Below are 264,055 nucleotides of genomic sequence, written 5' to 3' on the forward strand. Positions count from 1 at the left end.
ACACCGTATATCTCTGTCGTGAATTGTTTTTTTTCTGCATTTCACTGTGTCATTCAGTCTCACACTGTTCCTATCTTTGTTTTTCACTGGCTGCAGTGACCTTCTCCCATGTCAGCGGCGGGACAAATTTAGCGGCCTGGTTTCTGGAGCGACCAAATAGCCGGACACAACACAGGGAATGTGTGTGTGTGTGTGTGTGTGTGTGTGTGTGTGTGTGTGGGAAGGTATGAAATGAAAGGTCCTGGCCATGAGGATAGGGTTACAGACATCCAGAGACACAACTAGAAGACAGTAAAAAGATGGTAAACAAGCTGTGGCTCGCCATCCTGAAGGTATGCAGGCGGTCAGACGAAGGAAGAGTGACAGATACCAGGCATACATATCAATCAATCATATTGTGTAACATGATCAATAAGTGGGATTGAGCTAAAAGTGTTTCACACACGGAAAAGGAGGAGGACAGAAATACGATAAGGACGAATAATAACACATAATGGCAAGAACCATTGCAGCAATGCTAACTATTTCCCTCAAGGAAGTATTGCATATGCCATAGAGGCTAAAGCTAGAATGTGTTAAGTTATTCTGGGATGTTGGGATAGATGTACTGTCGCCATGGAAACATGTAGATCCCCTACCACTCCCTGGATGGTGCCATCATTCTCCAGCTGACGAGCTTTCGGTACCGTGTCACCAGGCGTGTTTTGCAATTCTTCCTCTCTGTGATCTGACGCACTGGACACCACAGACAAAGCACAACCCCATTCTTCAATTACACTCAGTTAAAACACAGACTGTTGCTATACAATGGGAAAAAAATCACATTTATGACTAAGCTTTTTTCTCCCCGTAATAGCTGGTAAATTGTTCACATTTCTCAAGTATTGTGCAAACTGCTGTGTCATACTGCGTTATACTGTAAGAAAATAAGACTTAATGTGTATAAAAATAGTCATTAATAATGAAAATATGACTGAGTCAAAGTCGTGACTGCTTCAGAGAATCCTCCTGTGGCTTCTTATAGAACAAAGTCTCAAATGGGACTTTCCACAGGGAATATCCCCCACATGAGTAAGCAGCATCTAAATAACACCCAAGGGCGAGATGGTCCAAGTGCCTCTGCTGCAGCCTTAGAGAGCCGGCGACCGTAGAGGGCAGAGTGGCCGTCGAAAATAAGGCCGACACAGGCGGACGGAGCAGAAGAGTGAGTAAGCAGAGGAGAGAGAGACGCAGGTGCTGGCAGCAGCCCTGTCATGAAGGAGAGGACACGACAGCTGGCCTGTCACACAATGACTTATTCTTCAGCCAAAACACACACACACACACACACTCAAAAGCTTGTGGTGTTTAAGTGTAAACCAAACAAGTCTTATTGACACAACTCTTTATTGCTTTACAAAAGTACTTAGTTTCTTTCCATGACAAGTACAAAAAACAATATTAGCTGTACCATGTTAGAGCACATTGGAATATTCATCATTTGAAACCAGCATTACTGGTATAATACACTTATTGTCATAATCACACAAGGTCTGTATTTGGCTGTGTGGAAATTAGGATTCTCTGGGAGCACGACGATAAAGATAATGCGCTACATTAATCTTACATAGCTTTTATATAGTTAATACAGCTTTGACACCAGTGCAGTGCTGGTTTAGTCCTGACAGGCGGCATGCTCTATATACACACACTGCACATTTAGCCTACACGCATTACTGCTATACTGTACAGCTGCGTCTTCTGCAGACACAACACATTCTACAAAGACTTCCACCCCCTGCTGGCAGAGAACTTAAGAGCAAGTAAAGAGGCGATCACAGAGCTGCTGTAGGATGTTCACACGCAGCAGCAGCAGCTCCCTGGAAAAGGAAATATTACAGCAACATAAGATACAAAAACAAAATAAGTTTACAGAACTTCAAAATCAATATTATGGCAGTGGAACGCTTCAATCAACCCCCCCCCCCCCCCCCCCCAAACAAAACCCCTCACAATAAGTACTGTGTGATGCATTTCCTATCCGCATCAAACACTTCCTGGATAACCAGAAAATCATTCTGTTGCAAGTTAAGACTGTTCAATGTAACAAGTGCAGCTTCTCTCTTTCTATTGAGTGGATGTTAGTTTGCCCCATCGGAACAGAATCATAAATAAATTAAATACTTTCTACGTAGATTGCTACTCTTATCATAGGTTGGAGAAGGGAACTCAAAACACCCTTCCAGGAAGATAATTAAAACAATTTATTACGGGCAAAGCCATCATGGGCAGCTTAGCACTTAGAATATAGTGTACAGAAACATGAAAATACTCCCCCGAGGGAAAATTACAGCAAATACTTCAGTGGTGCATTCTCAAGCGAGTTAAAGTCAATCCTACATTTTGAAACACTATGCTGGGAGAAGCCTGATTTGAGACGCTAACTTGCATGTTACAGTATGTTTGCTTCTCTTTAGGGGAATGCACAAAAAGAACGGGGTCATAATGTTTCAGCTTCTTAGAACCAAAGACTCGGCAGCCTGTTACTCCTTCAATCTCGTCTTTGACAACGATCACTAAGAGGACACGCAAAAGGGCGGGAAATTTGACGAAAGCTGCTAAAAGCAAACTGCTGACAGCGTGGCACCGTTCGGCTTCCTGCGGCAAACTTTATGCGCGGCATTCAACTGCTTCGAGGTTTTCATGAAATGAGGAAATTACACTCCCACAGTTCTACAATCCACTGTGGCCTTCCAATAAATAAATAAATAGTTCTGCCATTGTACATCCCTTTAAATGTGGCACTTAAACATTTGGTGTGTGAAACATTGCAGTCATCGAACAGTTTCACCTTGGAACACTTAGGAGGCAGTGTGATGCAATACTAACCATGCAGACAGGAGCTAAGCTGAACCAAGTGCTACAGTTTGGGTTAGGTGTCAGGATGTTCTGGGTGTAGGTGAGTGCGTACAATGGAGAGATTAGATTACGGCCGGCCATTGCTAATGAATGTGTACGGTTGAATGGTTGTTGTGATGACCGGTGAGGTCATCGGAGCCACAGCCTGGCACGGCAGCTGTGTGCTTTTACACAACAAACATCTTAATAACTTTTTGAATGATTTTTCCACATCCTGGGCAAGGAGCTTGGAACTTGTGCAGCCTCCTGGCACAGGGGAAGCAGGTTAGCAAATGAGCCGTACGTCCGTGTATTATGTTCCCGTTACGTGGCCGCACTCGGCATAGCTTACAAGGCTCCATCAGAGCCTCGGGCCTCATTTCTACCTCCATCCCCAGACTTTCCTGACTCTCCCCTCCCGAGAGCTGGTCATCCTTAGGTAGGTCACAGGGTCGAGGCCCCTTGCCTTTGCCTAGCAGCATAACGGGCAGCGGGCGGTCAGCTGTGGAGTGAGAGGGAAGGATGACGGGATCGGACACTGTCCGGCTACAGTCTGGAACATCGATGCCCGTGTCGCTGTCATCGTCATCGTCATGAGCAGTGAGAGCGCTGCATGCTGGGATGTCAGGCACAGACAGGGAATGGACTAGTCGGGGGACATCTTTGTACCAGTTCTTGCGCAGAGCCCAGCAGCGAACACAGTACCTCTGGAGAGGTGTGTTATACTTCCTGCACTCTGAGCACTGCCATGCATCCTGAGGGTAAAGGCAAACATCAAGTGTCAACCAGTTATCACAAAACCTAAAACTAGGACACATGGAGGGAGACTGATGTGGAAGAATACCTGCGTAGAGATCTCTGTATCAGTGTCATCACTGAGACACTGGGAGTCTTCATCTGGTTCCTCCTGCATCTAAAGATACAAGACAAAACAAATTATCCTCATTCTGATGGTAAACAGTGTTACTTCTCTTACAGGAAACTAATCAAAAGGATGAGGAAGAGTATACTAGTAAACATGTGTGAAAAAGGAGACACAAAGCCCCACCTCTTTATCTGCTTTCTCTTCCTTCCCTCCACCATCATCCTCATCAGGTGCAGCTTCTCCTTCTCCTCCGCTCCCTTCTTCCAGAGCGGCCTCCTTCATCTCCACGCTCACCTGTTCACTCTCGCCCTCCGTCAGGAACCACAGGTCATCCGTGGTGTCCGACACGATGGCCGTGTCCTCCTCCTGTGCGGGAGACAGCTGCCACCTCAGTGAGATCATCACTGTTACGCTCAGATTTACGCCGTTTACCAACCGCGTAACGGAGTGTGCCGAGTGTTTGTAAGACGATCTCACAACTGAACCCAGGATTTATTTACCATTTATCATTTCAGAATTGTATATTCACGTGGTACATTTCTTTACGGCATATGTGCTTTCTTACTTGGTTAGTGTGGATGTCAGTAGAGCCGTTGCTCCTGCGACTGTAGTTGCTACGGAGGTTGCCTAGAAACCACCACGGCAGGCCGGACAGGTCCCACTCGTCCAGAGTAACGTCCAGCTTGGGCCGTTTACAGGCTGAGCGGGGCAAACCTTCAAGGGAGTCTGGGGAGGTTTGATTTCAATGTTACAAAACAACACTCGTGAAACTTCAAAGGAGATTGGTTCATTCGAAAAATGTGAGGGGAGATAAGTGGAGAGAGAGTTTACCGTCATCTGGCTCCCGGGGTCGTCGCTGGGAGGGGATTAGCAGGAGAGGCCCGTCACTGCAGGCCTCCAAACCTGCTTTAACCACACCTCCAAACATCTAACAGGAAGAGGAAATGCGAACGGGTATATTAGAATACAGGTAAGGAACTGGACACATGGAGGACTTGCAGTTCCGTCTCAAGATGGCCTCTGGGGATGGGGGGAGTGGTGGTGTGGGGAGCAAAGGGTCGGGCAGGACGGGTAAGAGCCAGGAGGGAGGGAAGACGGGGGAGGGGTGAGATTAATCATCAATCAATCAATCATCTAAGTTATTATCTTAGTAAAAGATCTTTTATTTGAGGCTTTGTATAGAGAGAGAATAAAAATGTGTAGAATGCTTAAATAAACTAAAGGGGCCTTCAAAAAAAATGGGAAGGAATAAATCATTTCCTGTTGAGAATTAGGCAATAATCCCAGCTACAAACCGGATATGTGAAATTCATATTCCCTTCCATTAGAGATCAGAAATGTCACAGCACCACAGAGAGGAAACACTCGACACACAGAGCCTCTGGGTTTGACTCAGCTGATTCAAAGAGGAAATAAAGAGAGAAAATCTTGACTGTAGCTTCATGAATGATGAGACGAATGTGTGCAGACAGCAGGTGGCGCTGAGTGGCTATTTGAGGGAATTGTACAGAAGGGTGTAGGGAGCACTGGGTTGGGTGAGGAGGAGGAGGTAAGGGAGACTGAAAGGTTTAGGATTGGGGGCCTGCGGTTGGATCGGGAGCTGCAATCCCCCAGTTTCGGAGCAGAGGAGAGAACTCTGTGACAGAGACCGTGACTCTGTCCCCCCCATCCACTGGGTGGAGTTGGTGGGTCAAAGTAGAGTTGTTGAAAAGACCACCAAACTAGACCACGGATGGGGGTTGTACAGAGACGGTGCAACTCTGTACAGATGCACACCAACGAAGACAGCAGACCGGACCCCCACCTTACTACACACAAGCTGTCAGGAGCTCCTTATCGCCTTTATAAACCGTTTAGAGAGACGTGTTGGTCTCTGCACTGTGACTCAGCACACGGTGGAGCTCACAACCAAAGGAAATGTATTATTCACGCAGATTGGCAGTGTGCATACTGGTCTTGACCTTGGTTGTGTGCGGTAAGGTGACAAAGGAGGGGGTCTCTGTTTCCTCTGAGCACCATGTTTCAGCTTTACCTGACCGCGATCCTCCACTCCGCCATCTACACATTCACGGCCCACAGAAAGATTCTCTGCAGCGTCTGCATTTCAGATAAGACACAGTAACAGAAAAGGAACACCCCCGCCCTTTAATTATAGCACACTCCTTCTTTAATGAGGCTTCGTCCACTGTGGCTTCACAAGAATGAGCTACAGACTGGAGACACACTTCTGCTCCTACCTCCATGACTACATACCCCGGAGAAGCACAAATGATCAGAGATTACAAATTAAGAGCAAACTGTGATTTCAGGACACACAGATGGAGGACTATGGCAACATAATCGCCGTATTCAAAGGAATCCTCATTCCAAAACATTTAACGACAAAGACGAAAAGACAGGAGTTGAGATTAGACAGAAAAGTCAAATTTGCGGCACAAAACATTCCATTTTCTCCACATAAAATATTCAATCATGAACTGAAAGTATCACTTACCAGTACAACCGAGGACTACCAAGTACTTCTTCAGCATTTCATACACTGGGCTGAAAGACAAGAGGAGACCAGATTACTCTATAGATAGATTGGCTTGTTTGGAACCTGCATGTACAAACACACACTGTTACCTTGCGAATGGTGAACATTGTGTGTGTGTGTGTGTGTGTGTGTGTGTGTGTGTGTGTGTGTGTGTGTGTGTGTACCTGGGATTTTTGACAGAGAAGCTCTCCACTTCCAGCAGCTCTCCCAGAGGATCGTCCTGACAGTGGACGATGTGCTGCCTCTGCTTGTCATACAGCTGCTTCCCCATGATGTACTGACCCAGGTAGTGCATCACCTACAAACAAAAGAGATTACATCATCACCAGGAACCGACCAGGGATTCCCAACTCCTCCAAACACTTCCGATCGCCACCTAGACACACCATTTTCTAATGTCCTTGATCAAAACAAGCCAACACGCCTTGAATCTGACCTCTTTGAGCGTGAAGACATCTTCCTGGGCTCCGGCCACACGCAGGATCTGCAGGAGAGGACCTCTGGGCTGCACCTGCAAACGTACACAAGCCGCGACGCCATTGTTCAGCACCGAATCTGATCCATCATACATGTTGACACTTACAGGTTTAGTGTCAGTCTTACCTGGTTCCCGTCTCCGGGTAACGCCCTGAATGATGAGCCCGGTGCCGGTAGCGGGGCTGACAGAGAGCTCATCGTAAACCAGCAAAGTCTGGAACACAGCATTTAGAGAGAATAGCTTCCGATGATGACGCAGCTTTATACTCGATATCATCACGTCACCACGAGGCCTGACTTTGCATGTTGCACATCACAGCAGGCAGACGTGTGGAATTCTTACTGGCTTCATTTCGTGTAGGCTGATGTGCGCGTTAGAGGTTGGGGAGCACAAATTACCATTACTATGTCCACATAGGGAGGCCAATGTTAATTAAAATTGCGTTAGATAAATAGGACACGTTCAATAAATGGACACAATTGTTAGTGCTTAGTTGTAAAGGCAATTACTGGCATGTAAGCGAAACGTTCTGGTCTCTTTGACAGGTGGCCAGCGATACGCGCAAACGTGTTTGGATAGCGAAAGGGAAAGCTAACTTTAGCTAACTTAGCTTGCTAGTTCCTCAATAATGCGTTCGTAGCTGCAATAAACTCACCGCGACGAGTTGGCATCCCTTCAAAGCCGCTACATGGCTCCACGCATGTCGTCGCCCACGCAGACAGACAATAACCCGCGAATAAATAAACAACTGGTAAACAGTGCGTTCTCCGCGCTAGCCCGGGCTTACAGGTTGATAGTTAGCTAGCCTGGGGTTTCAAAACGATGATTGTTCTCTACTTCCGGATACAGTGCAGCGTTAGTAGCGTGTGGCTCCCCCTGCTGGTAAAGAGCTGTAATGACACGGGCGATCTGCGTTTTATATTCGCCCTCATTGCAGCGGGGGTTGTGAAAAGCACACGCCTTTAGAGCATTAGCACACGGAAAATAACAGTGGAAGTAAGTGGTAGACAAGGAGTAATAGAATAATAGAGTAATGAGCGGTACAGGAGAGCTTCCAACCAGGCCTCTTTGGACTGCGACTTGGCTCCTAGCTAGAACAGACGCACATACATAGGCACAGCTGCTGCGACTAATGCAGTCATTTTATTAGTTCTTTCTATTTTTATTGTTTACTTATCTTGCATTACAGTGTTTCCCCATTTCTCTGGGTTTCTACGTGCTGTCGTCCTGGGGGACGCCTGGTGAATCCATTACAGTATGTGATAAAAAATGTATTAATATTGCATTCAAACAAACAGAAAACAAATCAGTAACTTTAACAAAAGATTTCCTAAATATCCTTTTCCCAATGGGCTTGTTCTATGTTTTGTTTGGGCCTGGTTGTATAATGGCAGAGGAAAGCCTGTATTTGGAACCTTCAGTTTTTTGTCTTGTGATTTGTTGCTGTGACAAATAATTTGTCCAATTTAAATTACAAACTATCTATCTACACGTGCTTGAGTATTACGTTCACTTTCAAAGATGGCAAGTTACAGTTTCAGACACAACTATGGCATGACGTTATCGTTAATAATTGGTGAAATTGTTTCACACGTCAAGAATTCAAAATGTATAACAAATTTGCTGAGGCAGCATACATCCAGCAAAATCCAGCACTATTATGATTGAGCCAGTAATGAAAATTGGTATACTGTAAATCTAAGTCACTTATGATCATTATTTAGTCTTTGCTACCACCACATCCTTTCCTTGGACTATTCCATTATTCTCCAACTTTAAACAGTGCAACACTATTTAATAGAAATACCCATCATCGATTAATGCAGCAATCAATCATAACTTTCATTTCCCATATACTGAACACTTTTATTGAGAAAAAATCCATCATTTGATGTCAAACTTGAATGCAGGACTCGAGTATTAATCTGTTGTAGTAATTATACAGTTATGTAAGAAAGATTTACTTAGAATCATTGGACATTAATGACATACATAAAAACCTCATGTAAAAGAGTTAGAATCGTTCCATTCATGAACAATAGATGTAAAAATTGTGTTATAAAAGCGTCTGTGCTCTAGTTCAATTCAGAGAGACTCATCTCTGATGTCATAGCAAATAGTAAATGAAGAAAAAAGATGGAAATGAAAATCGCAACTAATGGCCCCTAACATACAACAGTAAGGAGGGAAATATGCAACTTTTTCACAGATCTGTAGATACAGTGCAAAAACAAATTTATGAATCTTGCATTACTGGGTTTGCCCTTATTGACTGTTGTGTAAATAAAGAAGCATCAAGCGCATTGATTTGTTGTCATATCTGATGAAGTCCACTGCACAGTCCTTGAGAATACGCCTCTACATAGGCCAGCTTATTACAATAGCTTATTCACTGGGATAATATCGCCTCTGCTGCAGAAGACAAGCACAAGCTAGAAGCCCTGCACAAAGATCAAAGGTGACCGTTCTTACATTGAAGATAATACAGAATTATTCTCCAACAGCTCATATAATCAATGCAATCTAACACTGAAGTGCAGGGGTGTCTCATTATGGTTATCACATTGATTACACGGATCACTTCCATTATTGTGGAGATTTCAAAACATTTGTGAGATGATTCATTAGGGACGCACCAATATATCATAAGACTGTCGGTACTGGCTGAGATTAGCTTTAAACAGCAACAAGTGCCAGTGTCAAAAGTTTGTACTGCAAACATGTTGTGTAGATGCATTACTAATGATGCGTCAAAGTCAACAAAACATGTAGAGTCTCTTATAAAACATGGAATTATCTCAAGGTAGACATGTTGGAGATGTTTACCTTTCTTTTGGACCTGCAGCAAGATTGTTACAAAAAAAAAAAAAGTATATAAAAGACAAAAAACAGCAACATGTGGGTTCATCACTATTCAACACAAACTTTCAGACATTTCAAGTAGACTTGGGGTTAGAACTAGTCTTGTTACTCATATTACTGGACTACGGATAAGTTTTACTTCTACTTAAAAGGAGAAAACTACACAATAAAAGTGCTTTGGCAATAATTCAAGTCTTTCATTTTCACCACACATCCAGGGGAGGAGAAGCTACTGGTCACACAAAACTGCACAGCACAAAAATAACCTTTCAGTCGTCACAACAAAGGCCAGCCATTTTAACATTCACCCCAAACGTTTTATCAGCCGCTCGCATCAGCCAAGTCCGCCCAAAAGTAAATACAAACCAAAGAGGACCGACACTTATTTTGATCAGGTATTCGTCATTGTATATGTTTTATAAAAGCTGATATAAATTTTAAAGGTTCAGTCCTGGATACAAATATTATGTGAAGCCCAAACACCAGAATGTGAAACAGGAGTTTAACCTGTTAACGCTCATCAACACTGCTATTAAAACTAGAAAATGTTATTTATGTTTTTTTGCTTAATGCTTATTTTTGGGATATCTACAAATGATCCAGAGGCCTGTGTTTTCAATTATGATTAAATGTAGCATTGTCACTTTTTCATTTCAGTACTAACCTTTCAATACATACACTGTAAGTACTGTCATGTTACTAATTCAAGACATTTATCAAAATCATTCCAGTTACATTTGTCAGTGTAATGTCATTAGAAGTTTAGAAGACAGGAGTATCATCAAAAGTATGTCAGTTATATTTTAGGGCCGGCTTTGTTGCTCAGATACTTCAGTTAGATTACAGATATGAAATGGTTCTTTTGTATTTTGTCACTGATATATCTCATCTTTCATATTTTTGGTTAATTTAACATTTCAAAGCACAATCATTAAATAGTTAAAGTAATGACAGTGGCATTTATGTACTGAAAGGTTGATATCTGAAGTGTCTTTCTATCTAGCGAAGCAGGAGTCATCGGTCATTAAAATGAGCTATTCTATTAAAAACAAGAAAGGACATGTAAAAGCCAAGCATATTCACTCATTTTGGGTAACTTGTCAAACTTACAGAATGAATGTTAAAGTGGCCTGTCACACACACCAGGGTTGTATTATCTTTACAGATTACAAAAACTGACAGCAGAGAAAAAGTTAAAAGTTTTAATATCTATTTCCTGTGTTTTATCTCTTGGATGTTCCCTAAATCTGAAGTACTTTAATTGCCAACACCTCTGGATTGTACATCAGCAGTGCATCGTGCCACAGATACGAAAAAAAAAAAAGGCCGTCTCCAAAATCGTCGAGACAGAATCAACTAAAACTCCCAGAGTCTTTCTTCTATTCTGCGCAGGGTTTGTCTCGTCCTTCAACCGCCGGTTTGCCTTTTGCAAAATGAAACGAAGGAAGCCATGTGAAATGCATCCGCTGCTGCTGAGGCCTCCAGCTGCCAGCGACACAGCGAGATGTGAGAAGCAGATGTTAATCGGCATGTGGGGAGCAACAGGAGTGCCCAGCCATCGGAAAAGACTGCATTCATTTCTTGTCTTGCCTTGGGACGGGGGGGGAGACGTCTCTGAGCGACTCTACCTTATTCCAAGAGGTCCTAAGAGAAATATGCAAACAATACGGCAGCGTTAATAGATAGACATAAAGATTTACCAAAACACAGAGTAGATACCTCAGAGAGTATCGGTTACTTGATCTGAATCATCGTTGTACTGTGCTTTCCCCGTCTCCATGTAGTTGTTGTCAACATCATCCACTCCCTCTATTTTATCAGCCTCAGCGTGTTCCCTCATCACAGAGTACCGGTGCACCAGAAACCTGAGGAGGACACACAGGAAGATTGTGTATGTCACAGAGAAAGAGAGGCAGAATATATATTTTAGATTGTTGTTTATGTGTGTGTGTGTGTGTGTGTGTGTGTGTGTGTGTGTGTGTGTGTGTGTGTGTGTGTGTGTGTGTGTGTGTGTGTGTGTGTGTGTGTGTGTGTGTGTGTGTGTGTGTGTGTAAAGATGAAACTGACCTTCCTCCACAGACGTATTTCTTTACCAGCCAAACGCCAGTGACGGCACTCAGCAATAGGATCGCCATGACAACCATCACTACGATAGCAGTGTTTGACGAACTGTTTTCGGTCTATGGGAGAGACAGAAACAGAGAGACACAGAGAAAGAGAGAGAGAGAGTGAATGTGCCATGCAAGAGAACACACAGTCCACTAGCAGATATGCTACTTGTCACAAACTAATGAGTGCGATTGTTCAAATGCTCTGTAATGAGAAATTTGATTGATGAAACCTTCAGTCCTGCCAATGTCAAACATATCAGTGGTTGCTCTCTTGGTTGTCATTGCGTCCAAATATGCTGATAATTGGACCATAATCATCTACTGTGGAGCCTTCCAGTGTCTGTGTCTCTGAATGAGAGCAGAGCCTACCAGAGAGTTTGGATACAGGGCGTTGCTGGTGCACATCTTCCTCAGGTCAGTCTCCTTCCGTTCTGGCTGGAAACCACCTTGACAGTGGTCTCCTGGGATCTTCCGGTATCTTCCGTGAAAGGAGAGACGGAGGCACATGGAAGGCAAAGAGACAAAAAGTCAGTGGAAAAGAGGGCGCGGTGCAGGATGAGACGGTCAAAGATTAGACAGATGGGTTTGGTACACGCCGCTGTGTGTCGGTCATACAGTATATTTGTGCGTAACATCTGAAAAACAGTATAGTTTATGTTATTAACATGCAGCCTTGAATTTATCTATAAGATACTTGAGCCTTAAGAGTCACCTGAGCCTTTGCCGTGTAAGATTTAATCAGCAGTCGTAGCTTTATTTGTTAGTAATTTTACCATGGTTACAGTGTGTAGTATGTAATTTCTGGTATTCCCTCCAGGTTGTGAAGTTTGACGCTGAGCTCACCCGCTGGTCTGTAGCTGTTCAGTGGTCCCATTTAAGCAGAACTCCAGAGGACGACCCTTCAGCTCCTCCTGCTCCACACAGTCTGAGCTGTTCTCTGGCCGGTAGTATCCAAAGTCACTGTAAGACAACAGAATTCATCATTCATCGTCAAATATGTCCAATATCTGTTCACTACACAAAGTCTGAAGAGGACACGACCAGGACGTACCAGTGATAATCGTCCGCCGTACATGGACAAGGGACGAGGTCCTTGGTGGCTGTGTATTCTCTCCCATTCCAACAGACTGAACCTTTCCTCAGGCGTAAGTATCGCTCTTTGTAGCCCAGCACACAGCCGTCATTGGGGCCGCTGGGCTCTGCAGAATGGGCCAGCCACTGCACATAGTCCCCCTCACTGCCTGCACATCACAAGCAGGACACACACTTTGTTTGGCAATTTGCAAGTAAGTCTCTGGTCCTTAAAAGTCACAGTTACTTTGTTTTGAAAAAGGAATAACACACTACAGACTGAACAAACACACACAAACACTCACAGTCTCTGCTGAGGAGCCCCCTGAAGTCGATGGTGATCACCACCCATTTACTGAAGTCGTTCCTGTAGCCCCATAGGCTGACGTTCATGGAGCGAGAGCCAGGCTCGCTGTCCATCCCGCTGAAGTGGATGGGGTCACTGGTGAAGTTGTACGCATGCCAACACTGACCCTCATCTGTGGAAAACCTGCAAGGTGTCACGGCAGTGAGTTATTATACTGCGGGAGATTAACTTCTGTAGTGATCAACCTCCCATCATCTTACTTGATCTGGTTCACAGGGACGTTTGTGTGCTCCATGGCCACCAGCAGACCGCCGGAGTCCAGGATCGCATAGTGATGAGGGCCCCTGAGGGCCAACAGCCAGGAGTAGCCCCCATCGTCAGAGACGTACACATCAGGGGAGAGAAGGGACTCTGGATCTCCAACACTGCCTGGAGAAAGGAAGCAACATGATATCACACCAAAATAATTTAACGTGCGTGCGTGTGTGCGTGTGTGTGTGTGTTACCATGGGCCAGAATGAGGCCCACAGCATTGGGCTGTGAGAGGGGCAGCATGGGGACATTCATCTTCAGCGTGGTGCTGTAGGAGGCATGGATGTGAAGTTTACACTGCGGAGACAATATAATGTGGCGAGTGAATCACCTGCTGACTGCACAAGCTGCTTAGCACACACACACACACACACACACACACACACACACACACACACACACACACACACACACACACACACACACACACACACACACACACACACACACACACACACACACACACACACACACACACACACACACACACACACACACACACACACACACACACACTCAGTGAGTTATGTGGCGCTGCAACTCTGTTACCCTGTTAGGCCGATTGGTGAAGGTCTCAGTGTCACAGTTGCCGTTTTGTGGCCTGTGCAGCGTCTGCCACTTCGCCCCCTGATCAAAGGTGATCATAGTCTCCACTGTGTTGTCTACCAGCGGAAACAATGAGACACAAATCAGATACTTGTGCAACATAAACTAAGACCCATTAAGTCAATGTGATGAGATGATTCTAAACGCTGTTGCACACACAGATCACACACACTTTGTGGACTCACCTTCTGCGAGCACGCTGGTCATGTAGACGCCTCTGAGTGAAGCAATGCTGGTGAAGTCAGTATCGCTTCCCGTGGTGGAGTAAAGGTGGCGCTCCAGAGACTTGGAGAACACCGCCCCTCTGTCGTCTGACACGTAAATGGTTCCAACGCCAGAATCTGCTCCACAACACACACACACACGATAGAGGTTGGGAAACTGGAACACTATGATGCATTTACTTGTTTCAACAGAAAAATGTTCCTTTCAAGGACGCTTCAAAGACATGAGGGACTTGAACTCATCTCCATCATCGTGATCACCGTTAATCTTCAGCGTCACTACTAATGACAAACGCTGTCATTATCGTTATCATCATCATCGTGTGTCATCAATCATATTTGGCGGCGTCTTCATTGGTTCTAACCTCCGGGGTCGTCTACGTGCATGAATATCATGTCCTGATTGGCTGTCAGGATGGAGTAGAACTGCTCATGGTTGACTGTGGGAAGCTGAGCCATATTCCACACCTCACCTCCATCCACCGACACGTGGATCATACGCTCCGTACCCTAACACGCACACACACACACACAGACAAAGAGGTGAATATATAGCACACATCTGGAGGTAAAGAAAGATAAAGCAGAAGGTTTTAGATAATATCAAGAGATGCATATGTGTGTGTGTGTGTGTGCATACTGTGCCAGTCATGATGGAGGCAAAAACGAAGCGTCCTCCAAGTACGAAAGAATAAACTCTTGTTGCGATCGTGCGGAAACTTCGTCCGTAGTCCGTCGTCTTGATCAACTCCAACATTCCTTTATCATCTGATGGAGAGGTCCCCACTAGAGTCACTGCAGGCCTCGTCACACATACTCTGCATATATTTACAGGCGATTCAAGTGTGTTTACTCACTGCACGATCCGTTGGAGTTTGTTGTGAAGTAGATACTATTCTTAGGACCCCTGTGTGTGCGACAGGGTAAGAGAGAAACAATAAGAAGGGGGAGAAATCAAAATAGTTAAAAGGGTGCTTGAGTTCGAGAATAAATCCACTTTTGGAGTCGATAGTGATGAAAGTTTATGGTTGTTCTGTGGGAGTCCTGTGAGTAACGACTCCAGGCTGCGATCCAGCTCTCTGGCACCGGCAGCTGCCAAAGGGGACCAAAAGTTTCACATTGTAACGATTCTGCTGCTTCAAGGATTGTGGGCTGAATATGAATGCCGTTTGCTGAGTCATGATTCACTGTGACAGCGGCTCGACCCCCTCCCTGTGCAGTCAATTTGGGTCGGGAGCTAAATGACAGCTGTGGCCGGGCCGAGCTATCACGCCGTTTCCCACAATGCAGCGCTAACAACCGCAGGCTGACGCCACAACCTTGTGTGAACTCATGTACTCAAATGAAAGCAGAGTGGGTTAGTGATGCAAAGTGGGGCGAGGGGGACAGCTGGAACAACAACAACACACATGCAAAGATCACACACACATACACACACTTGGTGCAGCAAAAACTGATGCACATGCCATGTCAAGCCAGAGACTGTATATGTTAGGCTTCATGGTAAAAATACGCAAAAAGTTGCAAATCGTACCAAGAACTATTTATATACTCAATTTTTCACATATTAAATGAAAACAAGTGCCTGTGTGTTTATAATAAGAATGAGATTGATGATGATGCAGTAGGCATTTCCTTTCTTCTCCTACTCACCATCTGACCAAACAAACACCATCATGGATCTTACTCCAGGTGGCGCCAAAGTCTTCAGACAGCCAGAGGTCCAACTGTGTGAAAGAACAGCCTTAGCTTAAATTGAACTCAATCAGTGAAGCCTGATCGGGTGGGTTTGGCCCGGGAGTGTGAAGGCCATGGTTACCATGATGCTGAGTGTCAGCAGTGTATTGGGGTCTCCGGGGTTGTAGAGCATCTGAATGAGGGGCTCAAAGGGCAAGTCAGTCCCAACAAAACTCAGGCCGAAGTCCTGCGAGCGGAACACGCGGTACCCCCCGATTTCTGACAAATCACCGGTCAGGATCACCTAAAGGCAAATACAGAAGAGCAGCAGAGCTTTGAATCTTTAGGAACAGAAAATATGAATGATGTCATCAAGCAAAGCAAAGAAAATCACATTATATCATCACAATCAGAGGAATTGCAATACAGTGTTAATCTAGTAAAGTGTTATATATCTTTGGCATGTTGGCTCACTTTGCCAGACTGGTCCGGACTGATGGCGATGCCGAACTCGTTCTGGATGAAGGTGTGGTTTATCAGGTGAGTCATGTCCTCAAACGTCTTCCCGTAGTCTTCACTGACGCAGAGACCAGGATGCAATTAGACACTCAAACACATGTTGGATGACTTTAACTCGGTGGTTATGGGATGTTTCTCACCTCCTATAAAGGTTGGACTGACCAAAGCGCATCATGAATATTGGCACCTGGAAAGTTGTCAAGACCAGCAGCACCTAAGGGTAGAGGATAGACATTACGCAACACCTTACACAATCTATCTATCTCTATTCAACATTTTCCCATTTGCTGTCATATGAATAGACACAAGTAAACAAACTCACCCCAGTTCCATCTCCCACCCAGGCCAACGACAGGGAGCCCATGGTTCTCACACTGAAGGTGAACTGAAATGAGAGGAATCAATTAATCCAATTGTATTTACATGGCAACTTTTATTCAATGTGCTTTACATGTGCTTTGTTTAAATAATTTGAAAATGATAATAAAGATGGGGAGGTAGAAATAATAGTAATGATTAGAACAGCAATATGACAATACAATAAAATGGTCAAATTAAAAAATAATACTTAAAATAAAGTCTGGATAAAGTCATTTATAAGCATTGTAGTAAAATAAGAGAAATACCACTAAAGCCATCAATTAAGAATGTAGTAATATTTACAAAGTGCCAAGAAGAAATGATGTAAAAATAAAATATCGAAAGATACAAAGTAAAACCTAAACCTAGAAGTTAGCTAAACTGAAAAGTTAGCTAAACTGAAAAGTTAGCTAAACTGAACATTAGCTAAACTGAAAAGGCATCTCAAGTTTATCTTTAAAAGATGTGAGGGTGGACAGTTACTGCAACATTCCATCAAAAGTATTTATTGGTTATTGATCTGACATGTGTGCTGACTGAGGAAGAGCTCAGGGATTCTGTCTGTCTGTCTGTTTGTGCGGCTGAAGTGAACCTGCACACTGCAAACACAACAGCCCAGAGTGTGAGAGAGCAAGTTGCCCAAACTGTCCGAAGTTACTCAGCCATTTGGATGCAATGTGTGTGTGTGACCTACATTCCTGCCTGGGTGACACAGTTGGGGCCAGAGAACACGACAATTACTGCACACACAGACTTGCCCAACACAACACTTTGAGACTTTTTTGTGTGCGTGGGAGTGCAAGTACACAAAAAGGTGTTCGCACGTTAACACTGCTGTTATCCCTGATTACAGAGCGCGCAAAGTCCCGCGGTTACACTCGCAAAAATGCAGCTTGAAAGTCAAATGTCGCATTAGAGGGAACGAGGGAAAAGAGGTCAGACATGAACTACTTCAACCTGACAACAAGTGCTTGGCTGCCAACAACATTCCAGTCCATTCATCCAAAGTTACTCCCAATAACTGCTTGGTCATTCCAGCAAAGTATTTATCCACAGCCCCCGTTTACTGGCGAGGCAGACATGTTTACAAGGTGAATCGTGCCCTGGAGCGTCTGCGCCTGTGTACGGCTCTGTAAAGCCACAGGAGTCGGCCCGGGTCCGCCTGCTGGAAAAACACATCTAGTGGAAACAGGCCTGAGCCATCCAAGTACATGAACGCCACTTTCCGTCTTCTCTGTGAGACTCGCTTCATTACACCAAGAGTCATCTGTTGGTTCACATCTTCATCGTTAGATTGCTTGTCGACGTCCCCCGCCCATCCCTTGCGGGCATCCGTTTGATTTAATGCTTAATCAAACGTGCGGCACAGGATGTTCTTGTTCTGTACACCTACCGAGCTCAAGCAGAGAACCGGAAATGTTCCGGGATCACTTGTTACGGGTCACCGTCACTCCCCAAACTCCATGTTACGCTTCCTTTTCAAGCAAGGAACACACAGGGAACATGTGTGTGTGTGTGTGTGTGTGTGTGTGTGTGTGTGTGTGTGTGTGTGTGTGGTATTTGGTTTAGCACACAATAATTTTCGATGTAGCTTATCTTCCCAGACTTAGCTTCAGGGTAGCTTCCAGAGGCTTGCTGAGGTGTTACATGGATCCATGCTGGTCCATTCTACCGACAACAGGTCAACCAAAACTTCATCAAAACAAGGCCGGTGAGACAGTTTGACGTACATTTTGTACAACACACTATCACTTTAAGGCTTAAAGAATCACCTAGAATCAAGGTCCGCGCAGGTCAACACATCGGGCCTTTGATAACATTTCCAACACTTGCTTGCACACCTGTGTTACATTTAAGGAGGGAGGGGGTAAGGAGGGAGGGCATAAGGAGTGAGGGAGGGTGGGGAGTGTTTTCTCACATGTCCTCCACGAGCGGTGGTCCGAAACCCAAACAATCATTATGAAAAAGGTCATTTTGTACTGAGACAAAGGCCGAGGGGGGAAGAGGTAAGAAAGCTAAAAGAAAGCTGCTGTTTTGTCTGAATGGAGGAAGATGAAGCAGGGGGCAGCGATAAGAGGAAGAGGCCTTGACGAGACAAAAATAACTAAACACCATCTTGACCTCTACTGTAATCTTGAATGTAACCATACGAATTTGCTTTCGCGTGCGATCCCCCAAGCTGGAAATACCTGCAATGCTCAGAAAACAGAAAAACACCTGTGAATATCATACACTCTCACACACACACCCAGAGATCCATGCAGACTGACTAATGCACACGGTTGGTGGGAGTACATATTGGGAGCACAGTGGCGTAGTCTCTCTCCAGAGGTCAGAGTCTGACACAATGAGCTCCTTCTTCCACAGAGCTCAGGGCTTTAACCTTACTGCTTCACTGGTGTTTACACACAGGAAACATCAGAGGAGGAGGTCAAACACGCAGACTCTGATCTCAGGCGTCAAGCCAAAGCTGAGGGCCCGTTACCTTGGCAAAGACATAAGCCGGGGCGTATTGACATCTATCGGGTTATTATGATCTGAAGAGGGAGAGAAGATTAGGAGGAGGAGGAGGAGGAGGAGGAGGAGGAGAGGGGATCACAGCAGAATGAAAAGCTGTCGGAAGAAGAAAGTCGTCCGATTTTACTGCATCTTGGGCGCTGGACGGTTGGGGCTGTGCTCAAACTACATTCCGCCCTGAGAACACGACGTGTTCCTTTTACCACCCTTAATGTTTTGGCCAGAGGGGACAGAGGAAAAGATGGAGAACAACAACAGCGACTTGAGCAACTTTGTAAACCCAGACAGACTGCACACAGACGCAACACACCACTCCTACATAGTCAAACCAAAACCTAACATGCCGCCAAAACAAAGCAGAAGTTGGCTCAGAGACGCTTTGTCCATCATATCAGCAGGATCCGGAATTACTCGACTTTTACATTTGTAACAAGATCTTGTATGTTTTGGCCTGTAACTGTTCTTCTCTTGTGTCTCATCCTATAATTTTGGTCAATTGGCAAAACATGTTGTTCAATTGACACAAAATTGTACATCCCTCTGGACCAAGCCCGGCCCTGAACGCACCATCAGGAGTGTCTCTTCTCAGTCAATCCTTCAGCCCCCTGACAACCTGACAGCGAGACTAAGTTCAGCCAGACGCTCAGATCCAGCTCAACAGAAAAACGTGGGGAATGTTTATGAGGAAGGGGGGGGGGCCCAGTGGAGCTCACAGAGAGAGACCACGCACAATCACTTTCATGCTCAAAAGCTACTCCAGGTGTGAGAAGCAGAGGAATGATGTAACAGCCACCTCTTCCATGTTCCATCACTCATACACTCCCTCCTAACACACACACACACACACACACACACACAACAGCAAGACTGTCCTGAAGAGCTCTGAGGCTTTGGTCCAAGTTGTTATTCTTGTACATTCCACTGGCTGGACTTCTACATAGTAGCTCAACATAAAACATCAGGCCTGAACTTGTGTTTCCTCTTCAAAAAGGTCCAAAAGAAATAAGAGAAAGTGTTGCTGCGTCTCCTTTGGGATATTGACTGTGTAAGGTTTCAGTTTAAGGGTTTTTGGCAGCAGCGGGTGGCAGATTGGGGAGAGATGAAGATGTATGAGTGGAGAGTGAATGGAAAAACAAAGATGGTGTTTAACATTAAGGGCTTGTGTGTGTGTGTGTGTGTGTGTGTGTGTGTGTGTGTGTGTGTGTGTGTGTGTGTGTGTGTGTGTGTTCAGGCCATAATTCTGACCATCAGTTCATCTTGGAGCTGTTCTCTTTAATCACTTTGATCACAGGAGCTGTTATTGTCTGAAGGTTTGACAACTGTTATGGTTGGAAAGTTCAGCCTCATGTGGAGAATAATTACAATAAAACTTTGTTGATAGACAAATGGAGCTCAAAGTGCTTTACATAAAAGAGGAACAAATCAAGCCTTAACAGCAATTTCAATGTTTAAAATATACAGCAAAGTGGGAAACAGGAAATAAATGAAAAGTTAAAATAGCAGTGTAGTTAGCCGTTCTACATTAAAAAAAAAAAAACAAGAATTAAAAGAGATTTCCATTAAGCACTGTAGATGTATCTGTTCTTAGAGCCACACACATTATATCAACTCGATTACAGACTAATTGGAACAAACTCATGCACAAGCGTCTGCGTATCTTTAGGGGAGGGAGAAGCTCTGACTTTCGTAATGCGCTTTACATGAGAACAAACCAACACGTGTGACTCCACAGTGATCAGGTCAGCAGCCTCTCAGCCGCCCTGCATCATCTCACCACCATTAACAACTCGCATTACATCCAGGTTCACTAAGAGTTTATGGAGTATCTAATAGAGAAATTGTTGGGGGAAAATAACTTTCCATCATCGAGTTTCTACTCTCCTCGCCTTGTTTGGGGTTCAGGTGTGGACACGGTCAGCGGCTCCATGTGCTATGATTACAACTCTGTCATCACCGTGTGAGCTTATACTTACAGTGTGTGTGTTGTTTTGGAGGGTAGACTCCGTCCCCGGCAGAGGCGAACATGTTTGTCCATTCAGATCCGCGCTGCGCCTCCAAAGCTCCAAAGTACGTCGCTCCTCTGCGCTCGATCCGGGAAACTTTTCTCCGGCGTGGAAACTCCTGCAGAACGCCGAGGAGAACAAGCAGAGTGCAGCAAGGACGCAACACAAGGGGATCATGTTGACGGCGCGGCGCAAGTTCGAGCTCGGCATCGGCGTTAAACTCCTCTGCCCCCCCCCACTACTCAAAACAGTCCACATGCCCCCCTCATCTTCAAACCATCTTCGATAACGGCCCATCCACCATGGCAGAGGATTGGTTAGGACCAGAATAATCTGCGATTTCATTGGACTTCGCGACTCTTCCTCAGCTGGGGTTTGTCAAGAGGAGCGCGAGTGTTTTTTGGTGCTACGCTGCCCCCTGGTGGAAAGACCGCGCATAGGCCGGCGCAGGCGTCCACAGGCGTTATTGTTCTCAGAATTGTGTTCGCGTTCCCAAGAATCTCGACCTCACAGAACAACACACACTGTAGATCCGAGGGAGAGGCCCGTTTGTCATAACAGGATTACTGAGCAACTCGCCCACAGAGTTATGAAATGACTTTTCACATTCATTTTTAGCCAGACAGATCATATTTCTTCAATATTTCAAAATTGACATGATCCATCCATCTATCTATTCCCTCCATCATTCAGGGTTCTGTCCCTCTACTATAATGACACCTTTGATCAAGATAAATGGTTCAACTACATTAGGTGATAAATCTTTTAAACACATGGACTACATGGCGTTAGAAAGAATGTGAAAGCTCTGAGATTCTTGTTCATTCTAATCTTCACTTCATACTAATTACATTCATTACCAAAATGCATTTCAAATCCAATAGAAACTGTTGAGTTACCACTGGAAGAGTCAAACAGCAGTGATTTGCATTATAAATACTATAAGCAGCTTTGTTTCTGATATATTATGAAGGGTGGACACTTTCGGTCTCCAAGATGTGTGTTTGTGTCCTGATGAGAAGATGTTCTAACCAGGTCGAATGTGAAAATGTAACTGTATTTACAGCACTTTATTTAACTGAGACATGTTGTCCCAATCAACATAGGATGAAGGGTAGATGTGAATATTAACGACACAAGAAGAGTCAGATCCTTTTCTGTGAATACAACAGTTTAATTTCTGTACTGATTCGTAACAAAAAGTACCCCACCCCCCGTTTTTTCCTGCCATTATTCAATAAGCGCCGATCAACTGGATGCACATTACGAAGAGAAAACTCAAGAAATCCAAAAACTATTGAACGCAGCAGGAAGGAGAATGTTCTGATGAAAGTGGTGGTTGTGTTGAAACATTCGGTCCAAATGGACGTCCACATCCTCCTCCGTCCCCGTCTAGAACTTCGACCAAGACTGCCAGGACTATACGTCTTTAGATGTCCTTGATGACGTCTTCCAGCTCCTCTTTGGAATACATGTGGAAGGTTTTCCCGGGCTCTATCGTCGCCAGCTGGAGAGCAGAGAGAAGATGAGAAAAGGCCCGTAAACCAGAAAACTCCAGCAGACTATGGTGAACATGAACACACCGCGACTACAGTACGTGCTTTAAAAAGAGGAATAACAAGCAGAGAGAAAGGGACATAAATGACAAACCTCAATGTTGGTGGAATTTAGCTTCTCCTCCATCACCTGCTTCAGAATGGTGAGAGACGACTTGATGGCATCTTTTAATGTCATGGACTGTCAGATACCCAGGGAACAAGAGAAAACAGTAAAGTTAGATCTCCGTCCGTCAATTTTGGACGAAGTTTAGTACTTGGAAAATATGCTAATTTCAAATGAAAATCCACCTCTGCATTTCTACAAATTTTGGTGTGTATTGTTGTGTTCTACTTTGATACAATAGCAGCGCTCATCTTATGTTTCTGCTAAACAAACACACCTTGTGGTAGACCTCCTGCAGGGAGCTCTGGGCTCCCTCGGACGCTGAGCCGATGGCCCGAGCGTCACACTGCACAAATGTTCCCGATGGATCCATGTGATACCTGGATTCAAAACAAAGCACAGAGTGGAATCGCGGTAGGCTCAGAATCAAACATTAATGTGCTGCAAACATGCACAAGCAAGGGGTCAGTACGTACAGCAGGGGTCCTTTCTCATCCACTCCCCCGAATAGCAGCGCCACGCCGAAGGGTCGACTCTTGACAGCACAGAGCAAACAGAGCAGACCAAGAGTCACAACACAGGTTACAGCCGTTCATGTATGTTTGTATAACGCACACAGGGAACAACATGGCGCCGAGCTGAGTGACTGACCATGGCTCCAGGGTCTGCGTCTTCCTCTCCAAACTGCAGTGCCAGGTTGGACACAGCCTGGGTCACACTCTCCACCGTCATCGTCTCGTTGTAAGTGAACCAGTGGTTCTGACCAAGCACACACAAGCTTTAGTTAAACGGGAACACCAGGCTGAGGAACCATGTGTATCATTTCATCCTTTGCACACACTTACTTGTGTTTCCACTCTTGCCTTGTCGATCAGAGTCTTGGCATCAGCTATCAACCCGCTCATGGCACAGCCTTTGAGGATTAAAGAACAAAGATTAGGATACTATTTAGGAGATAAGTACGTCCCAAAGTTAAGAGCGCTTCCTCCTTTCTAATGTACAGAAACATTGAAGCCAGCCCCTCAGATGGACACCTACACCCAGAACTCTTCTTTCATTTCGCATATCTATGTTCCTTGCTTTGAATCTTGAATCTATAGAATTGCAGAATCCTCTTCAGGCAGAACCCGATTATGAGGAGCAGCACATCAGGATCTGGACTGATAACAGACATGCGGTTTGTGCTTCCACTTACCGATGTGAGTGTCGATCTCCACGATCTTCTCGATGCTGTTGGGCTCCATCAGGGGAGAGGTGATCCTCTTCTCCACGGCCAGACACACACCCTCTGATGTCTGGATGCCAATGGCTGTGGAGCCCAACTGGGAGAGCGACATCAAACCAGAGTGCATATTAGAGTTTCACAGTGACGGTTTGTTTAAGTTGCATTGTACAAAAATCCTAGACGTCCCTCATGTGACATTTAGCATACTTATTAAATCAAAACAAAGATGATAAGCAACAACTTATACTCACTTTAATAGCCTCTATGGCATATTCAACCTGGAACAATCGTCCCTCAGGAGAGAATGTGTTCACCCCTCTGGAACACAGATGCCAATCATCATCAATAACCAATCATCATCAAGCAAAATAATACAACGCGTACAGAAAGTGAAAGTAAACTCGGATGCTAAATGCTAACACTTGAGCTGCCAAAATTGAAGGCCGTACAATAAAATTACAAAGGCTTCAAATGGAGCTTAAAAGCCAAATAAAAGCGTTTATAGAAAGTTTGTCGAAGACGTCACCCCTCGTATGAACGCTACATGGTTTATTCCGTCTGCACGCGCTGAATAAATGACAAAGCAGTTTGTGGAGCAGCTAAACAACACCTACCTGTCATACTCCGATCTGGTCAGAAACATGTTTGAAGGTTAAATCCAGAACCTGTTAAGAGAAGAGCAGTTTAGAAGACACAATAAGAAAACATAGAGTCTTTAAAAATATCTACTTTCGACTTCGCCGTGATACCGGGTGATTAGCTAGCTTAACTAGCGGAACGTGCTAGCAAACTGCGCAGCCGGACTTTTAAACAACTGCTTGCAAATGACGCAGATAAGTCTCCTATTAAAGTTTCAGTTATGTGTTCACATCCAATTAATTACAAATTCATAGGTTCGCACTTTTAATTCGCACTTCTTAGCCTCGTTTACCTTCTGCAACAGAATCTTGAATGAGTTCGCTTGTTTGAGGGGAAGCGTATGGAGTGTAACGCCTGAAAAGGTCCGACTCGAAACACGTTAGAAAGAACAGTTCCCAGTGTGGAAAAAGAGGCAAAATAATACATAAATCTGTTTCAATCATACAGCAATAACACAAAAGTACGGCGATTATCATAATACATTATATCCTAATCGTTATTATATTCAAATCGTTATTATATTATTGGCGATCTTATCTATTTAGTAGATAATGAAACTTGACCATAGGATGTTTTAGTGACTGACTACAGTATGCAGTTCGTTCAGGTGGATTAACATGAACATAAATATATAATACAGTACAAGTACAAGTCATACTAACATATTTGAAAAAAGGAAGTAAATAATTTAATAATTGCGTATAATCACATAGAAAACAAAGGAGATAAAATCCATATCAAGACATTGTTTTAAAATATAGGATTAATGTTAAACTAAAATAAGCATATAATCTTAAAATCTGATTTGGTTTTTAATTTAATTATTATTTCTTATTTTTCAATTTAAATACACAAGATTTCCATCTTTGTAGAACCAATAATCTAACTATGACACCTATCAGGAATACATTTATCATGTTGCTAATTTTATACTCTCAAAGAGTCCCATATGATCTAGCGGTTAGGATACCTGTTCAACGGCAGGCGGCCCGGGTTCGACTCCTGGTATGGGTATTATATCTTGATAAGACATTGTGTGTTTATCAGGTTTATACGTGGACGTGTCTTTACAGTTGTCTCCAATGTCCAGATGTTTTTAAGCATAATCCCGGCCAATAAGAGTTTTTAAATCTGCCGTTGAGTCAATAATTTGACTTCCTTAAATAGGCTCACCGCCGGCTGTGTTGGTAAGCATATTTTTTCATACAAGAAACAGAACAGAACAGGAATTGACGCAATTTACGACATACACCAGCTTCATGTAATTTATGCTCGTCCGTGCAGCCAAACTGCCACTGGGGGTCGTACATGGCCAAGATAAGTATTATAGGATCAACCTGACAAAACAGAGGAAAAGCCAAAGTCAAGAAACTGTTAAATTACAAAATTGACTGCAACAAGTTAAAATAAATATATTGTTGTATTTGCATTGTTATCTATTTTTAAAGATGCAGCGTTTTATCAACATTGAGAGCAGTGAAATTCTTGTACACCGCATTTGTCCGACAAAGTAAAGCAAAACTGCATACGTTTCTTACTTTTTCCTTATGCATTATGGTTTTCTCTGGAGCTTTTCTTCGTCTTCCTAGAGATTTTTGGGTGTGGTCGGGAATTTCCATGATGTTATAGGCCTTTAAAGCCCTTTGAGACATTGTATGTGATATTAAGCTATCCAAATAAAGTTGCTTTGACAGGCGGAGTTCAGAAGTCGGGGGGTAGCATATTGATTAGGTCCATTTTCCAGATAGTGCATTAATTTATAATCATTTATAAATTTCCCTGGATTGTAAAATTTGAAGTGTTCTGCTTAGAATGAATGATAAACCTGTGGTATCATTATTAATTATTAAACCTGCCCATCAAAACAAATATACAGTGTACGAGCAGTAAAAAACATTATTGTGGGTGCATTGGCTCTCATTGGAAGGAGGAATTAAAGTAGGCTTCAAGTGAGGTTCATGTTTTATTTTGGGAACATAATCCTGTAAATTAGTGCAGAGTGGTGCAACGTTTTGTACATGAAAACAATTTTGCAACACACTCATCAAAACTCACTGTTCCATCCAAAACTAAACAGACACTCAACAATTTAACTGATCCTGCTCGGCTGTAAGAACTCAAACTTGACACAGATAGGCAATCATGATATTAGGGAGGACACTGATGGGTTAAATTTGATGTTTCAGTTCAGCATCGATGGCTTTGGTTGTGGACCAGAGAAAGCACCAAAAGAGTTCAAAATGTTTGAGGCCTTGGTGCCTTTAGGCCCACTGAATCTCCAGGGATCCAGGCTTCTGGTGTATGAACCCTGTTGAAATGTTCAAGGCAACTGACAATGGAGCTGAAAACCCAGCAGCACAGAGCAGAGTCTGCAAAGGAGGTAAGACAGCGGACATAGACACTGAGAGGAAACAGTGCTGACTAAGAGTAGCAATACTCAAATACAGTCAAAATATACAACAAATACAGCAAGAGAAATCTTCTCAAACATGTTAATTGGGGAGGAATCAATGTAGAAATATCCCAAAAGAGCAAAGAAAGTTTCCCTCCGTAAGATAAAAGAGACAAGAATTTTGTGGAGGAGGCGCTGATTCTTTTTCTCACACAGAATTCACATTACATTCATACTGCTTTTTTGCGTGAAGTCATTCAGAGCTATAAAGCAGAAGAAGCCCACCTATGGAGAGCTTTACACATCTGGATCCACACCGGATTCCTCAGTCCTGTGGGTTCTTCTTTTCATCTGTCTTCGTAAAGTGTAAGAAAGGTCGTCTCACACACTTCCTTGCAGTGTGTGAGTCAGTAACAAGTTAAATTCTGAGTTCTGTGAGAGAATTTGAGGGGAGATGCTGAAGCCGGCGGTGTCGAGTTTCATTTTCCGGGTGGGAACAGCTGCTTAAGTCCCTGTTTTGGTTCTGTGCTGCCTGAGGATCTGAACCAGAACAGACCGAGTCCTGCTTTTGTTAGCGGATGGATAAAGAGAGTTTATTTTCACATTTTCAGGATCTTTTTCCCAGCGTGCAGTTTGGACTGAAGGCTTTTCACCTGAACAACAACAACAACAACGTTACTCAGAAGTTGTCACCATGAGGACAGAGAGGGAGGATATCTTTCATGCTCTCTTGCTGATCCACAGTAAGTAGACTGAAGGGTGGTTGCTTATAAAAGTTTTGACGAGAAAGTATTAAAATTAACATCTAAAAAGAACAAACAAACATATATGTGCCGCATTTATGAAAACTTAAGATGTTAAATTAAAGTTTGTTCTTAAATATGTTGGCGTTGTGTTTTCCTTTTTTTTGTTGACAATCAGCTGAAAAGTAGAGATGAGAACATTGACTTCAGAAGTATTAATTTAATTAAACACTCATAAATTGATATCAAAGCCATAGTCTATGCTTTATTTATGAAAATTAATGACATTAGGCAACATTTAAATTTCCACTCTTGTTTCTGACTTTGTGTGTGTTTGTTTACTTATGGTAGCAGTGAAATCAGTTTGTCCCAGTAGATGTGCCATCAAAAACTGACCTCTCTGACTTTTAATCGTCATGACTTAAGTAATAAAGTGAAATGAAAGGTTGTAATAGCAACACATGGAACCAAACATCCTTCAAGCAAACAAGCGGTGACCTTGTTTCTGCGTCTGAGTCTGTTTAACTGATTAACTCATTCAGGTTTTCTGCTGTTTCTATTTCAGTCCCTGTGGCCTGCCTCCTCACTGCAGGTATGTTCGTGTGTGTGTGTGTGTGTGTGTGTGTGTCTGTGTGTGTGTGTGTGTGTGTGTGTGAACCTAATCTCTCCTGTCGTTCAGTTTCAGGTCAGTCAGACAGCAGCAGCAGCGTGGTGGTGGCAGGTTATAACATGAGCGCCCCCATTGGCTCGAGGGTGGTACTGCAGTGTGTGAGCGGTCGCATGGTGTGGACCAGGGACCAGCTGAGGGACAGGCAGAGGGTGGTCCACTGGGACCTGTACCGGGCCTATCCAGACTTTGCCATGGAGAGGGTGACGGACATGTTCTCAGCAGGGGACCAGAGGATCTACAACTCCTACAACCAGGGACGCATCAGCATCAGCCAATCAGCCTTCACGGACGGAAACTTCTCGCTGGTCATCAGAGGTCATTTCCTGCTCTCTAACATGTCTCTCTCATTATATATATATGTTTACAAGTTATTTTTCATGATTTAGAGACAAACCACTTGCCCCCCCCCCTTTTTTTTCCTACCTTACAGAAAGACATTCATTTCACTTCATACGGTACAAAATGAAAATCAGTTGGAGAGAGTTACTCGAAATCAATCTCAGTCCACATTTGGTTTCTTTTATTGTTGTTTACAATTTCCTCACAGCGACACAGCTGTAATCAGGGGGCCGCCAAAAAGTTGTGGGAAGCAGCACCACTCAAAACACAAAGCCTTTAATTTAGGAAATGACAAGATTTACAGGTTTTTTATTGACGTTTTCACCAAATCCATGTGTGCACATAGTGAACAGCATGATTTGACACTTAGGTATTCTGCAGATAAGTCTCCAATGGATGCATAAGCAAAGCCAGTTGTTTGTTGTTGTTTTTAAAGAAAGGATCGGCAGCAAAGTGAAGTATAATTTATACAGAATTTATATCTAAAGAAGTACAAAATGGTCATCTATCCTGTTCTTTGAATTGTATTATTTATTTGTGTTTTTGCTTGGGATGACAGAAGTGACGATGAATGACAGAGGCCTGTACTCCTGCAACCTCCACCATCACTACTGTCACCTCTATGAGACCATCAGAGTTCAGCTCAACGTCACCAAATCACGTATGTACCATCACGTACCTGCAACCAGCACGGAACACCAATACACACACGCACTGCAACTTTAAAGGAACATGTGTGTGTCTCTGTGTGTGTGGTTGTTTCAGGCCGTAAAGAACAGCGCTTCTGGGATGGACAGAAAGCCGTGTATGTGGTGCTGCTGGGAAGCACGATAGTGCTGCCGTGCATCAACCGTCGGAGTGTGTGGACAGATGGGAGTAATGAGGAGGAGGACCAGCAGGTGTGTGTGTAAGCATGTGTTTGTGTGTTTGTCTGGAACCGTGATTTAATCCCCGTCCCCGTCCCTGGTCTGGTGTCTTCCAGGTAGTTCACTGGGACCGTCAGGCTCCAGGGATCCGGCACGACCGCGCTGACAGGCTGGTGGACCTGTACGCCTCCGGGGAGCAGCGCAGCTACGGCCCCGTGTTTCTGCAGAGGAAGATGAACATCAGCGCTCAAGCTTTCTCAGAGGGAGACTTCTCACTCTCCATATCAAATCTGCAGGTGTGTGTATGTGTGTGTGTGTGATACAGTCATCTGTCAACACAGCCAAGAGTTGTTGTTGTCGTATCAATTTTAAAGACAATAAGAAGTGAGTTGAGGGGCGAGCACAGGTTCCAGATCTGGGATTATGCCTTTAAGGCCACGTCTGAAGGCACATGTTGTGTGTGTGTTTGTGTGTGTGCACGTGTTTGACTTTATGACTTTAACACACAGCCGACAGACCAAGGACTGTACTCCTGCCACCTCCACCACCATTACTGTGGTCTACATGAGAGAAGAGAGTTCCAGGTCACTGTGGAAAAACCGGTGGTGGTTGAGGCCACCATGCCTGCTAAAGCACTACCCAGTGAAGACAAAGGTAACACACACACACACACACACACACACACACACAATTTCTCCTGCTGCTGAGATGTTTTGTAACTTAGTGGGTTTCAACTATCTTGTGTACAATTAAGGAGGGAAACAAAACACCATCTGTTATTTCATTCCCTCTGTCGTCGTGTAACATCTTTGGCCGCTCGATCTCTGCACCGCCTCAGAACAAGGAGAAGAAGAAGAAGCAGACATGAGAGGAGCAGGAGAGAAACTCCACTCTGGTGGAAGGATTCAGTTTTCTCGCACCGCCAGCTTGTCTGATGCCAGACCACTAACACACATCCCCCCCAGACACACACGCACACACATACACACACACAGGCATACCTCTCCATCTCCACCTATCACCTTCTTCTAAGGTGACCTCTGTCCACACACACCTCGAAGCTAAAGCTCTTTCATTAGTATGGAATTACTTCACAACTCTCTTTTTATTGCTTCTTTGCGCGTGTGTGTGTCTGCGTGGTGTCAGCGTTTGTCTTTTGCGCATCACACCCTTTGGACACACACACACACACACACACACACATGCAGCACCCTTTGGCTGTTTTCTCTTACTGGTTCTTCCTCTCTGGTATTGCGCTCTGCTTTGCTTCACCGCGTTCAGTTCAAGAAAGAGAGAAACAGGAGAAGAAAGGGAACAGAGTGGATTGGTATTCGGGCATGAAGGCTGCCAACCTCAAAATTCTTAAAGAATGAGACGATTTGATGAGTGTGTGTGTGTGTGTGTGTGTGTGTGTGTGTCTTTCTGTGTGTGTGTGTGTGTGTGTATGTGTGTGTGTGTGTGTGTGTGTGTGTGTGTGTGTTTGGAGAAGGTAACTGAAGCAGGGCGGCTAATGGCTCAAATAGGAATGTAGGGGAAATCATTGGTATAGAGGTTTAGAAATGAGAAAAGCTTGTGGCCATCTCTCTCTCACTCTCTCTCTCTCTCTCTCTCTCACTCTCTCTCTCTCTCTCTCTCTCTCTCTCTCTCTCTCTTTCTCTCTCTCGCTCTGTCTCTCTCTCTTTCTCCCTCCCCTCTCTCCCTCCCCTTTCTGACTCTCTCGCTCACTCTCTTGCTCTGTCTCACTCTCTCTCACTTTCTCACTGTCTCTCTCCCCCTCTCTCTCTCTCTCCCTCTCTCTCTCTTTCTCTCTCTCTCCGTCGCTCTCTCTCTCTCTCTCTCTCTCTCTCTCTCTCCCGCCCACTCTTCCTCTCCCCATCTCTCTTCCCCCTCTCTCCCCCCCTCTCTCCCCCCTCACTCTCTCCTCTCTCCCGCCCTCTCTCTCCCTCTCCCCCTCTTCCCCTCTCTCCCTCTCCCCCTCTCTCTCCCTTTCTCGCCCACCCTCTCTCTCTCTCATGCCAGGCCTGATCTCACTTCAGTGGAATCTGGTGGATACAGTTGGTAGTCCTGTTTCTTGCCCACGCAGTTCAATCCTTCGCTCCTCCGGCCAAAGTAAAACAGCACTGTTGCATCTTGGGACTTTTATAAAATAACGAAAAGCTTTTTTATCCTGGTTTCATCCCTCATAAATGAGAAGCGGTGGTGTTTATACATTTTCTCATTCCACAATCTTCTTATCTGCTCTGCCTTGCCATCCTCCCCTCTCGTCTGTCTGCGGGCCTGTTGTCTTTGGCTCCCGCGGGAGGTTTTAGGAAGAGTTCTCTCTCCACCGCCTTCGTCTTCCCCCATCCCTCCGTCTCTCCCTCTCTTCAGTTTCATCCCTTATCCTCTCTCGTCGCGCTCCACGTGGTTTGTTTATTTCATCACGCATGCCTGCGCCCCCTTTATTGCTCTTTTATGTGTTTCCTTAGAAATAAAGATAATCCTTTTTAGTTTCCGTGCTTCATATGCCCAGCAGCTGGCCAGAGAGAGAGAGAGAGAGAGAGAGAGAGAGAGAGAGAGAGAGAGAGAGAGAGAGAGAGAGAGACGGACAGAGAGGTGGACATAGAGATAAACAAGAGGAGGGGAGTGTTTTGATATATTTGAGGGGGGGGGGGGGGGGGAGCGGGAGAGAGAGAGAGAGAGAGAGAGGTGGGGGGGTGGTTGATGGAAGTGGGGAATAAGAGATGTAGGTCACCCCGCCCTCGTTCTTATTACAGCTATTTTTCAGTGAAGTTTAGGTCGGGGGCAGCCAGTCTAAACACACACACATGTGTTCCCATAGTTCACAGTGGCGGGTTGAGCTTGAAAGTAAATAAAGGATCACAGGATCGTTGTCTCGATAAACGCGTTGTTTGGCGGACAAGGAGCTGAGTTTGTGCGCCGGATGCTTGGCTTGTTTATGAAAGTGTGTGTGTGTGTGTGTGTGTGTGTGTGTGTGTGTGTGTGTGTGTGTAAGTGTGTTTGGGGTCGCCGATGTCAATCTGTGTATTAGCTTCACTGGTGGAGAAAGACACATCACGCACTTGGCCTTCCTCCTCAGTTCCACCCCGCTCTGTCATTCCTTCACTCCTCTTCCTCTCTTCCCCTCCTCGCCTGTGTTTGTCTGCCAGGAAAAGTAAATCACAGCACGACTCTCAGTCTGGATCTCATTCTGGCTCCGACGCGTCCAGTCTGAGGTCTGCAGCTGCTTCTTGACTTGCACTTTTTAGTTTTTTTTTTCAAATAAAGCAAAATGGAACCAGGCTTTCTTTACGCAGCACTCAGCAGAACGCACACACACACACACACACACACACACACACACACACACACACACACACTTAATGCTGATTGGCTGGTTATTGCTCATTGGCCTGGTACTAAGTTAAGTGTTTTTACAGGCAGCACAGGTTGTCATCACGTGTGAAAAGGCAACATGAGAACACCGTAATGGTTTGCTAGGTGTTAGAGCTTATACGTGGCAGCACACACAGGAGGGAATGTCAACGGGTACACACACACACACACTCACAGGCACGGACCTAGGCATGCAAACACATGTGCACAGAATCTCTGCCTGTGTAGCATATGTTTAGTCTTTTAACAGTGATATATAGTCCGTCAGGGCAAACACACCCTGGACACAAACTGCTGGAAAACACATTAGAGGAGGAAGCAAAGTGAAGTTACGACGCGTTCGGCTTCATGTGGTCTGAGCTCGGATGTATAGATTGTAAGCAGTGGACCACAGAAGGTCCAGGGTTTGAGTCCCGTCACGCCCCCGTCTCCTCTGGGTGCCCCTGTTTCCTTCCGGTCTTTGAAACCAAGCTGGTTTAAAGGGACAGTGGACCAGTTTGACCTCTGACCTCCATTTACATCTGTGTTGATGGATTGCTGTGGTTTAAGAACCATAAGACAAACATTCTTAACCACAGATGTTCTTGTTCATGATGAAGTAAAGAGACCATAGATGCCTCCCAATTGAGATTTCTCACAGTTTGACACCCTAAGAAATGCTCTTAATCCAGATATCACCGCTTTATTAGTTACAACTTCATGAAATGTGTGTTATTATGACATCTGCATGTCGGTCTGGTGTGTTTGCAGCATCTGGTTTAGGTTCTGTTGCTCTTGCTGAGTCATTCTCTCTCTGCTCTTGCTCACACTGTGCAAACCGCTGACTGTTGTGATCTGTGTGTGTGTGTGTGTGTGTGTGTGTATGTGTGTGTGTGTGTGTGTGTTTGTGGTTGTGTGTGTGTGTGTGTTACTCAGACACTACTAAGGTCGAGTCACCGCGAATCATCAACGTCATCCTGCCCGACCAGAGACATCACTTTCTGATGCCGCTGGGCTTCGTCCTCACCTCCTTCCTGCTCCTGGCCTTCATCATCCTCATCATCATCCTCGTCACACGCAAACGCAAAGTCAGAGGTGCGAGTCCGGCTGCAGTACCTCAGTCTGACCATAAGTGTCTTTCTTTTTATCATGAATGTTCATTTGTCGCTTACTCTCTCTCTCTTACCATGACCTGATTTCCTTGTGTTACAGAGTTTTATCCACAGGCGTCTATGAGGTGAGTGCCACTGACACACACACACACACACACACACACACACAACCACTTTCTTCACTCGGATCCCTTTTTCTTGCAGCGACAGGTCCAGCAGAAGTCACAGCAGCTCGGACGAGTTTGAGATGGATGTCACAGAGTTGACAGTGTGCACTCCAGAGGAAAGGAGATATGGTGAGTGACAAGTGTGTCTGTGTGTGTGTGTGTGTGTGTGTGTGTGTGTGTGTGTGTGTGTGTGTGTGTGTGTATGTTTACAGTGGTTTGTGTTGAATTCACATGTATTGCCTCTTTCCCCTGTGAAAACTAGACTACAAGAACAACTTAATGAAAGAGAAGGTCCGTGTGAACTCTAAAGTCATCGATCTTGATAAAGGTAACACACAAACACACACACACACACACACACACACTGTCACACACATTAATGTCAGCTGTCGCACAGATTCATCCTCCTCATGCTAAGCGTGCCCGTCTCTTGCAGAGTTGGAGAAGTTTTGCAAGTGAAGAGGGAGACTGACAAAGACAGAGAGAGAGAGAGAAAGACAGATGGGAGTCGCTGGCTGGACCAGAGGCTGTGCACCAAACTAAAGACACACTCACAAACACACGCACAGAGAGAGAGAGAGAGAGAGAGAGAGAGAGAGAGAGAGAGAGAGAGAGAGAGAGAGAGAGAGAGAGAGAGAGAGAGAGAGAGAGAGAGAGAGAGAGAGAGAGAGAGAGAGAGAGACATATTGACAACTCACAGTAAGAGGCCTCATTCTTTTCAAATTGCCAGCATTCTGCATTTCATTTTCTTCTATCCTGCTTGATGAAACTGCAAGGATGGAAAGAAAAAGACTGCCCAGCACTATAGCGCCACCCAGAGGGGAACCCTTACCAAGACATGACTGCAATGCAACAACGTGTACGTGTTAAGTTTTTAAAAGCGAAATATGAATTGCACCTTTAGCTGTAGAGGTTCAAGGCAACTTTGGTCTGGAAGATGTTTGGCTGCTCATCCAGTCTGGAGTTACATGAGGGCTGAAGGAGTCACAGCTGAGTCAGAGACAACTGGCAACACTTCAAACTTCAAATTTCACTTGCTTTGAACTCCTACTGCAGGAAGAAAATGAGCTGGATGACGCTTCTGAAGCTTCATCATAACCGTTGCTTAAAGAGACGCAGGTGTTCCTCACTTCACTTTGCTGTTTGCTCACATACGCTCAGCTGAGTCACGTCTTGCTCATTCAGTTTATTATGCTTACTGTGCGCTGAGAAATGAAGCAGTGTATGTCAAAGGATTCTTATTTCTATGTTCATACTGTACCATATTTTTTGGTGGAATGTTCCTTTTTTTATGACACATTAAACTTTGATGCTTGATGCTGATTTATACCTGAATGTTGTTTCGCCTGGGAACCTATAGAAGAAACATCCTACATCTACATTCATGAAGATTATACATGGAACTGTGTGTGATTGACAAGAGGACAATACACTAATGTCTGATTGTGTATCAAGTATCAGTTTCCCCTCTGTGTGTGTGTGTGTGTGTGTGTGTGTGTGTGTGTGAGAGAGAGAGAGAGAGAGAGAGAGAGAGTGTGTGTGTGTGTGTGTGTGTGTGTGTGTAAAAAAACAAACTAATAAATTGTATCCAGCAGAAAAATAAGCCAGATTTTCAAACTGCTAAATTCATTCTGATTTTGGAACACAATTAACAATCTTATCTTCATGAATTATATTCTATCGATAAATCTTACCAAAATAAAATAATTTCCAGTGATTTTGTTTTTAACCAACCACCAGGTGGCGCTTCAGGATACACCGGTTGTATACTTACCACAGCTTGAAAATGAATAATACACTGCAGATGTATTATATTGTACCACTGGGCCTTTGCATTCTTACTTAATTAATGCAACATGCTACCTGATGGCTCATATTTGCCTTAATGCCAAGAAATGTTCCAGTAATAAAAAGCAGCTGTGCTTGAATCAAACACACACACACACACACACACACACACACACACACACACACATTCTGTAGGTCTATTTATTTTTTTAAAGATGTTTTTATACCTTCTCGGTTTTAAAACCTAACTTAAGGACAGCAGGCAATCTGATACAATATCTTTCTTTTTATTGTTTTGTGTACTGCGACAATCATACCTGAGGACACATTCATCATAGTTCATGTATTCATTCCTTTGTGTCATACACCTGATCCCACATCCCTGATTTCAAGACAAATGGCTTTTTATACACACTGTGAAGGCTGCTTTGTATACATTTTCTATAAAATTCATTGAACTGCTAGTTACTCACAATCCAAAAATGGTAGAAAAACCCTGGTCAGTCTTGCACTGCTGGACAACTGCATTAAAGGAGGCAGACACACAATCGATCAGTTCACACAGTTCACTAATTAATAATCTAATAATAAGTTAACCCAGGATAAGGGAACAATAAGGGTCCACAGTTAGTTTACAGTAAGAATCAGTCTACACAGGGACGGGGCTGTACAGACAGAGAATCAGAATCAGAATCAGAATCACTTTATTTGCCAATTAAGTTTGCACTTAAGAGGAATTTGCTGTGGTTCTGGGTGCATTGTGTAACATATAGAAAAAGACAACAGAAGACAACATATAAAACAACATAAAACAACATGTACAAACAGCAGCTTGGTGAATACTTAAATTAAATTAAAAACACACTAAATTAAACTAAATTAAATGAGATGTAGTTTAAGAGCATTGTGGGTTTGACTTGAATGCTTAAGTGCTTTCAATTTAGTTAGTTAGTTAGAGTTTGCTGTTGCTGGTGAGTCAGGACAGCAGAATAGGTGACAAGAAGTATGATCCACCTTTGGAATACAGGAATACACTTCAATAACAATATACATACAAGTTCAGAATTTAAACATTACAAAAAAAGGTTCCTTAGTCTTAATGTCTACTGAAGACCCTACTGTGTGTCAACCATGGTGCAGTGTAAATTAATGAAGGAGATTACCGTGTGTTGTTGGACACACACACACACACACACACACTGTATAACCTGCATTCCATCTCACTGAGGAAGGGCCAGCACTGTCTTGGTATTCTGTCCACCTCCTTCCTGTCTTCTACTGGACCTACAGCGTGTACGGAAAACATCCAGACCTCTCCCATTTCACACTTTATAGTGTCGTTGATCAATGTACAATCAATAAACCATAACGACAAAGGGGAACTTTTTTACATTTTGGCTTCTTTATTAAAAAACAAAAACCTCATTTACATTCAGACCCTTGGTGCTCAGTTGAAGCCGCCTCCAGTCTTCTCTTGTCTGATGTGACGAGGAGTGAACACCTGGACGTTGGATGGGCACAGTCGACGGACAGCTACTGTATTTTCACGTGTCTTCACAGATGCTTGATTGGGATAGAGTCTGGGCTCTGACTGGGCAGTCCAAGGACATTCACAGAGTTGTCCCTTAGCCAGTCTTGCCTCGTCTTGGCCGTGTGCTTCAGGTGGTTGTCCTGTTGGAGGGTGAATCTTCGGTCCTGAGCGCTCTGTTGCAGGTTTTCACTGAGAATATCTTGGTATTTTGCTGCACTGAGCTTTACTGTCGACTCTGTCTCGTCTCCTGGACCCTGCTGCTGAACAACACAAACATGAGCTGTGGAGCTCAGCCAGACTAACCGTCAGCTTCTTGGTCACCTCTCTAACCAAGCACCATCTCCCCCCATTGCTTAGTTTGGTCTGGTGGCCAGCTCAGGAATGAGTCTTAGTGCCAGATGTCTTCCATTTAAGAATGATGGAGACCACTTACTTTTGACGTAGCCTCATCTCTATGCCTTGACACAATCCCGTCACGGAGCTCTACCGACCATTTCTTTGACCTTATGGCTTGGTTTTGGCTCTAAAATGCATTGTGAGCTTATTACAGACGTACGTGTGTGTGTGTGTGTGTGTGTGTTTGTGTGCCTATGGATCATGTCCACTCCAAACAAGGCGGAATCTTTTTTCACATTCTGTTTTTGCTTTGTCATCATAGGATACTGGGAGTAGATAGACGTGTAAAAACATGACTTTAAAAGATTTCAGCATAAGGTTATAACATTTAAAATGTATAGTATGGAAGGGGTCTAAATACTTTCCATACTCAATGTACATGTACACAATGCTCATGTTCAGGGGCATTAAGTGTAGTATAGGCCTATAGAAGTAAAGGTGACTTGACCTGACGTATCCATGGAACAATCTTGGTCACAGACTGAGCATCACGTGGCTCATAGTGCCAGAAGTTCTGCTCAGTACATTACTCCAACCCAACAGGTGCTATAAACAAAACATATAGCGAGGTATAATGTTTATGGTCCAATACAGGCAGTCACATAAGTCTGAGAGAAACCTGCCACAGACAATGCCCCTCCTTCACGCATCATTCGTTTAGTGGGCTCTGGTCAAACCTTTACATGCGTGTCAAACTTCAAAGTCTAAAAGGAGCTGCTCCTTTAGATTGGTCAGAAGAAATGCATGGTGGGAATTCTCAAAGATTTCTTTAGCTGTGATACAATGGATGCGGTCTTGGGTTCCAGGTCTCTCAAGTGTCCAACATTGGACAGGATTCCTGCTTAGGCCTTTCCAGAGGGGACGAGCTCTCTGGGGCAGGATGAGGGGAATGGGCCACGCCTGCTCCAGAACTGCAGCCTAAGCAACCCTGAGACACAAAAAACAGCTTTAAATCCTCATTCAGATGAGCAGAAAGAGGTATTTTTTTTTTTTTGCAGTGTGGGTTCCCCTACCTCGATGTTTATCTCCTGTGGGATGGCATGTTGTTGGATCCAGGGGTGGACATGAGCCAGCTCCTCTTTCTGCTCCTGGGTGAACATGGGCTGGAGAGGCTGAAGCACACGCAGCTTCTCCCTGTCTTCTGCCAACACCTCATGCTGGTCCCTGGGGAACGCAAGCACACGGCACACAGAGAGTTACAGGAGTGCTCTCCAAAATCAATAGGGTGGAAAGAGTCAGGTTCAGGGTGTGGTTGTGTGTACCTGGTGTGGATCTGGTATGTCATCATGACACACTCGGGCGTGGGCTGGAGCCACAGCGAGTTCTCCACTCTTGTGTCGAAGCCGTGTTGGTGCTCTGCTGCCGCCTCCTGGCTCTTGCGGGCTTTGCGTGATGTGTCTGATGAGTCATTGCTGGCAAAGTATTTGCTGCTGTTGCTGCTGCCTGTAACCCAGCCGGAGTTAAGCATTAGACTCTTCTGCCCACTGTTGATTGCGACCTTTGGCTCTGTTGTTACCTGTTCTACTGACGCTTCGATTAAATCATTAATGGACAATATGAGGAAGTCATGTTGCACATTGAGGTTTCTTTACTTTGAAAAGAAATGACTTTGGACAGATATCTTTATATAGAGTCAAAACACACTGAATGCAAAAACATTTCACTCTTGATTCTTAAGCCCAAGAGAAATTCTGCTTTTAATAAGGGAAGAACCAACAACAGTACGCTTCAGATTCAGGGGGAGTGTGGTACATGCACGTGTGTTTTCCTTCTCACCGGTGTGCGAGGTTGAGGTGCCATTTGAGCCAGAGCCAGATCCCAGGGAGCCTCTAGACTCCCCTGAACCTGAGGCATTGGAACCGGTCCCTGACCTTGCATCTTCCTGCAGCAGTAGGTCAAGCAGCTCACTGGATGTAGATTGGTTATCATGGTTCCCAGACTCCCTCGGGGCATTACCCTGTCCAGAGTAAAGGTATCACAGACAGAACATAGGATCATCGTTTACTGGATTGATACTAAATGAGGGTTGTGCATAAATAATTTCACATGACAATAACACCACTGTGAGCCAGCTAACAGCTAACAGCTAACAGCTAACAGCTAACAGCTAACAGCTAACAGCTAACTCACGGCTGTGGCATGTTGATCATGGAGGCTCTCAGCGTGGTTGTGCCTGGCGCTGCTGTGCCCTTCGCTTGGTTTAGGCAGCTCCTCCTGCAGCAGGTTGAGCTGAAGCGGAGAACTTGAGCGAGAGCTGGTGAACAAAGCACGGGGCTCAGCCGTTTCCTCCTCTTCCCCTCCAGAGGAGTTTGCTCTGGGTGAGCAAAACAGGGGGCTGGGGGAGCTCTGAGGGTGAAGGCTGGGCTGGACCTGGAAGTGAGGCTGAGGGAAAGAGCCATTGCCAGGTGCAAAGCCCGACGTAGCAAATGGTTCTTGGGGCAGCATAGAGGGAATGGGTGGGAAAATGGGCGGGTAAGCTGGGGCAAATGCTGGGTAGTTGGGCAGAATTATGGCCATGACAGGTGTCATGTAGGGGTTGATGCTCTGGCCTGGGGCCATTGGCTGCATGTTTTGAAGGTTCTGAATGTTTTGAAGGTTCTGAATGTTTTGATAGTTCTGGATGTTTTGAAAGTTCTGGGTACCCTGCAGATTCTGAAAGGAATCCATCTGAACTGGCTGCAGGCCTGGCAAGTCCTGAGCCTGCATGATGTTGAAGTTATGGTTCAGTTGGGATTGGTCTAGTGGCTGCTGCAACACCATGGGACTCTCTCCAGGGAGCTGCTGTGGTCTTGGCTGTTGCTCCGTGCCAGGCTGGGTTGCCATCATGTGGAAGTATGGAGCCTGGAGTGGAGCTGTTTGATTGAAGGGGGCCCCTATCTGCAGTTGAGAGGACTCTGAAGAGGGCCAAGAGGAGTCAGGGACACGGCGAGGGGGACCTGCTGGGGAGGCATAGCTATCGGAGGAACCTTGGGGTTTAGGGCGCTTGTGTCTGGGCTTTCCTTTCCGAGAGCGGTTCAACCCACCAGTGCTTAATGGGCGCCTAATGTAGTCACCTGTGGTGGGATGGACATATAATCAGTTTGATCAAATGTACATATGTGCCTTTTCAATTCTGGATTCACAAAATGTAATGGTTCACAATACAGCACCATGCATACAGTACACACAAATACCTGGGTGGTGGGAGTGAGCCACAGAAATGTTGTCCAGATGCAGGTGGGAACTGTAGGGACTCTGGAGGATACGATGGCGGAATCGGTCCACATACTCCTGCTCCTCCTTCTGGGTGTGAGCCGACAGCACCTCCTTGGTGAGACCTATGAACCGTCGTTCCTCTGTGGCTGGGCTTGGGGCTGGACGGACGGGGGTTGGAGCAGGATCGGCCAGCTCACTGCCCATCGGCACATCCTCAAGTGCTGTTGCCTCTGTGGCAGGGCATTGAGGAAAGAGCGGGGATGAGATTTGTTTTCACTTTACACAGACAGACGATTACACATCTTTCCTGATCAGCATCAAAAAGAAAGAAGGGATATCGCAAGCTTTCCTATATTTACATATATGACATAATTGCAGCTGAACGGTCAGACCGCTTGTAGGTTATGAAGATGTGACTACTCAGTTACAAAACAGCATCTTGAACAGATCTCAGAATCAGGCACACAGATGGAGCGCCGGTCTGTTTGGCATGCTGTACCTGACTCAGGCTGTGGCACATGGACGATGGTGCTGCTATAGGAGCACTGGCTGGTGACAGAGACCACACTCATGGCCTTGGTGGACATGGTGATGTCCGTCAGAGGTGCTCCAACTACTGCTGCTGCCGAAGGACCCACCGACACCCGACTGTCCAACACCACCACTGGACATAGAAAAACAGTGTTGGGAGCAAAATATCAACATTAATGTTTACCAAATTATTACAGAGCGACAGGTCGACAGAATGAAAAACACTAGCTAAGGGTATCAGAAAATGAGAGGGGTGTGTGTTTAATACCATTTGAGGTAGCCTGAACTGTGTCTGTGGCTCCAGCTGGCTTGTCGTCTTCCGAGGAAGATGATGAAGAGGAGGAGTTGGCCAGTGAATGGGATTTACTCTTGCGTTTAAGGACAGGACCTGTGCAATTCTCCAAAAACCTAAAACATACACACACATGCACACATGTAACGAAACGCAATGACTAGTATTGCAGGAGTGATGATTCGAAACACAAGATGAAAGGATGTAACAGTGACATGATGCTGCCATAGCACACCTGATGATGTTGTCCACACAGTTAATCTGTTGATAGGGGGGAATGTGTGTTGGCTTCCTGCCTTCTTCATGATCTCTGGCCTCAGTGTGGGAGGCTCTGGGGGGCAGAGGTGCTGAGAGAATAACAGGCAGTTTGGAAATTAGCTTGTATAAAACTGAAGTCTGTACCAATAATGTTGTGAGGACTGTTTATAATATGACTTGTGGTATGTAATGTCCTGGGTCTATGCTACCTGTGGCAGGTTTGCTGAGAGGAGTCATTTTATGCCTGGAGTCCAGATAGGCCTGCTGGCCCCAACTCTTCACTCTGTTTACATCAGCACAGATCCGCTGCAGAGTCATCTGTAAGCATGAGAACGCACACGATGTAAGTATCAACACGATTAACCTTGCTAACAGTGTTATTGAATAGTGCTACAGTGACATGGCAGTGCTGTCTCACCGGTTCCCGGTGTGAATCCTCCCACATGTTGCCATTGCTGTCGCTGGAGGAAGCTACGCTGATGTAGTGCTCATGGGAGCCGTTACTTCCTAAACTGCCGTAACCACTAGAACCATTGTTATGGACAGGCTGTGAAGAAAAGTCAGAGAGATATTAGGCTACTGGGACACCAAACTAAATAAACAGGTAATAGCATGCACAGGTGTGTGAGACTCTTAATCAGTGTCACTGGAGCTAGACATCTACCATGTAAATGTAAAGTATTCTATTTATGTATGGATATGTATGTGTATGTACGTACTGTAGTTGCATCTATGTAGACTGAAGAATGTTCATTTTCTTGATATCGGTATTAATATAAAAATCAATGTGTTGTTTAGTAAATAGTACAGAGCATAACAAATACTAAATGCTAAGGTTGCATCAACAAAAAATATCAAAATTTAAAATTCAAAATTCAAACAATTTTCACCTGCAGGAAGAGCTTATAGATCTTCCCCTGCAGATCTTTCATCTCTTCATAAGTGACTGGAAAATCCTCTTTAGACCGAGAGGCAAAAACATCCTCATTCAGTGGACTCCTGCAGAGTGATCACAGCACAGGGATGTCAGAACAACATCATTACATGTTTTCTCTCAGAAAAGAACATTTGAGGGGGGGCGCCTCTATCACAGCCTCATGTTCGTCTGTGAAAGGGACTGGAATGACAGAGCTTTTTTTTTTTTTTTGCACAGAGCAAGCAAAGCAGTAATCACTTTAGTGTGAGCAACTCCTTTCCAGTGCTTAGTACAACCATATACAAGCAAGTACCAGAATGAAATACTCTATTCAGTAAGTCTCTTGGCAACAGCATTGCTCCCACAGCAAACAGGTGGAGTTTGCAAAAGGTAGTGGGTGCTTTCACCATCTTACACAGCCTCTCACATGAGCACACAGGAAGCCCCAATGGACAAAACAAGTTATTTCTTTCTTTTTCTGAGTGTGTGTCCCTTACGTCCTGACTTTGTGCCGTCCAATTATGAAAGCAACCTTTCTGCTCCAAGGGTTGATGAAGCTGGACCAGCTGGTGTCCAAAGTGATGTAGTCTCCATTCTGACAGCGCAAGCGTACTGGCGAGTGCTCGAACGGAGGCTGACCGGCATACTTCAGCACTACACATGACGAGAGGAAAAGCATAAGAACAACAGCAAAAAACTATGGAAGATGTATACAGTCAAGAAAACAATGATGACCTTTCAACTGCAGTGCTGTACTGGCCAAATTCAAATAAACTTTGACTAGATGACATTAAGACTTGATGTTCGTGATAGATTTAATGTTTTTAACAAAGTAAAATTATATACAAAGGCATTTTTAAAGATCGCGCTGCAATCTGTGGCGAGCAGCCTAATATCTACCGGGCAAGCTTATGTGTAGTTTAATAAATATACTGTAAAGAGGCCTAAATAGTCCAATGGAGAAGAACATCCTTAATAGTTCTCTCTTCATGTTTGCCCCCCCTTGCCCCTCTCACACACTTACCCTTCCGATGCATAGACAGCATGAGGGTCCGGTCCTCTGGGTGGATGCAAGTCAACAGCGATGTGCCAATCAGATCCTGAGGCAGGTATCCTAGCAACGGTACAGCCCTGTGAATCATCACAAAGTTTTTTTGTTCAACACACGTTGAAGGCCACATGAAGCTTATGGTCTATTTGGTTGGTGCGTGCATGTGCGTGCATGTGTGTGTGTGTGTTAACCTTTCATCCACTTCGAGGAACACAGAGCCAGGGGAGTGTGTGGTGGTGAAGATGCGTTTGTCCAATGGGATCCGAGGTGCTTCATGAGTGCATAACAAAACAAATAAAGACATTCACAGAAATGTTACAGGAGGAAATAGATGAGGAGTGCGTCTAAGCAATTATAAATCAGATGAATAAAACTGAGATCGTTTTATAAAAAGGCTGCTGGTGTTGTGTGTGTTTTGTGGTGCCAGTTTTGTACCTTCATATCCAGAGATGATGCGTTTAGCCAGTGCCAAGCAGCACGGCTTCTCGTCCACGCCACGGCTTCCCGTTCCTTGCACGTTCAGCATGTACGGAGTGATGCGGAAAGGATTGTAGCGCATCTCACCCTCACGGTCTTTCCCACCCCTGAGTGCACATATGGGAATCCCACTGTGACCATGCAGTAATGTATAGCATCTCAAAAGTTCTGATTAAGAAATATAACTGACAAATACAGGCGGCAAGACCCCTCACTGAAGTTTTCTCCCATGTAGAATTAACAAATCCTCGATTGACAAAGATTGGTAACTAGTCGACTGATCCTTGAATATGCATTTCTCTTTGGACATCCCATTTTCCCAGACAAATCATAAAAGGATGTATACAGCAAAGACATTTTACAGAATTAAGACACTGTATCAAGACCAACCTGATTCTGCAGAAGAAAGACTTGACCTGGGCACTTTCAAACAGAACGCCCGCTGTAAAAACAGAACGAACGCATTTGTTAAAACTCAAATATACTGTAAACTTAAAGAAAGAAAGACTATAAATGGAATGGAATTGTGTTTTCAACTGAAAATAAAGTACTAAATAAAAATATGTGAAATGTTTCAGAATAGATTAATGGTATTTATGGGTATGATAAAAACAAAATGAAGAATTTTTATGAATGCTCCCACTGATTTGTTTACAGCCCGCGAAAGTTGCAAAACAAGGAATAAACCCATTAAAGTAAAATAAACTAAAGCCAACCACATTCACTGAATAAAAGTGAAACTCTTATCTAGAATAAAGCAATCCTGGGGCTAACACACCTTTGTGGGAGTTGCTCCACGGCGGCAGGTGTGGCTGTGCTGTGTGTGAGTAGAACACGTTGACATCTTGGTGATAAAGCAGCTCCACAAACTTGGCCGACTCCAGGAACTTCCTCTTGCAGGAAAGGCTGTTGTGAGCTTGCTCCGATGCGTACAGGACGCGGCCGCTCGACAGGGAAAACACCACCACGAACGAATCCTACACACAGAGACAAGTACAAGCACACACACAGAAACACACAACCAAGATAGTCACACACACGCAAGAGCAATAAGCACGCAAACACACACCCAACCAAGGTGTCAGGCAAATAGCAATGATGACACTTGCACATATAAATGGATGTATGCAAGTGTGTTTTGGCCGTGTGTGTATGTTTGAATACCGTGTTTTTCAGGGTGTGTTCCGAGATGACTCTGTCCAATTCTTCCACGGTGCAAATGGTGGCGTCTCTCCTCTCGTCATGGCCGTTCTGCATCAGCAGTTTGTAGTACTCGCTATTGGCTACAGGGGACGACACAAACACACGTGATGTCAACAACTACTTGCAGCCGTGCGTGTTTCCGTTTGTGTGCACCAAGCGAGTGTGTGGCCGGGCTACCTTGCACTTGTTTGACACAGTTGAGTGCATACTGTAAGGCCTCCACCGTGCTGGCTTTGCTGCGGATGCGCTTTTCGGAGGGGAGTCTCTTCTTCATCTCAGCCACCGTGACCTTCACCTCTTTGTGGGCCTGATCTTTCCCACGATTTGCATTATCACTGCTACACACAGAGTATTCATAAAAATACATTTAGCCTCTCTCTCACAAACTCACACGGGTGAATAAATTATTTGGTTTGATTTTAGGGAATTCAACCAGGTCCCCTTCCAGCATGAAATATCTTGGTATGAGGTCAGTTGACAAGGAAAGACGCAGTATATTGAATTACCTCTTTGTGGAGATTGAGGTGGATCCTGTAGCACTACCAGGGCTGTGATTGGCTGAGGAGGAGAGGTCATGGGATGCACTAGTCATCTCCTCATCCTCCTGCCCTGCTTCTCCACCTGAAGCTCCACTCTCCTCTCCCCCGAGGTGCTCCGACTGCACCTCTCCTTCCTGCTGGGCTGAGAACGCCGTCGCTTCGACCGCTCCGGCTTCTCCCGTTGGCGGCGGTAACGCAGGCTCCTCCACATCTGGACCGCTGTCAGCACCAGGCATCTCAACGCTTTAGTCGCAGCTCAATAGAATTTCATCCAATTATGGTGGCCAGTAGGATTCTTCATATGTTCAAGGGAGGGACTGCATTCCAAACGGTGAGGGTGAATCAGTATAGATGCGAGGGTCTGTCACTATCACTGTAAGATTACAAGCAAAGGAGATGGTGCAGAGTGTCAGCAAGCACCATTGGATTAAACATATTTCACGTTTTTCTTCCCCTGCAAACAGCCTCACAGATGTACAATAGATTTATATCAGAATGAGCTGGAAGTGACAGAAGCTTAAATTAGCTTGACTAGTACTCAGCTGCTTACTTGACCCAAAAACAAATCAGTCCCTTTCTGCTGTGAACCACTGACGACTGCTGCGTGTAAGCAGGACAGTCAAAACATAGAGCAGGTCTAAAAAAGATTTTAGGTCAGGGATCAAAACTGAGTGAATTATGTAATGTCCTGAAGCTTATTATGGCAAAATAGGATTTTTCTTGTATCTGTTATCTAGTAGGTCGAGATTAAATGAAAGAATGGAAAACATTGTGTATGGGCTGTTTTTCCTCCTCATCTAAGGAGTCTGCTGTTTTTAGGTTGTAAGTGCCTGGAGACATTATATATGACTATTGGACTATACACACACCAACGTGCCCTGAATGAGCTCCCCTCTATTTTTACTTACACAGGCTCTGGGATGTGTCATTACCTTCGTCTTAACCCAAAGACGTGTGATAAGAAATGATTTGACAATGGCAAACGGTCTCCTGTGCCATAACATAAATGTTTTGTTTGTTGCTTTAAACAAGATTCTTCACAAATAACTGAACACGCAATTGGTCTTCCTGTTATGTTATTCTATTGGCTGTCTCCCCATCCAACCCAGTCACATCTTTCTGACTCACCCCATCATCCACAATTTATATGCTCGGCAACATTTCATCCACTATTACTGCAAAGACGAGGCACAACTCTATTCTATTGCTTTTATAACTGCCAAATGTCAGTTATAAAAGCAATAATAACAAAATGTAATACTTGATTGCATAATCACTGATACCAGCAGACAGAGTGAGCCTCCACTGCTGATAAGGTTATCACTGCAATACTACATAACCAATTCATTCGGTTTGGAACATCAAACAACAATAATAGTATTTACTTGAGAGCTGACCTGATAAGGCAAGGTTTGGGTCCAAGTGCTGAGTGTACTTTGCACTATCTTTCCACTTCCTAGAAAAGTTCAGAGATGAAAGTATAGAACCTGGAAGGACAGTAACCATTTTGCTTTCAAGTCATTTGTGTTTGAACGTGGCACTGCAAGCAAACCAAGAATTTACCACAACCAGAACTGCGCCGAAAAGCCTGTCCAAGTCTTTCCAAGGCCACGGCCAACATAAACTGTGAAGCCAGCACCACAGCACAAAGAGAACATATTTTGGCAAGCTGATGGTTTATTTCAAACTGGAAAAAAGAGTCTACACAAGTCTAAGTCTATCTAAGTGATAAGTACAATTTGTCTCTGCTCACTGTCTGCAGTCTTATGATAGGGGTCTGTTGGGATTAACCCCTGTGTTTTTTTCCAATACTTGCCTGGAAAATGACCGAAGGGAAAAGATACCCCAAGCCAACTTGACGGGAGTGAATGAGCAGAAAATGGCAAGAACCAAAATGGAGCAAGCAGACAGTGCTTCATACACCCAGACAAACCCAATGAGTTTCTCCTGGATTAGGTGCACAGTTCCTAATTATTAGGAGTATCAGTTTATGTCATCACATCACTAATTTCTCATTAATATTATCAAAGTCAATAGTAGGGGAACGCATCTGCTGAGATGAAAAGCAAGAAGGGAGTCCATCTTGTTATCTCCAATACTGATACACCCTTAAAGAAACATTTCAGTCTTGCAATTAACCCTTTAGTGGATTAAATCCCATCAGCCTCGGTGTGTATGCACAACCAAAAGCAGGATAAACATCCCCAGAACCATTTAAGTGGATTATTGAAACAAAGGTGCAACAACAATGTATGGAGGACCATCTGTGCAACAGCTGGACTTTTCACACTCATTCACGATTTTAGTATAGCGCACGAGTTTTATCAGGGATCTCTTTCAATGATGGTTGATTTCTTAGATTGGTGGTTATTAGATGTTGTGGTTTGCCATACCTTCATACCAGAAACCACATGATTAGGGGGGGTAAAAAAAGCTGCAAATAATGAGTCCAATAGTTAAGAATACTAGTTACAGTACAATCTGTACCAACACTAAATTAATTCATAAAGAAGAGCCACTATACTTCAAATACAGTGAAGTATAGTGGCTGACCTGTGAGCACAAGCAAACCAACCTTACAGACAAGCCTATGGAGCTTCAATCATCTATAAGTCCCCACTTCAGTGTCGTGAACCTTACCTACACTACAGTAATGAACGGACCATTTGAGAGCCAATACACACAAACACGCATGCTGCTTGACTGATTTGCTGCCCTCTACTGGGGGGAAAAACGACACTTAACAGCGCAAAACAAGCTCCTTCTGCAAACGAACATGACACTAATTTGCCGGTTCGCCGCCCACTCCTCACATGAACCCAGTAACCTCGATAACCACCACAAAGCTTAAAGGAAACTTAAAGAGAGAACGGAATTACTTCACTTCACAACATTTACTACACCGAAAACATAAACACGGCGACACATTATCTACTGGGCACCAATCGTAGACATAGTTGTTGTTTCGCCACACATCTGATCGAAGTGTAAATGAGATGATGGCACATTGAGGTTTACATGACTTTACCAAACATTAGGGATTTTCCTAAGCAAGAGAAAAGTGGACATCTTTCAAAAAAGCGTATGGCATCACATTGAAATCTGATTAACACAATTGCGGATGTCTGTAATGGCCTTATTTCGGTGCAACGTAAGCAATGTGGCTCTTTTAAAATTACTCCATTACTTGCTACAGCCCGCGACGACGTGCAAAGGCAGACGTGTGGTTAAGCTACCTTATTAGCTTTACACAGATGCCAACACGCGTATCGTTGGTTGAATATGAATCAATAATTAATATTACAAGACTTCACACAGTCTAACAGTACAATGAGACTAAAGAACAAAGATGACATTCCAATTGTTTACATCCACTATGGCGGATGCAGCGGGCGAGGTGGTTAGAGAAAGTAGTTAGCCGAAGTGCTAACGACACCCCGCACATTAATTTTTGGATATTTTACAACAATATTTACCTTTTCCAATCGGCGCGTGTTTCACCCACGACAAGACGATGTTGTTCAAATCGACCTTCGGGCCGTTCTAACCGTATCTCGTTGTAATTGCCTTTCCGTCCGGTAAATCACCAGCTACTCCACAGCGCTTGACACATTGCTGCAACGTGAGGACGCCACCGTTTAGAGACGCCCACTGCGTGAAGATTGGACAACTGAATTTTGCATCTGTCGCGTGATTGGTTGTGGTACCGTGTAGTGGGCGTTCCTATGCGGCCCGCTCTGTCAGCGGTTGGCCCCGGGACTCACGTGGATCTCCATGTTACGCAATACATAGACAACACTCACGGTACAACCGAGCAAGCAGCGTCATGTTACTAACAACTTTCAGTTAATGAATGGAATTACCAGGGTCGTACACACGATGCAGATCAGACACCTGGTAGTATCTAACGGGGAAATCGGAATGAAGAAGAGGTTAAGATTATTATTTCACCAAACTCGTTGTAGTCCTTCATCTCACGTCACAAATTGATGTATTTGAAATACCATTACTATAAACTATGATGGACACTCTCAGTAGATAAATGCCTGTCCGTTGTATCGGAGCAGACTGAAAGTAAACCAGAGCGCAATGGTGACACAGTTGCACGCGTTTATTTGACTTCCGTGATCATACACACGCGTCAAATGTGTACACACACGTTTATTGTGTCAGAAATATTTTAGGATACAATCTGGACCTGCAGAACAGAATATGTCGACAGGATCTTCCGACTGTAATGACGCCATGCGGCTGAACATGGCCATGGGTAGTCTGCCGCGTTCCAGTTGGCATGAACGCGCAACAATTAAAGTAATAGTTTCTAAGTGGGATATTAATAGCGACAATAACAATAACGAAGGTGTTGTAATTATACGATTTGAGCGTTGGTAAGCGATGGCTCTCAAGAGTCCTATGCAAACAGGGTCACTCACCACACAGAGGAGGTAACGAAACATGAGGTTAGAAATAATAGGAAACACCACTCTCATTGTAACGCATTTTGAAGATGGAACTAGGACATACAGTAACTGGAGTAATAAAAGAACCGACTTTGTGACGAATTTGTTTCATTCATTCATCTTGGTGTCATACAGTTTAGTGAGGGTCAGCTGATTTGCCCAGTAATGTGGACAATCAGAGGAATTTGTTCTTACATTAGCTTGGAGAAACTAAGGGTCTGACCAATCAGTATCAATCTGGAATCAGTAACACAGGAAAGAAAAAAAACACACAGATTGTTCCCAGAAGTTAAATCTGTTTTATTCAGGAAAAATGCATTTAAGGTCAAAGAGTAGAATTGCACTCATTTCCAAAAACACTGGGGAAGTACACATGGCAAGGCTGAGAAGTTACCAGGTCTCACATCTCTGGCACAGACAGGAGAAGATGATGACATTGCCATACATCTGTGAGCGTATGGCCTGTGAGAGCCATCGGCATGGCTGTTGAAAATGCTGCACAGAGTACTTACATTCTTGCTACATCTACTATACATATAAACTACAAAGGTGTCTAGCTGGAAAGGATCCATATTTGACTTAAGGTCCATTTCATTCATTTAACCAATCTAGTGAGTGTTTAATGCACTAAAAGCAGATAAGCACAATCACTGCACACATTGAAAACTACTGGGAAAACAGTTCTGCAAGAAATCAAAGAAAATGTGAAATACAGGACTGAATTCATGTATACAGACAAAATAATCCCCAAAGTGTGTGTCTTAAAAACAAGTGTAATGTTTAATAAGCTTGAAGCAAAAGTAGGGCATGCAATCATCCAGTGTTGGTATAGTGTATCACACACTGACACTGCCTTGTGTTGTTCTCCATAGACACACACATAAACAGAAAATATACTACACTACCGGTTTACTGTTAATAACAAAGCTAATGTGAAAGAGGGGCGTAAAACCTCTCTGAGTGAAACCAAATTAAAACAGTGTTATGCAAGAGGGACTTACGGGATAAATACAGCAATCAAGATGAAAAATCTCTGCTGACCCGTGTGTGTGTGGGCGGTCAGAGCATTTAGAGGCACTCCTGTTGGACTGGCAGGTTCAATAACAGTTGGCTTTTCCACCATGTTGAGGCATCTGTGCTAAGCTATAAATGACCTTTTAAGACCTGAATATTCTCACAAACGCTTAATTTGTGGCACTTGCTCTATAACTTTGGACAGATTGTAAGGCTCTGTCTCAATTCTTGGCACAATTGGATTTGAATATCAGGCAACATTTTTTTATCCAAACCATAAATGAAAAGTAAAAGAGTGTATGTAAGTGTTGGAAGAGGTTGGCAATTGTTTGCTATGTGAGGGGTTACAGTTACAATGGAGATCAACACACAAGTCACATCACAAAGGCACTTGTCATAGGCTGGCAAAACAAAATAAATGGCCATCATTAATAAAATAACAAGAGAAATATAAATTGAGGAGCGTTTACATCAACAGTCTTCAGTTCTAGTCCTGAGGCCAGAATGTGTGTGTATAATCTTTGTCTTTCAGTCATCTTATCCATTATTCTTTAGTTTATCTTAGGTAGGCGTAGAGTCTTAATTGGATAATACTTTGGTGGAGTTCAATGATGCCTAACCCAGGAGTGCGGTTTTACGAATTATTTCTGTATGACAAGGTATTTGTTTGTTTATGTGACATGGAAAGTAAGCGCGCACACACACACACACAATCACACACAAATACAGGACCAGGAATGAAGAGCCCAACAAGAAGGGACAGTTACTGTGGTGCTCAGTAGGTTGCAACCATGTGAATTCCTCCTCCAAGACATTAACTATGCACTTTGCTCCGCACCTCTCCTTCATCGTTTTCCTCCACTCCTCTTCCTATGGTCGGTGCTGTGTTTGCCTCATTTACGAGTTACACCAAACTGAGAATGAAGAAGAAGCAATTTATTTTACCAGAAATAATTTCTAATGGGAAAGTCTGTAACCAAGTATTAACATATCGATGCATAAATCTATACTGGATCTATAACTAAGGTCTACCACAAATCTATGTGTACTGTTTAAGTTTGCAGAGTAAAAATCTAAACAAAACAAAAAATCCTTTTACAGGTCTCAATCCAGATTAAATATAAATAACTATCTTTAGACTGTGGCCGTGTGCATAAATTCCATAAATACTATTTTCAGTATTTAGTAGTAAAACAGGAATAACAGTGAGCTGTTGTAACTGCAAACATACAATATGTCATGGAAAATGTAATTCTGATCTAAAAACTTAATTAAGACTATATACTTACTAATAATGATGACCAGGATGATCACTATGACAGCTATCAGGATGGCCCACATCTGCGTGAAAACAACAGTTAGGTCAGTCAAGGTTTCATTTGAAACGGATAGAATGTGTCTGGAGGACCCATCTCTGTCTAGGCACCTTGCAGTTCTTCCACCAGTACTTCCTTTTCAGCTTAGCAGCACTGGTCTCGAACTGGGACGCTCCAGCCTGCAGCGCATCTGCTCGGTCATCCAGTTCAGACAGCTTTGAGTCACGTTCCAGGACCTTGTCTACATTAACTCGCATAATATCCACCACCTACACACAAAACACAACAGAACAATGCACTTCTGTGTTTAATGGCATCACTTTCAAGCTCCTACTCGAGGGTAAATGATCTCAATGTTGACAATTTAGTTTTGTTGCAACTGAAACACTCCCTCTTGATGTATTGCAGAAGAGAGACAAAACGTTTTCAAATAATTAGATCTGTTAATTTTTTTTTCTTTAAATTTAAAATAAACTCAGTTATCTAAACCATCAGGAAGACAAGATAAGATAAGTGTTTTATCCCAAGGGAAATTACTGTGCAACAGTTACAGTACAGTGGAGCAGTACAGTGGAGAATGAAACAAAGAATCACCTCTAGTGCAAAAAAAAAAAAAGGAAAGAGATTCTTCATCTTACTAAATATTTCACCAGTTCACGTGTGCACACAGACACACTTATGGGCGCACACATATTACTCATTTGTTCCACTGATCCACAAACCCAAATACTGCACACCCTCAGTGACGAGCGGCAGGGTGTAGTGTGCAGGTCCATGAGGGCCTTACATAACTAAAAAGACAGTGATTACATAAACTACTGGTAGCCAATTGGAAGCTTTGTGTGACAAGCTACAGTTAAAGTCCAGTGTAGGAGGAGTTACCACTGAGGGCGCACAGTGGTGGGGATTAGAGAGCGTAGGAGGAGCAAGAGTTGACTGCCATTTCATACCTAGTTGACTCACTGAAATCACGTTTCCTGAATGCGCTTTCTAAAAGGTCAGAAATGGCTTTCTGTGAATGCAGTCCGATACTGATACAACTGTTATGTGCATAAGACAGCTACAGTTGCAATAGGGCTGCAGCTAACAATTATTTTTTTAACGATTAATCTACAGATTATCTTTTCGATTAGTCGATTAATCTATAGATTATATTTAAACAATATAGCAAGTATTTCCCCCAAAATAAATATCAAATGTATCTCATTAATATTTCAATATTTTCTGCAATCATCTTCTCTTGAAAACAAGTCAGTTTGCGTTTCCGCATGTCTGCCGGCAAAGAGCCGCGTGTTTGCAACCCATCTCCTAGTGTATCATACTTGGTGGGTGGGGACACAAAGTGCTGCCGCCTTGACAACGTGCGCCGCGATGCTTTCCCTTTAGACCGTGGGCGACTTTTTCTTCCACCTGGCGCAGCCATCTTAAGTCATTATGACGTGTTGGCGCACGGTCATGCAAACCGACGTATTTTTGTGGTCAGGTAGTCAGTTTACGTCGATGCGTCACCCCAGCCCTAGATTCAGGGTTATCTAACTATACTGTGCAGGGCTCTGCAGGAGGCATGATGCTACAGGGAGTTGATAGAGGAAAATTATATATGGCGAAACAGTGGACCGCAATTTTTTGAAGTAGCTCATTTATAAGAATAACTCTATGAATATGAGTGTATAATTGAGGAAAATTAGGGTAGGATGAAACGGTGGACTGCATGTTTTGAAGTAGCTCGGTTATAAGAAAAACTATGAATGTGTGTGTATCATTGCAGGCAATACATTACAAATCTCTTTATGCATTCACAAGAGCACGAGATGAGCAAAACAGTTTGTTCTAGCAACACTGTGCCGACTCACAAGCAATGAGAACATATTACTGTGTAACTGGATTACACAAACTAACAATAGAAAGAGTCAGTCATGAAGCTGGATACACTATAGAGGGAGTACAGAATACACATTAGTCTCGAGCCTTTTTTAAAGTATTGGTTGTCACTCGCAGACTGCACTGAATCTCAATTGATTAAACACTAAACTTAACAAGATTTCATAGCCCAGTCTGTTACAGCTGTCCGTCTCCACAACACTGGCACCTAAGAAAAACAGTCAGTCTGTTGAGCCTCATGCAGACTGATGGTGCTGTTGACTGCACAGGGACGCAACAAGTGGACAGACAGGCTATATCTGTGGGCTCAATGCTGGAGGCTGGAGACTTCTCTTCCTACACAAATTACTCTTTTAGTGGTTGTATACAGAGTTTTGTATGTCTAGACTGAAACCCCAATGTAAACCAAGTGTGTTTTGTGGTTAGTTGCTATTGTTCCAGGTGTGACTTTGTGGTTAATGTGATTTGTACCATACCTCATCGACCTGAGCCTGAGTCTGCTGCAAGCGACGGTTGCCTGATGCCGCACCAGAGGCTTCTGGGGCTGACCTGGAGGGAAGAGGGGAATTCATGTTGAACATCAGACTCATAAATCACTGAAGGAACTGATGAACACATATGACCACATAACCATTAGTTTAAAGCAGCAGTTCAGCTAATATTAAAAACACAGTTAAATGGTAACCTTGATCAGTTTACATTTTCTGCAGTCTTGTGGCTACAAAATATTCTTAGCATTACTTTATAGTTTATATTTATCCAACGGTAAATGCTCTTTCTTTTTATCACGCACAAATGTTTATCGCTATTTTCTTTTTCTCTCACACTGTGGTATGTTTACCATTCTATGTTAATGTGATTGTCTGTCTGGTTAGGTTTGATACCAACTGAAAACAATGTGCAGACAGACAGTGAAACAGATGAAATGATGAAAAGTGTGCATTCTGGACAAGTGATGAAGCACTCTAGCTCATTTCAAACACGAAGCATGCTAATCAATACTGATGCTTGTTTTTTCCATGATGACTTGGACAGATTGTTCTCAACAGGGACATAAATATCAAGCATTAGATCATAGATTTACTATCAACATCGACATTCAGCCCGAAAGACCTGTTTCCTTTGGCTAGCTACTGCCTCCCACTGACTTAAAGCAGTACTGCAATGGAAGAACCAAAATCACTGGAGAAAGATTAACAGAGACCCAGTGGATGAGTCAAATGTGTTTAAGAAGGATTAAGAGATGCAATCTAAAAGGGATTAATCTGATCTTGCTTGGTAATGAAGATAGTAGAGCTTGAGATGGACCCCTCCTTACTATTACACATTAAGGTGCATAGCAAGCATGTTCACAGCAACTCAAATGCAAACATACAAAGGGCAGAATACTCTCACCTGGTGTTCAGATATGTGAGGGTACACAATAAGCTACGTATTAAGCTAGAAAAAGCAAGTGCAGGGTGGTCTAACTGATTTGGATTTCTGATTTTAAAAGACTAAACGTAAGGCCACTCAAATATAAAATGGCAACAAAATGATCAGGGACACTACTGGTGAAGAAGAGCAGAGACACATCAGCAGACAGCCGTCTCTTCACAGGCTGGTGCCGACTAGATCTGCTGTGTGTCAACTCTCAGCTCACATGAGGTTGACACCTACACCAAACTACACAGACACCGACATATCAACCAAGTATGTGTACAGTGTGTGTGTGTGTGTGTGTGTGTGTGTGTGTGTGTGTGTGTGTGTGTGTGTGTGTGTGTGTGTGTGTGTGTGTGTGTGTGTGCGCACACTGTTAACAGTGCCAACCCCTCACTATCCCCCTCCCCCTTATTTGTCGCGGATAGCCCAGCTAAGAGGCCAGGTCTTAGTTTCCACAGTAGACCTTTGAGAATAAAATAACAGGCTATGATATTTGTGCATGTGCAACTGCCTATAACAGCCAGTACTGAAAATAATACATGAAAAATCCAACAGTGTAACGAGCTGAGCAAACAGACCTATTTATCCAGTGGAAACAGCAGATTGCTCATCCAGAAACTGAAAGCCACAGTTGCCACACAGCGAAGTGGCACACTGCATTTCCCTGACTGTACTGACTTCCCATTTTAAGTATGGCAAACATCTAGTAATGAGAGAACAGCTAACTTAAAACTCTCATTTGGTCTGTAAATATCACATATGCAACACGTCTGTATTCAAGAAACAAACACGGGAAAACTTGGACTCAAGTGGTTGGTGAGGCCAAGCTGCTTCATTTCCTTCCTTAATCCATGACGTTCATCCTTTCAACAGCAAGGTTCTAAACCCCCACACCAGAGTGCTTAGGTAGTCCAAAATATAAAATGTTGAGTTGCAGAAAACCCTGACGGCTGGTTTATTCAGAGTTATTTAGATTTAAACTACTCCTTATAATATTCAACTATTTTTCAGCACACCGGTCACTACAATAAAAACAAGATGTAAAACTAAGCATGCTTCACCTTTAATGTCTTCTTTATCATAACTTGCAGCATTAAGTACGTATTATTCATGTTCATGACGTGGCCTCTGGTTAACATGTGACAATTTTGGCTAAGAACTGAGCATTACGTAATTGGAATGGTGGCAACTAGACTCAGAATTACTATGGCAATGTATCACAAACTCTGAAAAAGTGTTACAGGTACATCTGGAAAGATCAAGAGAAATGTACCATTTTGAATGATTCCAAATCTTGATGAAACAGTAAAGGCTCAATAATTCACCCAACATCTTAAGACTGTATGCATTCGATTTTTTTTTTTACTTTCCTTTAAAAATGTATTACATGGTTCAATCTATGAATCAGAAAATGTGTCAATTTCACTATGAATACAGAAGAAGTCAGGACAACTGCATGAGCAATTGCATTAGGATAACATTAGCTAATTTTTCACAAACTCGGTTCATGAATGGATCCTTGTGATTCTTGCATGTCATAAATCCATTCTCCATGCCACAACTGTGACTAAATACCACACTATAAGCCACAACATCCCTCATCATAAACACAAGTGCGTCTCAATTAATGCATGGAGATGGTGGAAGGTAATTTTTTCCAGTAATTCAATTCAAAGAGCGAAACTCTCATGTATTATAGATTCATTACACACAGAGTGAACTACTTCAAGCCTTTCTGTTTTAATTTTTATGATTGTGGCTTACAGCTCATGAAAACCCTAAATTCAGACTCTCAGAAAATTCGAATATTGTGAATCCTGTAAAAACTGTACCTATGAGATCATCGCATCAACGTCACTGATGCCATCCTGGACTCTGACTCCTTGTACCTCATATTGCCTATTTTACCTTAACAACAACAACAACAACAATAATAATAATACAACTTTCTTTCCTTCTCTCTATCCTCCCCCCTCTTTCTGTATAAAAAACGATCTCCAAAATGTCTGTGCAGTGTCATGTCAAATGTTTGCTTCAATAAAAAAATAAACCAGAAAATATTGTGAAAAAGTGAAATATTGTAGCCTCACCATGTCACACTCTAATCAGCTCATTAACTCAAATCACCTGCTGAGGTTTCCTGAGCCTTTAAATTGTCTCTTAGTCTGCGACACAATCATGGGGAAGATGACTCAATTCTAATTCATTAAGAAGTAATTCTTCCCTTTCATAATTGTAATGTTATATATTATAAAAGATAAAATAAATTACAACTACCCTAATTACTGTCTACCCTTGGTTCTTGTTGTTTCTGGCTTTTTAAAAATCTATTGCTTCTTGTCATGTGTTGGTCTTTATGGGCATGTATACTCTCTTATAACTTAAGATATAAGTTTATTATCCCGAGGGAAATTACTGTGCAATAGTTACAGTACAGTGCAGAATGAAACTAGAACGAGAAATCACCAACTTACATTATTCTGGTTTTTATTGACTTATATTTAATATTCGACCATTGCTGGTTACTGCAGTATATACTATTATATTGAACAATTTGCTACGCACTTTTATTGTGATGTCATTCTGGCTTTAAGTTACAGTGTATTCGTGTAAATCGATTACTGGTAGTGTTATTCATGCATGATGCATGAATAACGAAAATATGCAGACCCCATCTGTGAGGCTCAATCTCCAACGACACGTTTACAATATACAGTATGTTTACAGTAAGTAGTTAATGTATATGATTTATTATCAATTTAATCCAAACCCACATATCTGCGCTTCTGTTGACAAACATCCCAGACACGCCATTTCCTGTTTTGAGCCAACACGTCGAGCCTACCAAATGTCGTGAATGTCGTCATTGTTGATGAATAATATGTTACTATAACATTAATAATACTGATATCCACCAATTAAATATAATATCTTATTCTGATTAATTAACCGCTGTAACTAAACATTAACCCAGAAACGGTTGAGACGCAAAGTAATGGCATACATTTTGTTTTAAGACTTGCAATGTTTTGGTCACGAACAACGTTCAACAAGCCTATCATTTACTATATATTTATTTAGTTATTACTTATTGCTTACTTCGGCAATGTAACTAACTAAACGGTGTGTTGTGTAAAGTAAGCGGGCCAGTTTTATAGAATCTGTAAAAACTAACGCACTAGCAAGCACTTGTTGCATGCTAACAAAGTTTGGGCGTTCCTTTTTTTCCACTGATCCTGTTTAAAATACCCAGAATAACTGGTAATTTAGAGAAGTTAAACCAGACGTAGTTACATTTGGCTCTGAAACAACTTTTGGTATAATGTTAACCAACTTACATGGTGAAATGAAAGGGTCTTCACGGTGTCCAGCGGAGTGTCTTGTTTGCAAGCTAAGAGCTAGTTTAGCTAATGGTGCCAAGTCGTAACAGTTCCTGTAGTATACACTATGGTGGCTTCAATTGCTATTGAGAATGTCGGATTTATGCCTATTATGACTGCCCTCTGAGGGCCAGGCCGTCGGAAACAACGCAGTCGAAACACATAGATTATTCAAACACGAAAAGCAGGCTTAAAGTCGGTTTATATTAGTCTTAGTACTAACAATTTGCTTATTATGTCTACAATAGAACACGATTCTGTTGCGCATCATATAGGATTGGATTTCAATTTAATCATCTATTTTCCGAGGGACTCTTGAAGGCAGCATTAAAGACACAGTAGCCGCATTGCTGGCCAACCACTATGCCCACTGTGAAATCGATAGTTATCGACACATATATTTTTATATAACACGAAAGGAACAAAATACTTGAGTTGTGGCAAGATGTAACGCCAGTCACGGAAATTGAAAAGTATAACCGTATTATTTTCACCCTACATTCGTTATCCAGCTCAGGATCAGGTCAGTAGCTATGGGGGAGGAACCGCCGACCCTCAAAGCCCGTGATCAGCATGTGACACGGGAACAAGAAATATTAGGTCGTGTAATTTAAAAGTTAAGAGGAAGAAACATGTGAATTGACATAATTGTAGTGAAAAGATGACATTTTAAGAAATGGCAAGTTTAACATTTCACTTTTACAAGTTCAAAATATTTGGAAGCTGTGTGTGTGTGTTTGCGTGTGTGTGCTTCTATGGGCTGACTTGAAGAGTAAAAAGAATGATAAAATCAGAGTCAGAGATAATGATGCTCTCTGTCTCAAAACTAAATCTGCTAATTACATGAATCACTGTTTAAAAGCGATAATGTATATGACATACTGTAAGTGGTGTTGGTTTCCTCTTAAGGTCAGTGAGATGTTTTCATTATTCTGTGGTTGAGAAAAGTCCTTTAGTGGTTTAGAAAAGCATACGAAACAGCTACATTTGAAAACAACCTAAATCAAAGTGAGCAAATGCACTTGCAATATGCTTTTACTGGAATTTTATTTTATTGAAAGCTCCCTGTAAATGTTTTATAAGTCCATAATCAACATGTTCATGTAAGCTTCATGATGAGACAAACATATTATTCATGCTTTTAATACGTTTTGAACAAAATAATGATGTACTTTTTAAACTCGAGAAAATTAGAACATATACTTGAATATTTTATAAAAAAATAAACAATATGGTCACGTATGAGCAGACGAAGAAGAACCATGAGCTTACAACATATCAAGATACAGATTTTTCTATTTCCTAATGGGTATGCTACTGGATTAATTATTAAGGAGGACAAATAAAATTTGAGGTAACAAATGTTCAACTGATCATTTTAACTTTATAATTTTATAATGCAAAGGTTACATGTTATCCAAAGTATTGGGGAAAACATTAGGGGAAATTGTCTAAACAAATAACTCTTAAACATACAGTTAGTTTAAGGTATACAGTATATCTTTGTTTTCCACTGAAAGACAATCAAACACGTTAATCTGCACGCGATGCTTGGGGATCCTTGCTTAACTTCCCTACACCCAACAACAACATCCTCTCGTGTTCTCGCTCTTGGCTACATCCCAGATCCTCCATCCGCCATAGCTTCACTTCCTGGACTCTGCTACAGCAACACAAACAGGTCAAGTCAAGTCAGGTTCATGTGTGATCTGATCTATTTTCCAAATTTCTCATTATGATCTTAAGATTTACCACAACACCTTTAACTTACATAGTTCACTTCTTTTCCCGCACCCATGTTATACAGCAGACTGGATCTCTCCTCCTGCAAATGAGTTGTCCAATATGTTTAATTGTTTAATCAAATCTTATTCACCTTTGATACAAAATAGGCTCCTGTAAGTATGCCCTCCAAATGAAGTCTTCATAGAATAAAATGGTTTTCTGCCAAAGTCGATGGAAGATATCCCTAAATGTCCAACACTGTGAGGGTAATTCTAGTTGATAATGTTCCTCATCTCTGTTGGCTTTCATGCTGGTCATCTGATATTTGCTGCAGGTGCACTAAGTAACAAAGTCGGGGTTAATGGCCTGACTTTACTCTGTCTTCAGATTGCAAGCCTGGTATGTAGGAGCACAGTGATGGTAAACGCCTCACTGACTTGCTTGATAATGTTACACTTTATCCTTTCTGAACAGAGAAGTGCTTCTCAGCTCTAAGTCCATGCACTTACGCAGGTTTGTCTGGATGTGCTCCTTGTTCATGTTGCTGAGTTTCACAAGGATACAATCTCTCTCTCTGTGCAGGGACCCAGTTGCCCAAACAGGCTCCTTGCCCAATTTGAAATGAAACCTAAGTGCTGACACTGGCTATAGTTACTGACATTTACACTTGTTTTGAAAAATGAGAACATACAGAGAGGAATTCTCTGTGGACACAATTTTATGAGGAAACACTGTAAAACCAAACATTTAATATCACTTATTAGATGAGTTTTTGTAGAATGATGCATGAGGTAATAACAACCGGAATATAACATTAAGGAAGTCGATACAGGTGAAAATCAGTCCAAATTAACTACAAAACTTTTATTATTATATAATGTTGTTTCTTGCTGGCCAAAAAGTAAACACGATGCTCAGTTCGATTTTCAGGATTTATTTATATTACTCATAATATGGAATCTATGACCAATGCATTAAGTTCAGAGTTTGTGATTGTTTTTGAGGACATTTCGGACACAGGCACTGACTTCAAAGAGCAGCAGCAGAACTTACGTAGCCCAAATCTTCCATCAGCTCGTCTGCCTCACTGGTCTCTGTACTGCATTCTCCAGGAAAACACTCAGATGAACGTTTCTCTCTCATTTTTCGAAGGAAGTCAACTGCTGTGGATTTTCTCAGCAGTGCTATTAAATCCGAATCAGAAGAGCTTTATTGAGAAATAGGTTTTCACTTAAAAGGAATTTGTTTTGGTAGTTGGTGCATTCAACATAATAAGAGCAAAAAAAGAGTAAATCTATAAATGAAACATACACCATCAACAAACGACACAAATAATTTCACATTTTATAGTTGGTATTGTTGTTTTCATAATTTCTAATTATGTCCAAAGGCTGACTTACCGCCCTCACAGATGTAGGTGATCATGAGCATCACAACAAGAAATGTTGTTGTTGTTGCAGCCATATCCTGAAGCAGTCTGGCTCTCTCACAGACTTGAGTGCTGGGCACCTCGCAGCTCCTGGTGTTTTTGTCTTACCTGAGAAATCTCCACGCCCACCACCATCTCAACAGTATTCCCTAGCGGACATTGGGAAGGGAAGGCATTGGACTGACAAATGGGGAGGGAGCAGCTGTGCGTAGACTACACACTCACACACACTTGCTCAAGTAATACAGACCTGTGAAATAAAAGCTTGATTCATCCCTGAGTTTCCTCAGAACTGTCATACCACATTTTGAAGTTCATACAGTTGGGAATAATGGAAAGTAGAATAGAATCCATCCGGCATCCATTTAGCAATCACACGGTTTTAATCAAAATAATTACATCTCAGTGTGGGTTTCCCAATCCTGGTAATTGATTTAAAGCATAAAAATAATTCCACATAGAACTTCGAACTTGGTGAAACTGCCACAGTTTCACAGTGAGGAAAACATTTGTTTCACAATTTCCCCCCATCACTATTGAAGCATCAGTTTTATTAATTGTGTGTATTTCAAGTTGTGAAATGAATTATGGTAGTTTAAAGACACATGTTAATGTTGTGTGAATGTTATAATTTAGTAGAATATGTCAACATACTGACCCGCGCATGCTCGGAAGGTGACGATGACTTCTTGATTTGATAAACAAACGAAAGATCGAACCAGCCAGGAGTCGAACCTGGAATCTTCTGATCCGTAGTCAGACGCGTTATCCATTGCGCCACTGGTCCATACTTTGGACGGTCACGTGGTCCTATATGACGGCAGCCAGGTGGCGCTCTAACAGAAAAATATTTTGTTCCATAGGCTTTTCGTGTCCGGAGCATCTCTCACCGGGAAACATCAGCGTTACTCTCATCTATACTGTATATCATGGGCGTGGAGGAATATGATCCTTTTCGGAACTGAGGGCTCAACGTGGTGGCTTGTTTCCACATGTTTTCAGATACACGCTTCGCTTCAGAAACTGTTTACGTGTTTCGTTCAAAAAAAAAAAAGGCGATGAGCAGTAGAACGTCCAGATTGTATAACGAAGTTTTGCAACGTTCAGCATGTTATGGAGGAGACAAAAGTCGAGCTAGCCAGGAGTCGAACCTAGAATCTTCTGATCCGTAGTCAGACGCGTTATCCATTGCGCCACTAGCCCTACGAGTGACATGAGTGGACACGGTGGAATTTGAAGGTGTACATGATAGTGTACAACGATTGTCTATTGGCTATTTGTTTACTTTATTCTCGGATTGTTGGGTTGCGGTACACAATCTGGAAGAACAGTTTTTAAACATTGCGGAAGTTAAACTACCAACGTTTTTAAAAAGAGAAATAAATACTCACCGACCGCGGTACCCATATATTGTCACTAGAGGGCGCCAATGACCTGTAAAACTTTTCACACTCACTTTAAACTTATAACAGTTCATTGCACAAACTTACTCGTTGCATTGGCGCCATTTAATCTCACACCCACGGATTCTGGACGTGTTACAGTTGACTCACACACATACACACACACCTGATGTACGATAGGACTTTACTTAACTTAGCCCCTGCTGGTCTCCTCTAAGTACAGCTGCAAGGTGAAGTCAACGAGGGGGATGCTGCTGCTGGATGGAGGAGTGGATGGGCTGATCCACTCACTGGTCGCAGGCAGTGAAGTGAGCGGAGCAGGGGAGGAGAAACGGCTGAGATCAGAGAGGTGACACCATCTGCTCAGGCCCACTGCTTTATTTTCAATTGTCTCAGCGCGAACATCAGTGGAGTCCGTGTTTGGGTAGCAACATGTGCATGGAGTAAAAAAAAACAACCCGCGCAGCACTTTGGTGACTCTTCGTGCATCCACCCATCAACGCCACACTAGCCGGAGTCTTGCATCATTGTATCATGTGGATTATTATTACTATGGTCTTGGTTCTGGCAGTGGCCGGCCCCGATGCTTGCTCGGGGTGCCAGCTGCCCCACGACTGGAGGCCGCAGACAGAAGCGTGCCGAGCCGAGCTGGCGGAGATCATAGTGTTCGCCAAGGTGCTGGCACTGCACAAGGAGTCGTACAGTGTATACAACTACCTGCCGTGGCAGCACGACACCGACCTGCTCTTCTCCGCCGAGATCGAGCTGCTGTGCGACCAGGCGTGGGGCAGCATGCTGGAGGTGCCCGCCGGCTCCAGGTTCAATGTCTCCGGGCTGGGTTACTTCCCCTGCTTCTCCTACAGTGTCACCAAGGACAACAGCTATTACTTCTTTCTGAGGTGAGACACATACAGTATATCTCATAGAATGAACGATGAGTCAAAATGCCCGTGAACACTTGTGGAAGAAGCCTCAGGTGGTTACAATAGTTCAGTAGTGTGTACATACAAGTATTTATCATTGAAAATCACTCAACTCAGAAGCTAAAGCTCGAGCCAGCCAGGAGTCGAACCTAGAATCTTCTGATCCGTAGTCAGACGCGTTATCCATTGCGCCACTGGCCCATATATAGAGTTTACATGGGCACTGATTGAGAGCGCGCTAGCTTAATCGGCGTGGATATTGTTAACGTTCTCATTTACGTGCGACAACAAAGATATTCTGGTTGACAGACAAACAAAATGTGAGTGCATCAGAGAAATGAGTGGATAGGATTGAGATCAGGCATCATCTGGTTCTTATTTTGTGGTGAGGCAGAAATGAGGACAACTGCCTCCCGTGGAACCTCACAGAGCTGGGATGAGCATATGGTAACACTGTAACGTCCACGATAACCTCTCTTTACGATGAAGACCATGAGCGAATGCACAAACTAAAGGACGAGCCAGCCAGGAGTCGAACCTGGAATCTTCTGATCCGTAGTCAGACGCGTTATCCATTGCGCCACTGGCCCATGCATTGTGCACGTGAAGTCCACCAAAAAATCGAGATAAGCCATAATCAGCACACGTGGAGGGAGTTAATCGCGATATATCAGCTTATCAACCATTTGCTTTATTCTTTACACATAACAATCACCCGAAAGACACTTAAGACCAATTTGATTTGACGATTTGTGAAGAGAATAAAGTGATAAAGTGATTGTGACTGCAGGGTTGGGTGGGGTTCTTGGTGGGATGTCTTCTCTTTGCTTTCTTTTCTGTTTCTCTCTTTTCTCTTTCTCTCTTATCCCAACCTATGATGCGATTGGTACTAGCCTACATTGCTGTTTGACATCATCCTGTAAAAACTGCATTTACCCTACGACATCATTGCAATTCTAATCTACTTGTACTCTACCTCAGGGTCTACATATAAAGTTAACAACAACAATAGTACTGATAAAACAACCTTCCTTCCTTTTCTCTATCTCTCTCTCTCTTTCCCCTCTTTCTATATAAAAATTATCAAAAAAAAGTGATAAAGTGAGAGAAGGGGCTTTGATCTGTCTCCTACTCTCTCAGTTTAACGCAGCCTGATGTCATGACCCTATACTGTATCTGTCTAACTCGCCTGATCTTAGAGCCTTTGTGTGTGTGTGTGTGTGTGGGTCAGTGTCAAGATTTGCTCCCTATAGTTTGATCCATAGACAGTGAGGATCAGCCAGCTTCAGGTCTGTCCAGAGGGAAAGCTGTCAGGGGAGGAGGAGGTGATTCTTGGAGGATCCCCATCATTACGCATTATGAAAACATTCACTCCCAAAAGCGGAGCACTTGCACCATCGCATATTCTCTCCTGATGAGTAACTCTGCATGTGACAGCACAGATTTCAGGAGAGTAAAATATTCAGCAGCTTGGCAAAGTTTCCACTCAAATTAAAACAATGTGGCAGGTTAATACTTAGATGTCTTTGTTTTGGACAGAAACATACTCAGGAAACCTCTGTTGCATTCCAGCCAACGTAATTACAGAGCCAGACACTTCCCAACAGCTTGAAGGTAAATGCTCAAAGAACTTTTACTCCGGGGAGCTCACATCAAACCAGCAGTCCACAGGACCACCCTTTGTTGGCTCAACACTGCAGAAATATACCCGCATGCTGTTTGATGAAGGGGACATGTGCGGACAGGCCTAACCGAGATTTCTCCCTCATTCTGGTGTTTCTCTCAAACAGATGAAGAGGTAGATATTCAGAGGGGCCTTTCAAAAGCATTCCTAAGCATTCTCAACGTTAGATGTTGGCTGGCACCCATGAGGGTTTGCAGCAGGGCCAACGACAATAGGGGTTTATAGTGTGCAACACGTGCATGCATGCATGCAACCAACACACAAATGTGAGCGGTGTGTGTGTGGGAAAACAAGTAAGGATGATTGAACCACTTTCAATTAATGGCCACTGTAGAGTTTATATTGCTGTCCCCTGCTGTGATGATGAAAACATCTGGACCTTTATCCCTGTAATCAGCTTGGCGACCACCATCAGAAATGTCCTGAAGTCACAACGGGGATCTGTTAAATTGCAGACATGATGATACTGTAATTTGGAAGCAGTGATTACCTCTTAAAACTAATGCAATGATCTTTTGTTTGTGTTCACCAGGGAGGTAAGGGAGAGTGAATACCCAAGTGTTTACCCTTGTTTTCCTCAGGAGAGAGCCGGAGTTGAAGTGTAGTTCAAAAAGGGAATTCGATAATCTAGGTATGGAAAATTCTGATCGGGCTACCAAAGGAGTTATGCGACATGGTGAAGCTTCAGGTGCTCTGTGATTAAATCTGCTTTCTGCTTGCTAATTAGACCAGAAAGCTGCACCAGGTTTAGTTCTTAAACAGAGAATTGGCAAGAAAGTGAGTCAGACCTCCCTAGAGTGGCTCACAAATTGTAAGAAACCGCAGAGAGATTTATTTCTGTATGGTTTTATTTAGTGTTGTTGATTTCTGATCATCTTAGCTAATTTGGATGATTAACCCAATTCATATGTTGCCTTGTGTCTTATCCAAAGATATATTCCTTAATTACAAAGTTGTGTTCTATGACAATCTGCTTATGTGGATCTCACAGTGTCTGATCTCTGTGTTGGCATCCCAGCAGCACTTTTGTTTTGTTCCATTTTGTTTAATGGAAGAAAGACCTTGGATGTGACAACGATGAACAAACTAAATGCCGAGCCAGCCAGGAGTCGAACCTAGAATCTTCTGATCCGTAGTCAGACGCGTTATCCATTGCGCCACTGGCCCCATATGAGAGGATGCATTGGTCATCTTGAAATTTTGCAGCATCTGCATTGGGTGCTTTTTATTTAATCACATATTTTTAAATTTGCATATCCAAATAGTAGTAGTGGTATACATGATGGAACCACAATGATGTCACAGTTGACACACACAAGTACTTAATGTTAATGCTGCTTCATGTACAAACTGAGGCTGGGGGGTGAAGGGTCAGGCTAAGGTGAAGGGGGTGAAATATCAGGGGAGCGAGTTGGCATCTACCTTCCTCAGCCTGTATTCACTCACAGCAGCTCTACACAGCCTTCTGCAGGGGAAAGAGACAGGCAGCAGCTTGACAGTTTCATAGAAGGCCAAAGTCTCATCTTATCTTGTGAAAAATACAGGGAGTGATGAAAAGGCACACAGGCACTGCAGCATGTAGGAGTACGCCAAAGCTGAATATTTCTCAATCGGAGTCTCCGATCTACTGGACATTTGCCATTTCCTGTTACAAAAACCCCCGACACCAGCATCCCAGCCTAAAATAACCGTTTTATCAATCATACGTCGCCGGGCCAGGACCAATAAGAGGTTAGTGTGCAGGGAAAAACGCAAGCAGGGATCTCCCTCTGGACCTTTAAATGAGACAGATTGAGTGTTTGGGTCTGCTTAGTCCATATGTTTGCTGGAAAAATATGAGTCTATAGCTCACTGCTGCGACTCTTGTCGAAGGAAAAGTGATCTGAAACCCAAACAAAGGGACAAAAAACGGACATGCTGTAGTTTGTACTGCGAGGCGTTGACACTCTCCCTCCCTGAGTAGCCCAAAACAAAGTGGTGTTATGTGTACCGATAATGTGTACAGTGCTTCCTGTCATTAGTCTTGTGTTCTGCTTGGTTCATTGGGTTCTTTTAGGTTGTTTTACTGTTATTGTAGAGTTTGGAGTCCAGTCTACTGAAGCCCCACTGACCTCCTGGCCACTGTGCTTACATCTGACATCTGACCTCATTTGATGAAGCAAAACAATCAGTCTGCTTAGTCTCTCAAGATCCCAAACACACACACACACACTCTCACACACACCCACACACACATGGTCTCTGATAGACTGGGACAGCCAGACTTTTTGATGTCCCTCGAGGGACACTTAGATAGGATCCAGATGTATGGAAAACATGCCGTTCCATTGCTTCCTCTTTCACACACTTCAACATCACAGGAGTGGATATGAAACATGCACAATAAACCCCTTTTTGGTGGTAATTTGCTTGCTTGACTTGTCCACATAATGGTTTAATTTGCATATAAATACAGTCTGTAAACAATTCTTCGTGACCATGTGCATATTCACCAAACTTCAAGTGACTTTTGTTTTTAAAGTGCTCTGGAAAATATCCTGCCCAATCTGCAGGGACTCCCTATAGTGAGATGTAGCAGACCACTCAGAAATAACATGGAATATGTCAGGAATGTCATATCTTTTCCAGTTATTCTCTTGTGATACTGTTGCTGTTGAAATATGTCCATTTGCTTCAATTTTATTTTGATGTTACTGCTGAAATTCACCCGTTTCTCAGATAAGCGACTGGCGTATCGCTCAGAGGCACGCGGTATTTGAGTGTCTGCACCCACATCTGTGCTTTTACACTCTAGCACAACTCCACATGTTTATTTTCGCCTTTGTTCGCAACTGTGTCAACACAATTCTTTCCCTTTTTCCTGCCATGTAGGATGGACGAGAACTACAACATCATCCCTCATGGAGTGAACTTCCAGGACCCCATCTTCCCCGACACTGCGGACAACCACCGCATGTTTTCCAGCCTTTTCCAGTTCTCCAACTGCACGCCGGGCACTCAGGTCCACAGCTTCTCCCCTGAGTGGGAGGCTCAGGAGGACAGCAGGGTAACTACTGCAGCTCATTACAGGCACCAAAGCACACAGGGCAGAAGCGTTGGGAGTTGTGTGTTTGAGTTAGTGAAGCGACTGTCTGTTTGCAGCAGATTCATGTCGGCTGCACACATGCGTTGAGGGAAAGAGTGCAACCAACCGCTGACATCCCAATAGCCTGAAGTGTTGTGGCACACACAAAAGGATTCAGCGGAACATTCTGTGGTCTTCAAAGGAAGTCTATGGAGAGCTTTGTGAGTCGAATTTGCTCTGAATGGGAAACCAAACACACATTTCCTGAGGTTTGACCAGACAAAGAAGTCAGTGTGTTTAAGGAAAAATCCACTTAAAAGCAGTTTAAAGCACAGCTAATGACAATCCGTTTTGTTTGTGATGGAATATTGGGGTAATTCATGTGCCATTAAAACAGACCAGATGAAAAAGTGTTGAAATACTTAAAGAAGGCAGTAAAAGGCATTCGCTTTAGCTGTCAGGCAATCAGGGTAAAAGCAGGAGAAATGGTTTTCACTAATCTTTAACAATCAATTAAGAAGAAAACCATCATGGAGAAGGCAGAGACGTGGCTTTAGCTTTATCACCGGACAAGCTCAGTTTTCCTCCCTCCTTCCCTCCCATCATACACAAGCAGCAGTCGGGGCCTCTGGGGAATATGAACAGGCATCTTCTTTACTCTTAAACACAAAATAAGTCATGGAATGCAGTGTATCAGACATAACAGAATGAGGATAATAGCGGAAAATGATCCAAAGGTTAGATTTCCTTCAGGAACATCAAAAGGAAATCTGAGCCTAAAAACATTTGAAAAACTAAAATAAAGCGCTTCTTGCTTTTGGATTTTGTCGCTGTGATTTGTCTGCAGTTCATCTCAAAGGGCACGAGTCAGCATGTAAATCGTTACCAGTCACACACCGCTGCTTTATCCCCTTTAATGAATCTGAAACTGTGACATAATCCCTCCGATTTACATCAGTCCCGTCTGTCTGTTTCTCATTTGCCGACTGCTCCAAAAAGCAAAACTGTAATGGTGAGGAGAATCTAAACATGGTTTGAATTTCCATAAATGCCCGAGTTTCTGGTCAGCTCTGATTGTAATTACGGAGCTACACTTAGCTATCAGTGCTGCTTTCTTACGTCATTCCGTTGATTAGATTTCCTCTTAACAAAACAAAGCCAGAATTAGTTTTTGCAGATACGGAGCAAAGCATTGTTTTTACATTAAACAGCTCAGAACTGAGTCATGTGTCATACACTTCACTTAATCGAATTATTGGCTTTGAATGACTCGCGGTGATCTCACGAAATTCAACAGCCATGAAAACAGTTTGTTGTGTCTCAGCATAGAGACACTTTAACTCTGCAGAAGTAGTCATATGTTAAACTCTATCTGTTTGTATGTTTGTTTGATTTGAACTGCATTACTCAAAAGTTATGATTATGATGTCACTAGTTTGAAGGGCGGGGTGACGTGACCCACCGGGGAAGTGACCCAGCGTGTGACCGGTTAAAGTCTGATATGGATCTGGATCCATGGGAAAGATCCAAGAATTATAAAAAAAGATTGATTAACGTTGTGAGTTTAGGTGTTTTTCCAATGTTTTCAATGAAAAACTGCTGTAAAGTAAAAAAAAAGAGGTCTGACATATGGAGAGAAATATAAATGATCTCGAAATTTCGCTGTCTGACCTGAAAAAGTGTGTCCAGAAAGTTTTTAAGGCCATTTGAAGTCAATAGGTACAGATTTTCTAGGAACTTTTTTCATTAACATGCAAACAGTATTTGTGTACTATATCTTTAACAGTTACAGTCATAGAACCAGAAAAATATTACTTCTTAAGTTAAGCTTAAGCACACTTTGTTTCTAATCAATGCTTTCCATGATAAAAATGTGTTTCAAAATGTTTTTCCCCATGTTGCTATGGCGTTTGGGGCGACACTACCAACGATAGAAGGCATCACACACACTATCACACACCCTACATAAGCATCCATACTACAGGTGTCATATTCAGAATAATTGCGCATCTTGATAAAGGTCCAGCTCCTACACGAGGTACAAGAAATCGCACGTCCTTCCGTTTACGATTACCGGCGACTCTACCGTGCCTGTGTATTATATAACCCTTAATTTGCAGTGTTGATGTGACATTGTACAAACAACAAAAAGCTTATCATTAACCAAAGACATCTGCCACTCTGAGGCAGCGTTACATTGTCTCTCTGTGAGAGGGAGAGGTGATCAGATCTCAGTCTCGGCTCCAGACTGTTTCAAGGGCAATTACCTAAGTATTTGTCCACACAGGAGCTTAGTCTGCAAAGACATTGTGGACGTGGAAATAGGAACCTACTGTAGGTGTCTTGGGTTTGTCTGAACGTCATACTCGGGTGCCCAGCCTGGATGTGCCACTTTGCACCCTTTGCTTTAGATAACCCGATCTCTCCGCTCCTCAACGTCTACCTTTGGATTCTAAAGTTGCAGCTACAGAAATCCCTTTGGACATAAGTAAGAGCACATGGGGGAAAAATACACAGCTAATATTTCAGCAAGTAATGTACAAACCAGCGATGTTGGGCCGGCAGCCGACGGCACATTTTTAACATTTCCTCAAAACCCTCAGCGGTGGTTATCTGATGGTGGGGAATTTACATCGGTGTTTGACTCTGTCCCATGTGGAAGCATTAGGGCCTGCAGAGGAAATCCATACTCAGGCACACAGGCATGACTTTAAAAGCAGCTGGGCCTCATTTTTTCACCTTTGCAGAGTTTGGAGACTTTGGTCTTGCAGGCATGTTGGGTTTCACCTCACGGTCGTGTCCCGCTGTGGCAGAGAACATGTGGCGCATGTGTTTCATCTCCCTGCTGAAGCTGTGACGATGGCATAAATCACACACACAGGCACTTTTTCAGTTAGTCAGCTAATCAATAAAACATGCGTGTGACTAATTTCATCTGTTTACCGCGTCACTTATGAAGCTTATGTGCTGTGATTAACTCTGACTTGTATTTTTGCCTCCTCCATCTGATTTTCAGGCTACAACTAACTAAGACAAAAGCAGTTGAATAGTTAGACACAAACAGTGGAATATGCTGAGAGACATATGAGCTCCTGGCACTGCTTGTCAGACCAAAGAACATTCCAGAAGCTTATCCAGAGGCAGTTTGGTTCCGCTTGCGATCAAAAATAGTTTAAATTAATCTCAAAATAGCTGATTCATAATATCTCCCAGTCCCTCTTAATCCTATATCACGTTCTCGTCTGTTTCTCCACCGTCTCTCTGCAGTTACTGTGCTCCACGGTGCAGAAGGCTCTGTTCGAGGAGGAGGAGAGGGTGAGGACGCTCTCTCAGAAGGTGCGCTCCTTGGAGAAAGCGAACGGCCACCTGCGAGACAAAGTGAAGACCATGAAACGTCTGCTACGCCAGGCCCAGCGGGGGACAATCAAGGAGCAGCAGACGCTCAGCCTCAAACAGCTGTACGACTCAGACACGGCCCAAGCCCACCCAGACCAAGACACCACCCAGGACCAGAAGAGCCCCCCTCTCAAAAACACCCTCTCGAAAAAGGTAAAGAATTAGAATTCTTGTTCCCGATGAGGCGTTAGTAAAAGAGCAGATAAGGAGAGGAAAATAGATGGATGGATGGATTTATAGATGGATGGACGGTTACTGCAGCAACAGCTAGTAGTGCAGGTTTAATATGGAATTATCAATTTTGATGTATCGTTTGATTTCACTGCGATCCACTATCGCTTTACACCACAAATCCAGCCTGTGGAAACTACAGCAGGAATGCTTTTGTGGTCGTGGAGGGACGCAACAGAAAGTAACAAGAAGTAACCATGATGTCATTTTCTTTATGCGCCGCCCAGTACAGCCACAAAAGCCTGTATGCAGTCGTTTTACTCGCCGCATGTTGCAATATTGTATGGAACTAACTGTAGTATTGATTTTATGAACCTACACTAAAATAGTCAAACATATCCTGTCGTGAATCTCAAAGAACGTTGACCTGGTGTCCATTTTGTGTCCTTAACTGTCTCTTCCAATCCGTTCACACTAACTGTTGCTGTCCCCTTTCCCAACCTTTGACCCCTGTGTATAATTCAGTGTCAACATTCTGCAGTTGTTAAATTTGTCCAAACACGACTCGATGAGTGAGTGAATAGAAGCAGACGGAGCTCATGGCTGGCAGATGGAGCCCTGCAACAAAAGTTAGAAAAAAGAGATGTGAACAATGTTTAAAGACATTAAAAATTCAGCATCAGTTATGAGATATTTTTTTCCTGTGCTGGACACACACATTGTATGAATATTAGCATTTAGTTGTGTTTCTTTCAGAGTTACTATCGCTAAAATGTTCACAAACACCAAACTATATCTGCATTTCTATACTGTCCATTTAATGAAAAGGCACTTTTAGCTTGTTGATACCAAATTTAACTTCAAGTGCAATGTGTGAAATATTGATCGCATGTTATGAAATGGAGTCGTGAAGTCGATTTAAGTTTAAAAAATGTTATATCAGGTGGAATAAATCAGGTTATGGATTCAAGTGTCAAGGGTCAAGCGATGTCGCTGGATGTCACATCTCGTTCGCGGGCCCCTAAATTCTTCTCTACCATTCCTGAGTGAAGCAATTACGCAATTTGAAGCGGTCCAGCTGTTTTTGATTGCCCCGTTTAATCTTTATACCCAGGAAACCCGATCCCAAAAAATGTAGCGATGCTTTAAAATTCAAGTTAGTCATTGAACAGGGTGCTGAGCATCCATGGTGCAGGATTTGGGTTTTTCTGTGTCAGAAATGAAAGTTTTGCTTTGATTTTAGTTTCTGTATTTGCTTTCGGTAAACACCTGGTTTGCTTTGGCCATAAGATAATCATGTGTGTAACACTATTTTAATAAATGAACTTTTTCTTAACTCACTTTGTGGTTGTTTTTGTTTTACATGAGTCTAATCTGACTGTAAAATGATTCTAATCTACACTGTTGGTTCTTCATACGTGGCGGAGAATTGGAACTTTTCCCATCTGTACAAATTTTGACCTTGTGCTGAATTGTTGAATGTTTAGGGATTTTTATTTGAGAACTATGGAGCTAAATTGTTTAGCAAGCTGCTCCTCGGTGACTCAGAAAGCAGAGCTCCTCTTTTCTCGTATGGCTTTATTTCTCTGATTTTCTTCAAACGTCACAAAGAGCTGTTGTCCTTCTGGGTTGTATAGAGTGTATCCATAAAGAGCACAGGAGCATTTCAGACGCAAAACCATCCCAGCAGACCAAATTTGCAATACAATTTCTCGGAGAACTGAACCAAATTTCTTCCACATGTTGGTGTCTCATGAAGCCGATGGAATGAGAGATGTTTGCAGGGCAGGAGAAGAAACAAAAATAGAGACCTTTCAAACATGTTTTATGTCAGTAACTAGAATCAATCCTCTGCTGTTTATGAGAACATTTACAAGCTTCTCTCCTTCTGCTTTTTTTAGTTTTTTTTGTTTTGACCTCTTCATCGGGGAGTGAGAGTGTTGCAGAGTGAACACCTCATCGTTCCTCCGCTGTTCTCCCAACTTCACTCTTTCTTCTCCCTGTGAAAGCTCTGCATCAGAAACTCTCGCCTGCAGCCAACTGTCAAGATCCCATGGACGCGTGCCAAAGATGATATACACACACACTGCTTTCTCAACATAAACCACTGTGCACAGTCAAGCTGGAAAACAGATGTCAGGCACAGCGGTGGTCCTTTCCAGAGGTTCTGCTTATCTGTAGGCAAGGTTTATTTACCTTGTTCATTTTAACGCTGTTGTTTTGGCCACTCTGCTTACATTTGTTGTATTGATAATACCCCAGAGCATCTTACCAGGTTAATACAGTATATCTTTGTTTATTCTTTTTCATCCACGCTGCTACACTGAGTCCTTTATCCTGCTTGTCAGTCAAGATGAAATCCAGCGTGAAGGCTGAAGCTTCCTGGCCCGCCCTAGGTTCCATTGTTTCTGTAGGTAATTACTCGACTCTGCAGGCAGACAGCCAGATTCCCCTTGTGTCTTGAATTAGTTATCCCTATTACATTAAAAAAAAGAAGATAAATGGAAGACGTGCAGTCAGCGACAGTCTGCATGACAGCATGGCTTTCCCGCACACTTTTAATAACATTCACATGCAGCGTCGTTAAAAGAATCGACGACGTGCACAATCTGCAAATCACATCTAAAGGCAGAAATGGCTGCGCTGCGATGCTGCATACCACCTTCCTCACAGCTCCGGTGTCCCCCGAGGAGCCCAGACTGCTCTGGCATGTTAACATTACCCAGCGCCTGTGCGATTGGGCTAGAAATGTTTTCTCATCATCTCTTTATGCTTGACCAGCTGTACTCTGGCAAGGGAAAAGGTGATTTTTCATTGTTGCCTGTCTACGTCTGTTTCAATAAGAGTGATTGATGCGTGTGTGTTTGCCCTTGGAGAAATCTGTTAGACTGAAACACTGTTCCAGTCTGACAAAAATCACTACACCATGCCTTTGGTCTTTGTGCTGTGCTGTGCTTTCAATCTTTAAACCTCCCAAAAAGGGAAAATAAATCACACGTACGCACCCGTGCGGTATGGTTGTAATAATAACCATATCATCAGTCGTGGCGTGCAGTAAGGCCTCGGTTTACCAGACTTTAATTATTCATTTCCACTCTTTTAACCGACCTTCGTCTGTCTGTCTTTCTTTCCCTTTTTCATTCCCTTCATCTGGTTAAAAGTAAGGTGTTGCTGTTTGCACGTTCACTAATAACCTCCTGTGTTTCCCCCCTCCTCATCCTCCTCTTTCCTTCCCCCCTTCCTCATCCTCCCTTCATCCTTCGCATGCAATTATTTCCCCCCCCCCCTCATCTGGGTTGCTGACGTCCAAAACAACGAGGCAGCAGGAATGTGTACTTCATGTGTTTGTTGTTTGCAGTCGAACTGTTTTTATCTGTCATGGTTTGGACTTTGGGGGAAGTAAGGCTTGCGTTTTCATATTTTCCATCCTGGATGTTTACAGTATTTCCAAATGATTGCACTCCACTCTGGACTGCATGTAAAGTTTTCCCATAGCTTTGGAAAAAAAAGAGGAGCAAATGTTGGAGCTCGAACCAGCAACTGAGACCAGCCTTTTGTGTATTGAGGTCGGATGTATATAAATGTTTTGGAAGTGTGAGACAGCGAATGAAGAGTCCAGTAGCAAGGCTCAAACGCTTTCTGGTGGGTTTTTTCAGACGGTCCCTTGTGGATTCCCTTTTTTTAAAACACGTTATCTTCCCTTCACAGTAAATTGAGCCATAACATCAGATTAACCACAGGAACTGAGGCAGATACTCAATAGCAGTGATATCTCTAAATCTCTAAATCTATTCTGCTCTGTGTGCATTTGCTGTTTGCCGTTCTGCAATGAGGTTTACTGAAATGGATCGGTTTGAAATTGCATTTCACAGGAGTCACAGGGCATGTTAGAGCAGATTTAATTTGCAGCTCCCTCGATCAAAACCACAGAACCAGAAGAGTGTCAAGTTCACGCTCGGCACACACACACACTCACACACACACGCACACGCACACGCACCAGCATCCTGTATGACAAGACAGATGAAATTATTCAAGCGTGAATGTTTCCCCCAAGGAATGTTGACAGATTAAATTTCAGATGCGACATGAGCGTGTGTGTGAGTTTGCTGTTCATTCTTCTATCAAATTAAACTGACAAATTGTGATGTGAAGTGTCTGTGTGCGTGTGCGTGTGTGGGGTGTGTGTGTGTGTGTGTCTCTGCTTGTTGCCTTTGGGTGTGAACCGAATGAAGGCAGATGCATTCATAAGACAATAACTGTCAAACCAAATAAACAAGTAGAAACCAGCCTAAAGTTCACACATACTGATCACTGGACCAGAATAAGTCCTAAACTTTCTCAGTTTGAAGAGTTTAGGGGCCAAGAGATGAAGAAAGCTGTGGATGAAGTTTTCTCCTTGGCAGGTTTACATGAATAAAGTGAAGTAAATTTGTAGTCTCTAGTATTTAAACCAGAGTAAAGTAAAATGAGGTGAACAGAAAAAGAACAAGAACCACAAACCTGGCAACCCAAAAGCTTCTCCTATTTTTGACTTATTGCTCATCAATTAACTATCGATAAGTCATTCATAAGCTAAGTGGTGGCAATAAGTCTCCCCTCTGGACCCTGACGTGACCTCAGACGACCCCTAGAATCCCTCACTTTGATACATGGTCCCAACAAAATCATTCACAGTTAAATATGAATAATTGGATAAAGGTGTGGAGTAAAGAAACCCCCCATCTGTCATAGTTTTCCTCTTTATCCATCCTTCCCTTTTCGTGTTCCCTTCTCATCTGGCGCGGCTGGAGATCCTGCAGTCGTGACGAACGGAGGGCCGGTATCAGATGTACTGCTAATGTAAGTAACATGGATGACAAGTTTCTGGAGAGGCTTCGGCCCTAATTGCAGGTTGAATTTACTCAAAAGTGGAAAATTAGTGGCTCTCCTTCTACTGCCAGATGCACTCTCTCTCTCTCTCTCTCTCTCTCTCTCTCTCTCTCTCTCTCTCTCTCTCTCTCTCTCTCTCTCTTTTTCATCCAGTTTATTATTACCAACTGTGGTTTACACAATAACATACTTCTTTGTGGGTCTGCTGCTTTTTCGTACACGGCAGCATTTAGAACCCCCGAGAACCGCAGCATGGCTGTGTACTGACGCTCCGCAAAAAGGGCCCAGGACCGAATTCACGTATTCCAAAGAGATGCTAATGCATCTACTGCCGCTGAGCATTAGCGGTGTGTGAAACCAAGTGGCTCAGGTTCAGGTTTGAGACGTTCACACAGATTCTCCAAAATGTCTCGGCGTTGAACTTTGCCAAAAACTGAGTCATGCACAATGAGCGGATTGTTCACAAACTGCACATCAGTCATCTCCAGGCAACAAATAACTTTGACTTTCAAAACCTGGGCCGACTCCTGAACCGAGCGATCCCCCAAAAGTGCCAGGGGACCGAGGGGAAAGAGGTCCAGTTCACAGCTGGAAAATCATTCTCATTAATGATTTTTGTCAGTTTTTCCATGTTTTGCGCCCAAGAAAATATTTGACCAAGATGCTCTGAGCTCCACCACACTGCATCCAAAACAAATGCTCGTCTGAGACACGAGGAAAAGATCTCAGTGATTACACAAAGAGGGGACCCCCTTTTTTGAGGATTTCCGTGCTTTGGGATCGCTTCAGGAAGTGTAAGTGGGAGAAGGAAGAAGGGAAAAGACAGGAATAAGGGAGGGTGGAAGTGTGGAAGGAAGAAAAGTGACTTTTCTTACCTGTAACCATCCACAGTGAAGGACAATTTGGACATAATGACCATAAAAACTCCCAAGAGCACTGACGGATTGAGGCACAATAGAATTCTGCTGACAGACATGAGCAGGGCAGTGTGTGTGTGTGAGTGTATGTGTGTTTTGATAGTGTACTGCACGCATAACAGATTTCATTTCAACCTTAACATTGTGGAATAGCTGATGAGGTTTTGAGAGGGGATGTTTAATTTATGAGGAACCATTTGCTGCTGGTTCTGTCTGCAACATAATAACATGATGAAAATAAGTATTTGCTAAGTTATACAAACTTCTAGTCTTTTTTTTCCTCATAGGAAACCATAAATTGATTGTTCTCATGTGTCTCTGCTGCCTCCTACTGTGGGAATGTCATTGGAATTGGGGGGCAAAAACAAACCCTCAGCACTCTCACTAGAAATTCCATCATTCACCACAAGGGGGAGCGCTACCTCACCTGTCAATCACATCCCCTGCTCTCAGGTGGGAGGAGCTGTGGAGTAGAGCAGGTAAGAAGGAGTTGTTCAAATAGTGTCTGTAAGATTTCTGTTTGTAAAGAAAACATAAACACATCGATCTCTTCATAGTTGTGAGAGAACAGGAATCATGTCTTAGTTTGAATCATCTTTGTTCAATGAGCGTGAAAGAGTCTGACCTCATCTAGAGCACAAAACAAAATTTCCCAGACTCTGTTTTCCCAGTTTCGCCTGTCTTTCGTTCTTCATGATCAAGTTCCCCCTCTTGGTTCAGTGGGGATATCTCTGGAACGCTCCCAGAGTGTAGAACAAGCGAGAGAGTTTCAGGATCTCAGCAAACAAATCAGGGAATTTACTCACGAACAAGACGAGACTAAATCTTTCAGCAATAGAACCACAACTCACAACACTATTACACAGGTATCATGAACAGGTCTGGTGTTTAAGAAACAAGAGTATTTGAGTAATAGTGCTCTATAGTATATTAGTGTTCTTATATGACCTATATACGTCCCCCTGAGCCAATATTACCGACCTGAAATATGTAAGCAGTTACTCAAACGTTCTCCTACCAGAAGACTCTAGTGACTTCATCACCCTGCTCAGATTACTACGCGTCTTTGCAAACACTCACATCGCACACACACTGTGATCACGTTGAGTATTTACAGCAGGTTTACGCTCTTTTCCTTGCATGACATCACTCCGGTAATATTTCATCTCACCCCTTTTTCCACCTCGCAACGCTTGTTAGGTTAAAGGTTCAAATTACCAGACAAACCAGACTTGAGAATGATGAAGTCGTATTTCTTGGCTTGGTTTCTCTTTGATGCTTTTTTAATGTATTTTCACATCAGTTGTGAGCAACGTATGTTAGGAGCTGGATGGATGAAGTGTGGACCTTCATCCTTCTGCTGCTGGAGGTTTGTCTTCAAGAGGAATTACGTCAAGGTGTAAAGATGAAATGTTACGTTTGTTAATCTTGAATGGGTTTTGTTTTCCACTGCTCCGCTCCTAAACACTGCCTGCATCTCTCAGCACTTTCATCCTTGTGATCTACGCAATTTCACTCCCATTATTTTGAATCAGTCCCTTGTTCCTAGTTTGACCGCGTAATTCTTACTCTGTCTACTGTCTCCTGAATGAGGCAGACCACCAGACTCTCCCTCTCCCTCTCTCTCTCTCTCTCTCTCTCTCTCTCTCTCTGCTCAGCCCCTGTCGGCCAAACCGCAAGCCTCAATTACCCAGCATTCCTTGGAGAGGAAGACAGAGGCCTCACGACAAACCTCTGAACCCACAAAGCTATTTCACGCGATCAACAGATTTGCCATTGAGAAAAGTAGCGCGTTATTGTTGATTTCTTACTGTGTTACATAAGAGAACAAAGAAATGTGCCCGGGTGAGATCGTGACAGGAGACAGCAAGATGCTAAATTATATCATATTGTCACTTGTAGCCTTCTTATATGCTTAATTGGCCTATTTTACTGTCATCCTAATCTTAATAATTTAGTGTTCTACATGTTTGAAATTCATCACAACAAAACATTTTGCACCTCTACTGTGAATTCCTGAGCCTGAATATTGTTTTCAGGCTTTGAGTATTCACTAAGTATTGTAATACTCAGCTGCCAAACAAATAATAACATACAAAAATTGAAAAATGTCATCAAAATAGTTTCATAATCTTTAGAATAATTCTGCAAAAAAACAAACCTGCAGATACAAGTGAAAACAAAACAAAAGACTCAATCTGATGCACGATGCATAGACAGAGATTTTAATGTTTGTTTCACTTACAGTCTGTTCCAAGCACAAGTGATTGGCTTTCACACTGAGCTATACTCCATTTAACAGCCCGAAATGCATGAATCTGTCTTACAGTAAAGACACTGTAACCAAAAACAGAATTCATATAAAAAGGCAACATATTTATGACACAGATTAGCACACAAAAGGAGAACTTTCACCTATATCAGCTCTTTCTCCAGGTTGACGTGCTAATAAGCCTGTATGAATTCATGTATGTGCTGTAAAACTGCTGTATAACCATTTTACTGCAGCTGATATGATCATTATGACCATGTTTAAAAGTATAATTTATCTTAGAATCACTTCTTTTCCATCACTGGGCTTCTGAATTTTCAATCCCAAACTTCACTCATCATTCTTCTACCCCTTGATATTTTCCTGCTGAGGTCATGGGTCACCACTTGCTTATGTGTTTTACCATTCCCTGTGTCATTGCAATGGAATGTGAAAAACTTCAATTTTCCTTTGCTCTTGGACTTTCTCATCAGGATTGATTAATAAAGATGCACTACAGAGAAACTCAAGCTCCTGATGCATCTCCAGCAGGGTGCGCCTTTCGTTCAATCATTTCAAATACTCAATACAGTTCAGAATCAAATCAGTGTGATTGTTTATATCATAAGAGCTGTAATATTGTCATAAGTGTTACAGTCAATGAAGAGATCCAAAGAAAACATCACAATGACAATCTATAATGTAAAAAATACCTATCTATTTATCTTTTTACTACAGTTTTGAGTCACCGGTAACATTACTGCCCAATACACTACAAGACCTACCCAATATAAATGCAGAATACAGCTGATAAGTACTTTCTGAAGCGGTACAGCTCTACTCCTGACTCGAAAACGTCAAGTTCAGGAGGATTTGGAATATATCTGACAATTTCCTCATTGTTACAGCACAAATGGCAAGTGACAGTCTCATCACAGGTAGTGTACACACAAGTCATTATCAACCACTGCAAATTTCAAGTTTTACCATTTCACAAATTTCAAGCAGCGTCATGCAAACAGACGTAATCAATATCAAATCACATCAGTGCCAAAGCTCTACTTTGACAGCAGAGAGAGTTTAGAAAAAACTGTTTAGAGCAGTGGCTCTCAAACTGAGGCAAGTGTACCATTAGTGGTACCTGAAGCGCCCCCTGGTGGTATGCCAGGTGAATGTCAGAGATTTCTACACAGATTGAAAGCAGTTGGAATCTATGGAAATTCTGTTGCTTTGGCAAAATATTCACAAATAAAATTGGGTTAAGAAATTTTCTTTTAATGAAGGATTAGATTTTTTTCATGGTCCATCTCGTCCCATGTAAACACTTTGTACTTCTGTTCTAGGTGGGCGTCAGTAATGTTTCAAGCTCAATTTCAGTACAGCACAAATCATGTGGCTTTGGTTTTCTGGTGTTCTGGTACTTGGGTGCTTTTGGTTTTCTCAGAGGTCGGACTTTAGTACGTTTGAGAACCACTGAGTTAGGAAAAATCTGAGTGATCGGAAGGCCATTGAACCTCATCTTGATGGAATATGCTTGCATCGCTTTCGCAGCCTTTATCACTTCGGCGCAGTCGGGACAGAGGACACAGACAAATGTGCATGAACGGCCTCATGTATCTGAACCGAGAGGCTCATTGCATACGATGAAATCACGAACATTGGTGTTGAATGAATGCAAAATGAAACACGTCCGCTCAAACTAAAAAAGTGCTGATGGATGTAATGATGAAGTGAGTCAATGTGATGCATTTTCACATTCTTTAATCCAGGTAGACACATGCCTGTAAGATGAGAAGGATGGCAAGAGAGGCACCGCTACAGTACATGACAGACAGACAGCTGCATATCAACATCTGCTCTCTTTCTTTTTTTTCTTCTTTTTTTTTGCATAAACACAAACTTAGCCCCACTTAATCAACCCCAACCAATGGAAGGATAGCCACAGACCTCCTATCGTGATATATATCTTTAAATGTGTCACCAATAAAAGGTAGCAAAATATATTCATTCATAAATAATTCTCCTGGTCCCTCATTACAGTCATTTTATGTTGTAATTCTGCTGTTAATTTTAAAATATGAATTTCCATCTTGGAACTGGAATGGCAGTTTATGTGTGTGTATGTGTGTGTTATCCTTTCCGAGTACAGTACTGAAGTTTGAGACAAAGATCCAGGCTGCATCATCAGTACAAAAATGGAGCTCAAAACGACAGCCAATGCTGCAAGAAACTGTGCAGAAAGTTTAGAAGCTACCAGAAAATAAAACCCTTCACACTGTTTTCCCTAAAGGCACCTTAGACAAAGAAATATCCCTGTGGTCGAGATGGGGGGGGCGAGGGCAGGGGGTCTTTCCCTCTCAGAAGCCTCACTGAGTGGAAACACTGTATAGGAGACGGATGGTGTTTACTTTGCATAAACTATTCTGTCGCTGATTGTCTAAAAGCACAACGTAAGCACACAGAATGCAGACCTGCGTTCACTTTGCCATACAAATGTAGAATTACAAGCCAAAATTTGACACTTTTTTTTAAGAAACACCCCATTAGACTTTAGCACCTCTTCATATCAAATACCGGGAAAACATTGAAAAGAGGAACGCCGTTGTTACCAAGCAACAGAGGTCTATGCATTTTGTACACCACTCTCCTCATCATGCGTCACTTCTGGGTTTACACTCTGAAATCCTTACAGCAGGGAGTTAAAAAGACAACACAAAAATATATAAAACGATAACCAACAAAACAAACAGAAAGACAAAAACCATGTCATAAAAACTTGTGTCCCACAAGCTCTGTCCTGCTCCGGTAAAACAACACGGCCCTGCTGGAGGAGGTCAACGTCTCCTCCTCCCCTTGTATCTTCTCTTCATTCCACCTCCAACTCCACACTATCAGCCCGGTCCGTTAAAAAAATGATCCCTCTGCACCATCAACTACACACCATCATCATCATCGTCTTCCTCTCCCTCCTCCTTCCATCCCACTTCATTTCTTTCCTCCTCAGGCTGGACAGGCTTGCTCCCCCTGCAGGCGAGAGGCTGGAATGACACTGTATTCCTTAACCAGGGCAGGGGGGAGATGGTGCCTCTGGTTCCACAGAGGAGCTAAAACTGGAAAGTCGCTGGGATAGATTAGATAGGTAAGCGGAGCAAAGGCGGGGGGATCACACCCTGCCAGTCGAGGGGCAGTGGTACGTACAGTTGGACAGAGGGTCGGACCCTTCTTCTGCACTGTGGGAGCACCCACCCTCACAATGGCCCTCTGGGGAAGAGAGGAAAGAGAGAGAGAGAGAGAGAGAGAGAGAGAGAGAGAGAGAGAGATGGAGCGTAAAGAATAATTCACAGTTTGATGTTGAAATAGAAGCCAAAGTTCTCTCGTTCTCTGTGTGTGTGTGTGTGTGTGTGTGTCACCTGCGTGCTCGGCGTCCTCCTCCTCTGGCAGACCCGGGTTAGTTCCCTCACTACTGGTGCCCAGCTGGAGACGCCTCATGTGACGAACCACTGCGGTGGCGTTGAAGGCTTGCTGCAGAGTTTCAAAGAGAAGAGAGTGAGAGAGCACAGACGTTTGACTAACTGAATAATTCCCCACACAACATGTGACCAGGTGCGCCGGAGAGACATTTGAATCAGACTCACCTTCCACTTGCTCTTTGCAAAATTCTTCTTGATCTGCGCGCTGACAGACTCGTGGATGTTCTTATCCAGAGCTGTATCCCCAGCAATCCTGACAAACGGAGCCATAACAGGAGTGTGAGCAGTGGAAATGGACGGGGGAACGTAAAGGTCAGGCCAGACGTTAAACACGACACATGTATGATTCCCAAAACACCTATAGATGAGTCATTTGTCATCATTAGAGGAGGACAGGATACATACCAGGGGTGCTGCAGAGCCTGTTCACAGGTATAACGTATGTTGGAGTCTTTCTCCATTAGGTGGACTATGAAGTCTTTAGCTATAAAAAAAAATACCACATCAGTTTTTAATGTAACACTCATTAGGAAATAGCCACTCATAAGCAAACAATGTGACTAGTTTGAGACAGGTGATACACAGGTTCTGAAATACTGTGAAGAGATGAGAATGCCAGCAGTACGGGTATGCAAGGGTTAAGCCACCTGCCCTTTTTCTTTGGTGGAGGTGGAGGTGTACTGAGGATAACTAAGAAAGGACACCAGGAAGCAAACTAGGACAGGCTGAAGGTTACATCTTCCAAACAAACAGCGAGTGCTTGGAGAAAAAGGGGAAAGATGCTAATTTTGGCTGCAAATCAGCTGCAACGGAGATCAACACTGCAGATGAATGGATGAGCGTATTGTACCTGATTCAGAAATGTCGTCCCAGTACGGAGAGTCAAACTCGTACTCGGCCTTCAGGATCTGCTCAAACAGTTTGGCGTCATTCTCGTCGTAGAAAGGAGGGTAACCGCACAACCTGAGACACACAGATATCAGAGCTATATAATGAGGAGAGAACTGATCTGGATTGAGACTCTACTGTAGATCTTTTCCTCCTGTGTACTTACAGAATATACGCTATGACACCAATAGACCAGCAGTCCACCGCTTTACTGTAAGGTTTCTGAGCCAGCACCTCTGGGGCTGAAAGAACAAAGAGCAGATAATTCAATCATTACTACTTCAGGCAATGATGTCATCCATCCGATTGCATCTCTGCACGGCGTGTGATGGATTCCGTGGATTTACCGACATATCCTGGTGTCCCACAGGCCGTGGACATCACACTGCCCACACCCTCGATTTTAGACAGGCCGAAGTCACTGATCATGATCTTGGAGTCTTCCTCCATGCTGTAGTACAACAGATTCTCTGGCTATGACAAGGAGGGAAGCCAGGGACATAAATAAAGTACTGCATACACACACACACACAAATACAAGCTGTGTTTGCGTGTCACAGTTCAGCCAGCTGACCTTGAGGTCGCGGTGGACGATGCCCATGTCATGGAGGTATTTGACAGCATCCAGAATCTGCTTGATGAGCTTGCTGGCATCTTTCTCCGTGTAGAAGCCTTTCTCGATGATGCGATCAAACAACTCGCCGCCAGACACCCTGGGACAAAGAGGAGGGGACTCGCTTATGAGAAGTGAAAGATGGAGGAGAACAGAAGACCTGAACTCAATATAAACACTACAGTAACAAGTCTGGAGAGGGATCAATACAAACAAACATGTTTCACATTGGGGAAGGAAAAGGCCCACACACACACACACACACAAACACACACACACACTGTTGTAGTGCAATAAATCGATCCCACATGCGACGCCCTCATCTTGTTATTACACTACAAAGCCACCAGATGGAGTCCTCACTCTTTCTTCATAACTTCAAATTAAACCAGCCTTTGAAATGCATCCATGTTATATTTCAAATCGTTGTTTGGCTCAGGCTGCTACACACACTTCTATCTGCTAACATGTTGCATCTGCTGAGTAAACTGGCGGCTCTATTGCCTATCTCTGTCGTAAACTTTCCTTGCAATGCACTGCAACTTACTTCCTTATTTAGTTTTAACTTGCCAAGGCAGAAACAAAATAAGACACGAAAAGCAGCAACTTTGCTTTTTCATTTGAAGAACACTGACATACTTACCAAAGTATGTGGGGTATAAATATAAAGATGCTTACACAAGTGTTGGCTTATGCAGGTGAAATTCTTCTGCACTCCTTAGCAACACTTCATACTTTGTTGGAGCAGTTCAGGTCCAGTAAGCAGATCTATTCTTACAGTGGAGCACTGGGAAGCACGAATCAGCACAAAGTCTAAATGTATCGCGAGGGACTGTGAGGAGAAATGATGCAAGAAAACACGACAGTGCAAAAAAAGAGTTTTTACGACATCACACACAAGCGCTCTCTGGGAAACGTGCGCACACACACCTTTGTTTCCCTGCTCTGCCAGTGATTGTACGTATTACACACTAATGTATAATCCAAACCTAATAGAGCTCCAGATTGTTTTGTCTTTGTTACTGCTCCTCTCTCTCTCTCTCTCTCTCTCTCTCTCCTGACATTTCAGTGGGTGATGTGGGCGGAAGGCTGACAGGCTGCAGGTGTGAGGTTCACTCCCCACTGGTGCTCGTGAGTAGGAACAACGCTGGCTTTGCTCGCGTGTTCGTGCACAATGGAGCGCTGCAATTAATGGCATGTGACACGGCGGTGCGTGGGAGATACCACAAGTGGAGAACACAAAGAACACACACGCACACACAAACCCACACCTACACAACATGAATACTCACAGTTGCATGACAAGGTAGAGGTGCGATTTACTCTCAAATATGTCTTCTAGAGAAACAATGTTGGCATGTTTAATCCTGTGAAGAGAGAAAAGAAACAAGTTATTAATAATCACATCATATGAGACGATTCCTCATAAAAGAGCCGTAAAATGAAAATACAACAAATGCTGGGGAGAGGTTGAGGAATGAGTGAATCTGCTTAACGTATACTTTCCCCCGATGCGGTCACATGGAGCTCTTAGTGGCTGTTAGAGGACACAGCGCTGTGTGGTGGCACGCACTTCCCCTAATTGGCTGAACTCCATGTTCCGATGCCCCATGAGACCCGTGGGTGCAGGCACAGAAACCAGCAGATGACTCACCAGATCAACGTTTGTACTTTACTTCTACGTTTGTGCACAACTGTATGATCAGACCCTCATGATGTCACACACACACACACACACACACACACACACACACACACACACACACACACAGACACATACTTCTCATCACTACCAGTGATGTGACAGAGGTTTGCCGTATGATTTATGAAAGAGCAACACATATCTCCACAGTATGTTTACAATGTCTCTTTTTCTTATTCTCTTGTGGTTTTCTTATGAATGAATACTTTGTATGTCCCAACGGCCGTAATTATTCACTCTTTAACAAGCAGAGTGGTCCTATCAGTTCAAGTGGCAAGGAGCCAAGAAATGCTGAGAACTACTGCTTCAGAATGTCACACACATAAACCATTTGGACATAGCTGTATATCCAGAGGAAGGGTGAGAGGATAAGAGCCATCCTGGTGTGTGTGTGTGTATGTGTGTGTGTGTAAGAGAGGCCCTGTAGAAAGTAAACAGTGTGTAAAACGTGTACTGTGACCAACATAAGATAAAAAATTAGTATTGTGTAATAAATTAGTATTATATAAGTACATGGTGTGGGTGGACAGATAATAAAGATGTAGATATGTAGACAGACAGATCGTATAAACGAGGATCAGTTATCGACATTCCAACCTTACTAAAATAAAAGCCAGGTGTAGGTCCACATGTTGCACACAGCAAAGCCAGCATGCAGCCAACTGTGTGTGGCTCAGCCTGTGTGTGGCTTATTGGATTACAGCAATGACTAATGTCCAGATTGAGACAATGTAAGGACGCATCATGTCCATATGGGTGAGAACACGGATCAGCGGAGGATGAAGGTGATGTATTAAATGAATGTGAGCTTAAAGCATCTTCAGCTTCCTTCTCACTAAAGGTTTTGAATTTCTCTACAGCTGTGTTTGTGTGTGTGTGTTTACGTATGTATGTAGCGGTGCAGTGTGAGGCGACTCAGGTGTGTTGCAGCTCAGGCTGGCAGAGAATGAACCATTGAGAGCTGGTGACTCATCTGCTGACCAATAGCGCCACTCGGCACCCACAGGTCTCCCATGGCATCAGGATATGACGGCAGAGCTCTCTATTCAGCAGACAGTGACAACCCTGTTTGATGTGAAGGGGACACTTTGTGGCAGATCTGGCAGGTCTACTTATGTCCAAATGCCTTGATTGCATTATTATCTAACAATTTTGTAGCTGGTTCGAAAATATTGATTGGCTATAATTTTAACAGTGGCCTCAGATCTCTGGAGCAACCTTTGACCTTTGATCGTTCCAAAATGTATGACCCGACTTTATGAATTGAATTTATTGCGGTCTTATTTTGTTGTATGTTAATGTTGTCAACTTGAAAAAATTATTTTCCCTCATATCCTTGAGTATCTTGGGTTCTTTCATTTCATAAATTATCTACTGTGGCTTTTTAGTATCCACTTCATGGTCTACTTGTATGTCCTTTATGTGAATATGCACATTTGAATGGACATGCAGATCCGAGCTGTGCGGGAACAATGAGCGTGTTAAATATAGGACAACAGGTGTGTTTATGGTTGAAGAGTGAAACTTGGAACTGTTACGCTTGTGAATATTATGAGGAAAAGGAAGGAGGACAAGGAACAGATCCTTAAGATGAGGTGCCGTGTTGCTTGTAGTGACTAGAAAAACAGGAAAGATAAGTGTAAACCAGTGAGGAGCCCAACACACTCAGTCACATAAACTGATGTGATATATGACCTGTGAGATTAACGGCTGCAATAAAAACTCATAAAATCAAACAGTCCTGTGTGCCACAGTTCAGTCGCTGGCCATTCTCACAATGACGGCTTTGACCTGAAAAACTGCTATGACAGAGACAAACAGTAATCTGGAGGCAAGGGTCAAGACACAAGAGGAGGATGTAAAAAGGAGGAAACATAGCAGCAGATATAAAGTTCATCTTGACTGAAGAAAAAACCCTCAGACATTTTTGAGAAATACATATCAACACTATCACATTGTTGAGGCTGAGAGGCTCAAATCAGGGCATCAAACGTCCACACCATCCACCGATTAACAAGGCATCTGGTAACATACACACAATTAATCGGAGTGCCGCATTATCTGCCATAGATCTACTCGCCGGCCCCAAAGTCTCCGTTGTATATTACGCAGAGCATGGCGTTGATAGTTTTTCCACGGGGCTTCAGACTGGCACTGCAACAAAAATAATTGTCAGCGTGCGATTACTCATAGCATGCACAGTACACATGGCAGCGTTTGAGTAAATGTTTGGTCTGGATCAAACCGGAAGAAGACGGTGTTGCTCACCATGACACAGTCACACCGCTGGATTAAACTCGTATCAAACGTGCACACTCATTGTGTTTTACAATAACAGAACAGTGGCAAGATTGATTGGAGTAGTAAGGGGATTTGATTTGCAATGTTTACATACAATGGTGGTTATATTTCATACAACTTCGTGCCAGAGGTGTATGAGCTGTGTTAGGCCATATGCATGATACATATAGGCTTCTTCTCTCCACCCTTAGAGCGTGTCTCCTGTCTCCTGTCTCCTTTTCTGCCTGTGTTCCGTGCTGAGGTGCGAGAAGAGGAGTCGTCGTTAAAATGAGTCATGAAGACGACCTCTGGATTCCTCTCCAAAAACTTAAGGCAGAGAGGGCGGCTATGTTCACAGCCGTGTTTACTCCAGTTTACCCCGTTAGTCAAAATTGTAACTGAGCCGCCACTTGCACCGCCCGCCCCCCCGCCGCCTCCCCCCGCCCCCACTCTCATTCTTCCGTCCTCACCTCATGAGGGATCGTAGCTGTATATTGGCTTGGACTGTGTGTCTCCTGTAACCCAGGCAACAAGGGCTCTAAAAATAACTTGGGAACCAATGTAGTTCAGCCATTTTCACAACGACCTGTAATTCCCCACATCGAAAGATGAACGAATTTCAACCACACCGCAATTACCAGAGGTGCTGCTGTCACCTGCCTTTGTCTTCATGTACTAATGAACGACGCCTCTATATGCACTATCTATTGTTAGAGGATGAAGAGCAATCATGTGGAGTAGTTTTTGGAAGAATGACAAACAAAGCCACTTATATTTGCAAAATCTTAAGCTTAGAAGCAGGTTTGATGCTTTGATCTGTGCTGTCTGACACACTGTGCCGCAAAGAACCAGCAAATAATACAAGTTCATCATGAGGCCTGTGATGCTTGTGTATGCAGTAATGGAGATTTATGAAGAAAAAAATTGCAAGGTATGGATTTTCACTCCATTTCAACATATTTTCTATTTTGTTGTCTTAAATCAGAGAAGCCCACTTACTTGTGCAGGACTGCGATCTCGTTCTCGATGCTGTTCTCTTTGCCCTCTAATGCCTTCTTAGGGATGCATTTGATGGCCACTAATTTCTGGGTCCTCTTTTCCTCGGCCAGGACCACCTCAGAGAACGCTCCCCTGCAACACAAACACACACACAAACACACACGCGGGCCAGAGTCATTAATCATTCAGTGTTTACACACGGTGCTCCACATGCATCTATGTTATTGTGAGGAAACTCTCGCTTAGATGTTAAATTGGTCTTAAGCAGGCATCATGACCTGGCAAAAAAAGCTACGTCAAATAGTTTGTCCATCAAACTGGCTCACCTTAGCTGCCAGACAGCGTTTAAACCTCTTCAGCCCACAAAATCTATTTACGTTACATTAGGTTCCCTTTTTAATCGGATTAAAAAATAACTCAATTTAACTTAATGTTATTTCAGTTGCATTATGAAACAGCTTTTATCCGTTTATGTGTGTGTGTGTGTGTGTGTGTGTCTGTGGATTATCAGTTTGGGTCAAAAGCTCAACATTTAAACAAGCATGTCACTCATAGAGTAAACTGATACTTGACCATTAAGTCTTTAGTGCCACACAAGCTGCTTTGAAAAGAGCCAGAGTAAACTAGATGTGTGTATCCATGTGTGTGTGTGTGTTTCTGAGAGGAGGGATCGCCCACTTTCTAAAGCTGTGGTACAGCACAGTAGCTTAGTGTTCTTTCTCTCTATTTAGGTCTGCTCTCTTCGTTGTTGTTAATCTAAAAAATAGATTAAAACAACTTTGGCAAAAAACTCAAACTGTGATAAAGCAAAAGAATTTCAGTTTTTCCCATGACCCAGAAAACAGCAGAGGCAGACACTTCTTTGGACCGGGCTCAAGGAGCTCTGGCTCTGGTCCAAAGCTGAACAATAAGCTGAACATAAACATATCCATATGAGTAACAGTAATAAGACAGAAGAAGAGAGTGAATCCTGTAGAGGTGACTCTGTTAAACCATCATGTAAGTCTCCAGTCTTCCCCCAGGAGCCTGATTACTGTCTGACTATGAAAAACCCATTTTAACACTTCGAAGATGTGTTAAAACAGAGCTGTGCCAAAAAGAAGGCCACATCTCTGCAGGATTTCTCAGGGAGAGTATCTGTCAGGAGTGGTGTTTCATTTCTTAAACCATCATTGTCTTTATAAAACGCCTTAAAACAATGGAGGAGAGTCCTGCACAGATATGACCTCAGCTGAAGGGAACCAGAATGTTTTTCCATGATTACTTCATACTGGTAATGCGGAGGTTTGCATATCAGGTCTTTCTCCCTGCTAAGGAGATTTAAAAAAATGTTTCTAAATGCCTTAACACATTGGAACTAAAACTGTTTACAGGAGTTAAGGGACTTATTTTGTTTCTCCCAAAAGCATGAATGATCCCAGGAAGAGTACTTCTGAACCACAGTATGGGATAAATTTATGATCTATTTTGGAGGGCATTGAATGTGTTCCAAGTACGTAAGTAAGTAAGTAAGATATACTTTATTTGTAATTTATAAAGTAAACTAACATTTGATAAAAACAAATACCAGCATAGAAATCTCTCATGAACCTTCCCAACAGGGGTCCTCACCCTAAGGTTGGGAAACTCTGCCTTCATGACTGATGGGACATTGGGATTTCGCAAACTGCACAAAAGAAATGTGGATGTTTAAACGAATAGACAATATTCAAAGAGTTTATTTGATCTCTGTGACTTCTTTTACTTTAAGTGATCTACATATACAGTATGGCCTTTTGACTGCTAACCCCCAAACCACAGTCATTGCCTGATCAAAACAGCTATTATCCTGTGAGAGAGGCTTTGCGATCGCATTTCAATGGTAGAGCAAAACCCTCCAAAGAAAGGCCATTAGTTTTGGCATAAATCCAGCTGTAGAAGGGTCTGTCAGCGGTTGAAATTCCTCCGTAGCCTCTGGAGCATTTAGTTGACATTCTCCATACACCCATTGACAAAGCAAGTGTCAACTATCTACTCAAACAAAGATGCGTTCATTTGGCAATCTGAAAAACTGAGGACACTTAATCCCACTCGTACAGAGCCAGAGTCCTTTGCCTCTAAGTTATTTTGAAGGCTTTTAATACAAGTGCCAAAATATGCTGCAGGGAAGCTGGATGGTTTGGTGCTCAGCATTGTAATATCACAGACAGTAGGTCCTGAGTTCATTCTGTGTAGAGTTTACATGGTCTCTGTGTGTCCCTGTGGGATTCAAATCTAAAAACGATGAGATGAGCTAAATTGGAAACTCAATTTTAGCTGATTGCATGACACAGACCATGATGTTTACTTGTTTTGGGGAATTACACGGAAGATGTTGAAGGAATCTATATCCTTGTTCTGGAAATGTTAGGGGAATTCATGACTAGAACCAAAATAGCTGCCCTAAAAACAGTGAAAATGACAAAGGACTTCCTGTTGGTGACTGCTGCTGTATTGAGTAAACAAAGAAGAAGAGGAGGGAGATGAAGAGAAGTACCTAATAATAAATAAAAAGACAAATATAACTGCAAATGTAGTCAAAATTCTGAAATATCTTCCATAATAAAGGGAGACAACTAAACTGAACTACCCTGCAGAACGTTTAATGAGCACATCTGCAAAGCGAAGGCCTTATTTGATAGCTTAACAAATTTGCCCTTGAAATAGATGCTGCAGACACACCATGCATGTGTGCAGCAGTGACGAATATAGGAGTACTGTGCGTGTGTGTGTGTGTGTGTGTGTGTTTGCGTGTGTGTTTGTTGTACAGCTAAAGACGAGTGAGGGTTCAGGTTGGGCTATTAGGTAAACATTTGCATGTACTGAGTGTTCTTGTTCCAGGATATTCTTTTAGGTCACCATGGGGCTCGTGTCCAGGAAGAGGACACACTCACTGCACCGCTGCACCGCTATCAGCCTCTAAACCCTCAATAAAGACACACTTACAGCACTAACCAAACAGCAGGGTGTGTTCTCTGAAAATTTACTCTGCAAATACATTACACAAGGATTTAAAGCAGGACTGTCAGCATGAAACAGTGTCAATATTTACATGCCAACAAAAAGAAATACTGAATATTCCAGCGATTGAAGAAATTCTGCGAAAACACGGTAAGAAGTCTTTACTTTCACTGTTGAGTAAATCTTTTTATTACATTCTCTGGGTGGTAATGTTTGCTCCGCCTGGAAGTAAAGACTCTGTGCTGCTTAGCTTCTAACACTACAAGCAACCTTTTCATGTGCGCAGCCCACAGCGCCTCGGCGCGTGCATCAAAGCTATTCAAAACACGGAGGCACCATGACACCATGCACACACGCACATCCACCGTCATTCCCCACGCAACAGGTACGTAATATGAATGCTAAACTGATCAACCGCACAATCACAGGACCTGTAGTTACACGTACGCAGATGAAGAAGGTGGCTTTTAAACATGGCTTCCATACCCATATCCATTGTCTATATTTTTCTTTTACTTTCCGTTAGTGATTCAGACTGGTCTCACACTTCATCATGGGCAGATATGACTCAATTAACAACTAAATCTGTTTAAATGCTCTTTTCCTGACAACAATCAAGAGCTGTGTTACTCCGGGTGAATGCATAGGCAGAAATGTAGATATACTTTAGCTGAAACGATACACAAATTGTGTTCAGTGAAGTGGTTTTTCATTGGACTGTGGTTGAAGTAGCTTCCCTGTGTCATTTTGTGAAAACAGGCCCTCTTTGACTCTCGGCCATCTTTTTGTTTCCTTGTGAATCTCACATATCTCGGACCAATTGCGCCATCTTGCCTGGTGTGAAGTTTTGAGAAGCTGGAATGTACTCAGACGACAAAATGGGGACTGTTTAAAAGGTCACAGAGACATAGGGACGGTCCATCTGCTCTAATCAGAGCTCAGAGACTCCCGACTGTGACTCTGGCCCTGAAATATAAACTCTGTGGGCCAAACATAAATGGCAGCTTAACCAAACCAAATCATTTCTCTTATCTGAAAACATTAACACTGTCTGGGTTTGTAGGTTTTGCATAAGTGAGCACTGTATGGACCAACAGGCTTCATCCTGCAAGTGAACTGTGAGACATAAAAATACAAATTGGCTCTGTCTGATCACCCCCGGATCTACAATTACAATATTTCAGTAAAAGATAAGATTCATAGTTTCAACTGACAGTGTGCATAATCTGCTGTTATGATCATGCTGTCCTGACTCTCATTATGGAATCAACCCTATCTAGATCAGGACAATTAGTAATAAACTGAGTAAACACTTTATATTGATCTCAGAAAAAGGGAAACATTGCTGAAAGTCTTCATTTTGGCTACCGATGACCATTTATCACTGGATTTCAGCCAGTCTCCTCCACTCCAGCACAAACATTCCTCTACATATGTCATGTCCATCTGTAAATCTGACTGTGGGACTCACTAACAATTTACATTTGAACATCTGGTGCATAGAGTCCCCAATAAATCCTACAAACACATTCTCTATATGCTTCACGACTGGAATGGATAGAAGTAATTCTGTAAAATGCACACAGGGTTAAACTTTAGAGGCCCTATTCTATATAAAATCAGCATTAACTTCCTTTCTGTATCATTTAACCTTTGTGAGAGATTTCTGTTTATTTACGCTAAGTAAGCAGAAAAGAATAAGCATTTTCTTATCTAATACATTTCTATACAACAGCTCAGCCTTTGTGAAGTTTATAATGTGAGTCAGACAGGTTAGGGTTGTCTGGAATGCTTACACGAACACAGTAAAATACAATACAACCAGAAGAAGCGGTTCAGAGGCTCCTAGGTGGTCAGGTTACTGAAAATAAATACTACACATGCAATGGCTTTGTTGACTCTAAACTCCTATTTTAAATCGCTAAATAGTAAAATAACATAGATGACTACATTGGCAATGAGAAAATACAATAAGTGTTTGAGGAGTTCTGGCACCTCACACACAAAGCAGCTGGATGGGTTTGCTGACTGGTGGACAGCATGGCCATGTGGGGCAGATGGGGAATAAAAACCAGTGAGGAAGAGCTTAATATCAAGCCTGCAAGGGTGTGCAACAATGTAAGGGGGCTTTATTGCTGAGGACAGATGGAGATACATGTATCCATGCATGTGTGCATGTGTGTGTGTGTTTGTATCACAGGGACTGCAGGCTATGCCATGCTGAGCTGTGCTGAGCTTGTCTTAGATTTAGGTCAGGGCAGGGCTGAAGGGCTGAGGGAGCCATAAGCAGGGGTGATTTTCAGTATCAGGCCGATGAAGATGGAAACAATTACGATTTCTCATCTTTAAAAGAACAGTTTAGACTCCTAGGTCTGGGTTCTGTGAATGAGAATGAGAACGAGAACAATAGTTACAGCTTGTCTCCAAACACAGTTGATTTGATTCCTATTGGATGGATGTAAACCTAATGGTGTGTTCTTCTGCTTTATTGTCTTGTGATAGGCATTTGTCATAATAGATGTGCAGAAATCCTCCCTGAATGTTTTGTTATTGGCTATTTCGTTGCTTCCTTAGCTAGAAGTCAAACTGAACTAAACAGAATTAAAACTATGTAGAGAGACAGAGGAAGATCAAGTGACACAGAGGAGGTTGGGAAGCCTTACACACTTGTCCTCATACAGCCATATGTTCTCCTGTGATCATAATGTTGATGGTAGAGTGGAAGCTTGACCAGATTAATACCTATGACAGTGACGCTGCTCAACACAATCCCAGGAACCTCAGTGCGAGTGGGTCAGATGTTGTGTGTATGTGTGGGCAGCGCCATCCGAGACACATGCAAGAACACGCAGCATTATGGGAAGATGATAACAAATGGGGTGGAATAAGCATCACAGGCGGGATAGAAGGAGGGGCTGGGACATCAGAGGAAGAGAGGGACAGAGAGAGAGAGAGAGAGGGACAGATGAAGTGTTGGGGACTCATCGGCTCCATCGGTGGATAATATCTAATCTTTTAAAATAAATTGGTTACAAGTCTGACCGAACCAAGGCCTGTGCTTTGTTAACACCTCAGCGAAATGTTAGATTTGCATGCTGACAGCTGACAGTTTGAGTGGTTTGCTTAGTGAATATGGACTTTGAGCAGACGAGCTTCACAGCAGCATTTTATTACACACTGCAGTAATTACATTCTAACAATGTGGATTCAGATGCGTTAGAAAGGCCTGACTCAGGCATCTTATGTGTATTTATATTGATTCGTTAATTTGTCTGCAATACATCTTTAAAATGTTTTAGGATGGCGCTTGGGTATAATTATTAGTGTGATTAAATTATAAATAATTAAATGTATATGCATCTTCAAGTTAAAAGTCATTCACTCATCTCGTATTTGAGCGAGAGCGAGAATAAACATGATCTTTGAGTCAATATTGATCATCCCTAACACTGCTTTGCATTTGTTTATTCAAGAAATTTGAACGACTAGTTTGACTCATAACGTTGCCTGTAGACAGAAACAAAAACTAATATTGACACAGTTATCCTTTTCACTTTGCAAGTAGCGTAACAAAGGCCACAGACACATTAGATGTCCATAAAAATAGTGTCTTAAATTTGGATTTATTCATAGCCCCTCTTGGCTTTTTACATATAAACTTCACAGCCAAACCTCCTCTGGTCTCTGTCGGAGCTGGGTTTTGTTGTATGGCTCTGTATTTAAGAGGATTCAAGTAAGAAAAACACACTGAACCTCTTGTTTCAGTGCTGTGTTCTCTGTTATGATGTTTTTGTTCCTGTTGGGAGGTTGCATGCTCAGTGGGATCTCTCCATCATGCATTGTTATAATACACGCTACATAATAAAATAACTCTAAGTAGATTCACAAAACCTTGCCTCGTCACCTCTCACACAGCCTGCAGGCTTTCACAAACACAAGTAGAAAAACACACACACGCGAGCACTCATGAGAGGAGAGTTATTGAATTTTTACACTCAGATGTGAAGAGCCCTCAGAGGGAACGATACATCGGTGTTAAAACCCATGTAATGTAGCCCAGAGTGTTAGGGAGCAAGTGGAGGATAAGCGTCTGTGGAGGAGGTTGTGTTTTCACGCGTGTTGGTTTGTTCGTCCATCTGTCTGTGTGTTTATCAGCAGGATGACTTGATGAGTTACTGAGCAATGAAAGTTACTTAGGGACATGATTGAGCGAATAATCTATTAAATTTAACACAGGTTGGCCTGATGGTGGCGCTGTGTAAATCATTCCTAAGTCACAATTGCTTGGGTCTATCTAGGTCCTTCCATATAGGCCACGCCCATTTTTTCAGCTCACTATATTATCCACCAAATCAGTTTCATAATAAAGTAAAAAATGTGTTAAAATGAGAAAGCTTCAGCGCAGAGCAAATCGAAAGTTTAAAAAAATCTGCGTTTTCTCTGCTTGGCAAAAGGAGAAGACGTACGAATGAAGACGGATGAGTGATATGTTCAGCCAGAGAGAGGAGAAGATTGGAACACTGGAGGCAAAGGTCAACAAGAAACAACAAGAAAATCTTTGCTTAAAATCATCAACTAACCAGAACTAGACAGGGGAAACACACACACACACATATACACAATTCTTTCCAGATCAATGGCATGACCATGGGAGCAGTGAGGGTAGGAGCCACTGGGTCACACTGGATGTGAGTGGTGGGGACAAACAGGCTCGTTTCCATCAGCCCTTAATGATTTCAGATGATTGCCCAACACTTCCCTACCACCCCCCCTCCCATCTCCACTTTGCATGGTATTCTGGGCTGAAAATGCTGAGAACTCGCCTCAGAGGAAAACAGGCCTCACCACTCTCGCCATGAGAACATGTGCAGCCATTTTAAATGTCAGATAAGCCGTGCGGCCCATTTGTACAGTTTGTGCTCAGTGGAGAAACCACAGAGGCAGCAGCCCAGTGTGGGAACATGACCAATATGAAACTACTTCCTGGCACCAAAGGAAGAAATATCTGCGCGACTGAGATCGTTTGTGTTGGACGTCTGAACAACGGGAATTTGCACTTAAAAACATCAACATACATTTTCCCCAAGTATGTGACCTTTGACTTTATAATCATCCAGGTCTGAATGTTGCCATTAGCCATGTCGGAGATCATCGGATTGACTTTGAAACTGAGCCAAAAGAAATGCCGGGGAAACCGAGGGAAGCCAAACATTCCAAGCAAGATCTTGACGTATATGTGTGTGTGTGTGTGTGTGTGTGTGTGTGTGTGTATGCATATGTTTCTGCATCACATGATATCTCTGTAATTCTTTTTCCATTTCACAACAAACTGCTCTATTTTCCTAACTAAGAAGCACAATGGCTAACTGACTACAGTACATAACCCTTCACAGGATCGATGACTTGGCATTATGCTCGGCTGTGTGTCCTGATCCCTGCGCGATGAAAGCTCTCAAAGGGCTGCAGGACACGCTGGGATCCGTGTTGCACAGCAAACACAGCATGAAAACAGGAAGCGATTAAAAAAGGGCAGGTGAGCGTACTGGGGAGGCGAAAACGGAGCCGAGCTTCAGATACCAGATAGACGGGCGTGTTGTTCAAAAAGAGAGCGAGAGATTAACATAAAGTAACAGCAGTGAGCGAGGAACGAGAGGATTTAAGTTGATTACAGTGGAAGCCACGTTGATTGGTTGTCCATTAGCAATCTCTGTTTTAATTCCAAAAACATGGGGCTGCAGCTGGGAATTCGCAGTGTAAACACAAACTGGCACTGGCAGACAGTTTGAGTTTTTCTATTTAAAGAGCCTTCCTCCTTCCTCCTTCCCTCTTCCACGCTGACATTTGTGTCACTATCTAAAAACGCAAGGAGAGCAGTAATTAAAGAGCCAGCACGACTTTGTTCATGAGAAGCAATAGATGCAATGCTTTAACTGTAATCTAACCAAAGTCTCTCTAGTGTTATACTCCAGCACGGTGCCTCACTGTAACCACTGTGAGTATGAAATGAGATGAATATTAAACTCAGTAATGAGGTCCTTTGTGACACCTTTATGGTGACAAATGTCAGTAAGGAGGCTCCTGTGTGTCTATGAGTGTGTGTCTCCTGTGTGTCTATGATAACATGCATATATGTATGCATATGTAAATGTGTCTGTGTGTGAGGTGTGTGTACTTTTCTGAAGAGTTTATCTCTTGCACAATGCACAGATATGCAGCCACTGGTGGATTATTAATAGCAAATCAAAAACTTTGTTTCCATAGTGACTGTTTGAGTCCATTATGGAAAGTGTCTCCTGTTGTTACCAAGACAACAATCGAGCAATGGCAAATGAACGGGGCACACAGCCAAGCGATGCGATGAGCCGGCGATCTCTCCATAAACAAGCACCGGCACCAAACTGAGGGCTGGGGGAGGAGGAGGAGGAGGAGGAGGAGGAGGAGGAGGGCGGGATTGATGAAGGCAGAAAAGGTGGTCATATACAAACACATCCTTACAAACAAATAAGAGGGCTTAAACTTTGTAGGAAGTTAGTCACAAGGGCAAACATTGCCATCAAAAGGTCACATTAAGTTGCGTAACATTTAGCAGCAAACAAGCCATGTGTCAACCGTTTCCCTTGTGACTGCTGCTGTCTGCTCCGCCGACACATCACGACAAGACACTTTTGCACTCTGATTAATGTACCTGCAGTTAAGTTACAGATGTTTTAACCAAGTCAGAGCTTTGACCTCATTTATGGCCTACAACTGCCATTAACTGTGCATAAACAATTGTTTTAACTACATGTGAGGTATTTGAGAAACTTGGCAATTATTTCCCCAAAAAATAAGGTAAGGTTTTCATCAGGTAAAGTACAAATGCTTACATAGCTGGATCCCTGTACTAACAAGGATGTTGGCATATGGACAAGGTGCTTTAAGCTGAAGGACACCTTGGATAAACATCCTGGAATGTGACACTTCAAATGTCAAGGATTAAAGGATATAGCATATTTACTGTATATATATATTTTTAACTTAAGGCCTCTTTCAATGTTGTTTGTTCCCCTCCTAATCGTTCCAAGACGATTGGATGGGGAATGGAGGTGGATGGTGCGTTTTCAAGCAAGCTGGTTTCAGTTCAGAAAAGCCCAGTTTATATGAACAGGAGACAAAAGGACAATAAGAAATAAATAAACCGGAGAGGCATTGGGCAAATGACATCATACGCTCCAAAAGCCTGCATGGCCATTTTGAGTCCATGTACACACACATACACAGTCACACACAGGGACCCTTTGCTGCCATCACTGATGTCAGAAGTCTGCTTCATACATGTCGTCATGGAAACCCAAAGGAGCTGCCATGGTATCTGAGCGGCTACATTGCACTAGGGTCTAATGGCAGCTCAGGTGAACATCAATCTAGTAACTTTGATGCCTGTATGCAAATTGAGTAATCATGTTTGCTTTTAAGAGAACAACACGCCCATATTTGGTATGTGGTTTTCAAATATGTATTTGATGGAGCATACATATCAGAAGCGGAAAGCAGCGTAAAGTGATACAACTTGTGCTGGTTTATATTACGTAGCATTCATTTGTTATGAAGTTCAGTATGAGTGTGAAAGATTAGACCACGTCTGATTCTGTCAGCGGAGGTTAAGGAGGTCAAAGGCGGCTTTCATCAAGCACCAAGGAAAGCAGAAGAGCAAATAGGGAAGCACACAGCAGCAAAAAGGCAAATACCATCCAGCTGAGCAAGAGAATGAGCTCATCAGTGATTCACAGTAGAATCCTCTCCTCAGTAAGTGAGGTAATGGAATGATCATCCTTCCAGACTGCTGAAATGACGCTTCAAGCTTTTCTTAGCAAATCAAAGTTCTATAAAAATGGGATTGGAAGAAACTACGCACACACAAACACAACAAAACATCCAAACATGCACGTACATGGGCGCGTACAGGTGTTACATCAACTAAAAGGGACAGACCTTCACAAGAGCTACAGGCAGATGTGGATGACTACATGTTTTGATTAATTAAGATGAAAATGGTGCATGTGCTCTGTGAGAAGAAGCGAGCAGTAGGCACATCTACTTGTTAATAGTGCTAGGAAGTGTTCAGACTAGTGGCAGCTCGTTATCTTCAGGGTGACAGTGCCAATAAAGTCTGTTCAAACTAGAGCTAGGGCACAAATGACGTATTCTCTGCTATTTTTGTAGATTCCCACACTGAAGTCGACAGAGTGAGACATTTAATGGATAAAGTTTGGCAAGCATTGAAACAATTCTCTGCACAAAATGTGAAAAAGAAGCATTTATCTGAGGCAGGAGAGGAAGAAACGCAACGTTAACTAGCAGAACCTGCTTAGCGATGTACTTCCCCAAATCTTTGCACAACAATGAAACAAATTCCCAAAACAGCACTAGGACCAGAAACTGAATGCGTCCAAAAGTTCTCCCTGTGGTGTCGAGTTGACACACAAAGTTGACAATGACATAAAGCCATCACACAGTACAGCTGCTGGCAGTGACACACTTACGTTCCCAGGATCTCTTTGAAGTCATACTTCTCCTTCACATCTGCCGTCTTCTTTTTCCAGTCATGGCATTCTTCACCCAGTGGCATCTTCTTGTTGTTACGGTCACACACAACACTAGAGAGAAAAAGGAGAGGGTGAGGCGGAGATGTTCATTAGTGTAAACAGTATAATACAACAAACTCCAGCCACAGCACTCTTGGAATATATAAGACACATGTGATGTGGTCAGAGTCAATTGTTGAACACCTAAGTGGACGTAGGCTGTTGTGTAGGCTGAGCGCTGTGTGGCTGCACTGATCCTAAAAGTTGGAGCATTGTGTGGGACGGTGATCTGTAAGATTGTGCAGACTCCTGCTTGATAAATGTCAGACGGTGAGTTGATTTCTTACCACAACACCAAGCCAAAGGTCTGCTCTCACTCTCTCTCCCATGCATGTGAGCAGCTCTCTTTATCACTATATCTTTCTCACTGATAGGGCCTTTACCTTAAATGGAGTTAACCTCACGTGTCAACTATGAGCAATAAAGTGCACTCTCCTCCGGGTTTACAAGCCCTGACATTTTGCCATGTTATCGTCTTTCAGCTCCGACCTCAACTGTTGAAATTGATGTTGTACAATTCAGGAAGTTGCTCTGAGCTGGTCACAGCGTTTTGTAACCCGTTTTAGACAATAAATTGCTTTCATTCCACCATGCCACCGGCGTTATGTTGCTTCCCTCTGCCTTAGACAAACAGGGCTGTAACACGCACATGGGTTGCAATTATGAGCTATTAAGTTCAGCAACAGATGGGTTAAAGATGAATTTGGTTGAAATTTGAATGCACCTCACTTAAGGTAGCGTCACCACAAAATTGAATATTAATGTGTCCTCAAACCTTAGCTGTGAGCACAGCTGCAGACCCAGGGCGGGTTATGTGTGTTTTCCTTGCACGAGAGTGCCTATGATAAAAATTCCCTCTGCAAAAACATGCAGAACCAAATCCACCAAGCTTTGTTTTATTTAGACAATACAAATAGCTCAACAGATCAGACAGACAAATTAAAATATCATATCGTGTTATAGACTGCGACAATGACTAAACCAGGAGCAATGTTAATTCAGAGCTTCTTCCAGCCTGGCTTGCTCACATTCCTCAGCAGGAGTTAACATGCACTTGTTTGTCCTCACCATTCTCTCCAGAGTGGGAGTGACAGGAGACCCTGCCATCACAGTTATCACCATCCAAACCCACAAAGTGCATAACTGAAGACCTCCAGGACTAAAATAGCCCAGGTCATATCAGCATGCCTCACTCCTCCTCTGTTCCTGCTGCCTGCCTGGCAACTTCACAGTCTGTCTGTAACGTATGATGTAACATGTTCCTCAAGTGCCATGTCCACGAAACGGTGTACATAATGTGTATGAGTGGATTTCAGCAAAAGCGATGAACCCGCTAACGCAAAAAATCAATGTTAATGCGAAACACACAGACACACAAGCACTGGCCCTTTGCTGCCTTCACTGATGTCATAAGTCTGCTTCATACATGTTGGCATGGAAACCTGTGCTACGGTATCTGACAGGCTGCATTGCAGTAGCATCTAATGGCAGGCGGCAGCTGAGAAGGAAATCATGCCAGTAACTTTGATGCCTGTCTGCAGCATGAGTAATTATGTTTGCTTTTAAGAGGACTGAAAATATCCTACAAAGGAACGTCCAAATATGGTATTTGGTTATCGAATATGAATTTGATGGAAGAGTGTAAAGTGATATAGCCTCTACTGGTATGCGTTACATAGCATTCATTAGTTATATGGTTCAGTATGAGTAAGGCAACAGAGTGGACAATATACTGACTGACTATAAGTGCATGTTCAAAAAGTCATGAATCATTTTCTATGTATTTCAAGAGAAGTGCAACCTACTGTGGTTTTTCAAGTAATTGAAAGAAACTGAAGCAAACACAAGCCCAGTTGTGAATTGACTAAATGACAAAGAGGAAGCAGCAAGAGGAAGCAGAGCTAAATGCGTCCCAGGGTTTTGTCTGTAATGAAACCTGTTGTGCCTTTGCTGTTGGACTGCAACGGCTACACGTGGACAAACAGACAATCCATAGTAGACGGTAACTCTAACCCAAGAGCTTATCCAACTTGACACCGTTCCCTTTCTCAGAAATTGAGGATCCATTACCAGGCATGATTTTTTTCCCCACTGTTTTCACTGAAAAATTACCTCTTCTTTGTAGAACTGGACCAGAGCAGGTCAGGGCATCGTAATCACAGTCTGACAATACAACAATGCAGTGGGGAGCTTCTTTGTATGGAATTGGAAGGCTTGTAATTAAATACTTATGTTTGTGTGTTCTGGCAATTTAGGGCCCTAATATATTTGCTTTCAACTATGATGTCATGAGAATCCTGCAGTTATTGTGAGAAAGTCTTCCAAAGTTAACGCGATGCATCCGTATAAAGTGCGATCACTGCACCGACGTCATCGTCCCAACCTCCAGCACCGCCATATTTGTTTATGTAGTGCAAAATCTATCGGATGTTCTTGGCCAGGGAGGATTCAGTTCTGATTTGGTTTTTAAATTTTCACAGGCAGGCAAAGTACACAGGCAGGTTTGTGGCGCACATACTTTGCAAGCATATTAAATAGTTACACTGAAGCGAGACGCATAAAATGATTTTGGCTTGATATAAAGTTTCTTTTCTATTTCAAGAAGAGGAATTTGGTGTTGAGGCAGAGAGTTCATTTACTGAGAAGCTGAATGACAGAAAATTCATCAATTTGCTTTGCTATTTGATATAATTAAATTATTATTATTTAAAATAAAAACATATTGTTTTTATTGATTAATGTTCAAGTTCAAGTTTTTTGACATCATCATTGAATTGTCACTAAAGATTACTATTTCTTCTTCTTTCGTATTATTTTTGTCACAATTTCTCTGTCTAAAAACAGAGTGTACAGTGTAAACAATATTAAATATAAAGAGCACTTAAAGGAAAGTGATCAAATAGTGCTCATAGCATGTCACCTCACTCATATGGAGATTCATGGAGATTCATGTAAATTCATGCACTGAGCACGGGTGATGCTGAACATCAAAGTCATTAATCTCTATGAATCAATCAGCCCTGGTTGAGTTCATGTGACACACCTACATGTGGCTACACAGAGTAAATACCAACATGCAAGCCTAAATCACCTGTTTATCACTTTCATTTCACTTCACGCATTTCAATGTACATTTGGAGAACAAATTACAGGAACGTTACATGTTTCATTTAGGTTCACATGTTTCAGGAGGGTGTGGACAGAGAGCAAAAGGATCCAGGTAAAATGTTAAGGTGTAAGACTTGACAGGGGGGGAGAAGAACCAAATCTGTGCAATGCAGGAGAGTTGAAGAGGGACACATGCAGGTATAGAAGGGGCTTTTAAAGGACAAGAATGCCTCCATTTGTCTGTGAACGGATCGCTTTTGGGTGAAGTGGAGCTGCCTCAAACCCAAGAAGCGACAGGATGGAGGAGGTTCAAGACAGGGAGACGCACGATTCCATTCACATGTAGCACCTCAAGTGCTTCCACACATGCAGCATTCACCCTCGTCCAAGGTGTACACACAAAATCGCTGTACTCACTGGTTTCCCATTCCTGTGATGTGCAATGGATAGAAGAAACACACACACAAACACACACACACACACATATCCAAATGAGTACAGTTAAATGTAACAAAATGCCAAGTTGGAACAATGATGTCACTGAACAACATACTGTACACACCTGAGATGCGCCCACAGAGAAATCACTTACAGACGCAGTTTGTTAACATCATTCATTCCACAGAAAAAAAGATGTCAAGTTCAATTCATGTTCAGCAAACAGAGACCCTCAACACACACAAACACACACGTTTTGTTACTTTTCTCTGAAATGACTCAAGAGTCTCTACCAAACAAACAAACTGTGCTTCAGATCCACAGACTGGCTGTTGTTTACTGTGCCAAAGCCTACAGTGCGGTTGCATCTGGAATATTCTCGCGCTGGTTCTAGACTTTTTCTAAAATCTCCATTTTTATTCAAAAATCATTCTGGTAAGAACACTTTCAGCAACTGAACAACATTCAAATATTTCAAATATATTTCAAACAAATATTTCACCTCTTGTTTTCCATCTGTTCCACGATATTTTCATAACTCAAGCCGATGGTTTGTTATTGTTTTCCTCATTGCCTTTATTATCACTATGACACAGGGTAACTCTGTTAATAGCACCCAGATAGTCACCATGGCGACACCACCACTGTCAAACTGCAGACACTGGTTTATACCAGCTATCAAATGCAATACACCTGCTATGACAGTGGGGTGTGGCCACAAGCCCAGCTAGACTTTAAGCACTGTTTGGTGAACATCTCTCAACAGAAGCTATTATGAGGAACGGAAAACAAACTAACCCACGCATCATCTGCCCATAATGTGTCAATGGAGACCTGTGCGTGTGTGTGTACTGGATGTTCCCTCTCTGAAAACTATTGAGCCAGTGGCCGACAGAGAGCTTTAGTAACATCAGTAACAGGTCTAATTGGTCAGCCAGGTCACTGACACCCAACAAATCTCCTTACAAAGAGATCTTATTAATTGATAAGGACGCTTGTAAGACATGGGATGTGTGTGTGTAACTGTGTGTGTAGAAAGTGTAGAGCAGAGATGAAGAAAGTAATATATGAATATACAAGCAGGTGATCGTGAGGTCATATATTTACTAAAGAAAAATAACAATCAATTTGACTTTTACTCTTTTAGAAATCACTCTACACTTCTTGAGGGTGGCTGCCAGGTCTCCAGTCATCCTTTGCATATTCTATGTCAATATCTGATCTTCCAAACTGCGCCTTCAGTTACATTGAGGTCCGCTTGATGTAAATGAGTCGCTCAGTGTATCTTACCAACGTGAGCGTGACAGTCAACGCCAGTGGAGATATCGTTCATGGACAGTGAGCGCCTGTCCCCCCCTGTTGAGTAAGTGCGCTCTACGGACGCAGATGATGTTTAGAGAGAACTATCAAATCGCGGCAAAAGACGGCTTCCCAGAATCTATGCATAGTTTGTGGGGAACTCGTCATTAAAGTTGTCCTACCTGCAGTTTGCTGCTCTCAGGTCGCTCCGGTATCCGCTCGTCTCTCCAACTCACGGCGCGCAGTGTCTCTCTGTCACTGTCTCTCTCTATCTCTATCTCTCTCTCATACAAAATCTTCACTGGGTAACCTCACAAGCGGCGCTGATCGTGACGTCACCCCAGGGTAGGCTGTAAAGGGGCGGGGCTACAACAAACTGGCCAATCACCAACCGAGCTGTGGTACGCAGGTAAACAGTTCTGCTATTTTATTGGTCACTTCTGCCCACCCTACGGATACAATATTGTAGGGCTAAAAGAAACTTTGTAAGTATGTTTTGTCACTATAATAATACTACTACTACTACTACTAATAGTAATAATAATGATCATAATTATCGATTATTATTGTTGTTGTGACACGTATTTACCAATAGTTAAATGACATTCATGACATTCCTACAAAGAATGTGTGTAGTGTCAGCATGCGTTCAAGTGTTCCATGTGGTGGAACACATTACCCTTAACAGGGCTTGGAAATTACTTGCTCACCCCAACTGCATGATTTAGTCATTCCAAGTTTGACTGGACTGATTAAAAGTGCGTATCAGTCCAGTCAAATGGAGTTGTTAGTTTAAATCTGCATTTATACAACTGAAATATAAAAGACACTAGGTTAATAATAAACGTAAACGAAGATAAACCACACCAAGATAAAACCACACTAAAGGCTAGATAGATAGATAGATAGATAGATAGATAGATAGATAGATAGATAGATAGATAGATAGATAGATAGATAGATAGACAGACAGACAGACAGACAGATAGAATAGATAGAAGTTTCATCGGGATCACACCACATCATTGTTAATTTGAAATCTTTTAAATGCACATGAAATTGCTTTTATAATTGAAGTACAGTTAAATTAGTCGAAGTAGAAATAGTAATAGTAATGGTTGTATCGTTTTCTACTAGACTTGAAGTGAACACAACTGAGGGCCGGTGAGCTGTCAGCATAGCTGCTCCCACATGAGTATAAACGCTAGAGGGCGCTGTCCTGTAGACTGGACTTTATTTAGGCTCGTTGGTCTCTCTCTCCGTCGCTGACATTGAACTGCCAGTTGCCTAGTGACGAAAAACTCACTGCTGCTGATGATTTCCTGCGTTTTCAAATCCCATAGCTGAACTTAGCTCATGCTAACTTTAGCGAACAGCTTCATGTGTTTGTGCCGTCGCTGTCGGAACAATGGACGAAGTAACGACCAAGTAGTTCATTTAGTAACACAGGTGACATGTCTTTGTCTTATAGCGCGTGATGAAGGCCTTGAAGAAAGATGAATAGTTATAGTTTCATCCGAGTCGTGGGCAAAGGGAGCTACGGTGAGGTGAACCTGGTCAAACACAAATCAGAGCGAAAACAGGTGAGAGTGTGTTCAAGTGTGGAGAGTAAAGAATGAGCCGTAAATGTTTAGTATTATAGGTGAGAGGAGTGTTTATCTCTCTGTCCGGACCTGAGAGCCTCTGACAAAACATGAGAGCTAATATAAGGTAGCCAAACAAATCTGAACGTAAATAAAGTTATTACGGTTAGCAGTAACTAAATAAGTAATAATTCAAGTTGATCAAGTTGATCAAGTTGAATTTTGCTGGTTTAAGCTTCTGCAGTGTGAGAATGTGCTGTATTCACTGTTATCATATTTTATAAATATATATATAAAATACAATGAATCTCTTTGGAATCGCTTGGATTCTGAACATGTGACGTGCATTTGTGACATTTTTCGTACACTTGTACACTTTTTATACATGAAACAATTCATTAATTAATGTAAGAATGGACAACAGCACAATGGAATTATATTTTACTTTTGCATAAAATTAATTGATTCTGATTTGGAAATCAAAGTTTTCTGTTCTATGAATGTGTTAATGCTGACTAAAATGTTTTCTTTTAATTCAATAATGAGTTCACTCTATTAGGTGGTAAAAAAAAGGAATTAAATTTACAGTTATGTGAAATAGAAAAGCCAGAAACATATTTTAGAAGCTAGACTCTGCAAATGTTCGGCAATTATACTTCCTCTGTCACAAAAATGATAAATCATCTATTGCCCGATAAATCAATCAGTCAACAATTAATAATTTCATCTCTAATCTGCTCTCTTTGCTTGTTTTTTTCCAGTATGTAATAAAGAAGCTGAACCTGACCACCTCCTCTAAGAGGGAGCGTCGTGCAGCCGAGCAGGAGGCTCAGCTTCTGTCTCAGCTGCGTCATCCCAACATCGTGACATACAGAGAGTCTTGGGAGGGAGATGACTGCCAGCTCTACATTGTGATGGGTTTCTGTGAAGGCGGTGACCTCTATCACAGACTCAAACAGCAGAAAGGGGAACTGTTGCCAGAGAGGCAGGTGGTGGAGTGGTTTGTTCAGATCGCTATGGCACTGCAGGTGGGTAGGGAACTAGAAAGTGGAGACTTGGTGCGGTCAAACGTTGATTCTTTACTTGAATTTTCGTGATCTGGCGTGTTTCTGTCCTTTGTCTTTGCAGTATCTGCATGAGAGGAATATTCTTCACCGGGACCTGAAAACACAGAACATTTTCCTGACCAAAACCAACATCATCAAAGTGGGCGACCTCGGCATTGCTCGAGTCTTGGAGAACCAGAACGACATGGCCAGCACGCTCATAGGAACCCCGTATTACATGAGCCCAGAGCTCTTCTCCAATAAACCTTACAACTACAAGGTATGTGGTTCACCTGCTCTTATCTGTGTCATAACAGGTCTCTGTCTCTTTACAATGACCTCTTCTCTTGTTTACAGTCAGACGTATGGGCCCTGGGTTGCTGTGTGTATGAAATGTGCACACTGAAACACGCCTTCAATGCCAAGGACATGAACTCACTGGTCTACCGCATTGTAGAGGGAAAGGTGAGCGTCGTCTCGTTTTACAAATATCTCAGGTTTTGACTGCATTCTGTTATCTGAGATTCTTATCAAACAGCAAATCTGATCACATGGTTTTATACAGAGAAGGGACACAGATACACAAACATTAAGATATAACACAAACCTCTTTAGAGATCCAGCTGAGGTAATCGCATTGTTATAAGAACACAGTGAGTCTCCATCAGGGGAACTTTAAGCTTGAATTAATACAGACAAACTACATTTTATGTAAAGTAATACATTATTGCTATTCATATGTTGTATTGTTAGTAGAGGTTTTCGCTGTTATGTTTAAGTTACCTGCATTTTTGGACATTTGCTTTTTGTTGAGTAGTTCATCTTTCCACTTTATGTCTTTTTATCGTAATGTAAACCTATACCTATATTGGGAGTATTCCTGTCCTTGTCCTAACCAGAGAAAGAAACATGTGATTTCATGATTGATCCATGTCCAGTTAAAATACGATACAATAAAATCATACTTTCACAGATTCATTTCCTTTCTTCTTCCTCTTGTGTTCTTGTATCAGCTGCCACAGATGCCCAGCAGATACGACTCCCAGCTGGGATCCCTGATCAAGAGCATGCTGTGTAAGAAACCTGAAGACAGGCCTGAAGTGAAGCTGATCCTCCGACAACCTTTCATCAAACGTCAAATCGGCATGTTCCTCGAGGCCACTAAAGAGTAAGTGGCACAGGCAGGGAACTCTTCTACCTCTGTTTACAGCATTTGGAATCTCTTTTAACACAAATTACTTTAATTTTGACTCTCACCCCACTAGGAAAACTGCCAGGTCAAGAATGAAAGCTGCGGGTGGAAGTGGTGACGATCGGGCAAACAGTGTTCGGTCTGCGGTGTCTGAGCGGCTGCCTGTCAGCCCCCAGCCTGAGCCTCCTGCCAGGGTGAGACGGGTGAGTGCCTGGAGATCAGGAACGTCTTTACAGCAGCCAAGCTTGTCAGTAAATGCCATTTTAATTCAGTTTATGCAGAGGTTCTTCAAACAGAGTGACTGTATGTTTGCCGCTTGAATGTGACTGTCAAGGCGAGAAATGTGAAATGTGTCAAACCTTCACACTGCAAACAGAATGTTCACACTCCCATCAGGAGCATACAACAAGCCCACAACTTGTATGTGAAAGCAAGAATGAGAACTATAATTTGGCATTCAGACGTTCTTCATGAAGGGATGTATTGGTTTTGCGTCTGTCTGTCTGTCTGTCTGTCTGTCTGTCTGTCTGTCTGTCTGTCTGTCTGTCTGTCTGTCTGTCTGTCTGTCTGCCTGCCTGCCTGCCTTCCTGTCTGTCTTTCTGTTTGTGTTTGTATGTGTGTATGTCAGCTCCCAAAAAACTGAATGTATAAGGAAAAAGGAGGTAACCTTGTAAAGAGGCGTGTGTTTGTTCTGGACTCATTCGGTTCTTTCCCTCTTACTCAGAAAGAGGAGAAGCCACAACAACATAAGAGCCGTAATGGAGTCTCTGACGACCGTCCAGCTCTGGCCGCTCCAGCACCCAAAGGCTCTTCATCAGACGCTCTCAAAGACAGCACCGAGTCGCTCGCAACCATCAGCAACATTAATATTGACATCCAGCTGCAAAAGGAGGAGGAGCCCAGGGAGCGACGGCTTCCACGGGCACAGGCGGTTGTGTCGCGCCATCATGCAGGTAACGGGGCTCCCAGTGCACCCAAAGACAAGAAGGGAAGAGGGAAACCGGAGCTTTGTCCCTCTCCCACCCCTCTGCAGCCCCCTCAAAGCCTCATATCAGGTGTTGGGAGTAGAGGAGAGACACCCAATGGATTGTTAGACTTTCATCCACAGGCCACTCCAGACCCCGGGGAGGCATTTTCTGATTTTGCAGCGAAACAGACACCGGTTGCAGATAATGACGATACAATGGAGTTACTTAGAGAGGCTGACATGCAAAACCAAAAGCTGAAAGCTCAGATTGCTGAGAAGCACGCTGTGAGGAGATCCACACACAAAGCCAACGCAAAAAACATCATACAGATTTCGGAAATGAAAATGGACAATAAGGGCGACACTGTGACTCTCCTCAGGGGAGCGCCCACACAAAACCAGACCTCAGACGTCCACGTAAGTGCCAGGAGTAACGCAGGAATACTTAGATGCTGGTATGTTCTGAATGTACTTTCATTTTTTGGTTGTGTAACTAACTGCGTGTTCTTCATAGGAAAGCCTAGAATCCACAGAAAAGCTGTTAGAGCCGCTCCCTCCCACAGCATTGGTGAGAATAACGCCTGTGCTCTTTCTTTGAGATGTTTCCAGATCAAAGCCCACACACTTTCTACCATCAAAATGAGTTTTATATTCAGTGTTGTGAGTATTTAAGAAAATATCTGCAAATTTTTCTTTGGAAATTCTTCAGGAGGATTCTGCAATTCCAGTGACGAAGCTGAACCTTGCAACTCCAGGCTTTACTCCTCTACATGAGTCCTCTGAGCTCTCTGTCTCAGAGCAACGCAGACAGACAGATGTCACACAGACGCATGGAGAACAGGACAAGGTAAAGACAGAGACGAGAGGTAGCTGGAATTCAGGAAGGGGCAGGACAGACGGCTTGAAAACGCATGAAACAACATTTGAACATAAGGAAAGATTTGTCTAGTCTAGTCCTGATAGGAATTAATCACAATAATCTTGTATCTTGTTTTATTTTTTACCTTTCTGCTAGTTTAAGGTGGCCGGTGCCAGACCTTTGCCTCCACTTCCTGTGGATGCTACAGCCATGGAGGTGAGGAAGAGGAGCAGGGGCGGGACAGAGAGCAAGAAGACAAACAGAGCTGCAGCCTCCAAATCATCGAAGGACAGTTTATTAGCAGTGCCACAGGTGATGACTCAGGGAACCGAGCATTTAAAACCCTATTGTAAATGTTTTTGTTCTACTAGAGCTCATGGTTGTTGGTTTTGCTCTACTCCTCATGAAAGTCTTTGAAATTGTGGGTCCATGTTGTTTTTCAGGATCGTCCTCTGTCTGCCAGGGAGAGGAGGAGACTGAGACAGTCCCAGGAGAGCAGCAGCCAGACAGGTACTTTAAATATACTCGTCCTCTCTGTGCTTGTATGTATGTTGTAAAAATAAATGAGTCATTGGTAGTTGAATTGTCACTGCTCTCCCTCAGGTGTTAGCGCTGTAAGAAGGGCGTCTTATGATGTCACTTCCTCCAAGGCTGAGCATCACAATGTCCCAGTCACCCGATCTGTTTCCGTCAGTGAGGTATGGACACTGAGACATTCATGCTGTCATCAGAAGGACACTGCAGCTTTTCCGTGTCTCTTGCCGTGACCGCAGCAAAAACGCTGAATGACTTGACAATTTTCTCTACATTCAAGAAGAGATGTCAGAGGCCTGCGTCATTGTTTCCCTGTAAACAGTGGTGTGTGTTTCATCCCAACAGGACAGGATGCTGGAACGAAGGTCAGATGAAGAGGAGTGCAGCTCATCAACGAGTTCCACAGAGCGTTCAGAGGGGGACTGCAGAGAAGGGTGCGAACGCACAAAGATGGGGGGGAGAGGCAGCTTGTGTGAAACTGACAGACATGTTCTATGTTTACATCTGTTATATCTGTCACCCGCCATTTGTGTTCTCTGTAGGAAGAGCGAGTGCGGCGACATGCAGGATTTAGTCACCATGATGACTCAAACCTTGAGACTGGACAGTGGAGAGGGTGTGAGCGAGATGAACAGAAGCCAGTTTGGCTCTACAGCACTGCCAGAGTTTAAGCTGAACAGGAAGTACAGGGACACGCTGATGCTTCATGGGAAGGCTCTAGAGGAAGTGGAGAGTTTGCCCCTCGGTGACTTACCTATGGGTTAGATTCATTTAGATACTTTGATCACAATTGTGTTTCATCTCTATTGGATATTTACCCATTCTGTCATTAAACCCTTCTCCTGATTAACAAGTTCATCTTTCCATAAAGGCTCCAGGTCTGGCCCAGCCAAGGTCCGCAGGGTCATAGAACACCTGAGGACTGATGTGGTGAAGGCTCTCGGGGTCAAGCTGCTGGACCGAGTGCTGGAAATCATGGAGGAGGAAGACGACACAAAACGAGAAGTAGGACAAACACACATCAGACACGGTGATAGGAAAGCTGACACCATTTCCTGTCAGACTTGTAAACATAGTGTTTAGGACATCAAACACTTCACTGATTCTACTCCTGTCAAGTTCAAATGACACTTTTGTTACTTCATAAACTGAGGTCACCTTTTCATTGAACACCTTTGGAATCCACTTTCTTAACAAATGTATACTTTCTCATAAATTACTCATGTAAAAACACTCTTTGGTTAAGAACCCAAGAAGTGTAAGTTGTTTTCAAAATGGTCTCATCATCTTTTTGTCTCGCTGCAGCTGCGCCTTCGTGATCAGATGGGAGAGAAGTACCAAGCCTACGCTGTGATGGTGAGGCAGCTGAAGTTCTTTGAGGACGTCGCCCTCAAAGTTTAGAGGATTGGGAGTCGCATGGCAGCGCTCACATGCTGCTGCACCGCTTGTGGAGCATTGACCACTCACACACACCTGTCTGGTATTATGTAAATATGTAGAAAGTGTCTTTGTACTCAAATCGAATACAAATCCAAACAATGCTGGTTGCAAGTTTCAGTACGCCTATGCAATGATTGTGAGAGATGTAATAGCAAGATACTATCCTAAATACTCGTCTACTTGCTGTTGTAGAATATGATTTGGTGTATTTATGTAACTGAAGTTGAATTATTGTTGTAGATATTAACTTTTTATTTTATACACAATTGTAGATTGGAATATTTCTAATAAATGTTAACCTGGTTTTCTTTCCTTTGCCAACTTGTTAAAAAAAACATGAATGACTTGTCTTTGATGAGCCCTGCAAAAAAAAGACTGCCATCACAAAAGAAATGCCCCGTTATAAAAACATATCCAGTATTGGATGTTTATTAGCTGGATACATGGGTATTCCATCAACACTGTAAACAGAGTTTGTCTTCCAAATGACTTGATTTTAATTACAAATTGACTTCCATGATGAAAACAAAAAAAGATGCATTGGCAGCTTAGCGGGGAGAAGTCTGAAGTTATTTGTGCTTCTTCTTCTTGATGCTTTCCTGAGGTTTTTGGTTCATCTCCCCACAGGGCTCGGGTACAAGCGGCTGCCAGGACAGAGGATTCTGTCTGTACATGGGCCACGGCGGCAGGGTCAGCTACAAGAAAAGAAAAGGGTTATAAATATTAAAAAGGAGGGAAGACAGGAATAGTGATCAGAAACAGGAAGGATCAAATACAGAGACAATAACAAAGTAAAGCTACTTACCAGACAGGACACAGCAAAGCCACCCAATACTATGTACACCGTCCAGCCAAACTGCTCAATGATCAGACCGTACACAAATCCAATCATCTGTAAAGACAACGCAAAGGACATGAATATGACTGAATAGATGGAAAGCATTACGTCATTCTGCTAAGATGTTTGGTATGGCTCCTGAGTTAGTTACCGCTGAGATGAGGATTATTCCCTGGAAAATCTGTTCAGCCAGCTTCTGGCCTTTGTAATCCTGCAACACAGGGGGGAAAGCAAAGTTATGAAAGGTGAACTAAACGATATTTGAATTTAAAACATAAAAGCATGGTCTTAGAACTGTTACCTGCTCTGTGCCGGTGTTCAATGGTGCAACATTTGACTAAAAAGGGCACAGCTGATCTCCCTCCAGAGTGGGAAGCATCAGCAGAAATAGTTTTTATTTTGTAACCAAGTGGTTAGTCGCGCCCTCCTTAAATAGATTTTTTCGGGCCCCCCCCCCCCCAAACTTTGGGGTCTGGTATGAGGTGTTTCAGGCTTTTGCCATATGTTATAGCAAAGGTCTATGTGCTGTTAATGAAAATATTATAAGCCAAAAGCTAAAACATTAAATAAAACAATGCAAAGATGAAGTCACGTTGCGCAAACTAAATATCAGGGTCATAAATGTATGAAGTCTCAACTCTGACATCACATTAAATAATGAGTCATCCTTTAGGATGTCATTCTCCTGCACTTTAATTTTGTGACATCATTCATGATGTCAAAAGCTGCAGCTATAACATTATCTGTGATGTCATTATGCAGCTATGACATCATTCAAGGCATCAACATGGGGTGCAACAGTGGTTCCATGAGGTGAGGTAAAGGGACTAAGCCAGTGGTTCTCAAAGTGGGGGGTGCGACCTCCAGTGGGGGGGCTCAGAGCTACTCCAGGGGGGGTGACCAGAAAAGGAGCGATATGAATGAGTACCGTTCCAGGAAAATGAATCAGGCGATACGTTTCGCTGCAGGAGAATGAGCATCCAGAGCGCCCCCAGTCAGACCGATCAGCAGTCCGGTGTTGTCTCGGGGGTCCTACTGTCCGTGATTTTCGTGCCGGCAATGGACGTTCCTGGTTCCCGGTTTCGCGCGCCGGGGGCACCAGTTTTGCGCGTGCGGGCGCCGGGAACGTCCGTTGCCGGCACACTTGCCGGTGAAAATCACGGCCAACACGTTTTTGCTTTTAGATTATTTCCGGCCACCGGGACCACCGTCCGAATAAACCAGTGAGTCAGGCGCCCCCTGTAACTTTTCCTGAAACCTTTGGTTACAGGAGAGAAACCTTTGGTTACAGGAGAGAAACCTTTGGTTTCAGGAGAGTAACCAAAGGGCGGGCGGGGTTTAATTTCCACAGATTTGGCGAGGAAACATTTTCACGTCAGCAAAAGCACTACATTTTGGTTACAGGGGAGTTACAGGGGGTAGGTATTAAACCCGGCACCAGTTTGACGCGCGCGGGCGCCAGGAACGTCACGGACAACACGTTTTTGCTTTTAGATTATTTCCGGCCACCGGGACCACCGCCCGAATAAACCAGTGAGTCAGGCGCCCCCTGTAACCTCTCCTGAAACCTCTGGTTACAGAGGTTTCAGGAGAGGTGCCCCCTGAAACCTCTGGTTACAGGAGAGTAGGTATTAAACCCGGCACCAGTTTTACGCGCGCGGGCGCCGGGAACGTCAGCAGCGAGTCAGGCGCCCCCTGTACGGTATTCAACCCGGCACCAGAAAAACTTGATGATCTATAAAAGGGGGGCGCAAATGAAAAAGTTTGAGAACCACTGGACTAAACTGTGTCTATGACCGCAAAGCTGGAGCAGTATATTAGAGAAGGAGCTCCGCGTCTATCCAACACAATAATAACATAATTATGGAACCCGCCACAAAAATTAAAATTACATTGTTTTTTAAAGAAAAATAGACATTCAGGTGCTTAAATAAATCTACAAAAACAAACTGAACTAAACTAACCTGCTAGAAATTGAGCAATATTACACATTGATGACGTCTAAAGCGATATGGTGCATGAAGGATCTCTACACACTGATGATCTCGGGATATTTAAATAATCGTCCAACAACCGGACATGCAATACGCTACCAACTCGTTCATAACCATTAGTCGTGCATTTTAAGATAAACTTCAATAACAACCTTAATAATGTTGAAGCAAAGGGGGTTTTCAGTTTCGGAGGCGAAATCATGGAGACAGCTGTTATCAAACTACCGCTTGTTAACTCTGACGTTAGTACGTCAAAGGTGATGTTAATGACTAAACCCCATAAAATCTTACCATGTGTGTTGGAATGGACTTAAATATGGAGAGCATCTTCACACTTTGGTCGAAAAGGTCTTACAACAACGACAACGGTCCAAACAGGTCCAGGCTTCCGGTTTTAGTATAGCTACGTCTTGTTGTGAAGGACCCATCCAGTTTCTCGCGAGTTTCTGAACTCTGCTTCATTATGCAGATTTGCAGATCTACTGAACATAGGGGTAGGTTACAGTACTGTCCTTCACTTGGGTATTTTGTTTTACGTTAGTGAAAAGCAGTGTGCGTTTAAATGACTGCCTGTCTATGTAGGTACCCAATTTATTATATTTACGCATTTCTTTGGTCTGAAATTTTCCATAAATTCCACTTGTATCACATGCACTGTAGCATAATACATAATTGGATTTTCTAATGCGGAAAACAAATAGATAGTGACTTTTTACAATCAGGCAAAATGATGGCCACCTATCAACACGTACAAAGCGGAATGTGGCCAAACTTGACTGATGTTGAGCTGGCACTTTGGCTTCATGTGAAGTACTTTTATTTGTTAATTTTTTGCGGTAAACACCTGAATTTTATACGTATTTATGGTTGCGTAGACAGTTAATAATTCTACGTTTTTTACAGACAGTAAAGTTTGCCACGCATTCAGATTTCCCCTCAGTCTCCATTCGGCAGCTAGCTGATTGTTGATACAGCTGTGTTGTTGTGCCGCAAAACACGTTGGGTCGAATTATTTACTGGTTTTATCGTTAGGGTTTTCTTAGCAGACGTTTGCAGGTTCGAATGCCGTCATTATCATGACGCTGAGGAGAGGTGAGTGATTTGTTTTGTTAGGTAGTTTGTTTTCAAACATTGTTACGGTATAACACGTGGAAATGGAAATGTGGTGACCGAAATGCAGAAGCCAATGGGTCCACAGATGGTAGATTTTCGGTTTTAACAACTTAATAGATAAGAAAACCTACAAATACAATGTACATAACAATTTACCTGAGTATAGGAGCCAACAAATACTATACCACAAAAGACAAGTGGACAGTAATTGTATACATTCTGAAAATGATTTAAATGAAATTGAATAATTGTTGAACTTTGTGAGAAGCCTCTCGTGAGATGTTTGATTGAGTTCTGAGCCATCATGTATAGTAAAGCTGTATTTAGGAGGTATTGCATTTATTAATTTTTCTACATACGCTCTGCATCATTATCCATAGTCCTGAACTGATGTGCTCTTGTCTTTCAGTAAATGTGGTCATTCTTGTGCTGCTGGCTGTGGCCTTCCTGGTAATAGTTCAACGAAATCTCCTCAACCTTAATGACTTTTTACACAGAGAAAACCCAGGTATGTATATCTTAACGTATAGCTCCAACGTACATCACCTGCACTGAACCTGAACATGAATGTGAATTATGTTGTTTGGAACATCCCATCAAACAGATTCATTGTGTCAAAATAATTATGTCTTCATCCAGATGTGGCACCAGGCGCGATTCTTCCCTTTGAGTCCGAGTTGTCTCCAGATCACAGACTGCAGGCGGAGAGGACGGGGGAGGAGATCCCCGTCCTCATCACCGCTGCTGAGGAGAGACTCGGTGGCGTTGTTGCTGCCATGAACAGCATCTACCAGAACACTAAAGCCAATGTCGTGTTCACCATAGTGACCCTTAACGACACAGTGGATCACCTAAAGTAAGACCATAAATCCAGCTCTTCTATTTACTGCTTTAGGTAGTAAACAAAAATATGTGGTGTAACATTTTTAAAAAATCTGTTTCATCTTCAGGTTATGGCTCAGTACAGCAGTGCTCAAAAATATAAAATATAAGATCCTTATATTCAAACCAGACATCCTCGTTGGAAAGTTACCAAAGGATCCACTGATTCTGGAGGCTACAAAACCGGTGAGAGGAATGTGTCCTGAACTCTTATTTCCTGTACGTCAAGTTCTTCTGTCAACTTTCCCAAATGTCTTGCCTTGCAGCTGACCTTTGTTAGGTTTTATCTACCTGTGTACATACCTGAGGCAGAGAAAGCCATCTATTTGGATGATGACATCATTGTACAAGGTGAGACAACACGGGCCTGTTTCATTCTGTCTATCTTCAGACATTTTTAGTTTTCTCCCGATCATGTTGGTGTTTAACTTCACTTACGTAGTCACAAAACATTCAAACATCCAGTCTCCCAGGGACTAATGTATAGATTTTATCGCGTTTGTTCTCAGGGGACATCAAAGAGCTTTATGAAACCAACCTGAAGTCCGGACATGCTGCTGCCTTCTCGGACGACTGTGATTCAGCGTCTGCGAAGGGCATCGTCAGAGGAGCTGGAAATCAGGTGGGCGCCTCTTAGACATCAACACACACATACGTATGTGAGAGTACCTGAAGGTGGAGTCTTCCTCATAGCAGATCGTTGCTCCATCAGAACAACTATTTAGGTTTTCTGGACTTCAAGAAGGAGGCCATCAAGAAGCTCGGCATGAGGGCCAACACGTGTTCCTTCAACCCAGGAGTCATCGTCGCCAACCTGACCGAGTGGAAGAGCCAGAACGTCACCCAGCAGCTGGAACACTGGATGGAGCTTAACGTGCAGTAAGTCAGAACCTCAGCAGCTGAAGGTTGATGATCTTGTCCTGTTTGTAGCGATGATGAATTTAAGATTGTTCTTGTTTACTTCAGCGAGGATCTGTACAGTAAGACGCTGGCAGAGAGCATCATCACCCCTCCTCTACTCATCGTCTTCTATAAACATCACTCCAACATCGACCCCATGTGGCACCTCAGGCACCTCGGTAAGTCGCCGCTCAGGCAGTAATGAGAAACTGAAAGCGTTTGGGAAGTTCGTTTAACTGGCATTTAATCGTTTATTCGGTTGTTTGTTTAAGGCAATACAGGTGCAGGGAAGCGCTACTCGGCTCAGTTTGTGAAAGCTGCCAAACTCCTCCACTGGAACGGACACTACAAGCCGTGGGGGAGGACGACGACTTTCTCCGACATGTGGGACAAGTGGTACATTCCCGACCCCACAGGAAAGTTCCACCCTGTGCGGAGACCCACAGGGGACAAATAGACTAGAGGAGACGGCTGCAGGGACCTAAGGACCGTCGTCTAATCTCAGGAACAGACATTTTCGAGTTCTGCCATCTGACCTGTGCACCTGTGTACCTTCACCTCCTCTTGAATTCTGTTGGATTGACGTTGTCCATGGCTGCTAAGTGCAATGGGAGCAACTAATCACTCTGGAAACTCTGTAGCTTTGAAATGATGACCTATGCTTCGTCTTTGACAGAAGCAGACACTGTGCTTGTGTGTATTTGTGGAAGTCAGTGAGGGTTATTAATACTTTATAACAAGGGGCCAACTCCACCATGAATATGCTCACATGCTCAGGTCGTAACTCACACTAACCAGCCGCTCTCACTCGCAGCTTGCCCCAAAGTTTGTAACAGGTTTCCCTTCAGTGTTCCCTCTCCATTTTGAGCAGATTTGTGCGGTGTAAATGTCTGATGTTCCCTCACTTCTGCTCTGCCTGTGGGCCCCCAAAACATGATGGCACATAGATTTGACTCCTGCTGATTGTTTTCCACATTTCCCTTTGTATTTCCCATGACACAGAAAATGCCATTTGAGGAACTTCCTTTTCATTTTTAACTGAACACCAGCAGATATGAACTTGCCAATCAATTACAAGTTACTGGCCAGACTGATGCAGCCACATATGCAAATTTGATCTGTTTGAGCTTCAGTTTGCTTCAGCTCACATTAACCACATGCTGCCCTGTACATCAGGCTGAACTATGACAATGTGCTTCAACAAACTTTTATACGCAGACCACTCCACTAATTGTTACAGGATGTTTGTGCTTTAGCCATTAATGGTCAGAATGTTTACTCACCATGCTGCTGTATATTTGTCATATTTTGTGCATATCATGAAATAAAAGGATTTTATCATGAAAACCTCTTTATCTTCACTTAAATTGTGATGAAGTTTCTGAGACACTGAGGCTGTGTAGAGGGTTTATTACATGTACAGTAAATAAATCTATATACAATATTCAGCAAGAACACATGGCACAGATCATGTCAGAACACTGAACCTTTCACTGATAACATCTGACAAAATTCAACAGTAAAATCCATAACCACATAAAAATACAATCATTTCTCCGACTGGGATTGGAGCCTGACAAACATCGTTCAATGTCATAATTGAATATGTGTCTGGGAGGTCCAACACTTAGACAGTGTTTATCACCTGTCTGACAGAAAGGACAGACTTTCTAACTGATTATGAATGGACTGAGCCGGTCATGATGAGATGGAGCTCTGTACAGCGTGGTCAAGGCTGTTGAATAACAGTTCTTGTCCACAAATCCACGTGAGGCACTTTGAAGCACTGATAAGACAAAATTCATTTAAAGTCTGTGTTGAAGTCGTAGGCGTCGTCTGATTTAGCCGTGGAGAGGCTGCTGATGTCGGCGTTGACGGGCTGGACCTGCACCGGGGCCGACAGGGCTGGAAGGAGGAGCAGACGGGTACAACATGGTTACACAAGGGAAGATGTGGCCAATGAAATGAGCTCAAACTTGTTTTTGAGGAGAATTTACTTTTTAGTGACATGTCCTGCGGTTCCTCTGCTTCTTCCACTTGGACACCGGGAATCTGCTCACTTGGCTCAGACTGAAAGAGCAGAAGATAAGATGTTAAAGACCTAAAATCCTTCTATCTTTAAGACACATGTAGTAAATCAAACTCTGGATCGGCCAGCAGGATCAGCGTTGGATTAGAAGTCTTCATATACAAATCGAGACTTTACATTTGTCCTCATTTCCATGCTGGCGTGTGGACCAGGAGCAGCTCTACTGTCTCACTGGATTTACAAAAAACTTCAGTTGACACAAACCTATACAATCAAAACAGTCTACAATTTGGGAGACAGAAAAATGTTTCACCTCTTCGTTCTTCTCTTCCTCTCTCCCTGGAGACGCAGGTTCTCTCTCTAAAGACGGAGGATCTCTTTCAGGACACGCAGGTTCTCTCTCTGGTTCTTCATCGCTGACACTAAGGAGGCCTGTCGGGCCTTTGGAGGTGAAGCCTATGCTGCTGGCCGGGTTGGGGAATTTCACACCTACAAAAAGAAAGTTGGCGTTAACAGAGGTCAAAGGTGAATGTGTTCCATCGGTAGCAACGCGACCAACAAATCCAGAGTCTGGAGGCTCTGAAGAGTTTAAAGGCGTGCGACTCATTTTTTTGCATGCAGTATTTCTAATGAATGCAAGCAACGAAAGTTTAAATGAGAGGATTAAAGGTGAATGTCTGTACCACTCAGAGTTTCCTCGTTGCCCGACTTCAGCCTGTTGAGGTCCCAGCCGGTTTGCATCTCAGTGACCACAGAGTCAGTCAGGTAAGTTGGCTGGCTGCGGTTCTCTGGCACCTTGCTGTGGTAACTCATCTTGGCTCTGACAACACAACAAAACAAGGACACAATAAAATGCCTGCACAATCAAGCAAGCATTCTGTACTCATGTTGGGCACAGTGTTTGGATCAGAGTTGGATTAGAAGTCTTCACAGTTAAGTCTAGACTTGCGTTGTTGTCCTCATTTCCACACATATGGACGTTTACTCATCATTCATCATCAGTTAGACGCAGAGAAACACTCACCCAGTCCAATCAGCGAGGAAGGTCTCAGCCGCCCGCTCCGTGCTGGCGACTCCACCTTTGAGCAGGAGGCCGCGTTTGGTGGCGAGCAGCGTTAAGAACTCCACAGAGTTTCTGTAATTTGCGATGTTGTACTGCAGCATGATCTGAAATAAGGACAGATGGCAGAAGATGTTTTCATTTACAGGAAGCAAACAGAAAAGGTTTGCATCTTCATCTACAAGGGAGCCAGTAACCGTGTCTTCCAAAGTGTAAGAATAATGTCTCAGCATCGCTCCCTGCTCTGAGCCGTCGTACCTGGCGACTGTCGCACTGCTTGAGCACTGTCCTGACGGCCTCCAGCGAGCTCTCCTGGCCCTCCTCCACCTGCAAGCTCCTCAGGGCCATGGAGGCCGGCGGGTTAGAACGTGCTGCCACGATCCCCGGGCTGTCCAGCAGCTTCACGTTCTTCAAGACGTGCACCTCCTGCATCATTCTGGGGAACACGGGAATGGCAAGTTAGACAATAAGATACAACTGGAAGTGGGTCATCAATAAGTTTCCAGAAACTTCTGACCACAGTGGAAACGTCTGTTAAGACTTTTCGGATACGTTTGACTCACTTGGTGATTCCTCTTTTGGTGCCAGCATTACACGCCAGGATCCCCTTCAGAGTGTTGATGAGGCTGCTCTTGCCCACGTTAGGAAAGCCTGATGGTGACATGACAGTGCATTAAACACACAGAGCTTCACATGGAGTCAAAGAAATGAGTTCAACAGAACTAAGATCGGTGCCACAGGCGACTAGAGCGCAGACAAGCTGGGTCGCAATGATGAATGTCAAAGTCAATTAGTTCAGATGTTTCAACAGTTCATCCAACCCAATACTGTTAGAGTGAATCATGTAGAGCTGCAGGTGTGAGAAAAGTTTTCCTTACCAACTACTCCCACTCTGAGCGTGCCTTCACTCTTTGTGAATGCTAAGTAACTGCTGAGAAGCTCAGTGAGGCAGCTGTGTCCAAAGCTCACTGCTCCTTTGGACCTGTCCAGGATCACATTGGAGGGGACGATCCTGCTCTTCTTTGCTTCTTGCTAAAAGGCAGAATCACACAAGAGATATTTGTTAAAATCCAAAATATTCCACACCGAGACTCTCCAACTTACAGATACACAAATTTTTGCTGGCTTGTTCGCAAACACACCAGTCGGTTCTGCTGCATCGCAGAGCCGCTTAGATGCATTTGTTGGTTTCTCTTGGAGGTAATAACCGGTTAGAACAGCACAAGACGAGCTGCTCAACCTTCTCAGTCCTCCATATTTCACTGATGTGTAGCCCACATTTTCAAATTGTATTTGCCATGACCTGTTAAGGTTCACAGATGCTGGGAGCCTCACCTTAGACGCCATGTAACACAAATGGAGCAGGAACGTACATAAAGTTGCGACCAAATGTGTCCAATATTCAAAAAGTTAACCATAACATTCACACATTGTAGCTTTAACTTAAACTGATCCTTGTTACTGATCAGTGACGAGCACCTACCACTGTTCTGTCCTGGATCTGTATCGACGCTTTGAAGGCCACCACTGGAAACTCCTGCTGCAGAAACTTGATCCAGCGCTCCGCGTTTTCCTTTGGCACCAAATCTACAGAGAGCCAAGATCAGACACAGAGCAAACGTTTAGAGAGCAGAGATCACAGAAGACCAGAGAACAGTGCATGCTTAAATTGCAGTTCACATGTTTACCTATTTTGGTTAAAACCAGTACGAGCTTCTTGTTGCCCTGCCTCTGGAGCACAGCCTCCTCTAGCTGTGGACACCGGCATCCCATTGGATCGCGAGCATCCAGGAGCTCCAATATGACGTCAGACGCATCGATTACCTGGAAATAAGAGACAGAGACAATGAACACAAAACACACATTTACCTCCTGCCGTGAGCCACTTTACAGCCCATCAGAGCCTTTATGAAACAACCTAACAGACGGTGAAGCAGCTCGGCTCACCTTGTTTACTTCAGAGCAAAGGAACTTCTTTGAACTCCGGTCCACAGCCTTCTGCACTCTTTGCTGCTGCTCCTCCTCCTATTCAGCAGGACGCATAATGAATTGCATGTAAGCGGACAAAGTAAAGGGATCAGAATCAGAATGAAATCGTACTTTGCTTCGTTTACCCTTCTGGCCCTTTTAGCCTTTGGATCTGTTCCTGCCCCCACTGCCTCCTTCTTCCTCTTCTGGGCTCTCTCCTGGATCTTCGTTTGTCTCTTTTTCTCCTTCTCTTCTTCAATCTAAGGATTTTAAAGAGATTTTACAGAGGGTTAGCTCTCAGCCCTGGTAAACGACCTCATTGGTGATAAGTTGCATCGGTACATTTCTGAGTTTGGTGTTGCTGGGCTGACCTGTAACCTCCTCTGCTCCGCCTCCCTCAGGACCTCCTCTTTGAAAGGAGCGCTGCTGGGAACACCTGCATCCTTCTTCACTCGTTTGCTCACTCCTTTCTTCTTGGCCTCTTTTCTGAGTTTTTTGTGGTGTTCACGCACCTGAACAGAGAAGCAGGAGAATACATTTAGAAAACTTATTAGGAAATTAAAATGGCTTGGAAATCACCCCTAATGTCCCTGGAAGCTGTATGTTCATTCTACATAAACGCAGTAGATGTGTGCAAAGATATATATAATGGTGTATTATTATTTGCAAATATGACATTTACCCTCACACACGCTGTACTACTTGAATAACAATGACACTTTACTCATTCATCTCCTTAAGACTTTACTTATTGACTTTGAATTATTATGCAATTCCGTTTATAGACTAAATGTAAACTGCTACTGTGATGAATAATTTGGGAATTTAATCTATACAATTTCTAAAAGAGAGCAGAAGCTACCGACTGCTCCCCCTTCACGGCCTCGTGTTCTACCTCGTGCTGAAAAACAATGTTAAAATAAACCACTTACCTTTTTCTCTATTTTGTAACGTTTGGAACATGACAACCGCTTACTCGCTTTCTTTAACTCTGAGGAGAAAAGATAAAAAACAAAACAAATTATCTTATGTCGTAGCATTCTTTCGCATTTAGCTGTAGCCTAAAATGAAGCTAACGCCGACTGAACATAAGCGTGTCGCAGCCATTCTTTTCAAAGATAACATGCTACATACGTGGCTTTCTCCTGACAATAACATCTTAAAGTGATAATATAAAGCTTTTATATTTATATACGACGGCTGTCACATGTTAACTTACTTGGGCGCTTCATCGTGGAGATGTGGACGTGCGAGTGCGACCACTCTGCTCAGTACTCACACGTGGAGGAACGAGAATGCCTCGACTTCCGGTTTAAACAGCGCTGTGTTTTGATGTTGCCCCCTGCTGGCCTGGCTACGTTAGGGCACACTGTAGCTGTAGGGTCATTATTTCTGCAGCTATTTCTAGAAACTATTCAAGAAAAACAAAATCAATAAGTACTTCTATTTTCTCATACTTCTAGCATCTATTCTTTTGTATATCTGCATTTACACAAGCTATCAGTTATTATGTATTATGTTAATCTGAAGTTTGGAGCTCTTTAGAGGCTGCTGTACCCATTCATGAAATTAGATTTGTTATTTATTTGTCCATAAATTGTAATAGGAGATTCATAACGTTGATAATCCATTGAGTAACTGGCCAGTCAGATTGCAGTGCCTAACAGCATTTAGTTCATTCATCGCTGAGAATTCATCACAAAATGGAGATTTTAAATTTGTTGAGCATGTAATGGTTATGGTATCTTTGTATGTTGTTGAATATGAGGGAGGGGATTGGACACAATTTTCTGGACTTCCTCCAAGATGTTTTTTTTGTACCACACATACGCACGCACGCACACACACACAAACACGAACACATGGGTATTTGTGTTAATATGACATTAGGCCCTAATCTGCGTTTCTGAGTGTTTTGTAATGTTTGTTGACAACTATGAATAAACAAGTGTCCATGTAAAGTTACACTAAGGGCCCTGAGGAGACATTACGTCATGGTTGTGTCATCTTGCTTGTGCTAAACATCACCACGGATAGAATTTGGTGAAAGATCAAGCTTTGGACTTTAGGAGGAGAAGAAGAAGACGAAGAAGACGAAGAAGAGGAGGGGGAAGAAGTCTACGTCACGTGATTGGGTCGAGCATCTTTTTGGTCCATTTTGGATGTCAACGACAGCTCCCTCACCACTACCAGCAGCCAGCAAAATGACCAAACTCCAGTTTCTAAACGTGTTTCTGACGGAACGCCTCATGCTCGCCGCGCAGGAAATCTACAAATCAGTGGAAGATACGATCTTGGAGTACCAGGAGGAGATCGCGATCAGGGAGCGGGAGAATGACCACCTGAGACGGAGGCTGCGGGACGCGGGGATAGAAATATGGCCAGGTTAGCTCGGCTGTGTGCTCGTAGCTAGGCGGAGGGAGCCCCAGCCTATCCGATCAGCATGTGAAATGACATTTTGATGTTGAAATGGAAATGGTGGCGCGCACTGAACCAACATATCAAACAACCGATTAGTCTGATTTCCTTTCCTTGACTCCCAAAGTAAGCAAACTTTAGCTGTTAGCGAGCTAGCTGCTGTTAGCTGTGAGCGGCTAGCGTGTTAGCCGACTTGATAGCAACCTTTGTTCGTTAGCCAGCTAAGTAAAGCTAGCCGACTAGCTACACCCGAGTTAGCATTTAGCTCTGACTGCTATCCACTGCTCAGGTAGACGGAGGTATTAAAGCTTTATGAGCCGGACTCTGCTAACTAAAACACGCCCGAGTCTAAACGCTACAATGACGTCACTGTAGCTTCACTGAGAAACAAAGTAACTCATGTTGTGATGATAGGCTGTACAGTGAGGATAATAACTTCAAAAGTTGTTGGCTAACAGTGTAAAAAAACACACAAAACATCGATGAAAGCTTTTAAATTTGTTTGAATTTTTCATACACGTGAATAACAACTCTTATAAAGTAAAACTGTTGCAAACTGGTGATGCAAAGCTGTTCAAACTGTTCTATCATGCTCCACATTTCTATCTCAGTACTAAAGGGACAAACACTGATGGTGTAAAGTATAAACCGCTCAGATCAGGAGTGAGTTTGTAAATATTATTCAATAAGAGGTGAGAAACCTTAAAAGCAGCCAAGCAGACACAGAGCAACCAGAAGGTCGTCCATGTTTCTCCTGATGCAAACTAAGCACATTGTTTACCTTTTCCTCTCCATGAATGTTGTCATAGGATGGATCTGATGACTTAAACACTTTGACAGACTGTTTTACTGTGAAAGGAGCAAAGGAATGCTTGGTCTTAAATATAAAATTCAGCTTCTTCTTACCACATGTTTACGAAGTTTTGATTGTGTGTAACTGTGCTGGTTTTTGTTTCTGACTGCATACAAAGTTATATCTGCAGCAGTTGAGTTGTTGTTTCCAGATGTTGACCTTCCTTCTCTCTGCTGTATTCCCAGATCGCCCCTCCATGGCGCTATTGGACGAAGAGGATGGTGAGCATCCCCGTCGTGAGTGGAGCCCCAGCATGGGCCACGAGGAGCGCCTTCCTCTTCAGATCAAGGAGAAGAGAGATCCCAGGGCCAACCAGGGAGAGGAGCAGCAGATCCGCAGCCACGGCTCTTGCAGCACGCCGGAGAGCATCTTCACGCCTCCACGGGTCGCAAACGAATATCCCCAGGACGCCCCGCACGCATCCAACGTGCCTCAGAGCCAAGGCGTGGAGAACAGGGAGAGGGAATCTGGAACTCGGAGCTCCTCCAGACACGTGAAGGCGGAGAGCGGAGGAAGCCACCGAGGCTCCACTCCTTCCAACAGCGCTCCCCAGCCTCTGGCGCCCGTCAACCCAAACTGCTCGAACGAGAACAACATTGACATCATTGGGGTGGAGAACGGAGGACAGATGGTCGTGGGTAAGGGGGGCACCGGCTCCAGCAGAGGACAGAGCTCTCACGGGCGCAACCAAGCAGCAAACGCCGCGGACTGCCCGCATCAGAAATCCCCCCTGCAAGGCCACATGTCGTCGTTCGGCTGTAAGGTTTGCGGCGAGGCCTTCAGCCACGTGGGCCACTTGCACGTGCACGTACAGGTGCACACGCGGGAGAAGCCGTACCGCTGCGGCGTGTGCGGCAAATGCTGCAGCTCCTCGGGGCGACTGCAGGAGCACCAGCGGAGCCACACGGGGGAGAAGCCGTTCCGCTGCCAGATCTGCGGCAAGGGCTTCACGCAGATGGCTCACCTGAAGGTCCACATGAGGATCCACACGGGAGAGAAGCCGTACAGCTGCCCCGTGTGCGGCAAGTGCTTCAGCCGCTCAGACAAAATAAAGCGGCACCTCCAGACCCACAGCCGAGAGGGAACGTACTTCTCAGGGCAATGAAGGAGGCGTGAAACAAAACGGTGTGGGAAACTTTTTACAAAAAGCTAAAATCGCTGCCATTAAGATGAAGCTTTTTCTTCCTACTTTCCAAGAACTAGGAATTCCACAGCCTAGGTTTTTTCCTTTTTCTTTGTTGATCTAACCTAATCCTCCTCCATGCCATAGTCCCACAATAGAATTTGTATTAGCATCTTTAGTCATTTACCTAATTTTCTATTTTATTTTTTACTTGTCACTGAATATGAAATCTCTACCACACAACCTTGAGTTATTAAAGTAGCTTAGACTTTCAGAGATATTTTTTAGCCTTTGTTAGTTCATTGATTAGCATGATGAAGTCTTCCACGCGTCCTCGAGATGGAGTTACCTGCAGAAGAGAATTGCAACAATAATATTCAGCATCATATCAATGTTGATCAGGGCTTTTTGTTTTCAACCTGCCACCTCAAATCTGTCATTTCACACCTGAGTTCAAAGTTTTAGCTGCGCTCGTCACGGAATGTCTTTTGAAATTGGTCAAAACAAGCAGGGGAGAAGACAAAGCCGCCGAGCCGAACAAAGAGTAACGCCTAAGAGTCCCGGAGCGTACGATCTCAAGTCAGAGCAGCCGACCCGTTGTAGCATTCTGACCCCGCGTCACACTCCGTGGAAAGGAACATGGCGACTGTAGCATTGCCAGAGACGAGGTGGTGCATCTGAGGGTGATGTAGGCTTCCCCATCTCTCAGTTTTACACCTCTCGCTTTACTTCTCCTCTCAGCGCTGTTACGTGGTTGCACAGCCACTTGCCGGCGCTCCATGTTCCTGTGTTCAGTACAGAGAAATGTATCCAACCAGCTTCACTAGTGTAAAATAATGTCAAATTGTGTAAAATACCACTACTCCCAAAGACACCACAGACTTTAGAACGTCTGTGGTGTCTTTTCTTATGAGCTGCACTATGGCATCTGTCCCAAGACGATGCAGGAATTCACCTGTATTTCAACACCGTCAAGTATTAGCTGAACCCTGAATCTGATGGTTTTCAGGAAAGTCAGTCTGCAAAAAAAAACAACCCCTCCGTTCACTCGTGTCTGTGTGACAGCCATTTACCTTTGAGAGGTCTTAAGAGTGATGTAAGCTGTGATTGCTGTTTCTGTCCAGTTCATCAAGGAATCAGGTACTTTACTTTACTCCCCCTCTGAAAAACACATCCTACACCTCACCTTTCACCCTTCTCCTCTCAGGACTAATGCTGCATTCATGTCACTGTGTGGGGAGCTCCAAAGTGCGAAGGATTACAAGTTAGAGACTCCGGGTTTGTGAATTTGTCTCCACTTGTTGCAGACAAGGACAGGAAAATGTCATTTTTCATCTGAATATCCTGCAGAAAGGTGTGATAGTGAATTAATGTGAACACAACCTGACACCTTCAGAGAGTGTGTGTGAGCTCCTGCTTATGTTCCCCTTCATGTGTGATGAATGCAGCATGAGATGACTGTAACATGGGCTCCAACCAGCAACCACTCACAGTCTACTTTGGGACACCTCCCACACACAAACACACACACACACACACACATTTTACTGTACAGTGTTGTATCTTTGTGTATTAAATGTTATTTTTAATAAAGTAGTTATTGACTATCTACTGGAATTGTTTTCTATATGTAAACAAAGTCAGCATAGTGTAATATGGAACAGTAGCAATGATCAGAGAAGAGCTCAAGCTGTCTGCCAGTTCACTACAAATAATGAGATATGAAGTTAAGGGAGACGCTTTGAACAAAAGTCATAAAGCTGCAGCAGTTAAGTTACTTTTGCTTTCAGCTCGGTGAACATAGTTGAGACCAAACAATCTCAGTTTAACCACCTGGTTGTAATTAACCTCAAACCTGAAAATAAACCAGACTCAGAGATGCCAAGGGAGTTCCTATTTTCAAAGCAGCTCAGTCTGGTTTCATGGAGATATTGGAGAAACGTTGATAATGGCGTCCTCCAGTGGCTACATGCGAAAATGCACTTTCGAACTTATTATATGGCACGTAGCATTTTATGAACTTATTAGTTTTTGAATTAGCTTTTTGTAAATTGCTATTTTAAAATAGGGTTTAAATTGTTACTTACTTATTATTACTTTCCATTAAATTAGTCAGCCAGCTGTGTGTACTGTGCCTTTATATCCCTTATCCGATTTTTAAACTGGAAATGTTTTGACAATGAGAATTACGGCTTTAAAAAGAGCTCTATGACTGCCAGTTGTTGGTGCAGACACACTGGAGCCGTAGAGGGTGGAGACATTCTGACCAGGTGCTGGTCATGAGGCATTCAAAGTTTTCTGTTGGTCTTTGTAGATGTGGGACGCCGTTATGCCAGTACGTCACATGGCCACGACCTCACGGCTTGGTGTGTCTCCACCCAGACACACTTGAGATTTGATGTAAATTCTTACATCTGGAAATGGGTTATTTGTTTATATGTATTTTACAGTATAGACAAAAGAGGGTACAAAAAGACAAAACAATTCAAAGACACTAAAGTAGGACACAAAACAAAGACATACAACATAACAGGAAGTTAATAAATCCAGAGATATAATTAAATCATTTATAGTTAAGGTGAGGTTGCAGTGCAGGAGTGAAGATGCTCTTACTCTTGATAATCGGGTATTTTTGTGTGCAACAAATTACAAAACATATTCAGGAATATTCCTGGAGATACTCCATGATTTCCATGTTTATTCCAGAAATTCCCCTAACACCGGGAGCCTTGATAATTACTCCACACGTGGAGACTTATGATGACTATTTGTGGTATGTTAGGTCAGGTGCCCTGTTGGAAGGATTTACTTCCTCCTAAACTCTGCTGTTAGCACATGAGGGGTCACATGTAGCGCCGTCTGAACAGTGGCTCAAGCATGAGACCACCTTCCAGCTTACAACATCAGACACGTTATGTTCAATATTGTGATGGTTGCTTTCTGAAATGCTCTTTTATTCAGTGTCCTCAGTTGATTAGTCTGAATGTGGTCTTGTGCTCTTCTGAATGAAACATTCCTCATTGAAGGCAGCGGATGCATCTTATTGCATCTGTTACCCCCAAGAAACACTCACAGAGATCGTCACAGCCTTAAGGGAACAGCAGGAGGACGACGAAGGAGCGAAGAATAAAAGGGCGCTATTCATTTACCACTCACACACTCGTCTTGTGACGCCCGTGCACACATGAGCTATGAGGTCAGACGCCACCACAGGCGTGACCTCGGCTTTGCTCATGCATCACACACCATATTCTCAATTATACTGATGTCCAAATACCATATCGCTTTCCTTTACTGCACTTCAAAATGTCAATAAAGTATATATGATCTCACTGTCATGGATGCATTCAGCTAAAATATCACAAAATGACGACAATGATGAAATGAATAAGCTATGACTGACAATCTGAGGTGACATATGGAGTGTGTATGGGACATTACAGCATCTATGACATTAACGTGCAGCAGTACTGGTTCACTAGACATGAAAATATAAAAATATGAGTAAAAACAGCTGTTTTAGCGACAAACAAGTACAAGTACAAGTTACCAAAACAGAGGTGGTCAGGCGTATCAGGGGGTGGTGCCTGTTTGCAGAGTCCTGATGATGTCACAGGTGAGAAGCACTTTTTATGGTAATTATGATGCACAGCCCTCTTAAAGAGCGTGGAGACTCTCCCTGAAGTGTCTGTGGGAGTTTTGTTTGGGGGTTTTTGTGGACCAGCGGGTGAGGAACGGGCTCAGACACAGAGGACACACACGCCTGATTACAAGATGAAGACCATAACGATGACTCTGCTCCTTTTGGCTTTTACATCTGCGACAGCAACAAGTGAGTATCGCAATGAAATTGAGTCAAGATCACGGTGTTATGTTTGTGTTCCTTTTTGACAGATTTCAGCAAATATACAATAAATGATTTTACTTCAATTATATAACAGTTCATAATATTCATTTCCCTTTATTAATAATCAGAGTGAACCATTTGGTCTTAATCTTGCTGAGATAATTAATCAATATTCCAGTGGGGTGAGCTTTACCATTTAAAATTTCTTTCCTTGATTCTGAAAAGCAAAGTTTGAAATCAGAAACGGCTCGATTTGTTGCGATGGATGTTTGTGTCTAATTAGGTCATTAAATTGTTGATATCTAATAATATAAATCAACACATTTACACCCATCATCAATCAATCACTCCTGAGCAACAGACTTTCTTTGTTTAGCCTCCAGCCATCGTCTAATTGAAAAGCAAATGAACAAATCTGTAATTTCACACTTTGATTATTTCACGCCCAAAACACAGATTGGCTCTGTGTCAAAGAAGCACAGCCAAGATGGTAAACCCAGCTCAGATTCACACCTTCTTCTCCCAGTGTGTTAATTATAATTAATCACGTTAATGTGAGGGTGTTAGACCATATGCTATACATGTTTCTCATACACACACACACACACACACACACACACACAAGCAGAGAAAAATGTCTGTAGCAGCGTCTGTAGTCTCTCATTCCTGGCGATGGGATTACTGATGTGGTTACTCAGCTGATAGTCACATGAAAGGGATTGAGGGGGATTGTGGGTCGTGTGACTCCCACTGCTTAGAGCCCCGACACTCCTCACCCCTCAGTGGCTCCGCTCTTGCATAAACATCTTATCTGTGCGATCAAATGGCTCCCTTTGAATGTTCTTATATAGAATTTAGAATCGTTGTTCCGTGAAGCAGAATCTAATCCATGTTTAGGATACTTTGGAGGGTGAGAAGGGATTTGTATGATGTCATTTCTGCTGGTTAACAGTTTACAAAATGTCTTTCAGAGGCAAAAAGCCAATTCACACGATTCCGCTCATGGAACTCACGCATGTATCCTGTGTGGAGAGACGGAGACGCCAGATTCAGAAACTGCTGGTTTGGTAGGATTGTCAGTTTAGAGGAAGATGTGCTGCTATGTGTCAAAGTCTGTGTCTGTCCCGAGATGAAACCGTGTGTGTGTCACATTGTTCCCAGGCGGTGAGGTGACCTTTGATCTGACAAATGACGCCCCCACTCTGAGTGGAGCCAGAGCCACTTTTTCAATCCAGCTTAACTTCCCACCCAATCAGACAGTGCAGTCTGATGGACAAGTGGTGTGGGAGCGCAACTGCACCATCAACGGTAAAGGAGAGCTGCCAGATGCCCCACAGCAAGGCACCACACCAGAAAACAGACATTCTGACATCATCATTAAATGCAAACAATTGAAATAAAATAATTTAAACAATAATATTTTATCTAGTTTGTTCTAAATTAGTCTATTAAAGTGTATAAGTATCGTTCTGATTTATCTCTCTTCTTCTTGTAACAGTGTCATAGCTTTCATGCATTATCAGCTGTTATTGTACCCTGATCAATACTCGTTGCCTTTTCCAGGTAAAGAGTATCAGGAGGGTCAGTCTGTGTATCCTGGTCAGGACCGGGACTTGTCTGGAGTCTTCCCAGATGGCACAGCGTTCACCAACAGCAAAGAGCGGAAACCGCACTACGTGTTCGTGTGGAAGACGTGGGGTAAATATGAATGAAACACAGTCTGAACGAAACCCAAGCGGCCCCTTATTAGCTGTATCAACATGAATACTATATCTAAGCATTCCATTCAAATATAAAACACATGTGTTTATCACAGGAGTCAGGCAGAAGCTCCAATGTTTTACGTGAGAGTTTGTTTTGCTCCAGGCCTCATCACAAGATCAGCGGCTTGTTAGTCAAACTCTCATCAAACGCACATCTAATTCTATTCATGTTTCAGCTCCATTCTTCTGAGCTTTAAAGGACACGAGGGACAAAGTGATGAAAGTGCAGCCGTAATGTTCACACTGGCTGCTATTCATGAATGTGGCTTTAATTAAACTAGCTCAGCAGCAAACCTCTTTGCTAATTTGGCCCCTCAGCATTCTTTCACCTCTTCCCAAACATGAGAAAGGTTTTAGCTGGAGCCTGATTGTACACATGTGATGATGTCATATAAGCTATAGAGGTTTTCAAGGAGATAAGCTGTGCAGTGTCTAACAAAGAAACTGGATTTATTGTGGCTTGATGATGAAGATGAGCCCTTGTGTGAGCTGAATGAATGATCGATTACAATGTTGCTCTGTTGGAAGGTCGTTACTGGCAGGTGGCAGATGGACCTTCCTCCTCGCTCACCATCAGTACAGACAACGTCCCTCTGGGCTCCTACAACATGGAGGTCGTCATTTACCACTGCAGAGGAAAGAACAAGTTCATTCCTCTGGGCTACGCCTCCACCGGTTTCACCATCACAGGTGAAGTCACAGAAGCTACAAATCTGCATCTGGATCTACAATACTTGTGTTTGATGTCTTCTAACGTTATAAATCTGTGCCTCCATCATCAGATCAAGTTCCGTTCACCATTTCGCTCGCCCAAGTCAATGATGTAAACCAGGCCGACCAGAGCTTCATCCAGAACCGAGCCATTGCTTTTAACGTCGACCTCCACGATCCCAGCCAGTACCTCAGCAGTGCAGATATCAGCTTCAGCTGGGACTTCGGTGACAACTCTGGAACTCTGATCTCCAGAGAGCGCACTGTCACACACACATACCTCTCAGTGGGCGCCTACAAGCCTCAGGTGGTCCTAATGGCCAGCATTCCCAATGGCTGCGGCAACCCCACTGCTGGTGAGATTGCATTTGTAGTTTGTCTACATTTAACCTGACCAGTGTGAACATTTGGCTTGAGTTGTTTTTAACTTCTCCCTCAGTACCTCCTGTTGACGCCTCTGCTGCCCCAGTCGTCATCGTGATAGACCCCACCGCTGCAGCACCAGCTCAGGAAGACGATGCAGCTGCTTTGGAAGTGCCTGCATCTGACGCAACTCTAGCTGATGACCTCTCTCTTGCTGCCTCTGTGCAGCCAGCTGAGGCAGCCACAAACACTGATGATGGAGAAGCAGTGGTTGATGCAAACACAGAAGGAGTTGAGGTTGTCTCAGTAGCCCCCGCTGAAGCTGATACAGCTGTAGATCCAGTGGAACCAGCTGTAGATCCAGTGGAACCAGCCACAGATGCAGTGGAACCAGCCACAGATGCAGCGGAACCAGCCACAGATGCAGCGGAACCAGCCACAGATGCAGTGGAACCAGCCACAGATGCAGTGGAACCAGCCACAGAGGCAGCCACCATCACCGCTGCTCCAGCTACTGAATTAGACGTTGTCCCAGAGGAGGCTGCTGCAGAAGGGGAAGTGGTCACTGTTGCACCTGTTGAACCTGCAGCTGAAGAGCCAACAGATGCAGATACAGCTGCTGCAGATGAAACTGCACCGGTTACAGAAGTAGCTGAAGACAACGCCGCAGTGATCGATGCTGCCGCTTCAGTCACTCCTGTTGCAGAAGGAGAGGAAGCTGTGGTTGATGTGGCAGCCACGGTCCTGCCAGAGGTGGAGAACCCCGTCACTGTTGCTCCTGAGGCTGAAGTGGCCGTTGAGGAAGAAACTGGCACTGAAACAGCTACTCCTGCTGTTGCAATCGAGGTCGTCCAAGCTGAAACAGAAGCTCCTGCTGCAGCCACGGAGGACGTCCAAGCTGAGACCGAAGCTCCTGCTGATAACGTTGTAGCTGCCGTCGCCACTGAGGCCCCTGCAGCTGAACCTGCGGGCGACGCTGAGGGTGAAGTACTGGAAAACGCCAATGAGGCTGCAGGTGAGTCTCACACACTGACACAGATGCAAGTTCATTGTCGGAGGTTGACAAAATTTCTGGTTTCAAGTCAAATGTGAGTACAAATACTACAAATGTGCACAAAATGTGATTATCAAAAAATGAGAATTAGCCACACACATTAAACTTTGGTAGCAAATAGTGGCAGCAAAGATATCGTAAAAGTTATCTGGCTCGGCCCAGTCATTCTATGTGTAAAATATTATAACAAAAATGTATCCATGACTAAAATTGTGGAGAAAGTTGCATTTCAAAAGCTATTCAAATAGAAAAAATTCAGATGTACATGGCGTATGTGAATGGGTGCAGATAGACCCAGGGAATCCAGGACAACAGGAATCTTGCTCTTATGATTTATGCTCCATTTCCAGAACAACCTGCAGTTGAAGAGGAGGCGGTTGCAGCAGAGGGTGAAGTTCCAGTGGAGGTGGAGGTAGAAGCAGAACCAGCACAGGTTGCTCTGGTTGTGGCTAAACGTCAGGCTCCCGAGCTGACAGCTGACTGCATGGTTTACCGCTACGGCTCCCTCGCCACCTCTGTAGATGTTATCGGTAAGTCAACACAATATACCTGCAGTGCATTATGTCTAAAAAGGACAATATGAACAACAGACATGGGTTGAAAGTCACCTAATGAGTCATCTTGAAATGTCCTCGCAGAGGGGATTGAGAGTGCAGAGATTGTGCAGGTGATCAATGTTGTGTCGATGACGACTGAGCTGGACCAGAATGCCGTGGATCTCACTGTCACGTGTCAGGGAAGGTGAGCAGAAACACTGGACGCCGTGTGTGTATGGACTATTTCATACAGTAACATAACATCTGGAACAATCTATCAAAAATCCAGAGCTCCACTTCCCTGGCCCCTTGTGTCTCTCACAACTCATCACGATAGATTAGCACTCACGCTGACACACAGCTTGAACTCAATCAATAGAACACAGACAAGTATTCATTCATGATTGCTCTGTGTGTTTGTCCTTCCATCAGCCTGCCCAGCGAGGTGTGCACTATAATTTCTGACGCTGATTGCATCACACCAGTGCAAACTGTGTGTAACGCCGCTACACCGTCCCCAGACTGTCAAATTGTTCTTCGTCAGTTCTTCAACGACACCGGAGTTTTCTGCATTAATGTCTCCCTCACCAATGATGTCAGTCTTGCCGTAGCGAGTGCCAGAGTCAGTGTAACAGTAGGTAAGTGAAGGAACAGCTTAAGCCACATAGATTAAAACAGTTTTTCACTCTGCAGTTTCTCACACTTTTGTGCTTTGTTTGCAGGCTCGGGTTCTTCAGCAGGAGGCACCGCTGCTGCAGTCTTGGGTGTGGTTGTCCTCGCCTGTATTGTTGGTAGTGTTGCTTTAATGTACAGGTGAGTGTCGATTCCGGAAACTATTTTGGACTTCAGCAAAAAAGTCAGAGTGCATAAACAAGAAAACTGTACACTGAAATTTTGAGCTAGGAAGGGAAACCGTATGGGAGATGTAATAGTGAAATTGTTTAAGGATCCATATCACAGAAAGCTGTATTGTCCTTCTGACAAAACTCTACTACCTGGAAAATGCAACATGATAAACCTGCCAGTAGGGGCAGTATGGAGTAAATAACCAGCCTACATATTTGAAATGTCTTGAAATGACAGAGTGATCATTGCAAAAGCTGAGTTAGTGTGGATTCCTTGTCAAAAACCTTTGCCATATATATTTACAAATGGAACCACACTAATTTGCTACTATACATTAAAATATGTGTTGATGTGTATGATTGTTGTGCTGTTATCCTCAGCAACATAACTTTTCTCAAGTTTTCTCATGGGTCAAAGGTCACACACCCTCACATTTATTCCTTCAGTTTTGCCTTCAGTTGAACATTAGTAGAACTCAAACACATGTAGTTTTGCTCAACGCCTTCATATTTTCACTCAGGCGCTTCAAGCAGTACCAGCCGCTGAGCGATGACCTCTCTGGGAGCACTGGGGGCTCTGCGGTCACCTCTGTGCCTTTGTTGCTGTGGAACCTGCTGAGCCGACAGTCGCCAGGTGAGAGCCGCCCGCTGCTTCAGGGGAGGGGCGTGTGAACCCTCATCATCAACATCAACTCCCATCTTCACCAGCACCACCAACCTCCAGCACAAATCCATCGGCTCTTTACCCGTCACACTGATGATGTAAAAACTGCGTACTAAAAAAATTTATGAGCAGATTAAGGTAAACAACGCCATGTGCAAAGATGGATTCAAATGTAATAAATTTGTTAAAACATTTGAGAGGAAACTGATATTTATTTTGACCTGCTGCATTTTGTATACATTGGCACTGATGGTTGATACCATAACTTATTCTCTTGTTTTTTTGACCTACTTATACTAGATGATTAATGAACCCACATTAAGGATCAATGCACAAAAGTTAAATTTCAGTTAACTTCCTTTAAATCACTCATTTGAATTTTTAATGTTTGTTTTCACTATGATGAATAAATAAAACTTTCATCCCCATCATGTGTTTTCTTTTCCCACAATACTTCTCTTCCTGTTTACGCACACACAGAAGTTGCTACCATGTCTGCTTCAAAAGTTTTTAACTAAATGTAATGTTGTTATAGCGTCACCATGTCACACATTTCAACTATTGTGACAATTAACTCAAAAATATAGTTGAAGACAAAGAAGAAAACATGTTTTGAATGTCAGAAAGTCTAGTTATGCATCATTGGTACTGGTGTATATGGATGGATGCATAATAGGCACAAGGAATCAAGTAATAGTAAAATGTTGATTCTAGGATTTATGGTGTAAAAGTTTTAGGCCAAAACATAAATATGGTTATTACAGCGTCACCAACAGGCTGCCAGTGCCACAAACAGATCTTAAGAGGAAGCAAATAAACCTGGTAAAGGCTTCACAGCTCTGGTTGGTCATGATCTTAGCAGCATTCGGGGCCATTCATCGTATCATCTCCTCACATAGAACAAGAACAATACACAGACCAGGCTTTATCTGTTCACAAAGCCAATTCAACTGATTCATTCCTGATCAGAAACCACAACCAATTTCGTAGATATTACAATCCACTCAGCCTCAGCAGACATTTAGGGTGGAGTGGAGAAGCTGATGTAGATGTGGTTATTGGACGGGCTTCAACAATGTGCGCTGTAAAAATGCATCACTCTCGGTTCAATTAAGATGATTTACAAGATCTATGCGGCTTCTATGCAGTGAACTGACGAAGAGCTTGGATAGCATGTACATCATATGACATACTGCAGTGCAGAAGAAGCTGACGTCACTGCAGCAAAATTGTTGCTAGGCGAAGGTGCGGCCTGGCCTGGAACAGAGACAAGGGAAGCAAAAGGGCAAACTGCTGTTATTGGGGTTTAACATTTACTAAATGGGTTCCGAGGAGGCAATCATTCTGATTTTGAGATGGATGTTAAATTGTATTGATTAATTGATTTACAATATGCTTGTTTGTCTGTTTTCACAAGCAAAGTGCTCTTCCTCTATTTTACTTACACACAAAAGCTTTCCAAATTAATATCCTTACTTCACGCTTGCATTACACCGCAGCACTCCATTACACTAATCACCAAACGCAGCCATTAATCATCCCATGTCCATTAACATGTCTGTTCCTCAGCACTGTACTTCACATGTGCTGAGTGCTGTTCAGCCATCTTGATTCACTCCTCTCGTGCACTGCAGCCGAGATAAAAACCCAGAAGCCTCCGTCAGTTGTCTCCACAGGGGATTTCTATCTTGCCCTCCAAATCGTCTTCCCCACTGGTTTAAGTATAATGAACAAACATGTTTACCTTTTATAGTCATTAAGCTTCAGTCAGCTGTTGGAGACACACATAAAGACCTGATTCTTTGACCTAAAGCTCATTCACACATCCCTGATTTTAACTTCATCAACAGATTCTAGAAGCAACTTTCTCCATCAGTCCTCAGAGATCGTCGTGGCTACTGTCTGTTATGAATCTGACTGTTTTGTTTCTCCACTCAGGACATGTTGGCAGATGCAAAATATTGCTTATGCATTGATTATTGTTAATAACTTGAGCCGTGTATCCAGTTTAACTTTAATAAATTATTTCAACAGTGTTAAAATAATTTGAGGCCTTTTCATCCCATCGTAAAGGTACAAGCACCCTAACACACTCCTGCTATGCCAGCTACAGTATATGAGAATATACACTACATTGAATATCCCATTGAAGAAGTACATGCTTAAAAGACCTTTTTACTGATGTTGTAAACGTTTATAGTGCAGGTTAGGTGAAGTGGAAACTCTATATTGGCCGAAGGAGTGAATGTTTGTGTGAATGTCTGTCTCTGCATTTTGGCGCCTCCAAGAGGCAGCAGCAGATAACTGAATTGTATGAATTATATAGAAATTATACATACATGTAAGGGATGAAAGCTCTAAATCAAGTTAAGTCCAGTTTTAGTCTGTGGTGATCTCTGGGGAACAGATTCGATTCCTTACCAGTGACCACACCCTATGAACAAACTTAATATTGGAAAGTAGAGTACACCCTCCCTCCCCCTCCCTCCCCCTACCCTCCCCCTCCCTCCCCATACAGTGGGGCAGATGGGGCTCTCTTATTGAGGCCTCATTGCATAATTAAAGATGAAAAACTTGAAATATTTGTACATCACAATCATTAACACACCAGTCAGACAGACAGACAGCCTCTTTTTAGATGTGAATAATGTTAATGTTAGCAGGAAGGAGATGTCAGATCAGGAGAACAGATATTGTACTCTATGATTCTGTTGGTGGCGCATGACTGAATTCATGGTGCCTGTGGGAATTCTCATTGAGCCAAAAGGATCAATAGCTAATGGAAACATCTGCCTGGTGGTTAGTGTTACTGATGCAGTACAATGCACAATCATTGTGCTGTTTTGAGTGTGTGTGTGTGTGTGTGTGTGTGTGTGTGTGTGTGTGTGTGTGTGTGTGTGTGTGTGTGTGTGCGCGCGTGTGTGACATATACACATATTCACTGTTACAATAATGCAGATAGCCTGGCCACTGATGTGAAACCTTGACAGAGGCCTTATGAGCAGAGTCTCCCCTGGGTACAAAAAGAAAAGAAACAGTGAGATGGGCTCAAGCAGCAGGAAGAAGGAGAGAGTACAAAGAAGGAGAGAGTACAAAGAAGGAGAGAGGGAGAGAGCAGCCGACCATGCAGCAGGTTTGATTAGATTACAGAGCTTAGACTAACACAGGCCATTTATTACACAGAAAGCCAGAGCTCGGCAGCAGCTTGTCAAGGGCTGCCAGAGATGTGGAGAGAGGAAGAGTTTGTGAATGACAGAGAGAAAGAGAGAGAGATAGAGAGATAGAGAGAGAGATAGAGAGAGGAAGAGAGAGGGAGAGGGAGAGAGAGAGGGAGCTATGTTTTTACTGTGGTGTGTCAAGGTTACGAAACCGCAGGAGGAGAAAGAGATTAATGTCATGACAAAAATTTATCCTTACAGGTCGGCGTGTTTATTGTCATGTTTTTTACGGGAGTGTGTGTATGTGTTTGTGTGTGAAAGAGTAAAATGACATCACAGCCTACTAAGTTGTGTATTTCAATAGATTTAACAGAACATAGATGGACATCAGCGTGTTGAAAGTATAAACCATCAGTCGGACACAAAGGAGAGGAAAGAACCACACCCAGCTGAGAGGGAGCGTGCTCAGCATTACGTCAACTTTACACTGTCTGCAGGCCGCAATTAAAATGGCTATAGACACAGACACATGCACATGCACGCACACACACGATTCACATAACAGAATTATCAAGTAACTTGCTACACTTAAAGGGTAGTGCCCCACCCACACAACACTCAGATACACACAACCACACGCACACACACACACACACACACACACACACACACACACAGACACACACGCACAGGCACACACACAGGCACAGGCACAGGCACAGACACAGGCACACACACACAGAGTTGACACTAAATTGAAAGTGCAACCTTGCATATGAAACAGCCCGATTTGTTCCATGCAACATCATTGTATCTTTACTTTGTACAAGCAGATATTAACTTTAAAATCACTCGCCCATATATTATAAATAATAAATCAATTACACTTAACCCAGCTTTTCATCACCATGAAACTTTAATTTAATAGTTTTATAATAATTTCAGTCGTTCACACTTCAACTGATGTCCTATCAAAAGTCTGACATGACAGAGTAGTGATTGCACATATGCAACATTATACAAGCAAAATGCATATTAGTATTATGATAAAATTGGGTTTAAACAGATATATCTGTCTACTGGAAGTCTGTGAAAGCTACTAAGCCCCTCGTCATTCTATGAGTCTGCATGTGTTGAATGAATCTGCTGTCTGTCCACATCACTCTGCTGCCCAGATCTCACAGTTCACCATAAACCCAGCCACCCTTATGGATGACTGGTATTCCGACGTAAATTACTGGCTGTAGTGCACGCTTTTTGTAAAGGATAGAATAACTGCAGAGTCATGGCCCTGTCCCAGACGGCCAGAATATCAATAAAGTATTCCATTACTGTGAAAGGAGAGTGAGACAGAGAGAGACAGAGACAGAGAGAAAGGAGGGGAGGGAGGGGGAGGAGGAATTAAATCAATGCATACATGTTCATGAATTTAGACTCTAATTTTATGTTTTCTTATTATAAGTGAGTGTGAGGGGTAAAATAATCACTAGCACACATTTGTATAGTGATAGGAGTGAGGATGAGACTGTGATTTAAGCTCCATGGAAAACAACAACAACAACAACAACAATAACAATACATACAGTATAAAGAAACGATGGACAGATGCTGTGTACAGAGTGCATGGTCTGAATGAGCAGCGTGTGTGTTCCAGGCGTGTGTACAAGTTTAACAAAGAAGGCATCCTTACTTATCAAAGTGGTAACATCAGTCTGGCCTCCTGCCATGTTCCCTGGATTAAAGGGTGGAGCCGCCGAGACAGAGCAAACAGGACAAAGTCGGTGGTGGAAGCTGGGAGAGGCGGGGTCTGACTGAAGGACGGGGGAGTGGCTTATGCTTAGGCACAGATGAGTAATTGAAAAAGGAAGGGTCCTGTGGTTCCGGGGGGAGGAAAAACAGAAGGGTGGGGGCGGAAGGCGTGAGGAGGATGGGACGTCCAGCCTGTGTGCATAAAACCCCACTGCTCTCCAGTCCGATGTCTTGTTGCTCCACTCCCATCTACAGCTCTGCATCTTTTCACCTCTGAGAGAACGGAAGAAGATACATCATGAGCCACTCTTCAGTTCATTCCTCCACCTCCTACCGACGCACCTTTGGAGCACCCCACTCCATCTCCATGTCCTCTTACACCCCTGTGTCCTCCCGTATGCCCCTCTATTCTGCCCGCTCTGTGCGTACTGCGTCACCTGGGGTGGCATCCCGCTCCACCACCTACCAACAACGCTCCCGCTCCAGCCACCAGCCCCCTCGTCTCAGCTATGATAAAGTCGACTTCACCTTGTCCGAGGCCATCAACCAGGAGTTCTTGACCACTCGCAGCAACGAGAAGGCCGAGCTGCAAGAACTCAATGACCGCTTCGCCAGCTTCATTGAGAAGGTGCGCTACCTGGAGCAGCAGAATGGCTCCCTGCAGCAGGAGCTCAACCTGTTCAAGGGCCAGCACCAGCAGGGTCAGCCCAACCGTGCCACCGACCTCTTCCAGGAGGAGCTGAGGGAGCTGAGGAACCAGCTGGATGCCGTTGGCAAGGAGAGGGACCAGTACCTGATGGAGAGGGACAACCTGGCGGAGGATGTGACCATGCTGAAGCAGAGGTTGGTGGAAACATGATAAGAAAATCTGTGGTACAATAGTTGTTCAGTAGACATCTGTTATTTTCTCAGTGTAGTTTTGTTGGTCTTATAAGTTGATGTGGGGGGGTGGATGGGTTTGGGGCTGTCGAGCCGACCACAACACCATAGATGCCAGTAGCAGATACTTTACTAACACTATAAGAACAAGCAGCTTTTACGGCTCAATGTAGCGCTCAGAAGCACAGTGGGGATGGAGAGTCTGTCACTAGAGTCCACTTACAGTGGGGGTGTAGGGCGTGGCACATCAGCAGAGTGGACATTCAACTCCAGCACGCTACAAGACCGCACATACACTGCACATGGTTCTAGGCTGAGCTTTCAGCTTGAGTGTCTACAGGCATAATTCAACATAAACAAGATGAAGAACCTGCGTTCATGTCAACAAAGTGATCTACACCAACTTAGGCCGCTGGATCACGATGTGCTCACTGAGGAAATTGCTTCCCTGAAATAACTTAGATTGATAGGCTCTCAGTCACACACACACACACACACACATCATGCATGGGCACAGAAACACACTCCACAGGGAGATGAGAGGAGATAGGAGGAGGAGATAGGAGGAGACAGGAGGATGGATGGATGGACCAGACTCAGGGTGGGGCCATCTGAGGAGCAGGGGGGGGGGGGGGGGGGGAGGAAATGGGACCAGAGGAAGGGAGGTTGGATATCAGGCGTGGTGAAGAATAGCGTCAGGAAAAATCAATGTGACTCAATGACTCCATTAGGTGTGTTTCCAGTGTCCCTCTGTGCTGATGGAATGATGCCAGAGACCCCATTAGGACAAAAGGACCCCTGTAACACAGCATGAATTAAAGATGAGGAAGCAGGCACCACCATGTGATGCATTCCCACTAATCTACTTTATGTCCACTCGGGCCATGACTTCTGTCTAACAGGGACAGATAGTTTTAAATCACCAGAACACCCAGACATCGACCACACACAGGCAATCAGCCAGACTTTGTACAGTCATATCATTTGTGATGACTCATCACAATGATTAATCAAATATAGACAACTTTGCTCGAGAGTAACGACATTAAGGCTGTCATGGATCGCATCTCCATTTTTCTTTTCATGACACACCCCTTATGTCTATGAGCATCAGTCAACTCTTTAATTAAGAAATCACTTCAAATCTAAAAGGAAACAAAGCCGGTGGATAACCTTGTTGAGTGTGCATACAGCAGATGACCTCAGTGAAGTGCAGGGAAACCACATTAGTTGAGAGGAGCAGCTGCCCCCCTGAGCCCGCTGGGAACTCCTCCAAGACCCCTTAAAGGACAGAACATTGACAAATTTATCCAGACTGTTTTGTTTGGAGATTCACTGTCTGAATCCCCTCACCCACCTCTCTCTCTCTCCCCTCCCCTTTAGGTTGGATGAGGAATCCCAGAAGAGGGCCGATGCTGAGAATAACCTGGTTGCCTTCCGTAAGGTAAACTGAACCCGGATAAACATATTGATCACAATGTCCCCAGGCTGTTCCCATCTATGACCACTAATACAAAATAATAGCTTCCTTCAGCAACATAATTATCTAAAATATATTTTGAATTTATTTTTAAAGCTCAGTATATTTACTTACCAGTTATCATATCATACTGTCTGGAAGTCATTTGATCATATTGAGATGTAATCCCAAAAGTGATAGACAGAATATAATGAGGTTTTTTTATTGCATAATGCAATTATATAGTTTCATTTTACCCAATTTTTTATCATAAAAAATTTGATTAAATGATTAATTGAGTGTCTCATAACCATTAGGATGTGGATGATGCCACGCTGGCCCGTCTGGAGCTGGAGAGGAAGATTGAATCTCTGATGGATGAGATTGAATTCCTGAAAAAGCTCCATGATGAAGTAAGTGGTCACATCTGTCAGGCTTTCAACATCTCTTCATTCGTTCATGTAATTTTGTTAGTGAGGTTGGCAAGGATTTTGAAACACATTTCAACAGGACAAAAGGACACACCATACTCTCTAACTTTATTAAAAAAAGGTCTTAAGCAGTGCTTTGTTGGCAAGCGTCAGGATGTTGAACCATGATGAAAAGCTATTAGAGACAGTGGGGGGAGCACATGGCAGAGGTGCTACTTCACTGATTGTACAGGCTGGGTAGGGTCTTACCACCTGCAAAGCAATATCAGCCAGAAAGAGTTTGGGGAAGACTTAGGATCTGCACTTGCACCTTACATTTACTGTATACTTTACGAGAATGAATCCTCAACAGATGTGAGAACAACTGGTGATCGACCATAACACCAAGGTGTATTCCTGGCTCTGGGCAACTTACCCTTGTTCATGAAATGTGAGATCAGAAAAGGATCAGTCAATAGATAGGCCAAGTGAAAAAAGCCAAGTGAACTGATAACATTAGTGAAAATCTGGGTGAACAGAGGTCCTAACACAGAAACCTGGAGACCACTTTCGGTGTGTGTGCATAGAAACAACTAGTCTTCTTTGCATGAACAGCAGTTTCTAGCACATTCACATCTAAACAAACGTGTCACTTTTTCTGTCAAACATTTTGAACACATTTCAATTGAGATCATTTGTTGTTTCGCATACTGAACGATGAGATTTCATCCTTCTCATGTTAATGTATTTGTGTACATATGCTGGGATTGTCAGGAGATCCAGGATGTACAAGTGAGTGTCCAGCAGACTCATCAGCTGAAGATGGAGGTGGACAGCACCTCCAGGCCTGACCTAACTGGTGCTCTGAGGGACATCAGGGCCCAGTATGAGACAATTGCTTTGAAGAACATGCAGGAATCGGAGGATTGGTACAAGTCCAAGGTAAGCTGATGGACACACATACAGCCAGTCACACACACCCATACAAACACACATTCATGCTTTTGTGCGTTGTCTTTCCAATTGCAGTTTGTCGATCTGACTGACTCTGCAAAGCGGAACGGCGATGCTCTCAGGCAGTCCAAGCAGGATGCCAATGAGTCCAGGAGGCAGATCCAGTCTCTTAGCTGTGAGGTTGATGCACTGAAGAACACGGTGAGCCCAAACAACTACTTTGACTTTTCCATCAGCCAAACCCTACTGTTTCACTATGCACATGCACCTCTGTAACATTGCACCTGCTGCTGTGGTTTCAGAATGAAGCTCTGCTGAGGCAGATGCGTGAGATGGAAGACCAGTTTAGCAATGAAGTTGGCAACTACCAGGACAACGTAGGTAGACTGGAGGATGAGATTCGCCACCTGAAGGAGGAGATGGCTCGCCACCTGCGGGAGTATCAGGACCTCCTCAATGTTAAAATGGCTCTGGACATCGAGATTGCCACCTACCGCAAACTGTTGGAGGGGGAGGAGAGCAGGTGAGGGGAACATGTCCCAATTTATGTTGTTGCATGTGTGTGTTGTCTAGTCTTGAACCAGCCTTTGAGTCATTTATACATAAATAGCATTACTTTCATGTATTACTTTAATATATATCCCAATTTGTTATTCTCCTTTAGGATTACTGTTCCTATCCTAAACATTGGCATGTCAAGTCACATGGGAGAAAGAAGTAAGCTACAATTCCATTTTTCCTAGATCAAATATACAAGTCTCCTTTGACACTTTGAGGTGGACAACATGTCCCTGTACTGTAACAGAAACAAATAGGAATGGAAAATGATAATTCAGCTGTTAATGTGATGAATCTGATTTCAACATTTCCAACTCTAATCTGTCTTTTCCATCTTTATTAGACTATGAACAAACCCCTCAGGACAGCATGACCAAGAGGACTGTGGTGATTAAAACAGTTGAGACTCGTGATGGAGAGGTAAAATCTTTCATGTAAAACTGATATGGAAGGAAATCATGTAGGCATGTCGCAAAATTAAATCCAAATGCTTATATCGTAAATATTTTAAGTTAAACTAATTTGACTGTTATTTTTGTCTCAGGTGGTCAAGGAATCCAGGAGGGAGAAGGATTCAAGCCGCACGGATAAAAGTGACAGGGATGACGACGACGAGTAACTGATCTGATGACGTCAGAGCTAATGCTTCAACAAGAAAAAGAATAAGAAAATTCTGTCCTTACTCTCGCTAATTGTGTTTCATTGCCTAGCAGAGCATCTTTCAGTATCAATGCAAAACCCCCTTTAGATAACGTCACTTGGTGCTACTTAAACAGCTAATCTTTGCTAATCAACTAGTGATCACCCGTGTCATCGGTAGGGCTAAGCAAAACTCCCACTTTATTATTAACCCACCACCTGAGGCCTTCATTTACAGTGCAATCCCACAGAATGTTTAGATGATGTGTAGTTAGATCTGAGAATGAAACAAGTAGAAAAGTAGGTAGTTTAGATAGCAGGATTTTAGTGATTATGCCTTGTGGATATGACTTACTAACAAACCTCAAGAGACACTGCCCATGGGTCAACACACTTTAAAAGATAGACCAAGTTTGAATTAATATATTTGCTTTTGTTTTAGAAGCTTTGCATTCCTGTTATTATAAAAACAAACATGGGTTGATGATAGAAGTGTAATGCACAGTCAAAGATAACAGCTGCCGACTAATGTGAAACTGAATACTGCTGAAAAAGTGCTTTGCTATGTTTTGTGTATCTAGCACCGATTCATGAATGACTATGTATGTGCAAATAAAGATAACTGGAGCGAATATCTGTTCTCTGTCCCTGAAACTTATTATAAAATTACCACAAAAACTGAGTCACATTTTATCAATATATTATGTTCTTTGTCACATCTGTGTTGTTATTAACGTGTATAAACTCAAAACTGTTAACTCACACAATTCATTAAATGTACTCATAAAGACACTGATAAACACATTAGTGATGGCGATGTAACCTGCATGTCTTTAGACTGCAGGAGGAAGTCCACATAGACACTCGGACAACAACTTGAACTTACAGTACTGAACCTGTTGAGTTTCACGTGGTTTCCAATCTTCTAACCACTCAGCAAGCGTCTCACATTGTTTACTGTCATGGGTGTCAGCAGAGCCGTGTGAAGAAAAGGGAAACGTTCAGAGGCAAACATCCAAAAAAAAGCCAGCTGGGAACAACCAACTCAGAGAGACAGATTTCAGCTGGTATAAAATCCCCATATCCAGACATTAAGAACGAACCAAAAGGGTCCATAAAAATAAGATTCGTGAATATTCAAATGTGCCATTGTATTTTTTTTAAGCTGACAAAATAAACAAAAATCGTAGAACTGTGGCAGAAATAGCCTGAAATACAAAACCCAGGGCAAAGTTGTACAGGCTGACGTCATTCTCTATCCGGTTCCTGTTGCTCGCTGTTGGCGCGAGACTTGTCCGTCCATGTTGTGTTGTCAGATGAGAACGCTCAGTCTAAGTCACACAAAGTGAAGAAAGACGCTTTAAGTCGTTACGTTTCATCTTGGAAGTCAGGAGATCTGCTGGATGTGTTAATCTAGTCCAGGTTAGTTTAATTTTATTTATTTGAATCAGTGCTGTTAACTGTTAACGCTACGGTTGTGGACAAACCAAGTACCCGGATCAAACATCAGTTTGTGCTGTTTGGAAGAGATAAACAAGATTCAGATTTTAGTGAACATGTTATTTTGTTGATGTATCATCTTTATTTATAACCCCTGTACACTTAATAAGTAGCTTAGATAAATACATTGCATTCGGTGAAAGTAGCTTTAAGTCGTGGGCTAAAAGTTTGTTTTCATTGGGTTAACTAAAAAACAAACTTAGCAATAGGTGCTAATATTTGCTATACCTTTAACATATACACAATGTCGCATGAAATCATTTAGAGCAGCAATCAAGAGTGGTTCTCAAAGTGGGGGCCGGGGTGCCCCTAAAGAAAAGGACGTAGTAGTATCGAATTTATATAACATTGTTAGCTCCCAAGAACTTTCAATGGGTCTATGGTCTATTTTCACAATCATTTTGGTGTTTGAAAGTCTCAAGTTGAGTAAAATTTGTAGCAAATCAATATATTTGGTGAATTTGCAAATATTATTGTTATTGTTGTATTACTTTCTCCGTCTGTCTCCATTCAGCTGTACGGCTGATCAGACTGATCTTTTCTTTGACGCTGGCTGATGGTTTTGCGGTGTGTTCAGGATGCATTGTGAGCTTTTGGCAACATGCAGCGCTCTGGGCTACCTGGAGGGAGACGCCTATCACAAGGAACCTGACTGCTTAGGTGAGTGTCGCCTAGACAGGGGAATCTTTCTCTACGCAAATGCTAAAATGTTTACAGTTATTAACAGTGTGTGTTCTGTTGTTGCCGCAAATAGATCATATATTGGTGTGAGTGTGTTGGCACAATAATATTCCTTCCTGTGTTTGTGTTGTAGAGAGTGTGAAAGACTTGATCAAGTATTTACGACATGAAGATGACACCCGTGATGTCCGCCAGCAACTGGGTGCTGGACAGATTGTACAGAATGACCTTCTGCCTATTATCACACAGCATGGACAAGACAAAGCCTTATTTGACGCCTGCATCAGGTACAAATGCCATCAGAATTAGTTTTCTGTTTTATCTGTTATTGATTTTTGTTGACCACCAAAACGTGTACTTTGTGTAACGTGTGTGTGTGTTTTTGTGACAGACTCATGGTCAACCTCACTCAGCCTGCCATGCTTTGCTTTGGTAAAGTCCCTGATGATCCAGTGTTTAGACAACACTTTTTACTAGTGACGTCTCATTTACAAGCCTATAAAGAGGTAATTTGAGCCCCTTATTAGTGCTACAACATCTCACAGATGTTTTCTAATATGTAGTTGTACCTACATGATGAATAATAAGCGCTTGTCCAGGTTTATTCCCCATGATCATTTGTATTCTTTTGTCTTTTGTAGGCGTTTGCCAGTGAGAGGGTGTTTGGGGTTTTAAGTGAGACATTGTACAACCTTCTACAGCTGGTGAGTGCTTGTGATAAAATAGCACGCAGAAGGTGTAAAATTGTTTTGTTTATTTATTCAGCTTTACTGTGTCTCTCTCAGGACTGGGAGCAGCGACAGGATGAGGACAACCTCCTGGTCGAGAGGATTCTGCTGCTGGTCAGAAATGTTCTCCACGTACCTGCCGACCCCCTGGAAGAGAAGGTTTTACTTTGACTCTAACACGGACGTCCACGACAATATTCTGTCAATTCCCAATCATTTTCTTCATTCTCTATCTGTCTCTGTCTGTTTTGTAGAAAGTGGACGATGATGCCAGTGTTCACGATAAGCTGCTGTGGGCCATTCACATGAGCGGCTTTGATGACCTGGTGAAGTTCCTGGCCTCGGCTCAGAGCGAGCAGCAGTGGAGTATGCACGTGTTGGAAATAATCTCCCTCATGTTCAGAGACCAGGTGAGGCACATGCACACACACACACACACACACACGCACACACACACACACACACACACACACACACACACACACACACACACACACACAGCCAGCTACTTTTTACCTTTTTAATGACTTTTTTGTGAAATCAACTTGCAGACGCCTGAAGCGTTGGTGAGTGCCGGTCAGGCTCGTACAGCGCAGCAGAAGCAGAAAGACTCGGAGGAGTTGGAGGCTCTGAGGGAGAAGGAGCAGACGGCCAAACGCAGCCGCACACTACAGAGAGGAACCAGGTCAATACACACTCGCATGGAACTTTATATTTCTGCATTCATATTGTGCAGATGAAGTGGGTGATTGGCTGAAATATTATATTTTGTGGTAAACTGAATTCCTTTTGTTGGTTGGTCAGGCAAAATAACTGTGACTCTGACTAATCCATTAATTACTTATTAGAAAATTCTAATTAGTAAACAAGAGCAAACAATGGACCATAATTGCCGAAAAATCGTCACATTTCACATTTCAGAATATTTATTTTTATTTTGCCTGAACTATCTTTGTTTTTTGAAAGGCTAAGACGCATAAATTCTTATATAAACATTTACATATTATATTTATTATCGTGAGACTAGATCATCGTGCAATTCTTAAAACAACTACGCAAATCAAACACATTTGAAAGGTTTGCCTTGTGTGTATGTGTGGTATTTTCCTGTATGTGTGTGTTTGCTTTTCCATCTTATTGTTTCTTCCTTCCTCAGACACTCTCGCTTTGGGGGCTCCTACATCGTTCAAGGTCTCAAGTCCATCGGGGACAACGATGTGATCTATCACAGAAACCTCAATCATGTGAGTCAGTGGTGCCGCTGACGTCTCTGATGCTGCTTTCAGATGCTTCTCTAATCTTCATTCTTTGTTTGTTGTTTTCAGTTCAAACATTACACTCACGACATGGGCAAAGCGGTGAAACGTGTGTCTAAGAGGAATCGAAAAGCGCTGGACGGCAACGACAAGCGGCGCTCCGCCTTAAATGTCCGACTCTTCCTGCGAGAGTTTTGTGTGGACTTCTTGGAGAACTGCTACAACCGACTGATGTACCTCGTCAAGGTCGGCGTTTAAAGCCGCTTCTTTACGACTCGCAGACTAAATTTCCGCAAGCTTTGTTCTGAGTTATGGGCTGACCTTTGTTTTCCCCCGTCGTCCCCTCACAGGAGGATCTGATACGGGAGCACGCTCAGCAGCACGATGAGACCTACTACCTCTGGGCGCTCAGCTTCTTCATGGCCTTCAACCGGGGCAACGGCTTTCACGCCGACTTGGTGTCCGAGACCATGTCCATCCGCGCGTTCCATTTCATCGAGCGCAACATCACCAATTACTATGAGATGCTGCTGACCGACCGCAAAGAGGCCACGTCCTGGTCGCGAAGGTGAGACTGTCGGCAGGGAAACCGGGACGACCCAAAATGGCGTCTGTGTTTGGCTCCTGACCTGACCGGCTTTTTCTGTGTGTGTTTGTGTGCCTAGGATGCACTTGGCACTAAAGGCGTATCAGGAGCTGCTGCTGACCGTGAACGAGATGGACCGATCCACTGATAACAGCATCCGCCAGAGCTCCAACGTTATCAAGAGTAATTTAAATCAAGTTTCACTTCACTTGTACAATTAGTTCTACATTTGGTTTTCATCTGCACATTATGCAAACGTTTGACTTCATTGAAAGTAGAATGTTTCAACATGATGCTTGTTTTCACTCTGAACTCTGTTAATGAGCCACGTGTGTAATCAAAGCACCATCATTTCACGTCGTCCAGGCAACATCTTCTACATGATGGAATACAGGGAGATTTTCCTGACGTTACTGAGGAAGTACGACGAGACGACGCAGCCGCACTCCTACCTCATAGACTTGGTGGAGTCCACTCATCTCTTCTTGCGCATGCTGGAACGCTTCTGCAAAGGTCGCAACAACTTAATCGTGCAGGTACGTCCTTCCATTTGTGGCCCAGTGTTTACCGTCAGAGTTTTACTGTTTCTGTCCGTTCATTCGGTCGGCGTCGGCTGAAAGTGCTCACGTGTGACTCCATTGATTCTGCAGAGGAAGAGAGTGAAGCGGAAAAAGCCTAAAGGTGACAAGAGGCAGGCTGTAGAAACCAGCCCAGAAGCTCTGGAGGAGATCTGGAAGATTGTGGACGAAGAGCTGAGAGCGGCAGGATTCCAGGTCTCTATCTTGTCTGAAATGTGTCTCATAATGATGCTGGTGTTGTTGTGACCTCCTGATATCTTCACCAACGAGTCATAACCTGCTGTTCCGCCTCTCCGCCTGCTGCAGCTGTCACAGGCTTTAACTGAGACCCTGGTGCCGTTTGACGCCACGTCTGAGACGCCTCCCGAGGAGCAGTGCACCGAGGCCATGGTGCGAGTGCAGGACGCCCTGCTGGCCCGACTGGGACCGGAAGCACTGGGACTGCTGCGGGCAGCCAGGTCAGAAAGACCCAGTTTACACACACCCCTGCAGACCTGTGATACAATGACAAAAGCTAAAAGGTTGTTGGCTGGCTGTGTGCAGGGAAGTGTGGCCAGAGGGAGACGTGTTCGGTCGGGCCGACGTGGAACCGGAAGAAGAACTGGAGCTCCTCAAGCAGATCCTCCACGCCACCCTGCCCAGTAAGCTCCGAATGGGAACGCTGCTGGGGATCTCTTTGTGCTGTAACGTCTTTGTGGCTGTTAAAAGACTGAGAAAACACTCTCATTTTCATTTCAGGGTCGTCTCCCCCTGAGCCTGCTGTGGAGGAGGACGATTATGCTGAGTTAGAGGAGGAAGAGCTGGAGTCTGTCCAGGTGTCTGAGAAGGAGTTCAATTTTCTCGACTTTATGAAACGGTGAGGATGAGAGTTGAAGCCAGCAGCAATTGAGAAAAACACCCTCAACCTTAATTATTATCATTAATTATAATGTAAAAATGTCAAATAGTTTAAGATGTCAATGCGTGTCACCATAGCAACATAGTCTCATGGCATCATCTTGGCCTCACAGGTTTGCCAACCCGGCTATCGTGCGTCCGTACATCCTCCTGCTGAGGTCGTACTCAAAGAACACGCTGCACTCGAACCACTGCGTCGCCCGCATGTTGCATCGCCTGGCGGTGGACCTAAAGATGGACGCCCTGCTGTTCCAGCTGTCCGTCTTCAACATCTTCAACAAGATCCTGAACGACCCCGCCGCCGCTGCCTTCAAGGTAAGCGCCTACGACAACAGAGAGAGAGCAAGTCTTGTCGCTATTTTCTAGTTTCTGTGGGCGATCTTACCTTCTGCTCTCCATCACAGGAGCTGGTGACCTTTGCCACCTTTGTGCTGAAACGCTTCTTTGCGGTGGCGTCGCAGAACAACAAGGCGTACGTGGAGCTGCTATTCTGGAAGAATGTGGGGGCTGTGCGGGAGATGACTGAAGGCTACAGCAAAGAGGGGTCGGTGTTACCTTTGTGTTTGAGATTTCTTGTGTGTGTGGGTGTGTGTAAAGTCAAAGATCCATCACATGCATTCGTCTCATTGTTTCAGAGAGGGGTCATGCAAAAAAGCAGCATGGACCGAAGAGGAGGAAGAGGAGTTGCGTAATCTCTACGAGAAGCACCGCCGCTCTGAAGGTTTCACTCTGTTCTATTAAAGCCTGTACACATCAAACATAACTGACTGATCATGACCTCAGCATGGGGGCGGTGATGGTTAGAACCTTATAATAACCTTACAATACTAACATCACGTTTTGGATCTCCCATTTAGTCCCAGACATCGTGGAGCATCTGCTGCCTCTACTGAGCGACGGCAGCCGAACCCGGCGCCAGTTGGTGCTGCAGCTGGTGAACATGGGCCTGGTGGACAGTGCTAAAGAGCTGAAGAAGCAGAAGTACGTACAGCACACGCTCACCAAAAACTTAGCTCAGAAGATACGAGGTTGGAATGTCGGGGAATTGCAATCTCCTTTTTTCCCCGTCTTCATCATTTACATAGGAAAGGCACCCGGATTGTTCTGTGGACCGAGCAGCAGGAGGAGGAGCTGCAGATGCTCTTTGAGGAGTTCAAAGACTCTGATGGTAAGTTCCTGGATCTGCTCGTCTCATGAGCACTTCAGGGTTTGCGTGATGATCAAACTGCCTCGTGTCCGCAGACGTGCTGGGGGACATCATGAAGAAGATCACGGCCAAGCGTTCTCGCCAACGCGTGGTGGAGAAGCTGCTCAGCATGGGCCTGGTGTCCGAGAGAGGAGAGCTGAAGAAGAAGAAGAGGAGTCGCGCTGCACATGGGAAGAGCTCCGGGAAGAGCTCCGGAAAGGGAATGGTAAAGTTGTTGCTAGTAGTAGTTGTGATAGACACGTTTTAGAAAGTCGGGATTAAAAAATGTCATTCCTGCTCTAACACAGACCGAAGAAGAGTTCCTTTCGGGATTAACACAGAGTTTCACAGAAGATCCCTCGGACATGGACGAGGAAGAGGACGAGTCCGAGGAGAGTGAGGAAGAGGAAGAAGAAGAAGAGGCGAGAGAAGAATCGCCAAGGGGAGGAAGAAGGAGCCAAGGCAAAGGCGTCAGAGTCGAGAGGAGAATCGACGTGGGCAACATGTTGTCTGCCTTACAGCGAGACGGTGAGACCGTAAACCCACTGACTGCCACCCAGCCAGGCCAAGTCCTCGTGTTATTATATTATTATTATTATTATTATATATCGCCTCCTTTTTCATGTTCACACAGGGATGTCTGGACCCTTGTTGTGGGTACAGAATTGCCTGAACAGAACAGCAAATGACCGTGACAGTGATAGTAAGTGACAACCACAGCCTTGTTTGTTCTGACTGTTGGTGCTAGTTTGAACTCTAGGGGGGGTTGGAACGTATTGTATTCCCAATGCTTGGTATCGATGAAATATAGGAAATATAGGAAATATAGGATGTGTGTGATGAAATCCCTGTGGTGTCCTCGCCAGGTTTGTCCCAGCCCGTGCCCCTCGTCCCTCTGGCGGAGGAGAACGAAGACGCAATGGACAACAAGAGCTTCCAGAGGCTCCTGCGCAAACTGGGAATGCGGCCGCCAGCTAACGAACAAGTGAGTGTGGCGTTTGAGGCCCAAGCCCTTTGTCCGACCTTTGGCTTTCTTTTCGAGATGGTGCGGCCAATACCAAGTCATTTATGCCATTTTGTGATCAGGAGAGCTTTTGGAGGATTCCGGCGACGCTCAGCTCATCCCAGCTGAGGAGCGCTGCTGCAGCTCTTATTCCCAGAGAGGAGGAGGGGGAGGAGGAGCCCGAGGAGGGCGAGGAGCCGCGGGGAGCCGGCAGTCCGACCCGAGAGCGCCAGGAGGAGCCCCTCTCAGGTGAACAGAGAACACAGGCCCTGAGAGCGCTGCTGCTCACCCGCAAGAGGAAACACGACTCCACACAACATACAGGTAGGCGTGGAACCTCGTCTCAGATGGCGCCTGTTAATAACAGCTGTCTCACTTACATGACAATTAAGCTGCTAACATGAAACTGCCCCTTTTGTTGGCCTTCTTAGCTAATACGGTAACATGTCTTTGAGGGCTTGTTGGACTGAGATTTATATGAACCGCAGAATGGTTTCTAAATAAGACAGGAAGTGACGGTGTTACATGCTTTATCTATTTAATTGTCCCTACAAAGCTCTTCTGCACCCTTTTCTTTGTTTGCGCTAAATCAAGATAACTGTGATTTGTCCAGGTTCCCTCCCTGTTGAGGACGCAGACGATACAGCCGAGAGGTGAGGTGGCAACCGTTTCTATCTGTTTCTGTTAATCCCCGAAACTTAACCACAGCCTCAGAGGTGTCTACTTAAAAAATGACGTATTCTTCCTCATTTCAGCTCCCGTAAGGAAAAAACCTCAAACAAAAGAAGCAGAGCCTTGGATGACGATGATGACGACAATGGTATTTTACTCTTGATAGATATCTGTCTTAATGTCTGTTTACGTAACAATAACTGAGCTCTAGCAAAGTCTTTAATCCAGACTAAATGTTTCTGTTCTTCGTGCACAGAGGATGACTCCACTGCTGTGATGGATGTGGATAAAAACGACGATGCAGATTCAGACGGCGAGGATATCTCTGTTCCTGTCAAGCGTAGACGGAAGATGGTCTTAATTGATGAAGAGGACGATGAGGACTAGAATATCATAGAAAAGAATTTGAATTTTCTCCTCCTTTGCAGAGACGTTTGCAGTCTTCATGTTGTTTCTTTATTCCTTGTCTTTTGTTTTTTGTCTGAAACACTTTCAGACACATTCTCACTTTTTTCACATTGTGTTAAAGTTGTATTTGTAAAAATTACTTGTACTTTTAAATAATTTCTAATGCTGATTCTGGTGTCTGTGTTCATGGTCAAATCCATGCTTTATGATTAATAAATAAGTACTATTGTCAACAGCCGCTTTACTCAGAGCATTTGTTTGCCACATTGTTGCACTACCCCATTTTAGTCACTAGAGGGCGCACATTGTGAATAACTAGTTTTGTTGGTTACCTTAGAAATGATTTATACTACCATGCATCAGTTTGAAAAAAAACGAACTTTAATCTGAATGTGCCACCAAAATATGAAATATAAGCCATAATACGCCTCATTTGTTATTTTATATTTATTTCCAGAACAGGGACAACTTCAACCAGGTCTGCTGGATTTATGACATGACATCAAAAGGTATTTAATGTTCGTTTTAATTCCTTTAATCACAACACGGGGAGATCCCTTCATGTGTGCAGCCCCAGTGTGTAGTCTTCCCCCTCCTTTCAGCTCTGTTGGAGGTGGTCTCTCGTCTTCACATCTGGACCATGTTAGTAACTTCCTGTCACAGCATCTGGTCAGCCCCCATCCCACAGGCCCAGAGGCAAACCTGAGCATCTACAAACATTGTGTGTGTGCACATTGGTGGGTGGATGTAGTTTAAAGGGTTTTAGGAAATCATTTCCTTTGCACAGAGAAATGCAAATATCTCACACAAATTAAGTTAAACCAGGCCTTGACACCACACCCAGCGACCGGGTGTAAGACTAAATGAGATCTATGACATCAGATTACTCTCACTACTCCATTTTATGCAAATATTGAAACATAGTGAATAACATCATGAGTCATATAATAGAGAGGGCATCGCCATTACCTCACTTTTTCTAAGGTTCATGTGTGTGTATAAGGCTGTTCAGCGTTTCATATAAGCCAGTGTTTGGTGTGCAGAACTAGGTAAGTGTGTGTGTGTGCGCGTGTGTGTGTGTGCGCCTGTCACAATAACCACACCCAAATGGAAAGAATGCTACAAAAGGAGTAAACACAAAAGATATAATGTGTGCCTTCTCCTTTGCCCACATGCAAACACTGCTCACCAGCTGAGCACATGGAGCTCATTACAGGCCTGGGATGTTTTTACACAACATAGCTACAAACTAGCACACAGAGCTGAGCCTTTTGTATCTAAATTTTAATCATTTCACCAATGTGTCCTTTGGACGTTTTCTTTCAATATGTATCTCTTTTGTGGCCCTTTTTATTCAAAGACAGGCAGAGCAGCACTGAGAACTCCAGCCCGTTTGTCAAGCTAGGCTCTTGATAACAACGCTGATAGTAATGGCCGTTAATCAGAGCAACTGTTTCTGCTCTATGGTAAAATCCTCTATCTTATCTTATCTTATCCTATACACTCCTATAATTGGAGAGCATGAGTGTGAGGCAGTGTTTGTATGTTTGTAGGGGTTAGGGGTGAAGGGTACAGCTGGGGTGAAATATCAGAGGGGAGTGGAGCATGGATCATTAGAGAGTGTGTGTCTGTTTAGTTTATACAAAAATACTCGACCAGCATTTTTTATTAACATAACCACAATTTCACAAGATTGGAACCACCCTGACACCTCCTATGACATCATGAATGAAGCAAAACACCATTCAAAATCCAAAAACGCTTCCCTTCACCTTGCTGGCCTTTATCCACACATGACCACAGGTGACTCCAATCACTCTAACGACCATCATCACAGTCAGGAGAACTAATCAGAAGTATCAACCAGGAGATCCCAATTATGACTAATCAGAAGTATCAACAAGCCTGATTATGATTCATTAGGAGTATCAATGACCCAGACTAAGACTCCAGAGAGGTTCAAATCTGGGAATCCCCCCTGAGCAAGGCACCGAACCCCCAAACTGCTCCAGGGTGCAGCATATCATGGCTGCCCTGCGCTGACCCCGCTGTAGTGCATGTGTGTGTGTTGTGATATGTAAGAGGGGCAAGCAAGACAAATTTCAGATGTCGTGTTTGCATGATGTCATGTTTGCATGATGTCGTGTTTGCATGTGATTTGACCCATTAAAGTTTCTATTTCTTCTTCGTCAGTCTGCCAGAAGTAAAGAAGCCTTTAGGATGAGAGATTAAATGTCTTCAAGCTTTTAGCAGCAAGTCCAGTTGCCTAAAATTGAACTTTTCCTGGTTTGCATTGAAGATGATGAGAGAACACTTTAAAACCTTAATACACCTTAATAAAGATTCCATTAAATAATAATTAATAGAGATTTCAATAAATGTGCCTCTTCTCACATGATGTAGTCTTTAACTTTACAGATATGGGCTGTTTGAATAAAACAACGAGAGAGGTTAATTAAAGTTTCAGTAGAAGTGCACTCCTCTGTTTAATAATGTCCAACTGTGAGTAGAAATGAAAGGTAATCCCCGTAGATTGGACGCGTTTATTACTGAAGAGCTTCATCCTAATCTCCCTTCTCCTCCTCCTCCTTAGCGGACCTCCGTGACGACACTGGGTGGACAACGAGGGGTTTACCTCAGAGGGAGGGAGGAGGAGGGAAAACTTTTCCTCCTTTGTGTTTTTTTGAGTGTTAATTCAGTTCAGGAGGAGACAGACAGAGCGAAGGGAGGAAGGAGTGTGTGCATGAGTGTGTGTGAGCGTGTGTGTGAGAGAGTGACGACGACTCGTTCAGATTAACGGTATATCTCGATTTTAACCAACGAACGAAGGGGAGACAGTTAGTAGTGTGCGGCCACTTCTTCTTCGCCACCAGAGGAAGAGGAGGCAGAGGAGAGACCATGGGACTGTAGACAGACGGAGCCCGGGGTGAAGTGAGGGGAAACCGGTTTGTCCTGGTCGCGTCCCGCCGCTTTGTGTTTGTGAATGGTGAAGTGTTTTTCCTGCCTGACAGGAGAAGTTCACGCCGCCGCCGAGCAAGCAGGACCATCGGTGAGTTTCAAACCCTCGACCAAAGCAACAAGTTAACTCTGCCTGCTAACTAACAACAACCCGAGGTTATACTGTATTATTCCTCGTTATTACGATGACGTTATTAAGCTCCATAGTTCAGTTGACTAAATGGAAACAATAGCTGCATGCACTTTAGTATTGCCCAAGATTGATTATTGGATCCAGATCCTGATCCAGATCCTGATCCAGAGCCAAAGTGAACAGCTGGTACTGTTTGTAATAACACGTAGCTACAGGCTGATCTCATCGCTGGTCTCCTGCAAAGAGTTACAAACATATGAGGGACATGCAGAGCACAAAGACAAAAACACACACAAACACGCACACATCCTCTTTTATTCTGCTTCAGTCAGTAAATGTAAATTAGTGGTTGTGCATGTAGAATAGGACATTTTGTCAGCAGAAAGAGCAGCAAGTTGTTTGTATAAAGAATACAATGCCAAATCGTGAAAAATCTGCACTAATGTGAGTGTTAGGATGTCTTAGTGTTATTGAGCAGGCCAGTGTAGTAATGCATGTGCCTCAGCATATAGATAAGGTATCTAGAGTCAGGCCTGGACTTGGGGGACTGTGAGGGCCCCAGGCACACCCAGGTGTTGGGGACATTTTTTCTCAGGGTTGTGCTAACAGGAGAAATTGTAAGATAGAAATCTGTGACCTAGATGTGAACCAGCAGCAACAGTACTAGGATTGGCAGGATTTCTTCTAGAATCAATTGGAAAAAACGCACTGAAAATGGTTTCAGTGCGTTTTCAGTCATATGGAAGCATTTTTGAATCCAGATGCAAGTTTGGAGCGTTTTCATGTGGACATAAAAGGTCAATGTTGGCAGAAAAGAATGACTTCATATCTTTTTCATCAAAGTATCATTCTATCCCTGTTATTACCCTGCCAGGAGAATCGTGGATGACATTTCCAATCTGCATTCCCAAAACATTTCTACCTTTTTAGGCTAAGTGTTGATGGTCGGCCATATTCATACCAAACCGAGAAAGAAGAGCAACATTCACCTCTGTGTCTAATGCAGGTCAGACATGTCTTTAAAGACGCTCTCCTGCCTTGCTTGTAGTACGTAAGTCTGCCCTGTGTAGAGTTTGCATGGCAACAGGGGTGACCAGGTAGTTACTCGGGGTAACCACAGCCCCACTCTGATGGCACAAGGGTATGTAACTTCACACACTGATTGGCGATATATATATACATACAGTTTTGTCCATATATGTGAAATCCAAACATGCAGGACAAAGTTAGCCTCGTGATTGTATATTCTTTTGGAAAATATAGGCTACAGAATGATCATTTTCTCGTCTCTCAGTGGGTTGTAGCGTGCAAAAAGCCTGGGCCCTGCGGTTCTGCTGTGTGATCCGGGCTGGGAGTGCCTCTGGGGTTTCTGGGCAGTGTGATGACAGCCTTCAGGTCCTCTCTCTCTCTGTCTCTCTCTGTCTCTCTCTCTCTCTCTCTTTACTGCAAAGAGCCGAGTTTGTAGTTACACGGCCCCCCTCCGTCTACATGACCCACTCTGTCAGCCTGCACCAGATGGTTTGCCCCTTTTGAAAATGCCGAGAGGAAGCCCATCCCTGCTTTTGGTGAAAAAGAGACGGCAGGAAAAGAGGCCTAAAGGCCAGGGGGAGAGAGAGACACACAGAGAGAGAGAGAGAAAGAGAGAGAGAGAGGGGGGAACTGCTGTAGTGCACATGCTGCTTTTCATCTTAACTTTTAATTAGGAGACTTGCCGGGGGCTCGTTTCGTTGTGGGTCTGCTGGTATGTTGTAAAAAAGAAGAATACTTGTGCCACACCGATGTATCACATCACCAAATATGACACATGCTCTCTGTTTTAACACTAAATTATACCAAACATACTTAAGAGCACTGAGAGAGTCTTGGTCGGTGGACCAGTTTACCCTCATAGCGACGTACGAGTCCCCATTTTACAAGGACAAGGTTTATAAGGTTTGTTTGAATGTCTGAGCACTTGTCCCCTGTCTGGGTATACTCTAGTAAAGTCTTTAAACACCAGTAATCAGTCAGGATTCTACCGATCAAGACACTGGTGGGATTCTTCATCATCTCTGCTGTCCCAGACTCTGGGAGTTAACTCCATATTTACCTCTTGGTCTTACCAAGTCTTGGGCCAAAGTAAGAATAAATCAGATTGTGCTGTTTAACCCCACAGAACAAATCCTCTCCGGTCTGACTTTAACCCTATGTTGTTTAAGGAGATGAGGTGACCTGGAGCCATTTGAAAGTGACTTTAATATGAAGTGTTTGTTAGTCTTGGCATGATTTTAACCCACCAAACATCTTTACAGCCCCTGTCATCCTCTACCACGGCTGCCCTACTCTTTTGAAAAGATACAGAAGATACAGATTTTTAACTCTCTGTCATTACTTAGTACACACTTTAAGCCTTTATTCAGCACTGCATACTTTATAATTGATAAGTAATCAGGAGAAAGTTGAATAATCACTCTTTAGTTCGGTCAATAAATCAATTCTTCTCATATATGCGTCATATTACGCACCATAATGTGATTGAAATTGAGGTCTGCTTGTTTTAAGTGACATACCTAGATTATGTGATTGTAAATGGATTAAATCAGGCCTGTAAGGTCACGCTAAGCCAGCTCCACGTGTGTTTCCTCTACAGGCCAACTCTCCTCGTACTGTGATTACACGCCGTGTACATCCAGAGCCGCAGAACTCTGTTAATTCCCTCCATGTGTGCGTCTTACTCACATTCTCTTCTTGCTTAGCTGACAAAGACTTCATAAGGCTTCATAGGCTTACAAACAGCCTGGGATTTCCTCAGTGTAATGCATTTCCACTGTTGAGGTTTATATATACAGTACTTAACACAGGGTGGTTATGGACAGATGGGGTTTGGGTTCGATGCCCCTTTTGTCATATGGAATCCAGATAAAAACTGATACCGGTGGTTTTGAATGGTCCTACTTATAGCTCTGTAAATATCGGTTGTAGTTCCTCTCCCCGTGGCAGCAGAGGGGTGTTGCACTCTTGGAAAATGAAGGACATATGTGATATTTTCGGCTCGTGGGAGCGCTGTAGGAGGTGCAATTATTGTACTCTGGCATTTGACAAAGAGGCTTAAATAGCTGCTTTGAGCCGCTGGAAATGACAGAGCTGAAGTGGAAGGGCCAAGGATATATAGGGACCGCATGAGGGTCCGCACCACCGTGTTGCTCTGGAGCTCCAACTGCAACAAATGTATGATTTCAGTCCTCAGCCTTTAGATCCGGCCGAGATGGAATTATTTGCTTTGGCGGGGTTATATTGTAATAATACCTGTGAAGGTTTAATGCTCCCATCAATCCCTCTCTTTCACGTGGAGGTTGGAGGGGTCGGTGGGGTTTCGCTGTCTTGCTCAGGGACACTTGAGCAGTGTGGCCGCTTGTGTGCTGTCAGATTTTGGACAGGAGTCTCCACCGCAAACCTTCACACAGTGCCGCTCCTCCATGCTGCTACATGGACACTTGGCCCATTTACTGCAGCGAAATGGGTGTAAATGTTGGATGATTGTGAGCAGAGAGTTGGAGCTCGGCCGCGTTCCTGAAAATGATATATCTGATTTATGTGTTTACATGCAGCAAAGACATGTGACTCTTCAGAGAGCGCCCATTTCTGTGTTTCAGTTCTGTAAGTAGATCTGCAGTCTGAAGCTAAAAGGCCTCTATTGTTTACAGCCCAGCAGACATCAGGGAGTGAATACACACACACACACGCACACACAGACACACACGCATCAGGCGAATATTAATAAAAACATAGCTACAACACAAGTGGCCATTCAGATCCACAACCAAGGGTCAACATTGTAGGTTGATTGTTGTTAATTTCAGAGAAGATTTCAGATAAATCCCGGAGAAACGGCTGCCGGGTCTACACACTGCAACCGACCAATCCCAAACATTCCCAAAATTCCCTGCCAATGATTAGAAGCCAGTTCTCAGTGTAGCTCTTGTAATGTGGAGGTGGTGATGCCTGACATGACTGTGTACATCAATTTATCTAAGCACTGCTGTGAGCAGAGCAGCTGACGATCAAAGGAAAGACCCAGTGACACAAACACACACAGACACACACACACGACAGCTGACTGAAGAGAGTGGACCTGGAATGACACGATTGGTTATCTACGCACGATTCTCTGATTAACACCAAATAGCCAGTTCACTTCAATTCACACGTCTATAAAATGAGGAATGCCGTAAACACAACACACCTTTGTGAACTCGTCTGAAATGAAGGCGGGATCGGGATCCAGTCTGTCAAACCGCATTCAGAGGCTGGCAGGGACACGCGGGTAAACTTGTGTTGCGTGAATGCAAATGTTCCCATCTTGGATCAGAGCTCAGCCAAAGCTCTTAAAACTCAGCCACAGAGAAGGTTTTCAAGTTTCAGTCTGGAGTTTGATTTTGAGCCTTGTGTCTCTGTGTCAGTGTGTGAGTGGAGGGAAGGACACAATGTGACGAGGGAATCACCAGGGTCGGATTGTTGATTTCTTTCGCTCCTCTGATTTGAAAACGCTGCTCTGAATCATATTAATCACTCATGTAGAGGAACTTGACGGCACAATGGCAGTATTATTTGTAGATTATCCTGCATGCCGGGCAGATTACAAGCTTATTTTCATCATATTGCAAAGGCGCCTCTCCGACTCTTTCGTCTTAATGATCCGACTTGCTTTTCTCAGATTTTGTTCTTTCTTAGCCGTGCAACGTCTCGTTTAGCCGCCTCGTTTCCACAGCTGAAACGTGGTGACGCTTTTGTTTGATGGTGAAGTGAAGTGAGCCCCCCCACCCTGTGTTTAACAAATCCCACTCTTAGTTTGTGTCTCTCTCTGCGGCACCGAGAAGAGGTCAGTTCCTTCCCTCTGAAACCTGATGAGCTCCACTTCCTCTTCTGCTCTTCTGGGCCTGAGCTTCCTGTATGTCGGTATGGCAGGAAGTGTAACCCCATATGATCGCTTGTTCAATAAGCAGCAGTGTGAGAGCAGATGTTGTGATGCGCCTAGATGTTTATTTCTCTTTTGACTTTGTTCTCAGCGCGGCCTAACAGCAATTTCAGCAGTTGTAGCCACAAGTTTCGCCCGAGGTGTTATTCCCATGGTTAGGTTTGTCTTAGGGCTAAGTGGGTGTTCAGCTGAGGGTGCTGTGATTTATGGGTGCAACTGCAGCGCACAGACCCCTGCATGGAGACGAGTTGTCCAAGTCAAGCGGTCAGACAAGACGAGCCACAAAGTTGCAGGTTTGGAACGCCTCAGCTGGCCCCGGCCATCAAGTCCAAACCCTCGCTGTGATCCTTGGCTGCGATCACACACACACACACACACACACACCCCTGATCAAACACACCCAAATTAGCTATGTAGAGTGCTCCGGCCTGCCTGGTTCGCGACAGCTGAGTATTCAAATCTCGGCTCCTTAGCCCCGGCACCATGTGTTCAGGAGGAAAACGCTCATTAGGACATTTTTTGGGTGATTTGTTGTATTTTTGTAAGCTTCAAATAATCAAGCTGGTCTTCCTAGAACTAGATGTTAAACTCTGTTGGCTTGCATTGAGTTAGTTGCCAGGCGACATCAGCTTACCGGACATTCAGCTGGGAAGCTTCAGGGCCTCCACAGAGTTCAGTCAGTCCAGCTTCCAGCTAGAACCCCCCCCCGCCCCCCCATCACTCACACTCACCCAAACTCTGCAGGCCAACACTCGGCACCCATCTCAAAGCAAACACTTGGGACCTACCAATCTCCTTAGCGCTCTGGCCATCTTTGTGTCCTCTCCTTTTTGGGTCTGCATGATTTCCTCTTCAGTGCCACTAGAGGTCACAGCATGGGCCTCAGAGGCTTTGTTACGCCCCATAATGGCTCCATTCTCCCACAGCGGCAAGGACTTCCAAGCCTGCGAGACATAGGACACCATTGTGACTCACTGAGGGGTAACGTGAGGGGCAGAGACATGGGAATGTGCATGGGTATGTGTGTGTGTGTATAGAGTTTAAGAAACTTACTAACTAGTTCATAGTGTAGTGGTAACGCCGCCCCTCCAATAATTTTTAAAAATTATCAAATTTAAGAGAAACAGAATTGGATAAATGGTACAAATGTGAAATTTTGAGATTCCTTCCTTGTCGGCACTGATTACGTTTTTTTGTGTTTCCAATGTAAAACAATAAGTTCAACACACATCATCCGTTCAAGTTTGGGCCCAATAAAAGCAAGAGAGGAAGCTGAGGAATATTATACTGCAATCCACTTACAGTAATAACTATAAAAGTATCACACAGTGTCTTACTATTATTACTATTAGTATCAAAGAGGAAGAAGAAGAAGAAGTCAAGATGGGCTGTTATTTCTATAGGGGGGCCTCAAACACAGCGCGGCAGATTGATTAAAATACAATCTGAAGCTTTTTGTCAAACCTATAGGGTTTTATGTATTGCACAAGTAAACAAATACAGGTTATGTGTGCAGGTGGACAGGAAGCCCAGAGGGGCTAAATCAGGACTAACTCAGGGCCTCTGATTATGGGAACACTCCTAAACTGTCGAGTTCACTAACAATGGACTTGCATCACTCTGGGTAATTCACCTTTAAATGCTCTGTTGTTGAATTAGATGTGTAGCAGCTCATTACATTAATCTCATGTTTGGTGCTGCGCTGTCGTATGTCTGATTTATTGTCCTTCTAAAGAGAAAAAAGAACACGGCAATAGCAAACGGTGACATCCAATAGTGGAGGTCAGCATCAGGTTTTACCCTCAAAATGGATTCTGATCTGACATGAATGCAGATTTAGAAGAGAAGACTGAGCCTGACAGTAAATCGGCCCCAGCGCACGGTTACACCCATATACCAGAGGGAAACGACAGCACGGAGCAGCGAGGTTCCTCCATTTAGTTTGATGTTATCTTAGTCCAACAGACTCTGCTCTTCATTTTATGCTGTCAGGCGCTGATGGGAAGATTACAGCCATGATCTGTATACACAGGGATCTTTCTTTTTTAGAAAGTGTTCATTTTGGTGGAAAAAGAAGATTTTACTTCTTGGCCCGCTCTCATTATGACCAGTTTACTCTCACTGCTTCTATAATCAACAGAATAGCCAAACAATTTAGCTCAGTTTCAACTTATTATTCATCTTTACAGTTTAGTTTAAGGTTTACTTCATATGCAGACAGTTGTCATTGTTTGTTGTCGTTGCTGTTTAAACGTGACCTCCGCAGAGTATTATTTAAGTATGTAAGACACACACACATACGTTGTGTCAAGGCTGCAACCGGTTCAGTTACTTTTTCCATATTTTGTCTCCAGTGTTTCAGCAAACAAACGGGATCTTGCAGTTCAAAGTGATTGGAAACTGTAAGTGACTCTGGAGGAGAAGAGGAAAGTTTCCAGTGGGCCTTCATTTTTTCCGTGTAAAGTCATAGGCAGGTCATAGGGAGCCTCGTGTGTCTGAGGCAAAGGCAAAAAAACAACACATCAGCCTAAAGGAAAGGTAGCTTTAAGGTGGAGAGACTCTGGGGTAAATCAAAGCGACACCGTGGCAGATAAACGGGAGGGAAAGAAGAAGAAGGAGAAAGGAGAGGACTGGCTGTTCCTGACTGCTTCTCCCGAGTAGAAAACGTGACTTAGCTGTAATCGGATCTGAGCCGGGGTGAGATCATGCAGGAGGAGGCCTGCCAGCAGCCGAGCAGACAGTTAGTCCGCCCTAAGCATCCAGCCCCAACCGAAGCCCTCCGTGGCTCCCTGTGGGCCCGCAGCTTAACCTGTTAACTGTAGCGGAGACGCTTAGACCAGCGCCAGGTGAGGCACGTCTGCTGGGACCAAACTCACAAAAAGAGAGCAGGAGTTTATAAGCATGGACGTGCAGATAATCGCTTACAGGAAACAGGAGGTGGAGGCTTTGAGTTTGGACAGAGATGCCGTGTCCGCTAAACATCTTGACTTACTTACTTGACTTGAAATCCTTCCACTCTATGTAGAGCACAGGTCACCTACCATGGCCCCTCCATCTGATCTGATTCGGTTTGGGGCCAAATTCATCCTCTTTCCTTCTGTGAATTTGAAAGGAAAATAAAAAGGAGCGTATTGAACTAAACTGTTTTTAACTTTGAAGACAAAATGGCAAAGCATAAATCAAATTTTTCGTACTTTTTTTTTTTTATCATCACCCAGAGTGCAGGATCTATAGGAACGAGTCTGTTAGAAAACGTTAACTCCTCCGCCTGTGTCGGATATGGATATGGACATGAATGGAAGGAATCAGGCAGAAACATGCAACGACGCAGCGACACGCATGTGTCGCTGAGATGCTGATTCAGTGAAGTGCAAACATATCTTTAGTAATTACAGAGATAGAACCATAAAAATACTGTATGTCCTCGTGGTTTCTTCCCCTTTAGGTCAGCATATTATTGGTTGAACAGTTCCGTGCTCAATTTTAGCGTTCCAACATCTTTTTTCTTCCTCTGTCAGTAAACCAAACTGCTCAGATGGACTTCAGATAACACACCCTGGCGCTTCAAACCTCGTCCTGAACTTCAGAAAGGCCCAACAAGCCTCCGACGTCGGGCCCCGGAATGGCGGATCCCACCTGGCTGGGCTCTGAGGCGGCGGGGGCGGGCGTGGCCGAGGTCGACGTGTGCAGCTTGGAAATCGAGAGAAAGTATGACCTCATCCCCACGGTCATCTGCTCCATGTGTTGCCTGTTTGGTATCATCTACTGCTTCTTCGGTGAGTAATCCAGACATCCTGCCGTTGACTCACCGACACCAAGCCTGCTGATGGTCACACAACGACGCTCCATCCAAGAAGCATTTGTTCTATGTCCTTTAATAGTTATATTGAATCAGGCCGGTCGCTCTGTTAATGAATATCTGTTGCGGTCGCTGCCTTCCCATCAGACAGCAGCAGGCAGTGTCTGTTCCGTGTTGAACGTTTGATGAGTCAACTTGGGACACAAACACGTAAACACAGCACACGGTTGCCAAGGGGGGAAAACTCACAGCTGTTTGTCTCATAGGAAACAGTGCAAAGCTTAGTAAGGACTTTGGACAAGACAGCGTCCATTATCTCTGTCCATAATCAGATCTTGATGATGATGATGATTGCGTGTGTTCATCATCAATCTCTCTCCCTGTCTCTCTCTCTTCTAGGTTACCGCTGTTTCAAAGCCGTCATGTTCTTGTCCGGTCTCATGTTCGGCTCGGTCATCATTTTCCTGCTGTGCCACAAAGAGCGAGTCCTGGACACGCAGCTGAGCGTGGAGGCCAGCGCGGGGATCGGCCTCGGCATCGGCCTGCTGTGCGGCCTGGTCACCATGCTGGTGCGCAGCGTCGGCCTCTTCATGACCGGCCTGCTGCTGGGTCTGCTCTTGGCTCTCGCCGCCCTGCTGGTAACACAACAGTTCTACACTCCCACGTCAGTGTGGGTGCCGCTGGGCGCTCTCCTGGGAGCCGGCATGCTGTTCGCCGTGCTGACGCTGCAGTGGCAGAAGCTCTTCACCATCATCTCCACGGCCGTGTTCGGGGCAGCTATCATGACGGTGTGCGCTGACTATTTTGTGGAGATGCTGGTGCTGGCCACACACATGTATGAGTGCTTGCGTCTCACGCCTGGGCCGCCTCTGTGCTGGTACAGCTGGGTCATACTGGGCATCTGGCCTGCTCTGAGCTTAATGGGAGTACTGGTTCAGTGGAAACTGACAGACAAGAGCTTCTCTCACACTGAAGGTAAGGATGGTTTAAGAGACATTGTATTTCCATTACAATCTCTTTGTGTCCATAATGATTGTGATTTGATGATAAAGTGGTGTTACAAAGCTGCCTCTGATGCCTCCTCCTCTTCCTCCCTTAGTTATTATCAGTCGGAGACAGAAGAGGGTCCAGTTGATGCGGATCCGGGAGAAGGATGCCAAGAAGCGGCAGCAGGCAGGTGGGCAGGAAGGCACGTACCGCCGTAAACCCACCCCAGTGAAACGTTATGCTGGGGATCTGCTGGCACCGGTCAGTGTCACCCAACACGGCGCCTTGCTGTAGTTTGAGGCATCAGTCGTGCTTAGCTGTGTGACAGTGAAATTCAACCGTGTTCTTCTAGGCATGCAACAGATGTGTGTGTGTGTGTGTGTGCAGGTCGCTCACCCTGTGTGTCTTTCTTCCCCTCAGAGCTACCTGCAAAGTCTGCGGGACAGACAGACGGGCACAGGCACTTCCCTTAGCAGCATGGGGACGGCCAACCACGCCATGATCGACTTTGACTATGAAACCGGCTCCACTGTGCCTCTCACGTCCACCACGCCAGTCGTCAGGGTCTGAGCCCCACCGGGAGACGGGAACAGACTCTCTTCTTCTCCACCAAGTGTCTTCCTAATGCAGAGTAGATCATATTAACTGCTCAGTCTCCACTCAGCTAAAGGTCTTTATTAAAGCCCTTAAATTGGGCAGAAGGGAGCGGCTTCAAAGCCCCTGTTAAGTGAATGATATAACCACTACATCAGTGTGTTCCTCAGAGACACACACCAAACACACATACTAACCCAGTTAAGGTCCTACATTTCCTCTTAGTGTCTATTAAATACATTACAGAGAGCAGAGGGCCTCAGGAATGGACATTTTGTTTGGTGATGAAGATGGAAAAGCTCACATGTAGGCCTTCATCATATGTGTACTCCATATGATGAAGCACGAGTACTGTACGCTAACCGTCGCCAGGAAGTGTTGTTATAATCTGTCTTAATCTTTAACTTTTTGGTCGTGTTGATCGAAGGTATTAAAACTTCTTTTGTGTTTGTGTTTTTTGTGACAAACTGTGATTTGATAGTAAAACATGACTCGACGTTTTAGGTGCGTGGCCGGTTTCGACCTTTAAACCTTTCTGTTCTCGCTGTGTCGCTTCTTTCAAAATAGGAGGTGAGTTCTGTGTGTGTGTGTGTGCTTGTGTGTGTGAGAGTATTACGTCTACACGTTTTATTTAATTTATACTATGAACAAGTATGTGGTAGCGATGGGGGGGAAAGGACAAAAAAAAAGATGGGAGCATGTTTGCTGTTAATTTGTAGATTGTTTTTCAAAGAATGATCTGTTTTGGTGTTATGAGTATGAGTGCAGGAACGAGGAGTGTTACCTGAATCTGTACATACCTGTTGATAGAAATTGCAAAGAGAAATAAATGTGTTTGATACGAAAAGTTTCGCTTATTAGTTGAATCCGAGGAAGATCTCTGTTTGTCTTTGTGGGCGCTTAGCAACACTGGCAGCTCTATTTCAATGGCAGTAAACAGGTCATGGGGAGGATTTCCTACTCTGTAATTGGTCGCCATGGCCAGTTGCCATGGAAGTTCCAAAGTTTTTTTTGTTTTTTTTTTTCAGATAAACAATGCACGACTGACCAGCCTTTCATCAAACAGAACATTCATTATTTTTGGAGGCTGTTTTTGTAGCGTTTTCATCCATGAGGCCCGACGGGGCACTTAAATTAAGAGACCATTTTACAACTGATGGTTCAATGTCTTTTTCTCTTTAATAGTAAAAATGTCAAAGATTCAGGACAAACATCTACGTCTGTAAAGTGTTTCCCCCCTCACAGTCCAGTGTGAGTAGAGATGATAAAGACATCGTTACAGATAGATCAGATAGAGTTACACTTAGACAAAATGTCAAACTAATGTATGGGCGGGGGGGTAGTATGTGAAACTTTGGTGGTGACCAGATCCACTGAATAAATTCCCACAGTCATTTTGGTGTGAAATTGTCCCCAAAAGTTTCCTTCCACTGAGGTCGAGTGGTTGCTATGGCACCTGGGAAGGTCTGGGGCCTCGCTTCTCAGGCCCTGTGGTGTCTGCTGCCCTCTGATGGCTCGACCTTAGCATCTCATCCAGCGCTCCTTCTTGCTCAGTGGGTATCCTCTCTCCACGCTCATCATCCTGTTGATTCGCCAGTAATTGTCTCCCTTGAAGAGGAAGATCTTGCCGTTGGTCCAAGTGAGGGCTGCGTCCAAACCGGACGGCAAGCCGGTGAAGAGCATGTAGAGCGGTTTTGGGTAACGAGTCAGATCATTGAACTTCAGCTCATCCCACTGCCAGTGCTGAGAACCCTAAGCAGAGAGACAGAATACACACAGATTACTCAATACATCACATTGTCATTGCTAATGATGTTCCATGTTAACACAGTTTAACTCTTTGTGTTCTGATCATCAGTACCTTGATAAAGACCAGCTTCTTGTTCTTCTCCAGGTACAAGGCAGCGTCAAGGTTGCCAGGGATCCGTTTCACCTCTTTGGGGTATCCGTAGTCCAGCCTGAAACTGGTATACTTCCACACCTTATTGCCTGTGACCAGTGACAGTGTCAATTGAAGCAACACACAACACAGATGCAACATAAGAGCGATCCTTATGGACACTGGTTGCTGTACCTTTAAAGAAGTAGGTCTTATTGGTTCTTGGAGAATGTACCGCTGCATTCAGGTTGCCAGGGAGACCCCTCCACAGCGTGTCAATTTTTAAAGGAGGGTTGTGGCCAAAATCTGTGATGGTCCAGACGTAATCGCCGCTGAAAGCAAAGGTTTTCTTCCAGGGACCTGAACCAACATAAAGTGAAACAATCAGTCCATTGTGACTGATTTTTAATCGTACACTCCCGAAATGTTGATATTTGAGTCTTAACAACAGGATTTCCTTTTAAGAGTGAACAAAACAAACATGAAAATGGAAAAACCTATTATCTGACCTCTTCTGTACCTGACAAATGAAGCAAACTGACATTCAGACTCATGGCACTCTTATGCCAGGTGAGTTGTGGCATAACTCACCTAAAATGATGGCATCTAGAGTGGCAGTGCAGGGATCTGGAACGCTCTGTGTAGCGTTGCTGCTCTGTGCGGGGGAGAGGCTGTTGGGGCTGCTGGTAGTGGCTGACGTGTTGGTGATGCTTCTACCTGTAAAAGACAGAAGTTGCAGGAAGTTTGAGGAGGAATCGTATGACGGTGCGACAAATGGCTCAAGCTACAAATGGAGAGTAAATACTAAGTAAACAACGACCCTTAGACAGAAATACCTGCATAGCACAAGCACTCACCATATAATCCCTGAATGCCTCTGATATCATCAGAATGCAGCCTGTAGTTGACACGGTAACCAGAGTAGACTGGCGCCATCAGAGCATTGGAGTACTGAGAGTGACCCAAACCCAGGGCGTGGCCGATCTCGTGGGCAGCCACAATGCGTAGATTTGTGCCATAATACGTCCCCTCTGTCCAGAACTCGTCCCCATCAAAATGAACAATACCTGATTCTGGCGACTCAGCATGGGCCAGTACACGACCTGCATGTGGAATATGGAAATGAATGATTGAATGAATTGATATTGTTGACGTGAGACATTAAGTGCAGCAGTCTTTGTTTATCTGAACTGACCGCGGCCATCAAAGGGCACAGCACAGTATCCATCTTTCTCGTGGAAGGAGATCTTGATGTCCGCTTTGCCGTATTCCACCTCTCTGAAGGTCAGATCGGCCACATTACTCCAGTACCTGAAGGCGAAGCGGATGGCCGTCTTGACCTGGGCCCTCGTCATGTCCGTCGTGTAGCTGTAGATGCGGTAGGTCAGGCTTCTCTTGCGCCAATGACCTTCGAAGAGACGAAGCATTTCATTGTAATTATTCTATTTTCAAGACCACATCAAGGCCATTAGATCTCTCCACAGGCAAAAGATGATTGGCTAAAGGCAAAGGTTTATGACACAAGTAATTCAATTCAGCAGTTTTTCAGTAATGCAACTTTTACTGAAGTTAAACTTTAACTTAGAAGTCATTTAAAAGTTACACTAAAAGTGAATTGTCAGCAAGCTGAGAAAAGAGACAACAATTAGATCCTATTGCTCCTCTCTCACACAGGTATGCTAACATACTTTATGAAATACATCATATCTACAAAATCTGACCCATTTTCGAGATTAATTAAATCCAAAAGCCTGAAATTGACATATCCATTCTTTTTTTATGACTTAATTATTGTGACCAGTTGTCACATTAGGACACAACTACAGGACAAACTGTCAAGAGTACAGTTAAAAAACATCTGTAGATACAATAACACAAAAGTAAGAACCTATAACTTTCACATTTCACACTCACCCATCACTCTGAATTTGTGTTTTTTCTTGTTGAATGGGTCTTCCATGCCACAGCGGGGCTGCCTCATCACAGCCAGGGTGGCTTCATCGATTTCTCCAGTGGGAGGCAGATCAGTCACCCTCTGAAACGCCCTGCAGGGAACAAACCATCCCAAAGACTTGGATCTCATTTTTTCACTACTTTTGTTTTCACCTTGAGAGATGCAAAAGTTTATTTAAGCCAAAACAACTGGGAAGCAACAACATTTTAAGAGCGATTAACAATTGCAAAACAAGACTAGAAAAGTGTCCAGAAACAGAAGTGAACCGTTTCAAGCAAATCAAATCCAAAAGTGCCTTTGATGTCCTAAACAAGTCTTGACAGTGTATTGAGTAGTATTGTTGATTGTGGAAGCTTTTTGAAATGAATATTTATGAATAAACTGTAGAGTTTCATGAAAATGCACATAGATTTGAACATAAAAGTTGATATTTGTTTAATTTCATGAGGATATCATCTTTTTTTAAGTCCAAGTGAAGTCACAAGTCAGTGATGCCAAAGTGGAGTTGCAAGTCTTTGTCCAGTTTACTCTCAAGTCATCATATGTGTGAGTGGACTTGTGTGAGTCCAGGTTGAGTCTATGTCATGAAACTCCTCTCTTAATTGCTTTCCTTGTCTCGCCTTTAATGAGCTCTCACAGACGGGCAGAAGCCTCTATTACCTGAGCGCTTCTATGACCTCCTCCAGGTCCTGCGCGTCAGTGAGGTCAGTGGTTTCACTGAGGTAGCCGTACTTCCTCAGATATTCCTGTGAAAAGCAAACACAGGCAACAGCTGCCATTTCTCAACTGTACACAGTAGCTCAAATACTGCAAAAACTGAAAGTGCAAGAAGAAGAATACTAGCCTGTGGACATATGAGAGAGATTAGAGATTAGAGACAAAATCTTACCTGAGCCTCATTTAATTCAGCCCAGTGCTGCACCACGGCGCAGAGTGCACCGCTGAGACTGAGCACCAGCAGCAGCAGAAGCGACCCCGTGTAGTCCATTGCGGAAACTCTTAGAACTTTCTAAGTGAGTGCAGTGGAACCTCAAAGTGCTCAGCAGAGGCCCACAGCAGCGTCTGACGGTCGTCTGAGCGCTCCGGCAGCTTTAAGCGAGCCAGTGGATGAGTCAGACCTGTGGCAACGATGAGCCATCTCCAAAGAATGAGGATTGCTAAAGCGGCCAATTTGTCTGCTGTTATAGTGTACAGCTGTTTGGAGCAGAACATCTACACACTCCACTCCAGACTCCAGTGCAGCCTGCAGACTTTACTGTAGCTTTTTTTCCCGTAGTGCAATTCAGGAGCATGGGGTAGTCCGGTGACCTCATTTTGAACCCCTATGCTTTAATGCAAAGCAGGGCCGTAGGTGGGAATTTTGAGGTTATAAACCACAGGATGCAGATCTGGGCCCCTCTTTATTTTGTTCTTAGACCTTTAATGTTTCATTCAGGACTGACCCAGACCAAGTGTATTACTTGTAAACGATAAAATAAGAGTTATGATGTCCGGTTATGGTTTTATTTCTGTCAGTACGCCAGACATATTGTACATTCATTAGTTGACTGAAGTTGATCGCAATCCCAATTGCACTAATTCAGTGATAACAGCCTAATTTCAGCAGTGTATTCAGTCTGTCCAGCAGTTTGTCTGGCTTTTATGGGGCAAATCATCTCATTTTAAGCACAATGAACCTGCTGCGGCACATTCCGGATCGATTTGTTGGACGATTTATTGTTTTCGACAAACCTGCTTCCCAGCCAGGCGGTGGAAAATGAAGTCCAAAGTATGGATTTACAAGCATTGAACATTTTATAAGATACGCCTGTGCACAACTCTGTGAATCCTACCTTTGTTTTCCAATATTCTGCCTCGCCCCTGCATGATATAGGGTCGGACAAAATATTAGAAACAAATTTCACAGCAGGATTTATAGCGTCAGTGTTCTATTGGATTGTCCCGGAGTATCTGATAAAGCGTTTATTACATTTCTCACACAGCTGCGACCTTGTAGGGAGTATTTGTACTGGATCCTAAAAAATATTGGATATGATCACAATAGCTCTGTTGTATTCAGAGGTCAAGATAAATGTTACTGCACCATGAGTGACCCAAGCAGCTGGTGTCAAGATGTCAGCGTGTGATGGATAGTTGGCACCTTAAACTGAGACGAGACATGCACATTATAAATAAAGGCTCGTCTTTGTCTTCGTGCGCCAAGTGAACTAGTCCGTCTTCCACCGGCTACAATGACTGATGACTTTCAACATCAATGAGGCACTATTTTATTTAATAAATTGTTTAAATAATGGAAAACAAGAATTACTCGTAGACTTTTTTCACTCAAACAGTTTTATTCTCCCTCAGTCCAAATGCTGCACATTCCTCACTGTGCGACATGAAGGCCGTCGTGCACTGGTTTGCATTTTGCACCCAAAACAGCTAGCATCAGCGTTTTACCCTTCTAAAACTGAGGCAGCTTCAGTCTTCATACAATCTATACAAAACCTCATATTTTCCATTGTTTTGATTGATCTCGGCTTTTTATGCCACAGAAGTAAGCAGATTTCTCGCTATTTCTTTCTCTCTCTTTTGATGCAGTGCCTCAGGAATACTTGTGTCGGCAACATGTTTACATATCTGAAACAGATTACCACTCACAGCTGTAAACAAAACCATAAACGTGTCTCCTTTATCTGATCAACATGAATCTGCTCACCACAAGTTTAGTCATTTGTGAGTCACGGTTAAACGGAGCAGAATGATGAGTTTGACTTGGAATTAACGTCACAAAGGGAACAGAGTTTTCTGCAAGACTTGTTTCCCAGCAAAGCTCACCCCCCCCCCCCCCCCCCCCCCTCTACGAGAGATGCTGTTAAACTAAGAAATCTATCATGAGTGGAACATACAGGAACTGACTAAACTTTGCACTCAGCCCCTTCTTCTAAGAAAATCATCTATTAAGTCCATAGTTCCCCTTTTGTTTCCTGCTGCCAAGTTACAAAGCCAGAAGGGAAATCTTTTTTTTTTTTCACAGGAAGTTGTCTGTAAATGTGCAGAATCCACTTCTACATCTGGGAATTCACAAAGCAAAAGCAGCAGAAAAGGCAACAAAGCCTGTGTTTCTACTTTGCCGCTGAGACTTTATGCTGGTGGTGCAGCACGTGCCTGTATGACAGTCTGAGTATGTGTCAACTGTCATTACCACAATTGATAACCAAAATAGCAATATGTAGTAATATAACACATTCTCTGTATGACAGATCACCTTGCAACCACATCATCTTGTTTTATTTTAGAGAAGTAAAACTGAATTTTAGCAAAAGTCTCAACTTTAAATAAAACTAAGGATGTAACAGGATGTGAAGCATATTTTTATAAGTTACCTAATAAGGCTATTAATATATTCAGCACATAGCAGCTTCTGTCTCTACCGGACAGGCAAAGGCCACGATACTGAAGAAATCAGACCCTCACATTTCATTCCAAAAAGAATACATAGAAATAATAAAAGAGGTTCCAGGGCTCATAATGGAGTCTGTTTTAAACACAACTCAGTTACTGTATAATCTGTAAAAACCCACAAACATCAAATGAACTCAACACACCAGAAGACATCCAGTTTGTCAAATTTTAATATTAAGATTCATGATTCATGGAATTTTCACTTCGTAGAAAAAGCATCAGTGAAATCAAAACTGGAATCAGCACAAGCAGTTACATTCCCTCATAAATTACTTCTTGAGAATTCAACATAATTCCCTCAGACGGTCTGGGCTTAGCTTATTTTAAGACATCCTGAGCTTGGTGTGTCAAACTATAAATGACCTCAACCATGACCAAACCACCACCACTGTGCATCATACATACACTGGTCGGATGTCGCAACACAGCTTGACCAGTTTATTACTTACAAGCAAACACACACACACACACACACACACACACACACACACACACACACACACACACACACACACACACACACACACACACACACACACACACACACACACACACACTTCTGTGAGGTTTACACTTCAGCGTGGCATGAATGGCTTCGCTTTAACACCGCTGAAGGTTTCCATCATGTTAGAGGTGTAAGGTGTTCCTTAGTGGAAAGCTTGTGTGAGCATTCCACTCCAGAAAGAACTATAAAAAAAAAAAAGGTAAATATTTTGGTGTTTGGCAACAGAGCCCAGAAAGGTCTAACCTGACCTTGACTCGGTATTTAACACTCCTCCCTTCTTTCCTTCACTTATTGTTTAAATCATCCACAAGACCTTAGAAAGCTTCTCCTCACACACATCGCAGAGGGAAGTCGGGCAGGTCGATAAATCTGACCCCCGATCACTGTGTGTGTGTGTGTGAGGGAATACACCTTCAGTCGCCTCAGTCTAACGTAGTCATGACACAATACGCCTGTAAATATACATTAGAATCCAGACGTGTACATCAGTGTATCAGTACAGTCAATAATTTATCCTCTAGACAAATCTACTTTTGATTTTACATGATGCATAAATCTCATTTAATCTTCACAGTCAAGGTTAAGAATGTCAGAAATGGTTACAAAGGAAGGACATATTTGAAGCCAGGTGTGACAGATTAAGGTCACAGACAGAGGAAACGTGCTGGCTTTGCTCTCACTCCATCACAAGCTTGACTTCTGTGTCCATGAACTTCTGGAATTCTCTCTAATCTCACAGGCAACATGAAACCGTCTCAGGCTGTGTGTCTTTGTCTTTGTCTGTCTCGCTGCTCGTACGGTAGCATCTCTGCGTCTGAGCGACAGGTGCGTCTCGTCTGTGAGGACTGAGGTCATCGGGTGTCGCCGCTCTGTGCATCCGTAACGTCGTCTACTCCTCGTCTCCGTCCTCGTCTTCGTCCTCCCTGATCTTCACGTTTACTCTGTGCCAGGCGTTGCTCAGCACCCCCCTCAGGTTCCAGATGGGCGGGACCGAGTCGGGCTGCATGTTGTAGCTGTCGTCCACCGCCTTGCACACCAGCTCCAGCTCCTGCGCGGCGGGAGGAAGAGGCGCCGTCACCTCCCACAACTTCCAGGCCCAGGCTCGTCCCGGCGAGGACGCTTGTCCCCGCTCGCCGCCCCTCAGCTGTGCCACCTGCCACGTCTTCCCTCCGTCCAGGGAAACGTCTACTCGCACCACCTCTCGACCTCCGCCGCTCCAGGCATACCCCTTGATGGTCACCTCCTCTGCGCTGCGGTCGACCACGGCGCCGTCTGCTGGCTGCGTGATGGCCGACTGGATGGGCAGCTCCTGGATGGCCGGAGCCGTCTTGAAGTCCACCGTGTCCCAGTCGGTCCCGGGTGAGAATCCCTTGTAGTCGTTCTGTTGCCAGTGGCTGTTGCTCTCCTCTGCACTCACGATGACCTTGCCCAGCCATTTCACATTGCGTGCGCCCACTGTGCCCGGGACCACAGCCCGGACGGGGTAGCCGTGGTCTGCGGGAATATCCTCGCCGTTCATCTCGTACGCCAGCAGCACGTCGCCTTCCTCGCTAACGGCTTTATTTAAAGGGATGGAGGCGCCGTACGTGGTCCCCGTCACGTCTTTGTCTAGTCCTTCAAACTGAACGTGGCGAGCCCACTGGGCCACGTCCGGGTGGTAGCCGGCGGCCTGAAGCACATCCCGCAGCCTGGCGCCGCTCCACGTGGCGTTACTGATGGCGGCGATGCCCCAGTTCAGTCCTTTCACCTGCTTGACCTTATTCATCTCAGAGCGCCTGTTACCTGCACACTGTAGCGTGGCGGTGATGGTATGCTTGGGAAACTTCTTTAAGTCGTCTAAGGACAGCGTCAGCGCCCCCCCGGGCAGTCCCTCCACGTGGAGCCGATAGGACGCCGGGTCCACCTGCGGGACGGGCAAGTGGTTCCTTTTGAAGAACAGAGCGGAGGGGGTGATGTAGCTGTCAGAGAGGATTTCCGGCGGCGGCTCGGCGTTGAAGGGCTTGAGGTTGTTGATGCGCAGGACCGGGTGGCGCTCCGGGTCAGAAGAATACGGGTCGGACGATTTAACGGTCTGCTGCTTCTTCTGGTCCTCTGCACTCAGCTCGCCCACCTTTGATTGACCACAGACACACAGAAGTTTAATCAGGACGACGTCGAGATTGAACACTCCAGAATAAATTGATCCTCTCACCTCAATTTGTTTTGTTCTTTTATAGCAGACTGACCTCATGTTGGTGTCACATCTTACAAATGGCGTGTGTGTCGGGCTTAATGTTTCTCATGCGCCTGCTGTCACCTTACAGACTTTGTGTTAATCATTAAAGGAAAGCAGCAGCCGGCTCACCTTATACTCTGCCAGCATGTCCAGCACGTGCTCCTGGTTGTGTACAGCGTAAAGCGCCCAAAAAGGTTCGATGGCCCCGCCGGCTGCCAGCATGATTTTATCGCCTCCGGGGTGCATGGCCACAAAGTCGGTGATGTCGTAGACGCCGCCTTTGTAGGTGACCCACACGCGGTCTGCCAGGGTGCGGTGCTTGGTCACTTCTTCCTGGCTGAAGATGGGAAGAGTGGAGTCTTTCGTGGCAGTTTTGTCACCGATGGAGTCTGCCTGCTCAGCCTTAAAGAGAGAGAGAGGGAGAGAGAGAGACATTTTCTATGTGTTATCCACACAAACTGATCCTGCACCCTGGGGTGGTGTGGAGCTGGAGCCTGTGCCAGAGGTCACTGGCAGAGCAGCAGGGCAAACATGCAGACACAGAAGAGCTCATCCACGCTCGCATTCACACCTACGGGCCATTTCCAGTTCACTATTGGCAGGAAACTCACACAGACGTGTAGAGAACATGGCTCCAGTTGGGCTGAGCTACATTCAAACCAAGGAACTTCATGTCGTGAGGCGACAGTGAAACGCAACCTTGCAAAATGACATCAATCGTCTGCCAACATGTATCCTCTGACCTTGTGGCGGTGGTGATGGAGGCCATAAGCCAGCACGGCCCCCGTCCCAGCCAGCAGTCCTGCCAGGGTGTGTCTCCAGCTGAGACCACGGCCATGCTGCTGTGATCTCTGCTCCTCTCTGCTGCTCCACAGACGAACTGCACACGACGCCACAGCAGAGGGCACCCGTAGGTGTCTTTGGAAACAAAAAGAAAAAGGAAATGTAGCTTATTAGATTTGAGTGGAAACTTTATTTAGTCTCTATGCAAAAATGTATTAAATACCAAATCAGTCTGAACTTGTTTCAGGGCCGTGTGTGTTAATACCTTTGTCAAATTGAAAGTGTATTCGTTCAGACTGGATGAGTCAAGCTTCTATAAGCTGCTGGCAGGCGACACAAATGTCAGGTGTATAAACTGTCTGGGACCTGAGACTTTAATGTTTCAGTACCTTTCAGTGTTGCGAGAGCCAAATCTCGTCAGGGTTTGGCAGCGTCTGAGAAGCAGCATTGCATTGGTCTTCTGTGGAGAGAAATTGAGTTAGACCAGAAGTAAAAGATTCCAGTATGGTGCAGCTCACAGCTCCAGCCAAATCAGCTTGGATTTGGGCTTTGAGCAGCAGCTTTCCACCCCCTGATTTGAAAAATGACACGGCCGGAGTAAAACGTGAATGAAATGGTAAAATGAAGGAGCAGTGTGTCCTCCAGCGAAGCAGACACAGAATGAGCGTGCTGAACAACATCGACATGAGTTTGCAGTGAGGTAACGGTGGTAAACAAAACTGCCAATGCCACATCAGCTAATATATGTTTTGTTCATAAACGCTTCTACCAATAGTCCCTCAACTTTGTTTATTAATTCACCAGTTTGAATTATTTTATATCGCTTTTCCAGCCCAGCTCACTAAGCTCTGAATATAACCAACACATGTCAGATGTCTTTTACTTGAAAACTCGACTCCTACTCATCTGACCAATCAGAGCTTACCTCTGACCTCAAACCAGCCAACCGACTCAGGGGGTGTGAATGAGGGGGAGGAGTTAGTTTCAGCCTCAGTAAAGTTAATGGAGGCTTATGTTTACTCTTCTGTGTGCAGTTATTCCTCTCTCAGTACACAGCACATGTGGTTTACACAGTTTACAATTTAATAGTAAAGTTAGGCCATCCGTTGCGCAACTGTAATCAAGCAGGATAATGTAGTTTAACAGGAGTTTTCAATGCTTTTCTATACATATGAGGTACACTATCTGTTTTGAGATTTTGATTGAAACCAAATGTCTCTTATATCTAACCTATGACTTAGAACAACCTCTTTGGGTAACACAGTAGCTTTTATGGTTTCTTCCTTTTATGGTCTTTCGTCTCTGATTGATTTAAGGTCTTCCATCTATTACCCACTTGGCTTATTGAGGGAGAAAACACACACACACACACACACTTCTGACAGATGTAATCACTAACAACATCATAGAACCTGGATTAGATACACAGGCTTGTTTGGCACATTTTAATGAGGTAAAGTTTAAACTGACATCACTGCCTTATCAGAGGGAGTAGCAGATAGTTGGGGTTATCACAGGGCAGTAAGGTAGTATGTTTGCCAGCAGATAGAGGAGGACTACTTCCATATCGCCTCCTGTTTCTCAAGAGCACATTTACAGTGGCAGGAATGTCTGCTTAGGTCAAACTTACTTTGGGAACATTTAACATTCTTATTGAGAAAGAAGAAAAGAAAGAAACACTTTATTTATTCTATTTTATTGTTATTGTTGTTATTATTCATAAACTATAATGCTATTTTAGTGCTTGAAAAACACCTGACTGCGTTATGATCTCTCCGGATGTAATATCTTGCCAACATCGTTTTCAATTATTATTATTATTCATTTAGCAGTGATTAAATGTAAACAATTCAATGAGCAGCTCTTAAAACAAACACGGAGACTTATTTTGAGTAGATTCCATCCACTCCTGTTACATGTATTGTATCTGGTGTTTCCCAGTGTGTCCTCGGTGTGTTGTTTGGTGTCACAGTACCATTATCGATTGAGAATTAGTGACGTAAACAACGATGCAGTTTCGATACAACTCGTTCGGATCAGCCCTTGAGGATTTGATATAAAAACAATAGTCTTGTTTATTTTACTCTTTGTACAATTTTGTTTAGGTTAAAGCTGACTCTGACATCATCGCGTGGGCTTATTTGATTAGTTTACAATGTTGCGTTAGCAAGGCTGTTCTTGTTAGCCTGCTCGCGGTCTCAAGTTAACAGAAATGTCTGGTGGTTTACGTCACACGAACATGTCCTTATCAAGCAGCTGAAAAGTTTGTATTTGATTATTTATCTGAGGAAGAACAGAGGTCAAACTTAAACTACTCACTTGTGAGTTACAGCCGATTTTAAGGGCAGCGATGCTCCACTGAGGAAAAATCCCAGAGGTCTGGTGCTCAGCAGGACGCCCGCAAACGTAGCACAGGCTGAGACGTTCGAGGAAACTCGGACATGTCAGACCTGTACATCTGTACACCCCCGGTGCACATCATTTTTGTGGTCTGCTACTACTAGACAGATCAATTCGTTCATTCACACAGGAAACATAAAGAATGGTATCTAAGTTTCAAATTCTTGTAAACTTTAATCAGAATCTTGAACCTGACTTTTATACAAAACATAGAACAGTATGTAGCTACCCACAAATCCCAAGAAATAGCCCCTGTTGATGGATGATTCATCAATATTTTATCCATGTCCTCACCATCTAACAGAAACCATGAGGGTGGTATATCCTATAGGTGTCCATCTTGTCATTTAAGGAACCATTTGCTCTGTTTAAAGAGAAGCTCTGAGAGACTGGGCACCTTTTAGACACGGTCAACAACAAGTTAAAGTCATGCTAAGCAGGTAATATCAATAATATCAACTTAATATGTGGAAGCTAAGTTCCCTTCATGAGAAATGATGCCCCCTCATGAAAACAATGGATGAAGGCAGGTAACAGCAGTGAGTACTATGTAAGTATTATGTACATTAGGTGTGTCATGACAGTTTATATTGCATTCAAGTCATTCAGTTTTGCTGATTCAGGTTTTGTTTGCACATTCAGTTTTAGTTTGAAAGATTCCTGGAACAGGAGGTAATGAGGAAGTCTTAGATTGGTATAAATATGCCACCATAATAAATGCAGATGCAAAGACCTGATACCAAGATAGCAGATTCTGCAGGTGTGTGTGTGTGTGTGTATCTGGCCAAGTTTGTATTCTTGTCTGTTTCCCTTGTTTAGAATTTGCCAATGTGGGCCTTGTCTTGTTTGGCGAATCGCAACAAAATATAACTCTTGACACAGTTTGTTCTCGTGACTGCGCTGCTATAGCAACAGTTCCCCGGGGCTAAATTACTCTTTTTTTCTCAAAGTTTCTCCAAGCCTCCTGATAAATTTTAACATATGATCTCTCAAGAATTAATGAATTATTTCTCACAATAAATCTGTAAGTGTCATTGATGGGCTAACTACTGACCTCTAAAACCTTGTTGTGCACTTTGTCAAGCGCAAAACTCTTGACAAACTGCACAATAATTTAAGCATTTACTAATTCATTAATCTCAGTCGCGAGGGACCTGTGTGTCCTGGCAACAACCTTGAATAACTCTTTTTTAAAGTTCCATTAATGAAATATCCCCAAATTCAATTTTGCATTTTTTATAGTAACTTTGTTGTTATAGTGGAACTAGGAAACAGAATTCCAATATGTATGTGAATACAAGTTTAATATGTTGAAAAATGTTTACAGAATTTAAATACAATATTCAGAAAAAATAGGCACTACCATGTGTCTACTTTACAACATATAAAATGTCCAAACATCAAGCAAAGCACGTCTTTCTCCAGAATGCAGGTGAAGCCGCGTAGCCCGTTAAGAATCGACATGTCAAGTTGTCAATCTGGTCGTTGTCTGTCAGATTCCTGGTAGCACCGCAGAATGTTGAAAATGTTCTGCACAGAAGGACGTTTGTCGCAGCCAGTCTGCCAGTCTGCCAGTCTTTCCTCTGCTGAAATGTGATGTCTCACTGCTGTGTCATCTTGGCTGCTTCGGCTTTGATTAGTGAGATGAGTTCCAGGTTAATTAGAAAGACAAAGCGAAGACCTGCAATCTGAAGAGAAAGGACAACGGACATGATGTTAAGTCACGTCCCCTCAATGACTCAAATGTACTACGACTCTTCTTAAAATCTAAAGTGGTTGACACGCTGTACACACCTCCACCACTGAGTTGTTATTAAGTTTCCACTTGTTTCCTGAGAGGACTGGTCTGCCATCTATGTAGATGGGTCGTCTCCCCTCGTTGGCAATGAAGAAGTCTCCATTATTCTTCAGCTTAATTATCCCTGTATGAATGCATATGGGAGAAAAACACACCATGTCCTCAAATGTGAGTTTAGTACAAGAAACATCACAGCATTATTATTATCTGCAGCTTTGTTCCTATGTTCAGCGGAAGTGGAAATTATTGTTTATGATGGTGCTCTGAGTATTGAAAACCATGCTGAAAGTGCTTTGATGAATCTACAAATAAAATGATGGAGTAAAATGACAAAGATAGTCTAGCGAAAAGTTGAAGGGGATTCAGTTCTGCCACAAGTCTGTTGTTGTGCCGGTCATTCTAAATAACATCAATTCAGTCACCTTGTTTCCTAGATATTTTCCAGGCAGGTCCCTCTAGCGACAGATCTACATCAATCTGTTTGTCCTTAGTCGCCCTGCCCAACGTGATCTGTAAACACGGACAGATAGACATTCACTTTATACTGAAAACGTCTTGCTCTCATTTATATCATTCAGTTGCTTGGCAGTGCTTCTCTGCCCCGTTTCTAAAACCATGTCTTACCTCTCGGGACCTCATTAGGTAGCGAACCATTCGCCCTCGTAGTGCTGCCAAAGTCTGGTTGTCAAAGTCTGGCATATTCATCCCTGGTGACATGGACAAACAAAGACACAAGTTCCAGACTGGATACCTCAAAGCATAGCAAGCATAGAAAGCCCTCTGTGTGACCTTGGTGAGAAAAGCTCACATACCGGTGATACTGTCTACAAGGACCTGCCATCGTGGTAACTCCTGCTCCAACTGCCTAATCTCCCTTTTCTGGTGACGGTCGGAAATCATCAGCTCTGAAATGTAAAAGAATATAAGCCAGGAGTTACTACAAGCAGCACATGTAAACAATATCAATATGATCAATGATTACATCAAAGCTCTTTAAAGACAGAAAATGTCTGCAGATATTGTATAAATATGTCCAATATAAACTCCTTAACAACTTACCATGTTCCAACACTTCATCTCTGCTTTCCCTGGGTGAAGAGAAACATAGGAAATTGATCAGCATTGGAAATTCATATTACAACAAATTTAAAATAAGAAAATATGAGAAACATCATATCTGCAATTAAAATCGTGAGATGAATTACTTCAAAGTGAAATACTGCCTTACTTTAACTTTGCATCATCCACCATCTGCTCAGCATCAGAGAAATTAAGGACCTGATCACCTTTAGGGAGAGGCTGGACTGGAACACACAATCAGAGCCAACAAGCAATCAAATACAGAGCTGGAACACAGAGGCTGTCACACCCATGTGACATTTCATGAAATTTCACTGGAAGTGTACTAGTTTTATGAGAGCATAGTGCAGTCACTGGCTAGATAAGAATAATTCCATTGTAAATACTCAAGATGAACTAACTAAACTGATGAGACATATTTACAAATCATCTAATTTTGCAAATACTGCTTCTGTGCTAAGATTCAAACTGTAGCTGAGACTGTATGCATGTGGTCATGAGAGGGCAGAGTGGCTCACCGCTCTGGTCATCCAGAAGGTAGTACTGCTTTAGCAGCTGCCAGTGCACCAGGAGGCTCTTTGGTGTGCGAGATGGATGGAACACACTGGGGTTCTTGCTCAGGAGCTCCTGGAACACTTCCAGTTTGGGCTGAGTGGTCTGTTCAATGAGAAACATTGGAATACAATGGGAAAGTATCAAGACTGCAGGGACTTGCTTAATCCATTAACATATTTTACAATATTCTGAAGTAGAAAATGGACTTACTGAACCAATCTTGGCCAGCAGTGTCTCCTCAGCCTGACTGAAGAGCGCTTTGCTCTGGATTGCTGCGATGGCTTCTGGGTGAAGTTGCCTCATGGCCTGCCATGCCAGCCTGAGCAGACAGGAAATTACATTTTAAAGATGTTTTTGATTGTGGAGGATGTTCACATTATCCAATCTACATACTGTATACATCAGGGGTCCCCAAACTTTTTCCTGTGAGGGCCACATAACCCTTCTCTGATGGGGGCCGGGGTCAGTTTGTAACAGAAAAAGTGTGACGATCGCAGGGGTGCCTAGGTCAAATTCTTTCGTCTTCTGCTGCAGCTGGGCATATACATTACCCCCGATTTCTTCAATGCGTCTGGTGATTGTACTCGCCGACAGACTCACGGCATTAAAGACATCTTTCTTCTCGGGAAACACCTCCTCCGCGACAGCATTCAAACATTTCTTGACAAACTCTCCATCAGTGAAAGGTTTACCGCTGCCTGCTATCAGTTGAGCAACCCGAAAGCTGGCCCGAACGGATGACTGGTTCAGCTGAGTTTGGCGTACAAATGTATTCTGCTGAGCTAACAGTCCACTTTTTAGCTTTAAGAGGTTGTCTGCTCGCATTTGGCCTTGCAAGCTATCATACTTGTCTTTGTGACGGGATTCATAGTGTCGGCGCAGATTGTATTCTTTGAATACCGCCACCGCCTCTTGACAGATGAGACAAACAGCCTTTTCTTTGCATTGAACAAAAAAATAATTGTTTGACCACTGCAAGTTAAATACCCTGCATTCTGAATAATTTTTCTCTTACCTAACCTTTTCGCCATTATTCCGTTCTATTTGACAGGGGCAAGTCTAGGATTCGCGTGGCTAGACTGAAAAAAAAATCATAATGCGTCTCTGGTATTGTTCAGGAGGCCGGGCCAAATGTGGCGGCGGGCTGTATCCGGCCCGCGGGCCGTAGTTTGGGGACCACTGGTATACATAAACACATTGAGGAGAAAGTGAGTGTAATGGCTGATTAGTCACTTACTTTGAGATGACAGGATCGTAGAGGAGAGCGTACCACCTCTCTTTGATTTCCCGCAAAGTGAAACGACAGCTGAACTTCACCCCCAAATGAACAGAGGTCAGGTCCGTTGTCTACACACAAACAAACAAGGTTATTCACGTTTATGATAAGTTAATGTTAAAGACTCAACAAGCCATATTAATTTTTGACTATGTCACATTTTCAATGGTGACCCTGATGTTTGTCCCCACCTGTAACACTGCATTTATAAGCAGCAGGTCATCCGTGGGTTTCCAGCGGCCCAGGTCTTTCGTTATATGTAGAGGCTGTTTGCTTTTCTTCACTCTTTTGGTGATGGGTGCAGGATTTAACACCATGTTGAGCGGTGGTGTGAGAGAGGTGCCAGATTTTGTTACCTGAAAAAAGGAAACACAAAAAGAGAAGAATTATGAACCAATGTGACATCTACCTCAGCCAACAACATCTCTTATGTTGTATTCTGTACCTTTTTCTTCTCACTGGATGAAGGTTCACTCCCTGAACAGCGCACCGTCTCTATAACAGGTGGACCTTTGACTCTACTGGATGACTTCACCAGGCTGCTTTCCACTAGCTCATCGTCAAATTTCTTCCTCTTTATTGACCTGGGGACATTGTTTATAAGAGTAAAAATGGTTAGAATTGACAAAAGAAATAATGGTGTTGTAATTGCAGACATACGAAAGTAAAAACTATAATTAACTGTTGCTTGGACAATAAAATCTATGGATTGAATGACTGTGTTTCAATTTAGGGCAAATGATCCTCAGCTATCAGCATTTCTAGACCAAATGGCAGCATTGAAGTAAAAACAACACACACGCAGACATTCCAATAAGCAGGAATATGAATCAAACCTGGAGGAACTTCTTCGTTTGGGAACGCCACTGCCAAATGCTTGTGATGCCGTCCGTTTGATATCTTTTACTCCCATTGACTCCTCATCCTCTGACCGACTCTGAGCACCAGCTAAAGGTGCACCAACCACAGGATCACCAGCTTGCATCTGTTCAGTCACAACACCAGACATCAGGGGGAAGATTTAGACATTTGTTTTGACATTTTATTTCTAGTCCATGTTTATTTACCTTCATATACACATGACATGACAGTGCAGGTGTGATCGAGACATAATTAAGGATTTCTACAACATTTGTCTCACAGTTAAGCATCGGAGGGTCTTACATTACGGAAGAGTCTGTTAAGCAAATAAGAGATTGTATACATTTCTTTGTTTACAAGTCCTCCTTAGTCATTACCACAACATGGTAGCGATGTAAACATGTAAGCCGCCGACCACATTAAAAACAACAACTTCATTTACAAATGTACATCTCTTACTTCTATGCGACGATTTAAATGAATATTTCCTTTAAATTGTATAATTATTGTTATCGAGGCTGTTGTTTACATGCACACCGCGGCCTTGTGAGGAAGCTACAGTGCCGCATTTCTAACACAACACGCCAGCATAACAGACAGTTTAAATACACCTCATTTTCAATGATCACACGCACATACTATGGCTTTTTACAACCACCTCGTCATAACGAAGCTGGTGTTAGCCGGCTAATATTAGCTTAATCGTTCGCTATACGTTAGGAAAGCTAGCCAGCGTTAGCCGCTAACGCTACAGAGCTAGTTATGCTTCATAACTCACCTCTCCTTGGTGCTTCGTTATAGTGCCTTATTTGTTTATTTAAGCCTAAATGGTTTATTCAATTTCAAACGTACTATTAACACCACATTACTTAACAAATACCTGATCTGAGTGGAATTTACAGCTATGGTCTACATAGCTAACTAGCTACATGAGTCTGACGGATGCTACAAGCTTTTAGCATTAGCTTCCCTGCTAGTCAGTTTTCATCTTCTGCTGGTGTTTGTGGCGGTAGGCAAAAAGCGTTAAGGTCCATTACCGCCCCCTTCTGGAATTAATGTCAAAAGAGATATTGATTATTTTAAACAACGCCTGATATTCAAATTCGGTATATCGGTATTATATTGTTTATAAACAGAGATGGTGGTTTATTTAATTGTTATATCCTGCTCCGGCACCATTTTTTATTGGCAGCATTTGCATCTGCAACACAAACAAAACTGTTGTCATTTTCGCAGAAACAAATGCACCGTTTTTTCATCCACATTTGTTGACCAAAATAAAACATAACATAAAATCATAAACTACCCATTTAGCCTACATGTTATGAAATCTGCATTCCTTTCACCTGCCAAGATTTCGGCCATAGTCAGCTTCTTCAAAATTAAATATTGATTTTATCAATCTAATCAGTGCTACATTCCTTTCCTATCAAACATCAACCATTCAACTAATATTTAACACTTTCTTGTCTGGTGTGAGTGTTGATTGTTGAGTGTTGAAATGACTGCCCTCTACTGCCTCTCGGTGTTAGATTCATCTACGAAATCTGGGTCAGGTGTCAGCTCAGTTGTTCATCATCCATTTTCTTCTCTACCATTTCTCTGAATGTCTCATACATTTGAAATGTGCCTATCCACCTACCCCATGGAGATAAACTCGTCTAGACGTGAAATAAATAATCCATTACCTCATATGTTATTGGCATCTTACCGTTTAAGCAAATACTGTAAAAGAAAACACACACACACACACACACACACACTACATATTCCCCTAAATGGCACTCCAAGGAATTGCCAATCAAGCAGCATTGGAAATATGATTTTCTTTCAATTCAATTCAATGAACGAATGAATGAATGATATTCTCGTAATGTATCTGTTTCATTCATTGAATTCACTTTTTCCACACGAGTTTCCAAATCTCAACTAGTATCTGAACAACTTACTAGATCCTAATGAAGAGTGTGTTTGTGTTTTCAACTGTGTAAGTATCAACACTACAATTAATGTTTCCTCATATGATCATCAATGTGTGCATAGTTCATCAAAACAACCTCACCATCATGTTTGTGTAGTTCAAGTCAGTATGTTGGGTTGTTGGATAGTAACTTTGAGAGTCAGGTGGTTGTAGCATGACTTCTGCTCTGAGGTGGGTGATTTCAGGTTGAGCAAAGTTAATTCCTGTTTGGAGGTGACCTTGAAATGAAGTGCACGGCGGTGAAGCGGATTAGTGTTCCACATTATCGATTGATGACTGTGCACACTGTAGCGTTCACATGCTCATGTCACACAGGAACTTTGATACTCAGTGTTGTACTATTTAGAAATCACTGCAGATGAAATTGATCTGCTATCACCGCAGGGATATGAAAGAGCAAAGTATTTCTATTGCATTTGTATTTCTAATGAAGTGTAACAGAAAAGCTGATATGAATGTAAACTTCATTCTAGACATATTTCAAAGGTTTTAATGACGTGTACAAGAACAATTTCATGTTAAATTAGAATAAATACCTAATATGCGCTTTCCAAGTGTACAACATAGCACTATAATATAACTCAAAGAAGGTTTAGACATTGCATTGTGCGTCATTGTTGTGCATTTTCAATGATAATACAGATGGTTTTTACAAATCCTGAGTGCAGAATCACTCAAATCTGGAATTTTGATGAGGAGCACCATCCATTAGTGCACAGAAATGTTTTCAGCAGTTGTGGATCTTGTGGAAGTTTTATAAGGGACTCATGACTTAACCTATTTCATTGTATGCACCCTATCAAAGACACGTTTATCACTATATTACAAATCGTAACTACATCGCATACATAACACAATATCGCAACAAAGCCAGAGATATTAAGTAACACTGTACCACTATGTTAGTCTGTGGCTCTCTGATTACCTTTGAATGTAAAATAATAGCATATTATGAATCATATTCTTAAGGAGACTTGTAACATCACAAGTAAACAGAAATTTCAGTTTCTTAGAATTTTCTAGTGCTGTATGTTAAGAGTGCGAAAGATCCTGATATACCGTACAGACTCAGCCACAAAAGTTGTCAAGATTTACAAAAAAAAATCATTTTCAAACACTGACATGTTCAAGTACCAAGTAAGGTAAAGTTATGTGATGCATTTCATGTATAAAGTCCTGCATTAACAGAATGTCTTGATGTTTTCTCAAAGAGATGACTTGGCCTTTGTGCAAATAAGCAAAACACTGCACAGAAATAAACTGATCCCACAGGAGAGCCACGGTGCTGAACCAGCGCCGCTCATCCTTCTTTCATCTGTCTTCCTCTGCCTCGACAGATGAAGCCTCAGGGAAGAAGGCTTTTGGTCTTTGATGTTTCAAAGGTTGAAGGGCAGCTCTGACAGGTTACACTGTAACTCCACCTAATGATCTCTGAAGTCAAGAGCCTTCCTGTGACACAGCTGATCAGCTGTGGAGAGTAGGTCATCGTTCAATAAACTGCAGGTTAATGACACTTTCAGGAACCAGAAGTGTCCTGGTCATGGGCTTCACTGAATGGCCCTCTGGGTCCGGCTTCACATCAAACTCAATTAGAATCTAATGAGGGCAGAGAAAACACATTTACAACAGGATGATTAAAACATCAATACGTTTGTTGGTGTGATATGTGTTGTGTGCTGGCTCTTTAAAAATCCATTAATCATCCAATCAAATTAGTTTACTAGACATTGTTTTTAATTTCTGTAGCCACAAATACTTGACAGTTGCAAGACAGCCCTCATTATAACATTCAGTTTGACACCAATCTGATATTTAACACATATTAAGCAATAGATTTTCAGTCCTATACAGAGGGAAATAATTGCAACTGAATATATCACTTTTCATCAGTTTACTAATGTAACAAACTAGCACTTTTCATTTCTCTTCCTGTGAACCTAAAAGCTTCTTCTTTATTCCACTTTATCGAGATACTGAGTGCCCTAAAAACCACTCAAACTGCTCCATTAAACAGCATTTTGCTCCTAGTATTTTACTTTTAAGTGAGTCACTAATCGACAGTTAAGGTTCAACAAGGCTGAATCTCGTGCACTCACCCTTGCAAGAGCAAGATGGAGCTCCAGCTCAGCAATCCGTCGACCGATACAGCTGCGTTTGCCAACCCCGAAGGGCACAGAGGCGTATGGGTGATGCTTCCTGTTCAGCCACCGCTGGGGCTGGAATTCATCTGGATTCTGAAACACTGCTGCATCCCGTGACGTTGCAAACTGGCACAGAGTGATCAGAGTCTGGATGGAAAGAGTTTACTGTCAGCTACTGAGTCATGAACACATTAGGCTCCCTCAGAAAGCCCTTCCCATCAAAGCAAACAGGTCAAATCAGCGCAGAAACGATGGCAGGGATGAATCCATCAATCACATTATGGGGATGATTTCACATCATTACTCTTGCAGGTAAAACCTTTAGGCACTCACATTTTTCGGAATGATGTAGCCCCCAACCTGGATGTCTCTTTCTGTGATGACTCTGGCATTGGCTGGTATAACAGGGTACAATCTGAAAAGAATGTATGTCCATTATTCCACCAGCACTTAATTGAAAGAAACAGGAAAATTGCCGGAGGAAATCTGCTGATTTATACCTGAGCACTTCCTTGACTGTGGCCTTCAGAAGAGGCATGCGGGCCACATCTGCTGCCTCTGGGATACTGCGACCCTCCAGTACCGTCAACACCTCCTCCCGAATCCTGGCCTGCACCTCAGAGTGCCGGGACAGCTCATACAATGACCACGACATGGTGCTGGAGATCTGAAACCATAGATTAGGGTGAACTCTCGACATGGGGGAAATGGGGCAGTGTGAATGTGTTAAAGGGGGGAATGGTTCTTACTGTGTCAACCCCTGCTAGAAGAAGCTCTGTGACATTGCTGTAGACCGTCTTCATGGGCAGCCCCGTCTGGGACAGGAAGTAGGTGAGATATCGACCCTCAACCTTCTCTCCACGAGCCACCTTTTCTGCTTCTGCTTTGAGACGCTTGTCTATGTGGCCTTTGGCTGGAGGTGTAGAGATGAAGGTAATTATACAGTAAATATATTGGAGACAGAAGTACGTACTTATATAAAACTAAGTTGCCATGAATGCATGTGTGTGCAACCTACCAAAGTCAAACATGTAGTCCCAACATTCACAGAAGGTCTTCCAGGGTTTGGGGAACAGCTGGTGCAACCAACTTGGCATGGCCATGGTAGGAAGCGTCATGACAAACATGGTGTTGATGGACTGGATGAAACGCTCCGTTTCTGCAGGAACAACTGGATCCAGACAGCCAATTCTGGACTCAAACAATACTGAGGAAATTCCTGTAAATTACAGGAAACATTCAATGACAAGGTTAGAAAGCCTTGGGACAATGTTAAGCAATATGTAATGCAAGAAAAAAAAACGCATTGTTGAAATAATAATGAAGAACTGGGTAATCTAACATAGTTTTGACAAAAATGGAACAATAAAAAATGGTTGTGTTGGATTGTGAGAGACTATGCACCTAATAAACTGCTAATTCTGCATATTTATGTTCATGTTGCCTGGTTGATTGATGACTGTGTCACTTTATATTTATTGCTCCACTAACGGCTGAGTTACTCGGCTGTATATGTCAGTTTCTGAGGATGTCACTGTTGTCACCAGTGTGTTGCTTGGTAGCTGCTGTTAATCTTAATGTTGTAGTGATGCGTGATGTTGCTACTAAACAGAATACATGCAGACTCACCCTCGAGGCCAAAGCGATAGAACTCGCTGGCGATGTCAGTGACGAGGCCTTGGGGATGTCTGCGAAGGCGGAGCTTGGAAATGAGGTCACTGACCACGCTGTTGAGGGTTCTATCATAAGCTTCAACCGCCTTCGGCCGCAGCATGTGCTTCCCCAGGAGACTCCTCACTGTTTGCCATTCCTCCCCCTCTCTAGCCAGACAGACACAAATGTTTAAATAATGACATTCACTCACGCATTTACAGCTGAATTGTACTGCTTTATCTTTAAGAGGGAAGACTGAATCCCTTGTAGAAACAGCAAACATGGTATACAGTTAGACAGTAACAACCTCAAAGCTTTGTGAGTCTGGCTGTGCATTGTTAATCTTGAAAAATGTTAGCCATTTGTTAAAATAAGCAGTTTACAGTTTTGGTTGTCATATTTATGATTGTGAGGGGAAATTGCCACGGTCGTAACTTTTCCATTTAAATGAATTATTGCAACTTTTTGACTCATCGCCAGTTGTAGATGATATTGCGCCTGGGGCTTCTTGAGAACAGAAAGGAGAAACTCTGAGGGCAAAGTGAGAGAGGAAAAGTACATTAAGTTGCATAACACTCACGATGTCAGGAGGCCATAGTGATGTCCTCTGAGCTTCCTGTAGTCTTTCCAGGAGGAAAGGTCAGAGCGCATGGGGTGATGGCCCTCCTGCCTCAGCACCTGCTCGATGAGCTCCGGCTCAGCCACATGCACCGTGAGGATGGGACCAAAGCTCGCCTTCCACATGGGTCCATACCGCCGCAGTCCCTCACGCTAGAGCATGAGAAAGAAGGTTGTGTTGATAAAAACCCTGTAGGCTGAGGGATGACTGGCAAAAATCATTGGGTGCACACTGCTTATGTGTAAAGCCCTTCAGGTGCACTAATCTACCAATGATCAATACCTTTCAGTGAGAATCTATAAGTTGATTAACACAGTTTGAACAGACAAATATTGGAAAACAATGAGGATTGGTTAACTGGCTTCCATGTGACCTCATAGTCCATACTTAACTGACAAGTGGAGAGTCGGTGGCCAAGTTAAAAGATGTTTGATTGAAATATATAGTAGTACTGAACATAGATGTATTGTTTTGGGCATTTAGCTGTGATTGTGACGTAGGGATATCTTTTTGTGTGTGAAGTATGTGTGACCTTAGAATTTGAAGATATCTCCCCCAAGATGCAATGTGAGGTACAGGGCTTTAAAGTTTTGCAACACAATCCAGCTGAACTCTTTCAACATTTGTCTTTTTAAGATATTAAACCCATACATTTGAAAAATAGAGACATAACCCCACAAGACCATCAAAATAAAGCATTGTTTGCAAAATAGATAGAACCTTATAACACTGAGATCATATGTATGTATTCACTGACATTATTGTTGTTTTTAAAAATCAATAATTTATCAAGTCATGCCCTCATTTCACTTGAATCTTGATGTATTCTGTATGCATTTACATGGGGAAAATGCATGAATGTGCATGTGACGTAATTGCACACAGTGGCCTGGCTCCTGTTAAACTTCATCATCTTACCTGTAACTCGTGCAACCGTGACATTCCCCGTCTGGCGAACAGGTCCCAGACGAAGCTGGCGACCGTGGGTCCGGGCATGTCTCCCAGGGTCCTCACTGCCTGCTGCTTGCTCCCCTCCGGCCTGGCTGATGCTCCCTCAGCCCACTTCTCCATCCACTTGAGCAGGGGAGAGGCACTCCGGCCCGACACTTTGAGCGCTTGCTGCAGCATCCTCCTGGCAAAGATCATGAATCTGTGGCCAGACGCGTCTCCCGTGGGTGCGGGCGCTCATTTTATCTCCTCCGGCTGCAGGTCCCACTTATGACGCCACACTCGGTGCTCGAACCCGCGGAGGTAAAGCTGTGAAAATCTCGTATTCTGGGCCAATCATGGGGTGACGAGAGCCAAGCCCCGCCCAGCTCCTATGGTATAGAGGGGGTGTGACCAAAGAGGAGGGTGTGTCCAATCAGGGCGCAGAACTCAGACCATCCTAGATGGAGCGCACGTGGAGACCCGGGCTAAATAATGCACACTTCTTATCTGATCCACTCCAGGACTTTGCTCCCTCTGCGCCAGACTGACACACTTAGAGTGCTCATGACCGTGTACACATGAAGTCTGCAGTGTGTTAGACAACTCACCTTCAAGATCATCTTTTATTGATCCATTGGGGGGGGGTGGATCCAAATAGAGCTGTGATCACAATAATGGATTGTAAAATACATTTTCTTTGAGCATTATTTATCCTCATTTCCACATTTGTACCTAACTAAACTTACAACATAGAGAGACTGATAGAGGGTTTCTGGTGTGTTCTATGGAGATCTATATGGATCCATTCTGTGGTCTACTTAGAGCTGGTAGGTGAAGGCCAAATATCTCAAAAGTGCTATAACTTGCAAAAAACACTGTCAGGAACCCAAAGTCTGTAATTTTCAGAAAAAAATCATTAAGTTTGGTCAAATCAGTCAAATGAATGAATATAATCTAAAAGTACTGATGATTATGATCAGTCATTACTGAGCACCAGGACCAGGCTACAGACCCACAGTACACCCTTAAAGCTAATATTAGGAGGTTGATCATAATGATTGGAATATTATTTTAGTTAGTTTGGGGGGTGTTGCTTTTTTTCGTAGCAAGAGAGACAAAATCAGGTCAACACCTGATCTCATTGGAACTGGATTTGGTCCAATCCAGTGTTTGCAGACTGTGAAGTAATGAGCCCAGAGGTCTGAATACTCTGAAACTGCTTTGGCACCCACAATTTGTTTGCTTTCACTAGAACTCTTGGATTAAGCTGTTTCAGAGAAATGATAAAACATCTGTTACACCACCTTTCATCTTAAAATAAGAACTTTCAATTCTTTAAATTAATCACCAGAATCTGACAATCTCAGGAGTGTGTATAAAAAGTGTGTGCCGCCTGGCAGATTGAAAGAAAGACAAAGACATATGCGCTGGCACCAGAATCTGAGCACAGCATCTAAACAAAGGCTGTCCCAAAAATGATGCATCAGCTTTCTTCCTATGCCTTTCTCTCCACATGCAAAACAACAATGGCACCACAAATTATTTATGCTTTTGTTCATATTCACCACCACGAACACACCTGCTGCCATGGGACACTGGACATCACAATTGACAAAATCACATCTCTGTCGTGCTGCTGCACAGGATAAAAAGTCAGATTTTACATAATATGTATGTTATCATTTCTCAGGGCCTGTTTGATGTTATGGAATTATGTTTATGAGCCGACTGCATGTTTGGGTGAAACGGTCTTGAGTATTAAGGCCATGACGGTGCTACAAATGTCAAGTACGGAGCATTTGGCTGAATGGGCTGGGGGCAGGATAAGGTGGTGTGGGCAGAGCACAAGCCAAGACTGATCTAATACTGCTTCAAGCTTCAACTGAGGAAAAGCCATGTAATTACCAGCAAATGTGTTGTGACTCTATTTGACCTAAAAAGAGGGAAACAGGCGCAGAATATGAAGAAATGATGAAAGATATGATGGATTTTAAGAAAATGCACAGCTTTAACTTAACTGTGACAGGATATCAGCAGCAACATTGTGAAATTCAGGGTTAGATTAGATATTGATGAACGTGGAATCGATGCAAACCTAGCTCCAGCTGTGTTGATGAAGCCTCAGAAGGAGAAGATTGGTGGCATTTTAAGTGCTGAGCCTAACCTGGATATGTGAATCGGCCTTCAGCTGTGGAAAACTCAATCAAATTGCAGTGCTGCGTTAGGAGGCAGAAAAGTCGACAGAGAGCAAAGGTGAAACCAGAGCACAAATAGGACCTCCTTTCAACAAGTGGAAGATGAATAGACGGATTCTAGCAACAAAGATAAACAATGACCTCTGAAATTTACATTAGTACACAAACAACACTTCTGCTTCTTCAGCAATAATAAAGAGAAACTTGAGTCATTGTCTTGTGCAAGCCGGAGGCAAACAAACCAAACCTGAGATTTATTGTTGATAGATGATAAGAAATGTCTACTTTGGTCCGCTTACAGATTATAACTTCATGACATGACTGAAGAAGAAGCCTGAAGATGAGCTGCGTCTTGTATCTCGTCTTCAGGCTTCCCTCTTGTTCAGACTTCACACTGTCGGATTAAGACCACACAAGGAGCTGACATTTCTTAATGAAGCTGTCTCTGCTTGTGAAAAGGGGGATTTATACCGATTAGGCCAAACTTAATGTTAAATCCTGTGAAAGAAGGTTTTCTGCGTACTGCCGTTCCTGTGGCCCAGTTGCAGATTGAGCTATGGAGCACATTGGGGACAGCATGAGAGGTCCTTCCCCTTACTGTGTTGGCTCACAGCCAGAGTGGGGGGGCTGCTCCCAGACTAGTGTGTTAAAGTTCATGGCTGCAGTCAGATTGTCTGGGCGGTGTCAACACAGCGGTTTCGTATATTTCCTCTACACATACTGTATACTGTGTACTATACTCCATATACACTGTGTGGACCAAAGGTGCACGTGAATGAGTGAGTGCCTTCCGTTCCCTTCACTCAGCAGGCTGGTAAGAATGATGTAATCACGGTGATGGGCTCCCCACTCCGAGCCCCCTTTGCTCTACACTGCTTGAATTACCACATTTGTTACATACGTAATCAATCACACAAAGAGTGACCTCATATCCTGTAAGTTTGGTTTATATTTCTGTTATTGCCTTCACGAAGGATTGTTGGCGTGGCCCAGGGGAAAGAGCTCATAACCTTCAGAAACGGGGCCTTTCTCAAAATTTGTGTACATTTCTTTAAAAGTAATCAGTCAATATCAATGAATATCCGCTGGCTACATTTAAATGAGTAAAAAGCCCAATACCCCAAATATGCAAACACCTATTGTAATACTTTGTACTACTCTGTAATACTTATAGAGCTTCTTTAACTTGCAATGGACTATTATTCCTTTTTTACAACTTTTGAGCTTAGTGTATGTGCTTTTTTCTGCAATTGTCTATATGATATGATATTCAGGATGCATTTGTTGCTTACACATGTTTATACAGGGAAAAGTGTTTCTGTATGGTAATGTGTGTTACACAAAGAAGTAACAATACAGCTCAGTGATTACAAAAAAAAATCTGAGGATGAAGTAATACGCTCTTGAATGCACACTTGTTTTGATTCACTAAAGGTATGATGTTACATCACTTACTGTATACTGTATGTTTAAGGTGTGGCAGAGGGTGTCTGCCGGAATATAGACCTATAGAATCAGCACCAGAGCACATCTGGTGTACAGATATGAGCTGGCACTGTCTCTATAGGTAACCCTGGATAAACGACATGTGGCTGGGCTGACGTAGATTCAGACTTCATTGTTTCCCTCTGTTGGTGCTCAGTGTTTCATTTGAGCTGCATTTCTGTTTACAGGCAGCATGAGTCCATGTATTAACATTCACAAAATGAATAATTACAAAGAGTGAGGTTACTGTAGCGTAAACTAGCAGTAAAATATATAATGAAGGAGGAGAAGCTGTTCTGCTCACATATACAGTAACTCCACCTGGTCCAGTTCATTACAACCCGCACAGCTGAACTCTGCACAGCTGTAGCAAACATGTGATCAAGAATGAGTCAATCTGAAAACACAACATTTTAGACATCCACAATGTCATATCAGACAAAATGATTCATAGGTTCAAAGGTTTACATCAGCAAAACTGCGTGTAGTGCACTGCTTCGACAATTTGGTGTTGTACAACTTGACAACTGGATATTTTCCTATTACTATAGTAAATTAGTCTGAAACTGTGGCTAAATTACACACAGACACTATACTGGTTATTGTTCCCATTTCTCATGTTTGGATTTGCTTTCATTTGAACCATGTTTATACTCTTGTAGTAGTCTGATATTGCATTTTGAGGCTCATGGCAGTGGAGGAAAGGTGGTGTGGTCATCGAAATCCCAGATTCTTGAATGTGTTTAGCAAATGTCAAAGCAATTGTCTTTAGATTTTAACATCTCATGGATGCAAACATGACATTTTGGCCTGAGGATGCAAAGGAAAGCTGTTGTAAATGGTTTGTCCTCTGGGGAGCAGGAATGTGTTTCTAAAGTTCATGGCAATCTGCCCCGACAGCTTTTAATATTTGTCATAGTCAAAGTGGAAATGTTGACCTGATGTTGGAGCTAGACGAAGAAAAGACTGCGGGGAGGAGGGGTGGGGGTGTTTGGGGCATCTGGTGTATCCATCTGTTCCTTGGAGAACCATGATGGCATCAATGCCGTCTGCATTAACATGGAGTAGACTGCATTACTCCTAAGTAAGACGGATGCATCATCACAGGTACATTTAGACTCACATAAGGCCTGATGATCCATTAGAAAGCCTGGAAAATGTGTTCCAGTTCAGTCTAACCTATACGGTCAGAACGCAGCAGACTCACCCTGACTGATGACTGCATGGCACCGTGTCATATTTGGGTCATCTAATGCAAGCTGGCTGGAAGAAGAAAGCAGCCATGATGTCATGAGCAGCAGGTGTAAACAGTTAGAGAGGCTGAGGGGCTACAGCTGCTCTCAAGTTCAAAGGCATGATTGGAGTAATGCTGGTGTCTATCAAAAGCTGACTTTGAAACGTTGGTATAGCTAATTTTTCCTCTCTCTTCATCACTTACATATGGCAGCGATGCAAAAATGGACTTGAAGTAAAGAGAGGTGAACGGTCCGCAAGTTAACTGAGACCCTACTTTTCATAGGAGCCCCCCTTTCCTTGACTCTTTGCACACATGCTTTCCCTCTCAATCATACGGAGCATGTGTAAAGTGAAATACCTGCTGAATGTTTATATTGTTATTGTAATCTCCTGCGTGTCCCCTGAGGATCAGTCCGCCCCTGATGCGTCCCTGATGTATATCCCTGAAGTGTATCTTAGTTTTGATGCGATACATCCATAACATCATGGTGTCTTGCCAACAACGATCACATTGTTATAAGATTCAACCGTAAAGCCTGGCAAAGGTCGGCCATAATACCTCTGACTGACATTGCATATAAGTAAGTCTGGGGTAAGTCTGGGGCCTGTGAATGAAGCGCAGTGAGGAAAATAGTTAGAAAATGTTTTCTTCAGATAAGTAAATATAGGAGTGGGATGCTGGAGGAAAGCAAGAGGTCGTTAGGGAGGAGAGACGCACGTGAGGTGTTTTACTAAACAAGTGAGAGACTCATCGGATCTGACCGGAGTGCAAAGGTCATTCCAGCTGAAGAGGAGGCAGCAGGTTCAAGAGGGGATCTTGGGTGCAATCGATACAGCTATAAGGGATGAGCTCCTCTGTTAAAGCTCCACCATAACAGGGTTCCTCCATGTTTTCCAGCAAAATGACGTTCCGGGGCAGCCAGAGGAAAGGCAGTGCAGCATAAAATGAGGTGAAGAGTTCTTCGGTTGAGCTGAGGAGGGGCGAAGAGTTTAGTTTGGGATGTCGGGCCAGCAGAGCTTTCTTCTCATTACTCCAGGCTTGAGATAACGTAAGCCTGAAGGAAGCATTGGGTAGAATCACAAATGAGGAAGGATTTGATCCTCCATGCGTAACAGGAGGGGAGGATTTTCGGAGTAACAGTCCACAAGTGAAAGTGAGGTCATGTTGGGATTGTGGATTTCTAGGGGGAGAATAAGAGCTCAGCGAAGCAGAGAGGCAAACACTTCAAACCTCAGCACAAGCCTTACTTCTACGTTTTTGAAACAGCGCAGTGTTGTGTAATTAAACCTAAAGAAAGGTTTGGCTGTGCTACGGTTTTGATCATCTGCATCAGTGGACAGCTGCCAGTAAACACGTTCAGAGGGAGACTGACAAAAGCAGCAGGCTGCGTTTGCTCTGAGTGCCAGGAACAGATCCATGTCTCACATCAGAGAGGGAACCTTTTCAGTCTTCTAGAAGTGCAGTTTGTTTCAGCAACGCTCCTCATTTGCATATTCTAGCCTGTGTGACTGAGGCGTGTGCTGTCCTGTTCCTACCCAGCAGCCCCTGCAGCACCGCTTCAAACCTGCACCGCCTTATCTACCTGTGATATATGGCAGAAATCATGAACCAGGACTGCGAGCCAACATTTCCACACAGAATGCACCTTTAATTTGGACCTCACAATGATACAACTAAGATCATGTTTTTAATGTTTGGATATTCTGTAAGGCCACATAGGCACAAAGTCCTTAATTAACCAAATATCTTCTGTTGACAAGAAGAAGAATAGTTTCCCTGTTAAAATGTTAATCTTACATATCAGGCAATTAAATTCAAATCGTCACTTTGTCTGTATTTAACTGTGACAGATACAAACTTATGCAGTGATTGTGTCATTCAGCATCACTTTAAATCCTCCTGCAGCAAAGAGGGAACAAGCTGCAGCCCGTCAGACACAAGAGGGAGATGCAGACAAGTCAGCACTCCGTTTTAATCCACTGTAATACAGCAAATTAACATCACAAAGATGTAAAAACAAAAGAAAGGTTTAAACCTTTTTAAGGCCTGCGCCGGCGAAGAATGATTCATGGAGTTGGCTGGATTACTGCGCCGAGTCCAACGTGGATTAACGCCCCTTTCACACCCTGGAATAAAAAAAAACAAACCCTTTCCAGGTTTTACGGCGGCAATCCAGCTAACTCGGCGATCCTGCTTTGTGAGATAAAAAAAGCTGCAGAGCAAGAACAAACTGTAAAGACGCTGCGCTTCATCAGGGCCCGTTGCCAAATCACCTGTTCCTGCTTGTTCGGCGTTTCCAGACAATAAACCGCCGTCATTAAGAAGAAAGAATAAAAAGAATAAAACTTTTACTCCTTCATTCAAAGATGTTTTACAGGAGGAATTCACGAGTGAACAGGAAACCCAAACATCACTTAATGTAACTAGTTTGGCACAGGGGATTTAAGTACGTCATTAAAAAAAAGAAGTCACTGATGATACAAAAAAAAACTGTACAAAATGCATCACAGGTGTAGTCTGAGCAGAGATCTCTGTAGGATGTAAATCTCTAAGGAATTAAATACACGATGGAGAAATAAAATATCTGGAAAACGAGCAAATCCTCTGTCAGGCGGCATGTACAGGATAAAATGGGAAGCAGCCGTCATCAGACTCAGGAGCACAGCACCCGTTTGATCCTTCACGTCTGGATGTGCTGCAGGTTCCTCCACTTTACTCCACGACGTCCAGGAGAACAACTGTCCGCCCTCACACCAAATCCTCAATCCTACGGAAAACGGCGAGGAAATTCTTCCCCCCGTTTCTCTGCACCTTCTTCCCCTCCTCCGTGCACGTTCCCAAGCGGTTTATGATGACGTCGCCGTCCTGCCAAAAGGGAAACGGAGGACGATTCAACATAATGACGCAACAGAAGATGAACGCATGAACAATTTCAGAGCGGATTTAGGAATGAGTTAGGACTGAACAAATGCGACCGGGTCACGGCCGAGACGCGCTGGCGAACGTACCAGTTCTTCATCAGTCATGCGTGTGAACAGCGGATGCTCACTGAAGTGCTTGACCATCCAAAGGTGAACCTCCTCCACGTCTGTCATGGTGTACACCAAACCCTGCAAGCACCAGGACAACACAGCAGCCGGGGGCGTTTAAGGACAGTTTGTGGAAGTAAAAATGGATTCGTCACTGGGGGTTAAACATGCGGTCGACAAATAAACTCCATTGATTAGACATTCAATCAATCAAACTTAAAATCAACTTCTAACACACTTACCGACTGCTAAAATACTACATTAAAGGCACAGAGATTCAGAACAGAGACCATCCAGATCAATGCACAAAGATAAATGTAAAATTATACAAAAAAATTATAAATAAAATTAAATAATGACAAAAAATTCAAAGAACTAAATTCTAAAATTATGCCAAATTAATAAAAGAAATAACAAAAGGAATAAATTATGAAATACTTAATAACGAAAAACTAAATGCATGAAATCAGTGACCTTAACTTCCCAGCCAGCAGTCTTTTGAACTGAATAACTCAAACTGTGTGCCACCCAAACATTGAGACACTAAGCTGTGATTTATAAGATTACCCCGAGCAGCACCAGCTCAATTCTTTCCCTTTTACTTTATTTCTCCAAACCGTTCAGTCTGAGCTGTTTCACTGTTACTTAAGAGCTAAAATAAGCCGCAGACAGCACGGAGGTTAATCACCTGCGTGGCTGCGTGGGTTTGTTTTGGAGCGCGGACAGATAAGAGTTTCTAGAACATGGACTTCTTTGAAAAACCAGAGTGCGGCAGGAAGACAATTTTCCAGTGAAAACCTTGGTGAGGATGAGAGACTGACAGGTGTGTGTGTGTGTGCTGTCTAGACAGGTTCATTTTAATAATGGCTCTTCACTGTCTATAGCGTGTATTTTTGGAGCCGTTAATATGATGGCCGTTAATATACTGAATATAAGATTAATGCTGCTATGAACCTTTCCCTGACAGCCTCCCACTCCCATCGCCACATTTGTGGCTTCCAGCCAGTGCCGCGTGTTTACACAGGCAGGCAAACACACACACACACACACACACACACACACACACACACACACACACACACACACACACACACACACACACACACACACACACACACACACACACACACACACACACGTATGAGTGTGTGCGTGCACAAATGCATTCGCCCACAGACAGACACACACACACGCACGCACACAGGAGGAGAAAAATGATAAAGCCAAATTTAGAAACAGGCCTTCCATTGTTTCCATAACCTCCATTTGCACTCCCGCCTACTTCCAAGTATCTCACTGCTGCTCAGACAGACGTGACAGAGGGGTGTGTGAGCGTGTGTGTGTGTGTGTGTGTGTGAGAGCGGGGGGGGTGTGTGAGAGATGCCAACCAGCTGCAGGTCAGACCGGTCATTTGGCTTAATTTCAATAGACACATGGTGGCATCAGTAAATAAAGTTTCTAAGCACAAAACTCTGTCCTAAGTAGTGAGAATGTGGCTAAGCAGGGAGGTTAAAGCTCTGTATCGCAAACAAAAAACAGGTCCGAGGGCAGAAAGGTCACATATAACACCAAAAGGTCACATTAATTCAATCATTCAAATTGATGAAATTGCAGAACATGTCTCTTCAGACATAAGAACTCAAACCGGACTGTCTGGTGTCCTCGGCTGCGTCTCCTCACAACAGCTTTCAAACTGCACTGTGCCTCGCTGTGCTACGCTCTAATCGCCGAGCCCCTAATGCTCCAATTTGACAAGTGCGGTATCATTAAGCTCATTATGGTGATTATGATTGTTGCTGTTGCTGTTATTACTATTGGTAATGGTTAGGCTCATAAGGACAATGCAGACTTGTGTACATACCCCAATCCTCAGAGCGTAGGCGTATTCAGCCAGCAAGGTGGGACTAATAATCCTCCATTTGTGCTTGGTCTTCTTAAAGTGAGGGTCGGGGAAGAGGAAGAACATCTTACTGAGCTGCAAAGTAAACAAACACAAGATGAAGAATCCTTACACAGTCAGCTTAATGAATAAACCATTAATTATCTCAGAAAAAAACAAAATCTCCTAAGTCTGGTTTGTCTTCGCTTGGTGACACAAAAACACAATCTGCTTATTTCCTGCATCTCTTCTTTAATTAGTTTTTTTTTTTAACTATTTTGCAGTTGGAGTTGAATTGCAAAAACACTGGAAATTCCCTCCTGGTTTGCAGCGTCTGTCACTCAGCAGCCTACAAGTGCAGACACCATTGTTATTTCTTCTGGCGGATAGATAAAAAAAAAAAAAAACGGCGCAGTATCTTTTTATTAAGTGAAATAAATAACGTCAGGTGAAGACAGAGAGGCGCGGCGATAATCACTAGGGAACGGCTGCAGCCTGAGGGGGTCTGCCTCTCTGCCGATCCCAACACCTCCATCTATTCTTGGTTACAACGCCAATGAAAAAAAGGAAAATGAAACAATGTAATGTGTTAGAGGAGGACTGGAAGACTAGTTTTAGCACGAGTCTGCCGGATGATCCTTCCTTTATTTCTTTGCTTTGACATTGTGGATATAGAAGTCAATCACAGCTGCTGGTATCTGTTGCTCTAAAACCTATAAGGGGGCATTTAAGGGTGCGTTTCATCCAGGGTAACTAGTCTAACCCTGGTACGCTAAGCCCCCCTGTGTAATGTGAGGCTTGTGCCAACGGCTCACAGGTTGCAAGTCTTGACTCGAGCGGACGCAAAGCCTCGTGTTTCCATTGTTTTGAAATCCTGCACACATTCAACATTGATTGATTCAGTGCTTATAATTGAACATGTGAAAAAAAAGATTTACAACATCATTCGAGCTCTCGTGACTTTATCGACGCGCTTATGAGTATAGCCCAGTGTGCAATCATCGCGTGTGAGCTCCTCTGTTCTGATTGTGCAATAAATAACCCGCGCAGCAGCTGAGCAAAGACTATGGTGATGCTGTGCGGCGCCTCGTGGAGCGTTTACTGCGCTGCCTCAATTATTGGATAGAAAGGGGATGGATGAGATCTGATTAGATTCATCGTCCCCAGAGGATGTTTTCTAATCATTTTCAGGACGGAGATGTTTCCTCTCGTGCCACTATGAGGTCACAGGCAATCTTCCTAAGCAGATATTGGGGTGGGTTTCCATGAATATTGTGGTCTCCAGAGAGTGAACCCTAATTTTAACATTTTAATTTGGCGCATAGACTCCAAAAGGCAACTCTGCTGAGAGTATAGTGTAGTTTGAATGAGATTGTTTTTAAATTGGAACAATCTGTGCTCTTTAAATGACCACACCAATGCCAACGCAATAATCTGTTATAAACTGTTATTAGTTTGGTGCATTTACTTTATACACACACACACACACACACACACACACACACACACACACACACACACACACACACACACACACACACACACACACACCTCAGGAAACAGAGCCCCTGTGTATTGAACATATTGCAAATAACTAATAATTTGGTGTGTGGGTGTGATTTCATTCCATCTGGGCATTTAATAATAGTTCTGGATTGGATCAGTTTAAAAGAGAGTAATTGCTTAAAATGTGACTATTTTTGTGCAAATGATGTCATGTAAGTAAGCTCCTATGAACAGTGATTTTCTGTTTTACTCGTCTAGTCTGCTGGCTTTATCTGCAGCACCCCAGCCAGAGGGAGTGTGTGAACCCACCTGTGCTTTAGAGAAGAAGTTGGGGAGGTACTTCATTGCATTACTGCGAATACAGGCGATGTTCTGGTAGCTTCCTGGAGATGAGGCACGCAGTGATTTGATGCGGTCCTGCACATAATCGGACACTTTCACACGGATTTCCATTCCCAAAATGAGCTTCTTTGGGAACAGTGCTGATAACTCCACTGGGGGGACGGAGACAGAAAAACATGACATGAAGTGAGCATCACAAAAGAAGTCTTCTGGATTGAATTGACCTAAAATCTGAACAGACTACAGTGAAAATGTGCAGGTGAGTCGCCGGCCTACCTAAAAGTCCCCCGTATCCACAGCCAATGTCCGCAAACTCTACCTGGGCGTTCTCTCTCTCAGACAGGTTACCAGGGAAGAAGTCTGGATACAGCTGAGACCAGTCCATCTCTCCAGGACAAACAGGACTGTATATAGAAATACAATTAAACCAAAACATGAACAGCTCAAGTGTATGTTCTTATCTTTCTATTCATCTTCTTATCCATCAGGCAGTGTTCTAGTATTTAGTACACAAGGACTGAACATCTATTAAAAATGACACCAGAAATCGGAATGACAAAGGTAATATATTCTGAATCTCATAAAAGGTAGTTTCGTCAAAGGTATAATATGTTTTTTCGTAATTCTTCATGTTCCTGGAGTTAACCAGTACAATAGTTTGTTGATGTAAACTAAAAAATTGATCTAATGTGGTGTGTATGCCGTTATCAACACTTAATTTAACCACTTTTGAATTCTTGTAATTCAAATTCCGGTCTGATATGAATTTGGGACAGCGCTCATGTTCCAGATTTACGGTATTATCAGGTTTATTACGGTAAAGTCATTCGTATAAATCGGTAAAAGTTGAATCCCTGGTATCAAACAGAGCCAGTAACGCATGCACGTCACTCACTAGTCAAACGTGTGGTAAGCCATCGGGTTAGAATGGGCTCTCTGCCTGTAGTAACGCTTCTGCGGCATTGACAAACTCATCTTGGATCAAAACAGTAACGCTACACTCGGCTAAAGTACTGAATCCGTCAGGGAATGTTCAATTCAAACGATACACGCCAGATACGAGAGTCACGTTGGTTTCTGGGTTAGTTTACTGTAGGAGTCGCGCGTCGCTGTACTTTGACGTCACTAACACGCGACGCCCTGGTTGGTTGTCACGTTCCTCGAAGGGGAACGGAAAAGTCCGGCACAGCTGCTGGTGACGACACGAAAAATGATCATCCGTCGAAGCACACGTTTATGTTTGTTCATTTAAACTTGAATAAGTGTTGGAAACTTAACAATATACTAATGCAGAACGATTTCTAATCACAATAGAACCTGTTGCAATATATATATTTCATATAATTGAACATTTACTGAATAAAATAGCTGTTTGGCCCCGAAGCAACAGAAATATATTTGAAAACCTATTTATCCTGAAAATCACAACCATTAGATCACACAGATTACTTATATAACTGGAAATGTGTCTTTATGCATCACTACATTTGCCTGCTTATTTAGCTTTCTGAGCTGAATATTTAAAGCAATGTTCTACATAAGATATTAAAAAATGTAATTAAAAAAAGTCAATAAATTCAAATGCAGAGATATATATGTATTTCTCTGTTCAGGCTCTTGGCTGTGCTCTCATCATCATTTAAGGTTCTGCTCACTGTGTAACGCCCACATACATGAGGTGTTTTCACTTATTTGGGAAGGTTAGACCTCTCCTCATGAGTCTGTGCTTCCCAAATAAGTTCATCTCACCTTAAGTCCTTCTGTGTGGGTGTTCATGACCTTAAAAGTGTATATAACTTGACAGGAGTGGACCAAATTAAATTCTGTAGACATAGAACCACACATTGATGACTATGCTTTTGCTCTCTGTGCACCTTTGAGACCGGTCAAAGCATGAATCTGGGGAGGTATTGTGCAATGCTCCATCGCGGGGGAACTGAATAACTGTTCAAGGACATAGAAGAGATGACCAAGACCCAGGTGCTTCCAGAGATGGAATGACCTGCAGGCATAATGGCTGCAATAAACAGGCCATGGCTACATAAAACATGACAGCCTGGGCGGAAATAATCTGGCAGAGAGGCAAAATATTCTCTGGTGTGATGAAACAAAATGGAACTTTTCGGCTTGAAGGCAATTCTGGCAATGATGGCAGCATAATGTATGGAAGAAGCGTCTCAGCAGCGGGAACTGACAAAGGCTGGCGGGGACCTGAGGGAGTGACACAGGGACAGAGAGGTGCTGGAGATTTAAGTGAGCATTCAGTTTTCACCACCACAGCAAAACCTGAGGCACACGGACCAGATAGCAAAGTGCCTCCAGGACGAATCTGTGAACAGAGCAGATACTCACGACCTCCACTTGAACCTAACAGGAAACAAATCGACAGCATGTATTTGTATTCCAATGGTTTAAACTCTAAATACTAAAATGATGTTATGATGGCTGAATATACAAGGTGTTGCTCAAACTGAGCAGCAGGAAAAGTCATGCTGTAAGCGTTACCTCCACTGCAGTTCTTGGCATCTAAACAACCACGCAAAGCTCATTTTTTGTTCCCCCCCAGTGATTACTTTCATTTTGCTGCCTATTACGTGGAACTGCTGCATTTCCCTCAGGACGTCCGCCCAGTCACATCTAATATCCTCCTCAATTCTCGGTGTGAGGAGCCAGACGTTATAGCGCAGGTGACATATTAGAATTCCCTGCTTTATGAGAGTCTTAAAAATATAACGTTAGAGCTTTCCTATATCAATCAAACAGCAGATTCCTTTCACAGATTTTTGAGATACAATATTTGAAACCAACTGTAGATTTATCGGGCCTTCAAACAACCTTCCATACTACCCAGATTTGTTATTTAAAGGAATTGTAACGCTTGTTTCCTCATAGAATCCTACATTCTAATAGGTACATACTCATCAACAGATTAGATAAAGCTGGGAGAGACGAGATGTTCTAACAGTCTGTGGGTACAAGATTAAATTAAAATGCAAAGCAGCTCAGACATTCGCATCAGCCGTCAGAGGAAATTATGTGATTATTGATGAATGCAGATTCTGAGTCAGACATTTTAATGATTGATGCTGAATAATAGTGTGTAGGACATCAGATCTGCAGTCTAATCAAAGTCCAGCCTGCACTCCTGCTGAGATGCAGCACACCAACAGAGCAAATCTGCTGCTATGAAAAGAAAACAGTCAATATAAAATTTTGTATCTATTCATAAAGTCTAACTAATAATATAATAATAAAAATAATAATAAATAAGTATAAAATCTAATCGGGACAAATATCCAAACGACACATGCAGTTAAGGCATATTGGCCAAATAATTAGAAAAAACACGTTTTCCTTTGAGATGAACAAAATCTTTATTACAAAACATTGTAGTCGAATTTAGCCTCAAGGTCATATTTGAAAGCTTTACTGGACATCTTAAATCCACCAGAGCATGGTAGACACACTTCAGGTCCACTATCTAGCCTCTTTTATAAAACAAAACCAAAATCAAACATTATATCAATCAAAAAACATCAACAAATAGTATTTTTTTTCACACTAGTCATGATAGTTTTTAAATTCAACATTCTTTTCTTCAGATTTCTCTCCTTATCCTCAGTCTGTCCTCAGCCTCAGATTAAGACTGCACTGCACTGTTTTCTCTGGGATTTCTGCTCCCACGCATGTGCTTTTTTTCTGTGCTTTACCATCTTGCGCTTTGGCTTCAGGGAACATCTGCCATCAAATACAGAACTGGAAGTTAACGGCAGTGATTTTGTTTTTTTTTCGTGTTTAAATCCCAATCAGCACTTTTATCTCCTGTGGCTCCTCAAACATGGCAGCACTCTCCTTTGTGTGTAATCCAGCCTCACACAGTGGTCACCCTCATGACCATCTCATGGTTGTTACTGCGTAGATTATTGGGTCTTAACTGGCTGAGGATGTGCAAAATAGTGTAGCCACAGTGGTGGTTGATAATAGTGGTGAGGTGCCGACTCGCCCTGGGTGCACCGTTTGTTTGAGCAGAGTTCCTGTCGACGCGCCCAGCACCCTTACTGCTGGAGCTGATGGGGTCACCCAAGTCCTTAGCTTTCTCATAGTTCAGCACTTTCCACTGCTGATTCACCGCCTGCCAGCGCTTAAAGATCCGGTAAACAGACGATCCTTCGTGGATTATAAGGCCTTGGCACAAAGGACAAAGGAAACAGGGGGCACAAACATTTGTTTGTTCGATAAGTATCAGCAAATAACAGCAGGAAAGTATAAAGAGAACAAAACCTATTAAGCGCTACCACAAGCTGTCAAAACTGCAACAACATCTCTGTTGTAAAGGCATTGAGGCTGTAATAGGTTAGATAAGTGAGACTTTCTTAAAACCAGTGGGGAAACCACTTCACCTTGTTTCTAATGCAAATCAACTTTACTTTAGCTTTTATTAAAGAGACTACACAACATTTCTACAACGTTTTTGAAGAAAGATGATTTACTCATGGGACTCAGTAATAAACAGAACAACCTCTTTTTGAGATAGCATTGATAGAGCAGCTCGGTTTGGCATTTAGCGATAGTAGCAGTTTGATAAGATATACAAACAAACACATGAATGCAATAAATCATATTAATAGCAATGCAGAGAAGCAATATCAGATTAAAGAGTGCTGTGGTTAGGTACATTTGTGAAGATAACAGCACCTTCTTGTGTAATTCTGAAATAAACACCACATGCAAGCACCTTACCTATACACACTATGTCCATGAAGCCGTACATGCCGTAACATATCTGGAAAAGAAGGTCCTGCCGCTGCCATTTGGCCGAGGGGCTGAGAGACGACCACACCAACCAGGAGATGCTGGCGATGAGGAACAAAGAGCCGAGGATGATGGCGGCAATCTGCACCCTCTCGATCACAGTCAGCGAGATGGCCTGCCACTGCGGAATGAGACACGCAAACACACTGAAATCATCTTCTGGAGCTGTAAATTGCGAAATCCCCTGTGGCTATGTTTGATAATAGTGCAGCGTTTGTCTCGTTTCCTAAATCAAATGAAATTGCAGACCGAGTTCTTGCATGAAAATGTACCTCACATCCAAGGAGCCCCATTTGATCTGAACACATATTTCCCAAATGTTTTCTGCAGTCTCACAGGCCTCAGTATTGTCTATTCTGTGGCAGCGTACACACTGCATTAAACAGTCCATCTACACAATCTTCCTTTATCATATTCCCTTTTAGAATCTTATTTTTCTTACCAGGGGAACTTTCTGTTGCCATTTTGAGAGGATTCATTTGAATATGACCTTTCCAAAAGAAAAAATATTGAACTGAACTTGAAGTGTGGCTAAGGCTCAAGTGGTGAGGCTAAAGCAAGTATAAAACCATCATGGGTTTGTTATAAAATGTCATGAAGGCTCAATGCTGCGTGAAATAACTTCAATATGAATGATCAAAGATTTGGTGATACTGATACGGCTGGGTTCTGCTCATGTGATGTCCACTGTGCAGAATCATGTGCCAACTCTTGTGTTCCTGGCATTTCCCATTTGTTTATATCAACACTATCAAAAGTTTGCCAGCCCATTCCAAATTGCGACTTGACTCTATAACTCATTAAATTTGGTCAACTTGGCAAATGCAAAATGTGTCATTGCTGTTTAAAAAATACGATCGATACAAAGTGCTACAGGGTGTTTGTTCTAAACGAAATACGTCATCTTACCACACACACACACACACACACACACACCTGCAGTGGATTTTTGGTGCTGATAGCCAGGACATGGTACTTGAAGTAGCACAGCTCACAGCTCCAGGAGCCTCTCTCACTGATCCAGCGGATAAGGCAGGTCTGGTGTGTGCACCGCACTGAGCCGTCACAGCGACAGGGGCTTAACAGCTCCCCCTACAGGACAGCAAAGGGAGAATACATGAGGCACAGCGCGCTTTCACAGAGGCAGCACCTTTTATCTTTGCTATTTAATGTCAATGTTAGATTCAACTGGACAAGGATTACAATGGATTCACACTTTCGGAGTTTACATTTTGGTGTTGACAACAAGTTTAGGTATGCTGCTCTCACTTCATGTCCATAATCTACAGCTCCAGTTCATGTTTCTGGTTTATATCTTCTGGTTAGCACGAGAAACAAGCCACAAATGAGGAGTTTTGGGAGCCCAGGCCGAATGCGGGTAAGGAGCTCGTCGCTGATGCTTTTCCTAGCTGGAAATAATATAAGTATTGAAGGTATAATCTGTGACAAGCGCTCCCCTATCACCAAAACTCACACTCAACACGGGACTAGAACCTATGATTTTCACCATCAAATGATTTGACAGGGCACTCAATACAGTAGATGGATACATGTATGTTAGTTTACATGAGAACAGGAATAAGAGCCACTGGGGAGTAAAAGTTAGAAAACAAACATGATTTTGTATAATCACCATATTGTATGTAAACTTATGGAGGCCCCCAGGCAGTCCGCCTTCCTTGCATAATGATACAGTCCACATCTGCCAGGCTCCTGCACTTACTCGTCTATTTCTCTTCACATTTCATTGCCTCTTATCCAGCTGGATTGCTTCACTTGCAGTTTCTTTCAGTTGATTTGATCAAGTCACTGCTGCCGTATATATACTGCACTTCTTAGCTGAGCCTTCACTGATTTATACGCTTGAGTTAATGCATTGTCAAATTAAACTAATGCCCTCATTCATTGTGGTATACTGCAAACCTATTATGGGATCTATGATAAACATTGACTGGCATTAAGACACACTCCTTCCAATCTCTCCATCATTCCTTCGTAGCATCATTGTTGATTTATATTCACTGTGACTCTTTTATCACATGCTGTCTTTTTCAAAGCTTCCGTCTATAATTTCGGATTCTCCATTTACTGCAATCTTCTGTCTGACATCTCCCCCATATCAGCTGTATAGCTTCCCTACTTGCCCGGCTTCACTTTCATCTTGGCCTATTTTAATATAATTTACCTGTAATATGTTCTATTCACTGATGTTGTCATCTCCATGTAAGCACTGAGGGATGAGGCCAATTCAATTCTGTCACCTTCCAACATCTATAGACTGTTTTGATGTGCTTGTGATTTACTTCCAGCATCCCTTTCCAAAAGGGTGATTGCAGTAATATCATCTATCAGGTACAGAATTATCTAATTGTGTACCACATCATTCATATATGGTAGAAAGGAGTTTACTAGACTTTCTGATTAAATTCCACACTTTCAGGAAATTAAAATGCAGCGTTTGCAGTCATCGCCCCACAACAATCGGCATACATCCGGCTCCTAAAATAGATGTTCTCATATCAGAAGATCATTGCCAGTCAAATCGCTTTAATGCAACAAAAAAGAAAGTGTGTCAGCATGATCCTTTTCCTAGGGAAGAGCTTCCATGCACTTAATTGCACTGCTTAGGCTCCAGATCTCAGTCCAGCTGAACATTTGTCAGATCAGATGGAATAAAATATTTGGAGCAGTTGATCAGTTCCCAACCAAACACGCTTGAGGGATATATTTGAGCCGATATGGGCCAAAATTACTATCAAAGGCTTTTGACACTTTCTAGAGTGGATCACACATTACATTACTGTTGATTAGGGTATAAAATGTAAGAGATTTCAGACCCTAGTGTACACAGAATGTTATTTAACCCAAATGAATTGATTGATCTGAAATTTGATTGGTCTCACGCCTCTAAAAATACATATATATCAATGACAGTATTTGTATTTCACTTGATTGGCATTTGTAACAAAATCACAGTCTCTCGATGATTAACAGCCGTAAAGTTTTCCCCCCTCGTGTCTCTGTAGAAATCACAGGACATCTGGTGCTGCTTTTGGTTGTCAGAATGAAGCTCCCCGAGGTCCTGCACTGACAAAACTCCTCCACGTCTCTCTATATTTGCTGTCTTACTCTAGATGATGTGCTAGGTCTTTAATTACTTGGATATCCGAGGGGGGGACAAAGTTTATAACACCTTCTGCTGCCAGGTTTGCCCTTGGAAGGTTTTTGTCATCCTCCAGATCTGACACGTACAAAAATGGTTCACATAGTAAATAAAGCTCCTCCTGCTTTGCCTTCGCCTGATTTGTAACTGATGCCCTTCATACTCACAGCTACCTTCAGACGGTGTTGACAGCTTATTTCCTTATGTTAGAAAGCCAATGTCATTCTGGTCTAGTTGCTTCCTCCTCCTCAGAGAACATTCAGAGGATGGCTTTGTCTCAAAACAGCTTGGTACTGAATGAATATCTTTTGTCTTAAGTGTGGATGCCCAAGGCTCAGTTTAATGTCTAAAATTTAACAAAATCTCCTCACTTTTGATAGCAGATCAACAGAGGCATCAACTCAAAAGATGCAGAAACTATTATGAACTGAGGACACGATCATTAATCCATCCTAAACCACACCATCCCAGACACATAGTGATGTCTCACTCTGTTCCCTGTTTGCTTTGTTTTGGTCCTTTTATTATAGTGCCCTTTTCTTCTTCACGCCCACACAAAAGAGCAGAATTGTATGTAATGTATTTTGGAGCACAGTGCTGCTCCCTGACAGGTTCACAAGCTGGAAGTTAAGAAGTGCAAGTAAGAACCACAACTGAGCTCACTGTGGCTGGGTACATGTATGAGAGATGCTACATTTTACTCACGTAACATTTTACTCAGCATTTTCCTCTTGCTGAAAAGTTTGTAATGTAAATTTTCATTTAATGAAACATTCAACTTTTGATGCAAATGTCCTCTTTGCATCAGCATTTATCTTGCAACATGGTACACTTCCCCCTGGTGAAGAGAGTTCCCTGTGTTTTAATTGATTACATGCTTAGTCCTGTGGAATGTGTCAATCATTCAAATGTGATCTGGCTTCTGCATGCTGAATTTCCTCCTAACGCGTTGAATCTATGTATTTCTCTGGCCCCTTCACCCCATACAGCACAGAATAGGAACCCATATGTACCCTAATGAGTACACCAAGTTTCCTCTCCCATTTAAGCCTGCAAGAGCCTACTACCGAGGTGCCCTTGGGCAAGCCCCCCGGAGCTGATGAGTACAGCTGATCCTGCACTGACCTCGCTGAAAATTATGAATCAACTTTACCTTCCCTGGGCCCTGGAAGCAGATCCGGCACTGCGGTGATCGCATCCCGCTCTCGGACAGACTGGGCAGGGAATCAGCGTCCAGGCCTGTCTGGAGTTTGGAGTCCAGATCCTCCAAAGCCAGGCTGCGTGGTCGCGTGTCAGCGCCGTAATATTCCTCCTCATCATCCCGGTGAGAGCAGCCCAGAGGCGGCCAGCCGCAGCCCGCCACACCGAGCCCCCTCATCCCCGTCCGTGAGTCCGGCTCGGAGCCGGTATCAGTCCTTCTGCTTGATCCAGATCGCATCAGTAGCAACACTTTCAGTTCATTGAAAAACATCCGGATGCGATACTTAAACATTCTTCACAACACATGCAAAAGTGCTCTGTGAAACAAAACCTTCAGCTTCATCAGTAGAGGAGGGAAAACTATACATTTCATCAACAATGCATGTATTATTATTAGCATTATTGCTATTATTATTATTATTACAACTGAGAATATGACTCAAGTGGACTGTAGTAGTCCACATCCTATTCAGTAAAATACAGATCTCGGTCGTAAAGCCATGCGATAAACATGATAGGCTCTCGGATCAGCCCGTCGCTTTTTGCATATCCTGTTGTTATAGCATGTGCACAGCAATCCAGCCAATAGGGAAGGATTATTTTTCATGGGTAGAGGCGTTTTCTTTTCGGGATTCAATGGAGGCTTAAAGCCACCAAGTACGAGGCACCAACACTAAAGTCAGAGGAGTCCAGCTGGATCTTCATTCTCCATCCTGTCGTTCATTATGAGCCCACAGTTCAAACATCATCGTGGCTTTTTTTGTCTTTAAAAATAAGCAAAAGCTGTCCAGAATGTTGGTGTCCTTTCTTCCTCAGGGGGAGAAACAAAGCGGCGTGTGTGTGTGTGAGTGTGTGTGGGCTGAGATCAGATCCCTCTAACAACAACAACTAAGTCAAATCCCGTTTATGTTCGAGTTTCTCGTTTACCTACACGCGTGGATGCATCACAGCAGCTGACCCGCGTGTATCCTTTGTTGTCTGGCTGTGGCTCCCATCAGATCACTGTTGTGTGTCCTCTTTGCTCCTATACATCCAGCGGGCTTCGATCAGTCACCTGGGCTCCGACAGCCCGGTTTACAATCCAGCGGGTTCGCATGTTAGAGAAGAACCGCACTCGCATCTATGGAACAATCAGAATCCGTTTGAAGAGAACTTGCAAGCGGCGTGTCTCCTGCAGGTTCCCCGGTCATCTCTGCGCCACACACCGGGGAGAGCGAGGACGCCAGATATGGATTCCTGCAAACACAAACCAGCCAAAAAGCAGCGCGCAACTGTCCCTTCCGGCTCCTTGATGCTGCACTTCATCATCAGCACTTATATCTTCTATACATCACGACACAGTCTCCATCAATCTCCAACAGTAAGAAGCCACTTCAGGTCGCAGGCTGTAGCTTATAGCTCACGCGGCGTCAATTAAATCTCCGTGTGAAACTTGATTCACGGTCGTTTCACCTGCTTTACGTTTGAAGCCCCCCAAAACTTCTTCTTCTCTAGTGTTATAGTCCGTAGATCTCCATTAGAAACATCCTCCCTCCTCCACAGCAGGCAGCGATCGGCGCAGGCTGCTGTCCAAGGTGCTGATGTCCACGTGACGTAAGAGGCCACGTGCTGCGTTTAATCGCCCTCATCGATTAATAGAAACACATTTGTTGTGAGAAACTGTGTGTGTGTGTGTGTGTGTGTGTGTGTGTGAGTGCGTGTGTGATGTGTGTGTGCGAAGTGTGTGTTTGTGTGTGTGTGAAGTGTCACTAATCTGTGTTAGTGTGGACAGTATTCCAAACAACATCCTTTGTGTCAATTCTGAAGCAAGGAAACAGTTACACTCCCTCCCTCCCTCCTCTCTCTCTCTCTCTCTCTCTCTCTCTCTCTCTCTCTCTCTCTCTCTCTCTCTCTCTCTTGGTCTGACCTCCAGCTAATAAGCTAAATGAGTGTCTTGGCCTGATCAGGAAGTTGGTTTAGCCGATCAATACCTGGGAGGCACAGTTCCAAGTGACCACACCTGATGAAGCAAGTATGGGTAGAGCTCAGAGAAGAGGGAAAGAATGCCGTCTCTCACTCTACACACACACACACATTTATTACATACCAATGCGTTATTGTATTTTAGCTTGTGATGATCCAGGGAAGAACTGATTGGAGTTTGGTTCCAGTGAGCCATCATGATGGTCATAACCTTTACATTTTGGCTTATAACATTTAAACCGGAGGACACAAAATCAGTTTATGTCTTGATTCTTGATTCTTGATTCTTTGGATCTTTATGCATCTATCCACATATAGGCTTCACCCATTTGTAGCATTTACAGAAAATAATGTGTATCTCCTCCGACAATTTTGGCTTAATTGTCACACATTTCTACATGTAGAATGTCTGGACCAAGACAGACACAAGTTGTTTTATTTGTATTCTTTAAAATCTTCCTTATAGTTTATTGCTGTTGTTCTATATTTGGCTACTGAGCTTGAGTGGGCGTGATTCATACTTCTTCTCTACTATTCAAAAAAGCAGAAATATTAATTGATCCATCCTAAGAGCAATAACCTGTCCCATTTCATCATTGATAGATGGAGCTACAATCGGAAGGACAGTTGGGCCTTGGCAGAGGTATGGACCCCTTGAGCAGATGTAAAAAGCTTTGTAAAAGTGATCAACAGCCTATATGGGTTACAGTTTGTTGTCACAGTTGCGCGTAGACCCAACACTTTAAGTTTGAAATAGGTTAGTTTGAAATAGTTTAGTTTAAAATACACTATAGTCTGAAATAGGTTTGTTGTGAGTAAGTGTTGGGGAGCTGCACAGGTGAGAGAGCGTATATCTGCTGGAAGCCATTATTCACCCAAACTAAAGCTGTGGGCTTTTCCGGCAGCTACTCTCAGCTGCTGTGTAGGCCTCCTCTCTGAAAAGTAGGACGCTCGCTGGTGGTTCCACATCAAATATGTGTTATACCTTGTTTTGCTGGCTTATCAAGATCCTGGAGCTAAACTTCAGCAATCATATAAATGCTCAGGATATATTCAGTTTGATGTGTGTGTGTGTGTGCCGGGATTGTTTGGATCCAGACGTGGGCTGATATTGACAATTTGACGCTGCAGGAAAAACAATGTGCAGGCAGGAGAATTTTTGAGGAGTGGTAAATATCTCGGGTTACAGCCCGGTGTATAGATCTGATCACACAACTGGGCTGAGTGGGGATGTCTGGCTGTGTGTCATCATCAGTATGATAATGGATGTGGATGTGAAGGTAGAAGAGATGAAAAGATTCTGGCAAATATCGTCACCGCCACCATGGAGATGATATTGTCACTGATGTTTGTCTGCTTATTGGTTCAAAAATTAGGAAGGCTCTTGAGGAAACATGATGAAGGTGGATGATCCAAAAACCAAAGTATAAAAGCATTGATAGACTGAATCCTAAATGCATTTGTTGTGCAGAAAAAGCAGAACACACACACACACACAACTGACAAACTGGACACTTTCCTCTGATTACAAGTTGTTTTTCAAGCAAACACACATCCTGCAGTGTGTTTGTAACCAGCAGATACACACAAAGAAGTTAAAAACAACCTTCACCCAGTCTCTGATCTCAAGATGCCGGTTTCTACTATACATACTGTATATTGTGATGTGTGTTGCTGAAACAGTCTATGCACTTAAACATACAGGACTTTCTGCACCTGCTATGATCATCATACATCCTTGTGGTACAGCTGCACCTGAACCTCTAATTCTGTCCTTTTAAATGCAAAATGATGGTGCATTTTACATCCGCGGGAATGCAAACTCATTACGCACCAAATTGCTCTCGGTTCATCTTCGGCAGTGAGACATGCTGGGGCCACACAGCAGATCCCCCTTTACGCCAAAGTTGGGAAGCATTACAGTGTTAATATCCAGCTGAACTCATCCAGACGAGCTGCATCTAGAGGACCACAGACCGCTCTGTACTCACTCACTCATAATGAGAGGAAGGGCAGACGGAGTAAAGTATCATGAATGATGACTACCTTCATAATATTATACTAATCATAAGAGAGAGAGAGAGGGGGAGAGAGAGAGAGAGAGAGAGAGAGAGAGAGAGAGAGAGAGTGAGGGAGGGAGAGAGGGGAGGGATAGATAGATAGATAGATAGATAGATAGATAGATAGATAGATAGATAGATAGATAGATAGATAGATAGTTAGATAGATAGATAGATACTTTATTCATCCCCTTCAGAAAGTGTAAAAGCTATGGACAGAAGTTTAGATGACATATACATGCAGAATCTTTTTTTCTAACTTGACCCTAATCACTTATTTGGAATATATTGATCCGTTCGGGTGATTATTGGAGTTTCCATGTGAGCTCTCGGGATTTGGCTCCGCCTTCGCCTTGGCTTGGCGCAACAGGAAGCGACTGAGCTTTTTTACCAAACAGATTGCAGGCTGGAGGAAAGTGTGGAGGCCTGAGTCGCTTCGTGCTGAGTTGGGTTCTTGAAATCCAGCAGGTCCAGAGCTCCAGAGGCCCAGCTGGGAGGTCCGGCAGCGGGGATGTGCTGCTTATAAAGCCGGAAGAAGCTTCGGCCGCCACGGAGAAGAGCAGACGTGGGTGAGTAAGTAAGTAAAGTGCGCTCTCATTAGGTGAAGTGTCGGGAACGCGGACCTGCTTGAGGTCTCTACACAAAGTCTAGAAAGTGACAGATGTGAACAGATGTGGGAATGTAGCGGCGGGTGATGTGTGTCTGTTTCTCCTGCGTGGACTTTTACACAAGTGTTACATTGTTTTCCCTCCGCCACGTCAGTCAGCGTGGAGCCGAGTGAGGAGGAGAAGAAGAAGAAGCCTGTGTGGTCTTCCTTCCTCCCCCTCTTCTTCCTCTTCCTCCTGTTGCGCCTCTTATACTTTTATCGATCGATTAAACAACAAAAGGAAGTAATGGAGGAGCACCACGTGTCGGGGCTCTGGGCTTCCGTCTCTGCTCGCCCACTGGCCCCTCTTCACCGTCACGCTAACACACCGCCCCCCGGCCGCCGCCTTCACTTCGCAAACGTGTGTGTGTGTGTGTGTGTGTGTGTGTATGTGTGTGTGTGTGTGTGTGTGTGTGTGTGTGTGTGTGTGTGTGTGTGTGTGTGTAGCTCTGGCCTGGCTGATCATGATAGATGTCATATGAGGATCAATATGGTGATTGGGAGGTCAGGTTGATGACCTCGGAGAAAGTTCTGTGACCTTTCCAGTGAGCAGCGCTTACCTGATCAGCCTAGTGTGTGAGTGTGTGTTACCTGTTTGGATACTTGATTATTCGTCACGCTTATGTCCACAATTTAGCCTCAAACACTGAAGTTTCCTGTGGATCAGAAGTTTTGTAGTATTGGTGATAAACGTGAAGAGTGTGTGTTGTTGTAAAGCTCCATGTTGAACACACTGTCTGCGGTTGTAGATGTGTGTGTGTGGAGGTGAATATCTCTATGACTCAGCGGCTTGTTATTTTGGTTGATCCAGCTGTTCAGACTGGAAACCTCTGAGAAGTCAAGCAGCAAGGAACTATTATTAAAGTAAAACGCCATGGCAACCTGTCAAATGAGCTTTAATTGACTAAAATGTTCAACAGACTTTGACATAATGATAATTGTAGCTACCGGCCTGTTCAAAGTTCACTCTGCCTTTTTCTACGACATCCCCTATTTAAATTTAGTTTGTAGTTAAAAACAAGCCCATTCTTCTCAGGCATGAGCTCGGACAGCTTCCTGTTGGGTAAATAGAGGAATATAAGGCTATATTGGGATTCTATAATGTTTTCAAATGAAGTTCTCCCTGTTTTGTTGTTATTCTCTGACAAATCATAACTTCAGCTGTGACCTTTGTATCCGTGGGCCTCTTCCTCTTGGCTTTCAGCCCGTTTCAGCTCGTTTCATGGGTTTCTCAGGCATTTGTCGTTCTGGCTGCATGTGACATGCGCTGAGCCTGAGGGTTTGTTCCCAGAAGCAGGATTTAATGACGCATCTGGATGTCTTGTTGTCTATGTTGAGTAACACCGGGTGGAACTGATTTGATTTGAAAGGGTTCCAGGTTGTCCATTAATAAAGAGTTATTAATGTAGATTAGAGTTTTGTTCACGGTAAACTAGCAGTAAGATGACATTTGTCTCTTTACATTTGAAGTTTATCAAATTTTTAAGGGAAATTAATCCAATGAAATGTAAAGTCATTAAATGAATAAGGTTTTGACACTTTCAGATAAATACTTCGATAAAGAAATCCCTTTGAACTGATTATTTATTGCAGGGAAGGCTTTGATTCTCCAGCATTGTTATATTGATGTTTTCACTCAGCTGATGTGAGAGGTGAGTGCTGCTGAGAGGAATGTGCGTGGTATTTTTTGTTTGGAATGCCGGCAGATTCTTGTCTGCAGACACTCAGGTTCTATTTTCCTTACATAAGTGGAAGAAATGTGTGCACGCTGTCATTCCACCCACTTGTATTGAACCATGAAATATCCAAAAATTTGGACCCTAGGGTGAGACACAGCATGCTGCTATTTTAAGGAAGAGTCCAGAATGTCCACAGTCACATCCAGGATGTTAGACACAATAGAGGGGTTGCACATGTCTGATACAGGGATTAGTTGAGAAGTTAGTTTCACTTTCAACTAACTACGAGTATTTTTTCAGTATTATTTTCAGTATTATTAGTATTTCATGACCCTGTGGAGTCTGCGCACGCACGCACGCACGCACGCACGCACGCACGCACGCACGCACGCACGCCGTCCGTCTCTCGCTGTCAGCAGAAGGTGGAAAAGGCCTTTTCCTTGATCCCACAGAGGAGACTGAGCTCATTGTGCTCTGTGTTGTGTTTGTATTTTTGTTGCTGTGCTTTCCTCTTTTTCTTCTGCAGACCTTTTTTTATTTTATTTTAGCAACACTTCGCTCTCTTTCACACTTTAACACTGTCATGACACAGTAGTTCACACACACATTAGTTTGAAGGCTTTGGTGTAATATTGTGAGAAAAATGCAATCACATAATTCTCTTATGACGGTTCTTAACTTCTTTATTGTGCTCAGAGCTGTACAGAAATCTGTTTAGTTGCTTTCACAAACAAACTAATTTAATACAAGAAAATAAATAAAAGCTTTTGGAGGAGTGATATTTCAAATGATTTAACATTTATTTGAAATTTCTGATGGATGGAACGCCTTCAGTAAACCAAAATAATCAGTTTAAGCACGTTGCCTTTCGTACAATGACCATTTATGATTGTGTTTGACATTTCAAAGACTCAAGGATTAATGATTAAAGTCAAATGTCTTCTCAGTAGGTGATCCTATTATGAAAGCTTTAGAGGCTGCACTTGTTTTGGGCTTCATCAAAACATAGTAAGTTGGATAGTTGAATGAAACCAGTTGATTTTGAAATACTTATAACAGACAAACTGTGCGTCATGGAGTCTTTAGGTTTCAGCCCAGCCAAGCAGTAAACCAGCTGACTTCTCTGATTAGCTCCTGCTGCCTGACTGATGTGCCGATCCAGCTGGCTTGGGGCTTGATTGGATTGAAAACGTAACCCGAGTTTCCTTCAAATCAACATTTAACTCTCAAGTCTTGATTTGGGATTTGCGACGCCGATGCCTGTCAAAGAGTCTATCTGCTCATAAAGGAGACACATATTTGTGTTGCCATAATGTGAAAGTCGACATAAAGAACCAACGTAATGAACGAGTATATGACTTTGTGGATTTAAGGGGCCATTGTCAGTGTAGGATTAATAATAATGAATGGTATTTTGGCATTCAGGCAGTATATTCTGCTGTATAACCTTTATTTGACATATGTACGGCATTTTATTTTGATAATACAGTGATATGTGTCATTCTCAGTCCACCAACTGATACCCAGAGGCTTCTTCTACTCCTTCACACAGCAGCGAGACGTGCGCTTCCTCTTTCGCTCTGTCGTGCACACTGGGAGAACCAGGCTCTGGCCTCCTTTGCCGAGTGTATTATTAGACCAGCCCAGTTTGTCTCTGTCATATAGCTCCACACTGCACAAACCCAGAGCTGCACCACCTCCACATCCTTCTCCTTGGACGGTAACGGGGTTGAACGCTGCCAGCTGCTGCGAAGGATGAGCCAAGAGCTGCAGGTGTTCAGACGAAACTTACACATCCTTCAGCTTGGGGAGCCACCTGAGAGCAACAAAAATCAGGGGTGTGAAGACCAAATAAGAGGCTGAAAAGTTTGTTCCGTCATCTCCTGAAACAAGCTAAGGGTGAAAATGCTCAACCAAGCATAAATGAATTCATTATATTTTACAGCCTGCTCAATAAAAGGCATATATTGGCTGGCAGAGCTCCTGGATGGAATAAAGTTGTCCAAAACTTCTCTCTGTGACAAACTGCTGGCAATATGACTGAAAATATGAAATGCGACAAATAGTGGAGCATCTGTTAATTTTGGATGTGACATACTTGGTTGGAAATGGCAGTGAGATCCAGCTTTTGCAATATGTTTGCTCTCAGCCCGAGGACAGTTTAGTCTTTATTACTGAATATTCACCGGCTTCCAAAACATATGGGCCAGGAGTTTATATCTTTGCACGCTTGGCATAGAAAGTTAATGGAGGATAACAGAGAAACATGTGGCTGCTTGACATCTTGTCAGATTCCACCCTTCGCAAAATGTATCTTATTTTATATGCTGGGATTGTAGATTTGCTGAGTCATGTTTGTCTGTGTGTGTGTGGTCTTTCGTTCTTATCGCCAATCGGCCTGATGGTGGCGCTCTAATACAATGTTAACATTTCTGCTTATAAGATTTGAATTGTAAGGCATAGAATCCAATCTAGCTGCATTCATCCATATAGGCCACGCCCATTTTTGCCAAACTAGATTTTCTGCCATTTTGAATTTTTTACTTAAGCATGAAACTATTTTCTAACCCTAACCCATACATTTTCGGCCAATTCTCAAAACATTTAGCTTGTACATATAGAATCTATAGACAACGCTGTGTAAAATTATATTAAATCAAACAAATACATTTAATAATGTTCCTTACCATTGCACTAATATTGGACGTGGCTCATTCTTCAAAAAGTGCAGTATATCCCCAATTAATTCTACTGTAACCAAACTCAGAGTTGTGCATTCATGCCTGAAACCTCATCTTAATTGGACGTATGCGCCGTCCGAGTGCCGCCTTGTTAGAATGATCCAATTAGGCAAACTGAAATCGGCTCCATGGAAGAAGAAACGGCAAACGTGAGTCCACTGAAGTCATATCTGCATCGTCTCATTTGTCGGTCACGCTTTGTCTCTCAGGCTGTTTGAACCTGGCCATGGCCCACGGCGCCAGCATCCAGTACGAGCCGGTGGCAGAAATCGGAGGAGGCGCTTACGGGACCGTCTACAAGGCCCGAGACACGGAGAGCGGCCAATTTGTGGCTCTGAAGAGCGTCCGCATCCAGACGGACCAGAACGGCCTCCCCGTCTCCACAGTCCGAGAGGTGGCTCTGTTGAGGAGACTGGAGCAGTTCGACCATCCCAATGTGGTCAGGTAAGACAGCGTCCATAACATCTGTGACTCATTGTCTAGCGTTGTCCACACTGAGCAAACTGAGATCTCGCTCTCTCCAGGCTTAAGGATGTGTGTGCCACGCAGAGGTCAGACCAGGAGACTAAAGTCACACTAGTGTTTGAACATGTGGACCAAGATCTCAAGACGTACCTCGCGAAGGCACCATCACCAGGATTATCCTCCGACTGTATTAAGGTGAGGAAACAAAGCTCATATGTTTGAAGTATATTTGAATATGTGAAGCCTCTTTTTTGACCTAGTCTATCCAACCACTGGTGCCAAAAGTTGATATCTGAGTGTGTATGTGTTTGTTCAGGACCTGATGAGGCAGTTGCTCTGCGGTCTCACATTCCTTCACTCTAACCGCGTGATGCACAGAGACCTGAAACCAGAGAATATTCTGGTCACCAGCCAGGGCCAGGTGAAGCTGGCAGACTTTGGACTGGCTCGGATCTACAGCTGCCACATGGCTCTCACCCCTGTGGTAAGAACTCAACCCGAGTGACGGCGACATGGGCGGGGCCTTCATTAATGACAATATAGCGCATAATGATGATTTACATACTGCTTCTATTGTGTTCTGAACCATTCTGTTAGGAATCTGCACACTGATTCTTGTCTAATGAATCATCCCTGACAGATCCCATGGAAGGTGCCAAATGGCAAATGGCCCATTTATAGTTATACCTTTTATTCATTACCCATAAAGTGGATCAGTACCCAGGATTATGTCTGCCTTTTTACAATCACTGTGGTCGTCTGTCTTAAGCACAAGCCTGATATTCCTACTGAACTAAAATGAATGGAAACCAATGACCATGGGTGCTGGTAGTTTGTAGTTAATGACTCAAACATGTAAAAATACCAGTTTGGAGCCTCACGTCATTACCTATGGCCTGATTATGCTCAATTTAATAACACATACGCACACTTGTTGCCCTCGTGCTTTTTGTTTATGTACTTTTCATCTGCCTGGAGAATTATATCTACTTTGTCCACTAGGGGGGAAACGTGGGGGCGTTAATGCTTTAGGAACTGTTTGCGATTTTGCTCAACGTTGCAAACACAAATTGAGTATCGAAGAAGATCTCTGTGTGCAGAAATCTCTGTATACTTGAGTGTGTAGTGATAATTCATGTATGTAAACAACCAGCGCTTCAATTGAACACCTGTGGCAATGTGTAATAAATCCAAAGTATAGTCCTGGCCTTCATGTCGCGTTTCTGAAGGTCTCTTTATTTTTCAATGGAATATCTCATTATTTTGCACAATATGTTTCTGCCAGGTGGTGACGCTGTGGTATCGGCCTCCTGAGGTTCTGCTCCAGTCCACTTATGCCACGCCTGTGGACATGTGGAGCACCGGCTGCATCTTCGCCGAGATGTTCATACGCAAGTGAGTCAGCAGAATGATGATCAGATAGCATGGACTCTACAGCATCTGTGCAGCGATACCTTATAGCTTTTTCCATATTATGTAATGGAAATGCACAGCTATGTTTAAACGTGCTTAAACTCAAAAGGGTGAATAATTTACATTCGTCTCTTAGCAGGGGATCTCAAAAATGCATGAGCACGTTTTTATGTAATGCGGCGAATACTCAGACCTTGGGCAAAGGAAAAGCTAATTAGGTTTCGTCTGTGATTTGATTAATTAAGAACAAAAGTCTCTGGGATTTGATTACCTGGTCTAGTGCGGAGGGTTGTGTCTTGTAGTGTGTTCTAGTCTCTCATTTCATTCTACTGGTCAGCTCAGAATACAGGAGCTTTACAGTCCTTATTGCGTTCCTCCCAAAAATATTAGCTTTCTCCCCGTCACACACATGTTTACACATTAGACAACAGCACATCACATGGTAAATGTATGGATTACGCCAGAGGGAGCAATGCACCGCCTCGCTCACATGTTATCCCTCACTCCTCCCCTGCTCCTCTCTTCATCAGTACAGTGATGCATTCAAAGACGTCACATTTTTGCCCTCCTTTTCCTGCGCCTCAGCTGTCAGACGTCAGCTTGCAGTTACCTTCTAAAAAATCCCCTCGAAGTCATTGATGAATGATGCAAGCTTCCTGTTCCCAACTCTAAAAAATTTCAAAATATGATTGAGGTTATCGGGGCAGCTCCCCAGAGTCTGCCAGGAGTTCAAGAGGGCTCGGATAATGAAAAAACACACTCTCACACACTCGCTGCCAAAAACTGTGTGTTCGGGAGAAATCTGACCAGGACTTCTAGACTGTCAGACTGATTGTTGGGAGAGAGAATGTGATGAGAAATGAAACCTCCTGTAACTCGAGTCAGGCCTTATTGAGATTGTATGTAGGACATGTATGTATGTAATATAAACAGCCGCTACTAGAGTTCACATTCACTTACAGCACAGTTTTGGTCTTCTTCCTCCAACTAGTAAGACCATAATACACTGACTGCTTACATGCAATTTTAATCAGGGCAGTAAATATTTAATAAAACATGCTTTTTATGAATTCTGTCTGTTACGCAAATGAATCTGATGTTATGGACTTTATATGGACTTGTTTCTGACCAATCAATGAGACTTTATATTTACAAGACCGATGCATGTTAAGATAAACTAAGAAAATGTGAAAACAGTACCAAGGAGAAGAAAATGAATAATAAATAAGAAGTGTGACGATAAAAATGAGAAAAAGCATTAAAAATACAAAGGCTGTAAGTGTGCTTAAACTTCAAAGTAAGGCCATAAAAACCAAGCACTCACAAAACCAAAACTCCTTGCTGATGTATAACATGTGCAAACACTCCTTCCTTGACTTTGGCCAGTTTGTTTTGTGATTGTCCCTCCTGAGATGAAGCCAGGAGCCTCCATCTCTTCTGGATAACCAATGCACTTGCGCTTGATACACACTCCTTCCATCTAGTGGCAAAGATGACACATTGCTTTCCCTTTGCATCAAGGCACAGATGAGCTTTGGTAGAGGGACTAATGAGATATTTTGAAGCTCTTTCTGGGTCATGGTGATCTGAGCCTCATATTAGTGATGCTTGGTGTACCCTCTGCTTTGATGTATTAACTTTGCGCAAACTCTCTGTGTGTGTGTATGTGTGTCAGACCGTTGTTCCGTGGAGACTCAGAAGTGGACCAACTTGGGAAAATTTTCAAGTGAGTCACAAAAACCTTTACCCGACGACCAGATGATGCCATGACGCATAACATAACTCTAACTCTCTACTTTGTGTCTGATTTCAGCGTTATCGGCTTGCCGCCAGTAGAAGAGTGGCCGACCGATGTTACGCTCTCCAGGAGCAACTTCCCCCTTCTCTTCCCTCGACCAATTACTGACGTGGTTCCAGAGATAAACGAGCTGGGCGCAGAACTGCTGCTGGTAAGACCGTGAAGTGAAGCCTAGCGGGTACTTTTCAACAATAAACGGGTCAAAATCAGGAAAACTTGTTATGCCAGTGAGTCAATCAGCACACTATTGAAAACGATGTGGCTCAGTAAGTAGGTCTCAGCTCAGTTTAAGTGAGGAGTATTAATATTCCAGATATTGGATAGAAGATTTGTGAGGTTGCTCTAATCTGCTTTCTCTTTTTCAGGAAATGCTCACCTTTGACCCCTTGAAACGAATATCCGCCCTGAACGCACTGGAGCACCGTTATTTCCAGGATGAGGAAACATTGACTCAGACAAAGAGCTGAGATTATGCAGCGATTGAGACGTAATCGGGTCTAAGATTAGACCCAGCCTAACCCCAGAGGATTTCATCTTTATTCAGAGCATTTCCCATTCAAGCAACTACTGTACTGTGAGCCTCAGGGTGCTGCCGTGGGCTCTATTTGTGACTTTCAAAACGGTCGAGACTCTTGCATCTGAAAGGATCTCTCGATAAATGTGTCACAAATAGAGGAGAGAAGTGAAAAGATCAACGACGCGTAAATGCCACAAATAATGACGTTGCCGTTTAGTTTTGTGTTTGTATCTGAAACCAGCAGGGAAACATCTGCCATCGCTGACGTGTCGCCTTCCTTTTATTTTCTTTGGGATGTTTTTGTCTTTTTGTGTCGCAGACTTAATAAAGTCTGACAGAAGCGGCACCAATGGGAGTTAGTATTGTCGTTAGTGATTTGACTGTTTTTGTTTTGAATATAAATCATGCAGACATAACGGCGTATGTCAGTGGCTGACATGAGAACTATTAAATGTATTGATCATAGATTGGATCAAAGAGCCAATATTGTGTAATAATAAAAGAAATAAGCAGTGGCCATCTGTCTCAAATTCCATAAATAACTGGTATATGCCTGAATACAGTAAAACATATTATAATATATACATATAAGGGTATGAGTGTAGGAGGAGAGCACTCATGTTAACGCATCTGAAATCAACCAGCGACGCAAAGATAAATTAATAAAAGTTTTAACTTAAAAGTGTATTTGGACTCCAGTTGTGCTTATTATATAGATTGCAGTAATGAACGTGAGTATATGGAGTCAATAATCTGTCATAAATCACCATGACTGAGCAAGTAACAAAATGCTGTTAGTATAATTGTAAACAGTTAAATGAGGCCGGGGGGCCTGTTGCAGATTCTTATGGCATCAATGGGGAATCAAATGGTTCCCAGGTATTTCAGTTTTGATTTTAATTGATATTTTGAGAGTTTTCATCATAAGAGAAGTGTAAGTCTAATGAATATCTCTGGTTTTATTGGCGTTATGGTTACAACTGAGGAACAATCAGATTATTTCACTGCAGCAATTAACATATAATATACAATTTACACTGTGCATACTCTTGTATACATAAGAATGTGTTTGCTGATTGGAGTGCTTTTAACCTGCATAGATATTATCACCTCTGGCAGGGAGGTAACATTTCTGTTAGGATTACTCAAAGTTTGAAATGTGATGGAATGGTTGGGCATGGACCAGGGAAGAAACCGTTAGTTTTAAGTGTAGCTCTTGTAATTAAAATATATGTAAACCCTGCAAGATAAGGTGTTCTTCCATATTTGTGTTCTAAATCTTGCGTCATGGATGGGCTGAATGCAGGCGACACATTTGCTCAAGCAAGTGTGGAACCCGTATTCAAACACACATAAAGCCATCCAAGGTTGCCATTTGTGACATATCAGAAGTTGTTGACGCTCTGAGATGTCGACAGTTGATGGTTTATTATTGCTGGTTGTGTCAATATCGAATTACCCAAATCCCTAAATCATTTTGGAAATATCAAGCACTTTCCATAACCAGTATTCCCTCGTGTATGAATTTGCTGCCGGCAGGAAAAATGCTGAAAATCAGATTCTTCAATCTGTCTGTTGACAGATTTGCCACAGGATGAGGAAATGAGCAGTGAGGCGAGACAAATGGCTTCCCTGTCAGTGATAAAGAGACTTATTATGGGATGTGTTGTAAACAAGCGGATAAAGTCTTAAATATACTGGAATTATAGTCTGTTATGATCACACATTTCTCCCTCTTTTTCACTTTAACGCCACTTTGTACTGCTGCCTTTAAGTATGCACACACTTGCTTTTGCTTTTAACTCCTCCACAGTAAATTTCCGCCTCCTGTTTCATTACTATCATCCTTCGGCATATAGTCACCTCAGAGAGAGAGCGAGAGAGGGAGAGAGAGAGAGAGAGAGAGAGAGCGAGAGAGAGAGAGAGAGCTAGCCCATAAATCGCTTTGAAGAAAGAGCCTTAGACACAGCAAATGAATTGGTAGTAGAAGGCTCAGAGGTCTATTTTTTATCTTTTTATTATTTATTTGACTCCCTCTCTGCTCCCTTTGTTGTGTCGGTACAGATAAATAAATAAAAATGTAATAAATGTGTGCAGCGGGGACCTCCACCTCTCCGTCTGTTCCCTGTGCCAAAGCCGAATCCACTGCCAGCCAGGCGGGTCGTGTAGCAGGCTAACGGTGGGCTAGCAAGGGGGGGTGGGCTGGAAGAGGAGGAAGAGGAGGAGGAGGAGGAGCTGGTGGGCTTCCTCTGCCTCACAGACACATTTTATTGACTTGCTAATTGGATGAGGCACTCGGAGGAGAGGATGCGGTGACCGAAGAGGAGCTGCTCTCCAGAGGAGGAGGAGGAGGAAGAGAGATACGCGCACAGCAGAGCAGAGCTAGAGCTAGAGGAAGAGGACGAGGAGAAGGAGGAGGAGGCATCGCTCCGGTTCGATCCCGCTTTACTTCCATCACCCCCCCCCTTTTTTTTTTTTTGATATTCTGCAGGAACAGCAACAGATTCTTCTTCTTCTCTCTTTTCAGCATCTCTGTGGCCGCATGCATGATGTTACCCCTGACATTGTCGAATGAAGGCTCCAGCTGCCAGACGCTTCGTGACAAGTGAATGATTTCCATTTTTTTTTCACCCTATTCCCCATTCACCTGCTCCTCTGGACTGATCGGCGGCTGCTCTCTATCGTTCTCTCTCCTTCTTATTATCCGCCTCGTTTGATATTAATGAAAATCTCACAGCAGGATACATTCACCAAATCCAAATAGATCAAATGAAGGAACCGTGCCATGGATATTCTACAGGGGGAATGAAGGTAAGGTCTGAGCCACACAGTAAGGTGGCATTACTCAGCCAGACACACACTGCATGTATTGACTGTTGCATAATGTCAAGACTGAAATTTTGAGTGAGAAAAGGAAAATCCTCATTTAATCCGTAAGCGAGTCTGTATTTCATATTTCTGATGAATAAATGAGTTTGGTAATGAGGGGTGATGCAAAGAGAGGGGAGGCTTATGAATGAGTCAGTGGTCGAGACCACTAGTAGCAGCGTGCAGACGAGATGCAGGCTTGAATAAAACACATTTGTTTCCCCACCGTGCCAGCTTTCCCATTCTGTTCTGTAAAAATTTGTAAATGTTCCTTTGGGTTCTTATTGGTATTCTTCATGTTTTTCTTTAGGTTGTAAAAGTCTAGCGCAGGATTCCTGTGAAGTTCACGTGTCTGTAACAGGTAATCTGTTAGGTCAGGTGTCTGTTCTCCCCCGTTTCATCAACATCACTGATTTTGCTTCTTCTGCTTCTTCTGCTTCAGTCTTTGTCCCGGTTGCCATGACTGAGGTTTGCAGGTCTGACCTGGTCAGAGATCAGGTTCTGCTGTCCTAATGAGCAACGCAGGCAACTCGCAGAAACGAACCACCTACCTCATCTCCCTCACTCTGGTGAAGGTTGAGGCTGTGCCAGAGGATGTAGATGGGGTCCAAGTAGAGAGGGAGCCTCTCCCAGAGGGGGAAGGGAGCCCTGAGAAAGAGGAGGTGACCAACGCTGCCGAAGAGGAGGAGGAAGGGCCTGTGTGTGCAGATGTGGTGGAGAAGGAAAACGAGCAGCTGGGAGAAGTGGAACAGGTGCAGGTCAAGTATGGCAGCCCTACAGAGAGCAGCGGGAAGCCTGAGAGCAGAGAAATTCAGACAGCAAGCACTGCCCAGACACCAGCTGGGCCCCAAAAAGACTTTGGTAAAAAAGAGATTTCTCTTTTTCAGCCAGCTGTCAAACAGCCAGTCAAAGTGTATGGAGGTACAGCCCCAGAGGGAGGCGTGCGCAGAGAGGGGCCCCGGTCTGAGGCCCAGCGTCCTAAGACAGAGTTCTACAGGGAGCCCCCCGTCCTGTTCCTGAAAGGTGAAAATGGTGCAGACCTGAACAGTCGATCACGTTGCAGTCTCCCTTTTTCTGTCCTTCCGCCGGTCAGCCAGCGACCTGATGTTCTGATGAGGTCACACGCGGGAGGAAACTCGATATGCTGGAGGGAACTCAGAGAGGCAAACACCAGCTCGTTTGCCTCTGCTAAGACGTTGGACAGAAGAGATAACCGTTTTGGGGAGCAGTCCCCCATAATGGCAGCTACAACTCTGGGGCCTTACAGGGCGTCCTGGGCAGACAGTGACGGCAGGGGCACATTGATCCGCCCCGGGGCCCCCATGAGTGGAGGATATACAGGTATAATGAGCAGGGACAGCCCTCAGGGGGACAGGCTGAAGGCAGTTTCCGTTGCCCTTCCTGCCCCTGACTCGTCCAGGCCTCAGAGAAAAGGTACAAGCCGTACCCTGGACAACAGCGACCTGCACTGCCTCTCTGAGGACCTGAAGAAGGGCAAAGATTGCCAGACCACGCAGAGAGCTCCTCCTCGAGACCGCAAGATGCTCAAGTTCATCAGTGGAATTTTCACCAAGAGCACCACTGGGCCAGCCAGTAACAGCACTGTGCCCCCCCTCTATCCGTCTGTGGAGAGGGGCTCCAGTGAGGAGGAAGGTAAGAGTGACACTAACAGCTTTCACACAACTACAGAGAGGAGACACAAAACAAAACAATTCTTACGTGACACTCTGGTGACGGTAGTAAAGGACTTTTTTTGTCACATGTGCTGTTCTTCTTCTCCCCTCAGTCTTCAAAAGGAATCTATGTAATTATGCGCACCTAAACTAAAAGAAACTAAATCCCACTAAACCATCATTCATCTTTAAAGGTCGAATTTACTTATAATTCACACATTCACATAGATTTTCCCATAGTGCCATTAAAATCCTAAATGACCTTTCTTTGCTTTTTTTATCCAATTTATTTTGTCTTTAATATGGTGACATCATTTAAAGTTTGACAGGTTGGCTGCAACACTGCTTCTTGCATCCTATTGGACGACGCGTGTCCATTTTTATTTCCATTACTTGATACTGATCCCCCTTAAACATGGCAGTCAAATGAACGCCATTTAAAAGGTCATCATTTAGAAATGGTGTCACAAAGTAAGATTACACTCACAGATTGATGATTGTGATGCAGGTTGATGAATAATGAATCTTTATTCATATATTCTTAGCCATATCATGTGACAGTGAATGTAGGATTGGAGTAAACCCTGAATAATTTGTCAGGGGTAAGTGGGACATGAATAATTAAGGTCGGGGATACACAGAGCTGTTTTCATCTGACGAGAGGGAGCAAGGAAACCGCTACTTCCTGCTCTGTGCACAGAGTTAATCAGCCTACAAATGGAGTCCATTCATTCACTGATGCTGTATTGTGTTAAAGTGTGTGTGTGTGTGAAGCAGCACAATCTAGTCCACAATGTCAAATCCTGAACCTTTGATTTCAGCGTGTTATGCCTGTATTACGGACATGACAGATAATCGTTATTGATGACATTTAATGTAGGGAATGTCTTTCAACACTCTCAGTTTGAGTCCACATTTCAGCTTCTCATGCACACAGGTGGACATCACTCATCCATGCCTCTCACACGCTGTCCCTATAGCCATGAGACCGTTTATTGTATAGAGACCCAGGATGGAGGCTTCTGGAAAATGGAGTTGCCATGGCAACAGCAAAGCCATGAGAGATGCTATTTGGTCTGTGGCGTGACGTTGTTGATGGAGGGGAGTGTGGGTGTGGGGATTGCCCATTGATGTGGATGAGGGAGAGTAGCTGGGGTTTAAAGTTAGAATGTGAGTGACAAGGAGGCTCGGAACCAACTCTGTGCACCGTGTGACCCACTGTCACAGTGTGTGTGCGTGTGTGCGTGTGTGCGTGTGTGTGTGTGTGTGGTGGTATCATTTCAACACTGATGAACACCAGTATGCATCTTCACCATGATTCACTGAGCACCTGTTGAAGCATGTTTCTATCCTGGCACATGTTTGTTTGCTTCTATTCAGAGGAATCTAACCACAAACATGTGTGTGTGTGTGTGTGTATGCCTTATTGAATATTCATGCTTAAAGAGAATAGGATGTTTACTGCATTCACACTGCAAAAACACAAAAACACAAATCTCCTTATTCTAATCCATGGCCCTAAAACTGGATACAGACTGAGCTACTGAATAAAAGTAATAGGACCTTATGACTTTAATAATGTGCAGGCCAAATTCAACTAAAATCTATATGAATATCATAAAGAAATATAATTTGGCCTTTTTTTTTATATTAGCCTGTGTCTGACTCCCTCATTGTTCTGAGCTCTAAAATAGAGCGGCACAGTTAGAGGATCATTAAGATCAGGATTAAGTGATGAAAGTCGCCCATAAATCCACAACTATTTGTCATCATGGCACTTGGATCATAAAGTGATTTTAATAATGCACCGTGCTCGTTTGAGTGCTTTGTATTAGCACTCAGTCAGCAGCTTTAATACAAAGACGGATGCGTTTACGGTGGACATATTTTGTAAAGACCAACTATAGATTTGATCTTGATGCTTAGATTTAATAAACTATGATGCTTTTCACAGAGTAAGAATGAATTAAACTCGGCTGTGAAGGTTCTAAACATGATTTAATGATTTAAGCCATTTCTTCTGTTGCTAATTTTTAAAAACCATAAAACGGCGATTGATCATTTAATAAAAAATCATCTGCATGAAGTCATCTTGCTGCTAAACTCGATTTTGTCAAAGCGATGACATATTTACAATACAGAAGGATGAAGGCAAGCAGCAACCTTGATCAACAGAAAGGCTGTAATTAAGGAGGTAAATTAAACCCAAAGGCACAAAGAGGTGGACAGATAATGTTATCTCCTGTCTTATCTCTGTGCAGCTGTACACCTGGAAATAAACCAAGAACCCAAGATTAAAGTGACCCACACCTGTTTGTTCAAAATAGAGGGGCGGAACAAAATAATGTTTCCAGGCCACATTTATTTATTACTCTGCACCGACAAAGATTCATGTAAAATAAGGTTTATTTATTCATGGTTTAAAACAGATGCGTGTTATACATTATCCATGTTCCCTTCAAGAAACACTGGCATTTTAAAGAAATTGTTTACCAGCTTTCCACTCAATGTGCTTTGCTCAACTAATTCCAGCACACCCAAAGCTTTCTTTTTAATTATTCCCTTACTGCCTTCTTTTTTTTTGTTTGTTATCCAGGTGTTTGTACGAGCAGCCAAGAATGGACCATGAGCCAGACTGTACAAGAACTTCACCTGGTGAGCATTAAACACACACCACTGATGTACCATAGACATACACACCCAGCAGACTCACAGCAACATTAACAACCCACTGGAGTCATGTCCCTGCCTGATAGATGTCTGTAAATCCGTTGTTCACTCTGTTTTGTTTCCACCAACTCTTCCTGTAATGTTTTCAGCTTAAGAGCTTTTCAACTTTCTTCACCAGCGACACAGCTTGTTTGTGTGGTTATAAATTGGGGATTGATGAGCGCCCGTAACAGGCAGCGAATATTTGCTGATTTAATCCATTTAATCCTTTTTCAGGTTTAGACATTACTGTTGCAAACTGGTGAATACCATTTGATTAAAACCTTACAGGCTCTCTCTCTCTCTCTCTTTCCCGCTCTCTCTCTCTCTCTTGCTTTCTCTCTCTCTCTCTCTCTCTTGCTTTCTGTGTGTGTGTGTGTGTGTGTGTGTGTGTGTGTGTGTGTAGGGTGTTTTGGGAGGTCTGTGCAGTGGGAAGTCTGCTCTGGTCCACAGACACCTGACAGGCAGTTATCTGCCCCTGGAGAACGCAGAGGGTTGGTTTGCAAACATTTCCATCCACATGAAAACTTAAAATGACATAATGATGCTGTATATATCAATAATTATATGCATCTAAATGTGACAGTGTCAGTACTCACTTGGGTTACTCCTGTATCTGCCAGGGCGGCAGTACGTTAAGGACGTGCTGGTGGATGGACTGAGCCACCTGTTGCTCATCAGAGAGGAAACTGAACTTTCAAGTGCTCAGGTGGGTTGAGATTTAAATAAGCTACGCATAAATGAGCCTTAATTATCCAGACATGTCGAGCTTTACTCTTCCTCTCTTCAGTTTGCAAGTTGGGTGGATGCAGTTATCTTGGTCTTCAGTCTGGAAAATGAAGCCAGCTTCCAGGAAGTTTACAAAATCTACAGCCAGCTGGGAATCCACCGGCCCATTACTGAGATCCCTTTCATTGTAGTGGGCACTCAGGGTACAAAAACATAGCCAAACAAACACACACACACACACACACACAGAGACATAAAGTTTCTTCAGCGAACCTTTGTGCTGACAGTGGTGAGGTGTAATTGTATTTGTGATTGCTTGTTCTCCAGATAAGATCAGCAGCAGTAACCCCAGAGTAATAGACGATGCAAGAGCCAGACAGCTCTGCTCAGACGTGCGGCGCTGCACTTACTACGAAACCTGCGCTACATACGGCCTCAATGTCAACAGGGTCTTCACCGATGGTATACGTCCCTTTCATAGCCTGACACAGACACACTTGTGATTCATTATATAGCTTTGCAGCGATAGACGTCAAAAAAAGGTCTTTGTAAGGCTAACTTGTAGTTTTGTATACCACAGCTGCTCAGAAGATCATGGCAGCAAAGAAGCAAGCTGCTCTACTGGCTTCCTGTAAATCCCTCCCCAACTCTCCCAGTCACTCCGGAGGCTCCACCCCAGTGTCAGGCATCTATCCTGGACAGGTAAAACACCTCCTGACATCGGAGCTACACCCTGTGCTGACAGACAGTGTGTTGTATGGTTTAGTTATCAGTCAGGCTTTTGTATAAACTCTCCTTCCTCACAGCCACACACTTCTGTCCCCTCTATTCATTTTCCTCCTCCAAGGCCAGCAACGGAGGCCAGAGCAGCGACTACTCATCTTCGCTTCCGTCCACTCCTGTGATTAGTCACAAAGAGATCGGCAGAACTGCAAGAGGGGAAAAACAGGACAGCGCCACCCCCGGGTCTGTCCGCAGTGCCACTCGAAGACGCACGTCCCGTTTCGCAGTACGTACCGGTCAGGTTATCTAAAGGGTCAGGCAGGAGCGATGCGTAAGCAGCATGTTGTTTTTCTCCTTGCATCACTGAGAAGTATTTCATAAGGAGAGCTTTGATAGCTGCTATAAATCATTTCTCTGTCAGCTTCCTCATCCATCATCTATCGGTTTCTATAATGTCAAGATGCCATAGCTTGAAGTTTTTTTATACCCTTGGTCTAATGCCAAAAACGTCTGTGCTTTGCTTCTTCATCCAGGGCCGGAGAGGCAGCGACTCAAACAGAAGGAGTGCAGACTGTAAGGGGGATCTGGGCAGTGGACGCTCCATTCCCATTAAACAGGTAAAGCAGAGGAACACACAATGCTAATTCATACATAACCTGCAGGCCTCACTTCAACCTGAATGTGTGATGGCTGTTTTCATTTGGTGGAGTGATGAAGTGTTGCAATCTCTCACATTGGCCTAATGAAAGGATTGTGGGTGTTTTGGCAGCCTGCAGTCATGCTGCCAAAATGTGAGATGAACACACAGACATTCGCCGCGAGCATTCTCTCTTCTTCTTTTGTCACCTCCACCAGGGCATCTTGATGAAACGCAGCGGGAGCTCATTGAACAAAGAATGGAAGAAGAAGTATGTCACGCTGTCTAACGACGGCATACTGTCCTACCACTCCAGTGTTAATGTGAGTGAAAGCGTTGAGGGTGAAACATTATGCTGTTACAAGGCTCAAACACCAAGCTGACTGCTGCAGGTTGATGCTAACGGCTAATGTTTGGCTCGGCAGGACTACATGCTTAACGCTCCCGGGAAAGAGATGGATTTGCTCCGGGTGACGGTGAAGGTGCCAGGAAAGCGGCCGCCTCGCGCTGTGCCCGCCTGCGGACCTGCAGCCGGCCTCAACGGGCGAGTCAAAGACGCTCTGGGACCCGAGGGAGTCGGCCCAGGTCAAAGAATAAAGATCTCTCATATATACCTTTTTTTTTTGTATTTTACACAACAACACAAGGTTCATTTGAATGTATGAACCGTAAATGGATTTTTATTTATTTATTTGATTTAGCTAAAAAAAACAATTTAAGTGAAATGTTGCAAAAAACAAAACAGTACAAATGGTTCTTACACAGGTTGAGTTGTATCCTACAATATAACATTTGAGATATTAACCCTGTACATGCCATGCAGCTCTCTGGCATGTTAACATATTTAATGATATTTTGTATTAAACATTTTCTGATCTAATTTAATATGACACCATATCATGTGAGTTCTGCGCACTGGAAACGTCTTAAAATGACTTGTACATATCAATTAAATCCTGGTTTCCTTCACCTCTTTAGTCCCTGTGAGTGCCAGCAACCTCCTGCAGGTGGAGGACATGGAGGGACTGGGCGGTGCTCTGCTGCTGAGGGGAAACAGAGGAGTGCAGCGATGCCCCTCCAACCTGTCCAACCACGCTTACAGTGTTGGTGAGGGAAACAACTTCACTCATATACTGTATATTCATACTTACTGCCTAACTGACCTGTATTCTGATTTAGTACGTTTTCCTGTGATCTTGTTGCTCCAGACTCTGCTGTTGAGGGCGTGTCCAGCTCCTCCTCAACCAAAGACGTAGGCTCCTCCTCCCCAGTGACGGACAGGAAGAAGCATCGCAGAAAGAAGAGCATGAACCAGAAAGGAGACGCGACCGTCGGCCAAGCTGATGGTAAAGCTCAACACGCTTTGTTTGCATATTCAGAAAGTCCCTGAACATAAAAGGCTGTAATAATTATTGTATATTTATTCAAAAATTCATATTGTCATATTAAATAAAAGATGTAAAAATGAATTATTTATTTTGTTTATTCTCACTTTGTCTTTTATCTCTGAATCCGATTGTGCTCTCTCTTTCTCTTCTGTGACGTTTGCTTTCATGTAGCAAAACGCAAAATGTGGAAACTTAAAAGCTTTGGTAGCTTAAGAAACGTAAGCAAGACAGGTAATGTTGTCCTCTCACGATATTCTGTACGTTCTTAAAGTCTGACTGACGCTGTGCAGACATCAGTCTTTGTCTTGCTGTCCTTGTGCTTTCCTGTTGCATGAGGGAAACTCACATCACGTCACATCTCCATTATTGATTTGACATTGATGTATAGAGAATGAAAAGAAGAATTATTCATCTTTTGTTTTGGTTGAGTTTTCATCTGCATGACTGATTTAAAACATTCTTATAGTAAGAATAATAATAATAAGCTCAGGATTTGGCTCTAAATGTCTTATTGTCTTTAACCTTGAGCTCCACATAAACAAAACATGTGCATTTCCTCCATGCCTCTCATTCTATTGCAACTAGAGTGAACCATTTCTTCAACATGTCCCAACAATATCAATCAGAGTTCATTTGTTTGACAGCCCTGTTGTGTTCATTCACACGTCAGAGAGTGAATGAATAGTCTGTGAGAAATGTATTCACACAAGTGTTTTACATGTGTTTGGTAGTACAAGTGCTGCTTTGAGATCCTCCATCTGACTTCAACATCTCTGCCTCTGATCCTCGCGTGTCTGACACAAATATGTTTGTGTTTTTCAGACGAGGATAACTTTGACTTCCTGATCGTGTCGAGCAGCGGCCAGACGTGGCACTTTGAAGCCCACAGTGTGGAGGAGAGGGACTCCTGGGTCCAAGCTATTGAGAGTCAGATCCTGGCCAGCCTGCAGCTGTGTGAGAGCAGCAAGAACAAGGCAAGAAACATGAAAGCAGATCCACTGTATTCCCTGCAAGATGCGCTGCTTTATGAGCGTGTGCAACAAAGAATTAGCACCTTCATCTTCTATTGCTCTTGTTAAACATTATGGGCTCTATTGTGCCGGTGCAAAGCTGGCAGAGTTGCACACAATTCCATTTTTGTAGCGTGCACATAAATCTTTTTCTATATGTTGGTGGGGTTTTATGGCTCCAAATGAAAGTGCTGGCTACAGTGTGAGCAGAGTCACGTAGGGTTCAGATAAGGTTACGCAGTGTGTGAATGAAAAGTTGCCTGTTTCTACCTCACACTCTTCTTTCGACAATGTTAATACAATTATGATAAATTATGCAAAATGCCCTCTCACAGATTTTGCAGTAGTGTTATTATTGTTTGCATGTGAACGTAAATAGCAGTTCTTTCAAATAGAATGTAGCCTTTTTAATCTAGGGAAATCTGGGCAAAATGAAAACCCACTTATAGTATTGGAGTGCAGCTTACTGTAGTTTGGTCAAATCACACGGGAATTGCTTTCTTCTAAAATAAATTATGTGTGTCGTTACACTCGGAACATTTTTGGAACAAGGATTTCAGTGTCATCTACACATGGAAACACATTTAGAGAGCAGCAGTGTAATCATATTGTGTATGGGGACAGCTTTGCTTAAGAGAACCCGACCTGTACTCTCCTCTCAGCCCATTAGGGAACTGCTGCTTTTAAAGTGGATGTGGGAAGTTAATGTGATTGATCATTACTGAAGGCGCCTCAGCTCCAGTTAATGTCAAGCTAACAGTCTTTACCCACTGAGGTACTGTACAGCTTCTGATGTGAAGCAAGAGATGGAGCTGCACACCAGCACGGAATCGTTTCAGTTATCTGTTGAACAATTATCTCTGCTAATATAATGATGCAGAATGTTTACCTTAACGCGGCGGTGCATCTGTTTTCAGGCTCGCAGGTACAGTCAGAGTGAAGCCGTGGCTCTGCTCGCCATCCGCAATGCAAAGGGCAACAACTTCTGCGTGGACTGTGACGCTCCCAGTGAGTCGACTTTTTCAATCAAAATCCCATCCTACTGCAAGCTGTGTGTTCGTACTCCTGTCTGGATTTTGGTACATTTCTGTGTCTGTGTGATGTTGATGTAAGAATTAACCATGTACGTGTGTGTACAATCAAATAGAGCAGCTGTGTGAAGCACAAAGCCTTCTGCTTTAAAACCATCAAATGTTCTTTGCTCACTCGTTTCATTTAGCAAGAAAATCAGAGAGCTCTTAAGGTGCAAGGAAAAGCTCTCAAAACTTAATACAGCAATCAAAATGTTAAAGTACTGGTTTCTAAGGTTCACGTTCAGGCACAATAATAACATTTCCTCTTGATCTTCTGCATGTACTTCGCTTTGTGTGGAGTAATGAAACCGATGTTCATTGCACAACGGTGTAAGAGTTAAAGCGTTTAATTATAGACGATGAAATCACAAAAATGATTGGCGACAGCAAACGATAATAAGGAAACACTGCGAGCCACAGTTGAATACACTGCCTGTGAATGATTTATTGGTGATTAATTATTTATATCAATGTTACTACCGATTAGAAACGTTCCATTCTAGCGTGAATTTATTGTCTGAAATGTTGCTGCAGCTCTCAGAGAGAATCATTATTTCTCTGTATTTCCTGAATGTTGATCATAGACGCGAAGATTTTATCAACTGATGTACAATGACTTTATGTCTATATTTTACAAGATGTGAAGAGACATTTCACTTCACTTACAGGCCCAATGCTTCTTGGGAATATAATATTTGGCACAATAGCTGAAGGCACTGCCATAGAATTAACCAAAACAGAATTTCACGCCTTTCAGACACATCCAATATGTTCACAATTGCACCATGGAATCTGCCAGTTCTTTGCCTGTAGTCTGTTTTAAATAGAAGTAGCCATCTGATTTGATGCCCGTATCCTCTTGTCTCCAAGATCCCACCTGGGCCAGTCTGAACCTGGGGGCGCTGATCTGCATCGAGTGTTCTGGGATCCACAGGAACTTGGGAACGCACCTGTCCCGCGTTCGCTCTCTGGACCTGGATGATCTGCCGCGAGAGCTCACGTTGGTTCTCAGCGCGATTGGCAACCACATGGTGAACAGCATCTGGGAGGCGCGGACGCTGGGTCGGCGAAAACCGTCACCAGATGCCACCCGGTAAGGATGATGACGCATAAGACATTACGGAGGAGAAGTGATGTAATAAAGGTTGTGAGGTTCAGCCAACATTTGACATGATGATGATGTAGAAAGGATAACAGAGGATAAATGATTGAAGATGTTCATTGACTGATCAATCACTGTTGTTTGTTTTCTCTGTCAGAGAGGAACGGGAGTCATGGATCAGAGCCAAATACGAGCAGAAGCTCTTTGTGGCGTTGCTTCCTCCTCCCACTCCGACTGAAGACCCAGACATTACGCTATCAGGCCGCCTACTGTTGGCAGTGATGGAGCACAACCTCCCGAAACTGTTACTGCTTCTGGCTCACTGCACCAAGGAGGACATTAATGCCCCACTCAGCCTGGCCTTTACCTCCAGGGCTCGCTTTGCACTCCACCTGCCTGGATCTGCCCTGCACGCTGCCTGTCAGCACGCCGACGTGGTCATGACGCAGCTTCTTGTTTGGGTGTGTTTCCATCTTTTAGCTGCTGTGTGATGTTATGAGGCTGTTCTATCATGTCCAGAGTCAAAGTTACTCACAAAATGTGAGTGTTGTCGTGACAACACCACCATCAGGTTGGTGCTCATGACTCCCATGTCTAGTTCAGTAGACTCATTTATTCAAGAGATGGGCCACGCCCACCGGGATTTGGCAGCCAATTATAGCAAAACGATAAGGATTATCCAAATTAGATTAGACTTTTGTCCAGCTTGGTCCAGATTTCCGACATGTAACATTTGCAACAATTGGCCCAAATTTGTAGGAGGCCACACAAAGAAAAACTGCTTAAATTTGGTGGAAAGTCTCGTTAGGTGCTGGGGGGCGTGGCCGAGGAATCCAGGCAAAAATGTGTATTTTGATTCCATGAGCTATTGCTCAAATGAAGAAAGTGGTTATTAGCGCCACCATCAGGCTGACTCATCACTTTTTGGCACTGAACCAAGGCCACGCCATTTTTTCTCTGATGTCATCACATTCAAGTTGTCATTTAGCCTACCAAACAGCTTGAATAGTGGACCAAGCTAATCTAATCCCTTGTCTTTTGTTCTTGGCTGCAGTACGGCTGTGAGGTCAGGTATCGGGACGTGCAGGGCCAGACGGCTCTGGCTCTGGCACGGAGCGCCGGCAGCCAGCAGTGTGTCGACATCTTGCTCCAGTACGGATGCCCGAACGAGCCGCTCCCCTCCGTCGCCACCGCGGGCGGCTTCTCCGCAGCCCCAACATCCAGCTTCCCTGTTGCCATGACACCGAGCCTGTCTGTTGCCACGACACTCAAGATCTCTCACAAGAGCGGCGGCACCAGCTTGAGTTACAGCACCTCCAGAAGAACAGTGTCATAATCCAAAACGTGGTGTGGTATCGTGTGTGTGTGTGTGTGCACGTGTGTGTGTGTGTGTGTGTGTGTGTACTGTATTAAACAAGTGGCTTTGCTCTCATAGTGTGTGCTGTAAAGAAGCCTGTAAGTTCACACTGACCAAGAGGACTTGTGAATAGGTTGCCAAATCTTGCACTCTTGAAGCCAAATGAGGTTTTTAAAGGCCATGTGTGTTCATCGGCCCAGTCGCCACTAGTGACGCAGGCATATTCAAGTCTGCCAGAATGTTTTGACCATAACGCGATGAGAAATTTTACTGACAAAACTGTGTGATCACCACGACTCCTGGGCTGTACATTGTTCAGAGACAACGAGACAAAGAACACGGCATCCCAAAATCGAATAGCAATGTATTGCACTGTACACCAGCTGATATGATTCACGTTTCATCATCACGCAGTACATGGAGATTCCACTTTGCTCTCCGTTCGGTTAGGAATGGAAATTTGCCTCAAACTGCTTAGCCGAGCGTAAGGCCTATATGACGTATAAAGAACTGCAATAATTTTACAATTTGATAGTTTGGGTGTCTCTATTTTCCAGTCTTGATCCGTCTCGATCTCCTGACAAATCCCAGTGTTAAAGACATCAATGTTTGTAGTCCTTGACAGTGATTTAACTTTTTGCAAACTGAAAGTGAGACACGCTGTCACCCACGCATTGAATGGCGCAGAAATAACAATGTATACGTTGATGAAACAAACGGTTTAGGAGGCTGTTTGAAGGATAATCAAAATAACTATTGTTTTTCTTACTATTCACTATAATAACTATTGATCGTTATTGTATGATTTGTACAGTTGGTTTTGTGTATAAATATTCAGAGGTTTACTCTTAGCTGTTCAGAGATTGACATCCTCTCGTTCGTCTCGGTGATAGCGTCTTCTTTGACAGACGGGCGGAGATTTGTAACTTACGTTTCTATCACTGTGTGTGCGTGTGTATGCGTGTGTGTGTGTGTGTGTGTGAGTGCGACTTAAACACTGTATAGGATGTGTGCATTCATATTTGCAGAGGGAACCCGGACATGAAGTGTGAGCAAGCAGCAGAAATGCCTTGATATTGACTGAATGTATTAGAGGACAGTGATTAGACTGTATAATTATTTCAAAAGCTATCATGTATTATCTCAAAATCTATACGCTCCATCCGCATTCTGATGGACTGCCAGGGTATTTTTATTTAGCCAGTATTAAACCTTATCGCTGTATCTAAAATTAAAAAGATGGTTTCATAGATTCTAGTCGTAAATCTGGCAGAAACTCTGATTTCTAAAGCCTTTTTTTCTGATGACAGTTTCAGTGGCTGAGCGTGAACATGAACAAGAGGAATGTTGCACATACTGACACTTTAAAACTCAACGTAAAAACAGTCCTTATGTATTTTCTTTTTGTTGGTCTCATCGAGTGTATACGTCTGTGATGTAAGGATCTTTTCCCCATGTGCATTTTTTCTACACGTGCATTCATAACCAATACAAGTCGGCTACTGCCCAGGCTGTGTGGTGTTTTGTTTGAGGTGTGTGTTCATCTGTGTCGTGAGCTGTGTGGATTCACAGCGATCCAACTTACTTCTTGGCTGATTTCAACCCTTTCAAAGGTCAGAAAAGTACTGTGCTAGATATCCATATCCACTGGCGGTAAGTGTCTCAGTGGATGTCTCAAGGCTGGAGCACATGAGGAGAAAATACAGTCTTGTTTTTGTGATTTGAGTGACGTGACCTTTTACTTAAGGGTCTGCCTCTCAGTTAGGACAGGGTCATGTTTTCTGACATTTCCCACACAAGCTGATAAAAATGCAGGAGCAGAGCCCAGCATCTGTCCACAGTAGCATCGCAGTGCGTTGGAGGACGTATAGAGTTCAGGTTCCGAGCTGGGCGGGGAGCCTTAGCCTCCGGGCGTCTGTAGGCTTCATAGTGACGCCTGAGTTGGCCAGTGGGAGATGACGGCCTGTCTTCCTGTTGAACCTTACACCCAAACAACATCTTTACTGACTGAAAGCAGTGAAAGCAAAGAGATACTGGGCTAAAAAGGACTGCATTGGCCTTAAAAGACTGTATCGGTTTAGAGTATGTCATTAGCACATTCTATAAATAAATGTGTGGGAATAACAACACAACATAACACAACACTGAATCCCATTCAAAATGGTTGGTCTTGGATTGAGTCTGACAACTTATATAAAATCAATATATTTCACCTTTTAACATTAAAAATCTTGAAAGAAATTGTTGTGAAAACCTCAAATAAGCGTGAAATTAAACCAATACTCGGTCAGTGTGCCCTTCATGTACATAAGCATTTGATTTCAATCAGTCATGGGAAGTCATGAAGGAACAAATCCACAAATCACGGAGAGGGGAGAATGTTTTCACACATTTATGGAACTGCCCAACAGCCTCACCATGGCTCATATTCATATCTATAACCTCAGCAAACAATACAAAGCAGGACCAGGAGCAGGATCGATGTTATTTTCACCTCACAATCATTTTATCCTTTTGTTGAGCTTGAAATGCCCCAAATGAACTTTTTATTTTATAGGATTATAAACTTTTAATGGACTGCAAACAGAAAGTGTGCTCCCTGTTGTCAGCAGCCAATGTTATTTATTCTCACATCCTTTTGTTGGGCTTTGATATGACCAAACTAGCACCTAATGTTACTCCCTGTAAATCGGAGCTGATAAGCACTGTGAGCCATGAAACGGTGACAATCAGCAGCCAGAGCTATTGAAGCGGAATGATGTCATTGTGTGGGCTGAAGTGGTCGGCTCATTTTACTTCGAGATTTTAAATGGAAACCATCAGCAGTTAGTATTACTTTGATTAAAAATTATATTTGAAAGCCTTTAAAATTGCAGAAATCGGGAGTCTACCTTGTGTGTTTAAGAAGAGCTTCTATTTCGTCAACAGTGTTACTGACAATCATAATTCAGCTATATATAAAAGCCTTGTGAAGTCACATAATGGTGGATCATAAAAAAGGAGTAATTACAATAAACTTGCCCAAGGCTGAACCTGTGCTTAACGACTGCACAGCTCTGGAGCGTTACCTCACAGGTTGTGTACCTCAGTGAGGACGTATCGGCCCAAAGCAGCTCTCCCCTGGCTTTATTCCTTAAATGAACTGAATTGAATTGTTGCCATGGCTGCAATGTTTTTTGTGATGTCTTTGAAATAGCTCAGCGGACCCTCACAGACCAAACACTGCAAAAGGAGCCCTTTCTGCTCCCACATGGTGACACCATGTCGATCATATCAGCTGTAGTGTCAGCGAGGACTTCCGTTAAACTGGAATAGAAACCTACACCGTGTAAATATGACTTCTAGAGTTAAATCAACACCCTTCTGGACTTTGAACTCATCACAAAAGTAGGATTTATTGCTAACACATTGTTCTGTACCGGTCATTTATTGTACATTTTGATTGCTCCATCAAGAATCTGAGAAAGCTTACACGCCTCTTTAAACAAATGCCATTATTCAATACTTAAGGCTGAAATTGTATTTACTGTATTGACTATTTATCTACATTGGCCATAACCGTAATCCTTTGGTGCATATATGAGAACAAAACAACGACTCTTCAATATACAATCTGACTCAGCAGTTTTCCTAAATTCCTTGTTTCTCACGCAGATGGGAGAAATGTATTGTAGAGGAAGCGAGGACACAAGTTTAAGTAAACAGAGAATCATAGAAAACAATCTTCTGTGTTGTGCTGCATTCAGAATGTATTGATTATCTGTCTGCCTCAAACACAGAAGGCAAGGCTGCAGTGTGTGTATGTGTGTGTGGGTATGTGGCCCTTCTGGGTTTATGTAAACAAACTTAAAAGTGTCACAGATCCATTTAGAGGAGCTGTGTGTTCCCCAGCGTCCTGTCCTTTTCTCTACCTTTGTTTATTTTCTTAAATAAACCCATTATTCCATACTCCCGTGAAATCCCCGTGATAATCTGAACAAGTAGTTTCAGGAATGTATGCCAGTAGGACTGGGACACAGGAGGGGACAAAATAAGAACAAACACGATCGCCTTCCCTCAGAGATTCGGAGTTAAAAGAACACAGGCTCTTTTACACTCTTAGACTTCCTTTACTTGACCTTTCGTGCCTTTAATATGAAATAAAGTTAAAACACGGGGCAGCTTTTGGAGATAAAAGCTTCTTGACATTGTTACTGTTTAATATTTAATATTTATTGCACTGTGGTGCCTCAAACGAATCAAGCGTGTGTGTGTTTGCGTTGCATCCACCAAAGAGATTCGCTAAAGAGAAGAGCAGCCTCCTGAATTTGTCGAAAATATAATTTAATAGCTCAGAATCATATCAGAATCAATTACATATTTCATAAACAACATAATCAATGGCTTCACTACCAATTTATTCATATCATGTCTCTTGCTGCCAAACACATAGTAGTAGTGTTTGTCTGTGTGCATGCGTGCGTGCGTGCGTGCGTGCATGCGTGCGTGCGTGCGTGTGTGCGTGCGTCTGTGTGTGTGTGTGTGTGTGTGTGTGTGTGTGTGTGTGATAATCTCGTATATTATGGAGAAGAAATACTAAAAACATTAACCCTTTAGAGACGAAGGAAAGTGTGATTGGTGGTGTTTCTGTGTTGACAGCCAGTGTGGGTGTGAGTCTTTGAGATCTAGGCGAAGATCTTGGTGATGAACTCTCTGAATCGTTTGGCGTATTGCTCGGGGTGAACCGTTGAGATTTCCGCTCCGGTCTGTGGATGTGGAGCACACAAAAAGCAAAATGAAGACAACAATTCCCTCTCACACGTTCCATGTGAGCGGATGTGCGGCTGGCGTTAAGCATTCCCGCTTTAAATGGCGCTGTTCACTCACCCCGTGCTTGACAGTCTTGGCAGCGTGAGCGGCTTTCTTCTTGGTGTCGTACTGTGTCAGCACATCAATGAGGCCCATAAAATACACTTCCCTCTGCGGCGCGCCTGCGACACAGCAACAGCCAGTCACAATCAAAGTCGGTGTGTGATCTTGATCAGCACACAAAAAATGTAACAGGCAGCTTGAGATGTTGTGTAGTGCAGCAGCGTCACAGTGGGAGACTTTGATAACATGGCTATCATATTTATCAGAACTCAGTCAGAACTCACCTGCAGCGCAATGAATCCCATACACGTCCACATAAGGATCGAACTCCCCAGGGCCCAAAGGTTTGAGGGAGTTCATATATCCGGCGATACCCTCAGGGGAGGTGGAGTGAAGAGCGGGTGTCAGGTCGTTCTCCTCCTCCTCTTCATCCTCATAGGAGGATTCCATGTCCTCCTCGTCTTCCTCCCTCTCAGCCCGCTCCACGTCATGAATCCCCAGCAGCAGGCTGTAGTCCATGATCCTCATGTGCACCAGAAACTGCGAGGGAGGAGAGGCGGTGGTGAGACAGAGAGGACACACACTGGGGGACAGACTTTGGTGGAGGCGTTTCTTACCTCTATGTCTCTGTTCAGTTTGTCCATGAGCCTCTGCTTCTCCTCAGGACTCACATAGATTTTTTGCATGCTATTCATGAAGTCTACATCCTTAAACGTGGGCAGCTCTTTAACCTTGGAACAGAGTAAAGGTCAAATAAATTACATTTAAGCCTGAAATATCAATATTAAACTATGCAATAATATTATCATTTATTTATTTATTCATATTACATTTTCCCTCACAGAATATGAAGTTGTTGTTAATGCAAAATGCTCTGTGGGACTCATTTCCATCTGATGAATCTAATCATCAAATTGCATCTGTACGGGCTATTCAGTGCAGCATCGCAAGTATTATCACACATTTCCATCAAGTGAATTATAGCATTCGCAGGTACAGACAGAGCACGTCAGACCGGAGCAAACAGCTGAGATGTGCGGCGGATTCACTAAAGCTGAGAGCTGCTGAACCTCTTCCATTCAGATGTTTTGTGTAGCAGCTCACGCCTACAGGCTGACTTTGCCATTTCAACTACCACCTTTCTCATTCATCACCAAACAAAGAGCAGGAGACTTAGTCAAGGACGGTCTTTGGATGTAAGAAGCATATGCGGGGCCTTTAAATTACCTCTCAGGCAGTGAATCATTTCAGCATTTTGCATGAGTCTTGGTACATTACTGTTTCCCTCTTAAAGCTTCAGGTCATATTGCTGCATCCTCTTTTTCTTGGCTTAAACTCGCCACAGTTTTTACGAGGCTTCTGAACGGGTTATTAAAATTAAGCAGGTCTAATGATCTCCAGCTTCCCTTGCAGGACCTCATTCATCATCCTGTTACCATCATCTGCAGTCTAATTACATCAAAGTGAACAGGCTTCAGGGATCCAGAGCTTGGCAACACAATGGATTGTGCTGCTACACAGGGTGGCTGACACATTATCAAAGACTTTAAGACGGACAGATTAGGTTGCATATAGTCATCAAATGACTTTTAATTAATACAGATATATGGCTGTCAGTCATTTGTTACTGTAACACCCGCTTTGGCTGTTGATCGCATTAAACATGACGCATCTCTTTGGGATGACTGATGTGGCTGTTTGATGATATCAGCAGTCTGACAGCGTGAACAAATAGGAATGTGGACCAAAAACGACCCTGAGACAGAAACACACCTTCTCTTTGAAACTTGCCTCTCGAGACACCAGAGAGCCCTGAGGAGAGAACAGAGACAACAGCATTAACACTGTTCACTATTGAGCACATCATTACGCCTGCAGCTGTTACGGTGACTCATTGTTATCGATCATAAAGTCTTACATAATGCTGGATGTGATTGGTCATGGATCAATGCACTTATAACAGATCGTTTGAGGTAATTAGGGCATTAAATCAACATCGGAGATTTCACTCATTAGACTGAACCAAAATAGCCACAGTTATCAAGAAAATTCCAGAGTAACAAAGTTCAGTTCGGTGAAAGTTTGACTCTTTGTACCTTGAGGTCGTACTTCCTGTGTACATGCAGACTGTGGCTGAACATGTTCCTCATGACGACCAGATAGGTGTCCTCGCCTTCTACTGTGACTCTGTACATGGCGAGGAACTGAGGGAGCAACGTGCTGCCATGACAGGTGACAACATGCTGGAAAGAGGGAAGAAAGTGACTGAAGAATGGATGACGGGGAATGAAATGATGCAACTACACAGCTGTGGCCCAAACCCAGGGGCTGGATGCTTTGAAGGATGTGGATCCACAAAGACACATCTTCTTTTTGAGACAGTCTAGCACCACGGAATCCAGAACAATGGTGCATTTGGGAGCTCCCTGTCTCTTGTAAAGTCTTTAAATCTCTATCAGCAGGAAGTTACTCTCATGGTTGATTGAGTGACAAATTGTAATTTACCATGTACAGGTTTCTAACAACACCAATGATGCTTATTCATTAATGTGATGGATTAACTAGCAACTGAAATGCAAATACATAATATGTCCTTAAGTGAATAAAATTTGATATTTTAATGTCTTCACTGAAAATACAAGTTCCATTGAAAGCAAAGCAGCAGCTAAGCACAGTTCTCTTTAACCTTAAAAATATAAATCATTGTATAAACAAAACATCTACAGAAGATAGTGTGACAAAGCTTTGGCCCAAATGACATCATCAGATTTAATACATGCACACAAATTGGAAGCGGCGATAAGAAGTGTTTTAATGTTTTTCAGTCTCACCTGGTGATACTCTGACAGAATATTATGAATCTCCTCCACTTCCTCACTGGAGATCTCTTTCACTACCAGCGTTCGGTCGTATGAGAGCAGCAGAAGCCCCATGGCCTCTCCCTCTTCATCGTTCACTGGAGGGCTGCGAGCCAGTGACACCTAGTGGCGAGGGAGAGTATGACACGTGAACTTTGCAAAATATCTGCCTGTTGCTGATGTTTACGTGCTTGGCTAAAACCTACCTGAAGTGATTGATTAACGAGTAAACATTCATGTTAAGAGTGACTGACTGGCTGATAGTTCACTTCACAATTTCTCTACCCCATAATAAATGGAACATTGGCTTTCCTACAAATGCAAATCACAACAAAAGCGGCAAATTTGATTGTTAAGGCAGATTTTCAGCCACCTGTGTGAGTATAAGGGATCAAATTCTGGATCACTGTAACGTAAAGGCCCCTTGCATCCTGCTTATGATAAAATACTCCCACAGGTCTGCAGAAACATCTTATTTTACTTAACTTAACCCATGCAGTATATCCCTCACTTAATGTGCACTAAGCAAATGTGTAGAAAGCAGATTAGACGATGACACTGTGTGTGTGCCACCTGGTACATGCAAATATTAGACAAAGGAATGCAAATGGAGACGGGCACACATCAGTAGAAACCAGAAATTGGGGTTATGCAAATAAATGGTCTTGTATTTATTGACAGGGGGGGAAAATCAAACTGCTAAATGTAAAATGTTTTGTTTGTGAAGTTTGGCTTGAATATGTCCGTTTACCTCCTTCCCCGTGTTGACTCCACCTGTTTTGTGCCCTGTTTCCTAAACAAACATGAGTCAAATGGTGTGTACGCAGGCAGTGTGCTCATGTTCATACTTGGTAATCTGGGTCCTCGATTCCAAAACGCTCCCTGAGGTTTCTGAAAACCTGGGGACAGTATTCCTTAAATTTGAACTGTCTGGGAAGATTCTCTCTGTGGGGCAGAAAGACACTTTTATTGAATAGAATAACGATGGTGCAGGATGATTTATGGCACTGTGACATTGTAATCGGAAGCAGAGGAACTAAAATGCTCCATCAAATCATCTTTTATACTTTACATTAAAAATACAAATGTAAATCTACTTTGGTGTACAAATATAATCCAACAAAAAATACGATGTCCTCCTATATGTAAGAACCTCTAGCAGAAATGTCTATGGTATGTGTGTGTGTGTGTGTGTGTGCGCGCGCGCTTGTGTGTATATACGTTTAATAGTAAGTAGCTACAGTTCATATCAGAGTATTTTAGAAGGATGCAGGGAAACCAGACCCTGTGCCCAATACTTGGTGCTGAGTTCAATGGTCATGTTCAAATAATAATGTGAAATAAAATGTCACAAAAGAGAATTCTGCTTGAGAAAAACAATATTTATAAATCCTCAACACCACCTGAATTCCTGGCTGGATTAAAGGATTATGGAAAGCTACTTGGTTTTTGTGAAGTCTATAGAAGCTGTAGACGCAGTGTGCAGCACAAACTGTCACCCAGAATGTTAATAACAGTACACTGCTCATATTTTGACATCCTTTGTCAGACTCTTTTATGCACAAGTGATTCAACCTTTTTACTCTCTCTCTCTCTCTCTCTCTCTCTCTCTCTCTCTCTCTCTCTCTCTCTCTCTCTCTCTCTCTCTCACCTACTCAGCTATTTTCTGTCTGGCACTTTTCTAGCAATAGTTTCCCTCAACTCAGATAGTATTATAATAAAGTACACACTTTTCCCCTTAAGCAGTCTTGGATTAGTTGCATTGAGACACACAGACCAGTTTAAATTTCTATTTCTGTAAACCTTTCCCCTTGTTCAATGTGTTTAACTCTCCATAAGAGCTTCTTAGTGTGGTTTGGTTGGTGTTGGTGTAGCATTGTTGTCCTTATTCCTGTTCCAGAGTGTTCTGCAGCTTGTGATAACCACAGGCAGAGGCATAAATAAAGTGTGCGTGTGTGCATGTGTTTGTGTTAGTGGGTGTGTGTGAATGCCAGGATGCTGGCTGGTGCGTGATCACGTACTTGTTGAAGAGGTGGTTGGTGACTTTGATCTTGGTGTTAGCTCTGAAGTCGTCAGGAAGCAGCATGACAGGTACCGGCACCTGACTCAGGTCATTCATCTGATCGGGGTTGGGACACACACACACACACACACACACACACACACACACACACACACACACACACACACACACACACACACACACACACGTACACATATCAATCAATATCAAACTCAAGCTACACACACATTTTGACCATCATGTCGTACCTACCGAGTGATTGACCCCCCATATCAGCACGCTCAGCACCGGGTTGCTGCCTCGGAAAACTTCGACTTTCTGCTGCACAAAGTGTTTCTTCTTGGTTTTTCTTTTGGGGGCCAGAGTGCTGATGGAGCTGGAGGAGGCGCTAGGGGAAGACATGTCGCTCCCGCACAGCACAGATGAGATTCCTGCCAGTAAAGAGTCAACCTGTAGCCTCTGGGAAACTAGCACGTCACTCCGTATGGAGTAAAGCAGCCGTCTATGTAAAGCAGTCTGGCGTCCGCCTCCCTGCGGTCACTGCAGCTATTGGCGCTGTTTGACCCGCACACGCTTTGTGGCCAGGGCGTCACTCAACAACAACATCAGTGTCAATGTCAACTGACCCAAAATTATTGATAATAAATAATAAAGCTTATTGTTAGTGATGCAAATGCCTTATAATATGATATAATAGAGCTTAAGAACCCTCAATATTCAAAGAAATCACTTAATAATAGATGAATCCTCCAATATTGGATTGAAGGGGAGTTTGTTGACTATACAGTAGTTTCCATTTGATAATTAGTTACTCTTCATGATTCTATATAGGTTATTTAACTTAACCCACTCAAAAGAAATGATTAAAAATGCTCAGCGTAATAATAATATATTTTATTTTATTTGTTGAAGCACAATGTGTTGATTACCCTTAACCCAAGACAAGGAGTGTGTGTGTATCTGCCCATGTGTGTGTCTGCCAGCATAACTCTCATCCACATCTGGATCTGCACCCAGGTAAAACTTTTTAAAGTATTCTCAAACATTTTATTTTAAATAATTTCATCTTGTAGATGATGAGGCGAATTTCTTAAATAAATGCCATAATAATTATAATAATAACAATAATAAGAATGTATCTGCTCTCAGGCAAGCACTGATAACTTATTTGACAACTACTTATTGAGCATAACATTTATAGTAACATAAATAGAGCATTGTCTTCAGGGACACATAAATAGGGTGACATCTAGAGATTATATACAGCATTTACAGTCTCATAATTACAGTGGTTTACGGTAAAAAATAATTATAACAGTGTAAATAAAAACACTGACATTACATAAATATAGTACAAAATATAGTACAATATTTTTCGTACTAAATCATATCAAAAGACTTCATTATACTTTATAATGCACAATATGCTAGTGCTCCAGCAATACAAAATTCCAAATCAAATACATTTAGTTCATCTTGTGTAACAGCTATAAAAAAAAGATTGCATTGTTGTGTAATGCAAATCTGCCTTGTTACAATGTGACACTTAATTTCACATCGTCATTTATTTATATAAGCAGATGCGTCAGAGGGCAGAAATCAATATAAAGTTCTTATCTTGAGAGTTAATAGTAGAGTCTTAATACATTCAGTAGAGGGCGCAAGTACACAGACGTGCTGCTGACTTTTCAATGATGAAAGCTGCTTTCAGCTGCTGAAGAATGAAACGTGAGACCACCTGCATGTTATTCCTTCGTCTTCCGTCTGTGTCTTATCGGTGATGAAGCTAAAGCCTCCTCTGCTTCAGCCCAGGCTTCAAGAACTGTGACATGTCTGGCTGCCCTTGCTGTTAGAATAAGAAGGCAGTGGCATGCCATTCCCATCCACACACCAGCACTTTCCACGCTGCTTACCCCGAGACGACCAACACTGCACAAACACACACGTCAGGACGTCACTCATAACTTCCTTAACAGACAGCTTCCTATGTTTCAGATGAATGCTACGCATACTTACTTGCTTCTTTCTGAAGAAGCCGTGCTTGTCACAGTTTGGCATGTAGATATCATGATGAGACTGAAATAAATGGGCGTTAAGACCTTTGATGAGGTTAGTGAGCAGTTTACGACACGGAGGCTGTAGGAGAAGAGAGATACTTTAGAGATAAGAACACACTTGGTATATGTTTATGTACAGTTTATACTGCAAACATCAGATTGAGAGGATGTTTTACCTCTTCTGGATCCTCAGTAGTTGCAGGAGCTACAGGATCAAATAAGGACAAGAGAGTTTAACATGGATCACTGAGTAATACCTCTTTAATGCGTAGATCAGTAGAAATTATACCTTTTGATGACATTTTCCACAATAGCTCACTTTGGATTATGGTAATTAATAATAATAAAAATATACATAATAAATGAAACTTCTGTTGTGATGTTTCTCTTCTCTAAACCGAAAAATAATATCACTTGTACTCATGCAAAGGTTTAATTCACATAACTGGACCATGAAAAAGGGAACCAAACTGAATTTGTCATATTTTCTCTCTTGATCACATTATAGGAAGAGATAACTTGATGTAACATAACATGTCAAAGCAGGTGAGTAACCCAAACACCATGCCCAAAATACTGAATCATGCCATTTTTGTCACCCTTACCTTCTGTGAGGATCTGATCAGTTGGGTTGATCCTGTTGGTGTCATTGCAGGTCCCTCTGCCCTCCAGCAGTGCTCGGAGGGGCCGCGGTTCGTCCACTGGAGGTGAACACCGTAGACCATGAGCACAGCTCGGAGTGTAGACCCCACATGGCTCTCCCTGGGCCAGAGCGGTGACACTGACATTCGTAGAAGGCTGAGTCCCCTTACAGGTGAGGCACCCTCTGCTTACAGTCACAGCAGTCAGCGGCGGTGGTGTTGTTAGAGTGGGCTGCAGGAGGAGCAGTGCGAGGATGTTGAAGCACAGAGGCATCTCACGCTGCATTCTGTCCTCTGAAAACTGGGAAGGAGCCAAGTGTTGATTTATTTCTGTGATGCTTCCTTATTCTCACTTCTGTTCCCTCTGTTTTAATGAAGATCCACAGAGTCGAGTCTGCTGAAGTAGGTAGGAATTCCCTCCAGCTAAGACAAAGCGATAATGAGACTGACAGACACCACTGGCAGCAGCTTTTAAAGAGCCAAAACCAGAGAGGGGAAAGGTATGGGAGGGTACGTGATGGAGAATCTAAAGTTTTCCCTCTCATTTCCACATGGCTGAGCACACCCCATTTCCCCTTGTCTCTCTCACACACACACTCACACATACCATTTGTTATCTGTCATCTTGCCTAATAGTTATGTTTTCTACACCGGCATAAATCACAACAGATTGCTGCATTTACTTCTCCATTGCTCTGCCTTTTCCCTCTGAGATTGATATATATTTTTTCCAAAGTTGATGTTTGCATGTGATCAACCAATCCTGTAACCGCAAATAATCATATTCACTCTTACAACACTGTTATACTGTTAATAATAAATCAGGCTGTTTCAGTAGAGCTAGAAGAAAGCAGTGGAAACCAGGATTACAGACACCAATTTGGCCAAAAAAAGCAGAAAAATTAAATTGGAAGAGTACTGACTGAACTGACAATATTGTCTTGTAAATGTGATCATAACTGTAAAATAAATACACAAGTGAAAAACTGACTTGAAGATAGTAGACCTACTGCAAGAGTAGTGCAGTTCAGTTAAAGTAATAATATGTAAAAGCAATTGGTTATCTCCATTACTTCACTCTGTATCCTTTGACAATTTAATTACCTTTCACTCACGAATAACAAAAGCACTTTTTTGAAATTGACAGCGTGTTTACACTTCATAACTGCAGGGATGAAGATTTTATGGAAATAGCCCACAGCAAGAAACTAAAGGAGTGCCACTTAAGGTGGAATGACTAAGCCATTGATAGCCCAGAGCAAAAGTCCCACCCTAGATTCCACTGTATGCCCGTCACACAAACACACATTGAAGTTGAACTCAGGATCTCAAACATCGAATAGGACTTCTTATAATGTAAAATTTGTGTCTGATAATACCCAGCTTATGAGTACTTAAGCTCAATGTCAGTGTGAGTACAATAATATTGACAGTGAATAATAATGAAGCTACACTGTGAAGGGAAAGAAGGAGTAATAGAATATCCTTCACATGCAGCAATAAATGAAATGTTATTGAATAAAATAATAATAATTTACAAGTATGATTACTTATATTGTATTGTGAGCTACTAAAGAAAGTTACAGTGAAAGTAACAATGTGGCATTTATCCTCTTTTCTGCTTAGTAACGCTTCACTCAATGACTAAAGAGTTCCACGGTGATGACTATCACCGCCACCATCATCACTTTACAAGGATTGAAGGAAGTGAGTAAGGACTGTAACATGTTTGTGGACGCCATATCATTATTCAGCTATTTTTACACAACTAGTGCATTAATGAGCTCAGTGATTGCAGAAGTTCCACAAGTCGGTCAGCAGCACCTCCCCTACTCTCCTAGATTTGATTTGTGATTTTCCACCACATATCAGACGTGAAATAGACTTAAACTGTTACCTAGCTGATTTAAAAGACTCTGAAGGCACTTGGATTAGATCCCTCTCTCACTAAAACGTATCTATCAAGCATTATAACTGAAGGTTATTCTGCCATTCCAGTCTTTCAAAAGTATTTCATTTGAAATGTGACTGTCAGATGTTACAAGGACCTTCTGCCTTCTTTTTCTGTGCCCGTCTCTCTCTCTTGTCTATCTCTATTGTCTCTCTTCTAACTCATTTCTTGGTTTTCCATCTTCTCACTGGCTGATTTTCAGTTAGGTCATTTTTCAATTCTTTTTTCCATATCCTCGACATGTTGCCTTCTTGATCAATGTTGACCCTGTCCAACACATTTTCCCCTCAGCTCCTGGTTTGCTGACCAACCCTCAGCTTTTCCATGTTTTTTTTCTCTTCTTATTTTTCTTCAGGGTCATTCATCTTCTTGTATTTTCCCAATCTTTGCAATGCTTCCTTGATGTTGTTTTTTTTTGTTTTCCAGCTGATTGTTGTTCTTCATCTTCTTTGTCACATATACACCTTTCTGTTTCTTTGTCCACAGTATCCTGTTTCCATGCATTCTATCCA

General features: G+C 43.3%; 26 protein-coding genes and 7 non-coding genes across 41 annotated transcripts; 10 read left to right on the forward strand and 23 right to left on the reverse strand.

Moving 5' to 3' along the window:
- Nucleotides 1–2,791: 2,791 nt before the first annotated feature.
- On the reverse strand, nt 2,792–7,610 carry mdm4 (MDM4 regulator of p53). Of its 2 annotated transcripts, none has more exons than XM_076156454.1 (11): nt 7,412–7,610; nt 6,882–6,969; nt 6,715–6,789; nt 6,443–6,576; nt 6,237–6,286; nt 5,775–5,839; nt 4,574–4,670; nt 4,308–4,468; nt 3,926–4,123; nt 3,722–3,790; nt 2,792–3,632 (listed from the first exon to the last, which is right to left on the reverse strand). In XM_076156454.1, the coding sequence occupies exons 2-11, from the start codon at nt 6,951–6,953 to the stop codon at nt 3,066–3,068; spliced, it is 1,488 nt and encodes a 495-aa protein (XP_076012569.1). In that variant the 5' UTR covers nt 6,954–6,969; nt 7,412–7,610; the 3' UTR covers nt 2,792–3,065. The 2 variants fall into 2 exon arrangements, with proteins under 2 accessions (XP_076012569.1, XP_076012570.1); XM_076156455.1 differs by having other exon boundaries at nt 3,926–4,108; nt 7,412–7,609.
- A 1,000-nt stretch (nt 7,611–8,610) lies between these two features.
- On the reverse strand, nt 8,611–21,551 carry LOC143005205 (sortilin-like). 2 transcript variants are annotated; one of them, XM_076156453.1, is made up of 20 exons: nt 21,296–21,551; nt 16,768–16,830; nt 16,586–16,659; nt 16,401–16,503; nt 16,069–16,230; nt 15,903–15,976; nt 15,107–15,156; nt 14,890–15,017; nt 14,615–14,759; nt 14,211–14,366; nt 13,969–14,081; nt 13,614–13,716; nt 13,368–13,536; nt 13,106–13,290; nt 12,781–12,970; nt 12,573–12,689; nt 12,099–12,207; nt 11,686–11,798; nt 11,357–11,483; nt 8,611–11,262 (listed from the first exon to the last, which is right to left on the reverse strand). In XM_076156453.1, exons 1-20 carry the CDS (start codon nt 21,533–21,535, stop codon nt 11,248–11,250), a joined length of 2,436 nt encoding a protein of 811 aa, XP_076012568.1. In that variant the 5' UTR covers nt 21,536–21,551; the 3' UTR covers nt 8,611–11,247. The 2 variants fall into 2 exon arrangements, with proteins under 2 accessions (XP_076012568.1, XP_076012567.1); XM_076156452.1 differs by having other exon boundaries at nt 11,338–11,483.
- A 926-nt stretch (nt 21,552–22,477) lies between these two features.
- Nucleotides 22,478–25,230, reverse strand: psma5 (proteasome 20S subunit alpha 5). Its single transcript, XM_076157002.1, has 10 exons — nt 25,144–25,230; nt 24,827–24,877; nt 24,464–24,530; nt 24,183–24,309; nt 23,833–23,900; nt 23,639–23,746; nt 23,464–23,522; nt 23,265–23,367; nt 22,976–23,062; nt 22,478–22,832 (listed from the first exon to the last, which is right to left on the reverse strand). The coding sequence occupies exons 2-10, from the start codon at nt 24,853–24,855 to the stop codon at nt 22,755–22,757; spliced, it is 726 nt and encodes a 241-aa protein (XP_076013117.1). The 5' UTR covers nt 24,856–24,877; nt 25,144–25,230; the 3' UTR covers nt 22,478–22,754.
- A 2,476-nt stretch (nt 25,231–27,706) lies between these two features.
- Nucleotides 27,707–35,817, forward strand: LOC143005199 (matrix remodeling-associated protein 8-like). Its single transcript, XM_076156439.1, has 12 exons — nt 27,707–27,986; nt 28,552–28,578; nt 28,666–28,971; nt 29,555–29,656; nt 29,761–29,894; nt 29,978–30,157; nt 30,371–30,515; nt 34,152–34,310; nt 34,428–34,452; nt 34,532–34,623; nt 34,757–34,822; nt 34,931–35,817. The coding sequence occupies exons 1-12, from the start codon at nt 27,938–27,940 to the stop codon at nt 34,951–34,953; spliced, it is 1,308 nt and encodes a 435-aa protein (XP_076012554.1). The 5' UTR covers nt 27,707–27,937; the 3' UTR covers nt 34,954–35,817.
- A 1,845-nt stretch (nt 35,818–37,662) lies between these two features.
- Nucleotides 37,663–50,302, reverse strand: per3 (period circadian clock 3). Of its 2 annotated transcripts, none has more exons than XM_076156438.1 (22): nt 50,148–50,302; nt 46,639–47,044; nt 46,310–46,467; nt 46,094–46,212; nt 45,708–45,906; nt 45,320–45,371; nt 44,888–45,036; nt 44,644–44,722; nt 44,426–44,532; nt 43,899–44,055; nt 43,376–43,484; nt 42,904–43,032; nt 42,695–42,803; nt 42,463–42,574; nt 42,204–42,343; nt 41,904–42,068; nt 41,383–41,634; nt 40,340–41,262; nt 39,986–40,166; nt 39,472–39,652; nt 39,223–39,373; nt 37,663–39,137 (listed from the first exon to the last, which is right to left on the reverse strand). In XM_076156438.1, the coding sequence occupies exons 2-22, from the start codon at nt 46,905–46,907 to the stop codon at nt 39,021–39,023; spliced, it is 3,858 nt and encodes a 1,285-aa protein (XP_076012553.1). In that variant the 5' UTR covers nt 46,908–47,044; nt 50,148–50,302; the 3' UTR covers nt 37,663–39,020. The 2 variants fall into 2 exon arrangements, with proteins under 2 accessions (XP_076012553.1, XP_076012551.1); XM_076156436.1 differs by having other exon boundaries at nt 46,310–46,470.
- A 1,115-nt stretch (nt 50,303–51,417) lies between these two features.
- vamp3 (vesicle-associated membrane protein 3 (cellubrevin)) lies at nt 51,418–60,199 on the reverse strand. The gene is made up of 5 exons (XM_076156702.1): nt 60,103–60,199; nt 55,819–55,891; nt 53,572–53,730; nt 53,435–53,486; nt 51,418–53,059 (listed from the first exon to the last, which is right to left on the reverse strand). Coding segments are annotated over exons 1-5 (303 nt in total). The 5' UTR covers nt 60,105–60,199; the 3' UTR covers nt 51,418–53,042.
- Nucleotides 60,200–64,012: 3,813 nt separating this feature from the next.
- On the reverse strand, nt 64,013–64,085 carry trnar-acg (transfer RNA arginine (anticodon ACG)). The gene has a single exon. It is a non-coding gene; the product is annotated as a tRNA-Arg (tRNA).
- Nucleotides 64,086–64,428: 343 nt separating this feature from the next.
- trnar-acg (transfer RNA arginine (anticodon ACG)) lies at nt 64,429–64,501 on the reverse strand. The gene has a single exon. It is a non-coding gene; the product is annotated as a tRNA-Arg (tRNA).
- Nucleotides 64,502–64,906: 405 nt separating this feature from the next.
- ccdc3b (coiled-coil domain containing 3b) lies at nt 64,907–75,279 on the forward strand. Its single transcript, XM_076156773.1, has 3 exons — nt 64,907–65,600; nt 70,180–70,354; nt 73,640–75,279. Exons 1-3 carry the CDS (start codon nt 65,236–65,238, stop codon nt 73,931–73,933), a joined length of 834 nt encoding a protein of 277 aa, XP_076012888.1. The 5' UTR covers nt 64,907–65,235; the 3' UTR covers nt 73,934–75,279.
- Nucleotides 65,753–65,825, reverse strand: trnar-acg (transfer RNA arginine (anticodon ACG)). Its single transcript has one exon. It is a non-coding gene; the product is annotated as a tRNA-Arg (tRNA).
- trnar-acg (transfer RNA arginine (anticodon ACG)) lies at nt 66,142–66,214 on the reverse strand. Its single transcript has one exon. It is a non-coding gene; the product is annotated as a tRNA-Arg (tRNA).
- trnar-acg (transfer RNA arginine (anticodon ACG)) lies at nt 68,403–68,475 on the reverse strand. The gene has a single exon. It is a non-coding gene; the product is annotated as a tRNA-Arg (tRNA).
- A 6,653-nt stretch (nt 75,280–81,932) lies between the features above and the next one.
- Nucleotides 81,933–108,674, reverse strand: camk1b (calcium/calmodulin-dependent protein kinase Ib). The gene is made up of 12 exons (XM_076156704.1): nt 108,562–108,674; nt 103,433–103,546; nt 91,932–92,063; nt 88,243–88,317; nt 86,912–87,050; nt 86,685–86,811; nt 86,504–86,579; nt 86,300–86,412; nt 85,855–85,933; nt 85,615–85,702; nt 85,390–85,501; nt 81,933–85,240 (listed from the first exon to the last, which is right to left on the reverse strand). Exons 2-12 carry the CDS (start codon nt 103,516–103,518, stop codon nt 85,143–85,145), a joined length of 1,125 nt encoding a protein of 374 aa, XP_076012819.1. The 5' UTR covers nt 103,519–103,546; nt 108,562–108,674; the 3' UTR covers nt 81,933–85,142.
- Nucleotides 108,675–109,676: 1,002 nt separating this feature from the next.
- Nucleotides 109,677–116,279, forward strand: nek4 (NIMA-related kinase 4). Its single transcript, XM_076156881.1, has 16 exons — nt 109,677–109,962; nt 110,724–110,990; nt 111,091–111,288; nt 111,366–111,473; nt 112,022–112,176; nt 112,274–112,403; nt 112,925–113,584; nt 113,682–113,735; nt 113,877–114,014; nt 114,183–114,338; nt 114,470–114,536; nt 114,630–114,724; nt 114,906–114,994; nt 115,103–115,320; nt 115,432–115,565; nt 115,866–116,279. The coding sequence occupies exons 1-16, from the start codon at nt 109,876–109,878 to the stop codon at nt 115,959–115,961; spliced, it is 2,652 nt and encodes an 883-aa protein (XP_076012996.1). The 5' UTR covers nt 109,677–109,875; the 3' UTR covers nt 115,962–116,279.
- Nucleotides 116,280–116,393: 114 nt separating this feature from the next.
- On the reverse strand, nt 116,394–119,275 carry spcs1 (signal peptidase complex subunit 1). Its single transcript, XM_076156882.1, has 4 exons — nt 119,124–119,275; nt 116,990–117,049; nt 116,806–116,892; nt 116,394–116,695 (listed from the first exon to the last, which is right to left on the reverse strand). The coding sequence occupies exons 1-4, from the start codon at nt 119,157–119,159 to the stop codon at nt 116,570–116,572; spliced, it is 309 nt and encodes a 102-aa protein (XP_076012997.1). The 5' UTR covers nt 119,160–119,275; the 3' UTR covers nt 116,394–116,569.
- A 312-nt stretch (nt 119,276–119,587) lies between these two features.
- On the forward strand, nt 119,588–123,060 carry glt8d1 (glycosyltransferase 8 domain containing 1). Its single transcript, XM_076156460.1, has 9 exons — nt 119,588–119,924; nt 120,355–120,453; nt 120,585–120,801; nt 120,896–121,013; nt 121,094–121,178; nt 121,337–121,449; nt 121,540–121,706; nt 121,794–121,906; nt 122,000–123,060. The coding sequence occupies exons 1-9, from the start codon at nt 119,909–119,911 to the stop codon at nt 122,182–122,184; spliced, it is 1,113 nt and encodes a 370-aa protein (XP_076012575.1). The 5' UTR covers nt 119,588–119,908; the 3' UTR covers nt 122,185–123,060.
- Nucleotides 123,061–123,120: 60 nt separating this feature from the next.
- gnl3 (G protein nucleolar 3) lies at nt 123,121–128,114 on the reverse strand. The gene is made up of 15 exons (XM_076156457.1): nt 128,004–128,114; nt 127,717–127,775; nt 127,156–127,296; nt 126,931–127,044; nt 126,764–126,841; nt 126,505–126,640; nt 126,300–126,403; nt 125,695–125,848; nt 125,380–125,467; nt 125,075–125,252; nt 124,781–124,923; nt 124,440–124,576; nt 124,070–124,245; nt 123,725–123,797; nt 123,121–123,632 (listed from the first exon to the last, which is right to left on the reverse strand). Exons 1-15 carry the CDS (start codon nt 128,014–128,016, stop codon nt 123,529–123,531), a joined length of 1,698 nt encoding a protein of 565 aa, XP_076012572.1. The 5' UTR covers nt 128,017–128,114; the 3' UTR covers nt 123,121–123,528.
- LOC143005533 (small nucleolar RNA SNORD19) lies at nt 124,650–124,724 on the reverse strand. The gene has a single exon (XR_012964039.1). It is a non-coding gene; the product is annotated as a small nucleolar RNA SNORD19 (small nucleolar RNA).
- LOC143005535 (small nucleolar RNA SNORA47) lies at nt 125,995–126,071 on the reverse strand. Its single transcript, XR_012964041.1, has one exon. It is a non-coding gene; the product is annotated as a small nucleolar RNA SNORA47 (small nucleolar RNA).
- Nucleotides 128,115–128,794: 680 nt separating the features above from the next.
- On the forward strand, nt 128,795–132,786 carry LOC143005208 (uncharacterized). 2 transcript variants are annotated; one of them, XM_076156459.1, is made up of 2 exons: nt 128,795–129,328; nt 130,241–132,786. In XM_076156459.1, the coding sequence occupies exon 2, from the start codon at nt 130,252–130,254 to the stop codon at nt 131,158–131,160; it is 909 nt and encodes a 302-aa protein (XP_076012574.1). In that variant the 5' UTR covers nt 128,795–129,328; nt 130,241–130,251; the 3' UTR covers nt 131,161–132,786. The 2 variants fall into 2 exon arrangements, with proteins under 2 accessions (XP_076012574.1, XP_076012573.1); XM_076156458.1 differs by having other exon boundaries at nt 128,795–129,169.
- A 2,071-nt stretch (nt 132,787–134,857) lies between these two features.
- pmela (premelanosome protein a) lies at nt 134,858–141,329 on the forward strand. Its single transcript, XM_076156761.1, has 12 exons — nt 134,858–135,010; nt 135,997–136,092; nt 136,187–136,333; nt 136,589–136,723; nt 137,317–137,478; nt 137,571–137,855; nt 137,939–138,877; nt 139,267–139,446; nt 139,555–139,657; nt 139,885–140,090; nt 140,175–140,265; nt 140,819–141,329. Exons 1-12 carry the CDS (start codon nt 134,953–134,955, stop codon nt 140,967–140,969), a joined length of 2,553 nt encoding a protein of 850 aa, XP_076012876.1. The 5' UTR covers nt 134,858–134,952; the 3' UTR covers nt 140,970–141,329.
- Nucleotides 141,330–146,166: 4,837 nt separating this feature from the next.
- prph (peripherin) lies at nt 146,167–150,097 on the forward strand. The gene is made up of 6 exons (XM_076156387.1): nt 146,167–146,711; nt 148,131–148,191; nt 148,524–148,619; nt 149,391–149,558; nt 149,646–149,771; nt 149,873–150,097. Exons 1-6 carry the CDS (start codon nt 146,167–146,169, stop codon nt 150,095–150,097), a joined length of 1,221 nt encoding a protein of 406 aa, XP_076012502.1.
- Nucleotides 150,098–152,056: 1,959 nt separating this feature from the next.
- Nucleotides 152,057–160,495, forward strand: timeless (timeless circadian clock). 2 transcript variants are annotated; one of them, XM_076156386.1, is made up of 30 exons: nt 152,057–152,189; nt 152,845–152,927; nt 153,082–153,235; nt 153,340–153,454; nt 153,590–153,652; nt 153,734–153,835; nt 153,931–154,086; nt 154,228–154,361; nt 154,833–154,920; nt 155,002–155,178; nt 155,283–155,500; nt 155,598–155,701; nt 155,885–156,054; nt 156,169–156,291; nt 156,403–156,554; nt 156,640–156,737; nt 156,835–156,952; nt 157,107–157,308; nt 157,398–157,537; nt 157,629–157,714; nt 157,851–157,974; nt 158,079–158,161; nt 158,236–158,405; nt 158,488–158,707; nt 158,814–158,882; nt 159,046–159,164; nt 159,266–159,506; nt 159,796–159,835; nt 159,938–160,002; nt 160,111–160,495. In XM_076156386.1, the coding sequence occupies exons 2-30, from the start codon at nt 152,846–152,848 to the stop codon at nt 160,239–160,241; spliced, it is 3,744 nt and encodes a 1,247-aa protein (XP_076012501.1). In that variant the 5' UTR covers nt 152,057–152,189; nt 152,845; the 3' UTR covers nt 160,242–160,495. The 2 variants fall into 2 exon arrangements, with proteins under 2 accessions (XP_076012501.1, XP_076012500.1); XM_076156385.1 differs by lacking the exon at nt 152,057–152,189 and having other exon boundaries at nt 152,763–152,927.
- A 2,466-nt stretch (nt 160,496–162,961) lies between these two features.
- On the forward strand, nt 162,962–174,393 carry LOC143005180 (transmembrane protein 198-like). Of its 2 annotated transcripts, none has more exons than XM_076156411.1 (5): nt 162,962–163,311; nt 171,826–172,083; nt 172,506–173,081; nt 173,206–173,354; nt 173,514–174,393. In XM_076156411.1, exons 2-5 carry the CDS (start codon nt 171,930–171,932, stop codon nt 173,661–173,663), a joined length of 1,029 nt encoding a protein of 342 aa, XP_076012526.1. In that variant the 5' UTR covers nt 162,962–163,311; nt 171,826–171,929; the 3' UTR covers nt 173,664–174,393. The 2 variants fall into 2 exon arrangements, with proteins under 2 accessions (XP_076012526.1, XP_076012527.1); XM_076156412.1 differs by having other exon boundaries at nt 173,206–173,283.
- Nucleotides 174,394–174,858: 465 nt separating this feature from the next.
- Nucleotides 174,859–178,562, reverse strand: mmp19 (matrix metallopeptidase 19). Its single transcript, XM_076156775.1, has 9 exons — nt 178,410–178,562; nt 178,181–178,266; nt 177,481–177,611; nt 176,762–176,974; nt 176,424–176,669; nt 176,158–176,283; nt 175,762–175,926; nt 175,549–175,676; nt 174,859–175,439 (listed from the first exon to the last, which is right to left on the reverse strand). Exons 1-9 carry the CDS (start codon nt 178,506–178,508, stop codon nt 175,209–175,211), a joined length of 1,425 nt encoding a protein of 474 aa, XP_076012890.1. The 5' UTR covers nt 178,509–178,562; the 3' UTR covers nt 174,859–175,208.
- Nucleotides 178,563–181,459: 2,897 nt separating this feature from the next.
- suox (sulfite oxidase) lies at nt 181,460–186,898 on the reverse strand. Its single transcript, XM_076156742.1, has 5 exons — nt 186,790–186,898; nt 184,860–184,930; nt 184,431–184,605; nt 183,817–184,089; nt 181,460–183,582 (listed from the first exon to the last, which is right to left on the reverse strand). Exons 2-5 carry the CDS (start codon nt 184,916–184,918, stop codon nt 182,362–182,364), a joined length of 1,728 nt encoding a protein of 575 aa, XP_076012857.1. The 5' UTR covers nt 184,919–184,930; nt 186,790–186,898; the 3' UTR covers nt 181,460–182,361.
- A 1,257-nt stretch (nt 186,899–188,155) lies between these two features.
- mcrs1 (microspherule protein 1) lies at nt 188,156–193,455 on the reverse strand. The gene is made up of 14 exons (XM_076156904.1): nt 193,219–193,455; nt 192,416–192,564; nt 192,025–192,163; nt 191,771–191,935; nt 191,541–191,650; nt 190,514–190,622; nt 190,267–190,405; nt 189,897–189,972; nt 189,728–189,756; nt 189,481–189,573; nt 189,293–189,375; nt 189,091–189,178; nt 188,665–188,792; nt 188,156–188,558 (listed from the first exon to the last, which is right to left on the reverse strand). The coding sequence occupies exons 2-14, from the start codon at nt 192,562–192,564 to the stop codon at nt 188,472–188,474; spliced, it is 1,395 nt and encodes a 464-aa protein (XP_076013019.1). The 5' UTR covers nt 193,219–193,455; the 3' UTR covers nt 188,156–188,471.
- A 2,287-nt stretch (nt 193,456–195,742) lies between these two features.
- cyp27b1 (cytochrome P450, family 27, subfamily B, polypeptide 1) lies at nt 195,743–200,062 on the reverse strand. Its single transcript, XM_076156364.1, has 9 exons — nt 199,753–200,062; nt 198,796–198,986; nt 198,192–198,382; nt 197,581–197,781; nt 197,312–197,475; nt 197,063–197,229; nt 196,896–196,977; nt 196,518–196,709; nt 195,743–196,017 (listed from the first exon to the last, which is right to left on the reverse strand). Exons 1-9 carry the CDS (start codon nt 199,978–199,980, stop codon nt 195,904–195,906), a joined length of 1,530 nt encoding a protein of 509 aa, XP_076012479.1. The 5' UTR covers nt 199,981–200,062; the 3' UTR covers nt 195,743–195,903.
- Nucleotides 200,063–206,323: 6,261 nt separating this feature from the next.
- Nucleotides 206,324–212,564, reverse strand: mettl1 (methyltransferase 1, tRNA methylguanosine). Its single transcript, XM_076156908.1, has 6 exons — nt 212,333–212,564; nt 211,714–211,841; nt 211,405–211,589; nt 209,572–209,685; nt 207,690–207,791; nt 206,324–207,546 (listed from the first exon to the last, which is right to left on the reverse strand). The coding sequence occupies exons 1-6, from the start codon at nt 212,410–212,412 to the stop codon at nt 207,430–207,432; spliced, it is 726 nt and encodes a 241-aa protein (XP_076013023.1). The 5' UTR covers nt 212,413–212,564; the 3' UTR covers nt 206,324–207,429.
- Nucleotides 212,565–215,308: 2,744 nt separating this feature from the next.
- Nucleotides 215,309–220,904, reverse strand: LOC143005459 (E3 ubiquitin-protein ligase MARCHF9-like). The gene is made up of 4 exons (XM_076156874.1): nt 220,566–220,904; nt 217,186–217,341; nt 216,178–216,370; nt 215,309–215,622 (listed from the first exon to the last, which is right to left on the reverse strand). Exons 1-4 carry the CDS (start codon nt 220,902–220,904, stop codon nt 215,309–215,311), a joined length of 1,002 nt encoding a protein of 333 aa, XP_076012989.1.
- A 4,103-nt stretch (nt 220,905–225,007) lies between these two features.
- Nucleotides 225,008–235,131, forward strand: cdk4 (cyclin dependent kinase 4). Of its 3 annotated transcripts, none has more exons than XM_076156586.1 (8): nt 225,008–225,211; nt 229,910–230,144; nt 230,225–230,360; nt 230,482–230,649; nt 231,451–231,560; nt 233,254–233,304; nt 233,392–233,527; nt 233,742–235,131. In XM_076156586.1, the coding sequence occupies exons 2-8, from the start codon at nt 229,927–229,929 to the stop codon at nt 233,841–233,843; spliced, it is 921 nt and encodes a 306-aa protein (XP_076012701.1). In that variant the 5' UTR covers nt 225,008–225,211; nt 229,910–229,926; the 3' UTR covers nt 233,844–235,131. The 3 variants fall into 3 exon arrangements, with proteins under 3 accessions (XP_076012701.1, XP_076012700.1, XP_076012702.1); XM_076156585.1 differs by having other exon boundaries at nt 225,008–225,203; XM_076156587.1 differs by lacking the exon at nt 225,008–225,211 and adding an exon at nt 225,686–225,856.
- An 18,500-nt stretch (nt 235,132–253,631) lies between these two features.
- LOC143005281 (phosphatidylinositol 5-phosphate 4-kinase type-2 gamma-like) lies at nt 253,632–259,312 on the reverse strand. The gene is made up of 10 exons (XM_076156589.1): nt 259,147–259,312; nt 258,893–258,990; nt 257,720–257,816; nt 256,845–256,994; nt 256,110–256,256; nt 255,787–255,825; nt 254,631–254,744; nt 254,298–254,553; nt 254,029–254,132; nt 253,632–253,907 (listed from the first exon to the last, which is right to left on the reverse strand). The coding sequence occupies exons 1-10, from the start codon at nt 259,294–259,296 to the stop codon at nt 253,827–253,829; spliced, it is 1,236 nt and encodes a 411-aa protein (XP_076012704.1). The 5' UTR covers nt 259,297–259,312; the 3' UTR covers nt 253,632–253,826.
- A 523-nt stretch (nt 259,313–259,835) lies between these two features.
- Nucleotides 259,836–262,020, reverse strand: LOC143005378 (insulin-like growth factor-binding protein 6). Its single transcript, XM_076156776.1, has 4 exons — nt 261,557–262,020; nt 261,128–261,156; nt 260,911–261,030; nt 259,836–260,823 (listed from the first exon to the last, which is right to left on the reverse strand). The coding sequence occupies exons 1-4, from the start codon at nt 261,876–261,878 to the stop codon at nt 260,710–260,712; spliced, it is 585 nt and encodes a 194-aa protein (XP_076012891.1). The 5' UTR covers nt 261,879–262,020; the 3' UTR covers nt 259,836–260,709.
- Between the last annotated feature and the right edge of the window lie 2,035 nt (nt 262,021–264,055).

Source organism: Genypterus blacodes, unplaced genomic scaffold (assembly GCF_046128005.1).
Source record: "Genypterus blacodes isolate CSIRO-AG114 ecotype Tasmania unplaced genomic scaffold, CSIRO-AGI_Gbla_v1 ptg000070l_1, whole genome shotgun sequence".
Taxonomy (NCBI): Eukaryota; Metazoa; Chordata; class Actinopteri; order Ophidiiformes; family Ophidiidae; genus Genypterus; species Genypterus blacodes.

Coding starts and splice junctions, on each gene's coding strand:
- LOC143005459 (XM_076156874.1), bottom strand. CDS start 220,904: ATGTTTAAGTATCGCATCCGGATGTTTTTCAATGAACTGAAAGTGTTG. Junction 217,342..220,565: donor GCTTCCAGGGCCCAGGGAAG/GTAAAGTTGATT, acceptor GCTGTCCTGTAG/GGGGAGCTGTTAAGCCCCTG. Junction 215,623..216,177: donor CATGGACATAGTGTGTATAG/GTAAGGTGCTTG, acceptor CTTTGTGCCAAG/GCCTTATAATCCACGAAGGA.
- vamp3 (XM_076156702.1), bottom strand. Junction 53,731..55,818: donor CTCAGGCTCAGGTCGATGAG/GTATGGTACAAA, acceptor TTTTGTGTGTAG/GTGGTGGATATTATGCGAGT. Junction 53,487..53,571: donor ACTGGTGGAAGAACTGCAAG/GTGCCTAGACAG, acceptor GTTTTCACGCAG/ATGTGGGCCATCCTGATAGC.
- LOC143005205 (XM_076156452.1), bottom strand. CDS start 21,535: ATGCCGAGCTCGAACTTGCGCCGCGCCGTCAACATGATCCCCTTGTGT. Junction 16,504..16,585: donor CAGTCCAACCTTTATAGGAG/GTGAGAAACATC, acceptor TCTCTGCGTCAG/TGAAGACTACGGGAAGACGT. Junction 13,291..13,367: donor GTCCCTGTGAACCAGATCAA/GTAAGATGATGG, acceptor GACACCTTGCAG/GTTTTCCACAGATGAGGGTC.
- LOC143005378 (XM_076156776.1), bottom strand. CDS start 261,878: ATGCAGCGTGAGATGCCTCTGTGCTTCAACATCCTCGCACTGCTCCTC. Junction 261,031..261,127: donor CTACTGAGGATCCAGAAGAG/GTAAAACATCCT, acceptor CTTCTCCTACAG/CCTCCGTGTCGTAAACTGCT. Junction 260,824..260,910: donor GCTTCTTCAGAAAGAAGCAA/GTAAGTATGCGT, acceptor GTGTTTGTGCAG/TGTTGGTCGTCTCGGGGTAA.
- nek4 (XM_076156881.1), top strand. CDS start 109,876: ATGAATAGTTATAGTTTCATCCGAGTCGTGGGCAAAGGGAGCTACGGT. Junction 114,339..114,469: donor GTTTATTAGCAGTGCCACAG/GTGATGACTCAG, acceptor GTTGTTTTTCAG/GATCGTCCTCTGTCTGCCAG. Junction 115,321..115,431: donor CCTCGGTGACTTACCTATGG/GTTAGATTCATT, acceptor CTTTCCATAAAG/GCTCCAGGTCTGGCCCAGCC.
- prph (XM_076156387.1), top strand. CDS start 146,167: ATGAGCCACTCTTCAGTTCATTCCTCCACCTCCTACCGACGCACCTTT. Junction 146,712..148,130: donor GTGACCATGCTGAAGCAGAG/GTTGGTGGAAAC, acceptor CCTCCCCTTTAG/GTTGGATGAGGAATCCCAGA. Junction 149,559..149,645: donor AGGATTGGTACAAGTCCAAG/GTAAGCTGATGG, acceptor TTCCAATTGCAG/TTTGTCGATCTGACTGACTC.
- LOC143005281 (XM_076156589.1), bottom strand. CDS start 259,296: ATGTCTTCCCCTAGCGCCTCCTCCAGCTCCATCAGCACTCTGGCCCCC. Junction 255,826..256,109: donor ACAGGAAGTACGACCTCAAG/GTACAAAGAGTC, acceptor TTCTCTCCTCAG/GGCTCTCTGGTGTCTCGAGA. Junction 254,133..254,297: donor TGGGATTCATTGCGCTGCAG/GTGAGTTCTGAC, acceptor GCTGTGTCGCAG/GCGCGCCGCAGAGGGAAGTG.
- per3 (XM_076156436.1), bottom strand. CDS start 46,907: ATGCCTGGTGCTGACAGCGGTCCAGATGTGGAGGAGCCTGCGTTACCG. Junction 46,213..46,309: donor CTGTGTCAAACAAGTGCAAG/GTAGCCCGGCCA, acceptor CGTCCCCTGTAG/CCAATAGCGAGTACTACAAA. Junction 44,056..44,425: donor GCTGTCTATGCATCGGAAGG/GTAAGTGTGTGA, acceptor CGTCATGTGTAG/TGCTGAAGTATGCCGGTCAG.
- LOC143005208 (XM_076156458.1), top strand. CDS start 128,947: ATGTCAACGACAGCTCCCTCACCACTACCAGCAGCCAGCAAAATGACC. Junction 129,170..130,240: donor GGGGATAGAAATATGGCCAG/GTTAGCTCGGCT, acceptor CTGTATTCCCAG/ATCGCCCCTCCATGGCGCTA.
- mmp19 (XM_076156775.1), bottom strand. CDS start 178,508: ATGGACTACACGGGGTCGCTTCTGCTGCTGCTGGTGCTCAGTCTCAGC. Junction 176,284..176,423: donor AGGCATTCAGGGATTATATG/GTGAGTGCTTGT, acceptor TGTCTTTTACAG/GTAGAAGCATCACCAACACG. Junction 175,927..176,157: donor TCTAGATGCCATCATTTTAG/GTGAGTTATGCC, acceptor ATGTTGGTTCAG/GTCCCTGGAAGAAAACCTTT.
- timeless (XM_076156386.1), top strand. CDS start 152,846: ATGCATTGTGAGCTTTTGGCAACATGCAGCGCTCTGGGCTACCTGGAG. Junction 154,087..154,227: donor CCCTCATGTTCAGAGACCAG/GTGAGGCACATG, acceptor ATCAACTTGCAG/ACGCCTGAAGCGTTGGTGAG. Junction 156,738..156,834: donor CCTCCACGCCACCCTGCCCA/GTAAGCTCCGAA, acceptor TTTTCATTTCAG/GGTCGTCTCCCCCTGAGCCT.
- glt8d1 (XM_076156460.1), top strand. Junction 120,454..120,584: donor TTTACACAGAGAAAACCCAG/GTATGTATATCT, acceptor GTCTTCATCCAG/ATGTGGCACCAGGCGCGATT. Junction 121,707..121,793: donor TGGATGGAGCTTAACGTGCA/GTAAGTCAGAAC, acceptor TGTTTACTTCAG/CGAGGATCTGTACAGTAAGA.
- spcs1 (XM_076156882.1), bottom strand. CDS start 119,159: ATGCTCTCCATATTTAAGTCCATTCCAACACACATG. Junction 117,050..119,123: donor AGTCCATTCCAACACACATG/GTAAGATTTTAT, acceptor CCTGTGTTGCAG/GATTACAAAGGCCAGAAGCT. Junction 116,696..116,805: donor GCTTTGCTGTGTCCTGTCTG/GTAAGTAGCTTT, acceptor CTTTTCTTGTAG/CTGACCCTGCCGCCGTGGCC.
- LOC143005180 (XM_076156411.1), top strand. CDS start 171,930: ATGGCGGATCCCACCTGGCTGGGCTCTGAGGCGGCGGGGGCGGGCGTG. Junction 173,082..173,205: donor GAGCTTCTCTCACACTGAAG/GTAAGGATGGTT, acceptor TTCCTCCCTTAG/TTATTATCAGTCGGAGACAG. Junction 173,355..173,513: donor CTGGGGATCTGCTGGCACCG/GTCAGTGTCACC, acceptor TCTTCCCCTCAG/AGCTACCTGCAAAGTCTGCG.
- camk1b (XM_076156704.1), bottom strand. CDS start 103,518: ATGCCACTGGGTGAAGAATGCCATGACTGGAAAAAGAAGACGGCAGAT. Junction 86,812..86,911: donor TCGTCCACCGCGACCTCAAG/GTCAGCTGGCTG, acceptor TCCTTGTCATAG/CCAGAGAATCTGTTGTACTA. Junction 86,580..86,684: donor TGGGACACCAGGATATGTCG/GTAAATCCACGG, acceptor TTGTTCTTTCAG/CCCCAGAGGTGCTGGCTCAG.
- ccdc3b (XM_076156773.1), top strand. CDS start 65,236: ATGTGGATTATTATTACTATGGTCTTGGTTCTGGCAGTGGCCGGCCCC. Junction 65,601..70,179: donor AGCTATTACTTCTTTCTGAG/GTGAGACACATA, acceptor CCTGCCATGTAG/GATGGACGAGAACTACAACA. Junction 70,355..73,639: donor AGGCTCAGGAGGACAGCAGG/GTAACTACTGCA, acceptor GTCTCTCTGCAG/TTACTGTGCTCCACGGTGCA.
- cyp27b1 (XM_076156364.1), bottom strand. CDS start 199,980: ATGATCTTTGCCAGGAGGATGCTGCAGCAAGCGCTCAAAGTGTCGGGC. Junction 197,230..197,311: donor TTCTAGCAGGGGTTGACACA/GTAAGAACCATT, acceptor CTATGGTTTCAG/ATCTCCAGCACCATGTCGTG. Junction 196,978..197,062: donor ACAGTCAAGGAAGTGCTCAG/GTATAAATCAGC, acceptor CATTCTTTTCAG/ATTGTACCCTGTTATACCAG.
- LOC143005199 (XM_076156439.1), top strand. CDS start 27,938: ATGAGGACAGAGAGGGAGGATATCTTTCATGCTCTCTTGCTGATCCAC. Junction 29,895..29,977: donor ATGAGGAGGAGGACCAGCAG/GTGTGTGTGTAA, acceptor GGTGTCTTCCAG/GTAGTTCACTGGGACCGTCA. Junction 34,823..34,930: donor AGTCATCGATCTTGATAAAG/GTAACACACAAA, acceptor CGTCTCTTGCAG/AGTTGGAGAAGTTTTGCAAG.
- pmela (XM_076156761.1), top strand. CDS start 134,953: ATGAAGACCATAACGATGACTCTGCTCCTTTTGGCTTTTACATCTGCG. Junction 135,011..135,996: donor TACATCTGCGACAGCAACAA/GTGAGTATCGCA, acceptor AATGTCTTTCAG/AGGCAAAAAGCCAATTCACA. Junction 136,093..136,186: donor ATTCAGAAACTGCTGGTTTG/GTAGGATTGTCA, acceptor CATTGTTCCCAG/GCGGTGAGGTGACCTTTGAT.
- mcrs1 (XM_076156904.1), bottom strand. CDS start 192,564: ATGCAAGCTGGTGATCCTGTGGTTGGTGCACCTTTAGCTGGTGCTCAG. Junction 189,757..189,896: donor GTGGATGATGCAAAGTTAAA/GTAAGGCAGTAT, acceptor CTCTTCACCCAG/GGAAAGCAGAGATGAAGTGT. Junction 188,793..189,090: donor GAAAATATCTAGGAAACAAG/GTGACTGAATTG, acceptor GCATTCATACAG/GGATAATTAAGCTGAAGAAT.
- gnl3 (XM_076156457.1), bottom strand. Junction 125,468..125,694: donor GCTCAGAGTGGGAGTAGTTG/GTAAGGAAAACT, acceptor TGTCACCATCAG/GCTTTCCTAACGTGGGCAAG. Junction 123,633..123,724: donor GCAGGACATGTCACTAAAAA/GTAAATTCTCCT, acceptor TCCTCCTTCCAG/CCCTGTCGGCCCCGGTGCAG.
- mdm4 (XM_076156454.1), bottom strand. CDS start 6,953: ATGAGCTCTCTGTCAGCCCCGCTACCGGCACCGGGCTCATCATTCAGG. Junction 6,790..6,881: donor TACCCGGAGACGGGAACCAG/GTAAGACTGACA, acceptor GTACGTTTGCAG/GTGCAGCCCAGAGGTCCTCT. Junction 4,469..4,573: donor ACCCCGGGAGCCAGATGACG/GTAAACTCTCTC, acceptor AAACCTCCCCAG/ACTCCCTTGAAGGTTTGCCC.
- suox (XM_076156742.1), bottom strand. CDS start 184,918: ATGCTGCTTCTCAGACGCTGCCAAACCCTGACGAGATTTGGCTCTCGC. Junction 184,606..184,859: donor GGCTCTCGCAACACTGAAAG/GTACTGAAACAT, acceptor TTGTTTCCAAAG/ACACCTACGGGTGCCCTCTG. Junction 183,583..183,816: donor ACATGCTGGCAGAGTATAAG/GTGAGCCGGCTG, acceptor GGTCAATCAAAG/GTGGGCGAGCTGAGTGCAGA.
- cdk4 (XM_076156586.1), top strand. CDS start 229,927: ATGGCCCACGGCGCCAGCATCCAGTACGAGCCGGTGGCAGAAATCGGA. Junction 230,650..231,450: donor ACATGGCTCTCACCCCTGTG/GTAAGAACTCAA, acceptor TGTTTCTGCCAG/GTGGTGACGCTGTGGTATCG. Junction 233,528..233,741: donor TGGGCGCAGAACTGCTGCTG/GTAAGACCGTGA, acceptor TCTCTTTTTCAG/GAAATGCTCACCTTTGACCC.
- psma5 (XM_076157002.1), bottom strand. CDS start 24,855: ATGTTTCTGACCAGATCGGAGTATGACAG. Junction 24,531..24,826: donor ACCAGATCGGAGTATGACAG/GTAGGTGTTGTT, acceptor TCTGTGTTCCAG/AGGGGTGAACACATTCTCTC. Junction 23,523..23,638: donor ACGCAGACCCTGGAGCCATG/GTCAGTCACTCA, acceptor TGTGCTGTCAAG/AGTCGACCCTTCGGCGTGGC.
- mettl1 (XM_076156908.1), bottom strand. CDS start 212,412: ATGAGTTTGTCAATGCCGCAGAAGCGTTACTACAGGCAGAGAGCCCAT. Junction 211,842..212,332: donor GCTTACCACACGTTTGACTA/GTGAGTGACGTG, acceptor TTCTATATACAG/TCCTGTTTGTCCTGGAGAGA. Junction 209,686..211,404: donor ACTTCTTCTCTAAAGCACAG/GTGGGTTCACAC, acceptor TTTACTTTGCAG/CTCAGTAAGATGTTCTTCCT.